Source organism: Paraphaeosphaeria sporulosa (assembly GCF_001642045.1).
Source record: "Paraphaeosphaeria sporulosa strain AP3s5-JAC2a unplaced genomic scaffold CC84scaffold_2, whole genome shotgun sequence".
Lineage (NCBI taxonomy): Eukaryota > Fungi > Ascomycota > Dothideomycetes > Pleosporales > Didymosphaeriaceae > Paraphaeosphaeria > Paraphaeosphaeria sporulosa.
Window position 1 is genome coordinate 3,024,338 of NW_017253361.1, and position 250,816 is coordinate 3,275,153.

At 53.8% G+C, this 250,816-nt stretch overlaps 95 protein-coding genes and 1 non-coding gene across 96 annotated transcripts in view; 45 read left to right on the top strand and 51 right to left on the bottom strand.

Moving 5' to 3' along the window:
* Positions 1 to 2,312: 2,312 nt before the first annotated feature.
* Positions 2,313 to 6,550, top strand: CC84DRAFT_1138755 (cytochrome P450; the record flags this gene model as incomplete). Its single annotated transcript, XM_018176208.1, has 6 exons — positions 2,313 to 2,436; positions 2,500 to 2,757; positions 2,808 to 3,591; positions 3,644 to 4,307; positions 4,420 to 5,030; positions 5,085 to 6,550. The coding sequence occupies 6 exons, from the start codon at positions 2,313 to 2,315 to the stop codon at positions 6,484 to 6,486; spliced, it is 3,843 nt and encodes a 1,280-aa protein (XP_018040685.1). The 3' UTR covers positions 6,487 to 6,550.
* A 2,615-nt stretch (positions 6,551 to 9,165) lies between these two features.
* On the bottom strand, positions 9,166 to 11,568 carry CC84DRAFT_479157 (uncharacterized protein). Its single transcript, XM_018186432.1, has 3 exons — positions 11,026 to 11,568; positions 10,604 to 10,848; positions 9,166 to 10,513 (listed from the first exon to the last, which is right to left on the bottom strand). The coding sequence occupies exons 1-3, from the start codon at positions 11,354 to 11,356 to the stop codon at positions 9,338 to 9,340; spliced, it is 1,752 nt and encodes a 583-aa protein (XP_018040686.1). The 5' UTR covers positions 11,357 to 11,568; the 3' UTR covers positions 9,166 to 9,337.
* A 1,138-nt stretch (positions 11,569 to 12,706) lies between these two features.
* CC84DRAFT_1172751 (uncharacterized protein) lies at positions 12,707 to 14,411 on the bottom strand (the record flags this gene model as incomplete). The annotated part of the gene is made up of 2 exons (XM_018179996.1): positions 12,707 to 14,278; positions 14,331 to 14,411. The coding sequence occupies 2 exons, from the start codon at positions 14,409 to 14,411 to the stop codon at positions 12,707 to 12,709; spliced, it is 1,653 nt and encodes a 550-aa protein (XP_018040687.1).
* A 57-nt stretch (positions 14,412 to 14,468) lies between these two features.
* Positions 14,469 to 15,967, bottom strand: CC84DRAFT_1161283 (nagb/rpia/CoA transferase-like protein). Its single transcript, XM_018177694.1, has one exon. The coding sequence runs from the start codon at positions 15,563 to 15,565 to the stop codon at positions 14,777 to 14,779; it is 789 nt and encodes a 262-aa protein (XP_018040688.1). The 5' UTR covers positions 15,566 to 15,967; the 3' UTR covers positions 14,469 to 14,776.
* Positions 15,968 to 19,066: 3,099 nt separating this feature from the next.
* CC84DRAFT_1236925 (uncharacterized protein) lies at positions 19,067 to 19,759 on the top strand (the record flags this gene model as incomplete). The annotated part of the gene is made up of 1 exon (XM_018183888.1): positions 19,067 to 19,759. The coding sequence occupies one exon, from the start codon at positions 19,067 to 19,069 to the stop codon at positions 19,517 to 19,519; it is 453 nt and encodes a 150-aa protein (XP_018040689.1). The 3' UTR covers positions 19,520 to 19,759.
* Positions 19,760 to 24,118: 4,359 nt separating this feature from the next.
* Positions 24,119 to 24,505, top strand: CC84DRAFT_1172754 (uncharacterized protein; the record flags this gene model as incomplete). Its single annotated transcript, XM_018179997.1, has 1 exon — positions 24,119 to 24,505. The coding sequence occupies one exon, from the start codon at positions 24,119 to 24,121 to the stop codon at positions 24,503 to 24,505; it is 387 nt and encodes a 128-aa protein (XP_018040690.1).
* A 1,400-nt stretch (positions 24,506 to 25,905) lies between these two features.
* Positions 25,906 to 27,847, top strand: CC84DRAFT_1213665 (SSrecog-domain-containing protein; the record flags this gene model as incomplete). The annotated part of the gene is made up of 5 exons (XM_018182560.1): positions 25,906 to 25,911; positions 25,960 to 26,205; positions 26,262 to 27,376; positions 27,430 to 27,502; positions 27,563 to 27,847. The coding sequence occupies 5 exons, from the start codon at positions 25,906 to 25,908 to the stop codon at positions 27,845 to 27,847; spliced, it is 1,725 nt and encodes a 574-aa protein (XP_018040691.1).
* Positions 27,848 to 28,586: 739 nt separating this feature from the next.
* Positions 28,587 to 30,915, top strand: CC84DRAFT_1172756 (uncharacterized protein; the record flags this gene model as incomplete). Its single annotated transcript, XM_018179998.1, has 3 exons — positions 28,587 to 28,606; positions 28,657 to 30,071; positions 30,119 to 30,915. The coding sequence occupies 3 exons, from the start codon at positions 28,587 to 28,589 to the stop codon at positions 30,913 to 30,915; spliced, it is 2,232 nt and encodes a 743-aa protein (XP_018040692.1).
* Positions 30,916 to 33,727: 2,812 nt separating this feature from the next.
* Positions 33,728 to 34,599, top strand: CC84DRAFT_479286 (uncharacterized protein). The gene has a single exon (XM_018186433.1). It carries the CDS (start codon positions 33,885 to 33,887, stop codon positions 34,335 to 34,337), a length of 453 nt encoding a protein of 150 aa, XP_018040693.1. The 5' UTR covers positions 33,728 to 33,884; the 3' UTR covers positions 34,338 to 34,599.
* Positions 34,118 to 35,777, bottom strand: CC84DRAFT_1202813 (uncharacterized protein; the record flags this gene model as incomplete). Its single annotated transcript, XM_018181793.1, has 3 exons — positions 34,118 to 34,823; positions 34,878 to 35,013; positions 35,150 to 35,777. 3 exons carry the CDS (start codon positions 35,775 to 35,777, stop codon positions 34,583 to 34,585), a joined length of 1,005 nt encoding a protein of 334 aa, XP_018040694.1. The 3' UTR covers positions 34,118 to 34,582.
* Positions 35,778 to 36,383: 606 nt separating this feature from the next.
* On the bottom strand, positions 36,384 to 37,940 carry CC84DRAFT_1193818 (putative paraoxonase; the record flags this gene model as incomplete). Its single annotated transcript, XM_018181325.1, has 5 exons — positions 36,384 to 36,690; positions 36,754 to 36,897; positions 36,955 to 37,421; positions 37,470 to 37,848; positions 37,914 to 37,940. 5 exons carry the CDS (start codon positions 37,938 to 37,940, stop codon positions 36,541 to 36,543), a joined length of 1,167 nt encoding a protein of 388 aa, XP_018040695.1. The 3' UTR covers positions 36,384 to 36,540.
* An 895-nt stretch (positions 37,941 to 38,835) lies between these two features.
* CC84DRAFT_479775 (uncharacterized protein) lies at positions 38,836 to 40,101 on the top strand. Its single transcript, XM_018186436.1, has one exon. It carries the CDS (start codon positions 38,971 to 38,973, stop codon positions 39,943 to 39,945), a length of 975 nt encoding a protein of 324 aa, XP_018040696.1. The 5' UTR covers positions 38,836 to 38,970; the 3' UTR covers positions 39,946 to 40,101.
* On the top strand, positions 40,027 to 41,375 carry CC84DRAFT_479810 (uncharacterized protein). The gene is made up of 3 exons (XM_018186438.1): positions 40,027 to 40,167; positions 40,220 to 40,405; positions 40,464 to 41,375. The coding sequence occupies exons 1-3, from the start codon at positions 40,108 to 40,110 to the stop codon at positions 40,938 to 40,940; spliced, it is 723 nt and encodes a 240-aa protein (XP_018040697.1). The 5' UTR covers positions 40,027 to 40,107; the 3' UTR covers positions 40,941 to 41,375.
* An 859-nt stretch (positions 41,376 to 42,234) lies between these two features.
* CC84DRAFT_479800 (serine/threonine-protein phosphatase PP1) lies at positions 42,235 to 43,783 on the bottom strand. Its single transcript, XM_018186437.1, has 5 exons — positions 43,674 to 43,783; positions 43,218 to 43,507; positions 42,754 to 43,155; positions 42,393 to 42,692; positions 42,235 to 42,341 (listed from the first exon to the last, which is right to left on the bottom strand). Exons 2-5 carry the CDS (start codon positions 43,392 to 43,394, stop codon positions 42,246 to 42,248), a joined length of 975 nt encoding a protein of 324 aa, XP_018040698.1. The 5' UTR covers positions 43,395 to 43,507; positions 43,674 to 43,783; the 3' UTR covers positions 42,235 to 42,245.
* Positions 43,784 to 45,470: 1,687 nt separating this feature from the next.
* Positions 45,471 to 48,538, bottom strand: CC84DRAFT_479766 (uncharacterized protein). The gene is made up of 3 exons (XM_018186435.1): positions 48,535 to 48,538; positions 48,154 to 48,372; positions 45,471 to 47,955 (listed from the first exon to the last, which is right to left on the bottom strand). Exons 2-3 carry the CDS (start codon positions 48,184 to 48,186, stop codon positions 45,598 to 45,600), a joined length of 2,391 nt encoding a protein of 796 aa, XP_018040699.1. The 5' UTR covers positions 48,187 to 48,372; positions 48,535 to 48,538; the 3' UTR covers positions 45,471 to 45,597.
* A 2,963-nt stretch (positions 48,539 to 51,501) lies between these two features.
* On the top strand, positions 51,502 to 52,703 carry CC84DRAFT_479987 (uncharacterized protein). The gene has a single exon (XM_018186440.1). It carries the CDS (start codon positions 51,785 to 51,787, stop codon positions 52,643 to 52,645), a length of 861 nt encoding a protein of 286 aa, XP_018040700.1. The 5' UTR covers positions 51,502 to 51,784; the 3' UTR covers positions 52,646 to 52,703.
* An 826-nt stretch (positions 52,704 to 53,529) lies between these two features.
* On the bottom strand, positions 53,530 to 55,602 carry CC84DRAFT_1161297 (uncharacterized protein). Its single transcript, XM_018177695.1, has 3 exons — positions 54,844 to 55,602; positions 54,526 to 54,798; positions 53,530 to 54,474 (listed from the first exon to the last, which is right to left on the bottom strand). The coding sequence occupies exons 1-3, from the start codon at positions 55,104 to 55,106 to the stop codon at positions 53,577 to 53,579; spliced, it is 1,434 nt and encodes a 477-aa protein (XP_018040701.1). The 5' UTR covers positions 55,107 to 55,602; the 3' UTR covers positions 53,530 to 53,576.
* A 2,422-nt stretch (positions 55,603 to 58,024) lies between these two features.
* On the bottom strand, positions 58,025 to 58,990 carry CC84DRAFT_1084451 (catalase domain-containing protein; the record flags this gene model as incomplete). Its single annotated transcript, XM_018174055.1, has 1 exon — positions 58,025 to 58,990. The coding sequence occupies one exon, from the start codon at positions 58,988 to 58,990 to the stop codon at positions 58,025 to 58,027; it is 966 nt and encodes a 321-aa protein (XP_018040702.1).
* A 1,141-nt stretch (positions 58,991 to 60,131) lies between these two features.
* Positions 60,132 to 61,929, bottom strand: CC84DRAFT_1184401 (Pkinase-domain-containing protein; the record flags this gene model as incomplete). The annotated part of the gene is made up of 3 exons (XM_018180746.1): positions 60,132 to 61,049; positions 61,097 to 61,455; positions 61,860 to 61,929. 3 exons carry the CDS (start codon positions 61,927 to 61,929, stop codon positions 60,132 to 60,134), a joined length of 1,347 nt encoding a protein of 448 aa, XP_018040703.1.
* Positions 61,930 to 61,997: 68 nt separating this feature from the next.
* CC84DRAFT_480036 (WD40 repeat-like protein) lies at positions 61,998 to 66,093 on the top strand. The gene is made up of 4 exons (XM_018186441.1): positions 61,998 to 62,631; positions 62,681 to 65,316; positions 65,364 to 65,693; positions 65,751 to 66,093. The coding sequence occupies exons 1-4, from the start codon at positions 62,468 to 62,470 to the stop codon at positions 65,903 to 65,905; spliced, it is 3,285 nt and encodes a 1,094-aa protein (XP_018040704.1). The 5' UTR covers positions 61,998 to 62,467; the 3' UTR covers positions 65,906 to 66,093.
* A 149-nt stretch (positions 66,094 to 66,242) lies between these two features.
* Positions 66,243 to 66,770, bottom strand: CC84DRAFT_1082775 (DPM2-domain-containing protein; the record flags this gene model as incomplete). Its single annotated transcript, XM_018173996.1, has 2 exons — positions 66,243 to 66,422; positions 66,516 to 66,770. The coding sequence occupies 2 exons, from the start codon at positions 66,768 to 66,770 to the stop codon at positions 66,243 to 66,245; spliced, it is 435 nt and encodes a 144-aa protein (XP_018040705.1).
* A 42-nt stretch (positions 66,771 to 66,812) lies between these two features.
* On the top strand, positions 66,813 to 69,940 carry CC84DRAFT_1161301 (MIF4G-domain-containing protein). Its single transcript, XM_018177696.1, has one exon. It carries the CDS (start codon positions 66,937 to 66,939, stop codon positions 69,505 to 69,507), a length of 2,571 nt encoding a protein of 856 aa, XP_018040706.1. The 5' UTR covers positions 66,813 to 66,936; the 3' UTR covers positions 69,508 to 69,940.
* CC84DRAFT_1082700 (kynurenine 3-monooxygenase-like protein) lies at positions 69,883 to 71,441 on the bottom strand (the record flags this gene model as incomplete). The annotated part of the gene is made up of 3 exons (XM_018173992.1): positions 69,883 to 71,022; positions 71,074 to 71,288; positions 71,336 to 71,441. The coding sequence occupies 3 exons, from the start codon at positions 71,439 to 71,441 to the stop codon at positions 69,883 to 69,885; spliced, it is 1,461 nt and encodes a 486-aa protein (XP_018040707.1).
* A 525-nt stretch (positions 71,442 to 71,966) lies between these two features.
* CC84DRAFT_1237024 (methionine aminopeptidase) lies at positions 71,967 to 73,721 on the top strand (the record flags this gene model as incomplete). The annotated part of the gene is made up of 4 exons (XM_018183889.1): positions 71,967 to 72,107; positions 72,165 to 72,566; positions 72,614 to 73,160; positions 73,213 to 73,721. The coding sequence occupies 4 exons, from the start codon at positions 71,967 to 71,969 to the stop codon at positions 73,329 to 73,331; spliced, it is 1,209 nt and encodes a 402-aa protein (XP_018040708.1). The 3' UTR covers positions 73,332 to 73,721.
* On the top strand, positions 73,527 to 74,802 carry CC84DRAFT_1161304 (acyl-CoA N-acyltransferase). Its single transcript, XM_018177697.1, has 3 exons — positions 73,527 to 73,869; positions 73,922 to 74,126; positions 74,233 to 74,802. The coding sequence occupies exons 1-3, from the start codon at positions 73,711 to 73,713 to the stop codon at positions 74,652 to 74,654; spliced, it is 786 nt and encodes a 261-aa protein (XP_018040709.1). The 5' UTR covers positions 73,527 to 73,710; the 3' UTR covers positions 74,655 to 74,802.
* CC84DRAFT_1161305 (uncharacterized protein) lies at positions 74,714 to 76,447 on the bottom strand. The gene is made up of 3 exons (XM_018177698.1): positions 76,261 to 76,447; positions 75,376 to 76,206; positions 74,714 to 75,321 (listed from the first exon to the last, which is right to left on the bottom strand). The coding sequence occupies exons 2-3, from the start codon at positions 76,053 to 76,055 to the stop codon at positions 74,874 to 74,876; spliced, it is 1,128 nt and encodes a 375-aa protein (XP_018040710.1). The 5' UTR covers positions 76,056 to 76,206; positions 76,261 to 76,447; the 3' UTR covers positions 74,714 to 74,873.
* Positions 76,448 to 77,752: 1,305 nt separating this feature from the next.
* On the bottom strand, positions 77,753 to 79,138 carry CC84DRAFT_1213680 (uncharacterized protein; the record flags this gene model as incomplete). Its single annotated transcript, XM_018182561.1, has 6 exons — positions 77,753 to 77,878; positions 77,927 to 78,117; positions 78,174 to 78,186; positions 78,245 to 78,414; positions 78,467 to 78,995; positions 79,073 to 79,138. 6 exons carry the CDS (start codon positions 79,136 to 79,138, stop codon positions 77,753 to 77,755), a joined length of 1,095 nt encoding a protein of 364 aa, XP_018040711.1.
* Positions 79,139 to 80,541: 1,403 nt separating this feature from the next.
* Positions 80,542 to 81,547, bottom strand: CC84DRAFT_1161307 (NAD(P)-binding protein). The gene has a single exon (XM_018177699.1). It carries the CDS (start codon positions 81,467 to 81,469, stop codon positions 80,705 to 80,707), a length of 765 nt encoding a protein of 254 aa, XP_018040712.1. The 5' UTR covers positions 81,470 to 81,547; the 3' UTR covers positions 80,542 to 80,704.
* Positions 81,548 to 83,731: 2,184 nt separating this feature from the next.
* Positions 83,732 to 85,137, bottom strand: CC84DRAFT_1202827 (uncharacterized protein; the record flags this gene model as incomplete). Its single annotated transcript, XM_018181794.1, has 4 exons — positions 83,732 to 84,311; positions 84,367 to 84,577; positions 84,638 to 84,975; positions 85,059 to 85,137. The coding sequence occupies 4 exons, from the start codon at positions 85,135 to 85,137 to the stop codon at positions 83,881 to 83,883; spliced, it is 1,059 nt and encodes a 352-aa protein (XP_018040713.1). The 3' UTR covers positions 83,732 to 83,880.
* Positions 85,138 to 85,167: 30 nt separating this feature from the next.
* On the top strand, positions 85,168 to 87,906 carry CC84DRAFT_482212 (uncharacterized protein). Its single transcript, XM_018186442.1, has one exon. It carries the CDS (start codon positions 85,354 to 85,356, stop codon positions 87,691 to 87,693), a length of 2,340 nt encoding a protein of 779 aa, XP_018040714.1. The 5' UTR covers positions 85,168 to 85,353; the 3' UTR covers positions 87,694 to 87,906.
* Positions 87,907 to 91,284: 3,378 nt separating this feature from the next.
* Positions 91,285 to 92,064, top strand: CC84DRAFT_482272 (uncharacterized protein; the record flags this gene model as incomplete). Its single annotated transcript, XM_018186443.1, has 2 exons — positions 91,285 to 91,994; positions 92,043 to 92,064. A coding segment is annotated over one exon (478 nt), but the record flags the coding sequence as incomplete, so codon positions are not given.
* Positions 92,065 to 92,177: 113 nt separating this feature from the next.
* Positions 92,178 to 92,278, top strand: CC84DRAFT_t19. The gene has a single exon. It is a non-coding gene; the product is annotated as a tRNA-Ala (tRNA).
* Positions 92,279 to 93,864: 1,586 nt separating this feature from the next.
* On the bottom strand, positions 93,865 to 96,778 carry CC84DRAFT_1138809 (translation elongation factor G). Its single transcript, XM_018176209.1, has 4 exons — positions 96,479 to 96,778; positions 96,315 to 96,426; positions 95,074 to 96,246; positions 93,865 to 95,026 (listed from the first exon to the last, which is right to left on the bottom strand). The coding sequence occupies exons 1-4, from the start codon at positions 96,685 to 96,687 to the stop codon at positions 94,121 to 94,123; spliced, it is 2,400 nt and encodes a 799-aa protein (XP_018040716.1). The 5' UTR covers positions 96,688 to 96,778; the 3' UTR covers positions 93,865 to 94,120.
* Positions 96,779 to 96,935: 157 nt separating this feature from the next.
* CC84DRAFT_1193833 (uncharacterized protein) lies at positions 96,936 to 99,760 on the bottom strand. The gene is made up of 2 exons (XM_018181326.1): positions 97,554 to 99,760; positions 96,936 to 97,507 (listed from the first exon to the last, which is right to left on the bottom strand). Exons 1-2 carry the CDS (start codon positions 99,431 to 99,433, stop codon positions 97,081 to 97,083), a joined length of 2,307 nt encoding a protein of 768 aa, XP_018040717.1. The 5' UTR covers positions 99,434 to 99,760; the 3' UTR covers positions 96,936 to 97,080.
* CC84DRAFT_482286 (uncharacterized protein) lies at positions 99,636 to 100,684 on the top strand. Its single transcript, XM_018186444.1, has one exon. The coding sequence runs from the start codon at positions 99,838 to 99,840 to the stop codon at positions 100,510 to 100,512; it is 675 nt and encodes a 224-aa protein (XP_018040718.1). The 5' UTR covers positions 99,636 to 99,837; the 3' UTR covers positions 100,513 to 100,684.
* Positions 100,685 to 100,889: 205 nt separating this feature from the next.
* Positions 100,890 to 102,259, top strand: CC84DRAFT_1065283 (aquaporin-like protein; the record flags this gene model as incomplete). The annotated part of the gene is made up of 4 exons (XM_018173627.1): positions 100,890 to 101,207; positions 101,257 to 101,557; positions 101,608 to 101,866; positions 101,911 to 102,259. Coding segments are annotated over 4 exons (1,227 nt in total), but the record flags the coding sequence as incomplete, so codon positions are not given.
* Positions 102,260 to 102,598: 339 nt separating this feature from the next.
* On the bottom strand, positions 102,599 to 104,074 carry CC84DRAFT_1193835 (lipolytic protein-like protein G-D-S-L family). Its single transcript, XM_018181327.1, has one exon. It carries the CDS (start codon positions 103,904 to 103,906, stop codon positions 102,677 to 102,679), a length of 1,230 nt encoding a protein of 409 aa, XP_018040720.1. The 5' UTR covers positions 103,907 to 104,074; the 3' UTR covers positions 102,599 to 102,676.
* A 2,683-nt stretch (positions 104,075 to 106,757) lies between these two features.
* Positions 106,758 to 108,319, top strand: CC84DRAFT_1161316 (FAD/NAD(P)-binding domain-containing protein). Its single transcript, XM_018177700.1, has one exon. It carries the CDS (start codon positions 106,939 to 106,941, stop codon positions 108,205 to 108,207), a length of 1,269 nt encoding a protein of 422 aa, XP_018040721.1. The 5' UTR covers positions 106,758 to 106,938; the 3' UTR covers positions 108,208 to 108,319.
* A 257-nt stretch (positions 108,320 to 108,576) lies between these two features.
* On the top strand, positions 108,577 to 109,503 carry CC84DRAFT_1081493 (Diaminopimelate epimerase-like protein; the record flags this gene model as incomplete). The annotated part of the gene is made up of 1 exon (XM_018173931.1): positions 108,577 to 109,503. The coding sequence occupies one exon, from the start codon at positions 108,577 to 108,579 to the stop codon at positions 109,501 to 109,503; it is 927 nt and encodes a 308-aa protein (XP_018040722.1).
* A 341-nt stretch (positions 109,504 to 109,844) lies between these two features.
* CC84DRAFT_482397 (WD40 repeat-like protein) lies at positions 109,845 to 111,689 on the top strand. The gene is made up of 2 exons (XM_018186446.1): positions 109,845 to 110,213; positions 110,267 to 111,689. Exons 1-2 carry the CDS (start codon positions 109,875 to 109,877, stop codon positions 111,593 to 111,595), a joined length of 1,668 nt encoding a protein of 555 aa, XP_018040723.1. The 5' UTR covers positions 109,845 to 109,874; the 3' UTR covers positions 111,596 to 111,689.
* A 476-nt stretch (positions 111,690 to 112,165) lies between these two features.
* CC84DRAFT_482378 (uncharacterized protein) lies at positions 112,166 to 112,986 on the bottom strand. The gene has a single exon (XM_018186445.1). The coding sequence runs from the start codon at positions 112,759 to 112,761 to the stop codon at positions 112,285 to 112,287; it is 477 nt and encodes a 158-aa protein (XP_018040724.1). The 5' UTR covers positions 112,762 to 112,986; the 3' UTR covers positions 112,166 to 112,284.
* A 358-nt stretch (positions 112,987 to 113,344) lies between these two features.
* CC84DRAFT_482418 (uncharacterized protein) lies at positions 113,345 to 114,207 on the bottom strand. The gene has a single exon (XM_018186447.1). The coding sequence runs from the start codon at positions 114,022 to 114,024 to the stop codon at positions 113,476 to 113,478; it is 549 nt and encodes a 182-aa protein (XP_018040725.1). The 5' UTR covers positions 114,025 to 114,207; the 3' UTR covers positions 113,345 to 113,475.
* Positions 114,208 to 114,234: 27 nt separating this feature from the next.
* CC84DRAFT_1084227 (cysteine proteinase) lies at positions 114,235 to 115,885 on the bottom strand (the record flags this gene model as incomplete). Its single annotated transcript, XM_018174043.1, has 5 exons — positions 114,235 to 114,346; positions 114,395 to 115,233; positions 115,284 to 115,546; positions 115,599 to 115,749; positions 115,802 to 115,885. The coding sequence occupies 5 exons, from the start codon at positions 115,883 to 115,885 to the stop codon at positions 114,235 to 114,237; spliced, it is 1,449 nt and encodes a 482-aa protein (XP_018040726.1).
* A 1,366-nt stretch (positions 115,886 to 117,251) lies between these two features.
* On the bottom strand, positions 117,252 to 119,426 carry CC84DRAFT_1256206 (PCI-domain-containing protein). The gene is made up of 6 exons (XM_018184601.1): positions 119,259 to 119,426; positions 119,053 to 119,211; positions 118,946 to 119,006; positions 118,501 to 118,896; positions 118,347 to 118,446; positions 117,252 to 118,296 (listed from the first exon to the last, which is right to left on the bottom strand). The coding sequence occupies exons 1-6, from the start codon at positions 119,297 to 119,299 to the stop codon at positions 117,566 to 117,568; spliced, it is 1,488 nt and encodes a 495-aa protein (XP_018040727.1). The 5' UTR covers positions 119,300 to 119,426; the 3' UTR covers positions 117,252 to 117,565.
* Positions 119,427 to 119,650: 224 nt separating this feature from the next.
* Positions 119,651 to 120,454, top strand: CC84DRAFT_482481 (uncharacterized protein). Its single transcript, XM_018186448.1, has one exon. It carries the CDS (start codon positions 119,860 to 119,862, stop codon positions 120,328 to 120,330), a length of 471 nt encoding a protein of 156 aa, XP_018040728.1. The 5' UTR covers positions 119,651 to 119,859; the 3' UTR covers positions 120,331 to 120,454.
* Positions 120,396 to 121,824, top strand: CC84DRAFT_1112581 (rho3 protein-like protein). The gene is made up of 5 exons (XM_018175321.1): positions 120,396 to 120,628; positions 120,705 to 120,755; positions 120,816 to 120,833; positions 120,888 to 121,255; positions 121,306 to 121,824. The coding sequence occupies exons 1-5, from the start codon at positions 120,579 to 120,581 to the stop codon at positions 121,416 to 121,418; spliced, it is 600 nt and encodes a 199-aa protein (XP_018040729.1). The 5' UTR covers positions 120,396 to 120,578; the 3' UTR covers positions 121,419 to 121,824.
* A 1,118-nt stretch (positions 121,825 to 122,942) lies between these two features.
* On the top strand, positions 122,943 to 123,732 carry CC84DRAFT_1213693 (uncharacterized protein; the record flags this gene model as incomplete). The annotated part of the gene is made up of 2 exons (XM_018182562.1): positions 122,943 to 123,661; positions 123,708 to 123,732. The coding sequence occupies 2 exons, from the start codon at positions 122,943 to 122,945 to the stop codon at positions 123,730 to 123,732; spliced, it is 744 nt and encodes a 247-aa protein (XP_018040730.1).
* Positions 123,733 to 124,186: 454 nt separating this feature from the next.
* CC84DRAFT_1161321 (aldolase) lies at positions 124,187 to 125,838 on the bottom strand. The gene has a single exon (XM_018177701.1). It carries the CDS (start codon positions 125,586 to 125,588, stop codon positions 124,386 to 124,388), a length of 1,203 nt encoding a protein of 400 aa, XP_018040731.1. The 5' UTR covers positions 125,589 to 125,838; the 3' UTR covers positions 124,187 to 124,385.
* A 535-nt stretch (positions 125,839 to 126,373) lies between these two features.
* CC84DRAFT_1161322 (uncharacterized protein) lies at positions 126,374 to 127,222 on the bottom strand. The gene is made up of 4 exons (XM_018177702.1): positions 127,141 to 127,222; positions 126,938 to 126,975; positions 126,734 to 126,880; positions 126,374 to 126,678 (listed from the first exon to the last, which is right to left on the bottom strand). The coding sequence occupies exons 1-4, from the start codon at positions 127,141 to 127,143 to the stop codon at positions 126,618 to 126,620; spliced, it is 249 nt and encodes an 82-aa protein (XP_018040732.1). The 5' UTR covers positions 127,144 to 127,222; the 3' UTR covers positions 126,374 to 126,617.
* A 962-nt stretch (positions 127,223 to 128,184) lies between these two features.
* On the bottom strand, positions 128,185 to 129,122 carry CC84DRAFT_1256210 (40S ribosomal protein S9; the record flags this gene model as incomplete). Its single annotated transcript, XM_018184602.1, has 4 exons — positions 128,185 to 128,544; positions 128,598 to 128,831; positions 128,881 to 128,979; positions 129,058 to 129,122. The coding sequence occupies 4 exons, from the start codon at positions 129,120 to 129,122 to the stop codon at positions 128,364 to 128,366; spliced, it is 579 nt and encodes a 192-aa protein (XP_018040733.1). The 3' UTR covers positions 128,185 to 128,363.
* A 164-nt stretch (positions 129,123 to 129,286) lies between these two features.
* Positions 129,287 to 130,186, top strand: CC84DRAFT_1161323 (uncharacterized protein). Its single transcript, XM_018177703.1, has 4 exons — positions 129,287 to 129,428; positions 129,479 to 129,542; positions 129,602 to 129,692; positions 129,745 to 130,186. The coding sequence occupies exons 1-4, from the start codon at positions 129,357 to 129,359 to the stop codon at positions 129,998 to 130,000; spliced, it is 483 nt and encodes a 160-aa protein (XP_018040734.1). The 5' UTR covers positions 129,287 to 129,356; the 3' UTR covers positions 130,001 to 130,186.
* A 2,733-nt stretch (positions 130,187 to 132,919) lies between these two features.
* On the bottom strand, positions 132,920 to 133,456 carry CC84DRAFT_482586 (uncharacterized protein). Its single transcript, XM_018186449.1, has 2 exons — positions 133,246 to 133,456; positions 132,920 to 133,158 (listed from the first exon to the last, which is right to left on the bottom strand). The coding sequence occupies exons 1-2, from the start codon at positions 133,339 to 133,341 to the stop codon at positions 132,967 to 132,969; spliced, it is 288 nt and encodes a 95-aa protein (XP_018040735.1). The 5' UTR covers positions 133,342 to 133,456; the 3' UTR covers positions 132,920 to 132,966.
* A 1,262-nt stretch (positions 133,457 to 134,718) lies between these two features.
* CC84DRAFT_1213698 (uncharacterized protein) lies at positions 134,719 to 136,214 on the top strand (the record flags this gene model as incomplete). Its single annotated transcript, XM_018182563.1, has 4 exons — positions 134,719 to 135,124; positions 135,176 to 135,312; positions 135,366 to 135,542; positions 135,672 to 136,214. The coding sequence occupies 4 exons, from the start codon at positions 134,719 to 134,721 to the stop codon at positions 136,212 to 136,214; spliced, it is 1,263 nt and encodes a 420-aa protein (XP_018040736.1).
* A 301-nt stretch (positions 136,215 to 136,515) lies between these two features.
* CC84DRAFT_482603 (uncharacterized protein) lies at positions 136,516 to 138,521 on the bottom strand. Its single transcript, XM_018186450.1, has 2 exons — positions 137,791 to 138,521; positions 136,516 to 137,738 (listed from the first exon to the last, which is right to left on the bottom strand). The coding sequence occupies exons 1-2, from the start codon at positions 138,186 to 138,188 to the stop codon at positions 136,817 to 136,819; spliced, it is 1,320 nt and encodes a 439-aa protein (XP_018040737.1). The 5' UTR covers positions 138,189 to 138,521; the 3' UTR covers positions 136,516 to 136,816.
* Positions 138,522 to 139,263: 742 nt separating this feature from the next.
* On the bottom strand, positions 139,264 to 139,990 carry CC84DRAFT_1213700 (uncharacterized protein; the record flags this gene model as incomplete). The annotated part of the gene is made up of 2 exons (XM_018182564.1): positions 139,264 to 139,717; positions 139,770 to 139,990. 2 exons carry the CDS (start codon positions 139,988 to 139,990, stop codon positions 139,264 to 139,266), a joined length of 675 nt encoding a protein of 224 aa, XP_018040738.1.
* Positions 139,991 to 143,180: 3,190 nt separating this feature from the next.
* On the top strand, positions 143,181 to 144,550 carry CC84DRAFT_482663 (Cloroperoxidase). Its single transcript, XM_018186451.1, has 4 exons — positions 143,181 to 143,330; positions 143,381 to 143,581; positions 143,703 to 144,152; positions 144,284 to 144,550. The coding sequence occupies exons 2-4, from the start codon at positions 143,422 to 143,424 to the stop codon at positions 144,442 to 144,444; spliced, it is 771 nt and encodes a 256-aa protein (XP_018040739.1). The 5' UTR covers positions 143,181 to 143,330; positions 143,381 to 143,421; the 3' UTR covers positions 144,445 to 144,550.
* On the bottom strand, positions 144,520 to 146,736 carry CC84DRAFT_1161330 (succinic semialdehyde dehydrogenase). The gene is made up of 4 exons (XM_018177704.1): positions 146,318 to 146,736; positions 146,140 to 146,230; positions 145,721 to 146,090; positions 144,520 to 145,673 (listed from the first exon to the last, which is right to left on the bottom strand). The coding sequence occupies exons 1-4, from the start codon at positions 146,336 to 146,338 to the stop codon at positions 144,656 to 144,658; spliced, it is 1,500 nt and encodes a 499-aa protein (XP_018040740.1). The 5' UTR covers positions 146,339 to 146,736; the 3' UTR covers positions 144,520 to 144,655.
* A 374-nt stretch (positions 146,737 to 147,110) lies between these two features.
* On the bottom strand, positions 147,111 to 150,956 carry CC84DRAFT_1161332 (kinesin-domain-containing protein). The gene is made up of 3 exons (XM_018177705.1): positions 150,448 to 150,956; positions 148,700 to 150,400; positions 147,111 to 148,650 (listed from the first exon to the last, which is right to left on the bottom strand). The coding sequence occupies exons 1-3, from the start codon at positions 150,745 to 150,747 to the stop codon at positions 147,277 to 147,279; spliced, it is 3,375 nt and encodes a 1,124-aa protein (XP_018040741.1). The 5' UTR covers positions 150,748 to 150,956; the 3' UTR covers positions 147,111 to 147,276.
* A 479-nt stretch (positions 150,957 to 151,435) lies between these two features.
* Positions 151,436 to 153,563, top strand: CC84DRAFT_482911 (uncharacterized protein). The gene has a single exon (XM_018186452.1). The coding sequence runs from the start codon at positions 151,716 to 151,718 to the stop codon at positions 153,282 to 153,284; it is 1,569 nt and encodes a 522-aa protein (XP_018040742.1). The 5' UTR covers positions 151,436 to 151,715; the 3' UTR covers positions 153,285 to 153,563.
* Positions 153,564 to 153,620: 57 nt separating this feature from the next.
* CC84DRAFT_1161334 (isoleucyl-tRNA synthetase-like protein) lies at positions 153,621 to 156,885 on the top strand. The gene has a single exon (XM_018177706.1). It carries the CDS (start codon positions 153,648 to 153,650, stop codon positions 156,765 to 156,767), a length of 3,120 nt encoding a protein of 1,039 aa, XP_018040743.1. The 5' UTR covers positions 153,621 to 153,647; the 3' UTR covers positions 156,768 to 156,885.
* A 2,717-nt stretch (positions 156,886 to 159,602) lies between these two features.
* Positions 159,603 to 161,076, top strand: CC84DRAFT_1161336 (uncharacterized protein). The gene is made up of 2 exons (XM_018177707.1): positions 159,603 to 160,112; positions 160,298 to 161,076. Exons 1-2 carry the CDS (start codon positions 160,071 to 160,073, stop codon positions 160,625 to 160,627), a joined length of 372 nt encoding a protein of 123 aa, XP_018040744.1. The 5' UTR covers positions 159,603 to 160,070; the 3' UTR covers positions 160,628 to 161,076.
* A 1,108-nt stretch (positions 161,077 to 162,184) lies between these two features.
* CC84DRAFT_1184431 (arad-like aldolase/epimerase) lies at positions 162,185 to 163,430 on the top strand (the record flags this gene model as incomplete). Its single annotated transcript, XM_018180747.1, has 5 exons — positions 162,185 to 162,247; positions 162,341 to 162,577; positions 162,642 to 162,744; positions 162,808 to 163,283; positions 163,344 to 163,430. 5 exons carry the CDS (start codon positions 162,185 to 162,187, stop codon positions 163,428 to 163,430), a joined length of 966 nt encoding a protein of 321 aa, XP_018040745.1.
* Positions 163,431 to 163,875: 445 nt separating this feature from the next.
* Positions 163,876 to 166,057, top strand: CC84DRAFT_1112618 (Rhamnogalacturonase B). The gene is made up of 2 exons (XM_018175322.1): positions 163,876 to 164,594; positions 164,665 to 166,057. Exons 1-2 carry the CDS (start codon positions 164,339 to 164,341, stop codon positions 166,014 to 166,016), a joined length of 1,608 nt encoding a protein of 535 aa, XP_018040746.1. The 5' UTR covers positions 163,876 to 164,338; the 3' UTR covers positions 166,017 to 166,057.
* A 7,944-nt stretch (positions 166,058 to 174,001) lies between these two features.
* CC84DRAFT_1084743 (uncharacterized protein) lies at positions 174,002 to 174,562 on the top strand (the record flags this gene model as incomplete). The annotated part of the gene is made up of 2 exons (XM_018174066.1): positions 174,002 to 174,063; positions 174,115 to 174,562. The coding sequence occupies 2 exons, from the start codon at positions 174,002 to 174,004 to the stop codon at positions 174,560 to 174,562; spliced, it is 510 nt and encodes a 169-aa protein (XP_018040747.1).
* Positions 174,563 to 175,935: 1,373 nt separating this feature from the next.
* CC84DRAFT_1202854 (uncharacterized protein) lies at positions 175,936 to 177,002 on the top strand. The gene is made up of 2 exons (XM_018181795.1): positions 175,936 to 176,512; positions 176,570 to 177,002. Exons 1-2 carry the CDS (start codon positions 176,027 to 176,029, stop codon positions 176,708 to 176,710), a joined length of 627 nt encoding a protein of 208 aa, XP_018040748.1. The 5' UTR covers positions 175,936 to 176,026; the 3' UTR covers positions 176,711 to 177,002.
* A 1,450-nt stretch (positions 177,003 to 178,452) lies between these two features.
* On the top strand, positions 178,453 to 178,803 carry CC84DRAFT_1172803 (uncharacterized protein; the record flags this gene model as incomplete). Its single annotated transcript, XM_018179999.1, has 1 exon — positions 178,453 to 178,803. One exon carries the CDS (start codon positions 178,453 to 178,455, stop codon positions 178,801 to 178,803), a length of 351 nt encoding a protein of 116 aa, XP_018040749.1.
* A 667-nt stretch (positions 178,804 to 179,470) lies between these two features.
* On the bottom strand, positions 179,471 to 182,786 carry CC84DRAFT_1082313 (uncharacterized protein; the record flags this gene model as incomplete). Its single annotated transcript, XM_018173973.1, has 3 exons — positions 179,471 to 182,015; positions 182,061 to 182,547; positions 182,630 to 182,786. The coding sequence occupies 3 exons, from the start codon at positions 182,784 to 182,786 to the stop codon at positions 179,471 to 179,473; spliced, it is 3,189 nt and encodes a 1,062-aa protein (XP_018040750.1).
* Positions 182,787 to 183,160: 374 nt separating this feature from the next.
* Positions 183,161 to 184,303, top strand: CC84DRAFT_483201 (uncharacterized protein). The gene has a single exon (XM_018186453.1). It carries the CDS (start codon positions 183,535 to 183,537, stop codon positions 184,114 to 184,116), a length of 582 nt encoding a protein of 193 aa, XP_018040751.1. The 5' UTR covers positions 183,161 to 183,534; the 3' UTR covers positions 184,117 to 184,303.
* Positions 183,905 to 185,044, bottom strand: CC84DRAFT_1256225 (thioredoxin-like protein). The gene is made up of 3 exons (XM_018184603.1): positions 184,958 to 185,044; positions 184,522 to 184,876; positions 183,905 to 184,467 (listed from the first exon to the last, which is right to left on the bottom strand). The coding sequence occupies exons 2-3, from the start codon at positions 184,869 to 184,871 to the stop codon at positions 184,128 to 184,130; spliced, it is 690 nt and encodes a 229-aa protein (XP_018040752.1). The 5' UTR covers positions 184,872 to 184,876; positions 184,958 to 185,044; the 3' UTR covers positions 183,905 to 184,127.
* Positions 185,045 to 186,170: 1,126 nt separating this feature from the next.
* Positions 186,171 to 188,696, top strand: CC84DRAFT_1138884 (MFS general substrate transporter). Its single transcript, XM_018176210.1, has 3 exons — positions 186,171 to 186,996; positions 187,059 to 188,132; positions 188,191 to 188,696. The coding sequence occupies exons 1-3, from the start codon at positions 186,498 to 186,500 to the stop codon at positions 188,370 to 188,372; spliced, it is 1,755 nt and encodes a 584-aa protein (XP_018040753.1). The 5' UTR covers positions 186,171 to 186,497; the 3' UTR covers positions 188,373 to 188,696.
* CC84DRAFT_1112634 (mannose-P-dolichol utilization defect 1 protein) lies at positions 188,357 to 189,598 on the bottom strand. Its single transcript, XM_018175323.1, has 2 exons — positions 188,940 to 189,598; positions 188,357 to 188,889 (listed from the first exon to the last, which is right to left on the bottom strand). The coding sequence occupies exons 1-2, from the start codon at positions 189,540 to 189,542 to the stop codon at positions 188,593 to 188,595; spliced, it is 900 nt and encodes a 299-aa protein (XP_018040754.1). The 5' UTR covers positions 189,543 to 189,598; the 3' UTR covers positions 188,357 to 188,592.
* A 1,751-nt stretch (positions 189,599 to 191,349) lies between these two features.
* CC84DRAFT_1237089 (uncharacterized protein) lies at positions 191,350 to 195,136 on the bottom strand (the record flags this gene model as incomplete). The annotated part of the gene is made up of 3 exons (XM_018183890.1): positions 191,350 to 192,064; positions 192,124 to 194,801; positions 194,958 to 195,136. The coding sequence occupies 3 exons, from the start codon at positions 195,134 to 195,136 to the stop codon at positions 191,598 to 191,600; spliced, it is 3,324 nt and encodes a 1,107-aa protein (XP_018040755.1). The 3' UTR covers positions 191,350 to 191,597.
* A 239-nt stretch (positions 195,137 to 195,375) lies between these two features.
* CC84DRAFT_483319 (uncharacterized protein) lies at positions 195,376 to 196,277 on the bottom strand. Its single transcript, XM_018186454.1, has one exon. The coding sequence runs from the start codon at positions 196,092 to 196,094 to the stop codon at positions 195,615 to 195,617; it is 480 nt and encodes a 159-aa protein (XP_018040756.1). The 5' UTR covers positions 196,095 to 196,277; the 3' UTR covers positions 195,376 to 195,614.
* A 210-nt stretch (positions 196,278 to 196,487) lies between these two features.
* On the top strand, positions 196,488 to 197,072 carry CC84DRAFT_1213716 (uncharacterized protein; the record flags this gene model as incomplete). Its single annotated transcript, XM_018182565.1, has 1 exon — positions 196,488 to 197,072. One exon carries the CDS (start codon positions 196,488 to 196,490, stop codon positions 197,070 to 197,072), a length of 585 nt encoding a protein of 194 aa, XP_018040757.1.
* Positions 197,073 to 197,732: 660 nt separating this feature from the next.
* On the top strand, positions 197,733 to 199,129 carry CC84DRAFT_1193859 (galactose oxidase; the record flags this gene model as incomplete). Its single annotated transcript, XM_018181328.1, has 2 exons — positions 197,733 to 197,948; positions 198,041 to 199,129. The coding sequence occupies 2 exons, from the start codon at positions 197,733 to 197,735 to the stop codon at positions 198,935 to 198,937; spliced, it is 1,113 nt and encodes a 370-aa protein (XP_018040758.1). The 3' UTR covers positions 198,938 to 199,129.
* Positions 199,130 to 201,660: 2,531 nt separating this feature from the next.
* CC84DRAFT_1256231 (uncharacterized protein) lies at positions 201,661 to 202,985 on the bottom strand. The gene is made up of 3 exons (XM_018184604.1): positions 202,692 to 202,985; positions 202,166 to 202,518; positions 201,661 to 202,110 (listed from the first exon to the last, which is right to left on the bottom strand). The coding sequence occupies exons 1-3, from the start codon at positions 202,767 to 202,769 to the stop codon at positions 201,933 to 201,935; spliced, it is 609 nt and encodes a 202-aa protein (XP_018040759.1). The 5' UTR covers positions 202,770 to 202,985; the 3' UTR covers positions 201,661 to 201,932.
* A 1,005-nt stretch (positions 202,986 to 203,990) lies between these two features.
* On the top strand, positions 203,991 to 207,552 carry CC84DRAFT_1161352 (uncharacterized protein). The gene is made up of 4 exons (XM_018177708.1): positions 203,991 to 204,709; positions 204,768 to 204,931; positions 204,980 to 205,952; positions 206,011 to 207,552. Exons 1-4 carry the CDS (start codon positions 204,319 to 204,321, stop codon positions 207,342 to 207,344), a joined length of 2,862 nt encoding a protein of 953 aa, XP_018040760.1. The 5' UTR covers positions 203,991 to 204,318; the 3' UTR covers positions 207,345 to 207,552.
* Positions 207,553 to 207,837: 285 nt separating this feature from the next.
* Positions 207,838 to 208,206, bottom strand: CC84DRAFT_1213720 (uncharacterized protein; the record flags this gene model as incomplete). Its single annotated transcript, XM_018182566.1, has 1 exon — positions 207,838 to 208,206. One exon carries the CDS (start codon positions 208,204 to 208,206, stop codon positions 207,838 to 207,840), a length of 369 nt encoding a protein of 122 aa, XP_018040761.1.
* Positions 208,207 to 208,498: 292 nt separating this feature from the next.
* Positions 208,499 to 210,627, bottom strand: CC84DRAFT_1161354 (glycylpeptide N-tetradecanoyltransferase). The gene is made up of 3 exons (XM_018177709.1): positions 209,850 to 210,627; positions 209,014 to 209,794; positions 208,499 to 208,965 (listed from the first exon to the last, which is right to left on the bottom strand). The coding sequence occupies exons 1-3, from the start codon at positions 210,542 to 210,544 to the stop codon at positions 208,768 to 208,770; spliced, it is 1,674 nt and encodes a 557-aa protein (XP_018040762.1). The 5' UTR covers positions 210,545 to 210,627; the 3' UTR covers positions 208,499 to 208,767.
* Positions 210,628 to 210,927: 300 nt separating this feature from the next.
* CC84DRAFT_1213722 (uncharacterized protein) lies at positions 210,928 to 212,013 on the bottom strand (the record flags this gene model as incomplete). Its single annotated transcript, XM_018182567.1, has 2 exons — positions 210,928 to 211,422; positions 211,474 to 212,013. 2 exons carry the CDS (start codon positions 212,011 to 212,013, stop codon positions 210,928 to 210,930), a joined length of 1,035 nt encoding a protein of 344 aa, XP_018040763.1.
* Positions 212,014 to 212,861: 848 nt separating this feature from the next.
* Positions 212,862 to 215,262, bottom strand: CC84DRAFT_1112651 (general substrate transporter). Its single transcript, XM_018175324.1, has 6 exons — positions 214,879 to 215,262; positions 214,464 to 214,831; positions 214,031 to 214,415; positions 213,548 to 213,976; positions 213,409 to 213,498; positions 212,862 to 213,361 (listed from the first exon to the last, which is right to left on the bottom strand). Exons 1-6 carry the CDS (start codon positions 214,994 to 214,996, stop codon positions 213,111 to 213,113), a joined length of 1,641 nt encoding a protein of 546 aa, XP_018040764.1. The 5' UTR covers positions 214,997 to 215,262; the 3' UTR covers positions 212,862 to 213,110.
* A 681-nt stretch (positions 215,263 to 215,943) lies between these two features.
* On the top strand, positions 215,944 to 217,431 carry CC84DRAFT_1081684 (phosphoglycerate mutase-like protein; the record flags this gene model as incomplete). Its single annotated transcript, XM_018173938.1, has 2 exons — positions 215,944 to 216,155; positions 216,216 to 217,431. The coding sequence occupies 2 exons, from the start codon at positions 215,944 to 215,946 to the stop codon at positions 217,429 to 217,431; spliced, it is 1,428 nt and encodes a 475-aa protein (XP_018040765.1).
* A 161-nt stretch (positions 217,432 to 217,592) lies between these two features.
* CC84DRAFT_1161357 (uncharacterized protein) lies at positions 217,593 to 218,411 on the bottom strand. Its single transcript, XM_018177710.1, has one exon. The coding sequence runs from the start codon at positions 218,033 to 218,035 to the stop codon at positions 217,781 to 217,783; it is 255 nt and encodes an 84-aa protein (XP_018040766.1). The 5' UTR covers positions 218,036 to 218,411; the 3' UTR covers positions 217,593 to 217,780.
* Positions 218,412 to 218,641: 230 nt separating this feature from the next.
* Positions 218,642 to 221,086, bottom strand: CC84DRAFT_483388 (uncharacterized protein). The gene is made up of 2 exons (XM_018186455.1): positions 220,932 to 221,086; positions 218,642 to 220,878 (listed from the first exon to the last, which is right to left on the bottom strand). The coding sequence occupies exon 2, from the start codon at positions 220,838 to 220,840 to the stop codon at positions 218,744 to 218,746; it is 2,097 nt and encodes a 698-aa protein (XP_018040767.1). The 5' UTR covers positions 220,841 to 220,878; positions 220,932 to 221,086; the 3' UTR covers positions 218,642 to 218,743.
* CC84DRAFT_483491 (acid protease) lies at positions 220,860 to 223,288 on the bottom strand. Its single transcript, XM_018186457.1, has 3 exons — positions 223,049 to 223,288; positions 220,932 to 222,981; positions 220,860 to 220,878 (listed from the first exon to the last, which is right to left on the bottom strand). Exons 1-2 carry the CDS (start codon positions 223,153 to 223,155, stop codon positions 221,280 to 221,282), a joined length of 1,809 nt encoding a protein of 602 aa, XP_018040768.1. The 5' UTR covers positions 223,156 to 223,288; the 3' UTR covers positions 220,860 to 220,878; positions 220,932 to 221,279.
* On the top strand, positions 223,289 to 224,080 carry CC84DRAFT_483490 (uncharacterized protein). Its single transcript, XM_018186456.1, has one exon. The coding sequence runs from the start codon at positions 223,422 to 223,424 to the stop codon at positions 223,869 to 223,871; it is 450 nt and encodes a 149-aa protein (XP_018040769.1). The 5' UTR covers positions 223,289 to 223,421; the 3' UTR covers positions 223,872 to 224,080.
* Positions 224,081 to 226,223: 2,143 nt separating this feature from the next.
* CC84DRAFT_1172819 (uncharacterized protein) lies at positions 226,224 to 227,495 on the top strand (the record flags this gene model as incomplete). The annotated part of the gene is made up of 1 exon (XM_018180000.1): positions 226,224 to 227,495. One exon carries the CDS (start codon positions 226,224 to 226,226, stop codon positions 227,493 to 227,495), a length of 1,272 nt encoding a protein of 423 aa, XP_018040770.1.
* A 402-nt stretch (positions 227,496 to 227,897) lies between these two features.
* On the bottom strand, positions 227,898 to 230,037 carry CC84DRAFT_1193864 (MFS general substrate transporter). Its single transcript, XM_018181329.1, has 5 exons — positions 229,700 to 230,037; positions 229,529 to 229,649; positions 228,852 to 229,478; positions 228,493 to 228,790; positions 227,898 to 228,437 (listed from the first exon to the last, which is right to left on the bottom strand). The coding sequence occupies exons 1-5, from the start codon at positions 229,987 to 229,989 to the stop codon at positions 228,169 to 228,171; spliced, it is 1,605 nt and encodes a 534-aa protein (XP_018040771.1). The 5' UTR covers positions 229,990 to 230,037; the 3' UTR covers positions 227,898 to 228,168.
* Positions 230,038 to 231,971: 1,934 nt separating this feature from the next.
* CC84DRAFT_1184445 (uncharacterized protein) lies at positions 231,972 to 234,130 on the bottom strand (the record flags this gene model as incomplete). The annotated part of the gene is made up of 2 exons (XM_018180748.1): positions 231,972 to 233,057; positions 233,108 to 234,130. The coding sequence occupies 2 exons, from the start codon at positions 234,128 to 234,130 to the stop codon at positions 231,972 to 231,974; spliced, it is 2,109 nt and encodes a 702-aa protein (XP_018040772.1).
* An 826-nt stretch (positions 234,131 to 234,956) lies between these two features.
* CC84DRAFT_1161361 (uncharacterized protein) lies at positions 234,957 to 235,777 on the top strand. The gene is made up of 4 exons (XM_018177711.1): positions 234,957 to 235,081; positions 235,130 to 235,186; positions 235,234 to 235,324; positions 235,378 to 235,777. The coding sequence occupies exons 1-4, from the start codon at positions 235,021 to 235,023 to the stop codon at positions 235,517 to 235,519; spliced, it is 351 nt and encodes a 116-aa protein (XP_018040773.1). The 5' UTR covers positions 234,957 to 235,020; the 3' UTR covers positions 235,520 to 235,777.
* Positions 235,778 to 235,983: 206 nt separating this feature from the next.
* Positions 235,984 to 238,432, top strand: CC84DRAFT_1237122 (uncharacterized protein; the record flags this gene model as incomplete). The annotated part of the gene is made up of 3 exons (XM_018183891.1): positions 235,984 to 236,156; positions 236,193 to 236,596; positions 236,674 to 238,432. The coding sequence occupies 3 exons, from the start codon at positions 235,984 to 235,986 to the stop codon at positions 238,161 to 238,163; spliced, it is 2,067 nt and encodes a 688-aa protein (XP_018040774.1). The 3' UTR covers positions 238,164 to 238,432.
* An 846-nt stretch (positions 238,433 to 239,278) lies between these two features.
* Positions 239,279 to 240,036, bottom strand: CC84DRAFT_1138919 (uncharacterized protein; the record flags this gene model as incomplete). Its single annotated transcript, XM_018176212.1, has 2 exons — positions 239,279 to 239,821; positions 239,890 to 240,036. 2 exons carry the CDS (start codon positions 240,034 to 240,036, stop codon positions 239,279 to 239,281), a joined length of 690 nt encoding a protein of 229 aa, XP_018040775.1.
* Positions 240,037 to 240,811: 775 nt separating this feature from the next.
* Positions 240,812 to 242,762, bottom strand: CC84DRAFT_1161362 (mitochondria protoheme IX farnesyltransferase). The gene has a single exon (XM_018177712.1). The coding sequence runs from the start codon at positions 242,593 to 242,595 to the stop codon at positions 241,066 to 241,068; it is 1,530 nt and encodes a 509-aa protein (XP_018040776.1). The 5' UTR covers positions 242,596 to 242,762; the 3' UTR covers positions 240,812 to 241,065.
* Positions 242,763 to 242,787: 25 nt separating this feature from the next.
* Positions 242,788 to 246,879, bottom strand: CC84DRAFT_1138924 (26S proteasome regulatory complex, non-ATPase subcomplex, Rpn2/Psmd1 subunit). The gene is made up of 5 exons (XM_018176213.1): positions 246,469 to 246,879; positions 246,241 to 246,410; positions 245,577 to 246,130; positions 243,280 to 245,529; positions 242,788 to 243,231 (listed from the first exon to the last, which is right to left on the bottom strand). Exons 1-5 carry the CDS (start codon positions 246,606 to 246,608, stop codon positions 242,971 to 242,973), a joined length of 3,375 nt encoding a protein of 1,124 aa, XP_018040777.1. The 5' UTR covers positions 246,609 to 246,879; the 3' UTR covers positions 242,788 to 242,970.
* A 400-nt stretch (positions 246,880 to 247,279) lies between these two features.
* Positions 247,280 to 249,020, bottom strand: CC84DRAFT_1161364 (mRNA triphosphatase CET1). Its single transcript, XM_018177713.1, has one exon. The coding sequence runs from the start codon at positions 248,866 to 248,868 to the stop codon at positions 247,549 to 247,551; it is 1,320 nt and encodes a 439-aa protein (XP_018040778.1). The 5' UTR covers positions 248,869 to 249,020; the 3' UTR covers positions 247,280 to 247,548.
* A 258-nt stretch (positions 249,021 to 249,278) lies between these two features.
* CC84DRAFT_483775 (pyruvate kinase) overlaps positions 249,279 to 250,816 on the bottom strand; it is a 2,209-nt gene continuing 671 nt past the window's right edge. Inside the window, exons 2-5 of the mRNA XM_018186458.1 lie at positions 250,794 to 250,816; positions 249,782 to 250,615; positions 249,652 to 249,733; positions 249,279 to 249,605 (exon numbers count right to left, since the gene is read on the bottom strand). The exon at positions 250,794 to 250,816 is cut by the window's right edge and continues 420 nt beyond it. Of these exons, the coding sequence (XP_018040779.1) occupies positions 249,354 to 249,605; positions 249,652 to 249,733; positions 249,782 to 250,615; positions 250,794 to 250,816 (1,191 nt within the window). The 3' untranslated portion in view covers positions 249,279 to 249,353. The remainder of the gene's footprint in view (positions 249,606 to 249,651; positions 249,734 to 249,781; positions 250,616 to 250,793) is intronic.

The window sequence follows — 250,816 nt, forward strand, 5'->3', positions numbered from 1 at the left end:
GGGGGTTGAGCACGGATATGGAGTAGAGCGTCGCGCACCCATAGCCCAGACGGTACCCCCAGAGAAGCCAGACCGCTGCGACAAATGCGATAGGGTCTACCTTGATTGCATGAACCACGTCAGACCTTCTCGCCGAGTCAGAGATATCGTGCCCTAACAGCATTCTTAGTGCAATGATTCGCCGGGCGCGTGCCAACTGAATTGCCGAATTGAGGCATGCGACTACCAGGATGTGAGTTCGTTTTCTATACCCTCACGATCGACTTCCATATTAATATCAGTTCTCTAGTGTTACAAAGGCTGTGGCTGGACCGAATGTAGCCACAAGAATGCCCTGCAGGTCGATTCTCAGCGAGATTGCGCCAAACAGACGGAAGCTCAGGAAAGGCGCACTGTGGAGGAGCGCAGCCCTGCCGCCCAGCACCCAGATATACCGCCAAACAACCCGTGCGAGAAGTGTGACAAGAAGTTTGAATCTTGTATAAACGATTGGTGGTGTTGGTTTCATAACGACTTGTGCTTCAGGGACTGTACGCCCGGTGAAGTGTTACGAGCACTGCCAGGTTGACACTTGCAAGTTTCAGGATCGCAAAATAATTTGCTTGACTTGGTCCCCACAGTGTTCGTCGTGGCCAATGTCTGATGCTCTGACTGTGAACTGGTCAGTCCTCTTGAAGTCTTTCGGTTTTCACCCTCTAGTATGGCAGGAAATTAGGCCAGTGCGAATGACAGGTTGACTATCAATTTTTTCTTATTGTCCAGTGTGTGATACATCTGAATAAGGCTTGCTCTCAATAGCACTATCCCATGAATGTATGAATGATCGTCATACGCAACTCGGAAGATCCTGACGCCGCATATACCGCCCTCGCACATCCACTGTAGCGTTATGGCGCATGAGGTCACTAGCTCCAGGAACCTGCCCTATCGCATGACACCACGCAGGAACGGCCCGTTGACGAACATAATACCCGCGAGGAAGACGTCGGTCGGTTTCACGAGAGGATCAACAGTGCAATGTGGGATTGGCGTCATAGCAGACGCTTAGAACCAGATTCGACCTTGGTGAACAGCATAATCGGATTTCCATCGGAGCCGCACTAAGCGCTGTGGAGGCTCACAAACTTTGGCGTTAAGCAGCATTCGTGTTCCTCGGGGTAGCAACGCTACTAATTCTAGCTTCTATCGGGGGCTTGTTCGGTTCGGAGGGCGTCGCGCGGGAAAGCGTACGGTTGGCAGATATCGCTTGCTGTCCTGTAACAGATCTTGGAAGCTGTGTTGGCTACCCTCGGTATGCCTTCGACACAATCATTGAACAGCGAAAGCTCTTCTACATAGCGATTGTCGCCTGCAGATGTCCAATTTGTCGTTCTCGGCTCCCCGCACGTATTCTCCAATTGATGGCGCATGGTTTCAAACGAAATGATCGGCGGAGCACGCCTCGATCTCGGCAGCGCTAACCCGATAGGAGGGATAGCTCAACTCCTTTCTAGCAACATCGAGACATCGATGGGGCGTCTTTCGTACTCCAAAACCACTACTAGCTATAGCTAACACCGCATCCTGGAGTCCACAGTCGCTGAGCACGACTTCACAGTGCCACCAGCTGTTCTCTTCGAGATGGCCATAGAAGAGCTCTCAATTCCCCCTCAGCCATAGAGATTCTGTCGACGGGTTGGACAGCAACTACCAAGTTGTTAGCAAAGGATTCTCAAACGCTTGAAACTTGACGTTTCTAAAAGGTTTCTCCCTCCAATGCCACTAGCTTTCGGTTTTTGAAAAGAGCCTTACCCTGGGCTCCTTGCAAAACCCACACTTCGCTTTCTTGAAGCCGTCCGTCTTGTTGAGTACTGATCGCGAGATTGGAACCTTTGTAAATGCATTGGTAGATCTTTGCCAGTTGAACATGAGGGCTGAACGTGAACGTAACCCACGAACCTAACACAAAGCTATGGTGGAGGCCGATCGCCCGCAAGGCAACAGTTCATCATGAACGAGCCAACCGAACACTGTCACAGCTCAACCCTGCCGGACCAATATCGGAACCCACAACGCCAGCATTGGCATCGTATACCAGCCCATGACACGGTCCACTCACTATTGATTCATAGTACCGTTTCATCCAGTTCCTACGTGTGTTGGGAACTTGCTTGCATTCGGCATCCGATATGGGCCTTCTTAGTCCTATATGATGCACCCTCCTCCTTTGTGCAGGATTTTCCCCTTTTTTTTTTTAGTTCTCCGATTCAGCAGAAGTCCTTGAGGGTCCTCCTATCTCTAGTTTTCCCTTTCCCACTCGAAGCGTCTTTCTGATGGCTCCATTCACTTTCATTCTCTTGGCCCTTTCATTTGTTTCATATCTGGCCTGGAAGATCATTAAAGCAGTTCATTGTAATAAAACACCGTCGGCACTCAAGAAGCTGCCTGGACCGAAAGGTATGGTTCCCTGCACGTGCCTGATCTTTGCTTGGGCTCTCACAGACATTGACTCGTCTGCAGGATACCCGTTCATTGGATCTGTTCCTGATGTACCCGAGAAAAACGGATTCATCAAGTTCGCCGAATGGGGCAAAGAATATGGCCCTATTTACCAGGTCCATTTAGCTGGCACCAATCACGTATGGATCTCCTCGGACCAGATCGCGAAAGATCTTTTAGCAAAGAAAGGATCCATATATTCCGACAGGCCGCATATTCCTGGTCTGATCGATGATAATAGAACGAGCGCTCAATATTTGCCACTGCTCAGTAAGAATGGTGAGTCGACTACGGAGATGACATAAGTAGCTCACACTGAAAACTCTCAGATGGATGGACGCGACAAAGGAAGTTTGCGAACGTTATCATGCGCGAGTCAGAAGAAGCGCTTTTCCATCGATATCCCGAGATTGAGGCAAAGCGCATGCTGGTTGAGCTACTAGAAGAGCCAGACCGCTACAACCATACGTTAGAGTCCTTCGTTGCCCGCGTCACCTGTCGCCTGGCTTGGGGACGCAGCGAAGCGAGCGATGAACTCAAGCAGCGTGCACGCGAATTGCTTCTCGGAGTCTCTCCCACTGGGTCTTTTGCCAACAAGCTCCCCTTCTTAATGGCCCTGCCCGACTGGCTTTCCCCCGCAAAAGCCTGGGAGCGAAGACGCGCCCGGACTGAGCGCTTCTTCTTCCAGATCATGCAGGGTGAAGTGGAGAAGGATGCTCGGGAGGAGAAGGCACCTCAATCGTGGATGAAGATCTTCCTTGACAGGCGCAGCAAATGGGGCTTCAAGGATGAGTTGGAGGGGGCATATGCTGTCGGTATGCACGGCATTGCGGGAGCGCTGACCATTGCTGCGCCAATGCAGACGTTTTGCCTGGCCATGTGCTTCTACCCGCAGTATCTACCAATGCTCCACGAGGAACTGGATCGGGTGTGCGGAGAACGTCTTCCTGTTGCAGAGGACCGGCCTAATCTTCCCTTCTTGCGCGCTGTCATCCGAGAGTGCCTGCGCTGGCGCCCCCCAGTCCCGACTGGCATTCCCCATGAGCTCACACAAGATGACGAATACAATGGCTACCACATACCGAAGGGTAGCGTGATGCATCCACTCGAGTGGTGAGTATCTACTGGTCTAATCACGAACGAAGGCTGCTAACAACATCAAAAGGGCCATCGCTCGTGACCCTTCCATGTTCCCAGACCCAGAGGCTTTCAATCCGCTGCGCTGGGTCGAGCCTGGCTGGCCAACCTACCAGGAGCCGCTTACCCAGTTTCCTACAATTATCAATTGCTCCCAATTTGGATATGGCAGAAGACTATGCCAGGGCCAGACTGTCGCCGACGAGGACCTGTTGATAGGAATTGGGTCGATGGCGTGGATGTTTGACATGTCCAAGGAACATATGCCTGCTGCAGCAAATGTCTCGAGCCACTCGATTGGCATGAATGAACATGCTTCCATATCCCAAGAAGAGCTCGATACTGGGATCGAGAAGTTCGAGTCTTGTACTATGGAAGATGTACTTTTATCGAAGTACACATACCCTGGAGCCTTCCCTGTCGGTCGCGACGAGGGAGAAGAGAAGAGGATTGACAAGGGGAAAGAGCTTGCGGAGTTTGACCCTGCCCATACTGATCCTACGCTTGACTTTAGCACTTTGTTGATCGCGAAACCGCTGCCGTTCAAGTTTGAGCTGCGAGCGCGTGATGGGGAGCGCGCTGACAGAGTGAGGAAATTGTTCCAAGAGGGATGCGAGAAGGGAGAATACAAGGAGAGTCGAGAGTTCTGGGGCGAGGACCAAGGGAAGGGGAAGCCTTGTGGGTGGGGAAAGGTTTGAAGGTAGACGATGCTTGGTAGGCCTGAGGACATCCTTTTTGTTTGGTCGTTGTCTACACATGAATATGACATGAGAATACACTAACAAAAGAGCCCGACATATCAAGATGTGGCTGCATGTAGCGTACGCGTACAGAATGCACAAAAAGCCTTTTAAGGTTGCACTGCCGAAAACACGTGACTTCTCGATCGACAGCCAGGCGTACCTAAACTCGCATTGCCAACCGGTGACGTTGCTGAACACCAACTTCGGACGACAACACAGCTCTGATGCTCCCCCACTGACCATATCAACACTGGCACGCTCGCTAGAGCAGTGCTTCGCTTGCATTCCAAGATCCCGTGCTCCTGACTCCAACATGCTGGGCTTCACCGCGACGCGCATCCAGGTCGCAACGTACCTGCTCGGCGTCGCGCTGTTCTCCATCTCGTTCCTCGTCTTCCTCAACAGTTCGATTTCCTTCGTCATCACGCAGCGCATCGGGCAGGCGCACAATGTTGGCGACGCAGTGGGCACGTTGGGCTTCGCGGACGAGCTGGTGGCGCTGGTTGCGTGCCCGGCCTGGGGGCTGCTGAGCGACCGCGTAGGCGTGCGCAGCGTCGCCGTCATGGGGTATGCGATTGTCGGTGTGAGCCTGTGGGTCTTCATGGCGGCGAAAAACGTTTATCCACAGCTGTTGCTCGCGCGGTTACTGTTCAGCTTGGGGGCCACTGCGACGTGAGTGGACATGTGGCACGCTCGGTGGAGACGCATGCTGATAATGGGTGATAGTGCTACTATGGTCACTGCAATTCTGCCTACCATGACTGTCGTGCAGATCGTGCAAGATCCACGGACGCCTCGGAGACGCGTCAATGGAGCATCGCATGCATTGGCTCCTTCCATCTCGTCCGAATTGACGATTACGCCTGCGCGCTTCCAGTCACGATCCCCGCCACGCGATGATGATACAATTATAAAGAAGGATACAGCCGCTTCTACGTCGCAGCTTGCAGGACTGGTGGGCATGTTTACGGGATGTGGTGCGCTAGTGGCCCTACTCATATTCCTGCCGCTGCCTACACGCTTTGGACGCGGAGGCGCCGAACCAGCCGCTGCGGTTGCTGATGCCTTCTACGTGGTTGGATCCATTGCCATCGTCGTCGCACTCGGATGCTTCTTTGGACTACGCCATCTCCCTGGGGAGGAGGACAAGAGCTGGAAGCGTCTCTACCACACACCCGAGCACAAGTTCTCCGATCCCACCCCGTCGCGCCAGCGCATCCTCTCTTTCCCGCGCCTGTTCCTGGAAAGCATCCGCCTGGGCTACCAATCCCCGACCATCGGACTAGGCTACGTCGGCGGCTTCGTAGCCCGCGCCTCCTCCGTTGCCATCAGTCTGTTCATCCCCCTCTTCACAAACACCTACTTCCTCCGCACAGGACAATGCCGCGCCACAGACCCCGCCGATCCTGCCGACATCAAGAACTCGTGTCCACAGGCCTACAAACTCGCAGCCATGCTGACCGGCATCAGCCAGCTCATCGCGCTCCTCTCCGCCCCGCTCTTCGGCTACCTCTCCGGCCGCTACAGGAAACATAACCTACCCCTGATGCTTGCAGCTGCCGCAGGCATCGCAGGCTACTCCGCGTTCGGCTCCCTCGCGAGCCCGGATCCTAAGAGCAAGGATGGGTCTGGCGGCATCTTCGCCATCGTTGCGCTCCTCGGCATCAGCCAGATCGGCGCGATAGTGTGCTCCCTCGCGCTTCTCGGCCGCGGCATCAACGCCGACGACAGCGCGTCCCATGCACCACTGTCCGACGAGATCCTCCCTTCCAACGGCCACCCTTCGGCCGGCGCCACGCCCCCGCGCAGCCCGACACTCACGCCCTCGTCCGAAGACGCCCCGCTGCTGGGCACAAATTACTCGCGGCCCGCGTCCTCATCGGGCCCGGCGTCGCATACGCATCTCAAAGGCGCGATCGCAGGGACGTACAGTCTGCTCGGGGGCTTTGGGATTCTGCTGCTGACCAAGGCAGGCGGCGCGCTGTTTGATTCCCGCGGGCCGGGCGCGCCGTTCTACATGATGGCGGGTTTCAATGGGTTGCTGTTGGCAGTCGGAGTTGTTGTCGCGGCGGGGGATGTGTATAAGGGGAGGCAGGTGAGGGTGGATAGGGACAGGGAGACGAGGTGAGATGAGATGATACCCGTGGAGATGAGGGATGTGACGATGCTATGTTTGCTACGTATATGTACCGATAATAATGAATATGTTATTGGATGTTGACTGCACTGGGCATGTGAGCCATCGATGTCAATAGGGGTAGTGTGAAGAGGCCTTTCTGAGGCCTGACACGACAAGCTGTATAACACAGTGAGGTAAAACCCAGGACACAGTGCTCTCTTGACGCGCAGTCGTCTACCATCAGATGAAGCTTATGCCCACAGCACACGCGACAAAACCACGTCCCAGCCTTCTCTAACCCCAAATCACTTCCCCAACGCGAACAGCGCTGAACTTCTTGGGCCACATGCCCCATCAGCTAACGGTCTGCGTCTGGCAGACGTGTAGTCAAGCAGTCTAGTCGACGGACTGTGCACGAAGAGTCGCCGAAGTCTGTCATTGGTAGCCTGGCACCCCATTAGCTGCTAAAAGTGTGCCGTGCCAACCATCCAGTATTTGTACTTGGGCGTCAAATCTTCGGCGCCGTGGCGGCTGCGTGGTATTCGTGATCGGTACGAGCAGATGACACTGCAGCATATCAGTTGGCTAGCAAAGCTGCAGGTACCACGGACAGTGGCTCGCTGGCTTTCAAAGCTTCCGGGTCGGTCTTTTCTCATATACTGCTGTGCTGTGCTGCGCTGCTAACACTCGCTAGCGAACAATGTGGATAGCGAACCCACTGTTCACGCACAGTCAGCCAAAATGCATAGAGTGCATGCTTTCCTCTCGAAGGCCCTCCATGACCCAATATCGAAATCCCCAGACGGAGTCCTCTTCTTGGAAACTCTGCTGTCTCTATTCCTGTCGCTGTGTATGTGTTGCTGGAGTTGGGTCATGGGACTTCTGAGGAAGAGACCCGTCAGTCTGTGACCCAAAACTCTCGTCTCACGTAAAAGTCCACCCCCCAGTCATGGTACCATATCCCCGTTTGCAGATCTACAACCCTGCGCAGTCGACGCATCATCCAGCGAGATGCTGCCCCCTCCAGCGAAGCTCATATTTCCGCCCTGACTACCAACCAGCCGCGCAGCTAACGCCGATGCTGATGCTGCAGCTGACGACCGCCGGTCGAAGAGTGTACCACGCGTGATATTCTACCAGCACTGCACTGTGCAGGCAGTACAGAATAGGGAGCGCTGCCGAGTGGCTGGGTTTACGCTGGCCAACGTGTGAGACGGCGAAAGGCCGAGGCGGGCGACTGCGGTAGTAATGGAGAGCGAGTAAGGGATAGCAGAGATCAGTAGATGTGAACGGAGATTTTCGTGACTGTCTTGGTGGCGTAACTGGAGGTAAAGGGAGAGAGAGCGAGACTGCGGTGTGGAGGGTCGAGGAGAACGGGGGAAGCCGCGCGGCAGAATAGGACAGTGCAGGACAGGAAATAACGACCTAGTCGCTCGCCCCTGCCCTGGCTTGCCCTGTCCTTCACTGTGGAGTCGGATCTCCCTCGTATTGAGGATAGTACAGCACGGCAAGGTACTCATGCATCGGGCGCGATGCTACCCGAAGCTAAGACGCGAGTGTACGCAGTCAAGGGCGCAGCTCATCGACCAGGGTACCATTTCTGGTGCCTCAAGCGCCCTCATGCACATGCAATGCCCTCTCGCTCGCAAGAAGCAATATCTCGCATCCAGCACTCGTATCAGCATCGCCGCCCCTGAGTCCTACATGCCTCCCTGCCGCCATGCGAAACCTAACCTGCTTACTGATGGCACGCCGCACCCCTTTCCGGAAGCCGTGTGTAATAGTTTTCATTCGCGCATTTACGCTCTCGCCGCGGCCAGAAGCTCGCACATGCAGACTCATACGCCGTGCATTGATGCTATCTATATGGCATGTATGAACGCGATACACCACCAGGGTCTGGAGACGATAGGATAGGATAGGATTTGATACGACATGATATACGAGCAACCAAATTGTCCGATCAGCATCGGTATGTGCCACGGCGGTGCGTGGCCCAGGCTTACTGATCACGCAGGGATCACCACTCGCCATCGCATGTCTGGCATAAGGGCGTGGAGTGTAGGAACAGCATCAGAGGTACGTCCGAGATAAGTGGTGTACTTGGAGGTAGCGTAGTGTAGAGTGGCTAATTTTTCGGGGTAGAAAGCTTACATAGGTAGAACGAGAGAGACGTCTGTATGTTATTGAGATTTCTCATAAGCCGATGAGAGGTCGAGAGTTCGGGTCGACGGAAGGGTGGTCGGCAGCGAGCGTTTGAGGATTGCTAGCGAGTCGACCATCGGTGAGGCGATGGCTAGCCCAGGATTCGGCATGCTGCTCCAATCGAGCCGATGTTGTTGCCGTTTGACTGCCCGGAGCTGGGGATGGTGGACATAGTGGCGCTCTCTTAGTCCGCAGCACACGAATCCCATGAGTGGTCTTGGAACAGGCCGCTGTTTGGGCATCATATTTGTCAGATCTTGTCTAGCCATGTCTGCAGGCAAGCTTGCGGAGCGTGCCCTGACCCGATGGCCACATCAGAAGCATGATGATATGATGCATCCCCTCAATAACAATATTTTATGTGCGGAAGAGGGGTATGCCTAGTGTTGGCTATAGTTAGAAGCCGTGATTCAGCTTATGAATGCGGCTGAAATGACTGACGATGGCCTGTGCGGGCCATGGGAGTTGGTGTGGTTCTACGGCGGTGGCAAGGGTTGTTGGTAATTGTTGACCAATGGCCCGAAAACATAACAACGTAATGGCTCGAGAACATAGCAACGTCCAAGGTGTATCGTATCTGCCGCGATGCCTGCTACCGTACTAAGGAGTATCACAAAGCCAACTAAGTTGTCCTCGTAAAGAATTTCCGGATAGCTCACTCTAGCGCATCTTGGGTGGCCTGCTCTATCTTGCAACTGGACTCCAGCAACTTCTTTGCAGCTTCCTGTATAGAACGGCCCTCCTCTTTCATTGTATGCAATGCTGTTTCAAGACTCTGTGTCCGTATGCGTAGTCGGCCGATCTCGGTCCTCAGAACGTTGATCGTTTCTGCCGATGATGAGCTCGTGCTGCCAGGAGTATGCGCAAGAACAATAGACGGAGGGGTACTGTGGCTCGGGTGCTCCGAATTGGTGCCAGTCACCATTGCCTCTTCCAGGACTTTGATCCGCTGCTGTAGTTCTGACTTCTCCGCATCCCAACGTCTTTTGTCATCGGCACTCTGGGTCTGGAGACGATTCGCCATCTCCATAATTCGCATGTACTGTGATCCATTTGCAATGAGCTGCCGCCGACTTTCATCCTTGCTTTCCTGCAGCTCTTCAACCTGATATTCCATTGCTGCGACCTGCGCTTGTAGTTTCTCTTTCTCATCCGTCAGACTGTTGATCTCCACGTCACTGACTTCGAACTTCTTTTCCAGCGTTGCACATTTAGTGCGCTGTCGCTCTAGCTTCTGCAACAAGCTGTCGTATTCTCGCTGGAGTGTTTGAAGCGCTATTGTTTTGACGCTGACTTGATGCTGCAATTCTTGTAGAAGGACCGAATGCGCCGAGGTTTGTGTGGTAGCTGCTGTCGGTGGCGAGACAGGAGGGAGACTGACACCGCCTGGGAAATGCATCGATGACGGAGATGGTAATACTGTCGATCGCGTAGGCTGAGGGGCTTGCATTGGTGAGTTCGGGTGCGGTGACATGAACACAGAACCTGACGAGGATGCCGTGTAGTGCGGAGAGCTACCCATTGGCGGCATTTCGTTGCCGTAAGGGTTACTTCGACCAGTTTCAGTCGGTACGACCGGATTTCCTAATGCGTTGAAACTATGGTAGGAAGGTGCGTAGGGTCTAGCGGGCGGAGACTGCTCCTCGCGCGTCTCTGGGTGGTTGAAGCCTCTCCTCATGTTTGGCGTTGTATCAGGCTGAGATGCGCTCTGGTTAAGACTGCGTGGATAGGAATCGTGTATATGATTCCGTAGCTTCGAGTTAGCCCATGACACAGTGTTGAGCGCCCACCGAAGCACCTCCTTTATAGGAACTTCCTCAGGGTTTGGTGACTGATGTCTCGAGGTTAGCGACGAGACAAGACTTATAGCGACCGTGGCAACACAGATTGGGTTCTGACGAGATACGGAAGGCAAACCTACTTCTGCTGATAGATGATGATCTTTTTGCAACAGTAAACCGACTCCAGAGTCAAGGGATAGTAGTTCGGCGGCAAGTTTGTTCAGCAAGGCACGGGCGTGGACGCACTCTTGGCCCTTGCAGCCGGATGAACAGCAGGCTACGTCCCCTGCCGCACGGGTCGCGTGTTCAGTGCCGAATCGTGACCGGTACGCGCTACCAATGAGCTGTGGTGACAGATTCCGTTCAAGCGCCCGGAGACACGACTCTGTGCAATCTGTAATCAGCTCTGAGCTATGAATACGATCTCCGATTTAGGTGGTGCACAGGTATTTGACTTTGGGTGGACGAACGACGGCATGCGCCAAGTGTCACCACACATGGACGCAGCGGTAAGCGCGCGAAAAGCAGACCAGTAGAAATGTGAATGGATAGTTGAACCTACCTTGAGCGCCTATTAGCCATTGCCCTGCGACAAGCTGCTGGGATGGGTCGAAGAGGGGTTGAGAGCTAGATCTGGATTCGGAGGCGCGACGCGGAGAAATGAAGGATCGAATCGAATTTGTGAGCGGTTCTGCAGTGCTGGATGTTGGAGTGTACAGCGGAGGTAGCCTTCGTTGGTTTAGGGTCTTGCTGTCATGAAGATAGTGGCCGGCATGTTGCGGGAGCGGGGGCCGCTCGTACGTAGCCAAAGCGGAAGAGGCCCGGCGCTTGGTGTGTGTGTCGACTGGGTCTTCCGTTTCCCATGGCCTCTTCCTTCCTTTCCCCGAGTCCATGAGTAGGAGTGGCCCGTCGAGAATGAAAGCAACTTCTAGGATGCGCCATTCGGTTGTTGCAGCGGACTCCGGGTCAGATCAGCAATTACTTTCAAGTCAGGATGCCATGGCCGAAGCGTAGTGATCACTGCAATGCTAGGGGATTAGTAAGTCGACCGGGAATGGTGTAGAGGCCGACCGAGATGCACTTTCGACGCTTGGCAACGATGCTTATTCGAGCCTGTAGGAGTCAGGCACGAATACGAGCATGGAGTAGGGCTACGCACGCAGTCGCTGGCATTGTGAGTGGCTCAGTGGAAGTATCACGTATGCGACCTGTGCGTGAGATATCTCGGGCAGTTGCGGTGGGTGCGCCGAGACTATGGTGAGAGTGTTGTAACTTAAAGCGCCCTCCAAAGAGCGAACCTGCGGCCGCAGTCGCAAGTTATTTCCAGGGCCGGAGCTCGACCGTCAATGATATAGTAGGTGCAATGTTCTCGGCAAGATGGCAACCGATTGGGGGCCAGTCGTCAAGGACGGTCACAGTGTCTGTTCTGTGCAGGGTTGCGAATGTTGGGCCTGAGCGGTACCATGGTCAGAGGAGGCGTCTTTGCAAGGAGAAAATGAATGTAGAGTGGTGCATACGCACAGCAGCGGCCCACGATTCCACCGATAATTGTCGTCTAAACTTCTAAAGGGAGTCTCTGCTGACGACGAGGCTTTGTCAGATTTCGCTAACCTACATCCGACTAGTATACATTACTAAACATCACCCTGCGGCGGAAGGAAGGCACGACTGAGTGGTCTGATGTCAGAACGATGCTTCTTGCGAGCATGCCAACGTGTTGCAATAACGGCGGGGCTTTTGCGGGAGGCGGCGGCGGCGGCGGCGCTCTCCGTGCTTCTACCCATCCACGTCGAGCATTGCTTTGCAGACCTCGGGAAATTGCCGATCAGCCGTCGCTGTTGTGTAACATGGAATACGAAATGTGAAACAGGTTCGATGACGGCCGCTCCAGGCTCCCAAGATGTAGCTTCTGGATGTATAGAGCCACTTTGCCCCGGGTTGGAAGGAAATGATTCCCCTTTACAACCATACCATTGCCATAGTGTACATTTACGGGTTCCCCGGATATGCCATAAAACGTGCGCGCCTGTAGACTTGTGCACGGCAGCAGCTAGGCCAAGGCTAGACCAATCATGTGCGATTCATCGACTGCTAGACTCGCCCTTTACCAATCCACAATGCTCCTGTAGGTTTCGAAAATGCCCCCCGGATTTGGAAGTGTGTTCGGCCGAGATCGGCCGGGTACAAGTCGCGCCAAGCAGTTGCAGCCTCTCGATTATCGTATGCAAGACTGTACAGTAGTCTCAGTACAACCGCCACGCCTCCTCGTCAGTCTCCGAGTCTACGTCAACGTCCTGAGCGATTGTTCGCAGCCGTTGCTCCACCCAATGCTCCTCTCTGGATACGGCATCAGCTTCCGTTGCCTGCATGACCTGTAGCTCGCTCAACAGCCCTTCGATTAGAGCCTGACACCTGGTTACGATATATGCAATGCTCGATCCCGGTACAGTTGGCGGTAGGCCGTCTAGGTGCCGAGAGAAAGCCGTCAGTTTGCGCATCATGGCTGCATGCTCTTCCTTCCAAGTATCTCCTAATCCTGCAAGAGATTGCATTGCGCTTCCGTGTCCGCCAGAGCCATCACGGTCAGACCAAACTTGATCCGCGCGGGACAACCACTTGCTGAAAGCTTCCACGAGATAGAAGAAGCGACCTCCAGGATCTAAAAGTGATGGTAGCTCGTGTAAAGGGGCGGACAATGCTTGGATGTGGGCAGCGAGGCCAGAAATAGCATTGGATCCGTTCCATTCACGAAGAGCGAGAACGTTCTTCTGCTCCTGACCAAAACGTTCCTTTTCCTGCATGATCTGATTTAGGCTTGCAACCTCGTCGAACTTTGACCGCAAGGCCTTTTGAGCGCTCACTTCCCACTGTCTCATGGACAAGGCTGATGGTGCATGTAACAAATGTAGTTGTAGCAGTTCACTCTGAAGAGCGACAATCTCTGGGGGAAGAACATGATTCACAGGTTCCGGAGCATGGATGAAGGTAGAAGTGGGTGCTTTGCCAGTTTTCCTAGGAGTAAAATGTTGTTGTAAAGTTGAAAAGGCAGGACGCACAAGCTTCCTGGGCTCTTGGTTCAGAGCTTCACGCGGTTCTTTCGCCTGAACAGGATCTTCGGGTTGCCTGGATGTGCTGGCTGTTGCGCGACCATGTGGTTGCCCAAGCTTAGCTCTGGTGCTAGCGGAGCGCGTCAACCCATCTTGGCGAGCAGAGGCTCGGCTGATACCAGGAGCAGTCTCTGTAGGAGCGTTGCTCAAGGACCTAGTGTGACCCGACACCATCGCTAACGATTTCGGTCTTTCCACGCGGGGTGCGGGATTATCAGCTTCTCCCGTCTCCTTGCGAGCGCCAATCGGCGTGCTCGTCGACTGCGTACGACTGTGGAGTGGTCGGCTCGGTGGTGGCATGGCTTGCGATGCAACGCTGGGTCGCTTAAGGGACTGCGTTCGGCTCAGCCCTGCTGAAACTGGCAGCCTATTCGCATCCGTGGGACGTGATGAATGTGAGACAACAGTGTCTTGCTGGGAAGCTCGTGTTTGGTACAGTGATCGCGGCCTAGGCCGAGTCTGCTTTGCGTCTCCTGCGTTCGCTTGCTGTGCCGTTACGCCATTCGCTGTGGCGTTGGAGCCTGTGGCATCTTGAGCAGGTTCGGCTTCAGTTACGCCTTTCGCTCTCGGAACAGCTCTTGGCAAACCTCGCTGGGGTAAGAAGCTCCGTCGGCTCGGAGTTTCACCATTTGCTTCTCCCAGGGCCGTGTTCTGAGAGTCTGATCGTGTGAGCGCCCGGCTGGCGTCCAAAGTCGGTTGTCCGGGACGCTGTCAAGGTGTTAGCACGAAGAGCAGAGTCCTGTGCGCAAAATGTAAGTACTTCCGACCGGGCATTGGTGCTTTTGTGTCTACTGAGCAGGCTGCGGGGCTTCGCCGTAGAGCTAGGTGTCGGTATAGGCATTGTGGCTGCAGAGTTGTAGAGCTCCTCGGCCCGTTCGAGGGTCAAAACAAACGAAACGGTTGTCAATGCGATCTTATCTTATCTTAGCTGACTAAGCGGGTGTTCACCACTCGGAGAGTGCTGCAGCTACTGAGCTTGAAAGACTTAATAGATGGTATTCTATGGTGATTGAAATTCTATCCCGCCTTTACCAAGCGGAAAGAGTGCTGTGCTAGGTGCTTGCAGGGTGACGTATTCCGAGTGAACGTCCAGCACCACACCAAATTGCTTGACGTCAAGCATAGCTAGCAATCGAAGACTAAGACCTTCCTTCGCTTGCCATCATTTCAACTCGGGCTCTCTCGCTTCGCCTAGGCAGGCCTCCACTAGAGACTGCCCCGGCGGGCGGGGAAAGAAACCCCTTCGATGGCCGGATAGTCGACAAACCAGCTGACTCTTTCCTGCGCTTGCGCGTTGACCAGCCCGCAAGGCAATTCCCGTCCATCGTCCTTGTCGAATATGTCCTTCATGATTTCCTTCTTTCCTCCGCCAGTAGCGACAAAGGCGATCTTGATGCCGTGCGTCACGACCGGCAGCGAGAGCGTGATGCGTTTCGGCGGGGGCTTTGGCGAGTCCTCGATCTTAAGAATCCACGCCTCGGTTTCGCGCAGAAGCGGAGAGCCAGGGAAAAGGCTGCAGGTGTGGCCATCGGGTCCACATCCCAACAACAGCAGGTCGAACATAGGTAGTCGCACGCTGTCTCGCGCCGCAAAGACGCTGACAAGGGTCTGCTCATACTGATCTGCGAGTTCCTGCGCATCGTCAAGGTACTTCACATCGATTGGGAAGACCTTAGGCTCGCCGAGCTCGGCGGGGATCTTATCCAGAATTTCCGCCTTGACCAGTCGGTGATTGCTGTCTTCGTGGTCGAGAGGGACGAGCCGCTCATCGGCGTAGAAAATCTCCCACTTGTCGAACTGGACCTTGCCGTCACCGTTGGTCTCCTTCAGAAGCGCTTGGCCCAGAACCTTGGGCAGCGAGCCGCCGGAGACGGCGACGCGGAAGACTCCATGGCGGCTTATCGCGGCATTCTGCGCGTCGAGGACGTATGTGCGGAGGCTCGGCGCAAGCTCGTCGATGCCCTGGAAGGCGTATAGATTCGGCGGTTTTCCCATTGTGCGCACGGTGATAATGTGAGTTGATGGTGGGGTGGAGCGGGCGGTGGAGGGGCAGGGCAAAGTAGTGGGGTCGTTTGTTTGTGCAGTCGCGCGTTGTTAGCCTTGCGATAGGGTCGTGGAAATGGACTCGCAACGTATCCGTGGGCTGATGAGGAAACGAACACAGAGCGGACAACCGGTATACGGTACAGGGCCGCTATGACAGCATTTGTAAAGTGAGGGTCGGATCGTGGCGCTGGCGCCCACGGTGCCCGCTATGGGCCAGCTATGCAGCCCTGTCTGCACCACACTGCCGCCTAACATTGCGAAAGCCGCCGTACGCGCGCTGATCTCGACGCATATACATCCCACGTATGCATACCAGTCGCTGTACGTGCGGGCATGTCTTTTATAGGGGCCTTCACAGGCACGCGCACAACAGCGCAACAGTTCGCGTGACGAGCAGTAGAAGGCCGATCAAAGTGGACAGATGACGAAACCGCTTCCCACGCTAACTAGCCCCGCCGCCTCTGCCGGGTTGTTGCGAACTGGACGTATTTTGTTCACACGTGAGCCTCTGGTGACGAACGCAGCGCACACATTTCACCCTGGTCAAGCCCTGCCAGGCGGCTGGCAAACATCTTTGGGGTAGAGAGGAAAGAGGAGGGAGCGATCGAGAAGACCTGTGACTATTTTGCACATCACAACAGTGAGGTCCAAGACTTGCATGCCAGCCTCATGGCTGCTGCAAAGACCAATTTACCAAGGGATGTCGTATTTGATCTTGAAGAAATTACCGTCTCCCGTTGAGGGTGGGTAAGTGTCGATCGGCTATGCGAATGAACGACTACTTGCCCAGCCTGGCCGTCCCCATCCAAAGCGCTGAGCAACCGTCGAAAGAACTAAGGCACTGCCCTCTTTGACGTCGCTTCTGGGCGGTCCGCCAAGATCGTAGCAGGAAGCCACGGCGCAGCGGGTGTGCGTTGTCAGATTCTTACGATGCTCCAGCTTTCATAGAACATATACCCACACGTTTCAAGGAATCTGCTCATCCAAGAAAGGTCTCATAATGTCTCTATTCTGATATAGCGTGACGTTGGGCCTGCTATTCGCTTGTGTGCATCTAGGTCTCGGTGGGATTGTGAAATATTGTGGAACCACACCATGCCACAGAACCATGCATGGCATAGCATGCCGCCTTTTGGATCCGGGGTGAAGCTAGGCAAACAATACATGCAGGCATGGTTCTCTTACTCGCTTACGCAAATCGTGGTGCGGTGGGAGACCGTACGAGCCAATACTTCATATGTCTCAATGCATTTCGCATAGTGTAAGATCGTGCGTCGAAGGGAAGACTTAGTCAACATGTCATCGTAGTTTAAGAAATGGCGGTTCGAAGCGGTTTGTAACAAAGAAAAGATGGCCGCAAGGGGCCACTGTAGCCAAGAGACACTCCACCAACTACGTTCCAGTGGCGTACTCTTTCGGTCCGTGGTTCTTCTAAGTAAATGATTCAAAATGCGGGCATACCCACCTGGCCATGCCCCAACTGGAGGGTAGTTAGAGAAGAGGCTATTTTCCCCGCACGATACCTTTGGTACGGAGGATTTACCATTGGCCGACGGGAGGGGATAGCGTAGTTGTTGGACGCTAAATACAAGTATCTGGAGCCCGCGGCAAGAATGCGGTCTCGTGAGTAGCACTGCACAGGGGCCGGGAGGTGGAGTGTTCAAAATGATATACCTTGCTGAGGTGGTGGCAATTATCGCGAAACTTTGTTGACACTGGTGGACGACGGAGGGGCGAAATTGGATCGACCCAACAGCTGCGAGCGATGATACAGGTCTTGCAAGAAGAGTCGCGAGAACTCGAACCCAGCGGACTCCGCGGACAGACTTTTGCTGTCCGTCGCATGAGGCTGAAGCCTGGACGTTGTCTGGCTGCATCTTCCCATCCATAGTGGCTTGGACCCTGACGCCGTTCGTAGCTTAACCCCGGATCGTGCTGTTCGGCAGTTTACACCGTTGCTATAGCTAGAGGCTCCCTGGGACATCCCCTATAAACGGGAAAGAATGCCGATACCTATGGTATCACCAACACGTCCCCATGGCTCCATACGTAGGAATATCGAACGTCGGAACATACGGAAGCAACAAAAGGCATGGACTCGAGGGATCCCAGTCTAATCTAATTATGGTGGCGACCACGCGTCCAACAAAGCGAGGATGTCAAGGACACCGAATGCCGCAGAGATGCATGAGCCTGGACAAACGTGGTCTGATGCAATGAAGCCGAGGATGAGGATTCAGCGGGAGACGCTAATGCAGCGGTTCACTGTGTTTTGAGGCGGGGCAGGCAACAGTGTATGTACCAACTAAGCGGCGCGAAGCTCCTTCCATGTTTCGAATTATTCCCAACGCCTAGGCTGCACGGAATGAGAAGCGTTGCCAGGTCACTTATCTACATGAATGGTTGCACAGACCAAGTCTAGACTCTTCCGGTGCGGGCCGCCGAAACATTTCAGAGTCCGTGGGTTTCCGCGTTGACTTGTGGAGGAGAAGGTAAACGTTGTTACCGATGCTGGTCTACACGTCAAAACGTAGCACCGGAAGGCGTCCGGTGTACGTGGAGTGCTTGGGGCTGGGGCTGTAGATTTAGAGCAGATTCGACGTTAAAATCGGCGCACCAGTGGGTTGCTCATGCGCGAGTACGAGGATCCGACTGTCTTTACCTGATGCGCGTCCCTGCAGCGCGTCCCGCAGACAGTTGCGCAAGCAGCAGGGGTTGAAGCCTTGGGGCTAGTGCGTGGCGCTGGGCATTGTATAGGAGGACGACGAGGAGTACGGTAGCGCTGCCCGAAACGAACGTTCCGCGGGAGACAAGCACTCGTGAAATTGTTGCTCCAAGACAGCGGATGCGGGCGCTCAATGCAGAATTGTAGATGTCGATGCGAATTTGGATCTTTGATGCAGTTGTAGAGATCTCGATGTATGTGTCTGCCGAGTACTGCCGTGCCGCTAGTGTCTGGTGCATCTAGAGATCGGTAACTTTCGTTTCTTACCTAACAGCTCCGCCACCTTTTGTTTTCAGCCTGCGAAGGAGACAGGCAACGTGATGAGCTCCGTTTGCGATAAATTACCGGAAATACAGGCTGGGCTTGTGTGTAAGCAGGCGGCACTTGCTCTGCCCCAGTGTCCCGGAAATAGCGCCGCGAGCGTAGATTGGGCGGGCCTCCCAGGGCTGGGTAAACTGATACAGTAGCGCGGTCTACGAAAGAGCCTGGCCATCGCCGCGAACTGTGGAGTCACTCGCCGCATACCAGCACGCCGGACTGGTGAGGCCAATCCCGATACCCTGTCGGATCTTCAATGCTGACTGGGTGCCAAATTTTCGATCGATGCACCCGCGTGCCAATGTGTATATACTAGACGCCTGCCCGCGCCACGACCGTTCATCTCACCACTTTATCACAGGTGACAACTTCCCTCCGTTGTCGCCAATATCAACACAACCTATACCATGAGGGACGACACCAATACAGGCACCACCCACTCTACACTCTCACAAGCTCTCTGCTACTTCTCACTACCTGTCACTTCGACGCATTTCTCTATCGAGACCCCCGGCACTACGCCTCTGCAGGCGTATTCGCCGGATATCATTCCGGATCCTTACCACCCGCTACTTGCTTCTCGACAACTATCTCCAGAACACCACATGGCATCCACAGACAACTCCTCTCTGCTCCAGTTGCAGACATCTGCCGCCAATAGGCCTGCAGCGCGACCAATCCAGCACGGTGCCTCGTCTCCTGCCAGCTCAACTACGAGCTCCAGCTCAGGTTCTACAAGCCCCTCGACGCTCTGTTGCAGTCGCTGCCGACGCGAATCCGGCGGCAGCATGGTCCAGTTTGGCACGAATCTCTACTACTGCACCCACTGCGCGAGGATGACGGGCTATTGCGCAGGATGAAGGTCCTTGTCTGTCCAACCAACGAACCAAAGCACATCACGAGATTTACACAAAACTACTCGACCGTCACAGACGTTTTAATTATCTCCTTCACCAAACAAGCCCTATGCAACAGGATGCCACCACCGAGATGAGCTATCACTGTTCGCGATCGGAATAATGCCGCTACGCGCCCGATGTTCCATTGAACCAGCGGACAGGACGGGAAGCTTGTCATTGGAGCATGATGCAGGGCTGTCATGCCTGCAGCTGCAATGGCACGGGAAAGGCGGGAAAGCCCATAACGGATGAAGTTGTGAGCTCGCAGGAGCGATTAGCGCAGAGCGGGTTCTTTTGCGCGATTACGCCGATTTCAGATACAGAACAATGATACCCCCATTCATGATTTACCACCAAACAATATTCCTCGTCCTGAAAACGTGTATGCCTCATGCTTCATGCCTCGTATGCCTCGGCAACCGCCAAAGCCGTGCCAGTGTCTTGACATCCGCTATGTGGGCCTAGCGCTTCCGCAACGGCCACGAATGGTCGATCTTGAAAGCCTCCGACGATGCTCGGAGACTCTCAAACAGAATTTTTGCCCTGGCGGCCTCTTGTAGACGGCGAGCGCTCATGGGCCGCAAATCTGCTCTGTCCTTTGCGGCGCGTGAGCGCATCGGAAGCATGTTGGGCTCGCATGTGCAACGCGCGCATGCGGTCAGGTACCAACAATGACCAAGGTTTTGTCTCGTCTCACTTCATCAGTTCCTACGTGCGGCGGTGCCAGTAGACAAAGAGTTATTGCTCGCCACTTCCGGCGCACATAGTCCCTCTGAGCGCAGCCCTGTGTTTCGAAAGTCGACAGCCACACCCCGTCTCTCCCTTCTCCCCGTAGTAAGGGTATGGGCTTTGTAGAAAGGCATCTCGATGCTCAAAATCGATGCCTCGATGTGTTTGCAGGGGTGTCCCACTTAGGCTGGCAGCGATCGACGATGCGGGACAGGGTCTAGCGGCGGGATTGACACGCGGGGCAAGGGTGATTTTGGCGATGCACCCTTATTTTCAGATGCGCGACCAAAGTCGTGCTGGGCGCGAGTTGGCAAACAGAAATGCGCACGAGAAAGGCCCGAAGAATACGCTCACGCGTGTCTCGTGAGTCGGTGGAGAAGGTAGGCGCACTGAGATGCAGCCATTGAAACAAAGGCGTCCTAGGGAAATCAGCTTATCGGATGTGAGTGGCTGGCTGTCAGGCGATGGCGGTGGCGGTCAAGGGGGGCTGGGAGGCTGGGACACGCGTTCGCATCAGCCCATCAGCCCATCAAGTCACCATCTTCAACTTCAAATGTCGGGAATAACATTTGACTCAGCACGGCCACTACTCCTAGATGACTGTTGGCGTGTAGCTCGTGCAAACTGAACGCTTGCGAGGCACTCATCCGCGATCTCGTGCCCGGCCAGGTTCCCCGTAGTAAATAACAGATCATCAACAAACTATCAACAAAAATACATCCCGTAGCCGTGGACGATCTCCCGCCGTTGCGGGTCACAGCCTACGTAGCCGTCGTCATCGCGCTCAACTCGATGTTTCAACAGCGTGGGTTCTGGTGGGGCGGGGGTGTACATGGTGCAGAGATTATAAACGGGCCATGGGCTGTGACACTTTCATCTGACCTCCTGGGTGCCTCAAAATGCTATGAGGGCAAGGACCGAGGTCAAGGATGGATGCGTGCAGCAACAGCATGACTGACACGTACTGAGAATCATTTCACCACCAGCGCGTTGGGCTCATCGGGTCAGGTTTTGGAACGGTCAACCACACCAACGGACCTCGCTGTTCGCATGCCAACCGATCCCCTCAACACCTCTATCGTGATGTCGACTATCAATGATGTGATCAGCGATGATCTGCACAACACGCGAGGCAAGCACGATGCTAGGGACTCTCATAGCAATCGGTTTGTTCTGATCGTCACTTCGATGTTGTGCATTCATCGGCCCGTACGACGCGAAGCAGAATCGCCAATTCCTCGGTCCATGACAAAGCGCGTACCTGTGGCATCCGCGCATCCATTGGTGGCACTCTGTCACGTGGCATTCCTGCCGCATTGTCTTATCTTTGGATATGGCTGCGTCATCGCAACGCAACATCAACTTTCTCAACAAGTTCCAGCAGAAGTTGGACGCGACCATGTCGATCGAACATCCGTACACAGCCAAAGAAAAGGATCGGTCTTTGGACAAGACTGTTCTCAATGATCTCATACTGAAGGCTTCGTGCTGCTATTTTTGCTAGTTCAGTCACGTACTTACTTCTACCATCCTCCTTGGTCTGTCAACTTTCAGCCTACCTAATCCCAATCATCTGTCAATTGGGAAGTCCATGGATAGACAAGAGCACAAGTTGATATAAATTTCAAATCCACGTGGACAGTACTCAGATAGAACTTGTCTTGACTGTCAATCGCCTTTTATTGGGTCATCCCCCAGATGGAATCCGTCCTCCTGTCATCCTTGTTCTGTTTTTCAACGGCCCCAGAATCCACTCATGACTGTTGGCCGGCAGTCGCAGTCAATTTTGTTTGTTATTTAACGAGACACCAACTTCAGAGTTTGCATCAACAAGTAGAAAATCATCTTACTTGTTGAACATCTTCTCGAAGTGGTTCGCGTCCATGGTTTAAATAAAAACCACAATCCATCCTCTTTTTCATCTGCGTCCTTGTATTGTTCGGCAAACATGCCACCGGTGGCTTCCCATTTCTCATTATCACCCGTGTACGAAGGGGCTGCCCAAGAATGTCACTGCGCCTTCTTTGAGTTTCTCGAGTTCCTCGCGTTCAATAGCATTGCTCTTCTCCACGGGTATCTAGGCCCAATTTCTATTCCAGGCTGCAGCAATTCCAAACAGCGACCGCTATACCTACACCTTTAGAGTTGCCAGGGAGGTATATCCTCCGTTGAAGGACACTGCGCACTCATCCCTTGTAGAAAAATTTCCATTGAACGTCTGGGGCGTTCTATACGAAGACATATCAGGGTGTACAAGCTGGAAAGCGACAGGTATGACCACACGGCGTTCAGGGCCTTCAACGACCTCAAACTAATCCCTCCTATTTATAAACACGCATCCACCATCGCACCCTAAATCGCAACGAAGCATCACGAGTCCTTTCTCGCATTGAATGAATACACAGAACATTCAACTAGCATGTATTGGAGATGCCATCCCTTCCACGTTGCGTGGCTGACTATTTTCAGGTGTGGTCGGGAGAACACGATGTACGTTTAAAGACACCTGCGCTTGTCCGAAAGCTCCTTCCCAAGCTGAAGTCAAGCGATGATTGGCATTACGTACAGCTGGAGACTTCGAATTCGAATTCGAATTCTTGGTATCTTGCGAATTTGAAAAGAGGACTGGCTGATAATTCAGCGACCACTTCTGCTGTCGAGGCACCCCGCAAGTTGTTTCAGAACATGTCCAACCGCCTGTTTCTTCTAATTCTCACATTTCGCGCCATGGGGAGGCATCCGGGCCCTTGCGTCACTCATCGGGCTCCCCGTTTCATCCACGTACATTTACGATCCGCTGCGCACATTCGATCTGGTGGTTTTGCACAGACCTATGGTTCACTATCAAAGCTCAAGCACATTACTCGCACAGTGTCCGTCACTACCGCCAGTGCCAGCCTCTGCACTGTCAGTGACGCGGTTCCGTGGACACGATTCATGTACAACCCTACCACGATTGCTCAGACACCGTCAGCCACACCAACGGATCGAGCTTCAAGCTAATCTAGTCTCACCCCACAAAACACTTCCTGGTAGCGGACCGATTGGGCACCACTTTGAAACAACAATCGGTCCTGCTCCGATAATACACTATTATTCCGTGTGTCCGCTTCTTGCAGCGCGGGCGGATAAGCCTTCAGACGGCTATAGGACCGAAAGGGGGCCGAAGCAGCTATTGCATGGTGGGGGCATGGTCTGGAACTTGCCGTGCACTCGGCATGCAGTGGGGTGGCATGCGTGCTGCAGCCTGCAAGGGCGAATTGCGTACAGCAGCGCGTACGGCGGCTTCAGACTGACCTTGCGACGAAGAGCACCAACGCCACAATGGGCACACAAGTAAAACGGGTGGATGTAAATGCGCCAGAAACTAGCGAAAGGAAGCTACCGCTCCTGGATTGTTCCGAACCGTGTCTCCCGACAACATTACGTTTACGTGCAGAAGCTGAGATGCGAGTGAGGGTATGGCTCCGCAATAGAGGCATTGGACTTGTTATTGTTCCTGATTCCTGTTTCAAGAGACACTGAAGCCATGCGTCCTCACATGGTCCCCATAGGTATTGGGTATGAATCCACATTATAATTCGCAGGGCCCTTTCGCAGGGCCAGACTTCGGTATCTCGTTTACATTCCCACCTTACAGCGTCCATCCACGCGTCCTGAAACTTCACAATAAACATGTTACTGTCACCACTGTCCTCCAAGAGATTTCCGATTCACAAGATACTGAAAACAGCACTTGAGCTCACCATAGCCGCTATACAGCTACTATAACCTGAAGGTATGTACCGAGTACAGCGCCACCGCGCTAATAGTTCGACCACGGGAGCAATAATGCCTGCCGTCTTCGTCTGTCCGCGACTCGCAATGAACCCCTGCACTGCGCTCGCAATCGATGCGAACATTAGAGCCCTCAACATCGGTCCTTTCCTTAGTAGCTCATCAGTACCTGCGGCTCATGGAATACCACATACAGACAGCCGCAAACAAGCACGATGCCGTCACTTGCCCACCCTGTCGCTGACCACCTGGGACCCTGGTCATACCGTTGAGCTTTCACTAGAGCATACGAACCTTTGTGCCGCTGACCACACTATCTATCCGCCTCCCCTGACCTGGCCAGCCGTGCTCGGGTCATATGCAACTGCAGGGATGTACTTCACCTACACCAATGCGAAGATGACTCGGCCCGTCTGTGGCGACCCTTCCCGCGAGGGATGACCGGATGAGGCTGCTGCTTAATTAGCTTCGCTTTCTATGCGATATGATCGCGGTTACAGGGCTTAGGCGATCGATGTCATGTGAGTATCGGTGACGTGAAGGAGTTGGTAAGGAATCTGTTTTGGGTCCTGTCAGTATTGGACATTGGAAGTTCAGGCTATGAATCAGTGAGAGATAAGGTCCGCTACGCATGTGTTATCTCTTTCAAAGCTAATATAGCTGCGCGTATTCGGGAGAGGATGAAATAGTATCCTGAAGCGGAATGTTTTGGTAACACTAGCTGGGCGAGTTCCTGAGTGATGTACAAGACGAGATCTAGTGTGACCGAGAAGGTATGGAGGCCTTTTGAATTGCAGTAGCCCTCTTCGAAGCCTCAAATGTGCAATTTAGGGAAGCACTCATCATATGGCAACTAGGGTGAACTTATCTAGCGCGAATCTGAGCTGTACCACGATTGCAAGATTGTGGATAGCTACGCAAGAAATCAGTGATTAGAACCGACGAGAGTCTGTACAATGAACTCTAAGTGGCATCTTGGAAGCTGGTGTATGGGCAACATGGACTGACTTTTGCAGATGATCCTGTGATCAATGGAACGGAATCCTATCAGTACCGAGATCTCCTCGTAGTCAAATGATGCTGCAGTCAGCTTGTGCTTGCACGCATGTTGGAAGTATAGGTTTCCTAGAATATAGATATAATACATAAAAAATTGTTTAATGGGGTGAGAGAAGTCATGATTGACACTTCTCACCGAGGACGGAGAACTGAAAGTGCTGATCGTGACTTGTGTTCTAGCACCGTCCCGCCGATTTGAGATGGATACAGGACCAGTAAAAACACCGGAAGCTGCGCTAGAATCGAGGTGTACAGCTGCCAACGTGAAAACCGATCTATTCAGAATCCACCATGGGCAGCCCCGATGGTCGGTTTCTCAATTGCCTATGAATGAGCTTTCCTTTTGTGAGCTTGAGTTTAAATATACTTGGACAGTTCACCTCTTATCCCTTTGAAAGCTCTGGGGTAAGTCAAATGGTCATGGAGCAAACAAAGAGTAAGCTTCTTGATCTCTGGCTGTACGAAGGGTGCCGTAACCGTTCATATACTCAAGGACGCGGCCTTATCTTTTTTTTCTTTTTTTTCTTTTTTCCCCACCAAAAGCTGTTCGCGAGAAGCACCGTCCCTCGCTATAGGCGTGGGGCAAGACCAAACATCATAAGTGATAGATGTAGATGCTGGGGCCCAAAACGCGTAAGAGGGCGCTGGGTCACGTGTGAGCACTGGGCCGTGATAGGCTAGCGCGGTTTGTCGCGCTGCGCGACTTCACGATTTACAGCCTGCGCGTCCAGCACCGCAGCTCTACGTCAGCACGTCGACTCTGCGCAATTCCCGCGGTCAACATGTACGTCGCCCCATTGCAAAGCGATGCGCTTTGTAGATTTCAAGACTAACAGGGTATTCACAGGGAGGCCTTCAACGACATCTACCTAAACCTCTCAAAGAAGCACGGCGTGACTCGTTTCGCAGAGTCCGGCTTTGGTTGGAAGCCCACAAGCGGTGGCGAGGGTGGCACATTCACGCTCGATGCGTCCAAGATCATATCGGCACAGTGGAGTCGCGCGGCGCGAGGGTGGGAGGTCAAGGTGCTCTCGCGAGACAGCAACGAGGGCATCATTCAGCTTGACGGCTTCAAGCAAGATGTATGGAGGCGATCCATTGCAACGCTGATCGCACGGCGGCGGCTGACAGCAGGCAGGATTATGAGCGCATCGCGAAGCTCTTCAAGGTCTGGTACAGCATAAACCTCGAGAGCAAGGAGCACGCGCTCCGCGGCTGGAACTGGGGCAAGGCCGAGTTTGGCAAGGCGGAGCTATCCTTCAACGTCGCAAACCGGCCTGCATTCGAGGTACCGTACAGCGAAATCTCAAACACGAACCTGGCGGGCAAAAACGAGGTGGCAGTCGACTTCTCGGCACCGACCGAGAACGGGCCCGACACCAACGGCACCCTCGGAGGCGCAAAATTCCGCGGCAAGAAGGCACTCGGCGCGAAAGACCAGCTGGTGGAGATGCGCTTCTACATCCCTGGCGTGGCGTCCAAGAAGGAGAAGAACGACGACGGCGAAGAGATCGAAGATGGTGAACAGGGTGAGGAACAGAACGCGGCAAACTTGTTCTATGAGACGCTCATAGAGAAGGCCGAGATCGGCGAGGTTGCTGGAGACACATTTGCTACTTTCCTGGAGATACTACATTTGACGCCTCGTGGACGTTTCGATATCGACATGTACGAGAACTCCTTCCGGTTGCGGGGAAAGACATATGACTACAAGATTCAATTCGACTCCATCAAGAAGTTCATGCTTCTCCCGAAGCCCGACGACATGCACTCCCTCATCGTCATTGGCCTGGACCCACCGCTGCGGCAGGGTCAGACTCGGTACCCGTTCCTGGTCATGCAATTCAAGCGCGACGAAGAGGTCAACCTCGACCTGAACATGAAGGAGGACCTGCTCGAAACAAAGTACAAAGACAAACTGCAGTCGCACTACGAAGCCCCCATTTCAGTAGTCATATCCGATATTTTCCGTGGTTTAAGCGGGAAACGCATTACCAGGCCTTCGCGAGATTTCATCAGCCACCACGAGCAGTCTGGAGTGAAGTGTTCCATCAAAGCCAACGAGGGGCACCTGTTCTGCCTGGACAAAGCTTTCATGTTCGTCCCCAAACCGGCAACCTACATCAGCATGGACTCGATCGCATCGGTGACTATGTCTCGTGTTGGGGGAGCTATGGCTGCAAGTCGCACCTTTGACATCACATTCACCATGAAGAACGGTCAGAACGAGCATCAGTTCTCAAACATCAATCGGTATGTTAATCCGACCATGGCGCTGATCCCTGCATGACTGACACGTGCTACAGTGAGGAGCAGCAACCGTTAGAGAACTTCTTCCGAGCGAAAGGCATCAAGACCAAAAATGAGATGGCGGATGATGTAAGTGACCCCGACCGTGGCCACCACGTGTGCACAACGACACTAACGGGAGAACCCTAGTCCGGAGCCATTCTTGCGGCAGCACTGCAAGACGAAGACCTTGCCTCTAGTGACGGCGAAGTCGCCAATCGTGGTAGTGCGGACGAGGATGATGAGAGCGTCGACGAAGACTTCAAAACTGAATCTGAATCGGAGGTCGGCGAGGAGTTTGATGAAAATCACGAGAGCAGCGGTAGCGATAGCGACGAGGAAATGGCAGATGCAGACGCAGGCGGCGACAGCGACGGGCCGGCCGAGGAAGAAATGGCGGAACGGCCGAAGAAGAAGCAAAAGATGGCAAAATGATGGTCTGACAGCGGCGATGACGATGTTTCGCTGATAATTCGGTAGAACTTCTAGAGGGCTTCGATTCGAAAACGATGAGGATGTCGGAAGCTGCGATTGGATGGGTATGCACATGCGCCGATGATGGTGTGGTGGCAGAGGAGCTTTCACAACAGCTGGAGACAACTCCGGGCGGCTCTGCTAGATGTGGCTTGAAACCAGGCTCCCTGGCCTCACGCATCTCGCAAAAAGGGGCCGCCCTGGCCTCAAGGATCAGTTTGGAACGCTAGGGAAGGGCTTGAAGTAGCGGTAAATGCTATCGGTGATATTCCGGCGTCTTCCCACGTGCATATTTTTCGCTAAGGCTGCATACACGGCGCCAGCTCGGTCTTGAATCGAAATCTGCGCTCGCGCCACCCGTGCGCAATTGGATCCGTGTGGCACATGCTCGCATGCTTGCAACCTCCCCAGATGACACAGGGCGAGTGCGATTCAGCTTGACAGGACCTTGCACGCTAGCCATGCAATCGCCGCCGCAGCCACTGCAAGCTGGCGCGTTGCTAAAGGATGTGAAGGTGGACCCTTAGCGCGAACCATACAGGGACCCCGCATTCACCAAGCAGCGCAAGATTGCAACGACACCATAACCATGTCCTCCTACATATACCACGCGCGTGCCACCCGCCGCGCGGACCCAGTAGATAAGAAGTAGCGAGTGTTCCACATCACTGCTGGCCCACCCTACACAACAGCTACCACTATGCGTTCACGAACAGGATGGTAAGTCCAACCTCCTACTCACCATACAGCAATGCTAATCCTCTGCACAGTTTGACATGTCGTCAGCGCAAGCTCAAGTGCGACGAGAAGAAGCCTATTTGTTCACAATGCTGCAAAGCTTCGAGAGAATGCGTACCTAGCTCTGGCATCGTCTTTCGCCATCAACATAACGCTTCAATGAATGGCGAGGACTCAGGTGACGACAACTCGCTCAAGGGCTTCTACGCATACCGGAATACCTTCGACGAGGAAACCATCTGGCTCGACATACCTCGGAATGGTAAATTCCCCACATCCCGACGATGGGATCTCCAGCTTACTGATGACCTGTTAGTCACCTTCATCAACACAACCAATCCTTATTTGGATCCAGACTTCGACAACATGTCAATCGGTTCTGCGGATTCTCCTTCATCGTTTGAGCCACGGTCGGTGACCTCGTGGCCAGCTCATAATAAGTTCTCTACCGCAACCAGCACGCCGATCTCGGGGCCCTTGCACAATCCGCCAATGTGCTACACTCCAGAGCTGGAGGCCCTCCCCGCTCTTGACACACCATCGATGCTGCAATCACCACCAACCTCATCCGTAGGAACACCCATTTCACCGCCACTCGCACTCGCCACTCATTTCCGACCAATGCTTCATCATTCGCTCTCCATGACACCACCACCCATCGACCCCCAATTAGCATCGCCGATGAGCCAACTCCCCGATCAGATCCCTCGCTCTAGCTCGATGTCAACAAGCCGGAGAACACCGTCTTGCACCAGCTACATGTCCGACCGTGACTACGAAACTGCCCATCTTCTACGGTGGTTCTCGGAAGGGCCTGGGTATTGGATGGATCTCTTTGACTTAGGTACATATTTTTCTTCATATGTCCCAGTCAAAGCCCAGGAAAACCTCCTCCTCAAGTACGCTGCTCTTGCTTACTCAGCCAAGGCCCTGGGACGCGTCCAAGGCCGTAAAACTGTTATGGGTGGCGGTGTAGCACGACAGTCGCAAATGGAGATATACCCAGACACTCAACTAGTGGACTGGTCTCACAAAGCTACGCAGTACTATGACATGGCGGTTTCGCTTCTCCTGAAGGCACTCAAAGCCAATGCGTTGTCCTCGCCGGATTCGGACTCAGATGGCGGCGACTCGTCTTACGGCCCCGACGATCGTTCCCCGGGACGTCGGCGAACATCCGGAAGTAATGCAGCTGGGTTAAGCACCGACGAACTCTTGGCCGCTTCCGCAATCCTCTGTGTCTATGAGTTTCTTGACGGTTCTGACAAGGAGTGGACACGTCATCTCAAAGGTGCCAAGTCCCTTTTAGTCGTCGCCCAGGAACGCCTGTCGCCGATGCGGACGATGGCGGCGGATCCTATCACCTCTTCTGCCAATTTTGGACTCGTCTCCAAAGCGCGGAGAGCTACCTTCTGGAACATCGCTAGACAGGACATGCTCGCAGCTTGTAAGTCTCGTCTGAACTAGACGCGAGATCTCGACTAACTGTGCTAGATATCAACAAGACACGGACAAGACTTGATACCGAAGATCTCTCCTTGTGGCGAGAATTCGGCCTTCTTCTCAACGACGATGGCTTCATCGTTCCTAACAATGCTGTAGAGAGCGCCTATTCCGATGGAGACAACATGATGAAGGAAGATCTCATCTGCAACTCCTTAGTATGGCTTATGGGAAAGCTCGTCAACTTCATGGCGTACGGCGACAGCTTCGGCGAGGACTGCCAGTCTACCTGGGCTGGCGTCTCCCAGAAAACGCTACTCGATTACTGGACTGCGATCCAGCGACAATTCCAGATATGGTACGACAGCCTGCCAACCACCTTCAAACCTTCTGCCAGAGTTGATCCCCGACCTGCGAACGTATTCGGCGAACCCAATGTGCTCTTCCCTGAGATTTGGTATAGCATCCCCATGTGCGCATCGACCATGCAGTATTACCACATGAGTCAGATCCAGCTGTTCATGAATAAGCCTCACCAGACCACCCAGGGAGCTACCAACGTATACGAACGCCTCAACTCTTACCAGTCCGTCCTGGACGCCTGCCAGAAGCACAGCCGTGAGATTGTTGGTATCTCGCTAGGCCGCCCCGACGATGCTGTTCGCATCCATTCCGTACAGCCCTTGTTCACTGCTGGACAGTGCTTGGGCGACATCGGGGAACGCCAGGTAGTCCTTGGCCTGCTTCGCGGTGTTGAATCCGACATTGGCTGGGCGACCGAGTACCGCGCGCGCCAGCTTCTTGAACAGTGGCATTGGGAGGATAGTGATCAGACACTGGTCACTTGAGGATGATCGCCGACTGGGGTCGAACCGGATCGACCCAGATCGATCTTCAGTACGGATAACAGTCCACAAGAGGACACTCCTCCGACGCCTCCAACCAACTTCCATCACAACGTCGTCCACAGGACGCAGCACCGAACGGCAACGACCAGCATTTATACTGCGATCGGAATACTTGACTGCGTCGAGTCAAGCGGTGGATCGTGACTCCGACCACCGCGGGCCTCGGAGCACTTTCAGCCTTTGTGGGTCTTCGTACGATGACTACACTCTGGCATTGGCGGGGAATCTCTAACTAAAGTAGAGTTCCACGGGCTCGACCTCTCGGGGTTGGACATGCATCAAACATAGAGGAGGAACAAGAGAGGCACATATCACGGTAGCGTAAAATAGCACGCATAGCATTGGGAGGGAAAAGGAACACATTCACATGATACCACCAATATGCAGTCATCACATAGACATCATACATTTGTTCTCGTCTTTCACCGTCTCACTTGCCAGCCCAGCAGCTCATTCGATCTTCCACAGCAGTTTCGATGAACACAATCACCTTCGCATCGCGCGCGTTGCGCGTCCCCTTCCAACCTGCACACGCTGCCCACCGCCCAGCAAGTCGCCAGCCCTGGATCCTTCGCGGCGCCCTCCTCAGGCACGCAGACGGCCGGTCGCCCTCGCGCATAAGTGTGACCTAGCGCGCTGCACCCTCTAAAACCGCATGCGTTAGAACGTGCGTGGAATCGGCGCAAGGACCCGGCCATAGACGGGTTGCAAAGATCTGCCACATCGGCGGAAAAGATCAGCGGCCTTGGCTCGCGTGCGCTGCTGCCCAGCGACTACAGCGCGTAATGAAAGCCGTCGCCACCTGCACAGATGCTGAAGATGGATGCACCCATGTGCGCACTGGTCGTCGTTGAGGGTGGCACCCACGTGCGGCGCACAACGTGGCGCAGGGGTGTGGGACATGGGGTCGTAGCTGCGCATCCGAGAGCCGATGTTCTAGTGGCAGGCGGTGATGTTCTAACCAGTCCTCGACTGTTCTACTGCGATGTGTCAAAGGTGGGCCGTTTTCACGAAGTTAGTTATCGCGTCGCGTGTGGTTATCTTGGTGGGTTGGCCTGCCTGCAGCTGGCGGGTCACGCGATGAGGAGTGGGGTCCTCTGAAAACACTTGACCAGGGTGCGAGGGACGGTCCGCTTGGGGATGAACGATTCGATAGTTATGAGCAGTTCTCGGCAGCATGTTCGCGAGAGCTTTTGCCTCTAGCTTTACGGTTTTACAGCTCACTGAGCGACCTCAGTGCCCGCCAGAGAGTCTCGCAAGCATGCTGCCGTGCTATCTAGAAGGGTCTCGGAGCTACAAGCTGTACCATGGGTCATCGAACATGGGATCTATGGTGCCTCAACTCTCAAATTGTATTCAAGGGATGCCATGTTTCCATCCCTTCACCGCTCCAAACATGATGCATCTACGTGACCAGGACATATCTTGGCTCAAGCTCAAGCTCAACCGTCAGGCCTGCTTTTCAAACACAAACCATTACTATGATCCGGTGCAAGGAAAGGGAACTATCACCCATTCGCGTTAGCGGACGCCTCGAAACGAGACCTGCAGATCCATTTAGACGCGCATTAGGGCTGCTCACTCACCGGTTCTTGGGGCCTTCTAGCGTCGTGTGCCGAACGCGCGCCGTATGCGCATCGGCCTGACAGAGTCGTTTCGTCTGGCCCCTGCGGGAGCTGCGAGCACGTGCCAATTGGCCTGCAGACGCGTCCGTCCAGTGAATTTAGCAGCATGAGAGTAGGTTGAACGTCGGTGCGATGTGCGCAAGCCCTTACCGTGCGCACGCACCGTTCTCCTCGCATAAGCTCAACACCAAGAGTGCTGTGGAATCCATCGGTGAGGTGTCCGGCGCAGAGGGGTTGCGCGCACTACACGCCCGCCGCATTGAACAGCCATCGAGAAGTCAAATTGTCGATTTGCCTCTCATCGAAGATTATTGATGGGCACCAGTGGCAAGAAATATTGGTGGCAGTCGTTCTCCTTTGCCTTCGCCATGTGCGAAAAACGTGTCCGGAGTGGCAACGTACAGCATGCAGTCACGGCGCTCAGCGCGGACAGCGATGCCCTGTGTTCGTGCGGTGAAGTTTGCCAGCGTGGAATTACGGCGGAAATGTATCGTCGGCCGTCTGGGACGGCTATCACCAAGCAGCTGCTAATATGACTCAGCTGCACATGCGGAACGGGCAGTCGGACCTGTCAATTGTCTGAACACAGCTAACGTGATTTCCTCGGAGTAGTTGGAGCTCGTTATGTCATCGTACCCGACGACAATCGACATCAGCTCATGGTTGTACTTCACGTTAGTCCACCGAAAGCTACCTTGAGAAGTCGTTCAGCTAAAGGACACTGAGGTCAGCCACAAACGGGTTGAAGGTCAAGATCTGGTATGAAGCACCGGCATGCATCCGAATGAGAACATCGCCGTTTGATTGAGAACATCGCCGTTTGATTGAGGAATCCACGTCGGCGAGTGCCCGAGCATAGCGGCCGGCGAGCGTCCGTCCGGGGAACATTCGATGGGATCTGCTCGCCGATGCAAATCTCTCCGATACAGCCACCCCGAGTTACAAATTTCGAATGCACACCTGCATACATCTAAAGCAAGGAGCGTTCGGAAGGTGATGATTCGGGAACGTAACAATTACCTAAGGACTGACGAAAAGAGAACAATGGTCAATGCGATGCTTGTCCTGCTGTCGCCGCGTCCGAAACAACAAAAATTTCAGCCGTTGATGTTGATTGACATTGGGCAGATATATTGCAGGGGGTGGAGTCATCGGCGGTCGTAACCGAGGCAGCACTGATCAGGTAACTGCAAGGAAGCATCTGTAGAGCGGGTCCGCACGTTGCGCATCGAGTATATGAGCACTGATTGGTGCTGGACAATGATTAAATGCAGATCTTGACAGATGAGGCTGTCGAGTTGCCAGGGTCGTGAACAGGGTCGCGGAGGAAGCGGAATGCTGAGCGAGGCAAGCCGACCCTCACAGGCGGTAAGCAGGCCGCACAATTGTGTGATCGGTGTGATCGAGATTCGAAACACCTCCTGGCACGGTGAGTTACGTGTCAGTCTTACGAAGCTGCCAGCCGCAGATCGTAGAACCGTAACGCGGCACAGCCAAAAGCCTCTGACGCGTCGGGCGCTCCCCTCCCCGAGTCTAGAACTTTGCCAAGACGAACTGCGGTTCTCCTCACGACCACGTTGTTGGAACTCCACTCATAACTCCAGGAGCAGCGGACAGATATCTTGTCACCTGCGTGGTTTTTTCGACGGTCTGGTGGTCTGCTCGACGGTCTGCATGCATGCTGAGGCGCCCCAGCGATGGAAGCGTGAAACCGAAACTGGCCAGGAGCAAGCTTGAATTCACAATCAATAGTCTACATGTCAGTAAGGCACTAAATCTACAGCTAGGACCACATAGGCAAGAATGTCGGGCTCGGTCGGACTATCCATTGTCCGCCGCCGAGGTCCCACTGAAGACGAAGTGAGGGTGGGGGGATATGCACGCACGGAAAAGCTCCGCACGTGCGTCCATCGAGGGACAAGCGTTCCAGCTTCCAGCCGCGTCCCATGGCTCACGGTAATACGCAGACAATAACAGTGTTTCTAGTGGTCCTCGTGGTGGTTGTAGTCGAAGGACTCGTCATCGCTCCTTGCCTTCTTCCTAGAAGCCCTCTTTCGATTGGCGGGAAGCTTTCCGTTCTTGAAGCCCAGCCTACGAAGCTCACGCGGGTCTCTCCACCAGTTTAGGTCACCATTACCATCGAAACTCGGGTCGATTCCCCGTGCAAGCCCCCCAGGACACGCTGTAACAAGCTCAAGCTTGTCCTTTCCCAAACGCTCTCCCCTGTAGCCAGTTAGCTGTGGTCGCGATTGCGGCGACAATGGGAACGAGGCTCACTCATCGTCCCATAGCTTTTTCCCTTCGGCAAGCATCGTGCTCTCGGGACTCTGTGAGACACCGCCAAAGATCGCATACTTGCGATATGCTAGAGATCGTACCTCATCTTCATCGAAGAGTTTGGTGGTGTTCTTATCTGAATGGTGGGGTACATGGTCAGTGAAGTATTCGAAGACAAACTGCTCTGAGTTGAAGCAGGCTTTCTACTATTTCCGAATCGTTCAGACATGCGTAGCAGCATAAGTGCTCACTTCGTACCCTGGCAAACTTACAGAGAGGATTTTTCCGAGGGTGATGCGGTAGACATGCCAGCTCATTCGGTTTCAGCGTGTAATACTGGCCCGCGTCGCTTTGTGTGATGGATTCCCCAGGCTCCTCAGCCAGAGTTGCACCAGTGAAGTTGTGGGTCGTACAGTAGTCTTCCCATTGCTTCTTCCTATGCTCCTTCTGCTCCTTCTCTTCCTGCTTCTTCGTCTTCTCTGCGATGGTCTTCTTTTTCTTATCCTCACATTCTTTGTCCTTGACGGCCTTTATTACAGCCTTGTCCTCCGCCTGACGCTTCTTATCTGCTGCCTCACGAGCCTTTTTCACTTCCTTTGCTTTCTGCTTCGCGATCTTCTCCTCCTCTTTGCGCTTCTTTTTTGTTGCGTCGCGGACCTGCTCTGCTTTCCTTGCTTTCTCCTTGTAGCTTTCGGCCTCCTTGACTGTAGCGTCGTCTGCTGCTGAGATAGGTTCTCGGCGGCGTCTCTTGTTAGGTGGAGATTCAGGAGTAGATATGCTGGTAGCATGCTTCGATGCGTCCGCATGTGTGCGCTGGCGTTTCGTGCGTTCCGGGGCCTCTTCGTGATCCTGTGCATCGGCAACGACGTCACCTGCAGGTGTGTCCTGTTCGGCAGCCATCTTAACGTAGCGATGGAATCAAAGAATGGTTGCAATGATGCCACTAGTGATACAACGAAGAAGATGCAGAAGAGGAAATGTTTAGGGAGATGTCACAGGCAGGATGTCGTTTCTCGTCTTCCAAGATTTCCCTCACAAAGCCTACACGGGCCGTGCGCAGCCTATACCTGCATCCTCATGATTCCTTTATCCTAAAAGGCACACTTTGAATCACTCTACACGTATTACCGCCTCAGGATAACTCTATGCCTTTTATGCTACCTTTCTGAAACGATAGTCCTTTTATTACAATCCGCCTGATGATGCATCTCCTTTCGTCCATCATTATCGCCCATGATTGGACCTAAAATATACGGGTGGCAGCAAAGATAAATAGTTTGTTGATAATGTGCAAGGGTACTGCAAATAGGTAGGAGGACAGGTTATGCGGTATATATTTGGCTTCGAAAAAGGAGGACTCAATGACGTCTAGAGCGTGGGCTGGGTGTGAATTCAGAAGCCCATCCGCCCCACAGAGTCGCGATACCGTCCTCGGGGATCTTTAGCCGTGATGCAGTGGGTTGCTACCACGTTGCACGGCATTGATGCAAGAACATGGGACGAGTGGGCCGCTGTTCCACAGGAGCGTCTGCTCCCCACCAAACTAAGATTCCAGGATCCGTGTTAAACTCGACAGTGCGCTTCACGGCTGCAGGCAAGCGGAATTATACTGGGCAGAGCTTCGCTATGTAACGTGACACTGATAGCTTTCTTACATACGTTCTCACTCATTGATCACCATTATTCCACGCTCATACAAGCCTGAGATCAAGCTAATCCCCCGCTTCACGTCTCGCACCATCGTACTACTACTACAAAAGTAAGAGCCCTGGAAGAGGGTCTCCAATCCCTTTTCTTCGGACCATTGCGCTGCCTGGTACACAATGTAAGTGCTTCGGCCGAAAGTAATTTCAGTTGCTGGAGGAGTCGGACTTACCCAGCTCGGGGCCGTACAGTCACAAGCGATTCTTTCAGCTTCTGAATCGCTGTTGGGACTGCAAAGTGGACGGCCTTTGCTAATTTTCATCAGCTCGAGCGCGGAAGGATGGCCCGCCATCAATAGTGTGCCCTCAGAATCTACCTAAGATTTGAAAGCGAGTTAGCTTGGATCTGTGTCTGCCTAGGGGCGACTACATACGCTCAAATTATCGACAGCTGCTGGTGTTCTAAACATTCCCTTAAAATTCAAGCTATGATCAAGCTGCATGCCGTACAGATACAGGCCAGGTTTAGATGATGAGGCTACGGCTAACGTCGTAGAGTTCAGTCTCGCAATTCCGTTGGCGAACGGAACCCGGGCCACTACTTGTGCACCTTCCGTTCTATTGAGATCAATGTGCACTATAGTGCCACCAGGGAGGCCTGAAAACGTCTCAAACTTCGACAGCACCGGGGAGACGCGAGAACGGAACATGTGGTCGTTCGTGACGTATAGACTTCCGTCGCCAACTGATTCAATAGAATTGGGAGCGTGCAGCAGTGGATGAGTGATCGTTTTGATGTCAATGAGCGTGTTTGCCTCTAGCCGGAATGTCTCGATGCAAGAGCCGCTCTGGGCGTGATTGACCACGTACAATATGGAGGTTTCCTTGTCCAGATCCATACCTGGGGGTGCAGAGTCAGCATATGTTTCTAACATCTGGGGTCACTTGCCTATCGGATGGAAATCGCCTTCATGGGGGAAGTCGTTGAAAGCGAGCTGCTTAATAGAATCGTTCGACCCGAGCTCTGTGCTTGTATAATCATACAGCCACAGACTCCCGCTTGTGAGGTTTTCATCAGGGCGAAAAGTGCCCATGACAGTGTTCCATCGGTCTCTGCCGGGGTCGCAAGATAATATAGCAACGCCTCGGACTTCGCTCAACAGCAGATCCTCGCAGTTTCGGAAGTCGTGGGTATCGCGAAATTTGATTTCATGGCCTTTGAATATGTTGATTGGCTCGTAGTGTCCCGGTCGATTCCTTACGATTGTGGAGAGAGCTAGGTACCTGTCATAACAATAGGGCCCAAGGACAGCGATGGCTAGCGTGGACTACCATCGCGGTGAATTAGCGCGCGAAGTTCGTCGCTCAACCGTAGCACATGCTGTTCACGTACCAAAGCGATTTTCGTGGTAGCGGCCATTATTTCAGCACTTGTATGTGTAGAGTTGTACCAATCTCGGGGTTGAAGAGAAATACTCGTACCTTTGGGTGTGCCTTGCGAAATGCGAAATCCTTAGCTGCTGAGAGAGATGCCGCCAAGGGCAGTAGTCCTTGATGCTGACGAGCACACACGTACGTGCATCGAGACAACATCAGCTGTTTCGTGTGTTTCAATGGATATGGAACACACTTCTCGCCACTCGGTTTTGATGTGGTCTCTTCCATTAAACCAACCGCCTGCCTTGATAAAGATCGCCACCTGCCGCACATATACGGGGCCACGCCGTCGGAAGGCCACATTGTGTAGGACTTGGATTGATGAGAGACAAAATATCTATCTGAACTCAGATAGCATGTTGGCTCTGCCTTGCACCGCTCAATTAAAGACTTCGGCTAGAGCGTTCGCAATCCCCCTCTCTCTCTCACCTTCACTCCACGTCCTCTCCTCTTTCCCGGGGCGCATTAACACGTCGACACGTGTTCGACGCGAACGCGTCGCGATGGAAAGTCATTTTGCTCCCAACTCGCTTCGGCAGAGCTTTTGTGTCCCACTCTCCCTCAACTGAACACCCACACGCACTTTTCTCCCACACTTCGGCTGCTTTAACTTAAGTGTACCTGTTGTTACTTTCATTCTAGTATTTCGGTTTTTATCTTATTCAGTCTCCCTGTTGCGACACGATGGCAAGTGATGGCGCCTGGGAAGCTCTCAATGACGGGGTCATGGTGTTCGTGCCGACTGGGAACCGCGAGTCGAATATCCAAGATTCGTCTCCTGCCGACGGCATGATGCCACGCAAGTCAATTGACGACGATCTAAACGGTAAGTGCGGCAGTCTTCTACTTTATAGCATGTCTAATCAATACATGTAATAGGCCACATAAGCGGGCAGACCAGAGACGCTGTTCGCCCGCCACTGGCGGAAATCCCACATAATACCGTCCCCCATGATCGAGCGGACTCGCCCTCCACTATTCAAGGAGATTACCTTCGGGTCATTTTGACGCCCATGAGCTCAGTGTCAATATCGGACCCGGAATGGTACACTCAGCTGCAACGATATGCCAGCGGCGAAGGTCATTATCCACAGGATATCGCAGCCACTATGCAGTCATGCACACAGACTAGTGGCTATGATACAGACAGGACAGATCCTCTTCTTGATGACACCGAAACGCCTTGTCCACGAAGAACAATCGCCACAGTCCATCCAACGAGTGCCTCGTCAAACACTAGCTCCAGAAGACTGCAGCACCGCATAGCCATCCGGCAACCAACCTTCAGGTCTACATCCGTTTCAAGGAGGCGAGCACGTCGCGAAAGTAGAAGAGCACCCGAATATCCAGTGCGACATCCAAAGTGGACCAACGAGCAGCGTTACAACCTCGCGATCATCTTTAGATTTTTCGAGGCTGATACCGATAAACTGTGCCAGGTCTTCAACACAATGCACGGCTTGAACCTGGACACGAAGAAGCAAATCAAACCTCAGGAAAGGCATCTACGAGACAACATTGAGGCCTACCCTTTCTGCTTCGCGATCTACAACTGTCCCATCCAGGACCCCGCCGATACCTTCGCTTCCGATCGAGCAGCAGTCGAAGAGGTAGCCAAACAATTAGGTATCAAGCTGCAACGCCGTCAGAAAGAAGCCCACCCAATTTTAGGCTCTGCAAAGACCGCACGTTCAGAGATCACTAGAAATCGCTTTGACCGACTCGTTTTGAAGAAGCCATCCGACGCAGACAATGCTTCACTGGTCTGTAATCTGCAGCCACAAGTAAGGATGAAACAGATACGATTAGGCGGTATCGCCCTTCAGATTGCTGGTGTAGATGAGGTTGAAGTAGAGTTGGGAACCGATGAAGCGTATGCAAGTGACTTAGAAGAAGACCCAATCCCATTGTCGCCACGCACACCGCGACATCGCCCGCTACAACCCGCACATTCTGTTGCGTATAGAGTCTGGGATTCTCATTCGTAATTCCTCTTGTTTGTGAGATTCGGGAACGTGCTAATCAGTCGCAGCCACACAGTGTATGAAGAGAATGGGAGGGGATTTGTCGCTCGAGGACATTCGTGCTGGAACGGAGCCTTTGTAAAGCCACAGCCACCAGAAGGGGGAGCATTGGAGTTATTGAAGGTCATGACCAATGCGCACTTCCATCCCAAAGGTGCTGCATCTTTCTTCGTCGCGGTTACCACGGTAAGTATTATCCACATGCACTCTTTACGTATGGTAGTCTTATCTTAAACAGAGCCTGGCCCAAGTCTTGAAATATACGTTCGAAAAGAACATGCAGGATGCCCGCCTGGCAATAATCAACCTTGACCATCCTAGTTTGAAAGAAGAACACAAGGTTTACAAAGCGTCAGAATGGCTTTCGCGTCTAAAACGACAGGAACAGGCCAAGTGGCGCTACAAGGGGCTTACAGAACTTATCGTGAGTCCGAAGTACCTTGGGTTGTTCAACATTCATGATACTGACTGTGGTATAATAGTCTTGGGCCAGTATCCCCAACGAGGCAATCTTGCACATAGTCAATGTGTCCGAGCTCCTGGCCTTCGGACAAGAAGAACGAAATAGCAAGCTCCTCTCATTCGATACATTCATCCCTAAAGATAAGGGTGTCAAGAAGTCCACTCGAGTCATAGCACGAGAACTTAAGGACCGCAACACTAAGCTTACTGTTCAAGTGGCTACTACTATGGGGAGTTTCGCAAAGCTCTTGGGTTTGAATTCTCACTGTGCCAGCCATAAGCATATTTCGGACTTCTGTTCCGTCTTAGTTGACGGCTGGTCTATCTCGACTCCAGGAAACATACATACCAGGAGCTCGATCACGCAGTCATTCGCCATAGCCCTGGGCTCCAAGACCTTAGCACTCCAGGACGTCAGGGATGCTTTCATCACAGGCCTTGACAGGGGCGAATGGAATCTGGCATACTATGCAAGTCGCCGACGGCGCACAAGATGAGGTACTGGCTGGACTTGCTCTAATGCTGTAGACTCGCATCAATCAAGATTCTGGGGTTTGGAAGAGGGTGCGGCATCAACGCATCGCCTCTACCACGACAGCGAAGGTCAAACTAATGGTTCCCGTTCCCTCATCAAGACTAAGACAAATCCACTATACTGCGTGCTTCACTTCTTGTACGATACCACCTCCTTCCTGAAGTTAATACGACAAGCGCGTCTTGTCTTCGCTCCACAGAACAAGGATGTTAACGAGAATGCTTTTCTTATATGTGTGGATGTCAGCATCTTACCAAAAGACAAACACGGTATGGCTTAAAAACATGGGCTGGTTGTGAGAAGGCACTGAGGGTATGAGGTGCATTGTTGTGTCGTGAGGTCTGCAAAGTTATAGAATTGCACCCAGGAATAGCAATGAAGAAATACGCTCTCAATCGCTGGCACATCTCCAAATCACCGTAGTTCCGCTTAGCAACAAGATTACGTAGACCCCCATCCCTCGATCACATCACGCATCATCACACACACGGCAAACCCCAACAAGTATAGAACGCATATTCATTTCTCCAGCCCTCCATCCCGTAATCCCATCGTACATCCCCGCGCGCCTCGTCTCAGTTGCACGCAACCTTCCAGACGAAGCCAAAGATAAACCTGAACACTGAAAGAAAATGGAAAAATTAAGGAAAAGAGGATTGGTTGGTGTGATTGGTGTTGGTTAAACGACTGACGTGAAGAAAATTGCGCCCATCAGACCCTGGAGTGCCGCAAGAGATGAACCAAGAGAGCTCACAGAAGCATCGCCGTCGCCGTACCAAATCGCTAGCTGTTGCCATCGTCTTTAGCAGCCCGCACGCCCCCATCCGACCTTTTATATGTCTATATGAGAGTCGTAAGGTGCTCGACCGTAATTCGTGTCTTTTGAAGAAACCCGGCTGAATGACTTCCCTGACAGGAAGACTATCTTGAACACCGTTGCTGCTGCCTCTTTAACCGGGTCATAAGCGCAAGCGCCGCTCGAGCCATGACCAATGTCAGTATGCCAATGCAGTATGAGACAGCTAATCGTAGCATCCGTGCCGTAGTCGCGTGAACGTGTTCGAAAGAGACTGAAAAGTCGTGATGGTCGGTGGGGGTTGGGTGCCGAGAAAGGAAGGTGGGGAACGATATCGATTGATGCGGGGACGATTCTCGCTGAGCATGATTCGGCGTACGACTCGGGGAGGGCGTAACAATATAGCATCGTTTATCGACGCCCAAACCTGCTGCACGGGAAGTTCGTAATAATTCTGTGACATGGTGTGGACTACTTCTGGGATTTCTTGGTTCGAGGAGACATCGGTCTGCTGCCACCGAAGCTGGAGGGTACGTACTTCTGTTTCTTCTCCGCGGGTTTTAGGATCTGACAGATGTTAGCAGATGCATTGCGCAGGTGAGCTGAAGTAAAACTGACCTGGAAGGAGCAGAGCAGACTCTCGTCGACACTCATCATAGCACCTGCGTTGTCAAACTCGCCGCAATAATTTGGCGCACTGAACAGTGTGACAAGCTGGCGCTTCGAGAAGAACTCGTAACCGTCTTCTACGACCTGATGCGCGCGGCAGATGAGGTCCATGTCGTGCTTTTGTAGGAAGCGCGATACCACGTCTGGGCCAAACGTGAAACTGACACCTCTATCGTTCTCGCTCCACCCAGTGATGTCCTTGTCGGGATCGGACCACAGGAGATCGCACAGAAGACCACAATCCGGAATCTACGCGCAAGTCAGTATGAAGCCTTGACCAGGTAGAGACTGGCCATCTAGGGTAACTCACATCAGTTGGACGCATTACACGTCTGATCTGCTCCATCGAGTTCAGGTCGGGGCTCAGACCGCCGTGCATGGTGAAGATCTTCTCGTCGATGATAGCGGCAATGGGCAGGCAGTTGAAGCAGTCTGTGAAGGTCTTCCAAAGCTTGATGTTGTATCTTCGCTTGCACTCGTCGTAGAAACCGTAGATACGGTTAATGCTGGCGCACTCGTGGTTGCCGCGGAGAACGAAAAAATTCTCGGGGTACTTGATCTTGTATGCGAGGAGTAGGCAGATGGTCTCGAGGGATTGCTTGCCGCGGTCGACATAGTCGCCGAGGAAGAGGTAGTTTGCTTCAGGCGGGAAACCGCCGTACTCGAACAAGCGCAGTAGATCGTAATACTGTCCATGTATATCACCACAGATCTACTCACGTTGTCAGCAGAATGCCCGGAAGTCAATGTCGTGTGAAGAAAAGTTGTACTGACCTTTATGGGCGCCTCGAGCTCGAGGAGGATGGGCTGAGAGATGAAAATCTCACGAGCCTTGGTGCAAAGGTACCGGATCTCCGTCTCCAACAGCTGAACCTGCTTGCCGGGCCTGCTGCCGCGGACCTCCAACAGCCTATCTATGATAGAGTCCAAGTCCACCTCATTTTCCGCCATAGCTGTGACTTGCTACGGACTCGGGTGTGGTGATGGAAAAGCCTGCGGGCGAGGGTGTACCTCGCGCGGGGTGAGGGAGGGGAATGACGCGGGAGGTGGTTGTGTTGTGTTCCCTGCGGTGCGCGTCAGTGAGTTTGTTATGAAAAAGAGGCGTTAGGTCGCGGCGGAAAATCGCAGCCCGGCGACCGTTAGGCACGGACGCAGCGTCGCCGAGTCGTGGGCACGAGGCAGGAGGGACGTGCCCAGACGCTGCTACGGTGAATGGAGCGCTCAACATACCTCTGGACTGGACTCGCGAATGGAACACTGGGTTGAGGGGCGCTCGCGTGCAGAGGACAGCTCGAGGGCCGTCGAGGGTGGCAGTGCGGTATCGCCGGAAGCACGCGACGTTGTCGGCAGCTACGGGTCGAGCAGATCAATTGCAGATGTTGACTAGAAAGATACCTGAGGCTGCCCGGTTGCGGAGGGCGGGTGCGCGAGGGGCGAGGGCGCGAGAGGCGTTGTTGTCGAGGGAGGAGCCTGTCGGAGTGGGCTGCTGTGACTTCACCGCCTTTGTAGACGCTGTGGAGGCTGCTCGCGACGGAGTGCGCTGGGGGCTGCTTGGGCGGGCTTGATGCTGCGACGCTGGGCTGGGCTTGAGGGTGCAGGCAGATTGAGGTTGCGAGTTTGGGGGGCGATCGTGGGCGCTGTGGGCTCACTGAAGTTGGGCGAGGTTTGGTTTCGCGCTTCGGGCTTGCTTGGCAATTATGAACTAGGCCCTAAGGGCGGCGCTGGGACTCTAAGAGAAAACTGTGAATGCCGCAAAACACCACGAGCCAGTTTTGGCCGTATACACAATGCTAGAATATCGCACGTCGGACAGTCATCGTTCCTCGTCGTGACTCCATCGTGTCGCTGTCTCTCGTGATCCCCACCTGTTCGCTGTCGCATCAGACTTGCCCTTGCCCGCGCTCCCACGCCCGTCGATTCCAAGCTCACTCACTTACCATGCCACATTACACATGCTCGCAGAAAAACAGTGGAGCGATCAGCACTTGAACGCGTAAACCGGCTTCTCTCCTATCCCCTGCACCCTTTTTTTTCCCTCGGACGATTCAGATGATTGTTGTTCTTCTCAAACACGCAGTTCTAGCCCTCTGCACAGCCGCTTATGCCCCGTCCCAGCGGCGGCGCGCGACCCATGGCTCTCTGCTAGGCACCTAGAGAACCCCCTAAGACATAGCTGCATCCAGCTGGACCCATCAAATTCCCTCACCTCGGCTCTTCACGCCCAAAATGCTGCACATATCCACCAGTTCTGGAGAATGCTTCTGTATACAATATGACGTCGCGAATCACGTGCACGGCTCTTCACCTGGGCACCGGCGTTGTATATACCCCTGTCGGCACTTGCATACGAGACGAGTCCCCCGCCAATCAGCACATGCTTACAAAGGATACACCTTGCATCCGAGCATACACCTTAAGCACTGGCACCCGCACTCGCATCATGCCAAACACACCGCTTATTATGTCTGACTAGGGGCTGCGTCTGGTTCATCACTCGCTTACAGGCGTGGCAGCCACCACTTCTGCTCATCTTGTTCAGGGAACCAGAATTCGTCTTGTTGATGTAAAAGGTCTACCAATCCGAGCGCTATCCACCACAACTCCAACTCCTCATTATGCACGAAACTAGATCCTTCGCAGCAAACAACGCCTGCCAGCTCTTATCTGTATTCCACTGCTCGTCGCAAAGGGGAGAGAGGCCGTTTAACATTGCATCCAACATATCAAAGGGAATACCGCAAACAGGAACGCCGGCAAATGATACAACCTTCGTGACCGCGAGGGTTCAAGAGAAACAAACAAGTACAATGCATCAACGACGTATTGAAATGCAGAAGATGCCAGCATAACTGTCCTTTTTGGGAAGAATGCCGCCAGCCAAACAAGCGCAGAAGAAGGCATGATTATCGATACAACGAGCGTGGTCTCGTCGCTCGAGAGAGGAAACTTGTTCACCCAACACCATGCGAGAACAAAGATCTAGATGACCGAAAAGAACTAGACGCAAAACATCTTCCACACATGACAACTCGAAAGAGTCTCAAGAGCGCATAAGATGTAAAAAGCAGACGGGGGTATCGCTAGGTTTCAAAAAGGGCCGCACAAAGTGCAGCTAGAAAGCAAAAAGCTTCCGGGGCAGTTTGTGTAGTGGCAGCTAGCCAAGTGTTCGTCCCCCAGAAACGATGCCTTGGCTAGGAGTGCGGGCCATGACTGGTCTAATGATGGGCGATGTGAAGCCACTGTGCGTAGAGGGAATGCTGGCCACTGATTTGGCATCCCAGCCTTCGTCGCCAAGGGCGCTCAGCCAGTTGTTGCCAAAGTCTTGTCGGAGGGCTTCAATCTTCCTCTTGTACAGGTCGCTGGTGACATCGAACTCTGGAGGGCTCGTGGCCTGCGTCGCAGTCCCGCTTGGAGCTTTCACTCCGGTGTCAAGCTGCGGAAGTGTTTTTGATGGGTCACCTGTACTGTTTTCGCTCTCGGGAGCCTCGAGACGTGGTGCAGATTCTGTCGATACGGTCGGTTTGGGCTTTGATAGATTGTCGTCCGTGCTGTAACTCGGAGGCGGAGTGACCTCGGTTGTCTGCAAGGCCTCCCCCTGCGTGAGCTCGACAATTCTTCGCTTGGGCACCTTCTTTTTCCTATGGGAGCCTTGTCCGCTCTTTCCACTCTTCGATCGATGAAGAGAGGTGCGTGGACCTTCGACCAGATCGGTAGCATCAAGGGCCTTCACAACCTTGGGCGGGGTGGGAGGCGGAGGCGTTTCGTCCTCTGGTGGAGGCTTCACCACAGGAACACTAGGAAGCTCCGGTACTCTGTCCACTAACTGCTTCCGTTCGCCGCTGCTTGGGAGCGTAGAGTCGATTTTGATATCTTCGCTGTAGCCTGGAGTCTTGCGGAAGAGGTTGAATATGGTGACCCTATAATTGCTATGAGTCTTACAGAAAGGGTTTCTGTGAACGAAAATCTCAGTAATATACGGTACTCCAGTGAGTCTGGCAACCTCTGTCGGGTCGGTCAGCTTGTTGTCCCGTAGGTCGACGCGCTCTAATGATAACAGTCGCTCGATGCCGGCCAGCGATGTCAACCGATTAGAACGAAGGTTAAGTGTCGTAATTGCAGGTAGCGGATTGCGGCCCAAAGAATGCAGGCTGCTTATCATACAGTTGGATAGGTTGAGTGCACGAAGGCAAGACAAAGTCGCAAGGCTATCCGGTATTTCCGCAAAGAGGTTAGCTGAGATATCGAGCGATTGCAGGGTATTCGCCAAAGGCACAAGACTGGTTGCTGGAATGTTGGTGAGAGCATTGTCAGCGAGACTCAAATGCCGAAGGAACCGCCATTTGGTCGATGGGAACCAGCCTAGTGAGAGAAGGTTGGAAGAGCTTCCACGTGGGGTAGTCGAGCGCACACTAGACCCTGAGCTACCAGATGAGCGGCGAATGTTAGGTGCGCTGTTCGTCCCGTAAACACGAGTCGACGAATGGCGAGAGCTAGCCGGTCTCGACGGCGAAACGCTGCGTTGCCGTTGCACAGAGGTCCTAGATCCATCTCGCAACAAAGTCGAGTTTCGTGGGCTAGTAGCTTGCTTGCCAGGTGCGGTAGGTGAGGATGGAGGTGACTCCGAACGTGCAAGCTGAGCATGCTTGCTGGCGGGACTGCCGGCTTGCCAAGGTATAGCAGGCGAGGAAGGTGTTTTGGCCGAACGACGGCGTCGCTTGTCCATGTCGTCGAGAACGATGTTGATAAGAAGGTCGGCAGGATCGTCAACACCAGCTCTCTTGACCGTGAGGCTGCGCAGGTTGTCCGCGAGGCGGTCCCATCCGTAGAATTGGCGGAAGTCAACATCGTAGATCTCAAGAGCCGTAACATTTTTGAATGCATGCAAGGGTACTGCGCTGTCGAACGGGAACTCCTCATATCCAGCAATAAGGCGAGCTTTGTGGTCAGGCGCGAGTCTCAGGCACGGAATTTTTGTGAAGGCAGAGTATAGATATTTGATATCCTCCTCAAGCTGCGCTTTCTGCTTTTCCTTTTTGGCGTCACTGTTGGATGACAAGCGAAGAGATGACCACAAAGAAGACATGCCAGACATCACGCTACGAATGCTGGAGACAGAGTGGATCGAGTCGCGATCAGAGGACCGTTGCTTGTTCCGCTGGGCCGTGCTGAGAAACGACACGTAGTTGGTCGGCGACGCATCAGTATGTATGTTCTCTAGGCGGACATTCATAGGTCCAACGGCTATGTTCAAATCCTCGAACCGGGATAGGAGGTAGAAGAGGTGATGCGGCGTAAGCGTGAGTTTCGCTGGCTTAAGTGTGGGCGAGGTGAAAGTCAGCGAGGGGAGAGATAGCGCGGCTGCCCACACGCTGGACGTGGAGGAAGAGCTGGTGCCCGTGGTGCCCGTGGGCGAGGAGACGGAGTTGCTCTGGCCATGGCGGGGCGCTTGCCGTTGCAGCTGCAGAGCATTTGCAAGTGCCTTTTCATGAGTCCGTACAAAGTACGCTAGATTCTACGCAGCTGTCAGCCAAAATCTTGAAAGCCACACCGCGCGGGGCTGCTCAACAGGGTCGTTCCACAGAACTGGCGGGGTCTGACTTCCTGAGTCTTTGACTCATGTCGAAGCTGTAACGCAATGCAGCAGACGGGCCATTCGCTATGTTTCGACCCGTGGTATGCAGTGCCCCGCGTTCAAAGTCAAAGCCCATACCTTTATGAAAATCTGTCCATCTTCTGTGTCCATGGTTCTTCGCTAGCAGACAACAACTGCATGTAGGGCCCGAGGCTTTTCAAGGGCAGGGGTCGCGAGATGGCCACGTTTGGCGGCTGTGGTGGGGTTCGAGGAAGGACTCGAGCGTGTGAAGAGGGGCGCGGCCGCGTTGCGTTTGTTATTCCGTGGAGGCGCGGGCGTTTTAGGGTCTGCAGCCGCCTGCAAGCCTGGGAGCGTCAGTAAAAGGCGCGTGCGTGGTTGGCGAGATTCTGTCTGGCATAGTAGACGGTTGTCGGAGGTGTATCCAAGCTGGTGGGGTAGGAAGAAATGCAGTAGGAAAAGCGAGTGACTAGGACGACGTCGAACCAGGGAACTACGTACCGTCGAGAGCCTCCCGCTGGCCTAGGGGACGGACCTAGGTGTCGAGCAACGGACGGCGGAGTGCCCAACTAATATGCAGCAGCGGCGCAGGGAGAGAAGCCCACTGGGCGGCAGGTGCTCGAAAAGAGCAGGCCAAGCGAAGCGCTGCGCGTGTCGACCAAAGAGAGGTGCAGCGATAGCGAGCGTCCAGGATAATGCAGCGGGCAAGGCCTTGCCGCACACACGCACAATCTGACGACTGCAGGGGGGATTGCCTGGCGGTGGCAGGCGTCGAAGACGTCGACAGCAGCAGCAGCAGCAGCAGCAACAACAACAGAGGAGGCCGACCAGGGCGGCGCGGGGAGTGGTCGTATGTAGAGAAATTAGATTGGCCCTGTTCCGAGCTGCGGGCCGCTCACGCTCAGACGGTTCGGAGTGGACTCGCGCAGAGAGGAAGGCGCGAACACACAACTCGAGTCTAGTCGAGTGAAGGGGCTCCAGACGAGTGCTACGGAGCCGCGGCGAACGAGCCAGGCAGATGCACGCTGCTGCTGCCAGCCTCACAGCGGCCTGGAGTCGTTCTGAGCAGTCGCTACAACCTAGCCCGCCTAGTCATGCGCCAACCACAGGCCTCGTCCGCGCCGCCGCAGCGCTGGAGGCGCTAGCAGCGTCCGCTCCCTGTCACAAACCGAGCAGAAATCCATCGCACTACAGCTCGCCTGCTCGACCGCTCGACCGCCCGCTGCCCGCGCGTCCCACCGAATGCTCAACGGGAAGCGCTCCTCACCACACCACCGTCGCGCTCGAACCCCCCCGGCGACGGTGCTCGTGGTGCTCGTGGTGCTCGGCAACCCTGCGCCGGCAGCGATGGGCACGCACAGACAGCAACTCCGGCGCGGCGTCGCCTCGGTGCAGACGTCGCGCAGCATGAGGTCGCCATGGGCCTCGCGTATGGTCAAGCTTCCCTGCACCCTCAAAGCCTTGGCCCGCGGCGCTAGCTAGTATCAATCTCCAATGTGGGACGGCAGCACACCTACAGGAGCGGTACGTGACGCCATTCTGCGCTGAGGAAGCGCAGAGAACCGTGAGCGCAGCCTAATAAGAGGGCCATCATCTTCAGCGTTGTAGTCCAGCGTGCCCGACGGACGCGCTGCGACCAGGCACCTCGCTGTTGCACCAAAAGACGGTTCCTGTCCATGGTCGCATCACACGGGCTCCCCTCCTGCATCGGCTCCCAGGGCGTGGGCGCTCTCCATACCGCCGCATGCTCAGCGGACCCTGTCCTGAGGCTATCCATCTGCGAACACTCCGCACAGGCCGGGCGTCCCAGGTATCAGATGACCACAGGCAATCAAACGAAAAGAGCAGCATCACCACACGATGAGGAGCATGGAGCCTGTCTACGCGCTCGTGCGGCTACCGCGGTCATCAGGGTGCACCAAGCTTCGCGCTTTGGCGAAGAGACCCTTGAATCCTTTGGCAAGGGTCCTTTTCGTCCCGATTCGACCGCGCGGCCATGCGAGCCGACCACATCCACACCCACACCCACGTCCCGCAGCCTGCGCGGGCATCAACGCCTTCGTTTTCTGACATTAGGTTTGGTCTCCTTGCGACACAATCGCGATACGTGCAAGCAACATGGCTTGCGTGGTACTAACACAGGCATGGAACAATGGCACCATGGTAAGGCCAATTTGCACATGTGTTGATATAAAAATCCTCGACCCCACTTGCCCGTTTCGAAAAAGAAGGAAGGCGCTCCTGCTGCATAGCCGAGCTCCACCAGCCGACTAAACCCGCACCAGATGCCCCTCAACACCATGCCAGCATCGCGCCTTGTACGATGCCACTAACAATTTCCAAGCTGAAAACGTTCGACGGCTGGACATTGCTACCCTTCTTAGTTGTGGCACTCTCGAACGACAGTCCTTCTGATGAACGCCATCGAGGCGGTGAATGCTATATTTTCTTCTCGGGGGCCTCGACCAGCCCATCGTCACGCTCAAGCAGTCTTTTCGAGAGCACCTCTCCAGATCTTTCCTGCCGTGCGATGCGAGATGCTTCGGCTTAACAGTATGTCTCACCGCCAATTGACCTGCAGCAAATGCCCGCGCGCGGGGTTCATTCGGTTTTCGACGCTTGTTATGTACGTGATTGTTTGTGAACCGTGCAGCATCTGGTCGAGCTGCGCACGGACTTGAATATCCCTGCTTTGGAAGATCCCTACCCTGTTGTACGTCGGCAGCCGAATACGATCTCACCACCACCACGATTCACATCCTCCTCAGATTGTATGGCCACTACATTTTCGGTGTTCCGGTACCGGCCTATGTTTTGGCTAGCCATCGTTTGCTGTCACTTTCGTCTGACATTCCTCGCGTCTGCTATGCTTTGAGCCTTCACGGAGAGAAGACAACTGGCGTAGCAGATCTCAATTCAAGCACATGTGCCGGACAAGGATACCAATGCCGCCTCTGGCAATATCGTGCAATGAGGGACAGACGGAGTCAACACTGTTCTCGTCCATGAAGGTGGTATTTCGGCAGATACGCGTCTGCAGAAGTTCAGTTCTCACTCGCACCATACTCAGGTAACCCCTGCGACATCGCCCCCACTCTGCTGACCGCTTCAGTCTCACCGTCTTCACATTCTCGACATCGTTTGCTATTCGGATCTCAGCCTCATCTGCGTCGTCGCCAATCATCCGATTTCCCGCGCGGCTAACTGAACACGGGCCATATCGCACTGACCTGTCCGTTGGTCAACGCGTCCGAACGCGCCCAACGCCAAGAGACCCCGCGATATCATGCGTTGGCATCGTTGGGCGCGTAAGAAACCCCATGCTGACATCATTGCACATGTGTAGACCCACTCCAACCCTCAGATCTCGCATGCAACGTCCCTTGGTACGGCGCAGAGTATGAATGCCCCACTTGGCGCAAAACAATGCCACCAATTTCAGCCTATTTCCTGACAACTCCCAGTACAACAAACTTGCTTTTAAACTTGAAGACGTAAATCCGGAGCCGCTCGGCGGTATGCACCGCGGGACAAGAGCCACAAGCTCGACAGTAGTGAAAGGAGCCTCCGGAGCCTCCGATACCACAGAGCCTCATCCAGGTGTCGTGATATCTGACCGCCCAGTGGCAGCGCTGGCCACACCGGGTAAAGGATGGGCGGCCCAAAGGTCACTTGGCAATGGCCTCTTTTCTCGCGCGGTGAGCATTCGGCCCTTTGGTGATCTCAGGCGATCCTCGCCTGAAAGACATGAATGAGGCACGCCATGTTTCACGTACGAGGGACCTCAGCGCTTCTACAAGAAGCCGAAGGTCTTCCGTCGATCACATTACCCAAGAACGAGTTGCGTTTGGAGTTCGGGCAGGTCCAGGTACAAAGCCCGAAGCTAATCTACCACTCGAGCGACTTCGACGCATTAGGTCTTGAAGAGTTGTGGCCATTAGGATTGATACTCGGTCGAAATAGCTCCAAAAATGAGGCTGTAGAAGCGAGACGTGACACCACACTGGCGCCTGTACTGCGTTCTGCTTCGGCTCGCAAATGCGCGTCAAGAGTCGACAATTTGTACAGCTTAGACGCCTCAGCGCAGCATCCACATGACATGAACTCTGCTATACTAGAGATCGCTCCACTGGGGCATACACTTAATCAGACTCATTATGCAACCCAAGTCATGTACCGGCTCTATGACTTGAATGATGCCAAAATGATGCCAAATCCCGCTTTCCTCCACGCTGGACTTAGCAACATCTGGACGAATTCATGTATAAGCTCTGTAAACGAGTGCAGAAGTCCGTTCTATTTCGGAAACGGTGTTGCGGACTCTATCAAACTTAAGCACTCTGCTCGTATCCCTTGGACCAATGATCTTCACGCTATGACGGGGCCAATGCGGTGCCCGAGGTTAACATACTTCTCGAATGTCTATGATACAATGGAACAAGCTCACGGAATCGAAAGTGACCAGGCAAACCAGCGCTATAACGAGGCCCCCGCCTTTGTGCTTGTTTTAGTAGTCTCTTCACCACAAGTGTGGCATGTAGCCACACTAAGGTTGCGGAGATGCTTCGTGCAGTGCCGGTGTAGATGCCGGTGGCATATTGCGTGCGGGTGATCGCCGGGCAGCGCCTTCATAATCGTGGCAATGCAAGGTTGACTAGTATATGTGCTGTACATGTGAGGAAACTCATCTCCACCGCACTAGAGCTCTACAATTTGTATTCCACGGCACTACGGAACGTTTGAGAGAGGCTTCTCACACACTCGCGCTTCATGCTCATACACTGTGTTGGCAACATCCTGCGTCTGCTCATGCGCGCATACGTAAGTGATGTGCAGTTTTTACTCTAGCAACATAGCGTTAAAGCAGTGGTTCAAGAGTACCACTGGAGGATGATCTTGCATTTGCGAATACATTGCGGAAGTGGTGCCGAGGAAATGTTTATACGCGGTGAAAGTCTATAATCACGCTTTTGTTGAAGCAGATGCAGTCGATCTGGCTCACTGAGATGCATCTTTAAGGTCCGTACGACGATTCGCTAGGTGTGGCAGCGGGTATGACCATTTGAAGCTGGATCCCGATGATACAGAGCCATCGACCAAAGCCGTACGCTGATGGGGGTGCTGCAGCGCGGGATGGAGATTGTACTTGCACTCGGTGTATGCGTACGGTAGGGAAAATATGGCTGCATATGGTACCGGATCCCGGTCACGACCATATCTGCGACGTGGTTGCGCGAGGCACAACGATACACTCCGTGCACCCAACTGGCGACGACGACGAACGTCGATGACTTCACTCAGACGCGTACCCATCATTTTATATACAAAGCAGCTTCACATTGCTTGGCCGAAGCCCGACTATGCTACAAGATCGATCGCAGTCCTCGCTATACACAATATCTTCCGCGCATCTGTAGAGATCATTTTCCCTACTCTGCGCAACAATGTTGCGTCGCACGGTACTGTCGTCCAACAGCACAACGCACATGCGAGACTTCACCACAGGCATTCTCAGCCGGGATTCGCACAATGAGTGACTCGCATCAACCCGCGGCCGCCCTCACGCTCTCCGCGCTGGACATGTACTGCAGATGCCGCTGTGATTCCGGCCTCGTCCGCACCGCACCCAGCGGTATCGGCGCCTCAGAACCCCGTACCTCCTTCGTAGTCGACGTATTGAAATCTTTCTTTGCGTATGGGCGCTGATCTCTGCGTGCAGTCCTGCGGCTGGACAGTGCATCCAGCGTATCCGCCAACGCGCGCTTGCATTCGGGCCATGTAGTTGAGATGTATATCATCGAATTCCAGAAGCCCTGGAGAGGCAGGACCAGGGCCGAGGCCAGGTTTAGGCCGAAGATGGGATGTTCCTTGTCGATAAATTGCTGGAGGCGGTTTACGGTTGAGGGCACCCAGACGATAAATAAGGCGGCGAACATGAGGAAGGCAACTTTGAAGTAGCCCCATGCTGCCGCGTTGCCTTCCGTTGCGGCGGTACGGCGGCGGTTGGGGTTGTGTTGGATGGTGAAGGACTGGGAGTGCTTTACGTCCGGGTCTGGTGCCTGGCTTGTCGAGAAGGCGGTGGCCTTGTATCCTGTGCGAGGCCCATCTTCGCGCCGGCTGGTCTTTGTATTGTCGAAAGGCATGGAAGGTGGTGAAATATCCGCTGGTTCGGACAACTCCTTGGTGCTGGAAAACGAGCCACGCGAGGGCGGATACGCAGCGAGCGAGTCTTGATCACTAGAAGTGGTCTTGTATGATGTTTCTACCTTCATCTCGGTTTCAACCTTGATATTTCGAAAGTCCATTGCGGTAAAAGGATTAGTGAGCGTGGTGCCGAGCTCTTGGTCAGGTATCTTGGAAAAGGAACGGAGCTCTGCACGCTTCTTGAAGATTTGCCGTCCGGTGGCGATGTAGATACACATCGTGGCGCCAATGATGACCCTAATTGCTGTCAAACTACTGGCCGGATAACGGCATCAGCTGTGTGCTTACCAGATAGGTGCGTAAAAGAAGGCGATTCGCATCCATTCGACGTCTTTGCCAACCCAACACCAGATGGTTGCAGGACCGATGACCTTCTTCGTATTCGGACCATGATGGTTCATGATTATATATGCGATGGCGATTACTCCGGGTCCACCATAGCTGAACAGGAGGTACCATTTCTCGAGTCGGAGGAGCTGTCTCGAATCATACCCACGGAAGAACACTAACATAACATTCAACGCCATGCTGAACACCCAGAGCGTATCTGCCATCATGAACCTGATGGGCGTAAGCATGAGTCTTGGTGTTGATATGTCAACTGACCATTGTATCAAGATGCCTTGGAACTCGCACAGAGCATAGAACGGAGCGCTTTGGCTTGGTAGGGCAGAAGTTGAAATCAGAGTGGCGATGTTGGTCAGCATGTTGCCGAAGGACGCGTAGAAGACTAGGCGGTTGATAGGCTTCCGAAAGTAGTGCCATCGAAGGAAAGTTGATATGATAAAGAGTGAACCTAGAATGCTCAGAACAGACATGGTCCGCTCAGAGACCTGAATGGCCAACATCTCCCTCGCGGAGAACACCATGGCGAAATAAGGAACGAGCCAGCGAGTAGCGGTGGGGGATAGCGCTTTGTTGAAATTGCCAGAGCCTGGAGAAGTTTGTGATGCAATGGGCGGCGGCAAGATCACGCCGGGCTCACTTCAGGTGACCGGACACATGGACCAGCACGGGAAGGCGAGAGTATGTTGACGGGTTCCTTGCGATGGAAAATATGCTGACCCTGTGCGGTAGGGCTGTCGTGAGGTTGTCTCGAGTCGGGCTGCCGCATGAACGAGCGCAGCACGCCAGGAAAGCTTCTGCTGGTCGCGCCTCTCGAGAGGGTGTCAGGGAGGTACGATAGCTCTCTGAGAGAGCTTACCTCACGTGCGTGCCGGATGCTAATGAGAGACTGACAGCTTCGAGAATCGAAAAAGGCGGCTGAGTGAAAGGTCGGCGGCAATTCCACACGCGCAACCGGAATGTGGGTTCACCTGGCACGCTTATGCCGCGAGTTCGTCCTCGAGGAGCGTTTGGCTATACCGGTTCGGGTAGCGCGTGAAGTACAGCGCAGGGAGTGCGTTTGACGTAACGTGACACAAGCAGCAAATGGAGCTGGTGAGGGAAGTGGCGCCGGCTTTGGTGCTACCTGGGCAACGACAAGAAAGGTGAACAACGTCGTCCTCTGCGTAGCAACAGGAGCCTGTCCAGTAAATTGCAAGGCTCGCAAGTTACAGAAAGTGACAGTGCGGGAGTAGCACTGACCTTGCGACACTACAGTGTATACATATACGCGAGGCACGCACCCCGTCCCATCCTCATGCATACCGGCACGCGCTTAGCATAAGCCGGCGTCTGCACTTCCTCAGCATGACTTGAATTCAAACTAGTGAAAATCGTGGATGTCTCGGCCTATAGCTGGGCAATGGCGTCGGGAGGCTTGCGTTGGAGGCAGGCTGAGGGTGCCATTATAGCTGCAGTCGGGCGAAGTATAGAACGGCTGACCAGGATCATCGAGGACAGTTTCGGATACGGCCATCTGTCATCCATGCCACGAGCGATGCCAGCCCCTGTGAGGACAAGAAATCCGACAACCAAGATGTTGCTGGCAGCTCACCGGCTTAGTGGCTCACTAGGGGGGCTGTCATTGGCGAACCAACCCGTCGCTCCCACCTATTCATATCCGCCTACCAGACACATGCAGATTCAAACTCCACATTCCACTGTTACCTCCCCATCATTAGCGTGCTACCGGCCGTGCTCGCAATGCTTCATCGAAAGACAATGCGCTCTCTCTTGTGCGACGTGTTCGCATCAATCATTGCCGTGCCACCTCAACGCTCCGCTCTGAGGTGTTTTCGCACGGGAACGACCTCGGCCAGCCTTACTGGATCGTGATACAAAACCTTCCCGCATGCATGATGGGCCGTGCTCAGTCATATCCTGGGGCGTTCATCTCGCGGGCTATGCCAGCGCCTTGGGCCTGTTATCTGCCTCGTTCACACACCACTTTCGCTTGCCCCAGCTGCCCGGTGGCTCGATCTTATCTCATGCTCGCAGCATCAACAATTCCAAACCAACTTCGAATTCATTTCTTGCGTAAGGGTCATATGGTACGCTTAGAGACATGGCGTTGGCAGCCTTCGACGCGTAGCCCAAAAATTGACTTTCGGCTAAAAGTGTCCATGAACCGATACTGCAGTCAGAACTGCTATCAATCCTTCGACATTTGAGACCTCAAGAGCATCCTGTTGTGATGCAAAATGCTTGTTGTGCAGTACCAAGAACTATTCGAGCGCGCCATTGGGTAGGAAAAAATATTACGTTTGCAGGGGCTACGCGATTTCCTGGTCGACTGTGCCGTTGGTTGTCTGCACCCCGCATAACGGCTCGGATTCGCCGTCGATTCCCTGTTCATGGACGACTTCCTGCGCTGGTACCTGAATACCCGCAACCGAAACCTTGGATACATACACGCAAGTGACGTGACCAGGGTTGAGAGAATGAAGCAACAGCAAAGCCACACGCGGTCAACATGCTGTTTTGGGGGTTGTAACGATCGCAGCACACAAGTCTGCGTCGGAGCATCCGCATCACAATTTGATCTTCAGCGCCACTCATACCGACTGACGCGATCATAAAGTGATGTTTCCTACAAGATTGAGCAACTAGACTTTCAATCGACGTTTGGATATCAAACACTGGCCATCTACTCCAACGTCGTAGTATAATTGTAGCGACAATGACTCAAGGTCATCGCCACGAGCAGGCGCAAGATCGAGCATCAATAGTGATAGGATACCGAGTGCGTGATGTTCCAACCGAATATCTTGGCTACTGTACCTGGCCTCTTCGAGGGACGCATAGCGGCCACATGGTCCTAGGATACCATTCATGTTTGCGCTACATCTGCGTACGCCACAAACAAAAACCACGAGCTGACGATCCACCTTGCCCAGAAAGAACCGCAATCAACTTGACCCAATTCAGATATTGGCCATGGATACTTCTTCCTATAACGAATCGTTTGCCGTGCGCCGCGTAGTCCAGATCTTAAGCGGCGTTGTAAGTTCGTTTCACGAAGCGGGGTTGGCCCCGTTCGCGAACTCCTACCACGTGCGCGAGACACCCTGACAGCGGGATGATCACAGTCACCTGCATGAGGCAAAACGCTCGGATCACTTCAGGTGCTGCTCGAATGGCCTCCACGAAAAGGATAATGTTCAAGTCATGCATCTTATCACACACCCATTGCGGACGGAGAGGGAAGGCAACTTCTACTGATCTGCTCAGCTATGAAACAATCACAGATTCTACCCAGGGGTACCAGAACGGTAGAACAATGCCTTACAGGCCAGTCCACCTCTCGGTGCTCAAATTACTGATCCGCTCAGCGGCAAAACAACCACAGCACCTCCTCAGGAACCCTAAAACGGCAGAAAGCTATCCCAACCCCAAACCCCTTTCAAGCCTTCGCAACCTCCGCCTCCCTCCTCTGCTTCCCACTAATCAGATACACATCCGCCCTCACATCCAATAACGGATCCTTGCTCGCCCGCACCCCAGCCACCCGCGGCACAGGATCAAAAATAATCCCCTTCTGCTCCACCAGCGACGCCTCCTCCTCCAATGCCTTCTCAATCTTGATCTCCCCGAGCTCGACAATCTCCCGCTCCTCAGGCCACAATACCGTCGCGTTGTCCGTCACATCATCCGCCGCCGCAACCTGTGCCGTCAACCTGAACAGGATAGGCCCGCCGTCCAGCCGCGGCGCCAGCTCATCAAACAGATATGTCTTGCTCTTCCCCGCAAGCTCCTCCTTACCCAGCGTCGCCACGCCCGCCACAGGCTCAACGCGGTACCTCACGCTCGTCTCCCTCCCTTGTCCATCCGTAAAAACATACGCATTCACCCCATAGTACCGCTCCGTAGCAAAGCTCACAGGACTCGGTTTCGGCTCCTCCAAGAATCGCACCGTCTCGGGGTGCTTTGCTAGAAATTGCGGTACGCTGTCCCCGCCCGCCCCCAGCGCGCGTAGCAGCTCTAGAAATTCGGCGCCTGTCCGCGTCGGGAAGGAACGTGTGCTGTGCGCGATGATGTCGGTGTGGCGGCGCTTGCCGTCCTCTCCCTCTGGGAGATGGAAACGAATGGCGAGGCCGCGCGGGTTGGCGGTGGGCTCGGTGTCCGCTATGGATGGCAGGCCAGTGGACGAGGAGAAGCGGAGGGTGAGCGGGGTGGAGGGTTGTGCGAAGTGCGGAGCAGAGGAGAGCGAGGCGGCGGTCGGCGTGGGCGTGAACGTACCCTTGAGTAGATGGCCTTTGGCGTGGGCTGGACGGAATGACTGAGACGTGTTGGGGGGCTGGGCGCTGCGCATGGCGGCGACGAGACCCTGGCTCGTTTCAACGGTTTCGGTAGAGGTGGAGAGAGGCATGGCTGGCAGTGCTAATGTGTGGTCGGCTTGCTGTGTGAAGTGTATGTAGCTGTCCTGCTGCGCTGTTTAGTCCCGCCCACCTACAACATCCCGACCCTCTATATACCCACCGCTTACACAACCCCATCCCCACCCTTCCAAATACCAAATACCGCCCTAAGAATTCTACAGAATTCCCGGCGAAGCTACCAAGCAACAACAAAGCCGGCCACAGCGCTAGTGCTAATCGCCTCCCCCTGATTCGTCAGCAGCACCATTACGCCAGCTTACTCACATCTGGCGTGCAAGCGAGGCTTTCAGTTGATTAGTAGCTTGCAGCTCGTAAGCAGCAACGTGGGTAACGTAAAGACAGAGGGGATTGGGGGCCGCGCTGGGATTCGAGTTTGCGTAGGAGCAGCAAGATTGATTGGGGCACTGCTGCCATCGATTGCCGTCAATTACCTTCTATTGCCGACTTAGGTTAATGGGCGGAATGGTTGTAGTGTATCCGGATGGGCATTTGTAGACGCTGTGGACGCGTATCAGGTGAAGTTAGGACCCGTGTACAGTACGGCACAAGCGATGTGGATGAGGAAAGTTGGCACAGCATAAGTCGCCAGTTAGCACGTCCCTGAAGCCAAAGACTTGTGAAACCGAGGGAGACGCAGCGAGTAGGCAAGCGTCTTAATTGTTTGTATTGCCCAATGTATGCTATCGTTGCCCTGTTTACCAAATCATTGCTTCCGAGTTATGAAAAGAGGACAGATAGTGCTCACTGCATGCCTATGAATAACGTGGGACGTAACACAAAAAGGGTACTCCGAGGGACAACTCCTTGACGCCGGTCCTCCTATGATGTAGGTATTCCTGTCGAGAACGTTCGCATAATTACAGAGACTGAGTGATATGATGTCTGTGGATGGAATGTCGTTGCTCGTTGAACTCGGGCAGATGCGGAGATGTCGAGTTGTTAAGAAACAATCGTGTGTCCCATGAGTGATAGTAGATAATCGAAGAGTGCCGACATAAGCAATGGCGCATCCCTAGGGCTGATGCAGCCCGAAGTAAAACTGAGCAAGCGGACCGGTCGGAGACTGCGTCCCGAAACCTGGGAGCATCGCGTTAGTCAACTCTCGAATACTCAAGAGCGACATCTCAGCGCTCAGTAGGCACCTTGCGGAACTTGGTAGCCTCCCATCTGAGCCTGTTGAGCCTGTGCCTGCGCGGCGGCCATGGCCTGAGCATGCTGCTGCTGCCGTTGCGGCAGGTCGTTGAACCAGGGGTGGTTGAGGGCGGCAGAAGCCGATATCCGCATCTCGGGCCGCAGTTGGAGCATGCTGTTGAGGAGGCTCAAGCCGACTTGGTCGATCTGGGGCAGGATCAGGCGCAGATCTTGGGTCGCGTATACAGGGAAGTTAGCCTTGTATTCGGGAAATTGCGAGATGCCGGGCCATGAGCGTTCCGAAGGCGTGCCCATAAGGCGGAAGATCTTCTGGAGCTGGTCCTCGTTGGTGGTTCCTGGGAAAAGGGGTCTGCCGGTATACATCTCGGCCATGATGCAGCCCGCGGACCAGATGTCGATACTGGTGCTGTAGGTTCGGCTGCCAAGTAGGACATCGGGCGCGCGATACCATAGTGTGACGACCTCGTTGGAGAAAGTGTTCACGGGAATGCCAAAGGCTCGGGCAAGACCAAAATCGGCCAGCTTGAGCACGCCTCGGGTGTTGATGAGCAGGTTCTGCGGCTTGAGGTCGCGGTGCAAGACCCTATTCTCGTGGCAGAAGGCGATGCCTCGGAGCAAGTGGTACATGAAGGACTTGATGGTGGGGGGGTCGAGAGCGCCCCGGTCGCCGCGCGCATCCATGTACTTCTTGAGGTCCTTGTCCATGTACTCGAAGACCAGCATCAGCTTGTTCTCGGTGTGAATGACGTCGTGCAGCAGGACGATGTTCTCGTGCTTCAATTCCTTCATAAGGGATATCTCACGGATAGCCGTCGATGGGGTGCCTTCTTCTGAGTCGAGGTGGATCTCCTTTAGCGCCACGAGCTCGCCCGTCTGGCGGTTGCGGCCCTTGAACACCTGCGCCATGTCAGCCTCGTGCCCTTCGGAGCCAGCCAAGTACGCACCGTTGCATAGGTGCCCTCGCCCAGCTTCTCCAGCTGCTGGAAGGAGCTGGGGTGCCTGCGGTTGTCCATGGTCGCGGCGAAAGGCGCTGTCTGGCCGCCGCCGAGGTTGCGGACGCTGATGGACGAGTCGGTGCGGTTGGCAACAGAGAGCGTGCCGGCGTGGGTCGGGCGGAGCTTGCTGGGCGGCGGGCGGCTGGTGTGCTGCGGGTCGAAGAGGATGGCGCTCGCAGTGGTGAGCTCGTTGGCGATGCGCAGCTGGGGTGGCGTTGCGTGGGCGTGGGCGGGCGCAAGGGCGGTGGCGTCGGGGGAGGACGTTGGTTGTGCCGTGGTGGTGGAGGGGAGGGATCGCTGCAGCGTCCCTGGGGCGTTGTAACGTCTAAATAGAAGCAGTGGGTCCAGCAGTAGCAGCGAAGATCGGTCGGTGTTGGCGCGGTGGATGAGTCTTCGAGCTTGGTTTGGCGGGGCAGAGGCGCTTGCTGGCCGCCTGCCGCCGTCCACGCGCGTACGAAAGCTGCTCACGCCAATCGCGCCTGCGAAAAGCTCCAGGTGGCCTCTATCCTCAGGTACCAGAATAGAGCTTGTGTCGTACTCTCCTCTCATTCATCTGTGTGCCGCGACATGGCCGTACGTGCAATATCGCTCCAGGACTTCCCGGCGTCCCTCTACCGCCGCCATGGGGCTGCAATGTGCTCCAGAGCATGTCACCTCTATGTATCTTGTACTTGATTTGCTGCGCAGGGAGTTTGACAACGCATACGCGTACAAGCACAACGCCCACCCGTGGAGACTTGCCGGGGCCGACTCTGGCATGGACTTGCTGCGGGTAGCTGCATGACAGGGCAACCCTGTCAGCCATCGCACCTAGTACACAGAACATTCACATTCGCGGGCGCAGAGGGGTGCGTGGTTTTCGGATCTCGTAAGCTCTGTGCTTCGTAGACCTAGCAGGGCTCAATGCAGAACTTGCAGGAACAAGTGCTGGCCAAAGTGCTGAATAATCTTGAAGTGCGACCAGCGTGCCACATAGCGGGGAATTAGCGGAGCTCTGGAACTGGAGCAGTGGATCAACGTCACCGCAGCTTCAACACCACCACCACGTCCAACGTCCCGCGACACGCACAAGCCCCGTGAGAGCGCCATGCGTGCATCCCTCTTTCGCCGCTGCACTTACCTCGACCGCGTCCCGCCTGACTGATCCTCTCACCCCGTTGTACGACCCGCTACCGTGGACTTTCTTTCCGCCTTTATTTGGGCTTCCTGCGAAGCTTCCGTTGCGCGAGACACGTCTGCATCTGCGGCGCTCGTCGCGAATAACACACGCCACACACCTCCGCACTTAGACCTACGAGCACGCAGGAGGTCTCTATCGCCATGAAATATAGCGTATACGACCGCCTGTTGGAGCGGGAACTCGCCACCGGTCGCAACAAGAGGTATTCCAGCGTACTCGGCTTGTACGGCGACAGACAATGGGCGCAGGACATGGACATCGTGAACGAGCTGGAAGGCCACAATGGATGCGTCAACGCTCTCTGGTACCGTTGCACTCCGCGAGCCATCTGCGTGTTGTACTGACCGCTTTAGTTGGTCGACATCCGGCCGTCTGCTGGCTTCAGGCTCCGACGACCACCGCATCAACATTCACTCTTACCAACCCGAGTCCTCTACATCCCAATTCAGTCTCACTACCTCCATCCTGACGGGCCACCAGAGCAACATCTTCTCTGTGAAATTCATGCCCTACTCCAACGACCGCACCATCGTCTCTGCCACCGATGACGTACGCATCTTCGATATCGAACACTCGGGACACTCGGCGTTTGGCTCTGCAGCTTCGGACCGTTTGCAAGGAGCGAGGGGACGCGTCGGTATCCACGGCGCGCCGGATGGGCTGACCTTGACTGAGGGAGATACCAATGCGAAGGCATTCAGAAGCCACAAGGACACAGTCAAGCGAATTGTGACCGAAGACACACCTTTTTACTTTCTCACTTGCTCCGAAGACGGCGATGTAAGGCAGTGGGATGTGAGACAGCCTTCGAGGGTCTACCCGCCACAGCGGGACAGCATGATGCCGAGCTGGGCTGCAGGCAGCGATGCATCAGACAGTGTCCCTCCGCCCCTGATATCGTACAGCCGGTATCATTTGGATCTGAATACCGTCTCGTGCTCGCCATCACAACCGCACTACATCGCCCTTGGTGGCGCGCATTTACACTGCTTTCTCCACGACCGCCGGATGCTCGGAAGGGATCTGCTCCGCGAACAGGGCGCAAAACTCGCGAGTGGCGGAGCGCAGCACGATGATGAAATGCTAGGCAAAGCCACCCAATGCGTCAAGAAGTTTGCTCCGAATGGGCAGCAGAAGATGAAGCGCCGTGACAATGGACATATTACCTCATGCAAGATCAGCGATGCAAACCCAAACGAGCTAGTAGTCAGCTGGTCTGGAGACTACATCTACAGTTTTGACATGATGAGAAGCCCAGACGCCTCAGAAGAGATGAGAGAACCGGGCCCATCAACTGCGCCTTCCAAACATCGGGTCAAGGACAAGAGTCGAAAACGAAAACGACCAAAATCCAGCATCTTGTCGCAAGAGGGCGCGAACCGGGCTGGATCACGCCAACGTACAGAGAGCTCGGAAGAGGGTTTGGCGCTGCGTGTCAATTATGCCAATGGGCAGAGTGAAGAAATCCGCGTAGAAGCTCCAGATAGCCCCTTGACGCCTAGTGAGGTGGCAGCAATCCAGGATACTGATCACTATCGCATCGCGAAAACCACCGTCGGGATACTTTCCAAGATGTTCAATCTTTCGGAAGTTCATGGCGCTGACGCCGGAAGTCCTGCCGCCCACAAGGCGGTATTCACATCTGTGCTTGGGTTTGCGGCTTCTGTGTTACCTGATATGGATGAAACGATCAGAACTTGGGGTTATCCGATTGATCCTTCACCAGTTGACGTTGCTGTGCAGAACAAACTTCGTGAACAACGAAGCTCTTTCCGGCGTTTCGTACAGGCTGCCGGGACACTTGCACGTATACTTGGAGGACAGCTGCGAACGGGCGGAGACGCCAATGCTGTTATCGCTCAACACTTTGCTTTCATCCAGCACGCACCCGGCGAAAGACAGATACCTCAGCACGAACAGTTTGCATACGACTTTCTCAAAGCCATCCTCCTATGGCTCGATAGCGGAGTACAGTCTGTCCTAGATGGCTTTGCAAGCCCGAGCTCGAATTCCCGCATGCCGCTTCCACCAGATCCTGATTCCGATGCAATTGACGAGATTCTCATACCGTACCTTCTTCAATTGGCGAGTGACGATCCGATCGTCAATGTGGATGTGTCGAGGTTCGAGACGGACGACACACGTGTTTTGTTCTCGTCTGAGAAGGCCGCCGTCATTGCGTTCAGCAGGGCTGTAAAGATTCCATTCATGGATCTGACCGGAGCAGTCGTACCTACGTCTGGCGATGTGTCAGTGGAAAACGATCTGCAAGGGCAAGATCGCGCAGCTGCAGTGAGAAACTGGGCATTCAAAATTGGCAGGGGCCTATTGCTGAATGCTGCAAGAGGAACACGGTTTTCTACCGTAGATCGGGCGTTTGGCGGAAGCGGATTAGCAGACCCGAGTGTTCAGGCCGAGGAGAGTGAGCACCGTGAACGCCAAGAAGATATCGATCCGCTTGAGGAAGACGACGTTGTCTTAGATGCTGAGATTGTGAGTCGTGCATGGGCTGACCAAACGACAACAGGCTCGGCGTCCGTTCGGCCTTCAAGTGCTGAAGGGGTCGGCGGTAGCGAGACAAGTGGTCAAAACCTTGAGGAGATGGTGGAGGAGGACGATGACGAAGGTGAAGTAGATGATGAGGATTCTGATGGTGATGTCGAATCAGAGAATGAAGAAGAGGATGAAGAGGATGTTGATGAAAACGGTCTTGCACGGACACGAAGTGGTCGCGTCCTTTGGCGTTCCGACTTTGACCGCAGCTACCTTCGGGAACGCGTCGAATCTCACGTACCTTGCGCACCACATACCCGCGTCTACACTGGACACTGCAACGTTCGGACAGTGAAGGATGTGAATTTCTTTGGTCAGAACGACGAGTATGTGGTCAGTGGCAGCGACTGCGGACACGTATTCATCTGGGACCGGAAAACAGCCCAGCTTGTCAATATACTGGAAGGCGACGGCGAGGTTGTCAATGTGGTTCAAGGTTAGTCTTTCTATTGGAGCAGATTTGATGAATACTAAATCAGACAGGAAACCCTTACGAACCAACAATGGCGGTTTCCGGCATCGATCACACGATTAAGATATTTTCGCCAGATGCTAACGCGCAACGGAATGCTCGCAAGGGCGTCGGCGTTCACTCCGCTGATCGTGGACTCTCCAGTCTAGGATTCGGACGGAGACGACGGCCGCGACGTCCTTCTGCTACCTCGCCTCCTGCAGTGCCTCGCGATCCCTCGCTCAGTGATGATGATGATGACGACGACGACGATGAAGTTGCCGAGAATGGGCTTAAGAGTCGCAAGGCCATGCATGAGCAGTACCAGATCACGTCTCAGAACGACATGGATAGGAAAGGTGGTGAGTCAGTTCCTGAGTCCATAGTCCCCTATAATGTTAGCTGACCCTGGCATACAGGTCGGGAAGACGCATTCATAACCAGGGCGTTGCTTGCTCAATTGGCGCAACGACTGCATGGCCATCAGCAGATCGTTCTTGGTGGCGGTGATGACGATGAGGATGGCGAACCGACCATTGTATTCAATAACGATGAAGGCTGCAACGTTCAGTGAGGCATATGTTGACTTGCCCCGGGGTGATTGGGCTTGCTGGAGAGCAAAAATAAGGGTTCTGCGCTTGCGATCTTCAGAGGGGGATTCAAGATTCTTTGCAATGTATTGCTACACTGCCACTGCTGTCGTACTATTCGGGGCAATTGAGACAAACACACGCAATCGAAGCTACAGTCACATCACTGTTTCGATGACAAGTAAGGAGACCTGAACCACCTTCACATGAATTATAGTAGTATATTGAGTATCCCTTCCCACCTTGAAGCCCAATTCCGCATTCCCAATGACATTGTACGCCAGTCACCAAACAGCCCCTTGGAATACCAATGTGTTCCGTTCAGCTCGCCTTCTTCTGCTGTGCCTTGAGGGCCTTCTTGCGGTTGCTCCTTATCATGACTGTAGAGAGGAAGCTGCCCACGACGGTGGTAGCCAGCACAATGAGGATGACTGGAATGCGAATCGCCCAGACGCGGGGGAGGAAGAAGGACTGTAGGATGTGGTCGTCGTCGACGAAGGGCTGGCTCTTGGTTAGACACAGGAATTCAGGTTGGATAATGAGGGAAGGCGGCAAGGAAGGTGCAAAAATTAGGTGAGAGAAGGGGCCTCGTACCATGAACAGCGTCCAAATGGTGTAATAGACGAAGACAGTGGTGGCTGCAATGAGCATGCTGAGGCCTACGAGACGGTCGAGCTGAAGTTTGGTCAGCGAGATTGCCTTGGATAGCCAGACACGTAGCTTACCATCTTGACTGCCTTGTGTCGCGAACGAGTGAAAGCGGCGCACTGACTTCGGTGTACAGTGAATGTTGATGAGCTGGAGGTTCGGGACGTCGGCGAAACCCCCTCCGTGGTCTTGGCGCGTCATTGCCTAAGTTTCTTGCGACAGCAACATCTCGCCATCACGATTGACAAAACGTGACCAAACCCCGAACTCTTACTTTCCCAACCGCACCCGCGGTGCTCTACTCGGACGGTGATCTGCGGGTGTCAACAAGAGCAGTCGAGAAGCTTCGATACCGACCAGCTGCACGATGGAGGTTGCTTCAGCCGTCCGCATTCCCTCGCCGGAGCCTGAGCCAGAGCTCCCAGAGGCACCCCGCAAGCGCGACCGCTCACCACACGAAGCCGGTTCCTCGAAACGCCCGCGAAGGTCGGAGCGCGATGATGAGGAACTCGACCGTTCCCGGGACCGTGACCGGGCACGCGACCACGACCACCGCAGAGACCGCGAGAACGGCCACAGGCGGGAACAGAATGGCGACGATTCGCGCCAGGACCCCGGCCAGAATGTGCAAGAAGACGACCCCCGGCTGAAGCTCTTCCAGGGTGCTTTCAGCGCAAGCCGGAAGCTCCCCATCGACGATTCGAAGACGCGTGCCGGTGGCGCATACATACCTCCTGCGCGCCTACGCGCAATGCAAGCCGCCATAACGGACAAGAGCACGCCTGAATTCCAGCGCATGGCTTGGGAAGCTCTCAAGAAGTCCATCCAAGGCATGATCAACAAGTGCAATGTCGCCAACATCAAGCAGATTGTGCCGGAATTGTTTTCGGAAAACCTGATTCGTGGTCGCGGGCTGTTTTGCAGAGCGATAATGAAGGCGCAGGCTGCGAGTTTGCCCTTCACCAACATATACGCGGCGATGGTGGCCATCGTAAATACGAAGCTGCCGCAAGTCGGAGATTTGCTGGTGCGCAGACTCATAATGCAATTCCGGAAGTCATTTCGGAGGAATGACAAGGCGGTCGCGGTGTCTAGCTCGATGTTTCTGGCACACTTGGTGAACACGCAGGTCGTTAACGAAATTCTCATCGCCGAGATCCTCCTGCTACTGCTCAACAAACCGACAGACGACAGCGTTGAGATCGCAGTGGCAATTACCAAGGAGGTTGGCCATTTTCTTGAAGAGATGAACGCCGCGATCTCGAACGCCATATTCGATCTGTTCAGGAACATTCTCCATGAAGCGGACATCGACAAGCGGACGCAGTACATGATTGAGGTTCTCTTCCAGGTCCGAAAGGACAAATACAAGGAGAATCCCGCGGTCAAGGAAGAGTTGGATTTGGTCGAAGAGGAGGATCAGCACACCCACCAACACCATTTGGAGGATGAAATCAAGGTCGAAGATGGTTTGAACATCTTTAAGTTCGACCCAGAATATGAGGAGAATGAACAACAATACAAGAAACTAAAGGCCGAGATCCTTGGTGAAGAGGAGGGAAGCGACGCCGAGTATACAGACGAATCTGACGAAGACGACGAAGACGAGGAACAGAAGGCTGAAGACGTGAAGGACCAAACGAATGCCGACCTTGTGGCTCTGCGACGAACGATTTATCTTACTATCAAGAGCTCCGGTGGTTTCGAAGAATGTTGCCACAAACTCATGCGCATAAATCTCCCGCACGGCTTCGAGAACGAGCTCACCACGATGATCGTCGAATGTGCCTCCCAGGAACGAACGTACGAGAAGTTCTACGGTCAGATCGGAGAGCGCTTCTGTAAGGTCAACAGGATGTGGCGCGACCTCTTCGAAGACGGATTCGTTCATTACTATGACACTATCCACCGCTTCGAGACGAATAGGCTCCGCATCATAGCCCAATTCTTTGCACACCTGCTCTCCACTGAGGGCATTGGCCTCCACGTCTTGATGGCTGTCAAGCTGAACGAAGAGGACACCACATCCAGCTCTCGTATTTTCATCAAGATCCTCTTTGAAGAACTCATGGCCAGCATGGGACAGAAAACGCTGGTAGAACGCCTCAACGACCCAATGCTCCAGGAAAGCCTCACAGGCATCTTTCCCACAGACGACCAAGCCAAGACGCGCTTCGCCATCAACTTTTTTACCGCCATCGGCATGGGCATCCTCACCGAGTCGATGCGCGAACACCTCAAGAACAACGCGCCCAAGCCTCAGGCCCTTCCTGAGCCAGAGTCAGACTCGGAAAGCGTCTCGAGCCGCTCAAGCTACTCAAGCTACTCCTCACGTTCGAGGTCGCGTTCGCGTTCGCGCTCGCGCTCCAGGACGCCTCCTCGACGAAGGAATAGGTCTGTCTCAAGCGATCGCTCATACTCGCACAGTAAATCCCCAGCACCAAGAAAAGTCAAAGCCCGCGGCCGCACGCGCTCCCGTAGCTCCAGCCGTAGCGTGGCATCCGATTCTCTGTCCCCGCCGCCCCGCCGGCGACGCTCGTACTCCTCCAGCCGCTCACGGTCGCCTCCTCCCAAGAAGCGCGGATCCGGACGCTCCCCCACGCGCTCACGCTCCTTCTCACGCTCACCTAGCCCGGTGCGCCGCCGTGGCGCGACCGCATCCCACTCGCGGTCGCGAAGCCCGGTGCGTCGATCCCGTCGCGATACCAGCGTGTCGCGCTCCCCCTCGCCCTCACGCTCACCGTCTCCGCCCCGGCGCAGTGTGCGGCGCGACTCGAGCAGTCCCCCGCCCAGACGCGCGCGGAGGACGAGCAGTCCTCCGCCTAGGAGAGGAGCCAGGAGGTCGGTCTCGCCTCCGCCGAGGAAAAGGGGTGCGAGGAGTCACAGCAGTAGCATCGAGCGGTCGCCGCCGCCGCCGAGAAGGAGGAGGGACTCGTAAAATGCTTAGGACGGAGGCAGTGTGTACTCAGGAATAAGTTGGAATATGGTTAAAAGCACTTGTGTGGGGGTATGTGTGGGAGGGAGAGAGGGAGCAGGTAGGAAGGACAGATAGCTCTCCCACAAGGGTTGAGGAGCTCATACGCACCCGTTTGTGTACAGGGTGGCTCTTGAGTATCTCGTCACTTGCTGTGATTCGTCGGCGTGGTTATAGTGAGATAAGGAAATCAAATTTGAGGAGTGGAATATGCACACATTGCTAGCGACGGAGGGTCAGAGTATATACAGTTAATTTCCCCCACGCCCTCATGTCACCTCCCCCCTCACCTTTCAAAAGAGTCCGCCTCCACCTCGGCCTTTCCCACACCCGCACCCATCACCGCCTCGTCTGAGGCGGTCCCGCAATCCACTGCGCCACTTTACATATGCCCCTGAGCACGCCCATCTTCACCCTCTGCACACCGCCCGCCCTCGACCACCACAGCGTTGCGCCCAGAACAACCGCCAACCCGCCGGCCAGCACGCCGTTAAATACGGCGGCCTGCCAGTGCGCCCGCCGCTGCACCTCCGAATACCGCATATTACTAAACGTCACACGGCTGTACTGCGTCGCCCAGCCCAAGCTCGGGACCCACAGATCCAGCTTCTCCTCTGTCCACTTGCGCAGAAGGTACACCCTGCTCTTCACATCCGTAGCCATCTCGCGGTAGTTGCCGAGCGCGAGGTCGTTGATGGTGTGTGCGTCGGGCGTGCGGGTTGCGGAATACTGTGCCAGGGCGGTTGCGCGGTCGGAGGGGTGTGCGTCGAGGAGGGTGAACAAGGCGAAGACGTCTTCCAGGCCGGCGTTCATGCCTTGGCCGTAGAACGGGACCATGGCGTGTGCGGCGTCGCCGAGAATGACGCCTGTGCTGGTATAGTGGTAGGGTGTGCATTTGATGGAGATGAGGGGGAGGTGCGCGTTCTCCGTGTATTGTTTCTGCAGGTCTGCTGCAGTGATCAGGTCCGGCACGACGGAGGGGTAGTGCGTGGTGAAATAGTCTGCTACCTTCCTCGAGGCGTCGAGGGCTTCGAAGCCGGACCGTGTGTGGAAGAGGGTTGCGGTGAAGGTCTTGTCGAGGTTGGGCAGCGCGATGAACATGGAATCATCGTGCGGCCAGATGTGGAGGTAGTTCGGGGGGAGGCGGAAGTCGCCAGCAGGGGTCGACGGGATGTGGAACTGGCACCAGAGCTTGTCGATGTATTCTTGCTGGTAGGACATTGGGACGAATTTCATCAGGTGATAGCGGACGGCGGAGTGGGCGCCGTCGGCTCCGATCATGAAGTCGAATTTGATTTCGATCTCGGTGCCGCGCTCTTCGGGGGCTTCAGACTTGTTGTGTTTGTCGAACCAGGCGAGCTGTTTCCTGAAGTCGACGGAGAGAAGCTTGTGGTTGAAGAAGAATTTGACATTAGGCATGGATTCCAGATGGTCGAGGAGTGCTTTGTTGAGCTCTGCCCGGTCGAGAGCGAGTAGGCTCTGCCAAAGTTAGTTCCCAGGAGTGCGATCAGATCATGACAGTCAACTCACCTTGCCTCTCGGATCATAGAGCTGTGGTATGCGAACATACTCGCCTTTCTTTTCGAGGTGGATCATGCGACCATGCATAGGGAACGTCTCGCCAAGAACCGCATCGGCCAGATCGGGAAGACCGGTATTTTGGAGAGCGTTTATTCCTCGTTCAGACAGCGCAAGATTGATGGATTTGTTCCAGTTCAAGGGTGCCGTAGCGGGGTCTCGAATGTCTAGAGTACTCAGTATACATAGGGCATGTGTTGAATGGCGAGCGTACCTGGGCGCAGCTCATAGATGTCGACATCATGACCTCGAACGGCGGCATACAGAGCTGCGAGTGCTCCAACAGGACCGGCGCCTACGACGACCACCTTCTCGGGCATGCTAAAGAAAAGCCCAAGAACAGAGCCAGGTGGGGAAAGTATGTACAGCCCGGTACAAGAGGAGAGAAAAAGTTGATGGGTCAAGTATGGTACAGTGGTCGAAGTCCGCGGCCGGTGTCAGCCTCGATTACGAATTCTTGCAGATAAAGCAGGAAACAAATAGGACTGATGAAGGGCCAGGGAAAAGAAAAAGGATAAGTCACGTTAGCATGCGCAATATCACGAAAAAGGAAAGCACGCACGAGCAGGTACTGCGGGCATGCACGATTAGCTAAGCGCCGATCGGGGGATCGGCGGCAGCGGCGTTCGAGGCAGGACCCACGTACAATTCCGTGGCTGGATGCCGGCGTTGAGGTGTGGGCAACTTTTTTGGGGCAAACAGCGACACGCCAGGGTCTTGGGATTCAGTAACAATACTACACAGCACGGCTACGGCTACGCCTCTTCTCCTGCACTCCTCCTTTGTTCTTGCCAGCGTACATAGCTGAGACGCTTGGCCGTTCCTTTCCTGCCCCCACCGTCACCATGGCTGGAGACGCGCCCGCCGCGCGCAAGTGCTCTGGCAAGGACTGCGACAACGACGCGGGCCAGCTGCAATGCCCAAACTGCCAGAAGCAGGGCAAGGAGAGCTACTTCTGCTCGCAAGACTGCTTCAAGCGCAACTGGGTGGGTACACAGCAAAACCTCGCCAGCGCCAGACCGCCCTGCTAACACGCGGCGCAGGCTGAGCACAAGAAGTCGCACAAGTCACAAAGTACTCTTCTCTCCAACATCTTTACTCCAAAAGTCGTTTCTTACCCCGATCCAGCCACCGGCACCTTCAATCCCTTCCCCGCCTACCCGTATACCGGCGCCCTCAGACCCGTGTACCCGCTGTCGGAGCGGAGGAAGGTGCCTGCCAGCGTGCAACTGCCAGACTATGCAAAGGATGGGATACCCCACTCCGAACAGAAGTTTGTTGGCAGGAACAAGATTGCTATACTCAACGCAAAGGAGATCGAGGGCATGCGCAAGGTCTGCAGACTGGCGCGAGAAGTGCTCGACATTGCTGCGCGAGAGGCAAAGCCTGGTGTGACCACCGACTACATTGACGAGGTGGTCCACAAGGCTTGCATGGAGAGAAACGTGAGTTCCTTCCGGCAGCCGGGCGCCGTGATGCTGATTGCGCATAGTCATACCCGTCCCCACTGAACTACTGCCACTTCCCCAAGTCAGTATGCACGTCGCCTAACGAAGTCATCTGCCACGGCATTCCCGACCAGCGCGTTCTCAAGGACGGCGATATCCTCAACATCGACGTGACCCTCTACCACGGCGGGTTCCACGGCGATCTCAACGAGACATACTACATCGGCGAGAAGGCACTCGCGGACCCAGACTCGGTCCGCATTGTTGAGACATCGCGAGAGTGCTTGGACAAGGCGATCGAGCTGGTCAAGCCAGGCACGCTCTTCCGCGAATACGGCAACGTCATCGAGAAGCACGCAAAGGCTCAGAACTGCAGCGTCATCAAGACCTACTGCGGCCACGGCATCAATCAGCTGTTTCACTGCGCACCCAATGTCCCACATTACGCCAAGAACAAGGCTGTAGGAGAGGCGAAGCCAGGCATGTGCTTCACTATTGAGCCCATGATCAGCTTGGGTACACACCGGGACAAGACCTGGCCGGACGACTGGACCAGTGTTACCGCAGATGGCACTAGGACTGCGCAATTTGGTAAGCTTTTTTGGCCCATCTTTCATTGCTCCCGTGCTTACTTGCTTCACAGAGCATACTTTGTTAGTAACAGAAGACGGCGTAGAGATCCTCACTGCAAGATTGCCGGACTCACCTGGAGGCCCTGTAGCACGGATCGAGGCATCAAATGGTACAGTAGCAGCAGCATAGCGACGTCCTTATGTAACCAACAAAAGCATGAAGCGATGAATCAACCTAGTCCCGTTCGTAATCCTTTGCTTTTTGTGTGTAGGTGAAGTGCTTGATGCACAAATACGCGAACAAAATGTAGACTGGATCGGCCCCTCTTGCTGTTCCAAACCAGTAGACGTCTCGTAGCCCGTGAACCCCACGTCACCCCGCGCATTTAGTTCTGCCCCCACAACTCCGAGACTAGGTATTCCGGTGCTCCACCAAGCAACGCAACGCTACGTGAGTCACTTCGACTCACAAAGAGAAAGAGAAACTCGAAAACCCTGAGCAAGAATCAACCACAATTACTATTCTGCCGGACAACAATTCGACGAGAACGTGAAAAAGCCTGCCAACCATGGCCGGCCCCATACCGAACGCAAGCGCGACCCACGCGCAACAGCCTTCCACCACCCCGCGCATCTCCAAGCCCACGCTCCCCGTCGAAGAAAAGAACCGTGTCAAAGACGGGGAAATACGCATCGAGATGTGCGCGATAGACGACATGCCCGCCATCGTGAGCCTCGACTCCTTCCTCACCATCAGCGTCTCTAACGAAATGCTCAAAGGCTGAGATGTTGTACACCTGCTTCCCCGACTCCTTCTGGGACAAGATGGAGCCCCCGGCGCTTCGGGACGGTGATATATCCACGCGCGCGAGACGCCTGGCTACGCGCCTGAGTCCCTCGTTTCATCTGCCGGAGATGAAGTGGATTAAAGCCGTGTATGCTCCTACGGGAACGATGGTGGGGGTTGCGGGGTGGATGATACCTGGTATGTACGCTCATTTCCCCTTTCTGTCTCCAGCCTACCTTTTCACACATTCTGCCCTTTCCTGCGTCACCTCGGAGTTGATGGGCGTGGTGATTGATGAATGAAGGTATGCCCATCCACAATGTCTGGCGCCGTACCGCTACGGACTTTTTTGGCTTTGAGGAAAAGATGAAGTGGACCGACGCTGATATCGCCGAAATGTGGCGCGGCGTCGACCTCGCGGAATGGGAGGGCCACATCGGCGGAAACGACGCAATTCGCGCAGATGTGATGGGGGACGAGCCGCACTGGTTTTTGGCACCGTTGATGACGCTACCGGAATATCAGGGGAGGGGGATCGCGAGTAGATTGATGAACTGGGCGATCGAGCAGGCGGATGCGGCGGGTGGACAGGCGATGTATCTCGAGAGTGCGCCGACGGCGAGGAAGGTTTATTTGAGGTTTGGATTCGAGCCGCTGGGCGAGGCGAACATGGTTAGGAGGGGGCCTAGGAAGGGGGGTTTAGGGAAGCGGGAGGCCGCGAGGTGAGAATGTCAGAAGAGTGATACCAGAGGAAGGAGAATCTGCACCACTACAATTCTCCTATGGGTCAAAGAATTGATGGAACGCAGTCAGGCGGCAAGCCAAACCATGGACTAATAGTAGACGACTTCGCCAATATTGTAGAGAGACTGAGGAACGTGTCTTGCATTCAGCGTGTTTCCATCAAAATTGGCGTGCTGTACCCTCCCACTACCATATTAACCTTTAGCCCAACTTCTCGCGTGCCTGTAGTCTTCTATCTTCCCCTCCCACTCTGATCCTCATACCTGCACTCCAAAAGTCGATCGTAAGTGTGATCTTATCCCAAAGACATGTCTCTTCTATACCCCGTAGTATAGGTAGGCAGTGAATACCATACAACGATTGAACGTCATTCAACGATTCGGGTCGCAAGTGCTCCCTCGATCGGGGCCAAAGGAGGGCCTCCTCCTCCACGATGACAATACGACAACTTTTCAGATTCTTGAAGCTCAGGAGTGTGCGCTCTGTGGACTCCCAGCTGATGCCACTCCCGATTGGCGAGTAGATTACCAGGGAAGTGATGCGGTCGCGATGGACTTCCGGTATTGAGCGAGGGAAATAGTGCAGGTTGTGTCCTACGCAAGTGACGAAGGTGTTGCCTGAGTATAACAGAGGAATAGCCTCGGCGTAACTGTGATGATCAGCGCGCTGGTTGCTGGGATCAAACTCACATCAAGGCACTTACACGCGACGACAAGTCAGGAGAAGCGGTAGTAAGGATTTTGTACGTCTAGGTTCCCTTCCGTTGCGATCTTGTGTACCCTTTGTTGTCGACGGATTATGGACTTGTGGTCGGCCATCTGCGGCTTCTGTCGTCTCGGTGTTTCTGCTCTCTTTCCTTTCTAGATCTTCTGTATCTGTCGCCTGCGGTCTCCCTTTGCCTATCGTATCTAGGTTTCCGTCCTCTTTTCTTTTTGTAGTAGCTCTATCGAGATCTACAAAGAGATGTGCGTGTTTGTCGAGGAGACGACAGTTGATTTCGAACCTTTCGTTCCAACGATTTTGGTCAATGTATATATGATCTTTCCCATTGAGCACAAGTGCATATATGTGCATGCGGATCTCGGTTGGCAGCTTGGAGAAGAATGTAGAGCTTTCCTGATCGCACCACCTCTCCCGTCTTCTCAGATAATTGCCCAGCTTTCGAGCGGTAGACGGTTCGCTGGTGAGTGAATTGCGTCTTTTGTGCTGTCGTTCGCGCTTCTCGATTTGTAATATGACCATCTTCGAATGTTTTTCACGATGCTTCTGCCGACGCCAATTTCCACACTTAGGTGTTATGGCTTGCGGGATCATCAAGCAACAATAACAGCAGAAAAAGGGACAAAAGAGCGTGTAGAGACATGCCTTGCCGGCGGCCCTCATCAAAGGGTGGTGATAGAAGAAGAGCTGACATGAGTCCCATGCGATTCGGAGAGGGTTTACCTTTTCTGCCATGTTGATGTTGCGTGGTTGAACAACGGAAAGTGTGGGTGTGATGGGCAAGTTGTTGCCTAGCACGGCGTGCCACGGAGTTCTGGTTACACAGTGAGGTAGCTCTACACAACTGGGTCCGGATAAATATGCTCACCGGAAATTGTTGCTTTTTTGTATTGATTGAGAGAGGATGATGGTGAAGAGGCTAAAGTACTTAAGCCTTGATCTTTGTCAATGTTACTCCTGTACACAACTGTAGAGGGGAGCGAACGCGATGTTCCAGAGCTTGCCTGGTCTGGGCAAGTAGATTGCCCCTCGCTAAGCCGGCTCACAGACTTCCCCGCTCGAATCCTTCCTTCACTACGCCCCAGTCACTTGTCTGTTCCTTTATCAGTCTTTTCCAATCGAGGATCTCGGATTACCGAAGAATGGTTTACGGATCAACGTTCTCCCGTACGAGTCCGTTCCGGTACGCGCAATGCATAGCCTCTCCTACTCCGGCAGTTGAAGCCACCCCCAGAATGCGGCTCTTGCACATCAAAGGAAACCCTTGGAGCGACGAGCCCCTGAATGCAACACTTTGTTTCAAGCTCGGTGCCGATATCCCGGAATACAGCAGGTCGTACACAAGCCTTTCGCAGACTGCAGATGGAGATCACACAGCGCAGCCATGATATCATTTTCACGTGGAACTGGGGCGTGGCAAGTGGGGAAATGCTGGCCACATCGCCATGAGACTTTTTATCAGAACATACATATCGTCGTATGGCGTTAGACACATACGTCAGCACCTTTAGTTTGGACAAGTCTAAGCTAGACTACACGATGACAAACATTGGCCTTCACATCGAACTTCCCGTCTTCGCTATGCCGGATGCCGGACATATATTCTTCGGTCTGATCGCTTGTGCTTCCACTTAGGATGGCTATTTGTCACGATTTTGCTAGAGAAGAGAAGTAGGGGCCGTCTCACGGGATAGGTCTGATCGGCCTAGCGTAATTACACTGTTTTCCACTTCACAGACTTGAGTCCATTCAAGCAATCACCAGAAAAGCTTTGGATATCCCGGTGATTGCTATCGGATGGAAGCTCATATGATAATTCCACACCAAGGTCATTGTTAACAACAGGACAAATTCCTGTACATGTATGCTGTCCATCTGATCCATGGTTTGTAGATTCAGCCATGGAACTGCATAAAACTAGAGGTCTTAAACAGAAATTTGAGTTCCTTGGTGCACGAATGAACGGGACAGAGCCGCTGTTCCAGACAATCCTCAGGGACACCAAGAGATTTCAACGAAACCTTGAACGTAATACTGTAAGTATGGAAATCTCGTGTACTTTTGTGAGATGCATACTCTCTCAATCTCATATTATTGAAGTTGGTTGTAGACACAAATGATCATTGGTCAGTATATTGAGCAATATCATGCGGGCATCAAGTTGTTCGCACGGCTTATCTATCGCAAAGAACGAGTTGAAAACGAACAAGAATACCGTTGCAACAACACCATACACGGTGCTGAGTACCGGCGCATTGAACATATCGACAGTGGCCGTTGAGCTCGTTCCTGCAAGTATAATCATGGAAGACATCATGTCAAATGCGCCGAACAGCATCAACTTCCGGCGGCCGACACGCTCAATAAGTGGGATTGTGAAGAGAGCGGCAATGAAGTATTCGGTACCATTGGCTGCTGCCAGAGGGGCGCGACATGTCGGGGCCAGAACCGAGCGAATTCTCGAGGACGAAAGTCGCATAGTACGTCTAAGCAGCCATCAGTCACAGCGTTCCAGGCCAGCCAAGTTCACTCACCATCAGCTTGATACCGCTTATCTGCTGGAAAAACTGCGCAGCGATACCAAGCAGTATCCGTCTCAAGTTTTGCGACGGTCCATTCTGTAGGAGCTCGCGCATCTTGAAGCCTCCGCCGCGACTCTGTGCTTCGAGCGCATCCTTGATGTTTGTGAGCTCGGCATCCACCTCCTCCGAGCTGTACGGAGCGTCTGCAAGGCGAGCGATCAGTTCTTTGGCTTCTTCCTCCCGGCCACGCATAACCAACCATCTAGGAGAGTCTGGAAGGTAGAGCAGACCGCACATGACCAGGATTGTGAAGAAAGACTAAAAAATGACCGGGAATCTCCACCGCACAGAGCTGTAGCTGTTGCCGGCTGGTAGGAAGTAGAAGCCGTAGCCTACCCAGTAGGAGACCATGATTCCTGCTACGATGATAGCACCGGACGTGATTATGACTCGACCGCGCTTCTCCAGTTTGGCGCACTCAGACTGCCATGTCGGGATTGCTTCGTCTAGAGTCAACACACGTTAACTCGATATGGTCCCATCCGCACTTACTCGAGGTAACCACGCCGTTTCCGACCCCACCCACTATCATCCCCACAACAAGTGCAGCATATGCCCCAGCATCTCCGCCATTCACACCCCCCGCTACGACCTGGAATATGGTCCCCACAATCATAATGAAGCTACCCCAGGACGTGCTACTCTTCCGCCCCCACGCCTCTCCGTAGAACAGAATCAGCACTGTCCCAAGGAAGCAACCAACTTGATACAAAGCCACAGCTGCAGCCTGGGTGTTCGGATCGCCCGTGCACATGCTCTCGTCGCGGATCGTGTTGGCGGGCGCATCCAGCCAGCACAAATTGTTTGCACGAGACAAGGGTGTCATGAGTGGGAAGTGGCGCTGGAAGTCGTCCAGAGTGAGGAGCCCAGACATGACGCCTTGGCCGTAGCCGAACATGAGGAAGGCCATGGACGCGAGCCAGGAGACGAATGTTTTCAAGGCGCTCCCCCGGAGTGGACCTTTGCCGGGTACGCCCCATTCCAGGAGGTTGCCTAGCTTGGAAAAAGCTCCCCAGATACCCTTGGGAGAGCATTAGCTTGTTGCTCCCGTTTGCTCTGCTCGCAGGAGCCTTTGGACTCGGGGCCTGTAGAAGGTACGTGGGCGAACTCATTGTGTGTATTGGGAGAGGAGGTGCGCTTTTCGGCCGACTCCTTCATTCCCATGATTGCGCTCTGTGTGTATTGCTAAGGGAACTTCAACTTGCAGTACACGCGGCACTTATAGGACCTCTGACTCGCATCTTCGGATGCTTCTGCATACGTAGATATCGGAAGCAGCAGTCAGCCAAGAATCTAATTCGTCGGTGATGTCTTGTCCAAGCACGCCGTTCTAATACCTTAACAAACCTCACGGTCGAGGCATTACTATTCGAGAATTGGCATGTTCGAAAGGCCACATCAGTTAGCCCAGAACGATTCCTGCACATGAAGAGTGAATGATCTTCTTCGTTTGTTCCTCAATAATCCACATTATTCTTCATTTCAACATGTTAGAAAGTGGGTAATCTCAATGGAGGCCTTTCCTGCTCGGGAAATTGGCATGCATCTACCAAGCTCGCGTATGCCAACAGATTTGATTTTAGGAACAAACGACTAAGATCTCTTGAAGTTGTGATGAACGACGAGTGAAAATGATGGGGACAAACACAAGCAACTCGGAGCTTGGTATGATGTATGTGTCAAGAGCATGCACCACGACTGACTGAAGCCAAGTACTTGAAGTAGAGCTGCATGTCTGGGCTTCAGAGTGAGTTGGTCTTGGTGTCTCCCAAGTCCGTGTCGTTGTGGGACTATGACGAAAGCCACTGCCAGAACCACCACAAAGCGGGCTTAGCAGCCGAATCGCTGCAATACTTGGCGAACTCAGCTGATCGCGAGCTCCTAGACAACTGTTTATGAAGTATCGGTGCTTATAGACGTACTGCCAATTGATTGTTCGTTGTCTGTTCCACCAATGTTTGAACGCAGCGCTTGTAACACTAACGATCTGCCAATGTTGCCACAGGTAGATTCAGAGCTACGATGGTCCATGACAGGGCTATTGTTTGGTGTTGACGCATCCCGAATACGTTGCCCGCGCGAAACAGGGCGTCACGGGCGGGAGATCATGGCAACGACTCTTTGATTCTGACTTGGCAATTAGTGCCTCGGTGCGGCTAGTCGGCTGCCAGCTTTCTATTCCTACGCCAACTGTACTATCCATATTCCCCGCTGGACTCGTCGCCATACTTGCAGCGACTACGCCCGGAGCGGACATCACACACTAATGGGATAACTAGGCCGTAAGTTTAGAGTAATGCCCCTCATTCACTTGGTCAGTACGTTGTATGACTTGCACTCAAACTATGTTGTTTGGGGGTTTGGGAAATGTCAGACACAGCTGTAATCACAATCTCAAATATCTCCTCTGGCCTTCAGAGTTTACCAATCACTCTCTCGAGGATCGTTTCAGATTGATACAGCGGATTCGTCTGATAGTGGAATGATCACTCAACAGCTTGTCTTTCAGTACATTAGTTCGTTGACTGAGCCACATAACGAAACCAAGAATCTAAATTTAACTTTTACTCGTTCAATTACGCTTTTCTGTCTGTTCGTTTATATAATCACTGAAGCGCGGCTTGGTCCAATTCCAACGCCCTTTCACGATCGCCATCTACCTCCTTCCCACTTTCCTCGCTTCGACAAAATCCAAACAGTGTCACCGCAGCATGAGTAATTCAACCTGGTTTACCAGGGAAAGTCCTTGCCCTCCAGCTCAACGATTGATGACTTGCCTGTCGGGATGAAGCGACCAGAGTGTACGTCTTTGGTGGACTGGTCGATCAGTTTTACGGTCTCCACGATGGTCGGCTCCACTTCGTCAAAGGCCTTCTCCATTCCAGCCGCTTTGGCGCCATTGTTGCCCATGTCAGTCTGGACAAAGCCAGGGTCGATGACAAAGGCGGTGATATTGGGGTGCTCGAAGTGAATGCGGCGGACAAAGTAGTGGACCAAAGCCTTGGATCCACCGTAGACCGTCATAGGATACACAGAGCGGCGCTCCATACCACCGATGCTGCCGAGAGGGCTTCCAAAGGCCACAAACTTGGGGTTGGTCGACTTCTCTAGCAACTCGACTGTGGCTTGGAAGAGGGCAAGGACTCCGTAGGCGTTGGTTTCAACGTGGCGCTGGAGTTCGCCGAGCTGAACTTGAGCGATGGGACCTCCTGCCTGGGCTATTGCAGCGCTTGCGAGGACGGTATCCAGGCTTTGAATGCCATTGTTGGAGAGTGAATCTTTGAGCTTGGAAGGGTTGAACTCGGCGCTGTCGAGCTGGATGACAATGAGCTTGCTGCCGGAGCCCTTGGAAATGGTAGCGAGGCTTTTGGAGGTTTCAAGAGAAGGATCTCGAACCGCGGCAACGACGGTCACGTTGTCGCGAGGAAGGTATTTCTCGACTGCAGCGCGGCCGAGGCCACGGTTCGCGCCCGTTATTAGAATTGTGGTGGTCATGTTCAGATTAGCGAGGGAAAGACGGAGGAGCAGCTTGTATGCAATGACGTTGAATATAAGTATTTAGAATGATTGTTTGTGAGCAAGAAGGGGAGGTATAAATAAGTGAGAGTGCAGAAGCGAAACAAATTGGTAAGCTGTGTGGTATTGGCAGGTGCAAATGTTGTGCAGTTCTTGTGCGTAAGCAGCGAGCGCACTCGTACGGCTTTGTAACTTGAGACACAACGCAAGTTCCACGTCATACAACAGGACGCCGCTTAAGGGTGAACTCAAGTTCAGAAGAATAAGGACTCTCGGCCCAGCAAGAATTGCACAACAATCTTTACGAAAATAGGAACCTAGCCGCACGCAATCTTTTTGGCAAGTGAATTGGAAGGGCTCTACGGTAGCCTCGCTGTTGCGCTCGCGCGCTTGGGCACTCGATACTTGGTTGTTATGGCTCCTAGTGAAATGGACGATCTAGGATCGCAGCGAACACTTTGGGACATTCGCGCTGAAGGAGGCGAGTGCCAGATTATCAAAAGTGAGGTTGCCGCACTCGAATATGCTCGTCATTCGTTCACAGAAGCACGTCGACCCATCGCTGGCATGGTCAAGGGTGCCATGGTACTCGGAGGTATGGCCTTCACCACAATGACCAACGAGCACTAAGGAACCGTTCGATGCAAGCTTGACGGCACCTGGATTCTGTACAAGTTGTCGCAAGAGCAGTCACGACTACTGGAATTTTTCACTATGCATCTGCAGTAGTCGGTCAAACGGGACAGGCCGACAACTAATCAGCAGCTGATGTCTTTCTGGACGCTTTCGCAGCATGGGTACGGAAGCAGGGCCTCGTCCCAAATTCGGTTGATCTGGGGGGCTATCGAGGACGACGGAAATCTCGAACGCGTCGAGTTTGATTGCTTTGACACAGAAGATTGTTTCAAAGGTACAAGTGGCGTGGATAAAGACGTCCCGTAAAAGGCAGTCAAGGGTTTACGGTCTAGATCTATCATTACCATTACCACCACCAGTGTGGGCTGTGCACTCATCTAAGCTTGGCTTCACACCATGACAATTCCGGCGACTACGACAGCCAGCTACCTACCTTCAGATGCTTACAACCGCAATAAGCCTCACTGCTTGGCCGCAGGCACAGCATTCTTCGGCATTTCGCCGACGCGGCGGCGGGTGATCGACGCGGAGCTGGAGGCCGCCGAGAGGCTTGGGTGTATGCTTGGCTACTACTCGGTATGTGAGGATGTCTTGGTTGTGCGACGGCGGAGAAACGGTGTTGCAGGATCAACGGGCGTGCTATGCTTGGCTGTGTTGGTGGGGGAACGCAGCGTCAAGGGAGGGAGAAACGGTGGCCGTGGGAGGTGGGCGGTGCTGTATTGAACTTGTTGTCATGCAGCGTAGTTGACATGGCGATGTAGAAAGAAGGAGCTGTGGGTCGCGATAAGGTCGGCGGTGGGTTAGATACTAGAGAAGTGGGACTCGACTCGGACTTGGCTCGCTGTTCAGCCCTATAGCCTGTCAATTGAATCGGTGCCCGAAACCTTGCTCTGAGCGGCATGGATGCTCACGATGAGGCGGATGACTTGTCCGTTGTACGTGCAGTGACTATCAGCTTAGCAGCTGTGAGATGGCGCAACTTCCCGCACACAGCGTGCACATGTTTTTGCCAGGGGCAGGCACAGTGAACGGCCGCGGCCCCGCGCGACCGGAGTGTAGCAATGACCAATTTGCACCGATGATGTCGTTTGATATTACACAGTCTTGGTGTGCAGCACATTTGGGTCGGAGCGCGGAATAGCACGGGCGAGCCTTATCCGCGGTCCGTTCGCACGATGCAAGTTGAAGCTCGTTCGACGTCACAGCCACCAGGATCTCACCAAGCTGCGAGGTCTACGAAGCAGCCGGCTCTGAAACGGCTAGCTTGAGTCGAGTTCTCGGTCGTCGACGTAGTCTTCATATCAGGCGAAAGGCGCGTTCGTGCGGCCTGGTGTTGGGGACAAAGCACGCGATGCTACTCTGGACGGTGAGCCCCGGGCCCTGTTGAACGAGGCGCGCCATGGCCAGCACTCTGTGTGATACTATGGAGTAAGGGGAATGTCGAGCAGAAAGAAAGCGTTACCGGAGCACGCTTCTCTGCCTCAAGCGCACTAGACTGTGTACAATACTATCGCGAGAGAGAGAGAGAGCTTCCCCGCACGATGGGTAGGGGTCAGGCCGGCAGCAGCGCTTCTCGAGAATTGAGATGTAAGCTCCAGCGAACCAGAGGCGGCAATTGGGCGTGATCCTAGACGGTGTGCGCGTGGCTACATACGCGGTGTACACGAGAGACGGTCGGGAAGGTGGGGTGAGATGCACGTAGCGAGGCCAATGCCCTTGGTGTGGGATGCTGGCCTACAGCACTCGCCGAGGGGTCAGATGACGCTCTCCGCTCTGGGAGAAGCGGCGCTGCTAAGCAGTGAGGGCTGCTGGCGGAAGATGGTGAGAAAAGCGGTGAGGATGCGTGCAAGAGGGGCAGGAGGCCAGCGCAACACGGCGTTTGACGAGCGGAGAAGGCTGGCGGCAGACAAACACGTTTGAGCGTGCTGGACGTGCTCGGTGCTCAGTGCTCGCGACGGCGCTGCGCTGGCTGGCCAGAGGGTCGGACTGCGCGCGGGACTGTCTGCGGCATGCACGCGTATCGCAGCGCATGTCGAGTGCGTGCAGATTGCGCGACACAGAAGCGAGCGCCCACGCCCGGCGACAGGCTCAAAGGGACAAGCCGGGCGGTCTGTGGGCGTCTTGTCTCCCGGCGTGCGGCAATGGCGCGCTGCAACAAGGGCAATCAAGGGTCCAGTGGCCCGCCCTGAAGCAGGTTTTTCCAGCCTGGCCGCCGTGGTGAGAGGCCGTACGAAACGCACCCGATGCGGGCAAGCGTGGCGAAACGCTGCTGACAAAGGCGCGCTGCGCGGTGTTTTGGGCGAGGCGACGCGTGAAACCGTGGTCGAAGACGGGCGCGGTGAGCGAACAAAGAGCACGCCCAAGAGCCGTCGGCGACGCAAGAGCACGGCAGTCAGCTGCTGCGCGCACAAGCGCTGGGCCCTTCCGGTCGCCCTGTGGAATTTGGCCTGTCTGCAGGCGTTACATTGGAGGCATTGGCGTCGACTGCTCGGCACGCTGATAAATAATTACCGGGCGTTTGCTTCGCTGGGTGCCGCCCGCAGAGCCTGCCCGCGCCGTCGCTTGCCTTCCCAACGCTCTTGCGCTCTTGAACCCGCAACCCGCACACTCCCCTTTCGTGCACGCTTCACTCTTCCCTCGCCCTGCCTCGCCGCAGTTCCCAGGAACACTCGTGTGTGCGAGGTGCTCCGCACTGCCACGATCTCCGGACCCGTTCCACTGCCATTGTGCGCTGTCGCCACTTTGGTCGTAGCCGTAGTCCGCCTGCGGATCCTCACACCACACCCGCCAGGTATTCCCTTCCTCGTCCAACTGGGCCACTCGACACCTCTGACATGGCACAGTCCTTCCTTGAACTTGTTTTAGGACTACACTTTTACCTCTTCACCATGTTGCTTTCTATATCATAACAATACGTCCTTCGGGGCCTTACCCTGCACCTTACATCCACTCCGGTAATATCTCGCTTCTCCGCCACCACTGCCACATCCACCACCATCACCATTCCCCATTTCCTACCAACTTCTCCGGGTGGCCCAATTGCTATTTTCGATTGAACCTCCGCCCGCACAAGACAGGTTCGCCGTCTTGTTCCGGGATCTTCAACGCGACCACATTCACACTTGCCGCCTGTGGTTTCCTTATTGATATCCAATCTCCCCGCGACTCAGCCGCCAAGAGCACTGGTGCCCGCCGATCCCGTTTGAAAAGCGCCGCAGCTGCACATCATGGCACAAAATAAGCTCGGCAGCCACAGCGCACAGCTGAATCTCGCAAACTTCAACACCCCGACAAACGCCGCGCCCTCCATGTCCTCCGAAGACGACATGTTGGCCGACGTAGATGAACCTCCCGACTTACAGCGCACTCCTCGACCATCGGCCCTCAAATTGCACGACTCATTCAAAGGCGCCTTCGAAAAACACGCCCCACGTTACCAGCGCCAAACGTCACTGCTGTCGACTGCCCTTCACTCCAACGAGACGTCACCTATCGAGGAGCATGACGACGTCCCCCGCGGCATGTCATGTACTTCCACCTGGAGTAACAACAGCATCTCCACTGCCGAATTGACAAGCGACGGCGGCATCACAAGCCCTGGTACGCGTACAAGCACGCCGAGCCCACCACTGCCTCCCGTCTCGTCCCACAATATGCTCCCGATCTCCACTAAACCGCTGGAACGCGAAGTGACTATCGTGCGATATGATGGAGAGCACGTCGTCCCTGTGCTGAAAGATCCTCCCGTTCCCGTCGTTTCGGAGAACAAGGTAGAGGCTGGCCTGGGCCGGAAGCGGTGTATCACTTTCGCTTGTGGCGGAAAGAAAGAGGCGAAACCAGAGCCCCAAGCTGCGAAGACCGTGCCCGAGCCGCAGCAGAGTGAAGAGCCACCCAAGCGACCTTGCACCATCAAGTTCGCATGCCCCACCAAGATTTCGACAGATGCACCGGCTAAGACGCGTGTCGCCCGCGCTGCTAGCCCGGCACCTCCACCACGGGTGCGCAACAGCTCCAAAGCGTCACTCAAAGCGCATCGTGGGTCTGATTCGACGATCCGTAATCCTTCGCCTGTCTCTGTTCGAAGACCTCGCATGTCTGATCGCTCTCGCCGCCTCAGCAGCAACTCCGACCTGGCACGGACCGAAGCATTCCGTTTCCATGAGTTTGCCAGCTCAGAGGAAGAGGTGGAGGAGTGGACACAGGAGTCCACCTGCCATCGACGACCTCTCACGATCAAGGATACCCTCATCATCGAGAACAATCTTCGTCAACTCGGCGAAGAAGCTGAAGAGGAAGCGTTGGAGGATGATGAAGAAGAAGATGACGTTCTTGAGGACGATGATGAACTGGACGAAGATGACGAGGACGCTGAGGACGATGATGCAGAAGAAGAGGAAGAGGCAGAGGACAGCGATGCAGCCGATGCGTCGTCTGACGAGGGCTTCCAAACTGACAACGAGGAAGGCTTTGCTGTGTCAGACGACGACAGCGATGCCGGTTCTGATTACAATTGGTGGACCCCCGGACGTTCGACAGCAGCAACCTCGATTGAGCATCTAGATCTCATCCGCCCTTCCTCTGGCCGTCGCAGCATTTCTGAATCATCCGTTGGATCCGTGGAGAGCTCACATCGTTTCGTACCAGAGGTTAAGATCAAACGACGAAAGTCTAGGCCAGTCAACATTCGTGTTCCCAGCCCAGAGCTCCCGGACAGCACAGACTTCGTATGCGGAACACTCGACGAGGACCGCCCTCTGGAGCAGGCCTACTTGTCGGCACTGGAGCGTAGGCGTCAAGCGCGACACAAGAAGACCCCGCAAGATGTGGATCCTACCTTCCCGACCTCGGATCCAGAGCTGGACGAGGAGGACGAAGACTCTGAGCCCGATCATCTGGCATCTGAGAGCGACCACTTCATGCTTCACGGCCAGATGGATGCGTTGAATGGTGACCTCCGCGGCCGCCGTAAGTCCGTTCCAGCGAGACGTTCACCAGCTCAGTCGCCTAAACGTCTGCGATCACCTGCACCCATCAAACGTGCGGTTCATCGATCTCCACCTCCCCGCAAACTGTTCGGTCAGTCTCCTAAGCGGATGCGCTCGCCTGCCCCGGCCCGTTTGAAGTCGCCACCTCCCACTCGTAGAGGGTCATCATTCCTCGTTGAGCCTGCCAAGCGCACGACTATGTCGATCCAATTTGCAGGGTTGGCCGAGCGTCCGGTCCCAACCATGACATCCTCCTTGCCCCGAACTCCGGTTACACAGAACCCACCAGAGATCGACTACGATGACGAGGATACCCCCAACGAGTTCCCCGTCCGTCGCGCCATCGACATCAAAGTCGGCTTAGAGAGGAAGCGTCAGCGACGCAGAGAACAACTTTACAAAAAGATGCAGAAGCAAAAGTGCCACAAAGACAAGCGTCCCGCCCCCGGAAAGGGTGCCGAACGGATGCGTGAAGTCGGCCTAGGTTTGGCAGCCCACAAGGGCAAGGTTGCAGCTGCAGGCTTCGCCTTCAATGTGCCACACACACCCGACCAGAAGGATATGCATGTCTTGTCCGTCTAGGAGACGACCAACAGACAGATGCCATGAGGAGCAGCGCCGCTGACCACGGTCGGCACCTTCACAAGTCATTTCTCCGCATGTGGGGAGAGACTTGTTGGTCGCTGCTCTCAATGTCCAAGCGGGGTCGCATAGCGTTGGACCCACGCTTTTCACTTCACTTCACTTTGAGACTGGGTCAAGCCTTGGACCCTGGCTATTTCACTTGGTTTTTTTATACCACCTTCTCGTTTTAGCGGCTTCTCATGTACATAGCCCACCTTTTTATTACAATCATATTGCTTAACTTATACATATTCCTTTCGCTCATACTATGTTTCAACCAGATCGTCCGGCCTTCCTAGGCAGCGTTTCTTTCTTTTGTCACACAGATTTGCTGTTACGAGTTTAGCGGATCTTTGCATTTGCATGAGAGGTAGTTAACATCGATGTTACACATGCATAACTCGAGTGTCTGGATGAGCAATTTGAACCAGCCTTACGCGGGTGCGTGTTTTGACAATTTTGCGAGCTTTGCTTCGATGAGTGTTTGTGTTGATGTACGTGAGCCATTACATCGTTGTCAGCGTTTTGCTGGGCGTAAAGCTATTTTCAGTGAAGTGTTTTTGGTGCATGGGCTTGCATTACATCCACATGTCCAGTTTGTTTCTTGCTGCAAAGGCGGTCTTCTAACATAAACTTTCGAAATCCACTGATACACTTCTAGTCCAAACCGTTGCTTATCCAATTTGAGCCTGTTTTCGAAAAGTAGGCGAGTGCGGGAAACCATTCTCCTCCCGGTTTTCTCGCGTGGGGACGCCAACCGTCTCGGTACGCATCTGGACTTTCACCGGTCCACATCCATTCTCCACGATGTAACAGCCGTAGCACACTCCGGGACAGCTCGAAACGTGCTTTATAGGTGTAGCTATTGCCCACATTGTCGTCAAATCGCAATTAGGACTTGTGGTTTAGTGGTACTTCCATCCTTCAGCAATTTATAAGAGTTTCCGCACGTCTTGTTTGGAGGTAGATTTCGCTTTTCAAATGTGGAAAGCATCCGCACTGATGCGCCCCAATTTGGCTAGTGCGGTAGCAGGGGCAGACACCACCGCCCGAACCTCGAAAACTAGATCCTGAAAGCGGATAACGGAGATGTGACAGGGCGCAGCCGGAACATTTATGTTCAATCTATCACGCGTTCGTGGAGGCCTTCATGTGAAACCAAGGTAGCCCATCGAGAAGGCATCGATGTGGTAGGATCAACGACTTGGTAAATGCCAGGAATCTCTGCCTAACCCTGAGCTATCGTGGAAACATAGATGAACGTCATTCAAACCCGGACGTTCAGCCCATAGAATAGCCATTACGAAAGAGAAACAGGTCCCATGTCGTTTGGGTTCGCATACATCAGATTCACACGGCCTTAAGCAGTCATCTTACGGTTGTTAAGCTGAGAAAGTTCCATCCTGTAGAGGCAGGACGGGCCTCTCACCGAATGGACCTAGCGTATGAGTCGTCAATGTACCATGTGAACAAATTGATACAGAGGAGTTCAAATGTTGGACGTAGGCCATGTAACGGTGAAACCTTTCGAGGTAAGATAAGACGTAATCCCCTTTCGCGGTATTCATGGAAAACGTCGTAAGCCGAAAATCACTGTTTTGGCTGGTATAGTGTTTGATGCTCGTAGGCGACTGATTTATCAACTATAGCATAGTCGGGTGACCATGTAGCTTCACAAAATTCAAATTTGGTAAAATTCAGCTTTCCCTGTGCGAGGACGGGCAGGGATTTTGAAGGAAGTTTGTGAGGCCAACGCAATGGGCTTCATAGTCCCTCCCACTCGGAAATGTCGATTTCCATGTAAAGGTCCTGGAGCCGGGGGTACGAGGGTCATCTCGCAATTCCGGCATAGCAATGCTGACTGTAGACAGAGGGAAATCGTAGAAGAAGGAATTCCGAAAGCCAAAGCGCAACATGCGTTGAGGGTTGCCCTGAATAACCTTGGCATTCACTCATCGGCTCAACAGAGGTGCCAATCTCGGATTGTGATAGACAGAGTGTATACACGCAGAACGTTGATGTAACTAGAAAGAACAACATCAGGCCACTTCTGGAATCAGCTGCTTGTTGCTACTTTCGTGCAATGTCTGCACGTATCCCTGCCGTTCTTCATCTATGGTAGCTGCTGCTGCGGAGAAAAAGCTGAAGGCGCGTTTGTTTGCAAAGACGACGCATATACCTGCATTCCCACTCTTCCCTTCTTCTCTTCTCCATACCATTCTCATGCCATCACCGCGACACACGATGCCAACTCAGTTTGCCATTTACATTTATTCATCTTGCTTCCTACTCTTTCTTCCTTCTCATTCTCAACCCAGTACCGCACCCTTATAGCCTTTTCCTCCATCCAGTCGCCGCCTAGATTGCTCATCTCTTTAGTATATACCTCAACCGGCAGCCTCAGTTTCGACTTCAGTACGATTCTATGCTGCCACATTCTCTCTCGCCAGAGGGGCATCTCTGGTCAAAGTAAGCCATGCACTGCAGTTTAAAACTCTCGTTCATCATTAGTCTAGCGCTTCCACTAGGCCAGCCACTCTCGCCTCCTACCATCATACCCAGCGTCCACCAGTGCATACTTGTTGCCGGGGTTCTGGGATGTGATCAGGATGCTTTCAAAGATGAGGATGGCTCCCCCGTGAACCGCCGCTGGCCCATCGATGCTGAGACTATACAATCCTGAGGGGATGTAGGTTGGCCTCAAGGTATGTATCCCTCCCCGTTGATGACTAATGGAAAGAACAGCTTGAGAATGGGCCAGTGTGTGGGTAGGGGAACCGGGGTTTTTGGCATTGCACAACGCTTTCCTCCCCCACTCACTCAGTTAAGTGTGACTTTCATGCAGGCCGACCCAAAGGAATTGGGAATGGATCTCCATCTAATTGGCAGTCGATCTACCTGTTTCGTCCGCATCGGTCCATTCAGAGCTTCTCCCTCGGCCTGGGATCTCTTGCCCATGGTTCATGTCGCTCAACGCTTCTCCGTGTTTCCACATTGCCCATCCCAAGTCATCGGTCGCGGGTCGTCAACTGATCAGGGTCATAGCGAGTTATGGCAAACATGGTGCGATGGCGAACACCCAGTGGAGTGCAGTCCGCAGACTCAGATTGTTGTCAACATTCTGGTGCAGGGTTGCGTCGTGAGCCATGGTTGGTAGTCAGGAAGCACCACACGTCTGAAATGCAAGATCGTATCAATTACCCATGTCGTCAAAAAAGTTCATGGAACAGGCTACCTTGTGCCGAGAGAATTGTCAAGTTTAGCAGGCAGTGGGCAAGGGTGACCCCAAAATTACGAGCTCCTTTGAAAGCCCTACTAGCGTCAGCAGGGCGCGTCATCACGAGCTTGTGCCACAGCTCTGCGCCCCCCCGGCGCCCCCTCAATGTCGGTCGAAACATCATAGGCATCTACCGGTACTTAAAATATCAACCACAAGTACCATTTACCGAATTTTCAATTGACTTACACCAAAAAACACCAACAAATCGACCATTGTTCTCACGTATCTCACATTGACAAGGGAACACATCAAGTCCACTCTCCAGCTACCATGGCCCAAGCATCGTCTGTAAGTGGCGTGACTCAAGCCGATCCACACGTGCAACGATCAGCACTTATCATGGAACCTCTTTCCCTCCATAGCGCTGAAATAATGCTGGCCGCCTGTCGCGCTGTTATCGCCAACGGAGAGGACGTTAACGCGCCTGACACGCTTCCACACGCAGGGCATAATGAAGGACGCCCACTAGACGCCTGTCTACGACAAACGCACATGACCGGCAAGAAATCTATTATGGAGAACCTTCCAGTGATTGAGCTACTCCTGGAACATGGAGCTGATCCCCGGCTTTTTTGGAGGTCAGTTGGCATACAGAATCTTCCGATACTGCAAGCGAAACGATATTCTATTAATAAAGAAGTGACGGATGAGGAACGGGCATTTTGGAGGTATCTTTTAAGGCTGTTTGAGGAGGCTATTGTGCGGATTGATGCGAAGAAGGAGGCGGAGGCGGAGGGGGGTGCTTGAAAGATAGAGAGACGCGATACGCATTTTGATTTTAATGTTGGCCGCTCAAACGTGCATTCTTTAGGGGAGACAGGCCCGGCTAAGTAATGCATAGAAGTGATACAGAAGTCCTGCGTCCCGAGGAAGTGACTTCCCATTCTTCAAATGCTGGACCGGGCAACCTGAATATGCACGGACGTGAGCGGGTGCACGGTTTATTTTTAGCGCTTTGTAGCTTCATCTAGCCCGAGAAGTAAGTCCGAAACCTGGTTCACCTTCACCAATCATAATGTCTACGCAGTTCGCAAACAAATTTAGCGGAAAAGTAATTTAATGAGCCAAAACCCAACGTTTCCACTCTAAAGATCAACCGTCTGTTGCAAACATCTTGGTAATTAAATTTGTTTAGACACGAAAAATTCAACAAATCACAAACGGGCTTGTGGTTTAGTGGTATAATTTTCCCTTAGCATTGGCGTGCCTTACAGCATTGCGAATACGTGGGAAAGGTCCTGGGTTCGATTCCCAGCAAGTCCATCATGTTTTTGGCCTTCCAGGGTCCTTTTTGCGTGAACATGGCCTAGGGGAGGCCAGGACTGCGCTACAGCGCTCTGGGCACCTCTTGGGCAGCGGCAGCGTCCATCAATATCCCTCGCTGTCGCAAACTCAGCAGAAAGGCTTGATTCCATTGGAACAATCAGGGACTACGGGGTTTTTGAGCCTTCGGTTGCTTTCTTGGGCGGACGAGGATGCATGTGGCCGTGACTGCCACCACCGCACTTTGCTAAGATTTCTATGCATACGACTAGAACGCCGTGCATGTGCTATTCTAACGGGTACATGGGGGATCCCTTTGGGCCGCAAACCCTAGCGAAGATGCTCTGGGTGTCTTGTCGGAGAGCGAGGGCGACGAATCGTACCTCATGACGAGCCAGACGACCTTTCCTCTCCCGCGTCCTCACTTCGGCATCACGTTGTCACAGCCCGGTACTGACGAGAGACGATTGCGAGAGAAGAGGACAACAAGATGTACCGGCCGATAGCAAAGTTCCGAGAGATGTCAAGAAGACAGAGCTTCTTCTACAGAAGCTTACCCGCTTCTCACTTGACTAACTGCTACGAATGACCTCTGCCCTTTTGATGAAGTGGCGGAGGGCCACTCATTCTGGGATTGCCAGACTAGGCAAGAAGGTTGAATCCAATGTAGCGCACTTTTCCTACATACGAGTCCGTGGCAGTATTACGAGACGTATAAAATGGGAGAGGTAAATCTAGGTTCCTGGTTCGTGATGATACTGGTGTCACTGGTGTCAATGCTAAGGCTACAAAGATACCAGAGCACTTGCTACAAGGCTATATGTATACATGAGTGGTGAAGTTCGCCATGAAGCGTGCCCTAGACACACAGGAAGACTGGACCAGGCCGGTACATGTTCGAGCGCTGGTAAGACTGCATCGCCAATTTTGGAAAAAAAGACCAGATGTCTCCACCTTGGAAGTTAGATAGACGAGCAAGATGTTATTGGGCATCGCCGCCGATCGAAATTGCCACCCTGATGGTGTTAGCTAGCCTTGCATGACTTCACCTTTGCATCCAGATTGGTCCGCTCGTATTCAAGCCTCAAAACAGGGCACCCTTCTGAACACTATTAAAACTAATTGGCACGTTTGATCTATCATATTTGATCTAAATGTTTTCGAAAATCGAGCTCATGACGAGCTCTGTGGCGATTCTAAGAGTCTACCTTGGAGTGACATGTCAGGATCATAGACTCGAAAGAAGACACGAGGCGTCTGCTGGCTGCCCACGAGGAGAGGGAAAAGTGGGGATGAGCACCGCGGATCACATGTGACTCTGCCCACCGATCATCCCCGCGCTCCAGTGAGGCCAGTCGTCTGCCCTAGAGAGGGGTGAGTGTTCTCGTTCGTGCATATTCCACCGTGTGAAACTTGTACTGCGAAAGTGTTATAGTATAAGTTGGACTGTGACCGGCGTGCGTGTACGACCAAGCTGGCACAAGACCGGGAGCTCTTGATCAGGCGTTTGGGCAACTGACAGACAACGTGTCAATTTTTTTTTTTAAAGTACGGATCAGGATTTCGAGGCGCTTTCGCAATGTATTCCACATTGATACACGGGCGTCCAGGCTGACCCAAAGTAATTTGAGATTGCAGAGAGAAGACTGGATCGTCCATTCGGTATACCTTACAAAGCTATACATACAAGATACAGTCAATATGTTACATCCCAAGCGCCCATCTATATGCACCCTTATCTGATCCCAAAACATACGTTATCACCACGAGAAGCCCACCTTTTTCTTTTCTTTTTACATGTCACCATCTCGCCACCCTATCGTATCAAGCGCACATTCAGGCTTACGCGTTCCTGTCCTTCTGCTCCTTCTCGTACTTTGAAACCAACTCCTTCTGCAGCTGCGGCGGCGCCGGGCTGTAGTGGCTAAACTCCATCGAGAACTCGCCCTTGCCCTGCGTACTGGCTCGCAGCTGCGAGGAGAAGCCAAACATGCTGTTCAAGCTGCAGTCGGCGTAGACGGTGAAGTCCTCGGGGCCGATCTCGGTGTCGTTGATGATGGCGTTGCGCTTGTTGAGGAGGCCAACGACGCTGCCCTGGAACTCGTTTGGCGCGGTTATGGTCGTCTTCATGAGGGGTTCGAGGACCTGGGGTGCGCCCTGGATGAAGGCCTTGCGGAAGGCTTGCTGGGTAGCCATCTTGAAGGCCAACTCTGAGGAGTCGACGGCGTGCGTGGCTCCGTCGTTGATAATCATCTGGGTACCTAGCACTCTGTGGCCGAGCAGGGGTCCCTTCTGCGTTGACGCGTTGAAACCCTTCTCGCAAGCGTACAGGAACTTCTCGGAAATGGTGCCACCGGTAATCTGCTGTTCGAACTTATTCACGCCAAGAGATTCTGCGGGTTCCATCCACCCAACGACACGAGCGAAATCTCCAGATCCACCGGTCTGCTTCTTGAGGGTGTGGTCGAAATTGACACGCTTGGTCATAGTTTCGCGGTAAGCGACCTGTGGCTGACCAGTCTCGCACTCAACCCGATATTCTCTGCGCATACGCTCGACGTAGATGTCCAAGTGGAGCTCACCCATACCCGAGATGACCGTCTCCTGCGATTCGGGATCAACGTGTACCCGGAAAGTGGGGTCTTCACGGGTGAAACGGTTCATCGCTTTACTGAAGTTGGGGGTATCCTTGGTGTGCTTGGGCTTGATCGATAATGAGATGACAGGTTCTGGGACGAACATAGAAGTCTAGAGAGTTAGCACATGGCGTTCATCCTCTTTGAGACATAACTCACCATGGTGTAGCCGAGGGAACCGTCAGTGAAGGTGTCTCCGGAGGCGCAGTCAACACCGAACACAGCGCAGATCTCACCAGCACCAATTTCTTGCACTTCCTCCATGTCGTTGGAGTGCATGCGCACGATCTTCGGAACTTTGACCTTCTTGTCGGACCGCGCGTTGAACACGTTCATGCCCTTTCGAAGCGTACCTTGGTACACTCGAATATATGTGAGCTGTCCGAAATTGCCCTCTTCCAGCTTGAAGGCCAGTCCGACAAAGGGTAGAGAGTTGTATGACACCAGCTTGACGGGAGCTTCTGCACGCTTCTTATCCAAAGCCATGTTCTCGACTTCAGCCGGGTTTGGCAGGTAGTCGCAGACAGCGTCGAGCATGGGCTGGACGGACTTGTCAGCCAAGGCAGAGCCCATGACCACAGGCGTGAACTTGAGAGAGATAGTCGCTCTCCGGATAGCGGCCTTGATCTGCTCGTTAGTTGGCTCTTGCTCGTCAAGGAAGAGTTCGGCGATCTCATCATCGACATCTGCCAGCGTCTCAATCAACTTCTGCCTCTTCTCTTTGCAGAGCTCGACCATGTCCGCAGGAATCTCATCCGTCTCCCTGATGATCTCTCCCTTGGGTCCCTCGTTGTAGATAGCCTTCATCCTGATCAAGTCTACCACACCCAGGAATCCGTCCTCGCGGCCGATTGGTGCTTGAATCGCCGCAGCAGGTATCCGCAGCTTCTGGTTGATCTGCTCAACAGCCTTCCAGGGGTTCGCGCCCATACGATCCATCTTGTTCACGAAGGATATCCTAGGGATGTTGTATCTCCTCATCTGCCGATCGACAGTGATGGTCTGACTCTGAACACCGCTTACAGCGCAAAGAATCATGACCGCACCGTCCAGCACTCGCAGCGCACGCTCGACCTCAATCGTAAAGTCGATATGTCCAGGGGTATCGATCAAGTTGATGTGGTATTTCTCCTCCTTTCCATCTTCTTTCTTTACCCAATCACAGAAGGTAGCCGCAGACTGGATGGTGATTCCCTTTTCACGCTCGAGGTCCATGGAGTCCATTTTTGCGCCGACGGCATCTTTGCCACGCACTTCGTGTATACTATTGATACGGCCGGTGTAGAAGAGAACACGTTCGGTCGCGGTGGTTTTGCCAGAGTCAATGTGTGCCTGTTGTCCTGTCAGGATTGCATCCCGAAGCGCCTCTTCCTAGGCGCGCGGAGCTATGTTGAACATACAGCAATACCGATGTTGCGGACTTTGGATAGCCTCACAGCTTCGACGGGATCTAGATTATCGACGATTGTCTCTTGTGTCAAGGTGCTAGGGTCTGAGGCTGCCTTCTCCAACCTGTGGCAATTAGCCTCCAGCTGTTCCGCTTGCAACAAGAACTCCAACTTACACTGCCGCCGCGGACTGCCATCTCCTCTGTCCCAAGGTTCTCTGGCTGTGTTTCCATGCTTCTGTCTTGGTCCCGTAGGTGAATTGAGTCCGTGATGCTGCCACGGTCGAGAGCGCGCATCGCGAGGGCGTTCGAGCGGCCGATCGCGCGGAGGTGCGGAGGCAACTTTGGGCAAGCGACTGCGCCCGAGCAAGAGATTGCACACGCATCGTGGCCAATTGATGTTCGGCCGGAAAAAGACCAACTGATTAAAAGAAAGGACGACGCTGAGGTCTGCTGTTGTGCTGCTCTCCGAATCACGCACGCCTGTCCGCGAGAAAAGTTGCGCACAGGACCCTGGCAATGCGCCATCACGTGACACATAGGCGATCGATCACTCTACATGTGTTTGGATGCGCTTTCCTTGCGGAAGACGCTTGAGTCACTAAGAGAAGCAGAGTAAAGCTGCAGATACGTTTCTGCGCAACAATATAAATTGAGTGGATTCGTTGTGATCCGGGGTATTGATCCTGTCCATGACCGCGGACAGTCCCTAAAACAAACCTTCTAATACTCCAACGCAATGCATACAAAACAGACCTCGGCCATTAGCAATGTGAGCTCTACCTGTCCCGGTCAAGCTCTTCTCTGCTAGATCGCCGCTGCAGGCCAGTGGCCCTTCCCACGGCCTCGAATCCCCTCCAGATCGCGGTAACAGCAGATGAGCCGGCCTCCCTGAAGGAATTACTAAGCTCTCCAGAACGCTCTCGAGGTGCCCTTCGACTTCTCTCGTCCCCGTCTTCGTCCCAATTGGCCTCGATGTCGGCATCATTAGAGCTGGGTGAGATGGGCAGCGGTCGTGAGGCCGATGGTGAATCGTTGCGGCTCAAAAAAGCTTGCGCCTGCACGTCATCCGCAAGTTCGTCACTGAGTGAATCACGGGATTCTAGTCGCGACACAGCATGGTCATGGTAGGACTGCGACAGAGAGCGTACAACATCTCCTTTGCAGATGGGGCAGGTCCGGCGTCGAGTGACTAGCCAGGGCGTGCTGCAGTACATTAAAAACAATTCGACGGGTTTAGAGCTTGACTTACATGCAGTCCGCGTGGAATTCATGGCCACACGGCAGGCTCATCACTTGACTGATGCCGTCAACGTACTCTTCCAAACAGACAACGCACTCTCTTTGCCGACCACCGTACTTGCGCCTCCAAGCGGCCAATCCCGACTCGTGTACCTCTTCTTCCGGTGTTCGATGGACTGGGAGAGCCGAGGATGATGGCGCTGGTGCTTCACGCTCGGCTGAAGACTGAGGTCGCGACTGCGGCGATGTGGACGGCGGCGCATGTTGAAGAAGTGGAGTACTGGGCGAAGAAGCGCTTGGGGTGGCTGAAGGGCTGCTGTCACTGATTGTATGATAGGTGCGGATGGGAAGGCGGTCGACGAGTGACTTGGGAGCTCGCCAGCGCCGACGCCGGATACGGGACCGAAGGAGAAGTAATGCGTATACAACAGTCAATGTGACAAGGGGACTGACGACTAGAACGAGTAGCGTGTCGAAGAAAGGAGATGTGGACATATTCGTAGGGGTGAGTGTCACCCAGAGACCTTCGTGCGGGCCGGCTGGTTTACTGTCTTCGGGTTGTTTGTTCACGGAAGACGTGCTGCTTTCCTTCAAATCGCCGTGCAACAAAGGCTCCTTCTCTTCAAACTTGACTTGACTCAACTCCGTGGGCTGAGTCCCTTCTGGGGTAGTCTTGGGTGGTGGGATACTAGCAAGAAGGGCGGGATCACGCCAGTCTTGCTCACCGATGATGAAATCTTGTGACGTTTGCGTAGCCACGACCTGGGCTGTCCTGGTCATTGGTATCGGCTGACTTGCATCTTCGCCGTTCGACCAATTCAACTTTCCGCTATTGGGAGGCCTACGAGTGGCATCATTCGAAGAAACACCGTTGGAGAACTTAATGCCAAGGCCGTCCAAGATGGTGCTGAACCAGCCCGCTTCGGATGAGCTGGCCCGTTGAGTCTGTTTGGGCTTCAAAGGCAGCACATCTTCTTTTCTCCCACGGTTTGTGCCTGCCCGTGCGCTCCTGAGCAATTGCGGCTTCGTGGTGTCATCTGATAACAAACCATTGAGAAACTCTCCGGCGGGTAATAGCGACGAAAGCAAGTGGGCGGTCGTATGCGACGTGAAGAGAGCTGGTATGGTGACATTGGATGTATCGCCACGGGCGTACATTCGAACGAGAGCTCCTCCACGCTGGTCGTCTCCGACTATCAGCGCCACGCCACCGCGTTTCTGGGCCCATAAGACTTTTTCTAGGAAGCCACATCCACCGCGTTTGAGCAGGACGACCTTGCCTGAAATCTCTGCGGTCTGTTGAAGCGACTCGATGTCCGCATGTTCTGGTGTCTTTCCAACACGGTACTTGGGTAGAAGTGGTAGCCTTGGCTGAAGATGGTCATCTGTGCCGTCACTGTCGGCAAGAGATCTTTCGGCAACATCAACGGCTCCATGAGGCTGCTTCGTTAATGGATTCCTGCTTTTCCCCGCGTCGTTCGTTTCCTTGTGCCCTGCACCAGAGGCAGCGTCAGGCGAATCTTCGGACCCGTCCCAGCCCGGGATATCGCTGCAGCCCAGCTCGCCACCTTTCCCCATGGAATCTTCTCCGAAGCCACTTCCGATCCATAGCTGGCCGCTCACGCTCTCCGAAGGTAGCGAGGGCCCAAAGGCAGCAGGACGAGCAAGGAAGAAGGTAGAGTTGTCATCGGTGAGGCTAATGATGGCGGATGGAGGAAAGAGCGAGCCAGGCGACGTGAAGGAGAAGAAGCTCTTGAATGTGCCCTTGTCTTTAGCAGGCGCGGTGCTGCTCCGCGACTCGTCAACCTGCGAGCCAAACACGACGTATAGTAGTAGTGTGATGGTGATCAAGCTGGTCGCTAGCGAGAGCAACAGCCGGAGCGGGCGCATGGTGGGCGGCGGCGGCGATCGACGGGACCGTGTGGGGTGGGTGAGAACAGCAAGATATGCTGGAGCTCTACAGCCGTACGCGCATCCGGCAGACGCCTTCTGGGACGCTGGCGAGCGCGAAGGCGCGGTGCAGGGCGGTCGCGAGACAGCACGCGGGCAGGTCGATGATGCGGTAATGTGACGCGCGGGGGCGATGGTCTGACCACCAACGGGGATGCGGATACGAAATGGCGCACACGCAGCAGGGACGGCGAGGAGCAAAGGGACGGCGAGGCTGCGGACACGGAGAAGAAGCAACGAAAACAAAGCAAAACGGCGCGCGGCAGGAAGGCTCGTGGTGTTGCTGCTCTCTGACCACCGTTGGGCTCTTCTCCGCCGCCCGCCGCCTGCCCGCAACGTAACCCATGCACGCCAGTACGCTAGGTCGCGGCTTCGCGACGACTGCACGTTTTTGTCACACCTCACCACTCAGCGCCGCGGTTGGACGCGCTCCCATGCTTCCGGTGGCCCTTCCAGACCTCCATCCAACGTCGGGCCGCGGGTGTGACCCCTTGCGTTGTATCCTACCCAAGGTACCATGGCTCTGCTCCCCGAACGGATGCGAGTTTGCACACCAGACTCCAGCTCTGACACATGCCTACGTGGCACGCTGGCAAGTGGTACGATTGTACCCGTTGCGGACAATCTTGCGCCTCCCCCGCAAGCAGCTGGACGCAGCGAGACACACTCTAGGCACACCTAGGGCCACATGCAACCTCGCCCTCGAACACCTTCGAGCATCATCGTGTCCGAGCTCCTCACGCAACATCGTTTTCTTGATATCAGACCATGCACGAAATACGGGACTGGGTGTACTGGCTAGAGAACCGTTCTGGAAGATCCGCCCTACTGTATCGTACGAAGAATTCGAACATTCTATTCTCAAAAATGTAATCGAGGCCCGCCAGCTCCCAGAGATCAATCACCTGGCTGCCAATAGTGAATCCGTTCAGGACGCAGCATCTTCGAAAGCTTCAACTGCAGACGCGCCACACTTCACGATGAGGTTCCTGGCGTTGCTTCCCTGCCACCTTATCTGAACAAGTGCCTGCCGCCGTGGATGCCCCCCCCCCACCTCGTGCCTGCATCGTGACTGCCACTTTTCTTTCCGTATCGCGTTGCGTCATGTATGCCGTTGTCTTTCCGCTTCAACTTTGACCTTCCTCTCGACCTCTTCCCCATACCTTTGTTTGGCACAGTGCACATCTAGCTTCTGAATTATACCTGCATTCGTCAACCCTACAAACCATCACTTCCCTACCATTCCATCCTTGTCATTCTATTTGGCCTGTTTCTCTCTTTCAAAAAGGCCGCGTCTCGGACGTTTCCGTCAGCGACTTCGCACCACGACTATTAGTACTCGGCCCTTTACCATCCGCCAACCATGAATAATGTCAACAGGCCTGCCGAGAGCTTCATGGTCTTCCCAGGTATGAAGGCGACGTACACGGAGGATCCGAACCGACCTGGTGAGAGGCGCCTTCCGGGCTTCTCGTGGCTTCCAAACAGGGTCCGCCATCTGTTCATCTCGATGCTGGGCGAGTTTGTCGGCACTGCGCTTTTCCTCACCTTCGGTTTTGCTGCCACTCAGGTCGCGAACACGCCCCCCAATGGCACCGTCGACAGCCCTGCAAGCACGTCCACGCTTCTATACATCTCTTTGGCTTTCGGCTTCTCGCTGCTTGTCAATGTCTGGATCTTCTTTCGCATCAGCGGAGGGCTCTTCAATCCAGCTGTGCGTGCCCGTTGTGTCTGCCTCATCAGCCCCACTGACTGTAAGATAGGTTTCGGTAGCTCTAGCTCTAGTCGGTGCGATCGGCTGGGCAAAGGCGTTTCTGCTCATCCTCGCTCAGATGGCGGGAGCTATTGCCGCAGCCGCTGTAGTATCTGGCCTACTTCCGGGTCCCTTGGCAGTGCGGACCACGTTGAGCGAAGGAGTCTCGGTCACACGAGGTGTTTTTATTGAAGCGATCTGCACTGCTGAGCTCATTTTTTCCATCTTCATGCTGGCTGCAGAGAAACACCGAGCAACATTCCTTGCCCCTATCGGAATCGGTCTTGCCCTTTTTACCGCTGAGTTGGCTGGTTAGAAAAGTCCATGAACTCTTGCTTTGCCTTATGCTGACGCTGCACAGCTCTCTTCTTCACGGGGGGTTCCTTGAACCCAGCTCGATCTTTCGGTCCCGACGTTGTTCTCGGAACATTCGACGGATATCACTGGATCTACTGGATTGGACCCTTTCTTGGGGCTGTCATTGCTGTGCTCTTCTACCGATTGATCAAGCTTCTAGAGTATGAGACAGCCAATCCTGGTGCCGATGACGATGGGCGCGAGATTCGTTACGATGACCAATATGCTGAGGAAGAGGCCGGGACTTCCAGACGAGCAGGTAAGTCTCATTCACGTACATCAATGGAAGAGAAGCTCATGCTAACAGGGCCTTAGTGCGTGCGACAACTGATGGCACAAATGAGTCTGACTTCCTCCATCCATTCCATCCCCTGAACAAGCCAGTCTCCGAGCTGCAAAAACCAGTTCTGACCGAGTCAAGTGCCATTCCACTTTCAAACCTGCCCAGCAAGCCTTCTGCGACTTTCCAGCATGGCGGTGATGGCCAGTATTCTATCGATCATCCCAACGAACGACCCCGCGCCCAGCACCTTCCCAGATCTTATTCGACGCGCGCGCGCTCGCTCTCACAGCCCTACTCCGAGTCCCATTATGACGAAACATCCGAACAGAGCTATCGCAACGGTCCAAGCATTGAGTCAGGAGACTCGGGTAGCAGTTCGACATCCGGCTCTTGACATGAGGACACATCGATTGATCCAGATTGCATCGAGGGCTACCTGTATTATCCGCTCTGTTGGGCACCGCATTTCGTGCTCCGCGCTTGCTTCTGCCCTTAGGTCAGATACAAGAGAGTAATGAGGCGGTCCTTTCATCAAGAATTGGGTACCCTCGGGGTCCTCGTGGGTTGATCGATGTGAGTGCAATAAATATATGTCCTTTACTATCAATCGGTTCTTTTACGTCGTCCCTACGTTCATTTGTGCTCCTTCATTTTCTATGTACATCCACCTCTCCCTAATGTCATCTTGAGCATAAATATGCCTTTTCGGACTCTCTCATGCCACATATTGGGTATCTTGAGGTAACACCGTGTACTCAATTTCTCTTCTACATGACGCTGGACTGTCCGATCACGCGAATACATCCAACGGGAATGCATTTGCCATAGCCTGGTATCCAGCCACGTTTGGATGCAACCCGTCGCCTCCGTTATATTTACTGTCCATCTTGGTTGGATCCCCCTTATTCTCAATAGCGCCGGCGAAATCGACAACAAAGTCAAAGTTTCCCTTTGCCTTGATGAAGTCATTCACCTGCTTACGGGCCTGCTCATGCCCAGCACTGTAGTAACTATTCCCGCCAAACGGCGTGATCGTACCGCCAATTGTCACAAACCCAGCCTTCTTCGCGTCCGCCGTGATTTGCTTGTACGCATTCGTCAAGGCGCCCGCAGACGCGCCGCTGCCGAGGTCGTTGACGCCTTCAAAGATCATCACGTATTTCACGCCGGGCTGCTCGAGGGCGTCGCGCTTGTAGCGGGAGAGCGCTGTGGGACCCAGTCCGCCTGAGAGCACGGCGTTTCCGCCTGCGGCTTGATTCCCGATAGCGATATTAGTGTGGTTTGTGGTCTGAAGACGGGCGAGGAGCAAGTCAGGCCAGCGGTTGTTCTTGTTGTCGTCCGAGCCGCGGCCGTCGGTGATGGAGTCGCCGATTATAATCATGCCGGAGGTGGTGCTGGGCACGGAGGCGTGGACGGCGGAGACGAAATACCAGTGCACACTGCTCGTCCCGCTGATCGTTGTAGTGTTTACCGCATTCCCTTTCACGAACCAACTTGTCGTCCGGCTACCGGGATGTCCAGTAATGCTACTTCCAGTCTGGCCTGCCTGGCTATACAGACTCACAGCGATGTTTTGCTGGGCCTTAACTTCGAAGGCAATTTCATCACTGACTACGACTTGACCTCGAGGCACTGTGAAAGAGGCCTTGCCGCCAACGGTAATTGCTGCAAGGGGTGAAGCTTCGATGCTGGACACGCCTGCCGCGCCGCCAGCCGGGAGACCGACCGAGCCGGCGGTAATGGGGAGATCAGAGCCTCCGAACGTGTTCGAGATTGCGATCTTGATCTTTGGCGCGCCGACGGTCATGTGAAGGGTTTGTCGGAGAGTGGCGTCTTTGAGGACGCCGCCAGAGGTGAATTGTGATGGAGGCATGTTGCTGGATTCCACGAGCTGGGGCATGCTCGTCCAGGTTGTTACCCAGTGGTTTCCATCCTGACGGTTGTCGAGCGCGCGAGCGTCGAGTGGTGAGAAGAAGGACGCGAATGTCGCGAACGCGACTGGGAGCAGCGAAGCTATCATGTTGGGTCAGTTACTGCAAAGCTCCTCTCACTGCTGCTTCGACACCAGCGGCAGCGAGCTATATATGGGTACCAGCCATGTGGGCTCATTTGGTACTGTGATGTGGGGAAGTGCACAGAGCCGCGATCCGATATTGGAGGTGCTCCACAATCTGCGTGGAGTGAGCAGTATGCGTATATAAGATGTAGTGATCTACGTAGTGTTTGAGGCTAATTAATATCGCGGTTCATATACAGTCGTGCTAACCGGATATAGCAAGCCCAAGTGGCTGCCATTGGGACCAGAACTCCATTTGCCCAGAAAAAAATAGCCGGATTGAGTACTTTGGATTCCGCTTCCGTGGACGGATGAAAGCTTGTGTGGTGCTGCGTCGTGATTTCAAGGGTATCGTGGTATCTGGATGTAGAGAGTAGGATGGGCATGACTTCATTTGGACGGAGAAATACGGAGAAATATAGTCACAAGATGCAGACCCACAGCTCGCATAGGTAATGTATCCAAAGGCTCCGCGGCATGACCAGAGCGTATACAGTGCCAGGGCATAAGGGCGAATTCTGGACAGCTCGTCCTGAAGTGACACACTATGTAGTACTTCACGTTTGACGAGGCACTGGTGTGATCATAGCTGACGAAATGGACAGATCGGAAGGGGTGAATGATGTTTCATTTTATAGAGTCATAAATATGTTGATAGAGTTCACAACGTATAGCGGGGTTGTCCTGAGCTGAACTTTCGTTGGCACCCCAGGAAGCTGGGATGGGTTCTTCCTCCACATTTTTTATTCCTTCTTCCACGTGCGCCTCCTTCTCGAGCGATTTTTCGGTCTGTTCGATTATCACTGCCCTGCTCAACGCAGTCAACGCAGTCGGATTTCCCAAACTCTCGACATGGTTCGTCGAGGGATGTAACCAGCTTCGAAACGCTCTTCTTGACGGAACCGGGTTGGAATTCGCATTGTTTGCTCCCTTCTCAGGCACAGTCCTCATCCGCGAGCGGAAACACGAGATGATCATCGAGAAGCACCTTTCCGGCAGAATACGCACGACTAGTATCCGGGTCGCGGGTGAAGAGACGCAGGCGAAACAGCAGGCAAGCTCGATCCCGTCCATACGATTATGGGAACATAGTTCCGGGTGGAATCTATCCAGGTCTTAAAGCTGAGCAGGGAGTGCAGACGGACTATCGTGGCGACGCAGCCGCTTTGCTTTCGTTGGTCTTCGATTTTCCTGAAGTGACTCAATGTGGTATACATACAGTGTTCCGATCGCGAACATGAAGCCTACAGCCGTTTTGCGCGACCTCTTCATATTCAACTATCAGAAGCATATCAAGGGATATAATCGTAGGTCCCCGAGCAGTTGTCCTTGTTTAAGATTCCAAAGATGGTGGCCGAAGCCAATGCCCGCCATCAGCACGAGTCCTAGAGGAACCGCCGTGAGCAGAAAAGCTGTGACGACAACGTAGTCGTCGAAAGAAAATCTTCGAGCTACGAGGACCGAAAAAAGTGGCACTCGTATAGCAGGTGATGGGTGTGAATGTAGACGCCGTGTTGCGTTAACTCGTCGGGGAAATTGCAAATTGCGTGCTGCACTTCCGCCGTATTGAGGCTTACTTCCATCGTGGAATTCGACAGCGTGCAGGCTGAGATTGTCTGTGATAGCTCCGCGCTCTTGCATTGACCAGTCTATGTCGCTCAGAGCGGAACCAGTGGAAGGCACTCCTGAAGAGGCAAGCCAGCTGCGAGACCAGTCAGTCTGCATATTCGTTGAAAGATTTCTACATGATGGAGATCCGAAATAATTACGTCAAATGGCGGTATGTAATTGATTGACGAAGCCATCATTCCAGATTGTGCATTTCCTTGCGCGCAATGACACCAATGCTGCTAAACCGCATAAGTAGGATAGTAGCCAACGTCTTTCGAGGCTCCATTCTATCTAGAATGGTGCAAAAGATGCACCACCAGGGCACTACATTGCTGAATAACTATTGAATCGGATTTATGATCAGACTGCATTTGCCCATGTCCCCATTGATATTGCCACATACGAATTCCGGAACCTCGCGAAGCATATCGCAAACCTTACCCAACGTCGTTCCAGGACCGTGAACGTTTCGAGCGAGTAACAACGGCCGGATGCAAATTAAAGGCATGGCTCTGGTTAGGGTAAAGGTTCCTGTCAGCTGTTGATAGTCGCACGGAACGGATCGACTTCACGAGCTACCATAGGTACCTGAGAGGCTAGACATTTGAGAACGGAAAGCACACCGAGTCATCATGTTTAGTACCTGGACTTTCGACGGCGTGGAACGTTGAGTAACGCACTCAATGACTTGGGCGATGTCTGTCACTTTGCAACACTATTTCCTACACCAGTGCTCGCTTCTTCGACTGCGCCCCATGTTTGTGAACTTTCCTCGTCACGACAGCAAATACTAGAAAGTGCTACTTTGAAGAGTTGTTATCAAGCGCATCGTGAAACACATCGGCGGGGGAAGGTACTACTTCAGAAGACATTTGCCACGTGGGTCGTTGTGAAATTCCATGTGGTTGCATGTCTTAGGTTTACAACGTACAATGCGTTTCAATCAAGAATCTCAACATAGGGGATCGCACCTCAACTTGCTTGATCGCACAGGCAAAGCAGTCTGAAGGAGATCCAAGTGCCACTTTTGTCCGAACGACGACAATTTCGTCCGTAACGCATGATTGAAGAGGTTTATGTACGATGCGCCGCCGTAATGGCCTCAGGAAGCGACGCTCATTGGTCGATGAAACGATGTCCGACAGCTCCGACCGCTGCAACCCGGCTCCGACTCTCCAACAGCTTACGGTCGTCTTCGTGCTCACCTGCTGCGCTTTAGATAAGAACTTAGGATTTCACCTTCGCGTCATGATGGAACTTGACCGATATTCCCTGCGCCTTGTCGCACTATCGAACTATTCCAGGACATACAATTCGAAAGTCCCATTATCACCAGTCGCATCCTTACGACCAATTCAGAACCAAGCTGAGCATCGATTACAATTATGGCGTCAAAGCATGATCTGACTAGGAAGAACATCATCGTTCTCGGCGGCTCCTATGGCGGCATCTCCATCGCCCACTATCTCTTGAAGCACGTCTTGCCAGCACTTCCCCAAAGGCAGGACCACAAGATCATAATGGTCAGCGTAGCTTCGGAGGCAATATGCAGGCAAGCATGTCCTCGCGCTCTTATTTCGGACGATCTTTTCCCACAGAATAAGCTCTTCGTCAGCATACCGAAACAGTTCGAGCAGTATCCTCCAGGCGAATTCGAATTCATCCACGGTTCTGCAACGGTTGTTGATCACGGGGGGCGGACAGTCACCATCGAGTCATATAGGAATGGCAAGACGCAAGTACTCACATTTCATTCTATCGTTGTCGCCACAGGCGCTTCTACACCTTCTCCACTACTTGGACTCAATGTCTGCGATGAGAAAAACCTGCGCGAGGCATGGGAAACGTTTCGAAAAGGACTGGAGACTGCAAAGAGTATTGTGATTGCAGGGGGAGGACCGGCTGGAGTGGAGACCGCAGGCGAATTGGGCGAATATCTCAACGGTCGTGCTGGCTTCTTCAGCTCGAGGCTGGAAAGCCCCAAAGTCTCAATCACAGTCGTAACATCGGCCAAGAACATTCTGCCTTACCTAAGACCCTCAATCGCAAAGGCTGCGGAAGACCACCTTGCCAAAGTGGGCGTTACTGTCATCAAGAACAACAAAGTTGTCAGCGTGAACCCCGAAAACGTTGGAGCGTGTAGAGAAAGGATCGCGTCTGGGGCCCTTCTCGATCTTAGTGACGGTACAACTCTCCAAACCGACCTCTTCATTCCCGCGACCGGCTTTAGCCCCAATACCAAGTTCCTTGCCAAAAACATCCTGGACCCCTCCACCAGCCAAGTAGACACCAACCCATCCACTCTTCGCGTCGACAAAGCCGGCCCTAGAATCTACGCCATTGGCGATGCGTCAAACTATGCGCGACCTGCTGTGCATAGCATCATGGCCGCAGTACCTGTCCTCGGCACGAACATGCACCGCGATCTCTTACTCGATGCTGGCGTACCAGAGAATCAAGTGCCTGCGGAGAAGCTATACAAGGAAGAAAGGAGAGAAACGCAATTAGTGCCCATTGGGAGGTCGAAAGGTGTTGGAGCGGCAATGGGATGGCGCCTTCCCAGTTGGATGGTGTGGCTTGTAAAGGGACGGGACTACTGGCTTTGGACAGTCGGGCCTGTGTGGAGTGGAAAACAATGGGCAAAGGAAGCTTAGGTTAATGTCACAGTGAGCATGGAGTATTCTCGATTGGGCGCTAGATTTCCAGGCTCATTGCGTTTTGAGTCAAGTCAGGATATCCTGTATGCTACTGTATATCTAGTTTATGGCGACGCATACACAGTGAAGCTGTGAATGCTTTTCCAGCCGTCTTTTCTTTTCAAGTGCCCAATGCGTCCTTGACACTGGTCTCGGAGCGTTTGAGAACGAAAGACGCGACCATTACTAAGCAACATGGGTACTCTACTACAACCATCCCCAACCCATGATGATTCCATTTGGGTAGTGCCCCGCCGTGACTCATTGCCTTTTTATAAATGCCAGCAAACTGGCATTGATCACTCTGCACATTACAACGAGATCAAAATGCAGCTCCAATTCACGACTGTCGATGTCTTCACCAAGACACGCTATGTGGGCAATCCATTGGCGGTAGTCCGCGTGCCGGCGGCCCTCCGCTCTAAACTCTCCGAGCAGCAGAAGCAGAAAATCGCGAATGAATTCAATCTTTCAGAGATCACATTCCTGCATGAGCCGACGTCGGAAGAACCCGAAATCGCCGACTATGACATCTTCACGGCGCTGTCACGGATGACTTTCGCTGGCCACCCCACCATAGGGACGACCATATACGTCGCCACGCATGCGGCTGCATACCCAACCGTGAGAAAGCTTCGCACTATTGCGGGCATCATTCCTTTTGAGTTCAACAAGGAATTGGGCACTGCGGCTGTGGGAATTCCGCATGACGTGTACTTCCACAAGGACCGCCTTCTTCCGCACCCCTTTCCAAAGTTGAACGGCTCTGACTCATCGAATGTACCTCTGGTGTCCATCGTGAAGGGAATGGCGTTCAACCTTATCCGCATGAACGACCTCGATGCGCTGGCGGTTCCTACGGAAGGCCTGCTGCCGTTGGCGAAGCTTTTCAAGGGCGAGCACCTCGACCAAGGCAGCGGCTGGGATAGTGGATATACGGGTAGTTTCTATTATGCTGACCTGGGCTACGATGACGGGGCGCCCGAGGTGCGACAGCTACGCACTCGGAGCCTGGGGAGTAGAGAGGACCCAGGAACGGGCAGTGCAAGCTGTGCTCTCGCCAGCTACCTCAGTTTGACCGAAGATGGAGACAGGAGGAGGAAATTCCATCTCACACAGGGTGTAGAGATGGGACGTAGATCCGACATCTACGTGGAGGTATTATTGAAAGAGGGCGGGAAGGAAATCGAGGAGTTGAAGATGAGTGGTGCGGCGGTCGAAGTTATGGAGGGCGTTCTGACTGTGGATGAGTAAAGGTCTGCGGGGAGATGGGGGTTTTTTTGGAGGGAAATTGCCTTGGCCCAAGGATGCACAGGACAGTATGTACTGGGATGGTGCATTCAGTGCTATAATGCTCCCTCCGGAGTGCCACAGCGCAGTCGCACCTTTTTCCAGACACGGTATATTAGCACACCCAGCCTGAATCAACGCGCATAGTAGAACGCAGAGAGCAAGAAGGGAGCCAGCGGAAAGGCAACGGCGATGGCTGCCCGGGGCGGACCAGGATCAGGGGTGGGCGACCTCGGCTCGTTCCGAGTACGTCACTAGCGGCGTCTGCCCTTTCCAAAAAATTATCTCGAAGCTGTGAGCTCTGCACACCCCCACGCGACGCCGTTTCCGCCAAAATGCTCACCGAGCAATTCATCGCGTCGATTTCTGCCCAGACGAAAGCAAACACGGGCGTGACCAAGGACGCGGGTATTTTTGTGCACGAGTTCCAGCCGCTGGCCGCTCAGCGCCACGTCTTCAAGAAGAGCGCATCGGCGCAGAACGGGCTTGCCGTGAGCAGCTCGCATGTCTTTGCGGCGCAGGATGGAAAGGCCGTCGTCCATGTGTACAGCCGGGACAAGGGCAACCAGGAGGCGGTGATCCCGTTTCCAGAGCGCATACGCAGCATTGCGCTCGCGGCCAAAGACTCGGTGCTGCTGCTGGGCACCGAGAGTGGCAGAGTGTTGGCTTGGGAGGTTCGTGGACGTCCTGGATCCTGTGCGCTGAGCGATTGCTAACCGCCTTGAAGATGTGCTCCGGACGCCTGGTGTCGACGTCCACCTCACATCTCCAGCCCGTCACCGCCCTGGCCGTCGACCCCACCTCTAGCTTCTTCCTGTCCGGCTCGCCAGATGCCATGATTCACGTCTGGGCCCTTCCAGCCATCCTTTCCTTCTCGCCCGACACATCGCGCTCGCCTGTGCATACTCTTTCCACCCATCGCGGCCCGATTTCGTCCATCGTCTGCGGCCACAGCGCTACCAGTGCCAACATCGCCATATCCACGTCCGAGGACAAGTCGGCTATAGTATGGGACTACCAGAATGGACAGTTGTTGCGAACGTACTTGCTCCCCGAGCTACCTCAGGCTCTGACCCTCGATCCCGCCGACCGTGCTTTTTTCCTAGCATACGGAGATGGCAGTCTGCAGACGGTCGACTTCTACGACGATATGCAGAAAACTGCTTCAACCGACACACTCCGAGATGCAGCCTCGTCTCACCGTCCCATACAACCTTCGCCTAAGACAAGGTTCAATGCTGAATCACAGAAACTGGGCGCGGCTTTATCTTTGAGTTTAAGCTGGGATGGGCAGACACTAATCTCAGGACACGCAACTGGAAAGATTGCTGTGTGGGATACTGCGAAGGGCAACTATGTATCGACCGTGACAAATCTGCCTGGGCCTGTGACGAACCTGGAGTTTCTTGAACCAATCGGGTTCCCCGCTGCTTCAGAGCCAACGTTCAAGATGCAGACTGTGGTAAAGCCCAAGCAAGACAGCGGAGTATCTAGCGGCAACGCCCTTGTCCCGCCAAACTACACATTGACTATGCAACTCAACGGCCAGCTACGAAGGCCAGCTATATCCGCAACGGAAGCAGTGACCAAGAGGAGCGCTTTTGAGGAAGCTCTGGTACATCCTAGCTTTCCACAGGCTATGCTTGACGCCAGTCTCGCTGAGCTTGCGACATGGAATGCTCCATCGACGTCAGGAGCAGGAATAGCTCCCGCTGCCGACTTCCTTTCCTTGGAGGATACCGCCGGGACCGGAGACATGCAGGGTATGTCGAACACAAATGAGGTCCAAGAATTAAAGAAGCAGCTTGCCAGTCTCCAGCGTGTACAGAAACTCACTTTCAAACAGCTATCGGAGTTGCGAGAGGAAAAAGAATACCTACTCAGCGAGGAACGGAAGCGCTCGCAGAGTGCGCAGAGCAAAGCCAAGGCGAAGAACAATCTCGCGGACGGAAGCACCAGCGACGTGGAAATGAGCAACAACACCTCAGGCGAGTCAGAATCTTCGGATGACGACTCCTCTTCCGATGGCGAATCTGAAGCCGCTCCTTCGGAATGAGGTGGTCCCGGCAAAGGGTCAAGCGTACTGTTCCTGCGGCTTGGTACGAGTCTGCCCACCCCCAGACAAGTCCCTGGTAGATCGTCCGTGCTCCAAGGTATCAACGACGTTTCGAGAGCCAAAGCGCAGGTGTTCGAAGGTACTCGAGCTGGACACTACCTGTATTACCTTTGTCATTTGGTCCATACATGTGCACAGATGGTGTACCGAAGAACTTGTCGATCTGCAGGCCACCATGTTTGACAGCCTTTCCCCGGCCCTGGATCATCAAGAGTGCACAGCTCGAAGCCTTGGACTATGTATCACCGTACCAATGCGAGACTCGCAGCAAGCGAGGCCCACGAAGTCCTAGAAGCCTCTCGTTAGTAATGCCTCTCCGCTTTGAAACCCAGGCTTCCCTCGTCTCTATCACAAACCGCCCACCCAGCCAGGACCCCGTCCCCAGCCCCTAAACATGGAATACGCCGCCAGCGCCCAAGCTTCCTCGCCTCACGCTCCAATTCCCACCATCCCATCTGTATTCCTTGGCGATGACCGTGTCTCGGAAGCCGCAGCCGGAGCATACGCTCCTCTTCGCCGTTCCGATGCCTCGTACCAGCAGCGCCACGGAACACCGGGAAAGCGGGGTAGCATGTTGTGTCGGCACGGACAAGGTGCGACTCTGGACGAACCAGATGCCTGTCATGCGTTCAGCTCGATGTGGGCGGGCGTGATCTGCTGAGCAGGCGCGTTGCTGCATGGCGCAGATTGCGCCGATGCCGTGCTACGGACGGAAGACTGGGTCTTGTGGACCACGGCGCCTGGTCGTGCAGAGAGGAGCTTCCTGCCCGTTTAATATTAGATGGAACGAGAGGGAGAGACGCAAGGGAGTGGGCTATGTCACGATGAGGGGGAAGCATGACCCGACCAGATCTGATCTGACCGGATCGTCTCCAGGGCACCAGTCGCCCGCAACGTACAGGGTCCGAACGGGCTGTAGATAGAACCACCTTTGTAGCCGCCGAGGCCAAGCCCCTCCACATCTTCATCGCGCACAGGAAAGACGGTGAACCGCCCGCGTTCTCTTCGATTCGCCGTGGAAGCTTCCGTGCAGATGAGGGGCCAGGCTGCGTGCATGTGGCCGGGCCTGCCTGGTGCATGCTGCGCGTGATGGCACACACGTACATACACTTTCCGCCTCAACATGTTTTGTTTTTCTGCTCGTGTCCTGTGTCCCCGCCATACCGTGGCCGTAGCCGCCTGCTGTACCTGCGCTGCGCTCCGTTGCTATCTGTGTATGGTGTCTGTGCCTGCTCCACCCCGCCTGCAGCGTCGCCCGAGTCAGTCGACGCTCGGGATGCATGCTTCACGAATTTTAACCTTCCGTCACCCATGCAGGAACTGCCAGGAACTGCTGCAGCGTGCATGATACCGGCGACTTCGTGCAGTGCGTTCTGGGGCAAACGGTGCTACTGTCTGCCCCCTAGCAAGCTCTCTGTCCCGACAACGAATAGCCCAAGCGGATGACGGGCCTGCATCTGAGTACTTGCAGAGCCGCTCAGTGAGGCTGGGAAGCCCTGCGTCACCCTAAGACTGGCAGCACGGAGATCTACTGTACCTGGTGGTGCCAGCCTGACCATTGAGACGTTCCAGCCGTCAGCCAGAGCACAAGAGTTCTAAGACATGTAATCAGTGGCGCAAGATGAACGGTGGTAATGTAATTGGGTACACTGCACGGTCAACGACAAGTTGATCAGATGAGGTACCGTAGCAGGTCGATAGTATCGAACTACTGCTGTGTCATTTTGTATTTTCTGGCAGCTCTCTAGTTCCTATCTAAACTTTCCGCATCCGCATCGTTAGACCCGTGGCACGCACGTTGACGGTCATGTCGACAAGATTCAGGTGACGAAAGCGCCAGCCATGCAGCGCTCACCTAATCCCTTGCCCGTGATGCTTCTTCGTTCTCTTAAGCCCATGTCTATGATTTGATCTGGCCAGCGGTATCCGAGGCGCTTGTATGCTGCCTTTCCCAAATTCGTGAACCTCCTGGGAATGTCCGTGACCCCTGTGTTGAGTCTTTGGTGCAAGGCGAATAGAACGAGTGTCCGGGAAGGCACAAATCGAGTCAGATATTGCTGGAGCGAGTGTCTGGACCCCTTGATGCAATCCCTTGTTATGTCAGGTTGCCATTCGCGTCTGCAGAGACAAAACGGCAACTGGGTAGAAAGACTTGATAAGACCATGAAAGACCGCGCATACCAGATATTCGTTGAAGTGTGGAGACGGTTGTGATTAAACAAAATAATGTTGATGAATGTATACCCTAGAGAGATTCCGCTAATTCGTGTATGTTCAAGTTGGCACCCGTGGAGGTCGATAGTCTTGGTCGTAACTTCATCATCCTCGCGGGAGGCTGCTTGCATTCTGGTGTGAAGTGAAGCAGACATCCGCCCAGGGTTTTGCTATAGAAACAGATCCGAGATTTGGATAACAATGGTATCGTCGTTAGTCATGGTAAGATCCAGGCCATAGAGGCAGGAAACAATGCAAGTACGGAAAACGGATATTGCTCGTTAAACGCCGGCGCTGGTCGCTGAAATGTCGGAATGTGCCTCCGAATGATCGAGGTAGAGAGATGCACCCCAAATAAAGTCGTGCTACTGCGAGACGGACTTGTGTTTTCCCTTGTTGCCTGTCCGATACTCATGAGGGGACCATTCCTCGGGCTGGAAAGATGGGTTCATGAAGTGGCAGGTATTGAAATGCGAACTGTGTTGGTGAGTATACGCAGGACAAAGTAGACTAGGACAAACTCACTTCCGGAAAATATTTGTCTGGAATGGCAACGCGTCACCGATGCCAAATCCTGGCTCCAATTCGTACATTGAAGGCCTGAAAGGTCCTCCCCGCTCAACTGTGACAGGTGTCCGATCTATGCTGACCGGAGGGGGCGGAGCTGAATGGAATGGGAGCGAAACGGACTGCTGCTCCATCTGGAGGCTATGATGGCTCGCCGGACTCTGGTGACTTATCGGGCTTGCGTGTAAAGGTGACATGTACTCCCCATGAGGAACAGATGCAGGTGCCACCGGAGCTGATGGGGCAGGTGCGTATGGCTGAACAGGAGTGATTTGAGGCTGCGGGGCCGGGGTCGAATCGAATTCGTACGTAGCCGGCCAACGCTGTCCGAAGCTTTGATCCATGGTCTGGAAACGGTTGTGCGAATACATGCCGGGAATCATAGACAGAAGATTGGCATCGGGTGAAGCTGCTTCGAAACTGTGGCTGTTGCTGTACGCGAGAGCCACATGTATTGGCGCTTGCTGAAGAGGGGCTGGCAAATCCTCTGCCTTGTAGAGGATGTCGTAGTGGCCAGGTCGGTAAAGCAACCGGATCATGGGCAAGAGGCCGTTGAAGTTCATCGGCTGTGAAATCGCGTGGGCGTTGACCTCGTCGCCGATGGATCGGTCCAGGTAAAGAATCTCAAGGCCAATGCCGGCCGGTTTGACGAGAGCTTCTGAGAGCGCAGCAACGGCCACATCGTCAATTTCACAGAGGGCAGCTTCGATATTCTGAGAGCAGTAGCTCTTGACGTCTGTCTGGAGGTAATTCTGGTACTCATCCGCACGCGACTGAATCCAGGCACTGGCAAGGAGCTGCTTGGGTTAGTGCAGTCATCTAAGAGGTGGTCCGGGTCAGCACGCACCTTGACATATGTTATGATGGCCATGGAGACGCCCATGTCGTTGAAGGCCTCGAGGAGCAGGCTGGCGCCGTTGCCCACCTGCAGTGAGCCACCCAGCTTGCGGAGCAGGTCGTAGGCCTCTTCGGCGAAGTCAATGTAGACATCTTCGGAGAAACCAGCCAGGTTCAGGAGGTTGTTCATGGAAATCAGACGGGCCTCCTCGACGTCGAACTTGGCGACATCGCCGACATGCAACAGGGCTTCGAAATAGCCAAACGCGATGGCTGCGAACATTGGTCAATCACGCAACGTCACGGGGTGCCGGCGCAAACTCACCTCGCCATCCGCAGTGGCCGTCGCCACGGCAGGTGCGGAAGAAGGCATACTTTGCGGGCAGCGCCTGGGTTTTGACCCTGTAGACGGGGTCTGCATTCGCGTATTCGGTCGCGATGGCACTGCTGCTCTGGCGGTCGCCAACAAGCGGGCCCTGCAAGCAATCGTCAGCGCGGCCCCACGGGCGGTGTTGGAGCGCTACTGACCGCGACCTCGGGCTCGTACTCGTTGCTGAGCTTCTGGAGCTGGGCAAATTCCTCTTCCGGGCTCAGGAAGGGCGCGTCCGACATGCTGGTGGTCTGGTTGTAGTGGAAGTGGCCCGCGTGTGGGTGTTGGTAGCGGGCGGAGGCTAGCTCCGGCGGGCGGAAAGGCAGGTGCGGCGCGCCAAAGGCGAGAGCTGATTCGTGGTAGGGCCCTGGGGCGTGACCATAGGCCTGGAAACCTCCCGACATCGCCATTGTAGAGTACTCAGCGTGCTGTCGATGCGCTCGTCGCAGGCGGGGCGGGACGAGAGGGCAAGGGCTCTGCTCTGCTGGCGGCGGGCGGCGAGCGTCCCTGGGTTCGTAGCGTGACGGGCTCCAGCGACGGGCAATTGGATGCTGGAATTCCACAGCGTCCTCGGCAACACAGCAATGGCTAGCTTGTCCACGAGCACCCTCGGGGGACTCAGTCTCTTTAGTAGGTGCAGATGCCGCGGCCGACGGCTGGAGCTGTGTCGTTGTGGTACTACACACCTTTCAGGGGCGCCCCCCAATATATCAGGAAACACTGCGATCTCCGGCGCTGGGACAACGTTTGAATGTCTGCTGCCAGGCACGAAAAGCCCCCGGCGTACCCAAGGGCTTCTCAGCGGCGAACGGCTTGTGCGCGTTGCACCGGCACCTTGGAGAAGCCTCAATCAGTGCTAACGACGCCTCATGCACATCGCAGGATGGGGCTGCTGATGTGAAACCGGAAGGGGAGCGCGGAGTACAAGAGGGAGGCAACTCCAGTCCCAAGGGCGGACGGCGCCTGCGTCCCCTCGAGCAAAAGAAAAACACCCTCGGCCACCGTCATGGCCATCTATCTTGACATGACCTGACCTGAGCACCAAGGCGTGTTTGATCACCAGGAGCTACACAACCAAGCGAGCAGTATTCGGCAGCGTCACTGACTCTGTCCCCTCGCTATACCCATCGCTGCCAGGACACGGGACACAGGGCAGCATTGTCAAGCTCTGGTCCGAGGAACGGGCTACCACGCCGCTACCCGCGGCAGCAGTACATCTCTGTGACGCGCAGTTTCTGGCGGCGCAAGAGGGACATGGAATTTCATGGAGTGTGTGGGCAAGATTGCCTCTCACACAGGCTGAACGCCTCGCGTCTGCTGCTGTCTCTCCTCACGCCCTGATGCATTGCGTGATTCGTTCACTGGCCAGTGGCGCCGATGGCGCCGACGCGGCAAGCAAAAGGAACACTTGACGCGCGCTCACCTTCATCGCGACACTCCCCCCCCACGCTGTAACCGAGGTCGGCTAGGACTGAAGAAGGGCATTGCGTGAGCAGCTTGCCGGCTCGGTTGTCCTTCCGCTTCCCCGACATAACGTCAATGCATACGATCCGCAAACCAGGACTTCAGATCATCAGAAAAGAACCTCATCACAGAGCATCACAAACAATGAGCGGGGCTGAATTGCCTGGCCATCCGCGCAATCGGTTTCTGTTCTTTCAAGTTCCGCTACCTGTCGTGCGACCACAGATTCCCGAACTTCTCCGCCTCGGACCGCCATCGCTTGTGTGAAGGGAAACTCCTGTGCTACCTGCGTGACCAACCGTGCTCTCTTTTCCTGGGGATCCTTGCCCGCATGTTTCAATCCATTCGGTCAGAAAAGCCTGCGTGACGCTATCGTGCACTCAAAGTCCCGTGGCATGCTCCCGAAACCCAGTCATTGTTGGTTTCTTGTGACATGGCTCGCAGACGCTATCTGCAAGTCATCCTTTACTGCCAACTCCAAGCAGTCGACCCGGACCCTTGCCTTTTGGAGCTCGTCCATGTTTGGCTCCCAGGCCATTCAGGCTCTGTTGCATCATTGGTCCACCGCCGCTCTGTGCATACTGCGAGCCGCCGTCGTCCGACTTGAACCCCTCTCCCTCGTTCAAGACCGTGGCCCACAAAGATCCAATGGCGGCGCTCCACTCTTCCATCGCTTGTACCCGATCCATGTCTGTACTACTCTCGATTTCCACAGTGCCAGTCTGCTGGTTGATCTTGCCACGGAGGCTCTTGTCAACGATCAAAAAGCCAACGATGTCTTGCACCTCAGGAAGGGAGATTTTGAGCTGTTTCGATATGAATGCAAGCGTGAACCGGGTGTACGGGGCAACTAGCTTGACAACGGCTTTGGTCCTGACATTCCGCGTGACTTCGTCAATATTCTCGGCAATGAAGGGGTCCTGAAGCAGATCTTGATTGTTCTTCAGGATCTTCTCGTAGTCATGGATATCCTCGCGCTGGTACGCATTGACCAGATCCGTCATTGTGGAAATACGAGGATCATTCTGATACGGCTTGGTCTCCTGGGAGTCAAAGGGGTTGATGTTCGAACCCGACAGCATGGTTGCGAGGACAAGGTATTTGAGCACTTGAATCCGCTGGAGAGACCCAGCCTCGTCGTAATTTCGGAAGCTCTCGAAGAAATCACTCTGTGCCCCCTTCCAGTTCTCTGCTACATATTAATTATTGCTTATCAGATTGGACCCCGGTGCCTCTTACCTTCGCTCATATGCATCTTACCCCCGCACTCGCGAATGATTCCCATGATTTTTGGATGTGGCACGGCTGACTTGACCTTGAGAGCTCGCTGATAGAGAGCCTACAGACAGGTTAGAGGAGGAAGGGCGGGGTTTAGAAAGTCAAGGCAACAAACCTTCAGGCGTTTGTTGTTCCGTGTGTCTGCATACATGAGAATCTCCAAAGAATAGACCTCCAGTGAGTAGGTTCCTTTGCTTGGATCGTCGGTTCCATCCTCCCTCTGGCAAGCCTTGTGCAATTCGCGCACCTTTTCTGTCAACTGCCGGTATTCTTTCCGCTCCAGCCAGAGTCGGGCCAACTTGATATTTGTCTTTAGCCAGAGCCGCTCGTTGTTAGTGCTCTGGAATGTGTCGAGCGTCAGAGCATAGAACCTTTCCATGCAGCGGTATGCGTCTGGGTCCTCGGCGGCCTTCTCGATGAAGTCGAGCATATTGTTGATGGACTTCTCGGAATAATTTCGCGTGACGGCGGCTTTAACGTACGTCAGAAGTTCTTTGTAATGATCAACGGCCTGGGTGCTTGTCAGGAGTGCAATCAATCGCGGCAACATTAGGGTTCACCTTGTCGTAGCGAGCAAGCTTGAACTCGAGCTTGATGGCCTGCTTCAGACCCTTGAAGCCCCTGCAGCCAGTCAGAAATATTCTAGCGGTCGCCTTCAAGGACGTACCAATCGCCCTTAGCCTCCTCCAGCGCCGGTATTCCCAGGAACTCATCGATGGCCGCTTCAGGCTCGTCGCCCTTCAGTTGCTTTGCATTGTAGTATTTGTTCTCGATATCAACATCGCCGCTCTGCTCTTCGTCGTCGTCTTCGTACTCGAAGTCGTACCTGGTCCTGGTCAGGCTAAAGAGAGAGACAATGTGTTGTGTACCTACTCCTCTTCCGAATCCTGCATGAAATCATCGTCGTCGGACATTGTGGCGAGTGAACGGTAGGGTGGATTCGGAGGTCGGCGGTGGCTTGCGGACCACGGTCAGAATGGATCGGCGTGGAAACGCGGGTGGTGGAGCTCTCAAGTTGTGCGGTGAGATACAGCTTCACGGTCGCGCGGTTGCCTTGTACGGACAGGCGGTCTCCACCCCGCCTTAGTCATCCCCGCTGTGGAGGGGCTACACTCGCGCACTGCCACTTGCGGGCACGCACCAGGTTCAAATGTACCTTTGTTTGCAGGGTCCTCTGTCTAACCAAATCAATGGGATTTTGTTGGGCTTGAAACATGTGAGCTAGGGTCTCTGCGCTCTCGATGATTTAGGACATAATCAACCCAACAAGAAATTATCCATCAGCAACACTACCAAATAAGGAGCATTTACATAAACTGAGACGCGGACTAGGCCTGTGTGTGCATCCACAACATAGAGCATTACGCTATACGCGGAGAGCAGAGACCGGGACACAGCAATAAGGTTGGTCGGCGTGCGCGAGGAGCCATGGATCCTAGTCTTCTAGAACGGCGCACAGCGGGATACACATCAAATGTGGAGCAGGCCAGGCTCGGAGAAACGTGGGGTGCAGAAGAAGACAGGCACGTTTGCCGGGCTGTGCTCAATTCATGACGTTAAGATCGCGGATGTCTGGTTCTCCGGAAAGACTCTGTGGAGGATTTTTTTTCGGCAAATGGCGCCAGCGCGACCGGGCCGCCTGATGCTGATGGCTTGGGATGTGGCAGAGTACCAAAGCAGGTACGCGGTGAGTTGGCAAAGGCGATCCATGGTTGAGCTACTTTCTGTGGATTTGCCCACTTTGCTGTCTTGCACTCGTCTTCGGCTCCTGCATTCCTACACCAAAACCCACCCTGCATCAACAACGTCCTTATCGCCGTCACCACGCGCAGGTAAGTGCATTCTCACCAGGCCGGTCGCGCGCCGGCGGCAGTCTGGATGGTTGGCATCGCTGGCGTGGCGTGGCGTGCCCGTGGTGGAGAGGCGAGCGCCTAGCCCGATCTAACGCATCCCAGTCGGCCTCGCTATCCATCCCATCCCGTCTGCGACTCCAGCCCAGCCTCTGGAGCGCCTCTCCTTTGCCCTCGACATCTTTAACCGCCCTCCTACGCTCCCTCGCCTCGGTGCGACGCTCTCTGTCCTCCCCCGCGCCCCGCCGCACCCACCAAACCCTCGTACTACGTCCGCGCAAGCGCTCGAGTCCCCGACAACCCATTGCGAATCGATCGCCGCCCTTGACCCTAGGCCTTCGCGATGCCGCTCTGTGGTGGAACAAAGTCTGTGCAGCGCAAGCTAGTGCTCCTGTATGTCGCCCACAATGCCGAATTCCTGCGGAAGGAGCAGGCTCATGTGACAGGCGCGACTAACAGCTTCCTTTAGCGGCGACGGTGCTTGCGGCAAGACATCGCTGCTCAATGTCTTCACAAGAGGGTACGTGGGTCGCTACGCGCCTCTGATGAAACCGTCCCAGCTAACGTTTGCGCGCTATAGGTACTTCCCTACGGTATAGTGAGTTGCGCTGCTTTCCCTTCGCTAGCGCCTTGCGTTGACCCACGCTTGTAGCGAGCCTACCGTCTTCGAGAACTATGTGCATGATATCTACATCGACAACACGCACGTAGAGCTCAGCCTGTGGGACACGGCCGGCCAGGAAGAATTCGACCGGTTACGATCGCTCAGCTACGATGACACGCACGCTATCATGCTTTGCTTCAGCGTCGATTCACCCGATTCTCTGGAGAATGTCGAGACCAAATGGGTCTCCGAAATCGCAGAGAACTGCCCTGGCGTTAAGCTTGTCTTGGTCGCCCTCAAGTGCGATTTGCGAAAGAAGGACGATGATGACGAGGGCGCACAACCTGAAAAGGCCCTGATTCAATACGACGAAGGCCTCAAGGTTGCCGAAAGAATCAAAGCCCTTCGATATCTAGGTATGTCACCCGGAAGGCGTAGCCAATTTCATACTGACCCGACCGGACAGAGTGCTCCGCCATGAAGAATCGAGGCGTGAACGAGGCCTTCACAGAAGCTGCGCGTGTTGCCCTGTCGGTCAAGACAAACAAGGACCAGAGCAGCAGCTGCACCGTTATGTAAACTTCGATTTGTCGACGGGTTCGACCCGACAACCGACCCATCGTCACATCCACCTTACAACCCTTTTGAATACCCTTCTTTGACTCTTCATTTGTACTTGGCTGAAATTCCTCTTTCCAGGAAAAAGCTCCCCGATAGTCTCGCGTCTTGGATTTGAACATCTCATACGATCTGCTGAAGCGATCATTGCGACTGGACTGATATCCTCCTTCGTCTCGCATCAGCTGCTTGGCTTTTGCCTGGTTTTCATTCTTCTCACAGCCTTTTTACACTTCAACTGTGCATTTTTGGTCATCGTTGGATATCCTGGTTGGATAACTATGGAGATGTACCCTTTCTAGTCTGGTTTAGTATACGCAGAAACGATTATGGCTGAGTTACAGTCAGGCCTCGCGGTCATTGAACGTGCGTTGTCTTGATGCATCCTTCCGTATTACGTGCCTTGTTCTGGCTTGAAAGAGTCAGGAAATGAACACTACGATACACTTACCAACGTGTCGCGCTTTCCCCTGATTCTAGAGCAATTGCCTGCACTGCACGCATGCACCTGCCCAACTAGCACCATATTGTTACATCTTGGTCTGACAATTTCAACACTTTTCACTGCATTTCTTTCCAAAAATCTGAACGCGCGTGCATGTGGCGCTCGCCTACCATGCTTCTAGACTGCAACTATGATTTGCTGTACCATATATCAATCGTGCATGCGAATTCTTGGCGGCATGGGAGCTCCTCAAACCTTCAGCCTGATGCCCCTCGCCTGTCAAAGCAAACTCCTTAGCGTAGCTGACTATCGTTCAGGGCGAAGGGATGGCCTCGATGAGCAACTACAGCAACGACAGCCGCGGAAGGAGTCGCCGGCGCTCTCTCAGTCCAGCTCACCACGGGCAGCCAATCCTGCTACCCCGTAAAACCGCACCATTTAATGGTGGTTGGTCGCCACCAGGCTCGCTCAGACGTCGTCGCAGTGTGGCCTCTGAAGGAACATACAGTCACGAGACACAACCAATCGTTGTTTGGCGACGTGTTTCACCACGAAGGTCCAATGCGAGCCCCCAACGAGCTGAGCGTCTCAGTATACCGGTAGAAAAATGGCAACAGCGACCGCGGAGTGCAAGTTCGCGACTTCCCAGTGAATTTCGGCCAACTGTCGACAGTCTTGCCGATCCAAGACCAAGACGTATAGAAAGCTCCGATAATTCATCGTACGGAACTTCGAGGTCCCGAGGCCGCCATCCATCCCGAGGTGCATCCCACTGGTTTCGCCACAGATCCTTGAGCCGGCCCAGAGGTCAGTTCCGGTTGATCAAGGTTTTGCCCTACGAATCAGGCAGTCCGGTCAGATGCGACATACAACATCTCAACCGAGTTGATGGCTCTATTCCATGGACAGCTGTCTCGTATACATGGGGCGACGAGAGGGCTCAAGAACCCATACTCCTAAGCGATGCTTATAAGCAGAAACGCCCGAGACCAATACAGGTCACACAGAATCTGCACGATATCCTAAATCACATCGCGAAGATGCGAAGATCCAACCGGCATGAAGAGAGATGGAGCGGGTGGTTCTGGATAGATGCTCTCTGCATCATACAGGACGATGAGCATCCTGAGAAGGATATTCAGATAAAGTTCATGCCCAAGATATATGGCGGCGCTCGCGAGGTCATTGCTTGGATTGGCCCAGGAGACTCTATCACTGATGCAGCAATGCGGTATATCCGAAATCAGCCATCTACCTTTCTTCGTGCAGTTGCAGAAGGGACCGCTGAGGCTCGGCTGGAGAGCTTTGAAAACACCTTCCGAGACGTTGCTTTCTGCGTTCGAGACATCTTCAACAAAAGCTATTGGGGTCGCTTGTGGATACTGCAGGAGTTAGCTATGGCGCAAAATACAACAATCGTCTGTGGCAATGAAGAACTACCATGGAAGACGTTCATTGACTTCGCCACCCAAGTCGCGGCCGCAGATTTTGGACCTTCTAAGACCCTTAGACGAGCACAAGGCGAGGTTGCCGCTAAGCAGCCAGTTTGGCTTCTCACACTCATTTATGAGAAGAGGACTCGAGGTCTCAACCTTGCCGAATTGGTGTTTCTTTCCAAGGATTCTGTATGCGGTAGGGACAAGAAGGACTACATCCGAGCTCTGCTGGGTATGGTGCAAGAGGGAAGCGGTTGGCGCCTTGATCCGGAGAAGCATCGCTCTGCCTGCTCAATGCTGAGCCATGCAACGAGGGTCATGATGTGGGATATGAGATACGACCCGAATATATCATCTAATATCAGACAGCGATGTGAGAAGCTGGCACGTCTAGCGCATCATGACCCGCTGAACGAGCGTGTCGCGATGGACCGGGCCCGAGAATCTTGCATTGAGTACAGGCAGGCTCTTTATGACTGCAGAGAGATCGCGTCCGTCTTGTACGAACACAGAGTTTTGTTGTCGCGAAGGATTGGTCGTGTCGGGGAAACTTGGGACTTCGAAGAGCATGGCATGCGGAGAAGAAGGAGCCGCAGTATAAGTCGAAGTCGGAGTAGAAGCAGAGATAGAAGTCGAGAGAGGGGGTTGCCGTGGGATGTGAGTAGGAGTAGAAGTCGGGGGAGACGCAGGAGTTGGAGCCGGGATCGGGATAGGGCTGGTTGCTGTGTCTCGTAGATGAGGCTGTCAAATAAGATAATGGATTGAAACAAGTTCGGGGGCTGACAACACATCGACTTGACATGCTGTGATTACGATAGGAGTATGACTCACGGACAAGAGCGTTGTGAGAACGGACGGCCACACAGCTGGTTGGCCCACCGAGTCCCAGGATGCTGTATTGGTTGCGCGAGTCAAGACTAACATTTTGGTGATTGATCACATGTATCTCCGAAGTGCCCTCTACACGCCAAAAATAATGGTATCTCGCGATCTCCAGGCCCTCCCAATGCAAATCATAGAACTCCCCTCCATGCAAGTCAACCAAATCTAGTACCCATCGCCATCGGTGAAAGAGTTATCCGTGTACAGCCGAGTAGCCATACCGGGCCTCTTCCCAGCCGCCTCGGCTTCAACAGCCTTTCTTCCCTCCTGCATGATCCACACTCCACTGCTTGTACCCAGCCTCGTGGCACCGGCCTCCAGCATCTTCCGCGCATCTTCCCAGCTCCTGACACCGCCGCTAGCCTTGACTTCCATCTTGCGGCCTCCACCGCGTACAGGGCTGCCACCGTTACTCCTCGTCTTAGTGGAGAGGTACTCGGCGGCTGTGACCATGAGCTGCACATGCGGAAGCGTGGCGCCAGGTCCGTTGAAGCCCGTGGACGTCTTGATGAAGTCCAGGTTCGCTGAGGCAGCGAGGTGGGCGGCCGCAAGGATTTGGCGGTCGGTCAACTGAGAGGTCTCGAGAATGAGTTTGATGACGGTGGGGCTGGGGCAGAGCGCGCGGATGGAGGCTAGTTCCTTGTAGATGGCGCTATAGTCGGGGATCTCGCCCTCGTCCTCCTCACCGACGGTGGAGGCGGCGCCGACTGAATAGGGGCCTTCTGTGGCAGCGGTTCCAGCTCGTGGGCGTGCATTGACTGCTGTGTTGGCGGCGGTGATGGTGTCCGTCGCTGAGTCTCGCGAGGACAGCGGTGGGGAAGTAGGAGGCGGGTTGTGCTTGGTGAGGATGCTGTAATTGAGGACGAGGTCGAGTTCTGCGGCGCCAGCAGCAACAGCAGCACGCGCTTCCTTCAGCTTCTCGTAGGTGTCCTGGGTGCCTTCGTGGAAGCCGACAACGCAAGCCACGACTACGTCCGTACCTTTGAGGTTATTGACGCATTTCTGGACCCAGGGCAGGCGTACACAGACGCTCTTGAAGTTCTCCACTCTTGCTTCAGCACAGAGCGCGTCGATCTGCGCCTCTTTCGCATCCAGCTTCAACACCGTGTGATCTACGGTCTTTGATAGCCCCGTGCTCGCTGCACTCGGGGTCTCGTACTTCCAACCCCTGCCACCGTCTTTCCTCCTGTCCCTCACCTCGGCCAAAACCTTGCGCTGCGTCTCCGCAATTTGCGCTGCCCACTCCTCATTGGTATACCGGTCCGTCATGACTTCGACCTCGCCCAACTCTTTGTCGAGCGCCGGATTGGCAGAAAGGAACTCCCGGATGTGGATTTCCGACTCGGTGGGCTGGGGTGTGCTATCCATATTTAATGCGCCTGGCTTCTTTTTTTAAGCGTGGAGGCTGCCGCGGCGGGCGTGGGATGACGTCGAAGCTTGGGGGTCTGAGTCGCGGAAAAGGAGCAGGCGCACAGCAATAGTTCGTACGACAAGGCTAGAGCGACCGTGCTGCGTTCAATGAAGGAGAAAAAACCTGTTGATGGCGGTGGTCCTTTTGTTTATGTGGCGGGGTTACATGACCATTTTTTGGGCATCGGAGGTCGGCGAGACTTACGGTTTTCTTGTCATGCGGCATGCAGGTTCAAGCAAATGGGCGGCCATCTCAACCCGCGGCTCACCGCGGTGGGGTGGGGAGATGCAGCTAGACCCCCCTCCTTCTTAGGCGGGTAAAGCGCTGGACGGATTTCACGATGCGAGTCTTGGGGTCATAGACCGAGACTGGTGACCGAAGGCACCACTTCGGCATGCATCCGCGCAATCGGTTTGTGTGGCCCCAAGCTGGATGAAGTAGGATTTGGGGATGGAAAATGTGGAATCACCGCTATGGCCTGTCGATTCTCAGAACATTGCGCCAACATCGTAGGGTAGTACATGGAAGGACACCAGCTCATATATCGGACTTAGCATTGGGGCAGCTTCTGACTGGTCACACTTAATGAATATGTAAGAGTACAGTTAGCACAGCAGTGGTAAGCGAGTATGAGGAACTGGTTGTTCGATTTTGCAAAGGACCGTTGCAGGCGGGGACATCCTCGATATGCAACACAGTCCTCGCTCTCGGACGATTGATCCGAAGCTCTGAAATGCTATCTCGCCTCCCACATGCATGTACATGAAAGCTGTAGAAACGCATGCCGAACATAGGAAACATGATAGAAAGGGCGGTCGAGACCAACGCTGAATATCCGGAACTCCCGTTTTGATTTTGGCTTGACTCGAGATCCCTCTTCTATCCTGCGGTCAAGTCGATCGGAACCATGTGAGATCTACACCCTATCCCATTATCATCATCGTCGTGAACCGTCAATCCTCCGCTGCTGTCGTCCAACGATACGTTTACTTCCTTCGGAAAGAGCAGCCCTCGGTCAATCGCGCCTTGCCACCGGTTGGTTGGCAACTATCCTTGTATTAGCCATTGCCAGTTGGTCACTCTTCGATGTATTGCCACTTACAGGACCTGCGAGCAGCCCTGGCAGACGACGACTGTGTTTGCGTGCGAGAAGACGGTGGTGATGGTGAAGCAGCCGGGGCACTTGACGTCCATGAAGAAGGAGCGGGGTGCGGGCACGAGGGTCTTGAGCTTGTGCTTCTTGGCCTCACTGCGTCAACTGTTAGCAGCTGCGTGTGATGAGTCTATTCGGGGTGCGAGAGCGTACGCGGCCGGGGTGGGGTTGAGGAGATCAACTGCGAGAACCTGAACGAAAGGTTAGCAAAGATACGACAATGGCAATCATCGAGGGCGATGGGGATATGCACACGACCGCAAAGACATGATTCGGGGTATCTGCCGACAGTCGCGTGAACGGCCGCCTCGAATCTCCTTTCGGCGCCTGCGGGGTCGCAAAAAGGCATAACTCACCATGTTGGCGTTTTAAGACGATTTGGAGTTCCTGGTTTGGCGTTGTGGAATCGTTGTCGATGGTTTGAGCGGGCGGGCAAAGGCTGTCGAGGTGGCGGAAGTTCGGGGCTTCGATATTTCCTCTCGCTGGTGTGCTTGGCCCGTGCACATGTGTGCTTGGCGCTCGCCCTCTCGCTAAACATCGAATCACAGCTCTGCACTAATTTGTGACCAGACCTGCGTGGAGACGCTCAGCAACACGAACATCCCAACCTTGTTCTACCAACTGCGACAACCGTCTTAGTTCGAGTGGAATAATGCATTCAAATACACGTTTTTGAGAAAGCGCATCGACCCAAGCGAGGTGAACCCACATCGCACCCTACCATCAGAGGAGTGTTATCTTCTACCTTGCGAAAGCGACGAAATCACCTTCATTCGAATCTGCGCCATAGCGAAGCTTCTGCTGATTGAAAGATCTCAATCGGTCGTTTTGAAGCACAGTAAAGACCTCAGACTTACATGTTTTCATGGAGCATCGTGCTAGGTTTCTCGATACACGCTTTAGGAATTGGAAGCTCCTTAAAACAGACATGATTGTACATCGACAGCTTCGATATCATGTGTTCAATCAGAATGGCCAATGCCACTTCGAGCGTTTAACGCAATGACCTGAAGGATGCGTGCCACCATTTGAAGGTCCCATACTAATGCATCATCACGTTGATCTTGTCAGGAATACAATCAGCGACTTAGTTCATTCGTTTTGCCCGAGATAGTAGCGACATCTTCCTCCCCAAACAGTGCGAGGTTTAAAGGCATTCAAGATGTACATGCAAGATAGTCAGGACCATCAGGGTGTAGCGACGAGTGGCCATGGCTCGACGATGTAAACATTAAATAAGTAAAGACGCAAGTTGGCGGTGAGACTGCATTAACTGGGCCAATGAGAAGGCAGTGGTCACTTCTGACCTAAAAATTTGAGCGACATCGTAAAAGATTTATGGTCACGACAGTGGGAAACACGCACGCATGTCACAAGTCATCTCGGGACTGCAATGTGGACGAGAATGGGAATTGAGTATTTTTTGAGCGGCAGTGCTACATAATTGGGGTGTAGCTACTTTCCCACTCCTAACCCGTGCTGGAGATGCCGAACCGGAAGGCAGGATAGCCCTCGTAGATATCATCCCGTCATGACTAACGCCAATCGTCCGTAGAAATCATACCCCGGAGTATATGATCTACTCCTCGTCCTCGTCACCAGCATCATCGTCACCACCCTTCTCGGCGGCCTTGGCCTTCTTCCTCCTCACGCGACCGGGGCGGCCTCCACCGAAGGGAGAGGTGAGAGCGAAGTCGATGTGCTTCTGGGAGTCGAGACGGACCATGAAAGAGGGAACGTTCACAATCTGCTTGCCGACACTATTACAATGTTAGCGGAAAGATACATGCGCAAACGGGATGTGTATGCGTACCGGATGTGGCGCTGGCGGATGAGGACACGGGCGTGGTGAATGGACTTGGCAAGACCAAGCTTGTAGACGCAAGTCTGGAGACGGCGCTCCAAGAAGTCCTCAATCTTGAGGGCCAGGACGTAATCGAGCTTCATGCGGGACTCGTCGAGCACACCGACACGTACGAGACGGCGAATGAGGGCGTTACCTTCGAAGAGGCGCTTGGGGTCCTTCTCGTCGAGGGTCAAGAGCGAACTGCGCACGTCAGCTTTCTGCGCAACGAAGTTGAAATTGTAGAACATACCGGGCAGCACGACGAATCTTGGAGAGGGTCAACTGGACACGCCAGACCTCGCGCTTGTTGCGCAGACCATACTCGCCAACAAGCTTGAGCTCGTTGTCCCTGTTCCACCGTTAACACCAAGAATCGCAGACATAAGCGGAGCACGCTCTCGCTCAGTGGCCGTAGATTAATACGTACAGACGAGCGGACTCGAAAGGACGCTTGGGGACGGAGTACGTCTTCGAGTAGCTGCGGGGCGCCATTGTGGTTGTCGATGGGAAAGAGAGGATCAAGACACAGAGACGAAGTTGCCTTTCGCGAAACTCGCGAAATTCGCTGGTGCGGTCGCGCACCGAGGTTCTCCCGACTCGTCGAATAAGCGAGCTGCTCTGGCGTTTTCGCTTAGTGGCCGCTGGGCTTCCGCACTCGCGATTTTGCAACCTCGACCAACTGCACAACACCGTCTCGACAATTACCCCCAACACACAACATTCGCCATGGGTCACGCCGCCGGTCTTCGCGCAGGTACGCGCTATGCGTTCTCGAGGGATTTCAAGAAGAAGGGAATGGTGAGTTTGCCGGACGCTGCGAGATGCGCAATTGATGTTGATATGAGCAGATCCCTCTCTCGACCTACCTCCACCAGTACAAGGTCGGTGACATCGTCGACGTCGTTGCCAATGGTACGGAATCTAGCGAAAAATAGCGAAGATTGCGATCACAAAGGCTTACAACCGGATAGGTGCCGTCCAGAAGGGTATGCCTTACAAGGTCTACCACGGAAAGACTGGTATCGTCTACAACGTGACCCAGAACGCTGTCGGCGTTATCCTGTGCGTATAGACCCCATGTCGACCTACGATTCGCGTACTGACTTCCAAACAGCCAGAAGCAGGTCGGTAACCGATACATGGAGAAGCGCATCAACGTCCGTATCGAGCACGTCAAGCACTCCCGGTCCCGAGAGGACTTCATCAAGCGCGTCAAGGCGAACGCCGAGAAGAGGAAGCAGGCCAAGACCGAGGGCATCCACATCCACTTGAAGCGCCTCCCGGTCGCGCCCCGCGAGTCCCGGACCATCAGCTTCAAGGACAACAAGCCTGAGAGCATCACACCCATCCCTTACGAGACCACTATCTAAGCGTGGACGTGGTGGCTTTTGTGAGCGGCATTATGGGACACGGATGGGTCACGGCGTGGTTATGACGGTTCTCAATTATATCTTCTCTGGTCTGCAGTTGCTCTAGCATATGGAAGCGGCGAGTCAAGGGACTCGTCTTGCAGATAAAATGACGTGCCAATCTGGCGAAGGGATACCCTCCATGCCAATGAACAAAATTCTCAATCCCAAGCCATGTTCCCGTGCAGATCTTTCCTTGGCCGACACCATACTACCAGTCCGTTCACCTGCGCTTTCAAGGTGATTGCGAGTATATTGTTACCATTTCTGCTCCTGACACATGCGATGTATGTACGGATCTTACCTCCCCTCCTGCCGCTTAAGCCGTACCCAGGCACCGCGCGCTCCGGCAGACAAATAGTAGCAGGAATGCCCAAACACATAACGTACCGTCGTACCTTACACCGCATCACTTTCGGATATCTACCTCCTGGTCTACAAAAGCGTAGCGCTCCGAGAAGTCCATGCCCACGTCCCATACGCTCTCATACGTCCAGGTCCCGGAATACTCATCCTAGGAAAACACAGGCTACCAACTTTTAAGCATCCACGTACAATCAGCATCTTGCTCAGACGATGCTAGAACCCCCTCGTTAACTTAATCATCCGAAGGCACATCTTACTTACGTTCAAGGTTACCGTTGTGCATTGTTTAGTTGATCTCAGTGAGGACTGTGCGATAGCCAGACAGTAGTCAGTATGCGCCAACCAGCCTTCGTTATTGCATACTTGGGAAGCTGGCACTCGTTCCGAGCCCCAAAAGAAGAAGGAATTCACCTCCTTCGCAGAGGTTCACATGTCGTGAACATCAGGAACTTCTGTCTATCACTCATAATAGTGTCACATCACCTGGGCTCTAACAGTGGTTTAGGAGCGAGCCTACGGGTAAGTACCTCTCAGCAAGCTCCATTCTTTGTTCGTCATGTTTTCTCCAGAACGCTGGGTTTTGTGTATTGTAAGGTTGTTCAACACGAAACGTTCAGCTGAGACCAGTAGAGCAGCACGTTGTCAATGGCTACGTAGGCATGTAACAGAGAGGTATTGCAAAAGGGCATCACAAGTGGTGCGAGTACACGGGCGACATTGCAGAGTATTGGCTACGTATCACAGTGACTGACACAAGTACTAGGCACATCTAACCCTTAGTAACTCAGTTCAATTTACCTTTGTATACTTACAGTGCAATAACTCAGCGTGAGTTTTAACAGTGAGCTCTGCCGTGATATGTATAGTCTTTGTTGTCAGCTACATGTGTATGATCGCAGCACGGCAGCGATATGCAACATGATGCCATGTTACGTCTCAAAAACGATCTGTCAAGGTGAATGTAGTCATGGAGAGTAGATCCAATATCATGGATGAGTACGAAACTGACTAAAGGGGTCTTTGTATTCAACCGGCGAACTGGCAGGGATCATCGAGCCGAAACAGGTGTTCAGCAGCGCCAAAACAGTGAAGCCTTCAGGTGAGAGGAGAACCGAATCTGAATTGCTCTTCCGCTTCCAGAAAGATCGTCAGTCTCGTTGATTTCGGCACCAACATTGCCGCGGCTTTGGTCGATTGCGTAATAGAGCAAGGGAGCAATGGCTAATCCGCGGCCCCTTTGGGTACAGGTGCTCGTGTTCGGGTGACCAGCCATCTCGTTCATCGGATATAAGCAGAAGCCGAATGGCATATTCTAGTTTGTTAACTACAAGGATCCACTGGCCCTTCCTCAAACATCCCAAGTCTGGTTGTGCCTTGGTCACAGTTCTGTTGGTGCGCTCGCGAAAACTTCCGCAGGTATCCGGATGTCAGCATGATTGTGTATTGGCCACAGAATTGCCAGCTGTTGGAGCTTTTCCAGGTCAGATGCAGGGGACTTCCTTATTCCAGACCAAGTTGCTCTGTAGCTAGTGTTCTGGCTTGTGCCTGGCGACAGTCTGTGGACAAGTTGACGGAAGCGATTCCCCTGTCAGTGAGCAACAGTTGTGGCGGAGTCTAGTATATGTACAAAAATTTGTACGATTGTTTGGTGATACACTGTAGGCACTACCTGGTCCCGAATGACACGGCAAGGGCAGTGTTCTTCTTCATTTCAAGTGCAGGACAAAAGGAGAAGATCAGCCGTGCCAGTGCTTCGCGTTGTGAAGACTGGGAGAACCGCGAATCGAACCACAGACGCCGCAGTCCATGAGGCACGACTATGTCGGCTATTTCACGGTAACATCGCGTAGGTCAAGAGTAGTATTGCACAAACCTTGGGTAATTATATGTTTACGTGGTGAGAAGAAATTCGTATTGGCGACACTGAAAGAAAGTGCGTCATTGTAACTATTGATAGCCCCACGAGGATTGTGAGGCTTGTTAGTATCCTGGTGTTGAAACGGCTCGTTGGTACCAATTCAAAGGTGCTACTGGAACAAAACATTCCGTCATCTCATTAGCCGTTGGTGTATTTCGTGCATCCGTATTTGCGAGCCGGTCGTCCATCGGTACGAGTACGACGTCCTTCCTCTTCGGATGTTGTTCTAGAATCTGAACCGCGTGGCACAGTCGATAGATTTGCTTCTGGAACCTTGCTCCTCACGTTTCTGCTAATGTCGGGAATGGCGATCCCTGTTCCGCGGCTGTCAAGTTCGCTGTCCTATCGAGTGGCGTTCTAAGGCTTTAATACAATCCTCCGCCAATCGAGAGGATTGCTGGGCAGGGAGAAAGGCCATGTGCATGGCCTCTTAGCCCAATGGAGGGCCTTGGGCCGTTCATGTGTATGGGGATATGGTTTTGCGGGGTAGGCGAGCATCTTGTTAGGGTGCGGTGACCCGACGACGCAGTTGCTTCACGCCGCACCATGGATAAAGCGACTGAAGAGCTACGGAAGCAAAATCGGTGCGTGTCAGAGCGCACGAAAAGCTTTGTATTCTCATGGCCGTCTTTACGCGGTCAGACTAGCTGAACGATATCATTGGTACTATAGGCGCGTTAACGGATGCAGTGCCCCTAATGAGCGGCGACCTCGAGCAGATCTCTGGGGGCAAAGTGCTCGAGGTGCTGACACACGCTACTGATATAACGCGCCCTCTCTGCTTCAGGAGCATGCCCAAATGTGTGTGCGGGCCTTGGTAGCGAAGGTCGAGTACCTGGGTTCGTCGCCTTTAGTGCTGACGTTTTAATTTGCTTCCCGCTGGCAGAAACTTGCAAGGGGTGACAAGGTCGTGGAGATTTACCGGTGTACCACTTCGACAAACTTGCCTCCGCAACTGTTCCTGTTCTCGTCCGGGAAGTCGCTTCAGCGTTTCAAACGCTAGGAGGATTCTGCGCATGTGTCAAGGCGACCAGATGCGGCGCTCGCAGGATCGGCTTCCAAGCCCTGGAGAGGTCGCAAGGCAAGCCTCGGCGGAGCGACAAGCGAGGAAGCATGTCTCCGCACAGTCATGCTCAATCAGTCACCGCCAGGCTGAAAATACCAACATGGAAGCAGATGCGCGTGGTGATGGCGTACGATATTTGTTAGTAATCTGAAACCGGTGCGAGTGCCTTCACCAAAGAACCGATGCGTGTGCGGCGTTGCAAAACAGTGGGGCATGGAACTTCTGGGCTCGTCACGATCACGTTCAGGAGTTGGGGCCCCGGGGTTACGAAAACGGGCCGCTCTTGCCCAGAAAGACAAGGGTCTTCTGCACTAATTACCCCAGATCACTCGTCTCCCTGAGCGGGCGCATCCACAATTCAGCCCGCCGTCTGCCAACAACAGACTGTGTCACAGTGCGCTTTGCAGGGTGTCGGCACCTCGATGACTAACGTCTGTGGCTTGCGTACGCTTGTGCTCAAGCGCTTGCATTGCGCTCAGGACCTTTAGGCGCCCCAGACGTACTCGCACAGACCGTTGGCTCCAGGGCTCGCTCTATCGCCTTTGCAGACTGGAACCTGGGCCCGATTGCCGGAAAGGCGTCTCGAAAACACCACAAAAGGGTTTCTCCACGTGGACCCGCGAGGGTACTAGCACAGAACCCCTGCCATCTATCACACGACAGCAGTCACAGCGCCGCCGCTTTGCAAATTCAAAGTTTAATAGCTCGGAAGGCCCGGCGATCACTCCGCTCAGAGGTTAGATTGGGGATGTTGCGCAGGCTTTGAACTTCCCGCCTTCGCTGACCCCAGCCTCGACAGTAAGACGCGATGAATCTTCTCACTGGATGGAGAACCGGGTGGATGCGCAAGATACACGCTAGCATGCCAACTATCCCAGGCAAGATAAGTGCCTTGACGTCGTAGCTCTACCATAGGGCAGCCTGAAGACGTTCACAGTGCATGCTTAGGTGCCGCTTTTCATGCATACAAAATTGAGCTACTACCGTGCCCCTTGCGTCCGGCTCTTTTCGTAATATATCGTCCCTTCCCACGGTTCCACGCACGCTCTCGATAGTCTTTGTCCGCAAACGTTATTCCCGTTTCCACCGTCGTTTTCTTCGCACGAGCCGCCGCGTCTGTTGACGCGCCGATACGAAGCCACTCCAAAGTTAATTGCGCATTGAGCACTGAAGCCACCCACGATCAAGTCCAGGGCCTCGACAAGATCTACAACATCGAGACGTTTACCGGCAGTCGACAACGTCTTGAGGAAGTGGCTTGAACCGGTGGGGACAACACCATGCTCAGATAACGCCGAACGAGAGATACACACAAACCCACATCCTACCATGGAGGACCCCCGAGCGGTGCTCGCGAAGCGCTACTTCGCGTATCCGAACTCGCTCGATCCAATGACTCCTACGTTTCAAAAGGGCTTAATCCCGCTGGTCATATTCGCAATGGCCTCGCTGATATCTGTCTTCGCCCTTCTGTGCTTCATTACCTGGCGCCTTATAGGATGGCGAAAGAGCTACAGGGAATACGTGGGGGGGAACCAGTACATACTTCTCATTTTCAACTTACTAATAGCGGACCTGCAACAGAGTATCGCGTTCGTGATCACGTTCCACTGGTTAAGGATAGAAAAAATCTTGGCTCCTACGGCACCTTGCTTCATACAGGCTTGGTTCTTGCATATCGGAGACATCAGCAGTGGATTCTTCGTGTTGGCTATCGCCGTTCACACCTGGTTGGGTGAGTCTTGATTCCATCCGCTATCTTTGATACGTACTGACAACACCGCAGGTGTGGTGAAGGGATATCGGATGCCCTATGGTTGGCTGATAGTATTGATTGTTAGCATATGGTGCTTCGCAGTTCTTCTGACTGTCTTGGGACCTGCATTGCATGGCAATCGCTTCTTCACGCGAGCTGGAGGCTGGGTAAGTACGCCCAAACTCACTGCCCACCTACACATACTAATGTTATATGACAGTGCTGGGTATCAGTTGACTTCGAACCTGAAAGATTATGGTTGCACTACCTGTGGATTTTCATTGTAGAGTTTGGTACCATTGTAATTTACGGACACATCTTCTTTCATCTGAAGGGTCGGCTGAGAAGCATTATCAACAACGACACCAGCAAGCTTTCTCGCGCCACCAAATTCATGGTAAGTAGTTCCAGGCATCAGGCTGATGCGACTTGCCTGCGAAAGAAGGCTTCTTCTCTCGCTTGACTCAGACAGTCACTGTACCCAGCCCAATGTTCATGGCTTGCGCTGACTTTATCCTCATCACAGATCCTTTACCCTGCAGTCTACGTTTTTCTTACAATGCCCATAGCTATAGGCAGGATGGTTTCGATGGCGGGAGTACATTTACCGGACACTTTCTTCTGCGTCGCTGGTTCATTCCTCACATCGTGCGGCTGGGTTGACGCACTCCTCTACACCCTGACACGTCGAGTCTTTGTCAATTCAGAAATCTCGAGCCACGCATACAACCGCACCACCACCAACACAGGCGGCAACAATGTAGCGCGGGTTGGTGATGACTATGGCTTGCACACCATGAACAAAGAGGTCGGACGGACTGTTACTATCGTCGGCGGGACGAACCGCCTTTCGCGCATGGTGGACAAGAAGAGAAGGGGACACACCGGCCTAACCGAGCACAGCGCTTCCGGGTCCCAGGACTCGATAATGAAACCTATCGCAGGGACGAGTGGTATCGCAATCGTCACCGAGACGAACATTCAAGTCGAGTCGGCGTCGGCGCGCGACAGTGACGAGACGCAGCGGCATATCAGTGAAGGGGATATGAACAGGCATCCGCAGCCATGATGATGTTAGCGCAGCACTTGTTTTCGTATAACTAATGCATTCTCACGAGCATTTTTGTTCGCGTCCCGTATCCTAAGATTTTGGTGTCGATGAGTGGTCGGAACCGTGGATACTGCTTTGCTCTTCCTGGGATGACACAGTGCATTTAGAACATGAATCCCATTGGTAAGTATTGTACATCGAGTGCTAACGTTATATCCGCGGATTTGTGGAACCAAGTCACGATCTTTTGGGTATCTTGGGAATATAATGTTGTTGGTGTTTGGAGGTACGTACACGCGAAGCACAGGAAAATGGCCGGAACAAGCCACACCATGTGCGTTAATGAAACTTCCATCAAGGTAATGTGGAAGAAACATTTGCAGGTTCATGTCTTGCTTTTTTTCATTGTCGAGGGGTATCGGAACCTGATAAGTAATACACATCGAGGCTTCTTTTCATACAGAGCGTTCAGTATGTTGTCTCTGACATGCCATGCAATCTGTTTACAGTGTGACAGGTCATCTCTTCAAATACAACGGCGAAAGATATGTCCAATCATACATTGTCGGCCCGCCCACCCTGTAACGAGTAGGACTTTATTGCGGACACATCTTCGCCATCTATTGCACAGGTCCCTGAGGGAGCGTGATTCGGGTGCGGCGTTCAGATGAGTCGGAGTTGGCGAGTTCAGGGAAAATGTCGTCGTAGTCAACCTCGGGCTTCTGATTTTTCGCAAGGTGACGCCTCCTTTCTATGCCAAATTCAACCGTCCTCTTATCCAATGTGTCTCTTCGTTCATTCAGTTTGGCTTCTTTCTTGTTCAACGCAGCTACTTTCTGCAATAATGAAGCTTCTCTATGATATAAAGAAGCTTCTTTGCTATACACTGCAGCCTCTCTCTTGTTTAACATCGCTTCTCTTGCGTTGACTGCAACCTCTCTCCTGCTTACTGCGACCTCTCTCGTGTTGACCGCAGTCTCTCTCTTGCTTACTTTATTTTCTCTCTTCGTCAAGCTCTGGCTCTCGCTCTCGCTGTGCTTTCCATCGACACGGGACCGGCTTAGAGCTTTTTCTGGTAGACTTGATCCCAGGTTGCCCTGCACGATACCGGCCAAGGCATTAAAGCCTACAGAATGCCTGGTATTCGAGGAGGGGGTAGGGGTCTTGGTCTGTGCTTCTCTGGCGTTCTCCATCTTGAGGAAGTACTGGATGCCTCTGAGAACTCGTTGCTTATCGAGAGAATGATTTTTCCTAAGGGTCAGACCATTGCCTAGACGCACATTCGGCTTTAAAACCCCACCGACCAATGTACCACGGAAGTTTTCGAGCGCTCTATTCATCGACATTCTGACCGGATGAGGCAACACTATTGGGGGCCGATCGACTTTAGACGAAGATTGAGTAAAGTTGAGTTGGTCATAAGTCAAGTGACATCGCCTGAAAGGATGCCTCTCCTCAGACAATTTCTCGCCATCGTTAGCGTTTCGAACAAAGATAGTGCACGATTCTTCTGATTTTGAAAGTTTGATTGAGGGCTGACAGCTAGAGGAAAGTTAGTGCCCGTGCGGACGACATTGATGGTTGTACGTCTTACTCGACAAATATAAGTCGGCTCAGATTGGGGTGTTCAGATCTGATTTGATATATGCGTGGGGGAGGTTTTCGTACAAGTGGCTCAAGCAGCCTCATCTTTGCCTCGAAACTGGCATGGTCCATATCACTTCCCCACGGCTTCACATTCACGTAGACGGAGCCGTCTTCAAAACATCCCCAACCAGCGACAGGCTCATAACTTTTGTAGAGACTGCCCAAGTTGACGCCATGGCCCGGGGGTTCCACTACAGAAGGTGTAGTGCTGCCGGTCGTACCTTCTCGCAAAGTACTTGCACTCCGTCTACACCCCAGGAATCGAAACTCAAAAAGTCGGGTGGGAAATTTGTACAGGCTTCCAAGGCTGAAACAATGCTTAGACATGCGTCCGAAGTTGGCCATGCTGGTGTTTTCCGACCACTGCAGCCCACCCTCTCCCGAAAGGTTTTATGCGTCGGCCGCTAGTGTGCTCGTACATATAAAAGCTACACGATTTCGTACGCGATGTATGCGCGAGGCTTATCGCTCGCTTCGCGATACAGATGCGGACGTGGCGATCGGTGTGCTATCAGAGCGGTGGTATGCGCATGGTCGGTTCGCGGTGGCAGCGCGTGCGCTGTCGGCGCGGACAGGCGGAGAACGGCGGGCGCGGGGCTCGTGACGGGAAGACAGCAACTGCAGCATGCAGGTGAAACATGCAGCAGCGACGAGGGCAGTGGTGTGGTGGCTGCGAAGGATTTATTCGCGGATGCAACTGGCGCAGAAACGCACATGAACAGGGAGCACGGGCCGCGTACGGTGCACAGGAGATCGACACCGCGAGACATTGGCCACCCTTAAATACACCTCCTTGCACAAGGCCGGGACCTCGCAGTGCGCATACTATTCTTCACATGGTTTGTTACTTTCACCCACCGTTCGGTACGATGCAAAGACCCAAGTCCACGGGATTTGGTCCATCACGGGACTTGGCACCTCCTACGCGACGCGCCCATACGATGACGACATGCGCGACGACGTGCGGTGAGAGAGCTGCAAGATGAGCATCAGGGTGCAAGAGAAGCCATGTTATCTAATACAATCACCTCGCCGCCCAGTATGCGCACGAGGGAGTCATCATTCCCAGGTTCAGTCAGCGCTTCGTTCATCTAGACGCCAACCCAGCGCCTTCCCTTTTATGCCGCTGAAAACTGTCACTTCTACCATCGCTAAGAGAACAACTGCTTCAAACCCTCGAGAAAGCAGTGCCAGCAGGACTTCGACCCCAACTACTGCTGTACGGGCACCATGCAACCCAGAGTCCGTGGAACCTTTTGTCGCCGTGATAGTCTTAGGATGCTATACATCGAAGAGGACGACGACTCTTTGGTACACGACGACGATAATGGTAGATGCGAGGTCACATTGCGCGTTCGTGTCTTCTCTCGTCTTCTGAGCTCACGGCTACCACGAACATGGCTCCTGGGGACCACTGCTGTTAGGACGCATCCACTTTATCCACGATGCTGTCGATCGCCATGGTTCGCGTAGAGGGAGTCGTGGGCGTTGGCGGGGCTTTCCCGTCCGCCTGGGTCGTGGCAGGCTGTAGCTGAGTCGACGACGTGTCCATAGGTTCGCCCTCTTCAGGTGAATCATCCGCCTCGCCAACAACTTCTTCCACCTCCCGTAGCCAGTTTGCTTTCAAAACGTCCATGGGAGGGTCTAGATCGCCTGGCTTCCCGCCTCTTCGAGCCTCGGCAGCGCTCATTTTTCGCTCACCCCTCTTGTGTGGGTGAAAATGCATTCTCCTCAGATGGCTGGCGGCGTTGTAGCACTCGTTATACCTTTTCCCAGTCTGACAAGCCTTGCAATTGGCAAGAAAATTCTTGTCGGGTGAGGTGTCGATGGTAATCCAAACTTTACGCGTCTTCCTATGCACGCGATTCGTGTGTCTTGGAAATATAATTAGCACTCTTGGAGGCACATTCAGTCTTCCTGACGCACCGGCGCAGCTCATGTTCGCTACGAAATCCTTCAGGATATTCGTTACATTTTGTGCATTTAAGGCGCAGCACTTTCCGTGGTGGGGTCTTTCCCTGGTTGAGAAACGTTGGCGACGTTGTCGCGCTGTCAACGATGGGAGCCGTTACAATGGATTCCTTAGGCGGCGCTCCCGGGTCCGCGGTCTGAGTCCCTGAGGTGCTAGTAGGTCCGTCCTCTTTCATCTTCCCTTTGCGTCTTATTTGGGGCATATGCTCTCGATCCAAATGATGTTAGAGAAGGGGAGCAAGGCTGCAGCCGGGTGTGAAGTTTGAGGGATGCTTTCTGTACAGGTGAGGCCCACTTTTCTCGTCTCAGCGGATGCCCCGGCGAATGATGCCAGAGGGTCAATGGGTCGGTTTGTCGGTCATCCAAGAACGTCTCAAGGTCAGTTGATCAGAGTGGACAAGGCAGCGCCAAATACCTTCTGCCTGATGTTCCGAGTTTTACGGGTTAGTAGGTTGCGCGCGAAACTCAGCCTCGAACGCTGATTTCAGCCCGCACGCGGCGTCAGCCTCGCATGCTCGCATTGGCCACAGCTGAAGCTCCAAATCCAATAAGCACTCAGCTCGCCTCTCCAGGTAGTGGCTGCAGCTCCATCGTCCAGTCAAAAGCCCGAGGGTGTTTCCAGCTGCGAAGACCTGATTCTGCTGGCCAACATACTACAAAAAGAAACATCCTGCGCGACTCTGATTCTATTCGAGCTGGATACCTCCAGATACACAAACGCGACGATTTTGTCACCGCTGATGCTATAGAGGGCACGACAATTCTGTACATAGCGTGGTCATCTTCCCACCTAACTCGTAACACTAGCGTGTTCGTCTATTTCCAGCAACGACGTTTATCGTCTACGCCCTGCGTTGGGAGCGATTATTGCTACGTTTCACTGAACCTCCAAACGAAGGGAAACCTCTGATGCGTTCTTCCATGCTCTCCTTGTTTCTATCGTTTCTAGCCTTGTCTGCGGAAATCCGGCGCATCCGCCTCGCTGAGCCGCGGTTGACCGGTGGACTCGGCTCCAGCTGAGTAAAACGGGTCACCAAATCAGCGTGCAAGAAAACTTGTTTACAACACGAAGCGGCGGACCTTGATCCAATAGTCCCTCCAGCATTCGTACGCCTTCTGCATGCATGCCCAAGTGGACCTGCATGATCGGAGTCTTTCCATCGCTAGCCAGCCCGCCTTCAAGTGTTTCTTGACAGTCCGCTGCAGCTTCGGTCTCCTGATGTACCTGGCACTACGGGTTCAGAGAGCACTAGGCCACGGCTGCATCCTATTCTCCGTCTTCGTCCGAAACGTACAATGGGCTTCGCGTCAGATCGGCTAGCAAGGGCCGCGGCTGACAGACACGAGTCGCAGCCTCAACTCTGAAACCTCGCCGTTTGCTAACCAGCAACAACCGAGATGTCGATATCATTGGACTCGCCGTATATGTTGGTCGGTGCACGCCTGCGTAATTTTCGTACATTCCCATATATGTACATGACGCCGATACATCGATGACGACGCGGAGGGCAAGGATCGCCAGCTCCAATAGACTCGCCTTCCCTCTCCATGTTGGTTGCAGAGAACGACAGCCTTCTCCGGTTAGAGGCTCACGGTTCTGTCAGCACTCCGACTCAATGCCTACAGTCAGGATGAATCAGAGTTTCATCTAGCTTACGAGTCGCACACCCCACGTGCACACCATTTCCTTTGTTGAGCAGTCATGTTGCTACTATGGTCGACTGAGATGGATGGTGTCGCCAGGGTGCCAAAGCTAAAGTTTACGAAAAATTGCATTGCCGTTGCGCAACTACAGCTGATATTCACTTCGGCATGATCGCGCAGGACTGCCGTTCTAGTATGTCCTGTTGATGCATTTTCTTCAAGTCAGGTGTTGTGCTGACTGTATCATCTTTTCTGGTGTGCTTTGAGCTGTGCCTTGTTCGTGGCATGGTGAAGGAACGTCTGGGACTAACCCAGGGCTTGGTGACAGGAATAGCTGACATAGTATGCGCCACACTCTAAAACTTCCGTTGGACTAAAGGAGAAACACAGCTCGGACGATGTGTTATAGGTGCGCTTTCTGCGTTGGCTTGAGCGTGAAGCGTTCCACGTTTCTCAGCCTAAGGTATGTCGTTCGCGCCACAATAAGCTCCTCAGGAGAACACATGTCGAAAAAATAGCATACGCGGTTTTCCGGAATAAGCCGAGCCTCCTATTTCTTAGGTTTCTGTTATCATACAACTGACGATGCCCCAGCATGGAAGCATATCAAGCGTGGGGTCAGGTCGCGATAGACGTTACGAGTATCTTACAAGGAGGCTTTGGTAGTCGCTATGGTGACTTCTAGAGTTGTGTATGCTGTTGAGATTGTGAGAATGGGAAATGACAATAGAGATCCAGAGACGACACAGGAAAGAGTTAGGGTGCGAAAGCAGTATGGACCGCTAGACTGGCGACCAAAATTACTTTCATGCATAGACAGCTTCGGCGATTCACTACGTTCTACTTCTATTTATTACATGCTAGTTTCGCGTAAGCAACACTCTGTGCCAAATTCGTCCTCAAACACGCGCTTCTTAGTTGCTATGCTAATCTGTCCGTATAGAAAAGAGTATATACTGGAACCTCAGTTTGTAACAATGTTCGATATGTAGGCATCCTGCCGTCACACTCGCTATCCTAAGCCTATGCCGATCACCTCTGCCTTGTATTTAGAAAAGAAGAGTTATGAAAGAGGTCTTGCCTCAAATCGCCCGGTGCGTTTAGTAAGCCGTCTGAATACAATTTCACGTCATGTCAAGCTATTTCATCACTGAGCAGCTCTTCGCTGTGTCAAATCTCGCTACAGGAAACGGACGCATTATATATGCGGACGGACGAGCCAGTCGTACACTTGGAAGGTCCGTCGCATCAACTTGACAAAAGTCCAAGACATGGCGCATGGAGATATTTGGGGACGAGAAGCATGTCATCAGTGTTTACCTTCCAAAGATCATCCGCGTGCGATTCCATGGCTGTTTGGCCGTCAGGTGAGCGTCGCGCATTGCAACATGACCTACGCCCAGCTGACCCCGAGTTGCTAGGGCATCTGAATTTCTAGGATCATCATCACAACAGCCACTGCTCCGCAACATTATGGAGGCGACACATAGCGGGTTACGAAGCGGTATGGCTTGCAAGATCATATTGTGATTGTCATGGTCATCGTACCGGGCCGATGAGTCGCTTGCCACGAGGTGTTCTTCTTTTGCGCCTTCAAAAGGTTGTCTGGTGACGTCTGATCCCCCAAGAGCATGATCGCTACTCGCAACCAAGTTCAATGCAGCTCTCTAAATGTGGTCTATAACTTTACCTTCGCCGCGCACTGTCCTATCTGCAAACGAAAAGGCAACCGCACATGTACCCTTCGGTTGATACTCTCGTGCTTACCTTATATAAACTTCGACAGCGTACTTTCTAACCCAACACCCCTGACCCCGCCTTTTACCTCGATCCCTCTCAGAATCAAAGTACAACTTCAGAGTAACAGATCAGGTACGTTCGGTAATTTAGTAACACAGCTCGTGCTAATCTTCTCACTCCAGCACACTTCGCTATACCCTCGAACACCGCGTAGTCGACCGATATGAAGATCGTTACTACCATTCTCGGACTGACTGCCGTTGCCGGTGCCCAATTCAACTACGATGACTGGCGTGCACCTGCCTCGGGCGACCTTCGTAGTCCCTGTCCCGTGCTGAATGCCCTTGCCAATCATGGCTTTTTGCCGCGGGATGGGCGCAACAGTAAGTATTTGGATACTTTGCATCCATGCTGGCTATACTCGGCGCTAGGACTGCTTCCCTGGAGTACTGCGGCGTAATGAGCCTCAAACATGGCGCATTTGCTCACACAAGCCTCATGTAGTCACCCAAGGGGTCCTGATCAAAGCCACCTCCGCCGTCAACCTTTCCACCGAAGTAACAGTCGGTCTCTTCCTCGCAGCCCTCAAGACCTCATCGGATCCAGCCAGCGGCGCATTCACCCTCCAGGACCTCAAGAAGCATAACATCATCGAACACGATGGTTCTCTGTCTCGCGCCGACACAGGCACTCCTGGTGCAGGCGACCAAGAGTTCAACCGTGACGTCTTCAACGAGTTCAAGAGCTTCTTCAAAGGCGCGACGCAGATTTCGCTTCCGCTCGCGGCGGCTGCGCGCTGGGCCCGCGTGAAGAGCGCTCACAAGAGCAACCCCAACTTCCTCTATGGTCCTTCTCAACGCTTCAACAGCTACGCGGAGACGTCCATCTACTTCCAGCTGCTGCTCGACCCCAACAAGGGTACTGTGCCGCTAGAGTGGCTCGAAATTGTTTTCTGTAAGTTGTCCAAGACCCTAGCTATAGGTCAAAGTTTAGGTGCTGCATTGCTCTACTAGGGGTAACACAGAGTACTCAAATCGTTCACCGGGCATTCTACCGAGGTTTCTGGACACGCTGACGCCTTATAGGTGAGGAGCGTCTCCCTGCTCGCGAGGGTTGGAAAACCCCGTCCTCGATCAATGGTCTGGGCACGGGTGGTGTCCTCTTGAAGCTAGCCATGGCTACGGACGAGAAGGATGCTGACATTGTATTGCCGGGGACTGGTAATGTCATCTCGCACCCAGCCTAGATAGTGCGGTACAAGATGTGGGGCTGCATTTCTCGGTTGCTTACTGCATGTCAATCTTCTTAGTAGTAAATGATATGTGCGTTGCATGTGTGTTGATACTGAGATGTGTACGCGTGTGTAAATATCGAGTGACCTCACCACGAATATCCATGTAATGCGCAAGCAAAACTCAAAACTATGTACGAGAAAACTTTTCACAAGGTAGATACTATCATGAGCCCTGGAGCGACTCTCCCATCCCACCAAGAGTGACCATCTTGGTGACCTCGTACTCCTTGATACCCAACATGCTTCCCTCGCGTCCGAACCCACTCTCCTTGACACCGCCAAAAGGCGATGCAGGGTCAGAGATCAATCCGGTGTTTACACCCACCATACCAACCTCAAGCGCCTCAGCGATCCTGTAACACCGCTGTACATCGCGGCTGAAGAAGTATCCGGCAAGACCAACGTCCGACGCATTAGCCAATTCAATGACCTCAGCCTCAGTCTCAAACTTGAAGAGGCCTGCAACAGGGCCGAAAGTCTCCTCGTTGGCGAGCTGCATGTTGGCCGTCATGTCACGGATGACAGTGGGCTGGTAGAAGTTGCTGCCGAGGTCCGGCAGCTTCTGGCCGCCGATGAGGATCTTTCCGCCCTGCTTCTCTGCGTCGCGCACGTGCGCTTCTACCTTTGAGACGGCGCGGTCGTGGATGAGCGGGCCGTGGGTGACGCCCTCGTCGTAGCCGCCGCCGACCTTGAAGCCCTTGACCTTCTCGACGAACTTTTCCGCGAAGGCGTCGTAGATGCCAGACTGGACATAGATACGATTGGCGCAAACGCAGGTCTGGCCTGACGAGCGGAACTTGGACGCTATAGCGCCGGTTACGGCGGCGTCGAGGTCAGCGTCGTCGAAGACGATGAAGGGTGAGTTGCCACCGAGCTCGAAGGAGAGCTTCTTGATGGTGTCGGACGATTGCTTCATGAGGAGCTTGCCTACGCCTGTGGACCCTGTGAAGGAGACCTTCTTCACCGTCCTGGAGGAGGTGATGGTTTCGCCAATCTCAGGGGTGTTCTTGAGCGCTGTGACGAAGTTGATGACACCCTTGGGAATACCGGCTCGGTGGCCGAGTTCTGCGAGGGCGGCTGCTGTGAATGGTGTCTCACCGGGAGACTTTGCTACGACTGTGCAGCCAGCTGCGAGAGCAGGACCAATCTTACGGGTGATCATGGCCGCTGGGAAGTTCCATCTAGAACAGATCAATAGACCTCTACATGTCGGCCTGGAGGTACTCACGGTGTAATGAGACCGCAAACACCAACAGGCTCGTTGATGGTGAAGACCCTGTTTCCAGCGACACTCGCGGGAATGGTGCTGCCATATGTCCTGGGTGCCTCCTCGGCGAACCACTCAAAGAAGTTCGCCGCGTATGTGACCTCACCCTTCGCATCGGCAATCGGCTTGCCATTCTCCCACGTTATCAACTTTGCGAGGTCATCGGCGTTCTCAATCATCAAATCGTACCACTTTCGTAGCAGCTTCGATCGCTGGCGGCCGGTGGTTTTGCGCCATTCGGGAAAAGCTGCGGCGGCAGCTGCGATGGCAGCCTCGGTATCGGCGCGGTCCATCTCGGGTTGTGTGCCTATCGTCTTGCCGGTCGCGGGGTCTGTACTGAAGTCAGTTCTGGCGCTCTTGTAGAACAGCCATGCGCGTACCATGGACCTCGAAGGTCTTGCCCGACTTTGCAGCTATCCATTCTCCGTTGACATAAGTCTGCGCCTCCTTGAGTAGCGACTTGTCGTTGAGCTGACTGGTGTCAGTCCTGTCGCATGGCATGTGCTCTTCCCGTCACCATCACGAAGCTTCCGCAATGCATCGCTCCGTTCCACTTACCTGCGGCACTGAGTGACCCATCGCGTAAGATCTCTGAAGTATGACAGGCAGGGAGCTTCTCTGTATGTAACTTCGGAAACCGTTCTGTCTCGCAATTGCTCTTGTACAAGCTGCAAAGGAGCGCATTGCGGCGGGACGCGGAGCACTTATACAAGGACACTTTTATTCCCACCGACAGGCCCGAAATGGCCCACTACAGCTAGATCTCTAGCGCGCAATTCCGATAAGGCTCGGCGACGCAGTGTGAACGAATGGTTGTGCAGAAGTGGGCGTTGTCAGGTGCTATGGACCGCGGGATGCGATGACGTTTGGGGTAGCTAGCTCGCTAGAGAACTGCTCGTGCGGGGACGTGCCTGAAGCCGAAGCACGTCGCGATGTGCCTACTCCTGCAAATGCTCTTGCAGAAAATTCAGATGAGATGCTCCTCTACATGTTTGCGAGCCGTGTGACTCCTTTGTAGCGCCTTCGGATCCATGGTGAACTTGGCTTGTGCCCTCTGCGCGTCTATGGCGTGTATGTTTCCATGGTGGAGAAGAGAAGAGCACCCTGGCGTCCCGAGGTCGGTCCCTCTTCAGCTAGCTGCGAAACCACACCCAAACCAGTCTCCTTTGCGATTGAAAAGCCATCTTGGTGACACATGGTCAAATGACGCTACATGCCATATGTCATTCCACGGTATTGCGCTCCAAAGCATCCTGGGTCCTTCCGCGCTTCACAAAAATCCCCATAAGCTCACGGCCACGGTATATCGAATACGATAGCTATGAGTAGCTGCAAAAAAGAAGGTAATCAATTACTACGTCAGATATACTGAGCATTGAACGCCACCCATTCCTATTCACACCCTTTCGCACAAGATGCCCCATTTACCAAGCCTATCAAAACTCCGCCATGCCCAGTAATCAAAACCAGTCACGAACTCCTTTGGCTATGCAGAAGACACCATCGAGCCAGACCACCTAATTGCTTCCGCGGCTCCTCAACACCCTCCCCTTGGCAAGCCCTGGCCCGATACTTGAGCTGAAGTTCGTGATGGTCAAGTTCTCGCGGTCACCCTTGCCCTCGCCGCCAACGGTCTTCCTGGTCATCCTTTTCATCGGCAACTTTGTGTCTTCACTGCGTTGCTTCTTAAGCGGAGGAGCTGCCATGACCGTGGTGTCAGAGTGAGATACGATGGGCAAGGGCTGCGTGTGGCTTTCGTGCGCAACGACATTAACATCAAGCTCGCGAAGAGAGGCCCCCACGGGTACGGTGCCAGAATGTGCGCTGACAGAGCGACCAAAATTGGGTTTGGTGACCGCATTGAAGATGTCGTCGTTTGTTTCGTTCTCTGTATCGTTGAAAATCAAAGCTTTGGTAGGACTGCGAGCCTCTGCGGAAACGGGGCGATCGCGAAGACGTGACAATAGGCTTTCGTAATTTTCAGTCCGTGGCAGCTTGTCTGGAATGGTGTAGTTGACGCGTTGTGGCGTTTCTCCGGTGGGGTTGTACTCGAGCAGATTTTGACCTTCGATCGTCTTTCGGAGCTCGTGCAAAGGAGCACGTATGTTTGCATCCTCTGCCAAAGCCGGCAACATCTCCTTGAGCGCGGTTGTTTGAGCTGCAACGTCAGACTCCAGCGCTTGTACGCGAGCAAAGGATGTGGCAAGGTGCTCCCCAATGCTCGAATAAGACGACTGGACGGTAGATGACAATGCACTGAGGGAAATTGTGTGAGCAGTGTGATGGGCATCATTTTGCTCGCGCACACGCGACATGATGTCGTCCAAGGAATTTAGTTGTGTGTCCATCTGCGCCATTTGTGCCTCCACAATCTGCACTGTGCTCTTGTGTACTGAAGTGGTCGTATTCTTGATCGAAGTGGACTGTTGGGTCACTGCCGAGAAATCGCCCTTGATCTTAGTCTTGACAGCATCTTGCGACCTTGATATTCCAGCAAGGATGCCATTGGAACTTTCCACCCAGATACCCATTCCCTCGGAATATGCGGACTGCTCGGTTTCGAAAGATGCGTTTGCAGTACCAATCTCTTCGCATACGCCAATCACTCTCTCGTTCAAGCGTTTGTCCTTCGCGTCCTCGCTGGCATTGATAAGTGAAGTGACCTGGGCGAGCAGCTGCTGGCGCTCCTCTGCTGATCTCTGCTTTTCCTCGTCAACGACTTGAAGCAGACGGCCTTGGGACGCCTTGTTGGCTTGCACAAGGGCTGAATTCGCTTTCAGGACTTGGTGATGTAGTCGCTCATTCTCAGCTTGTTGCTCGTTGAGGGATTTGGTCAGATCGACGAAAGTATTCTTAAACTCTCTACCTAGGGCTTGATAGGAAGCATGGAGCTGTGGCAATTAGTTTAGTGTACGCCAATGATTCGCTCAAATGACATACCTCCGCCTGAAACTTCTCCAACTCCAGAATAATGTTTGCAGATATCTTCTCGGCTGCCGCAGACAGCTCGTTGAGACCGGCACCGACTTTCTGCTTTACATCTTCTCGCAAGGTCTTGATCTCTTCTAACACTTCGTTCATGTCATCACGAGCTTTGGCGGTTTGCTCGTTCACCTCTTGCTCGGACATCCCGAAATCCTTCATCTTCTCTTTTAGAAAGGTTTGTGATACATCAAGCTTGTCAAGCTCATCGGTCACGAAAGCCTGCATTCTGGTCGATAGAGACTCCATCATCTGCTCCTGTTGGTTCCGGAACTGCGCTATGCGGGTATCGACAAGCTGTGTCGTATCCACCACCTGGTGCCGAGACGTTGCCCAGTACTGACGGTTCTGAGACTGCAGTTCCGACTTCCGGCGAATTTTGGATCGTAGAGCGTCGATATCAGACGTCGTCTTTCCTAGTGTAGAGATCATGTCTTGGCCGATCTCTGCAAGTTCACCTTCGGTTTTAGCATGAGCTTTCCGCATCTCGGTTTCCTCAGCGAGGTTCTTTCGTGTCATAGTCAGGACTGCCTCGGTCTTGTCAAGTAGACCCTTTGTGCCTTCCAGATTGAGTCTGATCTGCTCATTGTCCTTCTTGAGGGTTTGAAAATTCGTTGTCAGGCTGAAAAGCTCCTCCACCTTGTTGCGAAGGTTCGCCTCCATTGTTTCGATCTTGTCACGTTGTTCCTCGCTCAAGATGCGCCTTGACTCGCTGATGGTGGCCATCTCTTCATAATTCTCCTGCGTGAGGTAGACACCGTTCCGCTGTCTGGTTGCGATCAGCTCGCTCTTTAGCTTCTCGATCTCGGCGGTAAACTCTTTGAGCAAAGTCTTCTTCGACATGAGTTGGTTGATTTGTGGCTTGTTGCGGATATTCTTTGCGCGAAATGCGTAGTCGAGGGTCGATATCGTTTCTTCGAGGTTGCTCTTCGCGGGTGATAGAGTCGCAATGATGCAGGTCTTTGTTCGACCACCTAAGGAGTCTTGCAGCAAGCGGGTTAATTTGGACTCTCGGTATGGGATGTGTGAGCTGCGTTCTACCAGCGCGTTGATAACGCGGCCAAGAGTGAGCAAGCTCTTATTGATGAGACCTGCCTCAGCTGCGCGCTTGTTCTCTGCTCCACTTCGTTGGATGTTTTCGCTTCCAGCAAGGTCAACAAGGTTGAGTTTCCCGGCGCTCAAATATTCAACACCATCTTCCGAAGTTCGCTTCATGTATACGGTAATTGTGAAGACAGTGTGACTACGCGAACTCAGATCATTGCATTTGGTCGCTGCAACTTGTCGCTTGTTGGTTCCGTCAGAGAGAAGCTTGATGCCTTGAGCGGCTGACTTGAGGTGACACTCTTCCATGCCCTGGACCAAAGTGGTGCTGTGTCCCTTCTTGCTGTTATCGTCGTAGATCTTCAGCTTCACAGCATCGTCTGTCGACAACAAATCGCGCAGCTCTTCGTTGTACAGCTCGATAAAAGAGCATTTAACCGAGTTTTCCGTTTCCTCTGACTCGAGTTTGTTGAAGAGGGCGTAGAGAACGCGTGGAATGATACCGGCGGCATCTGGGAGAGGAAGGATATTTGAGATGTCACCCGTCATGGTGTAGGTTTTGCCAGTACCGGTCTGGCCGTACGCAAAAATGGTGCAGTTGAAGCCACCGAGCACCTTGTACACGTTAGTTCATCTGACTGCACCCTGTTCGGTCCACATACCTCGTCTAGTATGGGCGCTACAACTTCATCGAAAACCATGTTCTGATCGGCGGCAGGCGAGAAAACCTTGTCGAACTGGTACGACTTGTTGCTGAGCGCACTCGGGCCCATGGAAAGATCTACAGTGCTTCCCTTGATTCCACTCGTAGACACTACAACGCCGGAATTCTCTTTGACTTCGCGATCGTTGCGTCCTCGACACCGGACGACGACATTGATGTTTGTTTCCTCATCGGTGCCTTCGAAGTCGCGCTCCTTGCGCTTCAGATTCGAGGACGGTGACGAGCGCACGCTCCGCATGGAAGCAACTGACTCTGCCCGTGTTTGTTTCCCGTCGTGCGCAGGTGTTGCGGAGCGCCCGCGGGCGAGATGTGAGGTTGGGCGCATGATTGGGGGGCGCATTGAACCCGACGCGGGTGCGCGCTTTGTAGGCACCTGCGCAGATCGAGGGAGCCCCGACATGTCTGGCAGTGTTGTGTGTGCTCGTTGAAAAGGCTGGCGGTTAGTGATTATCGTGTTGATGGAAGCTCGGCACAGGTAAACAGTAAACACAGGCCAGGGTGAGCAGATCCCTGTCGCGCTAGCTGCTCACCCCAAGCGCGCGGAATCGCGGCGTGCACCAGCTCAACACCTGCAACGACGGCGTTTGATGCTGCCGTGCTTCCTCGCGTCGTAGCATGATATGATTACTTGAGTTCTGTCAGCCATTTGTCTAGACTAACAGTGTCCGTCGCCCACGTTCCCGCTCCAGCTCTGCTACCTTTCCAAGCTTGTGACCCCACCACCCCTCCTCCCAGGTCCTCACGCTGTGCCCCCACGCATTCGAGCAGCTGCGTGCCAGTGATTGCGCAACTACAATCCAAGCTATACACTACCGCTATATGTTCGCTCTTGGTAGTTGTTAAGGGTGCTGCCTGGGTCCTATCGCTGTCTCACTTTTGACCGCGTGGACAACCCACGGGAACAGCTAGCACCAGCACCGCCTTCGCGGCCCAAGACCGTCTCGCAACGAAGCGCCGCAGCTACAAGTCGACCAAGCGCCAGAGTCACCGGGCGCTGAAGCTCCCGAACCTCAACCGCTGAAGCTCCCGAACCTCGACCGCTAAAGCTCTAGGAGCCCAGAAGCTCCACAGACCGAAACGATCGTAACCGCTTTACGCCGCTCACACGAAGATATCCTCGGCCACGAGACGATCAGACCTGGCAAGCTCGGACTCATTGCCGTGCAGGGACAGACCTTAGAAGCTTAGTGGACCGCTGCCTCCACTATGGAGGACGGCGCGATGCAACTGGTGCCCGGGCGGAGCATCGGCTTCATGACAATCGGCTCTTCTTTGCACGAGATATTGACCACAATAAAGGCAGAGGTCCGGGCGTTTCCGCGCTTTCATTTGTACCACGATGACTTGCGGCCCATCGCATCGCCCGTTCACGTCGTTCTCCCGGATAACGGCCTACGACTGCAGTTCGATGGCCCAGACCAGCGATTGCGGCTGATTGAAGTGCTCGACTTCACGAAAGCGAGACTCGTATACAAGGACGTAGAAGTCTTCAAGCCTACCGAAGGTCATGGTGGCATACCCGCGGGAGCCTCAGGGCCCAGATTTAGGCATATATATGATAAGCTGCTGGGACCAACGTATGGAGGCGAGTACCACCCTCCAAGTAATGACGACCCCAATGCGAACGGCATCTACAACCTCTCGTACCCAGGTGTAGCCTTCAACTTCCCTGTCCAGCATTCTGCGTATTCTCCGAAGAAGGACTTCATATCACTGCTATCGTCTTCGGCAACTGGGCCTGCAAAGTCCATGGCCATCTTCAGTGGCGAGTCATGGCAGAAAGCGCGAGGCTCTCTTTTTACAGCTCCTGCACCCAATCCGAGAACTGTCGCATTGTCAGGAAAGGGCAAAGAGGGTAGCCCGGACGAGATCGAGCAGGTAAGAGTGCACGGAGAAGGGCGTATAGAGCTTGTGCGGCGATCAAGTCCTGCATTCTGGATTGTTTTAAGCGAAACTACCCCACAGGATCTGATCATGGAACTGGGAGCGCCGGATTCGATCTACAGGAAGAACGACCACCGACTGTTGATACACAAAGACCGCAGGATGAGCGATGTATCCGAGACTTCTGGTGCAAGATTGACGCCCGATGAATTGCTGGGTTCGGATCATGGATCGGCAATTGACACTGATGATGATGATGATGACTGGGAAGGTGACGATGAAGCGGCACTTGAGGCTCAGGAACGCGAAGTGGCCGCAGCTGAGCACTTCTACAACTACTACCATCATGGATTCGACATTCTCATCTCACAACCGACCCAAATATCTCCGCCCTTGCAAGCGTCCGGCAGCCTGGCGTCTCAGGGCGAACTAAGTGTTCAACCACTTAACCATCTCACAGCCACCAAGGTTATATTCCATGGCAACGTACCCGGATCGTACCAATTCAACCGCCACCGGCGTTCACGATGGACCCTTGACCATGTCCCGTCCGAGCTTCGAAGAGAGCCGTTGAATTCTGAGATGACGTTTGCCGACATTTCGAGAGAACTCAAGCAGGTCTATCGAGACTCTTATGCAACAGAGGAGGTTGAACGCTTGCAGCAGCGTGGTATGGCTCTGAATAGGGGTTGGGGCGATAGTCCGGGCAGCAGCGTCGAACTTCTGGGTGGATGGGAAGATAGTTCCAACAAGAAGGGCAAGTTTGCGAACGCAGGTTCCGACATGCTGGAAGGTGCTGGTGACGTTGGAAACGTGGAGCTCTTCGGATTTCCTGGCTTAGTATTCGAGGTCTTGAAGAATGGAGCTGTGAGTTCTCTCACTGTCTATTGAGGACCGGAGCTCTTCTTGTCGGGTCAGATCAGATCACTGTTTGGCTGAATTGCGCTTTGTACTAGAGTTTCCGTTTGGCGTTGCCTCATACTGCGGCGTATCAGAAACCTCGATGAGTTAACACATGAACGTGTAACTGAACGACTCATACCACCAATAAAATACCACATGTATTTATTCCCAAGCTTTTACCGCTGATGTTCGTCGCATATATTGAACCCATACCAACGAGACGGCAGTCGGGGTTGGTGGTCGCTGTCCAGGTTCAGCCGAAGAATCTCCGCAGCATCGCCGAGGAAGCTGAGCTTCGAAAAATGTCTCGAGCGAAACGACTCAGACGGAAACCCTGCCCAGGATGCTACTATGGTAGCCCCGACGCGACTTCTACGCGCATCATGGTCGCCCACGCTCCGCCTGCCAAAATCGACCTTCCCACCACGTCCATTGCCCGCATTCACCGCCGAATACCTCCGCCGATGCACCGATGAGCACTATGCCTGGCAGCAAAGCGCGCGCTCGGCGCCCGATGCGAACGGAAAGACGCCTGCAACTTTCACGCTGCACGACGGGCCACCCTACGCCAATGGCCCGCTGCACGTTGGCCATGCGCTGAACAAGATCACAAAAGACCTCATCTGTCGCTTCCAAGTCGGGCAGGGCAAGAAAGTGAGCTACATCCCAGGTTGGGACTGCCATGGTCTGCCCATTGAGATCAAGGCGTTGCAGGCGCAGAAGAAAGACCTAACACAGACGGATCCTGTGGGTGTGCGGGAGGCGGCGAAAGAGCTGGCTGAGACCACGATTGAGAAGCAGAAGCAGGGTTTCAAGGAGTGGGCTGTCATGGGCGATTGGGACAATGCATATAAGACGATGGAGAAGGGCTTCGAGATCAGACAGTTGGAGGTGTTCAAGAAGATGTTTGATGCGGGACTGATCTATCGGCAGTTCAAACCCGTATACTGGTCGCCGTCGTCGCGCACTGCGCTTGCAGAAGCAGAGCTGGAGTACGACGAGAACCACAAGTCTCTGGCGGCATTTGTGCGGTTTCCGGTACAGGTTGACAAGCAGCTGAAGGAGGACGCTCTCTCAAGCATTACTGAGTCGGTCAGCGTGGTCATCTGGACAACTACGCCTTGGACTCTCCCCGCGAATCGAGCTATTGCCGTGCACAAAGACATGATGTACTGTGTGGTGCAGGATCCCGAGAAAGATAATGAGAAGATCATCATCGCGGCCTCGCGTGTGGAGGAATACCAGAAGATACTGGGGCGCGACCTAACCGTTGTGCTGTCCGAGCTTCGGGGTTCAGACCTGGCTGGCCATCTCAATTATGAGAACCCTTTTCAGAAGGCGAATGGGTTGCAGCCAATAATCCACGCGGACTTTGTGACAGACTCATCGGGAACTGGACTTGTTCATATAGCCCCAGGGCACGGCATGGATGACTATCACGCATGCAGCGCGCTTGGTATCGATGCATTTGCCCCCGTGGACGATGCTGGCGCATTTACGAAGGAAGCCTTTCCTGAGCAACCCGAGCTCCTCGAGGGTCTCGCCGTCTCAGACCTGAAGAAGACCGGTAGCAACGCCATCCTGAATCATCTCGACAAGCTGAACCTTTTGCGAGCAAAGCACAATTACCGCCACAAGTACCCCATCGATTGGAGAACGAAACAGCCAGTCATTGTGCGGGCGACTGCACAGTGGTTTGCCAACGTCGATAGCATCAAAGACAGCGCTATGAAAGCCATCGAGAATGTCAACTTCATGCCCGCAACTGGTCGCTCGCGATTGGAGAGCTTCATTCAAGGGCGTAGCCAATGGTGCATCTCGCGACAACGCGCGTGGGGTGTGCCGATTCCTGCTTTGTACAAAGTCAACAAGGACGGTCAGTCGGAAGCCGCTATGGACGCAGAGATCATTCAGCACATCATTGATGTTATCAAACAGCGCGGTATCAATGCTTGGTGGACAGATGCTCAAGACGATCCCGCTTGGAAACCTACGCACCTTACTGGGTCATATGTGCGCGGAACAGACACTATGGATGTATGGTTTGACAGCGGCACTTCATGGTCCATGCTCCCACCGCGAGATGATCAGCCTGTCGCTGATGTGTATTTCGAAGGCACTGACCAGCACCGTGGGTGGTTTCAATCTTCTCTATTGACCCACGTTGCAACCCAGCCCTTCGGGAATGACTCCGTTCAAGCGCCCTACAAGACACTCATTACGCATGGTTTCACGCTCGATTCGGATGGCCGAAAAATGAGCAAGAGCTTGGGGAATGTCATCAGCCCCGCACAGATTATGTCCGGCGAGCTGCTGCCTCCGGTCAAGCGAAAAAAGCAGAAAGGTGTCAAACAAGCGGACCTCGTAAACGCTGCTGCTACCTACGATGCTATGGGATCTGATGCATTGAGACTCTGGGTGGCGAGCAGCGATTACACAAGAGATGTCACTATTGGCCAACCTGTCCTCATGTCTGTGAACCAAGCTCTGCACAAATACCGAGTCACCTTCAAATGGCTTCTTGGCGTTCTGTCCTTGCCGTCCTGCCCACCTCTCTACAGCTCTTTCAGCGAAGTGCGCAATGAACTCGTTGGGCAACATGATCTCGAAGCATCACAGGCACCCCTGAAGAACCTCGCAGATAGGCTCGCAGTGCATCGACTTACTCAAGTCAGCCACGACGTTCACGGCTACTACAGCAAGTATGAGTTCTTCAAAGGCGTCAACCTGATCAACAGATACATCGCCAACGACCTGTCTGCCTTCTACTTCGAGACGCTCAAAGACCGCATCTACACAGGCTATAAAGTAGACTGCCAAGAACTGCAGAAAGTTCTCGGTCTCATCTTCTACGAACTACTGCAGATGCTCGCACCAGTGTGCCCACTCCTAGTCGAAGAAGCTTGGGGCCACGCACCCGAAGCGCTCAAAAGTAACAGTGTGCACCCCGCGCGAGCGACCTGGACGCCGCTCCCGCGCGCAGATCCGCAAACCCAGACTTTCATGACCGAAACGCAAACCTACATCGACCGCATCAATACCGCCATAAAAGTAGCACAGGAGCGCCTTCGCATGGAGAAAAGGCTCGGCTCGTCGCTGGAGTCCGCTGTTGCCATCTATAATGACTCAGGGTCGCACTGCCCGTGGTTCACCAATCACTTCTCGGAGGCCTTTACTGGCGACGTCACGCAGGCGGGACCGGAAGCCCTAAACGTTTCGCAACGTGATGAGCTAGCAGCCTTGTTCGTTGTAAGCCACGTTGATCTGAGTTGGAATGCAGTGATCAAGGAAAAGGTTGACAGTGATGTGGAAAAACAGACATTTGTAGCTGACGAGGCGAAAGGATGGGGCGGGGAGGTTGCTGTGTATTCAGCGCCTGCGGAGAAGTGTCCGAGGTGCTGGCGATACCAGAAGGAGAAGCACAATGAGTTGTGCGGGAGGTGTGAGGAGGTGATTAGGGAGGAGGCGTAATGTACAACTATATTGTAAGTTTTGTATCTGTGTATAGTAGTGAGTCCTTGAGCATTGCATGGCGTTACCACATTTTGTATCATACACAATCACCTTTCACTCAGAAGATTATGCCAAGAAAGTTTTGTTTAGTGACCATAGAACACCGGGAATACCCATGTTACATCGAAACGCCTCACCATGGACGTCAATGAGACACAGTCAATGCCAAGCACTCCAGTGGAGCCTCTGGATTCTCCGGATCAAGAGGTACTAGCGTCATGGTTGCACTTATCGTAACAAGTACCATCGCTGCAGCCTGGAGATGTGAAAAGGTGCCATCACTGTCCAAATCAAATCACATTCCTGAATCCATTTTCAGATCGCTCTCGGTCCTCTGGATAAATTGTTTCTCAGATTTTCTTCCAATACAAGTCTCCTCCGCAAGACTCGAGTCCAGTCGTACGTTTCTGCACGCAGAGTCTCGATCCTCCAGACGCGACTTCTAGTGATTATGACATGCCTAGTTATCCAATCTCACGCCGTCGCCCGAAGAAATAAGCTCGCGCTCAGATAGCATTGGATAATCCGTGATTACTACCACTTTCCACTAAGCTCTGTCTGGACTACTCATGAATCGTCGAGCCTCCTACAGGACGCTAGCCCGACATCACGACCGAGGCTTGCGGCAAGGGCGAAGGAGTCGTAGCGCTCCTACGCGCTCTACCATATGCACGACCTCAGAAGGACGGCACTTATGTTTAAACCACGCCGTGGCGCCAATTAGACTTCGTGTGCGCACATTAGTCCACATCTGGTGGTGAAGATCTTTGAACGGCACCATGGCCTTTGCGAGCTGTTATGATGGCGCTGCGAAAACGAGATCGTCTGTAGCGCTGGGAAGTAGAACTGATTCAACTTCAGCTGCTGGAATTTCGCCAACTACAGGTGTAGTCGTCAATGCGGATCCTCAGCACAATGGCGCCGGAAGAGTTGCCTGGTGATCCAGGAGCAATGAATGTAGAGTCAGCCCGCCGGAAAGCAGGCATTGCTCATGAGCATTGGGGTCGACAGGTAAACTCGGACCACAACTTTTGTCTTCATGTATGATTCGAAAATGTTGTGATGAAGAAAGAAGGATTGAAATAATGAATGTTGATGTATCCTGAGTAAATCTATGCCCTGGAACATAAGCAGCGTCTGTATGATAAGGTAATTAGACATAAGATAGGATGTCTTGAGGTGATTCGGGCTTTCCCATCGGCTCCTGTGAAATTAGAGCTTGTCGGGCTTCTGTCTGGAGTTAGGGTTGCTAATCCACCTGATCAGGCAGCGAGTGTCATGTATGTTAGATCTCCCAATTGCGGCTCCTGGATAAAGGAATCGCCATATGGGCGTATGTGTGAGTGAAAGCAGCGGGTTTGTCCCATCTGCACCAATCGGTTGCAGTATCCCAGAATGCTGATTGTTTTGTCTGGATTGCCGAAGGGGTCGTCGTCAGGTCGACAAGCCGAATCTCGGACTGCATATCCAGTGGTGTCTGAAACTCTCATGCACCTCGCAAAGATTGAGCTCCTAGCGGTTCCACATTGACGTTAAATCACGGTTCCAGCTTTAGATTCCCCAAGGAGTGTTCCGTATGTGCTGACGTTTGCGATGAAGGAAGAGGGTTGACTCCGTAGTGGCAGGAATTTCGGATGTATGTAGTCGGCCTTTGTGTTGGGTATATTGAAGCGACGGAGTCTTAGACATGTGTTGCATGATCGACCGGACATGCGGGCTTGTCTGCTCACCCACGTGGCAGGTGCAAGGTGATCGGCACGCGAGGGTGCGCCAATAGAAGGATTGAACAAAGCGCGAATCAGAGACGAGACACGAGCGGTCGTCAAGCAAACAACCTTCCAACGCCGGGTTAGACGGGGATGAGGGTGTGGTGAGACGGCCTGAGCGGGGCTAGCACCGGGTATGCAAGTTCCTTCACACCACCACGTGTCAGCAACGTGGCATGCACGGTCCTACCCAGCCTTGTAGGTAAGCCGGAGAAGCATGCAATGTCACTGCTCATCCAGCGTGGTGTCACAGGGCGAGACGTAAGGTGTACAGTAGTGGCCAGGGATTTAACGATGGGATTGATACAACGAGCAACACACAATCTTCTACGCAGGCGCGGTCGGGCGTGCGGAGATGGCCGGATGGTGATATAGTATATTTGGATCAGACTTACGAGGCCGCATGCGTTAGCAAAACGGTCAGCATGCTGCAAACGGCAGGATCTCAGATAGCCATGCGCATAGCCATGCGCCGGCCATGTGCTGTCCAGGACGGCGGGAGTTTAGCAGGTGCTTGATTCCACCGGGTCGACAATCTACCGTGGGTCGATTAGATACTGCAAGCGTTGAGCAAGCCAACATGGCTTTGTGTGTCCAGGGTTCGAGAGGCTGTTCAGATGCAGCATCTCAGCTGTGCCACGACTGGGCTAAGGGTTAGCTGCAGACGCATGAACGAGGTCAATATGCGTTATCTGACAACTCTCCCCTGGCTGCTGAGTCCGGCCTGCGGTATGGGTTTGTTGATCGACAGCTTCATCAAACGAGCAGGAACAAAGAAACAGCGGGGCGGACCAAAGTCTAAGCTTGCAAGACAAAGAAAACGGAATGGCGATGATGCGGTGCAGGCCCACAGACGGTGCGGAGCTACGGTTGCGGGGGCATGTCCGCACAACGTGGTAGTCGGCAGCGGCGTGGGGCGGGCGTGCACGCGTTGAATGGGCCAGCAGCGCGGCGTCCAGGCTGCATCGCGGCCTGTGGCTGGGGGGAAGTTCCAGCGGACGGGCTCACAAAGACGGCACGCGGGCGACGCGGTGCTGCCAAACTGGAGAGCCGTGCGCAGGGCTCGTTTCAGCGTGCGTCTGTCTGGACACGCAAAAGAGCCGCTGCTCCCGCCCAAGGGCCCTCCAAAGCTGCAAGTGCTTTTGCGTCCCTCGCCATCCCGCTCCTCCAGCACACGTCTCTGAACCCAGCCGCTGCTGCACCGCTAGCCGCCGCCCCTGCCTTCCTGCCCGACGCCCTGTTCCTGTCGCTGCCCACGCCTTCTTCGTCACCCCTTGCCGATCCGCTCCCTTGACGGGCGTGAAACCTTAGCCAGCGAGCACCGACTTTTCTGCGCCGCCGCCTCCTGCTGCCAACTCACCCGCTCGTCTCTCTCCCTTCCCACGCTACCGAGCGCAGCGTGTTCTTGTGGGCGCAATAAGACCGTCCGCCCCGCTGGCCCTGCACCTGCCGAAACACACCCACGCGCCCCGTCACCCGTCACCACTCAGTCACCATGACCAAGTCTCTGGAGTCCTCCCGGCCCATGCTGGCCAGCGTGAGTAGTCCCACTCTTCTTACGTCTGCTCGCCGTTTCAGACCGGTCCCCTATTCGTGGCTAGCCGCCGTCTGAGCTACTGCTGCACCTGACCTTTGTCGATAACCACTGCCTCGTCCTCGCTACTGCCCTGCTACTCACCATTGCCCTCCATGTCGCAATCTTCTGACGCACAGAAACCGCAGTCTACCGGCAACCGTGCCTCAACACGCATGTCGACGTACAGCACAGCACCCACCCTGACGCCCTCGGTCGCGCCCTCACACCTTTCCGAAGCCTCATCTACCGCCGGCGACCCAAGGGCCCAGGAAATCAAGTCTTGGAACGAGGGCTTTGAGCGTCTCGAGGACAAGCGCCTTGTGCAACAGCGCTACATGCTCAACAACGAGAAGACAGACAACATGAGCAAGCTCGCTCTCGGCGCAAAATTGGACCGCGCTCTTGCGCGACGCATGTCAGGTCAGGATGCCGTCTTCCGACCGAAAGTCCTCAGCGAGAAGAAGGTGGAGGCATAAGCCTGCCCGTCCACCCAATCGCTCATCACGTTGATTTCTTCGCAATCCGATAATACCTTCCGACACATTGCTGCTCGCAGCACATCCCCGCAACCTGCACTTCCGATTCCAAGCAACAAGCATGATATCCCTTGAGAGTGGCGATTGTCACGCCGAATAAAACGCCAACCCACATTGGCCTTTTTACCTTTGTTTTGCGTACCACACCGAACACAGCATGGAGGAGCCTGGCCAGAGACGCCGAGAGGGAGTGGCATTGGCGGTGTACTATGGCGGACCTCATCACATCTCCCACTATTTTTCTTTGGGGCTTCCAGCGGTGTTTCTAAGATATCTGGGTTAAGGATTTCAAGGCGTCTGTCCCACGGCCGGCGGATTGTGCCGGCTTTCACTCTATCTACTTTGTTACCAGCATTTCAGACAATGAATCGGCATGTGCTCCATCCTGTTCGATCCTACTAGTTGATATTTATCCCGTGCCGATGCTTGCCCAACTGGACGGATGACTGCGTCACTAGTCTTGGTAGGCCTATATCTGTGCCGTGTTTATGTCGATCCTCCGAGGCGATTAGAATGCCGCCGTGTGGCAACTCTTCGCACCAGTAAGTCAAGCTCTAAATCCTCTTCAGCGTCATCACCACACTATCGATATCTCCGCGATTTTTATCGAGCGAAAGCGTATCGACCCGCGCTTCGTGGAGCGGCCATTTCAGCTCGTTGATTGACCCGGTGGGCAATCATTCCAACCTAGCGCTTCCGCATGCTCACAATTGGAACATCCCGTTTTCCGACCGGCATCGCAAATCGCACGGCCGAGGAATACTTTTGTGAATGCCATAATGATACATGCCTGGGCTATAGTGTGACGGCGCGTCGATCAACGCGTTTCTCCTGCACCCTCCACGTGCGGGTCACCATTTTTATGCAGGGCGCGGGTGCACGGATAGGGTCCGCACTAGGGCCATCGAGGCTGGCTAGGGAAGGCAAGAGGAATGTCGAGCATATGTGGGGTTTTCCTTCAGAAAGCGATCGTGACAATGGCTGCGTATTCGTGCGGAAAGGTTACTGTAGTAGCCAAAACATCTATAGCTTGAGTTGGTCTGACTGACGCGCGTACTTGAGCATGCTATGAATAGGCTTTATTGAGCGGAGCTTATTGTGTGGTTAGAAGCTTCAGCCCGTGGGCAATGGGTCCAACTTTGTTGAAACCTTACGTTGTATAGCTTCCGAAGTCGTTACCAAAATAATGAAGCTGAAAGGCGGGGAAAGTCGAGTACACGGCTGATGCGGGGAAGATTTGCCCTCGCAGTCCAGTGCGCCGTAGAACCTTATGGCTGATCGGAAATTCAAAGTTGGCCTTGAATGAACGTTCACCAAGGGATAATGGGCGTATCCAGGTCAACAATCTCCGCGACCAGCACGTGGGAGTAAATTCAAGGCCGGACAGACAATTTGGACCCTGAGACGTCATCGAGCAGCCACCATCGCACAACCTCTCCTGCATGCGCGTACTCTGCTCCTCGATGCCTCCTTCAAAGAACATTAGAATTTCTCGCAATGTCGGCTGGTTATTTCCCAAAACGCGAAAAGGTCGGACTTGAAGACTTGTTCAAGGGCCTGGTACGTAACGCAGTCGTGCTGTCTTAAAGATACACACTTCGTCCATGACCCCACTTTTCCGCCCTTGCACTAACTTCGTGCCTGTGGGCGTAGGTAACCGCCTCTCACATCCTTCATTATCATGGAGTTCTTGACGCATATGGACACGTATCTGTGCGCTCGCCTGATAACCCTGCGACCTTCTGGATGCCCTGCAATATGCCTCCGGCCCTTGTGTCCACCCCTGAGGACCTAGTCGAGTATAAGGTCGAAGATGCCAGTGAGGTCGAGAAGGATGCGAAGAAAGGCTATCTTGAGCGACACATCCACAGCGAGATATATAAACGGTTTGTGAGTCTATCTATCGTATGCGAGTACCAGTGTGACATTAGCTCATTGGATATAAATTTTGCAGCCCAGCGTGAACGCTGTTGTGCATAGTCACTGTTCTGCAGTGTTGCCCTATTGCATCAGCGGAGTTCCACTGAAAGCGTCCATACATATGGCTGGCTTCTTGGGTACGTGGTCATACCAAATTTTTCTCTATTCTTGTGTCCATAGCCTAACCCCTCTTTGCTCAGGATCGAATGTTCCCGTATGGGATATTGCCTCTCATTACTCGAGTGGGGCAAAGCACGATCTTCTTGTTCGGGATTCGCAACTAGGTGCTTCTCTCTCAGCTGCCTTCAAGCCAGCGACCTCGGCAGGTTTCCTCTACTCAAAGGTCCGATCAGCCCTCCCCACTCAGATTGGCGGCTCGCAGGAGCCAGATAAAGAGCCAAATTTTGCTACGGTCCTGATGCAAAGCCATGGCTTCACTACGCTTGCGCACGGAATCGAGGAGGTGGTGTATCAAGCGATATATACCAAGGAAGCGGCCCAAGCGCAGACGACTGCACTCACGATTCGAAATGCACATTTTGGTCATACTATCGAGGGCAATGTCGATGTTCAAGGAGGAGGGAAAATCAAATCTGCCAAGGTCAAGGCCGAGGGTGATTTGACATACCTGAGTGATAGAGAGGCACATGATGCGTGGGAATCGAATCAAGGAACGGTAAGTCAAGTTTACTCATAAAGCAAGTATTTTGCAACTGACTCGGTTATCTCTGATCAGGTACATCGTCCTTGGTCTCTTTGGTGCCGAGAAGTCGAAGTTTGTCCGCTGTACAAGAATGACTGTCCCGGATGCGAGGATGATTGATGCAATGGTCGTCCTTCATTGCGACGCATACACCCCGTATTTTAGTTTCCCCGCATTTTCCGCGTTCACGGTGGAAGAGGTGTCTCGTACGTCCTCGGTCTGCCGATCTTCTCGCATTTAGATGACCCGAACTTACCTGCACGCTCGCTCTCTACGAGTTGGCTCATCGACCCTAGTCACTTAGTCCTCGGAGGGCCGACGCCTGACTGTATTAGTCTTATAAAAGAGCGGACTTTGGAATAAGAATATCCCATATGGTGAGCTCCAATTTTCGGACCCTTGTTTAGGCTTCCTGTCCTCTCTTGTTTGCTGCAACAGAACGATATAAATCAGTTTTTACGTTTTGTATCATCTGTAACACCTTAATACTATTTCTGCTAAGCGAGAGATTGGTACATTGAACCTGACAGGGTTGTGGCTTGACCTGAAGCACCTGACAAGCATAGTGTCTACGCCAAGCACAATATAGTGTTGGCTTACTTTAGGGTGGATAATGTTCCGCCACTACCATTGCTTGACAACTGCACCCCGGATTCTTCGCTCGGCACACCTACGGAACAACGTGTTCGCTTCCGGCAATTATATTACGAGACATATGCAGAAGCAGTAAAACCAGGGAGTTCCAGCTACACATGCGTAGCTTCCTTGCAAACTTCGGGGGAATATCTACGCGGATCGCCTGTGCATGCTCAGGCCTTGACAAGAGACATGCATATGTTTGATGCTGTTGACATCTGTGTGGCTCGGGAGAAAATGGTCAACGCGGAAATGAAGGGGAGACGGTGGAATTGGCGCCGAGCTACAATGACCCTGCCAAATATTCGACATAGCGAAAAGCCTATATGAGATGCGGACAGTATCGTTAGTCGAAGATATCCACAGCTGTTTCCGCTGGCGACTCATCCATCATGTTTCTCCAAAGCGCGCTGCTGGCGACTTTTGCCTTCTCTTCCTCTGCACTAGCTGCCTTTGGTATCACGACTTCTGGCGACAACATCGTCGTGGATGCGGGTTCCGACAATGCGTTCACAATCACGGTCAACAAGAATTCCTGCGACATCACCTCTATCTCGTACCGGGGCGAAGAGTTCCAGTACCAGAGCACCGGTTCTCACATCTCCTCTGGTCTTGGCTCCGCAACAGTTTCCAGCACAATTGTCAACAGTATGTTTCTTAATGACGATGCTACGGTTTCACCATTGTAAACGCCCGAACGACTGCTGATTGAACCCAGGCCAGTATGCGAAGATCACCTGCACGACCTCGACTCTGACACATTACATTGTCGTCAGATCCGGCGATTCTACCATTTGGATGGCAACCAACACTGCATCCGAGCCTAGTGTAGGAGAGCTGCGTTTCATTGCGCGCCTCCAGCCGTCTAAGCTCCCCTTGGAATACCCTTTCGGCTCCGTCTCAACGACCAGTGGATCGTCCTCCACTGTCGAAGGCAGCGATGTCTTCGTAGTCAACGGTCAAACTCGCTCCAAGTTCTACTCAAGCGAGCGCTTCATCGACGACTACACCCACTGTGTCTACCGCGACAGCGACGCAATCCATGCATGTATGCTATTGAACTCATACTCGTACGAACGAAGCTCTGGCGGTCCGTTCTTCCGCGATATCAACTCGAACAACGCTGGTGACTCTACAAACCTCTACTTTTACATGAACTCTGGCCATGTTCAGACCGAGAACTACCGTATGGGCCTGCACGGACCATATGGTCTCCAGTTCTCTCGCTCTGGCATTCCATCTGGCAAGACCATGGACACCACTTTCTTCGCTGACCTTGGGATCTCTGGATATGTGGCGCCCAGTGGCCGAGGCACTGTTACTGGCACTGCAACGGGTGGCACGAGTGGACTCCAAAAGGTCCTGCACTGGTACAACGCAAATGATCAATACTGGGTATATGCCGATTCTTCCGGCAAATTCACTTCGCCTGCGATGAAGCCTGGTACCTACACCCAGGTGTTCTACCAGGGTGAGTTCAAGCTCGCATCAAGCTCAGTCTCTGTCAGTGCGGGAAAGGCCACGACGGCCAACATCAGCGGCTCCCTCCCATCGCATACCACGCTCTTCAAGATTGGAGAATACGACGGACAGCCCACTGGGTTCAGGAACGCCGACAAATTCCTCCGTATGCACCCCTCCGATACGCGCATGTCCTCCTGGGGTCCTCTCACATATACTGTCGGCTCCAGCGCCCTCACCGACGTCCCCATGGCGCTCTTTAAGACTGTGAATACACCCCTCACCATCAAGTTTACTCTCACATCTGCGCAAGCATCCGGCGCTGCCACTCTCCGCGTTGCTACCACCCTGTCCTTCGCAGGTGGTAGGCCGTCCGCTGTCATCAATTCTTACTCTCCCGCCACGCCTGCAGCGCCTACCAAGATCGACTCACGTGGCGTGACGAGGGGTGCTTACCGTGGCTTTGGCGAGGTTTACGACTTTGCTATTCCGTCTGGGAATTTGGTCAGTGGCAGCAATACTATTACGATTGATGTGGTAAGCGGAAGCTCGGGGACTACGTTCCTCAACCCGAACGTTATCCTGGACGCGATAGAGCTGTACAGATAGAGCTTGTGAGTGTGCTTGTGGAGTGGAGATGCCCATTCGCTTGCAGATTTCGCTGTATATATTCTGTTTATCGATGACCAATGTCCGGACAAACTCATGTCAGCACGTGCCTGACAGATTGCAGGGGTTACAAACTTGCAAAGTGACCTGCGATGCGTACATTATCTGACGTGACGCGCTTTACTCCACGGGCGCCATGCTATACTCAGTGGCGTCGAGCTGGTAAAAGGATGCCCGCCGTCATACCTGCGACATGCGCTCTATGTACAAATATCCTCATTCGTGTGGTCAAGGAAACTCCATCAAGAACGTGACCACTTCCATTGATACCTTACCATCCGTATTTTGAACAGCAGAATTGCTGAGGACTATATAGGATGCTGTTGATATTGCACACAATATGGGACCTGAATGAATCTGGATCGACCAGTTGTGCATTCTCCAAGACAACCTCGACAAGTAGAGTCGTGAATTATCGCGCATGGTCCAAATGTACAGCAAGTCCGCTTCTATAATCTGTGCAGATTTGTCCGGTAACACCGACGAGTGCATTTTCCAAGAGTGCACCGTACTACAATCATGTTTCTTCGGGTATGACCCCGCAATGTGCCTTCGAACTCTTTGTCGACTATGGGCGGAAATTACTCAACATCCACTGTATCGGCTTGGGTGTGATGTAGTTTTCATCCCAAGCACCATGAGACAATCATAAACAGCATTAGGTATATGTAGGCCTCATTCATCTGTGCCTGTTTGAATCAACGCAATTTCCTATTCATTCCGATAGGGTGGGCTTTCCAGGAAAGGCTTCTTTCTGCTGGTAATCTCCATTTCCGTCGAAGCCAGATTGTTTAGGAGTGCAAAATTGCACTGTACCTTGAAGAAGGCCGCGGAAAACAGACCAATAGAGCGGAACACTTTGCCAAGCAGAGATTCACCAAATTCTATCACCACCACGAGACGATAACATCAATTTCACAGAGATCGACATCATCAACAGAATTGGAGCCTGGAATCCCATTTGCAAGAAATGGGTGTTCGTAATCTCACGTACAACGCAGACTGTCTTCCCCCCATTTCCAGCCTCGTACCAGACTTGCAGATACTTGAAATGGGCGAATATCTGGCCGGAGTTTCGTCAAACAATCCCTTGTTTTCATGGCCTTGTTCCCCCGCTGGCCACGAAGTCCTCCAGAGATCTACCATGGACCTCTCATCAGCTCGTATGGTACTACAACACGTGGCGAGGAGGGGATGGTCAGCCTAGTCCGGAGGCCATGTCTGACTGTGAATCGTGGGATACGAGACATGGACACCGCTTGATGATTTTCAAAGATATGGATCTGAAGGCGAGGTGCTAGAAGAGAACAGTCCCACTATGGCAGAGCACTGCTACCCAATCTACGTTGCACACGTCCCAGAGTCATACTTTTATCGCAATTTTGAAGAAGTAGCTGGCGCCCACCGAGGAATCAACAAGCCGGGATATCGTGTATGCATGGACGTGAGAATGGGAGAATGGGAACGCTGTGGGTTCGCTCGCCGCACATCTCCCAGGTGTGGATCGAGTGTATAATCGTGACAATGTAAGAGAGTATCTTGCTGTGTAGATTGTGCGAGAGCCAAAAAAAAGATGGCAGAAATCAAGAATCAAAGGCTTGGTCCTAGAGAGAGTGAAGGACTCTACCGAGTAAGCTTTCCGACGTGTCGATTTGACCGACTTTGACGAAATGGTCGATGGCGCCTGGGTGCAAAAGACTTTAAAGCTGTTGTAACGGAATCAGAGGGTTCAGATAATAGCAAATTCTGTCGTGATATGCCTGCCACTCATCTGATTGGTGCTCAATCACGAAAAGCGCGTTCTTCTAACAATGTCTTGATTTCAGCACAACAAGCGTTTTCGTTGAAGCGAGCCATAATTGGCCGACCGTGTTTGCGGTAGATGTTCTGGATAACGACCTGTGTCTCTTTGGTATGACCATCCCGTGCGACCCACACGTCTTGGACCTCGCGGGTGCCTATGGGCACGAAATTGAGCTTTTGAAAGTTGGCCTTCAGCATCTGGAAGAAAGTCTCGATAGGCCACATTCCGCTGCCAGCCCGCCATTCCGCCTGGTCCTTGGGGATCAAGTCATCATCCACCAAGTCGTAAACGTCAACCTTCGATTTCCTCGAATTCCCCTCGTTTGACGTCCTCTGAGCACTCGTACCAGTATATTACGCCGAGTTCTGTATCGAGTGGGATGGCGGGTGATAGCACGATATGGGCGGGGATCACGGCCTCGTCTAGATCAGGCTCGCTCCAATCCTTGAGGTTCTGACCATCGATATCCTCAGCCACACATTGCCAGTTCGCAAATCCAGTGTAGGGCGCCCCATTGACTAGAAAGGGGTCGCAGCCTTCACGCAGGTACGCATTTCACGCAGAAGGGCGATTACTTCGTCTGTCTTGTCGAAATTTCGCTATTCTTGTGGAGGGATAGACGGCCAGGCGCCCTCAGGTGGCTCACGCACGTTGGACTCATCCAGGTACATGGAGACAAGGAAGCGATAAAAACCCCAAATTGCCGCTACTGTCGCCTCGCGCGAGTAGCTGGTGTCGCTAATTGAAGGCACGACGGTCTTTTTGGAGAGGCCGTGTGTCGAGCGTGGTGGTTATATGGCTTCAGACCCAGGAGGCACGAGGGTAGACGAACACTGTGACATGTAGCTGGAACATGCCCTGCGGTGGCAAGCTTGGCGAGGCTTGATTTTGATTGATTATATACACAGTGTTATCAAAGAAATTTCACATACGACCACAGGATCCTGAGAACTAGGCTTCCCGTCCGCTCAGCCATATATAAGCAGGATACCGGCGGATTAGTATTGCGATCCGTGAGGGCGCGAGAATCCCCGCTGTTGTATGTTTTTGTATTCTTTTAGTTGGTTGTGGGTTGGGCGGGTGGAAGCGAAGTGGAGCACTGACTCAAGGATCTTCACTCTAACAAGAGCCTCTAGCATGCTCGAACTGCTTCCTTTAGTCGTTGCAGAGTTATGTTTTGCTGTAGTGGTAATAGAGAGAGTCCTTCATGCTATAGCGAATGTCAGGGGCGCATCTTACCCATCCAGCGACTACCCGAGGCAAAAGTGGCACTGGCTTTTTTGACTCGGCCCTGATTCAGGATACAATTTTGGCAAGTAGCGAGCGATTACCGGAAGCCGAGTGTCGTTGGACAACCTGACAAGCTCTGTTGACCCTACATGTTGACTTGGCGGGTGAGTGACATGCGAGATCTAAACGCAGTGATACAAAACGAAGTCTCCTAGAAAGTGTTCTCTTGGAAACATGATGTACATAACATAGATCTATTACAGTGTTCTTCGCACATTACGAGTAGGACATGTTACCCTGGAAGGCGCAATACAGGATTGAGATCCCCGTCGAGATCCCTACTTGATTCAATTGGCAAACCGTGCCTGGACTTGTTCCTGTAGTCGAGTGAAAACATTTGTCAAAGATGTCAAGCAATGGTTTGCGAACTTCAAGATTGATATTGTTTGAAAAGGTAGGACTTTCCTAGTTGACGTGGATGCTTTGATGGTTTTGCAACCACTTCGAGAGAAAATCGACGACATTGCAGAACCAAAGCAGTCTATTATCGTATACAAAAGTTTTTGTACTACTTTTCCATGGATCTGGGTGTTTCCATATGCCTAAAACCACGTTTCACGACTCGTATATTGCTGATAAATCGCTCGCTATAGCTCAATTCATCAGCAATATATAAGTCATGAATTGATAGAAACTGTCGTTGACCCATGGAAAGATGGTACAAGAACTTCTGCATGGCACTGATAACACTCTAATTACATCTTGAACGTGCCCATATACTTGGTTCATAAGGAGACCTCTTCTGTCACTCTGATGTGGCGTTCTGGTTGAACTGTTGATCGCATGGCGCGCTTTCTGTTTGTGGCTAGCTGTTGGAGTGATGTTATGTCGACCGCATGACCATACAATGGGTCAAAACTGCTTGTAGCGCCATTTTTCCATCGCTGAGGTACAGTAATACCTACGCAAGCGACAACGTATTCGAGTTCAGACCCCAACGCCCGGCCCTGGTACATGACTCGTCAACCTTTCTTAAACCCGCGGCTACCGAGAACAGCGAGCACCGTGCTTTCGAACGCGGAACCAACAGACCAGGTTCATGTGAACAGAGCTCAATAAATGGTGTTTGCGACTTCGGAGCCCAAAGAAGTCAGCGCAACCCACCCCAACCAGTCGCATAGGCCAATCCTAAGGCGAGGGAAGTGTACTACCAGGGGCACCCATGTTGTCCCAGATCGCGTTATCACATCTTATGGCACTGGGAACTAGGTTGCTGATTCATGAGAAATGAAGTATTGTGTAGGCTATAAATGCTGCGTGGACAATGAAGCTGTTTACTATGGATCATAGGCAGGCATACATATTGGCTGGCAATCCAGAATGGACTATTGCCGGGGAAGAGAACTCTGAACGGTGAGAAGTCGTACCACATTCTTGGGTAAGCGAGGTGCAGGTTTTGAGGTGTTGGGATCGGCGATCTGGTTTAGACGCTGACCTCAACTTGCGGGACGAATCTGCCTGAGGATGGGGAGGAGATTGGAACAGCAGAAAGTTGCTGGAAGTTGTGATTTACAGTACTGGTATTGCTGTGAACAACGATCAGGGCGCAATGCTTTGTTTTGGTGGCTTGAGTCTCACATCTTGGGATTACCCGCTCAGGCAGACTCACGCGATCGACAATCGACATACTTTTAAGGGCTACAGATCCTGCAAGAGCCAGAGTTTCCGATGGTGGCGCGAACGCCTTGCACTATACGTATGCTGTTCTATTGTTGCTTTCGACATCCGACGCGTCCATATCCGGTAAGGCACAGGTAGATGGAACGGGTTGGAGATGCAGAAAACCCACGCGATGATTCCTTAATAGTGGGCTGAGAAGCAGGAAGGCTGTTTGCTATTTTGATCAAGTTGCATATGCCCAGTAAGGATCGACGTTCGCTAATGAATAGACCATTATGGCGACGGTGAGGACTTTTGTGGTGTCACCCGTAAAGAAAAGTTGACGCATCCCAAAGCGATGGTGTCCAAACAAATTCCATTAGTCTCAATGCTAGAGTCACGCAGACCGCCACGCATCACCTTCCGAAGTAGCTCGTCTAGTCTTCGCCTCTGTTATCGCCATTCCCATATTCATCTTGACAGATACCTTTATCTCCATAATTTGCACTCTGTGGGTATCGTCAGCCGAAATGCCCATCAACATGCGCTAACACTCACCGCAACACGCAGACCAGCGATGTACTGATTTAGGTTGTACAAACGTACCTAGTGTCCGTCATTAATCTTTTTCATGACCAATTCACAGTTTTGAGCTCCATCTATGCGTCCACCTGGAATTGCTGGCTGACAGGAGAGAAAGATATAGCTGTTTTTGTCGGCTACATACCGTTCACCGCATTCATCTGCGTTCTTTACCGGGCCTTGTACTCGGCGGGAACCGCTGAACTCAATACGGCAGGAGAGCTTGAATTGATACTCCTGGTTATCCCCAAAGTGATAGACTTGGTTATCTGCAACAGTGAGGGGACAGAGCATCCTTGCACTGAAAGCCGCTACAATTTCCATGCATGATTAGCTGTTGTGGGTCTTGTGATGTGGGGGTGATACGTACTTGCTTGACTTGACCGGAATTGCCCCAAACTTCCTGTCCTCCGTTATCGAGAACATACGGCGCGACGTCCTTGGAGTAAACGACAGATCATACCTTCGTTGATGGAAAGTAGGCGAGTCCATTGCAGTCCAGTCGATGGTTGTGACGTTATTGATCGCATTCTTCGAGAGTCTGGACTGGTTGTAGCCATTGAAATGAGCCCTAGGGAGCATTGAAACAATATAATCGATATTGTCGGCCATTCAGTTCAGGAACTTTTCTTATGAGTCAGCCAGGATTGATTATGCTACGAAGGTTTGCTCATTTCTCCTTCCCAGGCTCTACAACCTGTTGCTGCACCGCATTTCTTGTTTGTTTTTTGGGGGTATGCAACTCATTCTTGATCGGGCTCTGGGGACCGAAGCCCAGGCATGGCTTATTGCGAGTCAGAACCCCATATACTTCCGGGTTCGTCAGGGCCTCCATGAATAAGGGAGAATTAGTGTTGTCTGTTCTCAAACTATCTCCGTTTTGGAGGAAGGCCCACGCAGCTGCCTGCAGAAAGAGATTAGCCCGAAGCAACATGTTGAAAAGGCACGAAGTAATGCCTGGATGATTGATCCCCGCTACGATTTGGTTTAAACGTACCGCGCTGTGATGGCGCTTTGTAGTCTATTTAGGTTTTTACAAATTGTCACTTAAGTATGGTCCGGAGGGAAAGCCAACGATCCATGAGCCCCGGTGATGTCTACTCATGATGATCTGCACAGTGATGTCTGGAAACTTTATACCCGCGCCGTAGTACTTCAAGTCAAGGTCCATCCTATGCCAGATAAGAGCCATCGGCCAGGCGTCCGGGGTGTTATGAGGGACCAGTAGCTGAGGCGCGATGTGGGGACGCGCATCCAGAATTCGAATGTGAATCTGTATAGTAAGTACACTCGCAAAAATAAGGACGTGAGCGAGCGGGGCATGCGCATTAAGAGCTATTAAGCTGTCCGATGCGACTCTACACAACTTGTGGCATGCTCGAAAATGCGTCCTACGTCTCTCCAGTGGCTTTGTACATACTCTGTCATACTGAAGAAACCATTGAGCTTTTTGATAGCCCAGACAAAGGAGCTGGGTTGATTCACAGTCAACGCAATCCACCGAATATTGGCATGGCATGAGGAGTGCACACGTAAAGACGGTGTACATTGTATCTACTGAGCGTGCGTCTGCCTGACCGATCAAAGGGCGTGGGCGTAAGTGTGCAGTAGCAACCGTCAATAGGAATAGTTGCCGCAGGTCATAGCGTCAGATAATCTCAAGATGCTTGAAGACTTCAAGTATGTGAGCTGAGACTTCATGCCATTAACAGACTCACCAGGAACATCCCAACACGCGTCAGACAGCGACATGACCTTGTGTCGTCCGACTGACACCCCAACAATAGCGACGCTTCGACATTGCCGGGGAAATTGCGGGTGGGGGCGCGGCGAAGAAACAACGATCGCGATCGAAGATGTGGCGTCTGAGCACCGTCGGCAAAGCCCATGGTACGCCCACCACTCACCCTTCTCGTGTATCATCCCTCGCATCCGCTTGCCGCCGCGCAACATTAGGTGCGGCCGCGCGGGACGGCCGTCTTCCCCCCGGCGGCGCTACAATCTAGCTAGACTGAAGCTGGCGTTGCCGGCCCTGGTGCGCTGGAAAGACCAGAAGAAACCCCAAGCCAAGGGCTGCGGCCTTGTCCTGATATGTACACGACGTAGTGCACTGCTGTCGGGTCCTCCAACGCATCGCGGGCTGGAGTTGGCCTTCGGATTGATGAGACAGCCTTTGACGCTACTTTGTCTTGCAGATCCCGTTATTTGTAGATTATGTCCGTGCCTGGTCCTTTTGATCCTTCCGGACACACCCAATGACTATCGGCAGCCACGGCACTAAAGGAAGCCTTGCTGGGCAAGATACCGTTCGCCTATACCTCCCTGTCTGTCCGATGATTCAAAGTCGGGTTGGCCTCGCTCACGATATCCCAGTTAATATCAACTAGCGACATTGACACCCAAAGTCTTGACAGGGCTCATGGCGCCCAGGTCCACGCGCGTGCATGCGGCAGCCACGGCCGCTACCACTCAGATGGGATTCCTCCGTTATCCTGATTGTACTTTACCAAGCACTGCCCCATGCTGTCCGGTGTAAAGACCAAGCCTTGTGGCCTTCGTTACTGAACTCATTTTGCGACTTACATTGATGGCGTGCTAGATGCTTCTAGCGCTCGTTTGCAACTGCTATTACCCATATTACCTTCCTAAAATGTCTTGGAATTACACAGTCAATCAGATCAATCTATCGTTTGAGCGAATTGCCCAATGGTAGTAGGTGCTCCTGGGACATTCAGTACACCCCATGGGTACTGACCTTCTCAGCCAGGACTTCCTACGTCGATCTGAAGCGGCATTCCGAGCTTTACACGATCGTGTACTCGTTCTTGAACAGCAACAAGCTTCTCAAGGCCCGAGCGATGAGCAAGTAGAACGAGTTCTCCGCAAGATTCTTGCAGAACGATTTGGCGACACGAGTAGTCTGCGCGTGGAGAATCCAAGCCAAATAAAAGATGTGGACTTTTTCGTCAAACCACCAGATGATAATATCCCGATTCCCAGAGCGCCTCTAATAGATCCGGCGATGCTTTTCGTCGACCCAGAAGCGGTGCCATCGAAAGCCTACAGCGAAACATTTCAGATGCTAGAAAGGGGACTCAGCCAATACCCACAAATCGATGATGCCAAACCAGTGATCCGAGATGCCACCCCAAAAGAGGAGGATGACTTCAAACCCCCAGGCCTTCCACCCAATCATGGCCGACCATGGTAGAGGCGCGGTCTCTGGCCCAGAATCCATCACCTCGTTCGATTTCGAGCCTGGACGAATACGCGAGTATTTGTGCCGTCCAGAGCTGTATAGTCCTGTTCGAGGAAGAGAAAGAAGGATCCTTCCATACATACCAGATTGAGACGAGCACTTGGCGACATGGTGGGGAGAGTTAGCCCTAAGACACACGCGACATGGGAAATTGGCAACATGTTCGAATGATGGAGCTGATAGGCGACTATGGTCATCATAATGGTGAAATTTGGACCGATGTTTGAGATCGAGCGGACAAGTTCGAAGGATGTGGTGAATATACTGTTTTCCTCGACCTGTTACTGCCGACATTATAGGAATTGAACAATCGGGCTCAGTATGATTATGCTAGCTGATGCGCTGTTCGTCTCACCTAACGAGCGCTTGGCAGCGAGAAGAGGCGGACATCATCTTTGATGTTCAACAAGGCTTGGTTAGACCCCGAACTGTATTGATTGTGCCACACGTTGTTCCATGTTGCAGCCGCCCGTGTATGCGGGTACCCGGGCTTATTATGCTACTCCCGCTTTCCCCCGATACCGGTAATTGTTTAGAGTCACATGCCTATACAAGCTACAAGATCGAATAACAAACCGACCAACCCCCATAGCTGTCATTCATTGGCTTCCAGCACAAGAGAACACCCGATGGTAGACCTCAGGTCTTGCACAAGCGTTGCATCTTGTCAGCAGATTCTTTTCTTCAATAAAAACAACAACACTTCCGGGCATGTCCGTGTAAGAGCTTAGACTTTCGGGGAAACGATCACTGCCTGCATTCACTGAAAGTAGGCTTCTCGGTATGACATCCTAGATACTTCTGCAGCAGAACTATAAGGCAGTAAAAAAATTCCGATATCTAGAAGACCTCGAGATTCGTGGGGGCCGGATTGCACATGTGTAAATTTTGAAGAATAAAGATTGAAGAGTCAACATTACTGTGTTCTCAGCGCGTGGAATTGCGCTCAGATCGTCCGTAACATAGGGTTGATGTTCACTCTGGAAACCTCTCTTGGGAAGGTGTCACGATGTATCACTGCTCTTTGCTTTGTATGATGACACCCTCTACAACCTTCACTGTGGCCTCGAACGCTTGACGCTGTTCTTTCGCAAGTAGCCAAAAATATTGATCAGGAGTTTTAGTAGTATAAAAATCACAGGATGACATGAATCTAGTATTTGATTTTTGTACCATACCCGTCACTTTGTTTCAGTCAGAGCGTTTTTGCTTTTGTAGCACTCTGGTAAGGTAAGGTTACACCTCAAAAGGGCTAGCGCACGCCTTCGCCGCCGGCTCAATACCGTATCACTTCACCTGTCTTCCATCTCCCAAACCCCACTTCTCGAACACATCTTGCTCTAAGCATCTGGAACAGCATTGAAGAACTAGACGCATTCCTCGTATCGCGTTTGCGGCTAATCCATTCTCTACTTAATGTCAGTGAATGGCCAAACCGCGCCGCATGCTCTGGCAACGGCAAAGCGCCTACCCTTAGCTCGACTCCATTTTACCAACGAGCCGACCCAGGTACATGCTGTGCAGTCAGCCCTCTTAATGCTTCCCTACGAGATTCTGGAGGCGGTACTTCTTCACCTCCCGACACGGGATCTTCTACTCTCCCAGCGCATATGTCAGCGCTTTCGTTATATGGTTGAATCTTCTAAACCGGTTCGCCGCACACTCTTCCTTGAGCCTGCACATCATAATGGACAACTTGACGACTGGCCATTGCTTAAATTCAATCCTTTCCTTACGAATCAACTGGCAGGGTCTTTCCACACGCGAGCGATAGGCGTGCATCGAGGCAAAGATGGAATCGTTAAGATGGTGGCCCACATGCGCTACGAGAAGGAGGCTCTTCTAGACGATGACTGGGCGGAGATTATTCTCTACGAACATGCAAGTTGGAAGTCAATGTTGGTACGTGCCGTGTCGTTACATGCTTGCTCTTGAGCATTTCTGACCACCAAGCCAAAGGTAAGCCAGCCTCCTGCAACGCTTTTGATGCATCCGAGCGCTAGCCTGTTCTGGAAGACTGCGATGGAGCAGAGGGCACAGTTTTGGCGTGATGACGCTGGCTTTACCATCTTGGACGCCTTGGGATGTGCGGATTGGTGACCGGACTGCCTTGCCGCACGCAAGAAGCGGGGATTTACCTGCCATGCTCTGGCTATGCCTGGTCTGACATCTCACACATATTTTTCCAAGCCTGACCAAGAAGCCTGTGGGGTATACAGCATTAAATGCAGTCCCCTGAGAAGTGCGCCCGCCTGTGTTAGCGTTGCTCGCTGCTTCTGGCAGCTGCGACTGTCGACGCGGGGCTTGTACGCATGTTAGGCTTGGAAGGACACTAGCATGTTTGTAGAAGAGAATTCGCAATCATATGTTAATGGGGAGTCAGATGTATCATGCTTTTGTACTTGCAGAATGCACATACTTGGTTTGTGTACGGACTGTCTGTCGCAGACATGCGAAAACGTTCGCACTAAGCCCCTGCGTGATTTATCACCAAGGACACGAGGCACTGAATTGACCGTGGACGAATAGTTCGAACCTGCGATTGCCTGCTGTGTTGCGGTGCGGAATGTCGCTCACCTTCGGCTGACGCGATCCCCTTTTCACATTCCCCTCCTCAAATGCGCCTCGTTGTCAACCTCGAGACGTACCTGTTCGCTTCCGTCTACTTCACAGCACGTGGATTGCCATACATATGACTAGTAACATCTGGTCTCATCCAACAAGGCGTCATGGCACCGGCCGACTAGTGCCCTCTTCAACTGCTTAATATTTTCGATCTAGTTTCTTTGCCGATAGCTAGAAGTTTTAGTCAGGTTTTGAAGCCTATCGTCACTACCTGACAAGTCTCGGCGTGGCCGATATTGATGTCCATCGATTTCTGCCTTGCTGTCTGCGCCTTTATGCAGGGCATGATCACGGCAGCCTATGATGTATATCCTTTTGTACGATGTTCGAACCAAGCTCGTTCTACTCCAACACTGGCATGTACATTTGTGCCAGAACTCCTGGCGAGCCTGAGTGCACATGAAATGTTACCAAACCACGCTTTCATAGCTATGCTATGTGCGTTCAATATCGACACAGAATCCAAGGTCAAACCTCTTCAAGACGCTAGAAGCGCTTACGAGATTCATTTCATTCATGGCGATGACACTTGAAATTAGCATATCTGGATCGCATCCCATATCGGGGCCTGTTGCGACCGTGAACCACTTGCCTTCATTGTATAACAATTCCAAGTTCGCGTATACCCTACGTTGCAAACGCCTTTTTATTCGCACGATACCCTCGCAGAGGCTTTCGCGCGAGGTCGAACTGCCCTGTGCGCAGCACCTCCATTCTCAAGTTCGCCTTGCTCGCAACCCGCATTACGACCGGCCACACGACCACTATATACTGTGCCCCCACTGTACGAGGCCACGTTTTACGGGCACATGCGATCTGGAGGCATGTCGCCGGCGCTGCAGGCTGCGGACATTAATTAAACCTAAAATGTGGCGGTGAGGTAAGCGACTATCGCAAGGCGGACAGCGGGCGAGGCTGAGTCGCGGCCAGTGTGCCTCAGGAGGAAAAACGCAAGCGGTCACGGCCGCCCGCGGGACTCGGCACAGCACAATCCTAAGGGCACAGTTGGGGGTATGAGGCTGTTATTAGGCGTGAATGAGGGGCTGTGGTGTTGGGGATAGTAAATAAGTGCCGGGGTCGCTCCAGGTCTTCTTCGTCCGCTATCACAAATCTAAATCGTAATATACATCGACTAGTCTACTACCATATCGATCGCAAACACACAAAAGGCCCCGAGAACGCATTCCAGTATCAGCATATCGCATATCCTACTTATAATGCCACCCACCAATTTCTCTACTCTCGCACGCCGCTACTCAAGCTACAACTGCACCGACTATCTCTACATGCGAGAATGCGAACCCCACCGCATCATCATCAGTGCCATCGTCGCCTTAGTCATTTTTCTCGTCATAGTGGTCATCGTCCTGCTCTGCGTCCGGCACCGCAAGCACAAGACTCGCAACGCCCAAGCTCAAGCTCAAGCTCAAGCGCAAGCGCAACACCGAAACCCACAGCTGCAGAAACAGACTGTGCTTGCAATGTACGACGCAGAGCCTGAGCTGCGAGCTCCGCCGCCGGCATATGCTAGATTCGACCCGGAAAGCGGCGTGAGGAGGGGCGTGTGAAAGACCGAGATATTATGACGAGAGACAATCCCTTACGACGATGTTCAAGTCTTTGAACAATCGCACGCCATCACTACATGGGACAGTGCCGAGGCGGGCTCCATCCATGGCACTGCAGCCTTCCGGCTTGTTAGGCCACGGAAGTGATGAAGTGGACCGAAAGCGGTTCAAGCACCACCAGGCGGAAGCAGAAAGCTTCACAGAAAGGGCCGACGCATTGAGGACATCTGGACCCTGAAGAGAAGATGTATGGAGGTCGTATACGCTGCTTGAATGCGTCGGGCCCTTTGGGTGAAGAAATCTAAACCAATACCGCCCATGCGCCGTGCCGACCTTCTAGGATGAACAAACACCACCCTATATCGAGATGAAATAGAAACCATTCCAAAGAGTAGAGGAAGGATAGATAACAAAAGAAGTATAAGATAGAACGCTCAAACGAAGTTCCTTCGTCCAACAATGCCATGTGATATCATTCACCCAACCATCTTGTTCCAAGCCCAAATTTGAAGTTAAATATAAACAGGTCGTCAATCACAAACGTATCTGCTTGCCAATGTAGCGTTGCTCTGGAGGCTGTGAAGTTCGAAGACCAAGGCCACCCCGGTTCGTCATTTGTTGTTTTTCTCCTTGTGCCAGTTCTTCGGTGCTGTTCGAGGTTTTCCTGTCATGATCCACCTGCCATCAAGCCGAGACCCACGCCATCCCCATTCGAAGGCCCGCCCTCGTCTCTACTCCTGCTACTACCTCTTCCCATTTCTCTTTCTCTTGCTCGCCGACCTTCCATCAATCCCCTTAGACCGCGTTTTTGTAGGCCTACGACCGCGCTGAGCTCTCCGTTCCAAACCTCGCGATCGCCACTGATACCGCTTCCGTCTCCTGCGTCGCTTGCCGATGCTGATGTTGCAGATGATACGGCTGAGCTGACTTCGTCGTCGTGTTCTGTGACCACGTCTGTGTTGATACGGAGGGCACGAAGGCCTGGGTCTAATGACCGCTGGGCAGCAGCTGAGGACGTCGCCGTGGAGTCGTGAATTCCGTTCGAAGTACCGTTCGAAGCGACGCCGTTGACGCCAAGGAAGTTGACGCCGGAACCCCCGCCTGCAGCCATGGCAGCAGCGTTGAATATGGCAGCTGTATTACGGTTGTCGAGGATCATGTGTAAGCGTTCGATAATGGCCTCAAGAAGACCATCGATGTGATAAGGTCTCGCAAGTTGCAGAAGCGAGCACAGTATTTGTGGCGTGCAAAGGGATGTATTCACTGGAGGTAAAGAGGACGTATAGAGAAAGTGTATTAGGGCCTGTAAAGTGAGATGCGTATGCGGAAGATACAGCGTGCGGGGTCTGAATGCCGGAGGCTGAGCAGCGGGGTCTGGCGGTCCAATGCTGGAGGCTGCGGCAGTTGAGGTGTCAGAGGTTATGGTGTTGTTCGTGAGCGTCGTAGCCGCCGAGTAAGAGGTCTTAATTGACGGTGTTATGGTTATGCTCGAGTTTCGAGAGGGGTGCACGCCAGCAACGGGCCGGAGCGTCGCGGTATCCCCATTCTCGGGTGGGATTGTGCTTTCGCGAAGCAGTTGATTAAAATACGGTCCCCAACGCCGCGCGATCAGGTGAGAATTGACAGGGATACGTTCGCCATGTATGGCTAGGAAATCCATGTCGGCCAACTCGCGCATACCCAGGGCCAATTGGCCTAGCTCAGCTGCTGCAGGCGACATCAATCGACCCCCTGCGTTGAAATCGAGGCCATCGACATGCCCAGGTCCACTGACAGACGTAAAGCCTGAATTGGGTGCGACCTTTCGCGGATTGTCGTATACTCCGAAGGCTTCCAACTCAACGACACATATGTTCGAGAAGTTGATCCGACGGTGATTATAATCCTCCACGAGGCTTCGCTTCCGGTTGCCCAAAATCACGAAAGTGTTTCTGCGATTCCACAATATTCCCCGGTTCCAGCTGCCTTGGCTGAAGATATTGCCTCCGGCCTCGATCCGACCCCAGCTCAACGTGCGCAGGTCGAGTGCCCAAAGGGCATACTCTTGTTTCGAAGATGTCAAAAAAGTGCCGCTTACGACAAAATGATTGTTAATCACACCACCATTAGGGAAGCGTAGGCCGGGCGGTGAGAAATCACCCTGCATTGTCTTTTCGGATAAAGTCCCATCCGGATGTCTGACCTGTAGCTCAAGCTTTACATCCAGAAAGTTGTAATTTGAGTAGATAAGCATCGAAGAGGCGCCGCCGCTTCTGGATGGTGCGTCTTCCGCAGGGCTGTCGCTGTCGCTCCGTGTACCGGGTGTTCCCATTCCCAGCTTACCTGGATCCATGGTTGAAAGGGGAGCTACGACACTTCTATATGCGCCGCAACTCCTGCCCAACGGGTTGGTTGCTGTCCACTTCAGGCTTCGCAGATTGAAGACGCTCACTTGCTCGATGTAGTGATTGGCACTGTCTTGGCCACCAACAACGACCATTTCAGCCCCACCCTCCCCGTCGAGCTGCACTCCAATAGATCCTTGATTGGGCAATGTCGAGGATGGATTATGCCTTATCGCTGTCAACGTGGCGTTCGTAGAGGAGAAGACAGCAGCCGAAGGTAGAATCGTTGCACAATGTGCATATCGGCCCTGTGGAGCATCGGGTGTTGCTATGTGCATCCATGTTCTGGTGGGGACGTCATAGATGTGTATATCGGACATGACCACGACCTCTGGCTGTGCATCTGAAGGAGTACCCTGTGGTACCGCGGCCGACTGGTTCGGCTGTTGAGACGCAGGGGACATGCCACCGTAACAGACGAGCTTTGTGTCTCCCAAACCGCATACACTGTGAAAGTACCTGGGCGGGGGTAAATCGCCTTTCGCATCAATCTTCGTCCAATGTCGCTTAATCAGATCAAGCTCGTAAAGATCCGAAGTGAGTTGTGGTCGCGTTCTAGACAGCCTCCTGCCCCCAAATACATAGAGTTTGTCGCCCAATATGGTAGTCGTTGCGCCGACCAAGGGGTGCGGTTCACGACCCGTCGTCCGATGAACATTACAGACCAAGCCGGAAAGTCCAGATGTTGAGCTAGAGGGTGTACCGAGCCCTGCCGTCTGCATCAATGCAGGTGAAACACCTAAGCCTGGCGTCCTCGCAGATGAAGTAGGCGGTCGTTCTCCATCTTGACCATCTTGGCGATGAAGGCTTGTTTGGCTAGAGTTGACACTTGAGTAGTTGTTGTTCACTCCACCGCGAAAAGTATCTGGATACAACTGCGATGGCGACGGTGCCGAGGTTTGCGAGTCGATGGTGTTTGTCCGGCTCGTGTTCGGCGTTTGACGGGCCATCATCCTGGTCGAACTCAAGAGCCAAGGAGGTGAGACGGGTGATTTGACGTCCCAATCAAAGGGAAAGGTAATGGGCGATGTAGAGAATCTTTGGATAGGTAAAGCCCAGTCTGGAATCACGATCTCCACATGCCGCGACCTAATGCTAGAAGAATCGCCAACAGAACCGCGGGCCAGAGGAAAGCTCGAAAGACTAGGATGGCCACTGGATACTGTCGTAGAGGTTCTGGATGAGCTAAGTCCACAAGATGTACAAGGACTGTCTGGTGCTACGCTCGGAACATAGTGCGGGATAAGAATGGGAACGTGCTTTGGCCTGGGCTTCGTCGAACAGGAAGACTGGGTGACGACAGCAGGAGGATGCTCAGCATGAACAGGGGCGGGTATCAATCCAGTGAGGCCAGGCGAAGCTACCTAGAAGCCGCTTGGTCAGCGTTTGCGTCATGCATAGGAGGAATGTAGGCTCTGATAGGAGTACCTCGGCAGGAATACGGATGTGGGAACTTGCAGCCTCGCGAGATGGTGTTCTCTGCTTCGACAAGGCGCGTTTGAGCTTGAGTACCCTGGGCTTTTTCCAGATAGACGACGACCCGTCACCCAGAGGACCGGCACCAACCGAAGGATAGGCTACAACTCCTAGAGGAAGCATTGTCAGTGATGAAACTCGGTGAAGACCAAAAGAGATCAGGAAGGCTCGAAAGGGGACGTGTCGTTGTTTTCAACGACCACTTTGCATCCCAGCTGCAGACGATGGCCATTGCAGGAATAGCCGACCAAGCCATGTGTGCAATTTAGGAAGGGATACACATGATACAGATGCGGTGCGAGTGTATTGTAACACCGACATGGCACCGCGACTGCATCTGCACACCCTCGTGGGACAGGACTCAGGGCCGGCTGAAGCGGTTCTAAGGGCGACAAAATCATTGGGCTAGTCTCTATTCCGCGCCCTGTACACGCGATGGGCTGAGGTGGGCGGTAGCTAAGGCAGATGGGCGTGACACGTGCTTGGGTGTAGGCCCGGGGGATGAATGAGGGGTCGCGCGATGGAAAGAGAGACGCAGCCTTACGTTAGGTGCGCCACGCACAGCGGGCGGAGACGGACGGAAGAGATGCGAAATGAGAGCAAAGAGCGTTGGGAGCGTTACTGCAGCAGCCGATGGTGTGGAGAAAGGCAGCAGTCGTGCGTTTGGGCGCAAAGGTTCGTGGTGGGCTAAGAATGGAAGCGGCCTAGTGGGCTCGGCGGCGGTGACCTGCTGGAACCTGAGGAATGCAAGGACGCAGGCGCAGACAAAGGGCGAGGGGCGCGGTCTTCGGGCAGGCCGCAACAACTGCGACGAGAATAGATCTCGAGTGACGCGCTGGGGCGTGGGTGCGCGAGACGCACGGCGGAGTCGATGTGCGCTCCGCTCCTGGAGGAATGCGGTGAGGAGGGACGGGACTGGGGGACTACGCGACACGCGCGGCACCGACGACACGACAACAAACAAAATTCAAAAAGCAGAATCCCAACGAGGGCAGTAGTAGGATGCAGAAGCGTCGCACAGCTCCGTCGCCCGCAGAAGAGGTTATGTTATCCACAAGCGCATCCGCGCTCCTGGGATGTTGAAACGCACGGCCCTGCGGGAATCGTGCGGGCAAGGATCCGGGCAAATGAGGTCCTTACATATAGGCACAAATCCGCTACTCCTCGCTGCGGACGCGCAAGGTTGCGACCGATGCCGTCACAGTCACCACGAGAAATCACGAGCAAGGTAGCGCATGTGGAGTGGGTGGTATCATCCATTCTACGAACATTCAACACACCTCTGACCGCTCAGCCTTATCGCGTGGCAGTGCAGGGACGGACAAGCCTCGAAGCATCCCATGATGTTCTAGAAGCACAAAGGTCCAACCCCCGTCATGCTGTTGAGCCCAGCCATCGAATTTCCGCGACGCCCATACAAACGCCGCAGCACGCGGGCAATGCCTGCCCTTGACCTGCGCAAGCTTACGCAGCAGTGGTCTTTTCCTTGGGCAAGGGCGTGAATCGCAGGTACGGCTTCACAATCTTGAAGTCGGGGAACAGCTCCTTGGCCTGTTCGTTGTTGACGCTGGGGTGGACAATGACGTCGTCACCGGGTACCCAGTTAATGGGGGTCGTGATGCGGTGCTTGTCGCCTGTCTGGAGCGAGTCAACAACGCGGAGCACCTCAGCCGTGTTGCGGCCGGTCGAGGCGGGGTAGGAGAGAATGAGACGGATGGTCTTCTTGGGGTCGATGATGAAGACAGAGCGGATGGTGAAGGCAATGCCCTTGGAGTCGACATTGGTGGTATCCTGGTAGTCAAGCCTGCAGCCAGGTGAGCACTGTGTATGTGGAAATGTATTCCTCGGACGCGCTTACATGTCATAGGCGTAGGCAACCTTGCGCTCCTTGTCGCCAATGATGGGGAAGTTCAGGTTGCTGCCGCTGATCTCGTTGATGTCCTTGATCCAGCCATCGTGGCTGTCGATGGTGTTGGCCGAAAGACCGATGAGCTTGACGCCGCGCTTGGTGAACTCGGGCTCGAGCTTTGCGAAGGCGCCCAGCTCAGTGGTGCAGACGGGCGTGTAATCCTCGGGGTGAGAGAAGAGAACGACCCACTTGTCGCCAATGAACTCGTGGAAGTCGATGGGGCCCTTGGTGGTCTCAGCCTTGAAGTTGGGCGCGATGGAGCCGAGGCGCAGAGGCTGCTGGCGCTCTTCGTTGGCCATGATTTCTGCCGTGCGTCAGTCCAGGGCGGCAATGAGGGGTATAGCGGGGTAGCAGCGTGCGAACGGAGCTGCATTAGCCTGCATACCTTGGGGTAATTGAAGATGTTTGGGGGTATAGAAGATGCAGTTACTGTCTGCTGTATGTGGGTAGAGTCGTTGGGAGAAATTCAGAGGCGGGAGCTGGTTGTGAGCGCGGAATGCGCTCATCGAGACCCTTCTTGTATACCAGCTAACAGAGGCTCACAGCTCGGAAGTGGCATAGCGTCTTTGGCTCTGAGCACGCAATTCTCTCGTGTGGGCAACAAAACCTTTTCTGCCTCCATCCTACGCCACGATCGCCCTTTCAAGCCAATCATTGGCCATTTCTAAGGGCGGTCGGGTGTATCATAGCGAATGCGAGCAGTGCCGCAAGCCTCCAGGAATATTGCATCTTGCTCGGCGACCTCAATTTCTCATCTCCAGCATCGACGTGCTCTGGTTTAGCAGCTGACAGCAATGCAATGTCAGATGTTTTTTCCTCTTCACACAAAGCCTACGAGCTCCGGCTTCGGGCAGCTTGTTTGTGTCAGTATCCATACTACGGGTCCCCACCCGCTTTCTCCAGATGCAGTCCAGCAGCAGTGGGGCCAGAGCACAAAGCCGTTTGCAAATACGCCCAACCACAGGTAGCCATCATCTCAGGATTACCATTGAAAAGTTCGTACCGCCAATACATGTCCTCCGGGGCAAACATCGCGTCTCCGTTAGTGCGTCAGTAGCATCCCTGTCCAAGCCAGGTCTTGGACTCGTACACTATCTCAAAATCTAGCGGAGGCCAGCTAAAAGCACGTGGGAGACGCCCTGCAGGTGCAGTGCACGGGAAAGCCCATGATGGCGGCCGGGAAAAGCCGCTTGATCAGATATCACATCATTTGCTGGTGCCAGCTGCCAGCCTCCCGCGAATCTCTCCCTATTCTTGCTGCTGTCTGGCACGCTGCACCTTTACACAGAACAACTGCCATACCAAGTACCATAGGTATGTTTATGCAGGCGTGCCGCGTCTTTCTGTATCCAGAGCAATGGCAGAGAGGGAGACTGTAGCTTCCACAACATACACACAAAGGTAGAGTCAATATATCGAGGAGGTGAGTATGTGAACGAATGACAACATCCCGAAACTTGAATGCGTCAGCATGGATGCTACGTTCGGATCATTTCCAAGCCCACCATTGTCGCGGACTCAAAGCTTTAGCGGAGATTTACCCCACCTCTTGCCAATGATACATTCAGTTTTTGCACTATAACAAGCCAGACTCTTGCCCAAGCTCCAATTTTCCCTCGCCAGGCGTCAGCCGCTTCTAATACCCGGCACTCCACGCGCTGGTGCGCTTTCTTCGTCGTATTCCCGATGGCACCAACCCAATCCCCGGCAATCATCCCAAAAGAGAGCCTGCGCCGCCGATGCACTACCTACTTAATCGCAAAACTACCGGGAACTAGCTCCAATCCCACCGCCTGTGGGTCTTGTAATTATGGCTGAGTTTATAACCATTGACCTGCATCCCATCCTGTTCTTCGATCTGCCCGAGACTACCTCCTACCCCGAAGAACACTGCTTCTCAAGGATGTAGATGCATTCTTCGAGCCATGGCCGATCCAGCAACTGAGCGACTTCCGTCACCAGAGCCGTCAGACGCCGGCGGTGAAGCTCCGGGAATAAACGCAAGCAGCCCGGGCATAAACACGCATGGTGCACGGGAATCCCAACCCACAACCGCACGAAGTTCTGATACGAGGTTCGATGCGAAGAACGACACCGAAGATGTGCCTGAGAGCGAGGAGGAAGGTCCTGGGGAGATCGTTTACCACTACCTTACGTACACGACCGAACTACCTCAACCAACATCAGTATGTCCGACTAGAGCGGACCAACCGCCGGCACCCGAGGCGCCCAACTTGAAAAAATTCGATTCCCCGTTCGACTGGCCTGAGACTCGGAAGAACATGACGATCTATTTTTCTTGCTTCATCACAGCTTTGACTGCGTTCTCGGCTGGATCGTACTCACCAGGTGTGGGCCAGATGACTGAGGAGTGGCACGTCAGCAGCGTTGCCGCTTTCGTTGGGATAACAACTTTCACTTGCGGTAAGCCATTCCTTTTACTTCCATGGAACTGTCGTTTGGAACGCACACTCACCATACTCAAGGGTTCGGAGTTGCGCCTATGATCCTCGCACCGTTTTCCGAGATCAACGGCCGCCGTCCCGTCTTCATCGCTTCAGGCATACTCTTCGTCATCTGCCAACTATGCACAGGCCTTACACAATCCTATGCCGGCATGCTCGTCGTACGCTTCTTTACCGGCGTAGGCGGATCTACCTTCTCCACCATGGTTGGCGGCGTCGTCTCAGACATCTACCACGCCGAAGATCGAAACACCCCCATGGCCCTGTTCTCGGGAAGCGCCCTTTTTGGAACCGGCTGGGGCCCTCTCGTGTGCGGCTTCATTGCGCAGAACACGACCTGGCGGTGGATCTTCTACATGCAGGCCATCATGAACGGGGCAGCCGTGGCCGTGATCTGCGTCATCTTCGAAGAAACCCGCGGCAGCGTGCTCCTCAGCCGCAAAGCGAAGGCGCTCAACAAGTGGTACGCCGCGCGCGAAGAAGCCGGATACTACACAGTCAACATGCCCCGGACCGACGGAAAACCCGCCATACCCCAGCGTATCCGCTGGAAAGTAAAGGAAGACGAGCTGCGCGCCAGCCTGATGAGCATGATCCGCACCTCGCTCTTCCGCCCCTTCCACCTCCTCTTTACCGAGCCCGTCGTCTTCTTCTTCAGTCTGTGGGTCGCCTTCTCCTGGGCGGTGCTGTACCTCACGCTGGCCGCGATCCCCCTCGTATTCCAGCGCAACCACGGCTTCTCGCTGCAACAGGCCAACGCCGTCTTCGCTGCCATGTGCGTGGGCGCTATTCTATCAACCGTCATATCGATCTACCAAGAGAAGGTTGCGAAGAAGTACGGGAAGCTGGCGAGCACGCCCGAGGGCCGGCTGTACTTTGCGTGCATCGAGAGTGCGTGCATGCCGATTGGGCTGTTCATGTTTGGGTGGACGAGCTTCTCCGGCATTCACTGGATCGCACCGACTATTGCTATTGCTCTTGCGACCATCGGTATTTTCAGCATCTACCTGTCGACGTTCAACTACCTAGCGGATACTTACCATCGGTATGCCAGCTCGGCGCTGGCCGCGCAGAGCTTCTGCAGGAATATACTCGGTATGTCACGCCTTTCTGATATATTTTTCACTCCGACGGGTAGCTAACGACTGAATAGGCGGCATTTTCCCGCTTGTGACGCGTCAGATGTATAATAGACTGACATTCGGAGGAGCCTCGAGCTTACTCGGCGGCATTGGAACCCTGCTGACCATCGTGCCGTGGGTTCTTGTTTTCTACGGCCCAAAGATCCGCCGCAGGAGCAAGTTTGCGTCCGAGATTATGAACACTCACGACTAATGCCTTGGTGACCGACGTTTATGGTTGCTTATTGCTTCTTCCCATACATGATACCCCTATCCGAAATTGGTGCGGAAAAATCTTTCAGGCATAGCGTTTGTTTTTTGGCTAGGTTGGCTGTTGTTGAGTTATCACAGCTGGATAGAAAAAATAGTGGAAGAACAAAATGATGATATTCACGAAACTATCAACGTCTCCTCAAACACTGAGAGCACAGCTTCTAGCCGCGGCGTCTGGTGGTAGGCGCGGGGCTTTTTCCAGTCGCCTTTGCGTAGCTCGGGGCTCCCTTGACTGTAGAGTCTGACGAAGGACCTTTGCCCGCCGCAACAAAGCCCTTATTGAGCTTCTTGCTCTCGGTCTTCTTGGAGGCGGGGCTGTTCCAGTATACAAGCATTTGCAGTGCAAGAATGGCGTTGAGCACGAAGCCAGCGATGAAGTTGTATAGGATGAGCGGATCGGGAACCTCCTGGAGGGTGGTGAAGATACGGGAAAGCGAGCCGAGGAGGTAGTTGATGACCTGTTTTTAAAGTTAGTGCACGCACACATACGGGTATTCAAGAAACCCACAGCGAAGGCGCTCAGCTGCCCAGTGCCGCCCTGCTGATACACGGTCCAAATCTGGGGCAGCTTGCTGGCTACGCTAAGCACACCAGCACCAGCTTGCAGGTAGCCCAACGTCTTCACGTCGACAATGTCCGGCCTCGCAAGCGCAGCGCCCACGGCGACAAGACCAGCCACCCATGCGCCGACGCTGCCCACGCCCTTCCCTCCAAACTTCAAGACCAAGCTCGCGATGACCACGTTTTGTACGAGGATCAAGGCCGTCTCCCCATAGGTGCTGAAGGGGAACCCGTGGCGGACATTGTACGCGAGGCTGATCAGGTAGCTGCCGCTCTCGAGCAGGTAGGCAAGGAAGGAGATGCCGTCGGCGGACTGCGCGTTGAGGATCTTGAGGAGCTGCGGGACCTTGACGATGGACGAGGCGGCGATGATGCCGATGCCGAGTCCTTTGCTGATGGCGAGCTTGAGGCACTCGGGCGACGCAAAGGGATCGATGTCGACAACGAGCGTCTTGTAGCACACAGGGCCGATTAGGCTTCGCCCCGTCTCCACGAGCGGAGCGGGGAGATTATGCGTAATCGGCTGTAAGGCTGAGCGAAGGGCGTCCATGGTGGTGGTTGAACGGCGGGGGTGAAGCTGTCGAGTGCTATGTTGCAGCTGGTGGGCTGACGGAAAGTATTTCGAGTCGCGGAGTGACGCAAAGGCTTGGCGAGTGGGAACGGAGGCAGGGTCTTGGCCCATGCATTCCTGCGCCACCAAGCAATTGAGCCTAGGGTAACTTGCACCACTATCATTGTCTACAGCTTTGACTGGTATTGAGAGCGTTCTTATGAGAGGCCTACTCGCCCATATTAGGCGTACGGAGCCATTCGGCGCGCTCTCGAGTTGACATGCAGGCTGCATGTAACCCAGTTACTTGTCCACCTCAAGTGCTATAGCGAGTATATTTGTCTGGAACGCTGGAGTGTATTGCGCAAAAAGGAACATGTTAGAATAGATGGGATCTGTGAGAGAGGACAGACATTGCGCATTGTTGGGGCCTCCTATGTTAAGTACCCTGGTCGATGACCTGTAGAGAAAAAGTCTACTACAGGTAATCCAAAAAATGTTGAGCAACTTGCCAGAACACGGCTTTGCTCGCACAAGAATATACATAGACTGCAGAGGGCCATCCCAAGTACCGCAGTCTATTTGGTAATCATCACAATGAGTTTCAAGACCCTACGAAGCTCCGAAAGTTGTTGGAACTGCAGTGGAAGGGAGTTCCGCAACAATCACCCTGCAGGCCAGAAGAAGCGCCCAGGACACACCAAAAGAGCTGCAAGGGCCAGAAAAATCTTACGAACGGGCTCAGTACCTGCTCCAACGCGATCGCGAACACCCTCATGAGCTTCTCTGCTTTATGTACGTCGCTGTCAGATCCCGGGCCGGAAAGTGGACAGACGACTCAGAGTAAAGACAAATCAAAGTAAAGACAAAGGATCTGATCTACATCTGCGAACCGGTCGACAAAAACCTCACTGGAGAGTTGTTAGTGCACCTCGTGGCCTGCAAATGGCTTACATTCTAGGAGATCATGCGCGGGTTCCGCTATGGACCAAGGTAGGTATGGAACACCGCATTTTCTGAGACAACGCAAGAGATGGGGATACGACGTGGTGTTTCCTGCGGTCGATGACGGCCTACTTTCCAGGAAGACATGGGCCGTTGGCATCGCTCTAAAAGACTTTGGTGCCACAAACTGAAGGACTCCCTTCTACTGCCCACATATGGGTGAAGAAAGCGCATTGGGGACCCATAATCCTGGATTTAAGGCTGCAGTTCGCAGATTGATCGAGTACCAGGCTGCAGGTAGCCCCTTGCTTCTTCAGTGCCTTCTCTACAAGGGGTACCGTTGCACTTCGTGTCCGATGGAAGTCGAGATCCGAGGCTAAGTCATTAAAGAAATGCGGTAGACTCTGTACGTGCTGTCTATATCCCGCCATGTTGACCTTGGCCCTTGGAGGCATCGCAACGATATGGAGTGGCGAGCGTTGGTGCGGCGGGTTGTAGGAACGCGAGAAATTGACTTGGATGTAACGTATATGGTTCCCATATCGACCCAGTCCGAGAGACAGCTCGAGTGAAGGGCGCATGTTGCCACGGAGACTGGTTTTCGTTTGCCTAAGGGCAAATAGAAGGTCTCATGTTGTCATATGAATGCCGCCGACTTACAATGCATTACCATCGGTTATCCTAATTTGAAGTCAAATGCCGTAGTGCTCCTGGCTTGTGTCCAACAGCGCAGGCCGAAACTACAATTCAATGGTATACAGTACACTAAGGTTTGGGTGCGCTGTGTTACCCCACGCTAGACAGTTCGTAGACTGACAGTACCAAGAGTTTTTTATGCTGCAACTTTTGCGCGCAATCAACAGACGGGTATGCAACATGTACATTGTGTTATCGATCCTACGCTACTGCTATATACACTAAACAAGCGTCCATGAGGTATCCCTAACATGCAAAACGAGAACCAAAGCACCCCCATGCACCGTTCCATGGCTACACACCAACGCCACATCTATAAATTGCTTCAATCTGAAGCCAGTAATAAGTCGAGATGAAACCTGGGTTCAACATCTGATGCGAAACAAAACATGAAGCGAGCGCAAGTAACGTCGCTCAAACCCTGTCCTCGGCGAAATCAAGTACTTCGCAATCGTCTTCAAAGAAACCTTCCTCCTCGTCTTCAGCGCCGTCGCGCCTCGTGCGCCTACGCCTAGTCGTCACGATGATTTGCTCGATCTCATCCTCTCCATCACGTCGAATGAGCTTGTTCTCGATCCGCGCTGCGACGCCTGCAATCGCGTCTTCATCACCTGAGTCAAAATGCTGAGTGATAGGAGAGGAGATGCGGACCGCTTCCACGTCATCACCGAAGAGCCATGGCGCTTCGTCGTTCTCGTTATGTAGTTCGGACACAAGCTCTGGGGTCTGGTACTCGCTACTGCTCACTTGGGCCTCAGTAGGTAGCTGGGCAAAAACGAAGCGCGTGACCCGACGATCGGTATAAAATGGCTGATAGGGCGGGTTCGTTTCGATTTCCGAGAAGCTGAGAGGTGCGGGTGTTATTCCTGTCTGCTTAGTTGCTGAACCTGATATCAGTCAGTGTCAATCGCAAGTTTCCACACAACATGATGCGACTTACCAGTTCTGCCATTACGAGCAGGCAGCGCTCGAGGAATCCATTCTCCGTGGACTTCATGAAGCTGTTCTGGTTCGTCTGGCTGGACAGACAGCTGAGCAGCGATCGAAGGCGCGAGTATTGAATCGCGGATGGGGAGAAGGCCAAACTCAGATATCTTCTTCTTCGTTATCGAATTCTCGTTTGCAGACTTGCCTTTCCCTGTTGCAGGCCGCATCTGTACTCGATGGATCTGCAACACTCCGCCGGATACCAGCGCGATGTGCCCCCGCCCTTTCCCAGTAAGCCATCTCACAGAGTGAGTCTTTACGCCGCTAGGGGAAGTTGGCAATGCCAGCTTGTTGTCGCCGGCATGACGGATAGTGTTTATCTGCTTGCCCACTCCCACAGCCACGGCTTTCCCAGACTTGGCTCCAGCAGCTGGTGTCATGCCGAAGCCCTTGAAAGTGAAGCGGGAACCATTGCTATTGCTGCCAGGTCTGATTGCATCGAGCCAGGGTTTGGCTGTGCCATTCAAGGCTTGCATGGCTGAATTGACGGTACTGCCGCGGCCAGCTTCAGTGGGTTCAGCTTTCGGCATGGCAATGTCGGTCGGTTTGCGAATGCGCCTTGAAGGTGGCCATTGGAACGCCGATGCAGGCATGAGGAACATGTGCACAGTTCCCTTGTCAGTGATGACTGCGACTTTATCGATTCTCGGCGCAGACCAGACCACGTCAACCACATTGGAAACAGTCATGCGACTGAAACGCGCAACCTGGCGTACATGCTGACCTGTGGCTTGCTCCCTGGTGGTCTTGCGTGCCCGCCGAAAGTTCAAGCGCTTCAGGTCCCAGACCTCGTAAACGTCCCCTTTCTTGTTAACTGTCATCAGCATCAAGCCTCCCGGCGAGAAGGAGAGGAGGCTGCAGCCCAGCGTCGCGGGGAAAGTAGCGATGGGGTTCAATGCCGTCTTGCTCTTGGTCTCTTCAGCATCGTGAAGCCTTTGGAGATCGAGGATCGAAATGACGGTAGCCTCCTGTCTTGGAGCTTGGTTGTGGCCGTGAGTTGGAGGGAAGTACTGCTGCGAAGGATCGGGTCCATGTGCATTGGCTCCGTTCGGTTGGATCCCCTTGTTCATGTAGTTCTTGTACGCTTGTGTGCCCTTTTCAAAAGCCCATCTTGCACTTTTAATCGCAACCTGTGTACCTTCCTTTGTCAGGCGGTTAATGAGGCTGGGGGCTTCGGGTGCGTCCACGGCGCAATTCACGGAGGGTTGCGATGGAACAGTATGGTGTGACAGCCCCGGAGGACGTTCGTATTGGGCTGATACCGAAGGAATGCCGTTGACGGGGAAGTGTGCAGTTGATGCGGGAGGAGAAAAGACCAACCATCGCTCCGATAGGGAAACGACAGGTACGCCATAGATCTCCGGGGCGATGTCCTCATGGCTACCATCGGCGGCGCTGGATGCACTGGAAAGATTTAGACGTTCTCGCGGTTGTACAGTGGTCCAGACTTTTCCTATGCACCGGAAGGACTCTTGGACGTCTTCACGTGGCGTCGAATAAGGGGCAAAAATGAAGACTTCACCGCTGGCTCCAGAGGCTATGGTCACGAATTTGCCTTTGGCATCGACTGAAAGGTCGCCGATTGGGGGCGGTGGTTGGAACAGCGGACTGTCGACGGGCGATGTGACCGCTATGAACGGACTCTGGTAGAGCACGGCAATCTTGCACTTCTCCTTGAGAGAAAATACCTCTACCGTTGTTTGGTAACTGGTGATCCGGGCGGCTGCATCGTTACCGTGAGGAGAACCAGGGCGACTAGGAGAATCAGAAGAACCGTCGTCATCAACGGAAGGTACATCGCTTCCACTGCTACTTCTGTTGTCACCTAAGACAGGCCCATGGATGGTGAGAACTACCAGAGGTCGTACGGCAGACAGCGGATCTCTTCGAGAGGTCCATGGTAGGACTTTGGCCCCTATCACGCCGCCTCTTAATCCTTCCAAGCGACCCAACACATCCATCTTACCCTTTTCCACTCTGAAAATGTCAAGACCGCCCTGATATCCTACCAAGAGAACATTCTCGGCGTTTCGAGCTGCGTCATCTGCCGCCATACCCAGCGTATCGAAACCACAGTAGTATCCCTCTTCACCTGCAGCAAGACCGTCGGGGGCGGCATTGTTGAGTCCAAGATTGAAGTCGGGCAGATTGTAAAAGTGAGTCTGAGGCTGGTGTGGTAGTGGAGGGTTTGCGGCGAATTGCTGAGAGGCTGGTCGGCCTCCAGTATGGGAGAACATGGACGCCCTGCGGTCTCTTGGGTCCCTTGCGGGAGACTCGTGAGGGGAACCGCGCAGGCGGCCGCCGAAGCTAGTATAGTGGTCCGGGGTGCTGCGAGGATTCATACCCACGACAGGAGGCGAAGCAGAAACGGCAATTTGCCCATAGACGCCCGCGCGGGCGTTGGGTGAGTTGTGGAACTGGGGCGGCGAGCCGTTTATGGGGATACCGCCGTGGCTTGGGGAGGCTTGGTTCGCGAAGAAGGGTAGGGACTTGGTCCACTCGTTCGTGTATTGAGCCGCAGACTTGGTGGTCGCACCCAGGGCCGACAGCAGCGGAGAGGTGGTTGCATTGTACGAAGGACCGGTTGGCGACGCGGAAGAAAAGCGCTTCGCGGCAGGCGGCGAGTTTGCTCTGTGTGAAGGAGTCAGCGTTCGCTCAAGCAGAGGGCCGGCTGGGATACGCCGACTGCGTGGTTTTGGCGCTGCTAAAAGGTGTGGCCGTGGATAGTCGCTGCGTGCGGCGCAACAGACACCCAGGCGGCACCACGATGCAGGCAGAAGCACTCACATTTGGCGCGGGTATATGCGGGTGACCCTCTCGCCATGTCTATCTCCTCTTCCCAGCTCATTTCGGGCGGGGTTGCGGCCGCGGGAGTCCACCGTCGGGTTGCGCGAGTGCTTGTACAGATGCGTGAGGTTGGACACAGGCGGCGTATGCTCGGGCGCGGGTTTGGGCGATGGGCTCATTCAAATGGCTGGCGGGGCTCGGGGGTCGCTGCGGACAGCTCTAGCGGCGGGCGCGGCGGGGTTGGTGCAGGACGGGACGTGGTGTTGAGGTCTGAGACGGATGAGTGGTTGGGATGAGACAAAGGGCGGATGCGTCATTCACCACGGCACCGCACCAGGGCTGAGCTATCACGCGTCAGCCACCAGAAGCTGCGGACACGATGTCCTGTCGCGAGCTGTTCTGCCTGGGGAGACGTGATCTGGCAGCTTCGACCCTGAGTCTGTTCACGCGCGGGTCGACGCGGCGGCGGCGGGGCGCTACAACACCCTGCTTGAGCTCCAGACGGCAGGGGCGAGGCGGGCGGGCGGATGGAGAAGGCGCGGTCGGGTCGCCGCAGCGGTGTGTATCGAGCAAGAGCGTGTGTAGCGGTGCGCGACTCTCAAGACGGGCTTGAGAGAGGATGAGTCGGAGGCTCAGAGGCATGCGGCAAGCAGTCCGCTATCTGGTACCCCGACGAGGGGCACACCGCGCACCTGCAGCGGGCTGCCGACACGCGCCTACCGCAGCCCCGCCCACGGCCGGCTCCATGCTAGAGCCCTCCTCCAATCTGCGCGTCTGCCCTAGCCTCATGGCTGAAAGCCGCCATACCACATGCTTACGTTGGCTCTGAGCATGACGACGAGCATCGCCTGGAACCGGATGCGGACCCGTGAGCATTCCAGCCGGTCCAGCCCAGCACATGACTTGCACGTCCAGGTCACCTGTCCGTGTGGCCGCTCTGGAAACAATGAGATCATAGGGCCTCCCCTGGCCGCCGTCGTCGCTTGGTCGGCCACTCGCTACGCACCTCGTGATTGACCTTCTACGGCCTCGCCATTTCCGACACTGTTGCGTGCACAGCGCATGGACAACGAGACACGGCGACCCAAGGCTGCATATGCGGACATTCCCCGACAATCGTGTCCTTCCCAACAACATTTCTTATCGGGCGGGAACAACAGCAGGAGCTTCTCTGGCTACTCTACCCATCTATCGTGGTTGCACGTCAACTTCGTATTCTGGTGATCCCATAGGCGCTGGGCGTACCTGACATACACCTCGCTTCTCCTATTTCAGTATCAAATAGGCTAAACCTCCGCAGCTGTCTCGTGTTGCGCATCATGAAATTCCGTTCTCTTTCTAGTAGACCCTGAGTCCTGCATCTCGTCTGATCGGAGCATCAGCTACATACCTGACGTCTTCCGGTGTATACCAGCCTTTCGTCTGCTTCCACGGCGAACCTCCGCTGTCCTTCACCTGCACGGCGCGATACATCCACCCAATATCTGCTATCTTCACAGCGTCATGAGGCTCGTATCACACTTCCCTCACATGGCCTCTGCTTTCTGGCTGCCACTGGCCGTCACCGGCGCGACAAACCTTCCGGACGTCGCGCCAGGCTTGTTCAACGTCAGTGCGCGCATCGAGATCGACAATACAAACATCAGCGCGGCCTGGGACGCGCTCACCAACTTCCCTGACTATCCCAAATGGAACCCCTTCGTCCGCTCCTCAGTTGTCGTGGATTCCCGCAACAGCTCCCTTCTCGTCCAACGCCCTGTCGAAAATTCACAGCTCTTGCTACGCGTCCAGCTCCCAGCGCTTCCTCTTCCTGTCAATGAGAACACACAAGAGAATTTACTTAACACGCAATTATCTTATGAAAACGTCACCCATGTGCAGCCGGAACTAGGGCGTCTTGCCTGGGAATACTATCCTAGCCCGCTCATGGCCGCAGAACGCTGGCAGGCTTTGAGTGTGAACGAGCATGGACAGGTGCTGTATGAAAGTCGCGAGGTTTTCAGCGGTACTTTGGCGCCACTGACGCAGAAATTGTACCAGCAGAAGCTGCAGGAGTCCTTCAACGCGCAGGCTCAAGGCTTGAAGTTGTGGTTGCAAGGAGGCTATCGGCCGTGAGGCACTGGGTTGTCATGGCGCCCGCGCCTAGGAGATGGATCGTAGGGTTGGCATCTACGGATGTCAATCCATACTCTGTGGGCAGACATGCAGGAAGGCGCTTGGCTATCAGGCTGTGTATAGCCTGCTATTGTACAAAGTTAGTCGGAGATGTCCATCGGACGTGTGGACTTGTTGTTCCTGCTTACCCCCAATCATCTTGGCATTCCAGACCCGGTACCACGCCAGCAACTGTGCACGCCAACTAATATCGTACAACATCGGACTTTTCATCCGCAAACTGTCTCGAACCTTGCTCGCATCCTTCTGTTCCCGGTCGTCAGTGCCCAGGATCATCCATACATTGTGAGGCCGAACTATCATCCCGCACGACAAGTGGACGATGTCAGACGCGTCGTCAGTCGGGCGCATTGTAGCTCCTTGGAACATGGCTGAGGCTTCAGAAATTGTTGCTGATTCGTTCAGAGGTGGAGAACTAAGGCCACTGAGTATGATGGGCGACACTCATGTAAGACAGATACGTAGACGGACGTCAACTGCTCCGCGTACATCCAATGCAACGTATATTTAAAGGTATCTCAGGGTCTTCGTCGAAGAATCACTCAACACGCAACACCTCTAGTACATCCCCTTAGTTTTGGCTCGAACCAGTCTAGAAAAATGCAACTACCGCTATTCCTTGGAATTTCGACCTTTCTATTCACGGCAAGCTTCACGGCAGCAGCACTGCCGAAGGGCTACCAAACGAACACGGTAGACGGAAATCGTTGGGTAAACCTGACCTCCCTACCGAGTCCTCGACAAGAACACGCCACGGTCGCCGTCAACAACAACACCATTGCAGTTTTAGGGGGCGTGGAACGAATTGGAAATGATGTACGTATCAGTTTACAACTAGCGTAACGTTGAAGCTCCACACCAAAGACTCGATGCAACCATATATATTAATCTGTGCTAACCGTTTCCAGTCGGTCCAAGTGAGAGTATTTTCCACGAACCTCGTGGAGTTGTACGACATCCCATCCGACACCTGGCGTACCGCAGCTCCACTCCCAATCAAACTGAACCACCCCAACGCCGCCGTCGTAAATGAGCGAATCTATCTCCTCGGCGGCCTCGTCGATACACAAAGCCCACCGACAGCAGAAGCAGACTGGATCGCGACCGGAAAAAGCTACGTCTACGATCTCATCGCCAACGCCTGGACCGAAGTCGCCTCCATGCCTCCGGGCACGGAAAGAGGAAGCGCAGTCGTAGGGGTCCATGGCGACATGATTTACGTAGCTGGCGGCATGACGGTGCTCAATTTCGTGGTCCAGGACGCTTCTTCGACTGTCACGGCGTTCAACACCACGTCCTTGCAATGGCAGCGCGTGCCTTCGGTCGCGGCGAACATGCCGGAAGGTCGCCAACATGCTGCCGGCGCCGTGGTCGAAGACACGCTTTACGTCGTTGGAGGGCGTTGGTTTGAGCGTACCAACGTTCGCGATACCGTCTTCTCGCTCGATCTACGAAATCAGACTGCTGGCTGGCAAACTTCTCCGTCGCGTATGCCTACTGCTCGCGGAGGAATCGCAGGCAGTGCTGTTGGGAGTTCGTTCGTTGCGTTTGGTGGAGAGTGTAATCCGGATACTTCTAACGGTATCTACCCTCAGGCCGAGATGTATGATCTGAAGTCAAAAGAGTGGAAGAAATTGCCCGATATGCAAGTGCCACGCCACGGTACGGCTGCAATCGCTGTAGGAAGCCTTATTTACATTCCGGGCGGTGGACTGCAGCAGGATGGGGTACCGATTGAGAGAGATGGTGTCGTGTCCTACGGGCAGGCGACAGCGCATTTTGATGCTTACGAGGTGAGTATTTGAGTTATCCTTGTCTATGCCAGCATCTTCTCCTATTAGCGGTTCAGGAAGACCCTTGCTTGGAGTGTACGTCTCCAGGCTTGCTTACGCTGGTGATCGTACTGGTGATCTGACATCGGTTCTTGAATCTTTCTGTGAAGAGACATAGCAAAATAGTGAATGTTCCCATTGTATCTTCTTCTACTCTGATTCGCTTCTTCTTGTTTGATGCGGAGGGCTATTAGAAGGCTTTTGCTAGTGCAACTCTAGTTGGCATATCGCAACTGCATTTCGTCTCCCAATTCACTCAGACCTTCTAGAGCCTGTAATTCATAATCTCCCGCCTAACACTATGACTTTCCATGTACCATTGGCCGCGGGTCTCGCTTAGCAAATCTGACTTGGTTGGAGTGATTGCGCTACCAGATCAACGCCCAAATGAAGCGCCCATTACGCTCCTGCTTCACTTGCCTTCGCCGCCTCTCCCCATCTTTCTATCACCTGCTTCACCTCGTCGCCATATCACGCCAAGATCTTAAGCGACACGCTACTAATCTGCCCACTGTATATAAATCACACCTGCCCCCGCCAACCCTCATCTGCTTTCTCTCCATAAGACCGCACTCCACACAACACTCCGGTCTAAGAGGAGGAACGTCTCTAGACTCTGTCTTGCCTCGCCACGTCGCCTTTCTTCCTTCAGGTCCGGGATCTAGCGTGATTGCCAGGGTAGCCTTGGGTTAAGGATTGTTGCCGCCGAGCTGGCCCTAGTACTGTACTTATTGAACAGCCTTGTGCTTAGTAGGGGGGCGGGAATCAGGCGTCCTCGGTAGATGGTCTTAGGAGCTGTAGAGCGAAAGAGGTTCAATGCCAGTCCAGACAATGGGAATTGTTGGTCCGAGATGCAGGCTGTGTGGAATTCGAGGGTCTCGTGCCTGGCCTAACTGCGCTCGACTTTGACATCCTGGGGGTTTGGTGTCCTCTTGAAGCCTTGAGGGGTGGAACAAGGATGAGCGGTGCTAGGAAACTGCTGGAGATGGCAATATCGCTAGTGATGGATTAATTTTGAATGGTCATGCCTGTACATGAACAAAGATCATGGTGGAATGGATTGTATGTAAGGTTCTCACTCAATCTGAGGCTTGATGAACCACGGTCTCAAAGCTGGATGGGTCTTGGTGGTGTGGTGTAGTGGGAAACACTTTGAAGCCATGAAACACTTTGAAGCCATGAAGCACTTTGAAGCCATGAAAGACTTTTAGAATATCCGCTTCTTCTATAGCTACTCATCTCTTTCATTCATGGTGACTTTCCTTGTTTCTGTGCTTCTCTTGCCTCTGCGTTGCATGCTCTTCGCGGCAGAACGAACATGACGTTGGCGCACCCTTGCACTCACGAAGCTTGTACATACTGACTGGCTCGCAGCAAGCTGTGTCGCGTTCTCTCAAACCCACGGCTGCCGAGTACGTCGTTGAAAGAGGGTTCCCGAACCCTGGAATCTGTTACGCAACTAGCGCCCGGCACCATGGTTCAGGTTTCCGTCCAGAATCCCCGAGCCATGGCACAACGTCATATGTGCCGGACACTAGACTACACAACAAACGTCTACACACAAGGGCCAGAACTGCCGAGGCCGCCGCCAAATCCGCGATGAAATGGCGCAGTCTCCAGCTGAATATCCAGCGCGGTTGCATGCAATCACCATCTGCGTACCCAATCAGTCGGGGCTTTGCACAATAGGCTCCTGGGCCTCCAATGACGTAGGACGCTCTACAAATATTTACCAAGCACCTACCAGCTTGCTTCCAGATTCGGAGAATGACCAGATGCACACTCGCAACTACATGAGCTGATTTGCATCGTCCACGGCCATCACATGGCCCACGATACATGAGTCTCACCGTTCGCGCATTCGCTTTGGCTTAGAGGTAAGCTGAAGTTGCATTTGCGTTTTCATCAGTGAATTCCTCCGGAGTTCATTTCTCTTCCCTGCATACGCTGCCGACCGCGGAGAGCTACTACATCTAAGACCACTCCACCGCGGCAGTTTTGCAGAGTGAAACTTAGCGCCAGGGAAAGCACAGAATTCAGCCCAACTTGGCGTATTCTTGATCCTGAACGACTCAGTCAAGTATGTCCGTGAACGACTGCATTGCCATATGACGGAGGAGCAAGCGGCATTGGCCTTGCCGTCGGAAGGGCACCGAGCACACACAAAACTTGGACCGTCCTTGTCCTCAACAAAGACGTATCGGAAGGCCGGGCCGCGGCTGAGAGTCTACCGGGGGCAGCTTTCTAACAAGTCGATCTCGCCAACTACGGCTCCGTCGCTACTACCTTTCAAAGCATATATATTCGCAGCCCACGGCAAGCTAAACTTCGTCTTCGCCAACGCCGGCATGGCCATCGACCCAAGAGCACACCGAACACTGATCTCGAGCGCATAACGAGACTGATCAGTGCATATGTGCAGATGTTCCCTGCAGAGGTCCTCACACCGATCAGCAAAGTCGTGGAGGTGATGATGATGCTTCTAGATGGCGATCCAAAATGGGCATTCGCTATTTGGACAAGCCGTCGAGATGTGCGGTACGAAGCATTGCCATAGAGAGCGACATGAGTATTGTGATGGGACAATGGCGGTAGTCACGGGCGCTACTGATGCCGATGGGTGATGCTGTGGCCGATCTGAGAAACATGCGGTTTGTGGACGAGTTGCTTTGTTGTAGACGTTGATTTGATTCATTGATATGGCCGGCGCAAGGACTCGCCGTGGGTATTTCGCTCTAACTAAATAACAAACTATAACACAAATACACGGATGAAGCCTCCACCAGCTTCCAAGCAGCGTGTCGTAAGTCGTAACCGTATAGTACCCTCCCTTCAACATTAATGCGTATGTTCATGCGCTGGGTTGCGCATCCATCAAATTCGTTCCATATTCACAGTAAAGACATTGCCAGTGTGTAATGCTTCGCTCGCTCGCAGGGTTTAGGATGCAGTCGTAAGCCTGTTGTCCTTACACGTAGGACCGCGAGCGGTGGCTGTGGTGTGAGCGTCGGGGAGAACGCGAGTGGTGGCGCGAGCTGCGATGATGGTGAACCTCGCGCTTGACGACGACGCGGTCGTGGCTGTCGTGGTGGCGGTGGACGAGGAGAGCCAGGACGAAGGTGAAGAAGAAGAAGAAGATGCAGTTCCTTGTTGTTGTCAGCTCCAAGTTCAAAGATGATAATCCAGCTAGACTTGACTTACATGATGCCAAAAGCCCATGAAGCTTTCAACATTGCGCACTGGCGGTCAACATTAAGCGTAGGGAATGATCCAGAGACACTCCATCCAAATGCGCTAATGCCATGCTGGCCTCCTCGCGACCAGTTGGAGCAATCCGCATCAGCGATGCGGCGCAGAGTGTAGACAGCGCCAATGAAGGCGCCGACGAAGAGGAGGTCGACGAACGCGACGAAGCCTGCCGAGTGCCTGGCACGGCTGTAGAGGAACAGCGTTCCGATCGTCCACGCCACAGCCAGCGTGGATACTATGAACAGTACCAGGATTTCGGTCGGAGTGCGATATAGTTGACTGTCGTACCAGTGAACGAACCAAGCCTGGCTTCAAGTCAGTCGTGCACAAATGGTTTGAACATATCGCGGACGATGCAGTTATAGGCCAATTTGGAAAACACTCGCAGTAGCTCAAGTCATTCCAGGCTTACTGCGACAATCTATCCAGGCTTCACCGCAACATCGATCTTGCTGTAACTACGAGAGGGTGTTCTTACCAACATTCCCATCGTCGGGATGAGAGTGATGATCTCCATGATCCTCCAGAAAATGAACGAGATTCCCCAGAACGACATGATGGCGGTTGTTAGGCAACGGGAATATGTAAGATTGAACAAGACGAAGGTGCGATCTTGAGGCTGCTGCTGGGCAGGTGATGCAAGCACAACGGGAACTAGCAGCCGCTGGCGACGACTTTGGCAATATAAGAAGAGAAGCAGACGGTACGCGACGGCTACAAAACGTGGAACCAGACGGGCTTTATTGCTGCAGCTAAGAGAAAAGCTCGTGGCACGCAGGGTGACGTATAAGTGCGCTGGAAAACTTGCTGTTCAATTAAATACACCCAGGGACAGCCTGCAGGGCGGGATGGCGGGGAAGGTGGCTGGAACATATTCCTGTGGCTGGGCGACGTCGCAGCTTTCCAAGGCGCTGCGGCAAAGACACGGCACGAAGCAGGATATACTTGGAAGCCTTGTAGGCATGGCCTGACACTGCGCGATGCGGGTAGGTGGCAACTATCACGACGCAACTGTCGTGGTTGCGATGTTCTGGGCGCACCATTGCGTCGGCAAGCAGCCGTCGGGCCCCACCACAACCCAGCCCCAGCCCTGGAGAGCCGGCTTCCATGGCAACGAACACGGAGGTCTTCCACGATCCTTGAACGTTTGAATCGATCGGCACCCGTGTGAATGTTAGCGGCATGGTGTGGTACCCAGTGCCTGGTTCACCAGCTTCCAAGATTCTCGCCGTTTTCCCCGTCCGCTATGCGAGCCTCGCTTGCGCCCGACGTCCACGGCCATCTCCAACACGTGATGGGCTGCAAACCGCCATCGTGCTCGCCTGCAACCCGAAGCAAGGCTGCACATATGGGCCTGCTGCGCCGTACGAGCTCTATGTCCAATCTCCGGTCGCGAGCATGACATGCTTCTGGCTGTGTTCCGTCGCCTTCTGCAGCGCTGACGCCCCGTACTCAATCCATACAGGCCTTATCTCTAGGCCCAGCTGAACCGCATCCAGCTCGTTTGCTCTTCGTCGGTCACTGCGCGGAACACACGACAATGCCGCCATTGGGTCATTTGCGTAGCTGTAGACGGGCATATGCCTCGCTTCCATGGTGGCTTTGACTGTGCCCCAAAGCGTTTGCTCGACCGAGCATCCCGCCCGCGACCGAGCATCGAGCATGCAGGGGTGCTTATCGGGACCGCAACTCCTCCGCATGTTCCATACCCAATATAGCAACCTCATCACCTGTTGTACCTGCCAGGCGGGACCGTAAGGGTCTACGCATGGGTCTTCGCGAAGCCCAATATATTCAGAATATCCTATCTTATGCAGCACCCTACCTTTCGCGTCTTTCTCCGGTAGCTTTACCCAGTCGCTTGCTCCACCTCCTTCACTCTCAACAAGGCCTGTCTCCCCGGAAGCCACGGGGGAGCCCACTGTTAGCCGCACTTCTCGGATGCGCCTATGGGGCGCTTTGTGGAACATTGACCCTGCACGCGTCTTTCGCCTTTCACCTTCACCGCGCTCTCTTTCTCTTTCTAATGTAACAGTCACTCCTACGTCTCTCTGTCACATACGTCGACGTTTTCAGTTGTAACGAGGTGTACGAGCTTGGCAAAAATGTCGGCAAGAGGCGCGCGAAGTCGGAAAGCTGTCGTCAAAGATATTGAGAAGACGGAGAAGAAGGCTGCGCAAAAAGGCAAAGCGCCTGACACGATTCGCAGACCACACGATGCCTTTGCGGAATGGGGTCCGGTCGGCACGCGGACAACTACATCGACAGGCGGTATGCCGACAAGACAGCTCACCGTTTCAACATCCAGAAGCAGTTCGGCAAATGGCAGTGGCAGCAGGCCGCCTCTGAAAGCTTCTGCCTCCCATTCGTCTTCAGATCCGCATCGTTCCAGAACTGGCCGCCCGGGATCGATTTCTGATACATCATCCACTGGCAAAGAGAAGTCGAAATACCAAGCTAATGGGAAGGAGACAAAAGCACCTCGTGGAAGAGGAGGTGAGTGATTCTAGCAACCCGACTCCGCCAAGCACACACTGATATGACGATGGCACAGGCGGTGTCCCTACGAAGAAGAATGCTTCTACACCCGTGCCGCCTCTTTTCAGAGCGGAGTCAAGTCTCAACTACCCAAGCGATCCCGACCACAAGAGCTGGATGAACTTTCGAATATGGCAGAGTGGAAGCGAAAGTATGAGGCCGTATGGGGGCTTCGACTTTGTGAGCAACGCGATGCCGCATTGAGAATTTGATCACTGACTGCAACAGGACGAAGATTTGCAGGACGGCGACGTTCTGATCTTTTTCAAGGAAGAACAGATGGACGAAGATCGTCCACTCCCACAGATTAGAGCGGAGCTGAGTGTGCTTGAGAATTGCGGTTCCACCTGGTTGAAGAATGCCTTGCTCTACGGAAGCATCGATGACAACGATGATTGGACCTTCGAAGACAACGGAGAATCGTCTGCCTCGCGACAGTCTTTCGCCCCTCATTTCCCGATGCCACCAGGCCAGCGACATATGCTGTCTCCTGTATCCCCGGGTGGCATGTCATCTCCGCCGCCTTTCAACATCAACCAGACTTATTATGGAGTGCCCGGTTATTCAAATGACTCAAGAGCACAATACTATCCCGACTCCAGTCGCCCTGGCACCATGTCACCGCCTCCCTCGTTTCGAACGTCCCAGCAGCAACGAGCGACGCACGAATTATGGTTCACAGCGCCAAATTCCTTGAAGACGCCGCAAGCTCAGAGACTACACCACGTTGCAGTGCGGAACTTCATGGCTATACTCCATGACAAACCTATCGTAGGCGCCGATCTGTTTGAGATGCTGAGCACGCTTCAGCCTGAGATTCAGGTCATGTACGACCTCGACCATCATGAGTACTCGAATCTTACATCTCGCGAACGCAGCATCCAGATTATCACAAACTATCTGACACAACGCAAACTTGATGATGTTCGGAATGGCATCAAGCTAGCTATCAGTCTGCTTGCCTGGGCTGAGCAAGACAGCGTGCGATGGCGACAAGGGTACTTGGAAAGCTTTGTCCACCTTGCTGGTATCCTGAATGCGCAAGTAGAGGAGCACCCAGACTTCAAGAGATTGACTATTGCCACTAGAAGGAACCTAGGGATTGCCGCCAAATCTCTGCAGTTGCGAGTCATGGAAGCCGAGGAAAAGCTGGCCACTTTCGACTTTGACGATCTCTGGCCAAACCTTCCAAAAGCTACAGGTACGTGCCTTTGAGATTGCCGTACGATCAATTCGATTACTGACTGGACCTTAATTAGCAACTCCTGTGTATCAGAGCTACCAGGCCTTTCGGCAATTCCTGGTCCATTATCTTACCAAGACTTATGGCAATTGGCCACCAAACCAAGGCCAAACATGGCTGAACAGAAAGATTGCACTTGATCTACAGCGAGACTTCGGTATGTTGTACGACTATCTGGTTAATCGCGATGTTGTCTGGGACGTGCGCGAGGAACGGCCTGGCAACAAGTGGCAGATGGTGAACCTGAAGACGGAGGACTTCAGAGCCAACTTGCCCGAGCTATCATTGTCAGATATCTTGGTGACTTGGGACAACAAGCATGGGTATTCACATATCCCTCATGCCTATCCGCTACTGCCGAGAGACGTGCCTCAAACAAGGGTTGCCCAGAAGAAGGGACTCTTTGGCGGCCTCAAGAAGAACAAAGCAGACACAACCAAAGATGCTAAGACGCACCTGCAGCTCTCTATCGTGTTCAGCGACGCCACAAACATCGAAAAACTAGATTCCTCCTTCAGTGGCAATATTCTCATCGACAGCTTTGAGCAGTTTGAGCTCAATGCAGACCTGAAAACTTCAACGCCGCGCGAAGCACGGCTCGGACGCTGGGTGCTTCTCTACGGCGTGCTCCAAGTCCTCTCAACACTCTCCGTAGACGTCCAATCCCTCAAGCACACCGATGGCGTGCGCTACTTCCTCTGCACCGACCTCAAACGATGTCCAGAATGGGTCACGAACGGTCAGACCGAGCTCCTCGAAGCCTCCCAGCGGCGCTCATGGTGCTGGCAGCGCCCCTGGGACCCCACTCCCATCTACGGCCAGCCCGTCGAGCTCGAAGCCAGCGTCCCCCCGAATCCGTCCGAGGAACTCGACAGCACCTCGCTCGACGGCGCAACGATGATGAACAACGAAATCCGGCGGCTCGGCGAGAAAATCGACAACATGAGCGTTGCGCGCGGGGAGAGTCGCGCCGCAGCTGAGCACAACCTCGCGGCACGCCGCGAGAACCAGAAGCACATTCAAGGCGAGTTCGCTGCTCAGAAGGCGGACCAGAGCTATAGACTTTCCGAGAGCGACTATGTGACAAGACCGCTGGTGCCGAATCGGAGTCCGCTGAGAAGTCCTGGCGGGACGGTGCTGGAGGTGCCACGGTATCAAGGCCGGGAACGCGCGCCGAGCAATGCGCAAGAGTATGCGATCAGTCCGCAGGAATATTCGAGGAGTCCGCAAGAGTATCCGAGGAGCCCACAGGAGTACCCTATGAGCCCGCAGGACTTCCCCATGAGGGGTTCGTCAATGGCTCAGGGAGAGAGCTTTCCGCGTGATGAGGAGCGTCGTGGCTGGCGTTGAGGGACGATCTGTGCCGTCCAATGATCCCCGTCTTTCTTACGCTCGATACCCTTCCGACGGTTGTTTCTACGATGGCGTTACGGGAACCCAAAAAGGCAGCGCTGGTACTTGTAAAGTGAGCTACTCCGAAAATATGCTCACCGGGTTATGATGGGGTTCGGAACGACATGATAGCGTAGTACTGCAAATGCATAGCGACGTCATGCACAATGAGTCGCCGCAGCTGAGAAGGCTTGTGATTGTGATGCGTGGTCGCCGTCGACCAGCCCCAAAGCGCCATGGATGCGTATTCCTACATATGGTACATGTTCCTCTGCCTTTGTCTTCGCACACCAAATCCCAATTCCAACCCCATCCTCCTCTTCGGTGTAACCACATGCCCGCCGCCGCCTGTCCGTCTGGCTGCTACATCCCCGTCCCATCGATCGCTCGCTCGTATCTCGCATTCTCTATCCCTGCCTGCACACCACAATCATCAGCTCACGTCCGCACCTCACTCTGGCCCAGCGCTGCCCCCAAGCCCCAGTTCCCAGTCCCAGAAAGAAAGCGATGGCACGTACCTCTGCTTATGCTTTGGATTCTTGCTGCAAATGATGTACACATACTTTCCCTTCTTCCTCCGCACGCTCTTGCACCCGTCGCACAGCTTCTTCACCGACGACCGCACCTTCATGCCCCGCGTCTGCTGCTGTATCCGGAGTCCCGCGAATCGTGATGACAAGCTCGCCATGGCCGGGGATGATTGGAGACATGGTCGGGCGGCGGGTGTGTGGAGTGCGCGGGAGATGGTGGGAAGGCGGGCGGGCGTGGCTGCGGAGAGGAAGGTGCGGCGGAGCGGAAGGAGGAGCGTTTGTGCGAGCATTGTTGCGGCGAGGGTTGATTTGACGGTCGGGAGCTGGCGCGAGGAGCGCAAGGGGTGGGCTGCTGGGCTGGTGATGCGGGTGCTCCGAGAGGTGCTGGGTCTCTAGAAAATCGTGCGCACGGGCCATGACGCGCGATGGGCGGTCTCGCGGTAACGTGAACACCTCCGATATAGCATCGCGTCCAGGTTCAGGAAACTTACAGCAGCCTGAGTGGCCCTGGCAATTTATAGATGAGGTAGCTTATCTCCGGTATTCACGTTTGCGCATACAAGTTTCGTCTCCGTGCCTACAGTCGACGGTCGGGAGTGCCATACAAAGTTTCAGTGTTCCAGTCGCAATCGTGGCTACAGTGAAACTATACCACAGTGAATATGCATTGGGTATTCGAAAGCGACCGAATCCATGCCTGCAGTCACGATAGATGCCAGTCGCCCGCTCCGCAATGTCACGCCATGATTCATCATCCAGCCTTGCTCCTCTACAATGAATAGTCCTTTTTCGCACACCACATGACTGTTCATAGTCTCATGAACGTACCACCGACCAGTGCTGCCCCTCTACTACAACATGACCAATCCCACCCCGCCCATCGTCTTCGTACTAGGCCTGCTCTGACCATCGATGCCACCACCCAAAGGCGCGGCGCGGTAGTTGTAGAGATAGTAGTGCAGGTTGCCGTCACCGGCACCGAACTTCTGCTCTTCGAGGAAGAGCGGGTTGTCGAGGAGAGTGAGTGCGTTGAAGACATCGAAGTCGGCCTGTTCATGTGAGCTTCGACATGACTAGATGGATCTTTTTCAACTTACCTGCTTTGCCAGAATCAGAGCGTCCTTGACAAGCTCGTTCAAGCGCGTCTTTAGCGAGGTTTCGTCGCCACTGAACGCCTTCTCCGTGGCATAATAGAAGAGATACGCCGCCTTGATCAAGTTGTGCTTCTTATGCCCAATGACCGTGCTCTCGAGGTTGTAGAACGAGAAGAAGTCGGTGATCTTTTTAGTCTCTGGGTCTTCGACAACGTATGCCCATACGACCTGCTCTTTTGCACCCTTCTGATTGAACATCCAGTGCTCAAACTCTTCTTTGGTGAACTCCTGTGCCATGTCCATGCGCTTGAGGTACCGTTGAAGTAGGTCCAGCACAACGTCAGTGTCTTTAGGCTCGAGCGCGCGAACACCAGGTTGGAGAGTCTTTTCCGGCAACTTGTATCGGACGACCTGGCGCGCCTTTGTGCTGTTCGGCGGCAGAGGCGAGAAGCCAACCTCGTGCAGCTTCTCCCACTCTAGTGCGCGGTGGTAGTAGCGACATGTTGAGACGGGTGTAGGAAGCAGGGAGCCGACAGTGTACACAGCCTGGAAGATGCCATTGACGTAGCAGCGACGTGTAATCTCCTTGATGAGCACCGGAGTAAGACGTTTCGATCGCAGCTTCTTGTGGACGCAGAGGAAGTTGATCTCAGAGGAGTTGAGAACCTTGTCGCGCACACGCAGCTGTAGTGGAATACCAGAGATAAAGGCGACAAGCTTGCCCGACTTCTCGGCGCGAACACCGACATGCCACTCTTTCTTCCAGCCAGGTGCTTTTAGGGCCCTACGCCGACAGTCAGCATAACGCGCAGTCAGAGTGAATGTCATGAAGAACGTACCAGTTCAGGAAAGAGGGAGAGTATCGGAAGCGGAACATAGCCTCGTTGTCCTCGACATAGTGGTTCGACAGCAGCTCGTAGACCTCATCCAACTCCTTCTCGTCCTCCAGATCCATCGTCACCCACTTGAAGCCAGGGTACATGTCGCTGGGCTCTTTGGGCACGCGCGCAATGTCAATCTCCTTGATTGGCCCGTCCACGATCTTGTCCTTGCCCGCCATCATCTCGTCGAAGCTCGGCACGGGTTGCGTCTTCCAGAACTGGTGGCTGCCCATGTCCTTCACGTTCTTGGCCTGCGGCGCGAGGCCGGTGAGCATCTCTTGCATGCTGAGCTTCTTGAGCATGTCCTCTAGACTCTGGTTGCCTTTATTTGCCAGCAATTGGTTCTTCAGCGCGGGGTTGGCTTCCAGCAGCATGCTTAGCTGGTCTTTGCTCAGGTGCGCTCCCGCAGTAGGCGCGTCCAGCGACTCGATTGCAGGCGCCTTGCCCTTGCCAGCGAGAGCATCCTTGATCTTCCGCTTGCGGCTCTTCTTCTTTTTTTCCGTCGCGCCCGCGGGTCCGTCTGTAGCCTCCTCCTCTGCGCTCTCGTCGGCCGACTCGTCGTGGGCTTCTTGCGCTGTCGATTCGGCGACGGCCTCGGCGGCTGCTTTGGCGGTCGCGTCAGGGTCTGACAGCTTCGAGGCCTCCTGGGGCATTGTGAAGGAATGAACGGCGGTTTGTTCGGGGTGGAGAGGTGCGTAGAGCAAACGTGGTGGGTTGGAGCTACCCGCGCGAGTCTTGGTGGGGCTACATCGAGGGGCTGAAGTCCGCACAGCACGCACCTTCTTCGTCTTCCACACACGCAACGGCCCGTCGGCCGCTACCCTCGGCCCAGGAACCACTGGGACAATTTGCGACCCAAGTAACTCGGCCACAACCAACATATCAAAACCTGTGTGCTGACTGCGTCTGTACCGATAACATCTTGTGCACTGCTGAGCATCACATGCGAAAAGTCCAACATTCTGAATCAAACTAGTAGAATTACAATTCACGAAATTACTTCGACAGTGATGAACGCTCTCTGAAACGTACCGCATCATGGAACCCCGTCTCTTGGAAGGCGTGCCGCAGGCGAACCACCTCCGGATCCAATATCTTTCGCATCGTTTTCTGTCATCGGCAGCTTAGATGGGCTCCTTGCAGAGGGGCCGTCGTTCCCCAGTTCGTACCGTTCCTCCTGGTACGATCCCATGTGCACCACCGGGTCACTTCCGATCTCTGCTGGACTACCCATGTGCGCATAAGTAACCTTTGTATCCGATCTGAGCTCAGCCTCTCGATACCTATCTCTCACTTGATTCCTCTTCCGTCGCTTCGCAAAGAAGATGAATGCGCCAGTCGCAGCCAAGACTACCAGGACAGCGCCCACAACGATGCCCGCTATCGCACCCGAACCGACCGAGGCCGAGCCTGAGGCCGAGCCCGGAGAGATGGATGTCGCCGTCGACGTTGAGCTGGAGGCCGAGCTCAGTGAAGGACCTGCCGTTGCTTTGGAGGTGGAAAGAACCGACGTAACGGAGGTAGTGGCGACCTGCGCATGCGTCAGTTGCTAGCATAGATCCTGTGAACGGCCATGTCATACCACAAAGTTGTTTACATCCTCATACGAGTTATCCATACTTGGATCACCAGCCTGTCGGTTCACTTGCATATCCCACACGGTTCCCTCGCTGCTACTCTGCATGCCTGGTTGTCCGCCATCACCTGTGAGAGCCAAGAATGAAGTGTTGCCCAAGAGACCATTGCTGATCCTGTACCCGAATCCGCCATTACCATCGTCAACCTGCGCAAACGTCCACTGTTGGCCCAGTCCACCACTCCTCTTCGCAACCTTCGGCAGCGCTCCAACATTCCCCTTTTCATCCTGCATGAGGCCTAGCTGATAGTCCTTCCACGATTGTACGACTGAGCTTGCATACGGGCGGATGAACCACCGTCCTTGCTGGTAGTATATCTGCCAGTTCTCCGACGAGGAGATGTTGAATGTCATCATATCGACATCGCCATCTCCATCGGTGATGAGGAGCGTTTCGTTCGGGCGGTTTCTGTGGTGGAATCTGTAGAACGAGTGCGAGTCGAAATAGTCGGTTACACCTCGTTCGTCGAGCCGTAGAGAGCCCATCGTCCGGCGACGTCTGCACCCGCGGAAAGGATCTCGAGAAGCGTGCTGTCAGTGAAACGATGCGCCAGCGATCGGCAGGTGTCTACGATCTTGGCTGGCAGAATCCACCGACACAAGCGGCGATTCTAGTCAAGTGCACTGACTGTCTCGTGGTGTTGGAGGAAACTAAGGGATGGCAGGCATCAGTCTAGGATTCCAGGCGGGCGGGGTGGCAGCCCCCATAACATAACGCGAGGTGGTCATGGGGTTTGGGACATGGGGCCAAATCCTATGAAAGGTTCCGAAACTCCACTAGATTAGCAGACGAAGCTTGGGGCCCCGAGCGTCCTTGAGATGAGAATGGGCTCATGCATCGTACCATTGGCGTTCGCTAGACTTTTGGAGACCGAGACTGCCAACCGACGCGTGCTTCGATGACCACCATCAAAGTCGGAAGCGATCGATTTGAAATGTCTCCCTGTCGTGGGTTCTGTTATTCTGAAGTCCGTAGGAACAGTGCTCTTGGGTTTAGCCGAATCAAGGCGGCCTTCACACCCTAGTACACCGTTTGGCGCCCTTGTCACAACATGTGTAGGACACCGAGTGCTACTCTAACAACACCGGATTTATTTTTGCCTAGCTCACTCGAAATACACGGTCGTATAAACGCGAACACCATCATACAGTACCGAGTTCAATTTGGAGGCAGTTATTGCGGCCCAAGTTGCTGTTGGGTCAACATTGAACGATTCGACTGCCGGAGCCCCGGAGCCCCAAACCCATGTCCGGGCTTCATGTTCATGCAAGGAAAACGTACTCTTTCGCGCCCATGAGCCAGCTATTCATGCGATAAGGACTGCTCAAGGCGTGTATCCCAGTCTACAATCTCTATGCGCTACTGAAACTCGAAGTTGCCCCCTCGGACACGTCCATTTCCATTTCGTCGGAGGTTCGGTGTGTGCACGACTTTCGATATTCTCACTAACCGTACAAGATACCGAACACCGAAATCGCTCCTGTTCTGGTAAGACCCCGACAGACTAGGCTCCTCCATCTACTCCCAATCGAAGCCACAGTCTGTCAATTGAGTTTAGTTCTTCCCGCCTAGATGACACTCTTCAGACAATTTCCTCACGCGAGTCTCGCTCCTTCTCATAGCTACTACGGAGCAGTGCTGCGGGATCAATCGCTCCAGTGACCACACTACTGTTCCTGCGATACTCAGTCTGCTCCCGCTCCACAAACTTTTCTGGTCGCTTCTCCTGGATAGCCTCTTTGTCCAGGAAGACAAGCAATGGCGCGTGACCAGTGAAGTAGCGATCTATGTCCTCGAGAGTGCGGCCAGCCGTCTCCGGGTAGAAAAAGTATACTAAATCAATCAGCGGGGTAAGGTTTCGGAGATGTGACGTCTCGTACCTATTGGGATAAAAGCGAAATTAAAGACCGTCCATATGATGTAGAATCTCCAATGTAAGCTAGCGATGCCTGGAGGTGTGACCTCAACAACTGCATAGTGTCTTAGTGCAGGTGAGTGAACGTGGCTTCTCTATCTTACCCATGAAATTGAAGATCCAGTTCGTCGCCGTGCCCAAAGCTGCGCCCTTCGTGCGCATAGCCATCGAATTGATCTCGGTAGGGTATAGCCAAGGAACACCCTGCCAGCCGATTCCGAAGAAGACATAGTACAGGAAGAAGAACGCAATTGACCCTTTCGCCCATTGCCTCTGCGTCTCGAAGCCGATAGAGGCATCTTCGTTATACCGAATGCAAATGGTGATGATCACGTAGCAAAAGAACTGCCCAGCGGCTGCGTACATCATCATTTTGCGTCGGCCCCATCTCTCAACGTTAGGTATGCCGATAAGGGAAAACAAGAGATAGGATACAGAGTTGCAGGCGGCAAGGAGACGAGCGAGGCTGTTTGAGAGACCCACAGATTCGATCAGTACCGTGGGTAGGTAGTAGGATGTCACGTTGATGCCAGCTAAGCAACCTATCAGCTTTGTTTCAAGATCGCAGTAAGATTCCCAAAACTCACAAAGTTGCTGCATGGCCTGTGTACCCATACCCAAGATCAGCCGTCTAAAGGTATGTGTACCCGCTTGCCCTCCAGATCGACCAAGCAAAAGATCGCGCCAACGCACTGCATTCTCCTTCTCGTACTGCACAGCCCACTGGATGTCTTTCGACTGCGTAATCAACCAGGGATCGTTGACATCAGTGCCCTCAACCGCTGCAAGAACCTGTTCTGCCTCATCGACTTTTCCTTTGGACATCAGCCACCTCGGTGACTCAGGAAGCCAGGGGACTGTGGCGTAGAGGATGAAGATGAAGATGAACTGCAACACGAGCGGGAGTCGCCAAGCAACGCTTGAGTTGCCGTTGTCGACAAAGCTGAAGCCGTATGTAACCCAGTTAGACATCTCGGGAGAACATCAGCTTGGCACATCTCATTGGGACTGATGGCTTACCATAAAGCCGAAGATGTTTAATATCATCTCGATAACGATCAGTTTTCCTCGCCAGCTGGCTTTGGAACACTCGCCCTGCCAGACAGGTGCTGTGGATGTGTTGATACCATTGCCAATTCCTGCAATGACTCTGCCAGTGATCATTTGCCCCAGGCTGAAGGCCGTTATCTGTAGGATTGCGCCTATGCTCAAGATGGTCGTTCCCAACAGAACGCACTTTTTCCTGCCCAGAGGCTCACCGATGAAACAGACGCTAATTGCTCCAAAAAAGCATCCGACATCGTAGATAGCCGTTACAGTTGAGAGGATCGTGGGTCGCGACCCGAGGTTAAGCAACTCAAGGAACTGCGGCGTAACAACGACACCACCTAGAAAGTGTCAGCCAATGTATCGTGGGACGGTCAATCGGACGGACCAAAGACGCCTTGGTCATAGCCAAACAGCAGCATGTCTGTCCCGCAGGCTACAGTGATCCAAAAAGTGAGCATTGTGCCCTTGAACCCAAAGTAGGGTTCTCCTCCGCGCGAAAACATGTTGGACAAGCGCAGTGCAGCTAGGTTGTAGTCTCTTCCAATTGATAGATGCTGAAGGATACTGCTATCGTATCCCGATGCATCGGAAGAGCCAATTGAGGGGTGACAGTGGGGAAGTATATATGTTCGGCATTGTATCACAAGCTCACGTCAATCTTCAAGGACGTCAGTGGATCTCGATGTGTCGTGAGCAATAGGTTGAGGCTTCATTGGCCACGCTCCCAGCTGATGACGATGCTGTACCTCATGCATGCACCCCGCAAAAGCGTAACTCTTTCCAACGGCCATCTCGACTATTGCTGATTAGCTTTATGCAAGGGTCGTGATGAAAGTGGCTCGTGATGGCGAGTGCTAGGAGGCTCGGCCAGTCGGATGCGCTGGATGTCTGCGGCTCAACTCGATCCGGCCCTTCATCGGGAAGACTCTCGCGCCCGCTGCGACCAAATGCAAGCTTTCCGAGATCTGGCTGCCTCGTCGAGGGGTGTTTGAACGGTGCACTCATCGATCGAGCCAACGGCAAAGAAGAACGAATCATGCATGCGGCTTATGAAACGGCGATCGCAGACGACGGCTCAAAGCACTCGGGTTTCTTCAGTTCTGTTGCGCACGAACAAAGCAATACCTTGGGTACATGAATTATTTCGTATGACGCAAGTTCGAAAGCGCTGTGATGTTGAAGACTCGCAGGCCAAGCACTTCCCGTCCGAGATGAGATGCGCCCCACTAGCTTAGTTGCGATTGGCAGGGTCCAGATGATGCTTGTCCCCACGTGCCTTCCTCCTCTACAGCAATTCAACCACCATTTTGCAACCATCTCCGTTCGCTATGGACTCAACTCTAGTACAGCCCCTATATAACAAATGCAAAATGCGAGGTTTCTCTCTGCCGGCTACGCACTCTGCTTCGTCTGCGCGGCTTTCACGCTATTCCGATTGTTCAGAATCGACATGCGGACTCCCAGGGCTTTGGCCTCGGCCTGGTTTCCATTGAATGCGGTCGCGCAGAACTCCACGATAGATCTCTCGTGGCATCCGCCCAGCAAGACATGGATCAATGATTTGGGTCAAGTCCTGAACAGCACCGGAACGTACGGCTTTTACTTCAATGGCTCTGCTCTGCCGGCGAATGCATCCTACGGGACGTACAACTGGTGCAACATGTTAGTGAGCCTGTCATTTTTTTTTCTAAACCTCCACTGACTTTTTGCCCACGAATTTAGGCCCCATGTAAGGCGCGAGGAGTACCCTAAAGTTAGCGAAGAGTATGAGCTGGACTATGTTGAGGTCATCCACCGCCACCACAAGAGGACACCCTACGCCTCCAACACCTTTCCCAAGGAGACTTACAGATGGGACTGCAACGACGAGGGCCTCTTTTACTATGGTCAGCCTTTGAACCCTGTGGGCAATACTTCCGCAAGCGCATACTGGAGTGTCTTTACTTCAGACATCAACCCTTTCGCACCGAGCGGGTTCAATGGCACCTGCCAATTCCCACAGATCACTAGGCAGGGTCTCGATGATTCTTGGCAGCATGGTAAAGACTTGTTCGGCGTATACCACGACCTTCTCAGTTTCTTGCCAAACAAGATCGGCGACAAAGTAACGTACCGCGTGACGAACAACGTGATCACGAGCCAAGTAGCCGGTATGCTCATCAACGGGATGTACGCGCCAGAATCGCCCACATCTCTACGTATCCAGCCGACAGGCATCGACTCCTTGGAGCCCCAATACTCCTGCCCTGCTGCCTCGTCTTTGTACTCATCCTACGGCGTCGGCAGTACCGCAGCGAACTGGACGAAACACCTCAACGAAGCCAAGTCACTCTACAACTCGTTGGATGCGATATCCGGAGTCGCGAGTGACTCTACTGACTGGCACAAGTCTTTCGACCATTACTACGACAACCTTTCCGCTCGTCAGTGCCACGCAAAACCTCTTCCTTGCAGCTCCAACGATGCTTCGAAGTGCGTGACGCAGGAACAGGCAGACACCGTGTACCGACTGGGACAATACGAGTACTCCTTCATCTACCGTGACTCTCCTCAGTCACTCCAAGCAGCTGTGGGCTCGTACGGCGTGTTCCTTGCCGAGCTCGCGCAGAATATCCGAGACTTCGCTGCAGGAAAGTCGCCTGTGATTTACCGGCACAACGTCGCGCACGATGGAAGTGTGTCTAGGCTGTTGAGCATCTTGCAGGTCGATGTCATGGTTTGGGTGGGCATGGGCAGCGAGATTGTCTTCGAAGTGTACTCCAAACGTGGATATGGGGAAAAGAAGTACATCCGGATTCTGTGGGGTGGACAGATCTTGCAGAGTTCAAATCCTACACTGGGGAGGGTTGACATGCTGGACCTGGATGTGTTCTTAGGTTATCTCGATGGATTGGTGGGATCGAAGGCGAGCAAGATGGTGCAGTACTGCAAGCCGTAGTGCATTTACGCGGCTGGGGAGCAGTGTACGACGGGCAACCAACTGAATGAAGAACGATTATACCAACAAATTCAATTAAATCAGCGGACCAAGTACCCAAGTACATCTCAACAGTCCAACAAAACCACAGCTAGCTATACATTTAGCTTCGGCGAATGCAGTCACTAATGCAGCACTGCTTTCCAAGGTGGAAACAAGCCCGGCACGATCTCTTGCCCATCAGCTCAGGACGACGCCCTCAATGCTCACCCAACATGCAACACCTTCCTGCAAATTTTGTCAGCAGGCATGTCTCTATCCCTGACAGCCACACCACATACCCACCTCGCCACTTCTCTCAGGCCCATCCTCAATTCGCACCACTGCCCTTCCCGCCATTGCCTTTCCCGCCGCCACCCGTACCAGCAGTATCTGCACCCCCAGCACCATCAGCACCGACTCCACCTTCTTCCTCGCTCTCCTTCAGGAACTGACCCAAGCTGATATGCTCTGTGTTCTTCGTCTTCCTCGCCTCTGCGCTCTTGGCGTCCTTGGAGTCATCGCGGGGCACCATTTTGGGGCCCGAGTGGGAGCCTGTGCCAGTTTTGGTTGATGTGGATGACATGACGGGCTTGGTGGGTGTTTGCCGTTAGGGGACTTCTATCTCGAGATCGACGTCGAAGTAAGGCTAGAAAGCGTAGTTGCCGACGCGGGCTGGCGGGCTCGGAGTTCTCCGGCTTTTGGTATGGTGCAGATCCTTGCCGAAGAAAGTCGAGTTGCTTTGGTGACCGACTCGATATCGAATGCCGAAGAAGCGGGTACATGAAGAGTAACTGGCCAACTGGCGTAGATGCAGGCGGCAAGCGATTATCACGATACCGTGTTGTGGCCCAGTCACAATAGCAGCACAAACACCCACAATAGCGGACGGATAGAGTCGATGGCGTCGGTACGGGTGGTGACGCGGTCGCCTCGGCGATTCAATGCGTCGTCGACAAAGCAAGCGCAACAGCGAACGGACAATTTGCAGGTGTCTCGCTAGACACGTGGTGCTGCAGCATTGACCTAGCCTCAACTGGCAGCAGCGATCCGGTCTGCGACGCTGCAGGTCTACTATTGGAACGCACATTTTGGCGTGAGATAGGACGAGGTATGGCTGGCACGCACGGGTTCGTCGGAAAGAACAAGGGACGGAAAAAGCAAAGCGTACATATCGCGTATCGAAACAACACCGCAATGCACAGCAGATGATCTACGCCTTATCCCGACGTAATAAAGAAAACTACAAGACTACACGCCATAAAATTTGCACGCACAAGCATCTCAAACAGCACTACTCCTTCGTCTCATCCCGACTCCTCAGCCGCTTAGGCTTGAAGTCCTTGTTCGACCTCGTTTTCCCCCTCCTCTCCAGCGTCTCCGTACTCGCAAGCTCGCGGTCCTCGGCGGACGTCCGCTTCGTCTTCTTAATTGCGCTCTTCGACGGCGTCACCTTCCTGCTCGGCTCAGCTTTTTTCTTCGGCGTGGGCGTTTCGGCTGCGAATTCAACATGTGGGGAAGAGGATGACGGGGTCTGCTTCTTCTTTGAAGAGGAAGCCTTGGATCTCTTGGGCTTTTTGCTCGACGGCGTGAGGTCTAGACTCTCGTCACGCTTTCGCTTGGTTGGGGTGAGGGGGCTTTGGTCTGGTTTCCAGTCTGGGTCGGTGGACGACTTGTGGGGCTTCTGGTAGCGGACAAGCTGAGATTTGGCGGACGCAAAGCCTGTAAGCTCGTTGACCTCTGCTACGAGGGTTGTCTCGTCTGGAGTTGTGGGGGAGTCCGCGTCTTGACTGATACGCCTCGGGGGATGGTAAGTCGAATCTTTTGGGTTCTTGGCAGTACGGCCTCGCTTTCGTTTGGAAGACTTGATTCCGAAAAGCTCATCAAGGTCTTCCTCAATTGTTGCATCGGCAGGGGTAATTGGCGAGTCCTCGTCCTGACTGAGGCAGTGCGGAGGATGGTATGTCGGATCTTTCATTTTGCTGGCAAGACGAGCCCGCTTCTGTTGTCGGAATTCGTCGAAGTCTTCAAAAAGTTCGTCGATGGAACCTTTCAGCTTTTCCTCGGACAATGTAGTGTTGAGATTGATTGACGGGTAGAACGTGGGGGTGGGAGATATGTTTTGCAGCTTGGTAACAGGTCCGCCTGGTTTCCGTTTGCCATCCTTGACCCCAGCCGTTAGCCCTGGTTTAACTCGCGTCTCGGGAGTAGGAGTAGTAGCAAGAGCGGCCCTTGTTCTAAGGACTGGCCCCTCACTAGGACTGAGCGGCGAGGACTTGTCTCTGCGGGTCGCTGCTTCACGAATGCTGTTGAACTTTCTCAAGTTCGTCTCGGGCAACCGTGGGAACCTTCCAGATTTCAAAGGCGAGTGTTTTGGCGTAGGAAGTTGTGTATAGGAGACCTCGTCCGCTGACGAATCTTCGTGTCCTTCGCTTACAAGGGGGGTCGACCTTGCGAATGATTTGATGTTGATTTCGCCGATAAGAGGCAAGGTCATGCGAGGAGCGTAGTCCTTTCCCTCTGGAGGCGCTTTTAATGGCGACAGACGCCTTCCAATGTTGAACCACTCAGCCGCAGCACGCCACAATTTCTGCAGTTTGGCACGTTGTTTCTCGTTCTGAGACCATTCGTTGGCAACAGTGGCCGGCAGCTTGTACTTGGATCCAGAGTCGTACATATTATCTCGCTTGAAGACCGGCGGGCTCTCGAGCTCGTCTAGTGACTTGCCCCGACCCTTGGCAAGATCGCGCACGGCCTTCCAGCTCTCCCACCTCTCCATATAAGGGCTTTCGCCTATGTGTAGAAGAGGTGCTGACCTCTTGTACCACACCTCAGGATCATTGCTCGGTCCGCCGTACAGGAACTGCTTCTCACGCACATCATCGTCACCTGAGGTGCGGATGTCGCTTGCAAAGCGAACTTGGGCTTGGTTCTCAGAAGGAACTCCGGAACCTGGGGTTGTCTTTGTCTTGATGGTAGACTGGGGTGGGAGTGTTACACCGGGAATTTTGGGATAGGGGTGGATGTCGCTATCGTTTTCTGTGCCTTTGTACAACACTTCAACACTTGATTCGTTGACGACTTCTAGCGAGCTTTCTTCGTCGTTGATAGCCTGACCGTCATTCTGGACTTCTCGCACCAAATCCCGTAAGCGTTGATATAGTCTTGGATTGAAGGATTTGCCTTGTGCCGGCAATTGCCGAAGGATGTGTTCGTCGATGGTTCGGACACGGGTCAGGTACAAGTCGATTGCGTCGCCACCGCCCTCCGTCTTCAAGTACTGGATGGCTTTCTGAAGCCTATCATCATTGAACACCCGGTCGACCAGAACCGTATCCTCAGCAGTGTATGAGCCGTAGACTTCTGTGCTTGAGTACCTTCGGTAAGACATCGTGCTGCGCTTTTCTCGCCGTTTAGGTTATCAAACAACTGCAACGAATTAGCATCATCCGCCGCTTATTGCCGCATGTAATCACACATACGCCTGAGCCGAAGCAAAATCGTGAGAAACGCGTCCATCCAAATCGTCTGGGCGAGGTTTATGTAGTGATCAAGTGGAGATTGAGCCTAGTGACGATGAAAGACAACCTGGCGTCTTTGAAACAAAGGACCTCCAAGCGATGACGGCGAGTGATACCGCAAACAGTAATAACTTGCGCATTGCCAAACGTAGCCAGTAACGCCCTATGTTCTTTGTTGATGCATGTTGGACCGCCTTTGTTTGTCTTCCTGCGGTTAGATGGCATACTGTCTTCAAGCTCCCAAATTGCAGGAAGACCATGGTTGACGTGACTATTTTGTATAATATATGAATTCTACAAACGAACGACTTAATTATGTCGGGGGTATCCTTGGTTGAAATAATGCTCCGATGAAGGTGTAAGAGTACTTTCATCGGTGTAAAAGTGAACGCCGGGTGACGTGCTATCTTCCCATTGCGGGGAGACAGGAGATGGCATCGCATTGTGATTTGATGCCATCATAGATGGCGGTATTTTGTGAACCATGCTCTCACCAGACACTTCAACAGGTTTTGGGTCGTCACCCGCCATCTCGTAGATTTGCTCCAAGTTGCCCTCCGCCTCAACTGGCTTCTGTGGACCGTGCGCCGAAAGCTCAGCTTTAGGATCCATGTCTCCGGCGACTTCGTGCGCCATTCCTCCGCCCATCTCGGCCTTGATGTGTTCCCCAGATACTTCATGGGATATATCGTGCATGATGTCGGTGTCTGCGAGTTCGTGCTTCTTTGGCTTGGCCTTCCTCCGGCGGTACAGAAGGAACGCTACGAGGGCGATTACTGCGCCAACCACAACCAGACCAACAACAATGCCTACAATCGCGCCTGTGCTTAAGGCCTGGCCTGATTCGGCTCCAGAGCCTCCGGTTCCAGGGCCACCCACTCCAGGGGTGGTCTCGGTGAGCGGAGGGAGCACTGCTACAATCTCTTCCTCGGTTTGGGACGATGGGTAAAGCGCTTGGGACAGATTGAAGGAATTTCGCTCGTAGTCGGCGGAGAGATGAGCGCTCTGCAAGAAGGCTCGTCCAAGCACATATTGGCTATCGTTTGCTGCCCGCTTCAAAGGAAAGTACAGTTTCGACGAAGAAGACTTGGTTAGCTCGGCCGATGCGGTCAGGTAGAAATTGAAGTATGGCATGTTGATGGTGACACCAGCACCATCGACCTCTGGACCAAGAGTGAAGGTCACAGTGGGGTCCTCCTGAAGTAGAGTCTGGTGCAAGCTCGTGTTCAAGAGGTACAGTTCGGTTTTCTCGTCCCATGTCAGATTGAATGCCTTCTCGAACTTTTCACACACGTTTTCGGGGAGCCAGATGTCGGGAACCAAAGTGCTAATGTAGGCAATGATACCCGTGTCGAGAAGCGGGTCGGTAGCCAGACTAGTCCTAATGGTTTGAACGGCAACCTGGAAATCGAACGACTGATCGCTTCCGAAGGGAAACGTCACCGAGTTGGGCTGAAACTTGGTTGCGTCGTATCCTCCCAAGACCAGGCTTCCATAGACTTTTGGCGCTTTGTTGTAGGCGCCTGCAGTGTACGACCATGACAGGCTCGGGATGGGGTCGTTGGTTTTGTTCCGTAGGTTTTGCATAAGACTCGGGATGGGCGTGTTGTAGTCGGTAAAATTGACCGGACGCGGGTTCAGGGCGAGGGAGCCGAGCCAGAAACTCTCTGTGACAATGCCTGCGATGGACTGGTTTTTGAGGGTAGGCAGATTGTCGCCGGCCCACCCAAGGGTGATGTCGTCCCATCCGTACTGCCCATCGCCCGCTTGACCAACGCGCGCCTCGAGCCACGGTTCCAGCCCGTAGAAGCCTTTTTCCGTCCAGGTCGAAGAGTTGTCGCGGGCATACAGACGGCCGCGGGCTTCAAAGCAGGTGTCGTTGTTGGCGCTGCATGCTTCGCTGAGCACCAGCCACGTGGTGGACTGGTCGTGGGCAGGCAGGACGCGGAACTGCTGTGCAGGCGTGCCGGCCTCTATGCGAAAGGTGCTCCATGGCCCTTCTTTGCCGTCCCTGCGGGGCGTTAGAATCCTTCGACGGTCGGGGGCTGCGGGGAGCAAGCGCGACTGCTCGAACTGACCATTGCTGGCTAGGCCGTATGGAGAGAGGCGTCGCTGCCCCTGCCACTAATACAGCAGCGGCGAGCACGGCGAGGAGGACCGCAACGGCCGGTCGCTCGTGGACCATCGTGATGGTGGTGACTGGCGGCTCGCCGGGGAAGAGGACGACGAGCAGGAGTCGTGCTTCGCGGGAGGCGATCCGTCAGCCAGCACCCGGGGCCAAAAGACGCCCAGCGCGCAGGCGATCATATGTGGGATGATCGTATATTGACTTGCAGACGACGCGCCTCCAGACCGAGCCTTCAGCGGCTGGCCCATGCAACACCCGGAGGGAGCATGCCTGGGCGCGCGTGACGACGCCGTCTCTTTGGACGACCTGTGCTCTCCAAGCCCATGGCGCACGGCGGGCCTTGCCGTATCCATCTCGTCGTCGCGGCGGGAGCGGAACCTGGCCCCCCGCTGACAGCCCCCTTTGGGAGAAACGCTGGCGCATCGTCAGGCCCTAGTGCGCGAAGGGGAGGTGAATTCCACACGGAGCGTGCGCACACGCCCAGGGTTGCGCGTCAGTGCCAGTCAGCACGAACGAAGCCATGGCATCGCACGCCAGCTGGCCCAGCGGCGAGGCGCCGAAGCGACTGCGGACAGACGACGGCGTGCGCAGCAGAGTCGGAGAATATCGCTGCAGGGCGTTTCCAACCGCTGCGTCGCGAGGCGGTGCCGCTCCGACGCCTTCGCCGTTGCGACGGTTCGCGCGAACAGCCGAGCACGACCCCGGCCGCGAGCCACTCAGTGGGCCTTGCACAGGGCAGCCTCATCAAATCTCCTGCAACATTGGGACATTGATCCGCGATTCCCCAGGATGGCCCTTGGGGAACGCCTGGATGGACTGATGGCCTCTTGATTGAGGTTGCGCCCATCCGCCGTTCTCCTCCACGAAGCTGCGAAAGGTGAACGCCCATGATGAGGCCTCTCCCTGGACTGCGCACGCTCGTGCTGCTAGCGACTCCAGTTCTCGCGAACCCACAAGGTCCGTGGACGAGTCTTCACCGCTCGTGTCGTCCTGACTTACATACCGCAGCGGCGCCCCAAGCACAAAATGACACGGCCATCGCAAGCACCACCCGCCACCCTGCGGCCCCGTTGAGACCCCACCCAGAGAGTTCGGTGGATGGATGGGGAACCACAACTGTGGCAAGCAATTGTGACCTTCCAGAAGGATGTTCCACGACCCAAATGCTGGTTCACATCGAGACATCCGTGTCAGGCTTCGAGGACATATCGACCGTACAGCTACAACCCATAGGGGGCGCACAGACTACTCCAGTGAACAGAGTCGAGCTTATTACTACAAGCACACCAAGCCTGGTCGACATCCACACCGAGTTGGCGCCAACGACGCAAGAACCTGTTGTAGAACCCACCAAGACGCCTAGCGAGCGGCCCGGAGGTAATCTAGCTCCTGAGGAAGGTCCTACTCCGGAGAACAATCCAACACCCGGTGACAGTCCTACACTTGGCGAGCCTCAATCGACATCAGCGCCAAATTCGTTGTTGAATGACATCGTATCGCACATAGGCTTACCCATCTCATCTATTGAGGCCGGATCAAACCGCCCAACCACGAGTGAGACCGACCTGGGCCATGAAGATGGTCCCTTCCAACCGAGTGCAGATGCGCAGTCCCAGCAAGCGACAGACGCCGAACCTGGACCATCCGTGACCACTCTCGCATCAGCACCCACGATGACTGCTGGAAGCCAGATAACTTTGGGCTCTGCTACTCTGACGCTTACGCCCGGTTTGACATCCATGCTCGGAGACGGTGCTACTGCAACGTATGTTGCTATAACTACAGATGCCGCCGGACAAACACTCATCACCGTGTCCTCCAGCGGTACCGCAGTAACCGCAACAATCACAGACGCCCCCGCCACTCTTACCAAAGCAAAAACGGGGCTCCAAGCTAGCGTCGCCACCACAGCTAGTCCAGCCAGCGGCGTTGGTACAAGTGCCGACAGAACAGTTGCCACAACTTCAAGCCAAGGGTTGGGAGCCCACCAAAGAGCAGAGTTGGGACAGTGGTTATATACAGGCGTGGGGCTCGTTGGGCTTGTGCTTGTTGCGGGGTAGCCCTTGTGCTCATACGCAAGTACAAAGCTAGACCCTCCCTGCTGCAGTCCACACACCTTGATGGTGGTGTTCCACGACGTTTTGTGTTTGCGCTCGACACAGAAGCTCACAAATATCGTGTCGAGTATCAGTACTCTCCGCTGTCGGATCTGAGGCCACTCCAAATGGTAATACCGCCCGGATGAGTTGAAAAGTCCGACGGAAGCTATCTGCGTGCCTTCAAGCCAGATAAGCCAGTAGCAACGGTTTATGGAGACTGGTTCTACGTCAATTAGACAGATTTTAGCGAAGATCGACCCATGGCACAGAAAGGACGAAAAACAGCACAGGTTAGTGTTGCGTCGACGACAAAATTCACAAGAGGAGAGGAAGTTGCGGGCTATTGCGGAATTGCATGGTACATCTGCCATACCATAAAGTTTAATCGGTTCACTGGGAGCGGGTTTTAGCTCGAGGGTGCCGACTCGTATGGACAAATATCGAGACAACCAGGACCAATAAGTACTCCCTCTCAATACTGGAACGCTCTCGTATAGGCATAGTACTGTACGAGACGTTTGAGTCAGCGCGTTGCCTTAGAGGGGGTTGATGCATGGCTGGTCGTCCTCGAACTGGGTCTCAGCACTACAGTCAAACCACGGGCTACGAAACCATTCGCCACCCAAGCGACTGCGCAATAATAAATACACCAAATATACAAGTTTTTATTATGTGTGCATACATGACGTATCAGAGATCACGCTGCGTGGTTGTTGTACAGGGAGGCAAGTGCCCTTCACCAACACCTGCTTCATCTTCACTCCACCCAAACCCTCCTTCTATCCAGTAACGAACCTGCACTAGCGTGCCTTCCATTTATGCGGCAGCAATATTTACATATACCCAGGCCACGAGCCGCTCAGCTTCTTCCTGCTCTCTTCACCCACCTCAGCTCTCGTTATCCCAACAACGCTACAACACGCACCCCATTCGTTATCCGCACTTACACAAATTATATATATCTGCTAACACGCTCACACACAGCTACCCACAGAACAGGACTTTGAGCGCTTGCGGCTTGCCAATATGCCGGCCAATAACAAAAGGAAGGCGGCGAGAGCGGCCAAGGCGCGCGCGGATGGGCATGCGGCACCGGATGCTGACAGTACGCTGGACAGGAATACCGTGGACGAGATGCCTGACAACGAGAAATCGGAAGACCAACGCAACATAAAGGCAATATTCAGTCAATTCCTCGGCGCAATGAAGAAGGAGTACCCCGCTTGTTACAATATGTGCCCTCATCTCTTTTTAGAAGACCAAACATTCAGTGATCTCACCATAGAGGACATAGAGAACCCCCAACTCCATCATCTCATCGGTCTCTTCAAACAGCACGGATTCTCGAAAAATGCTACTGGTACAACAGCCATGAATCTCATCAATCAATACGAAAGCATGAAAGACAAGCAGAAGGCAGCTGGACAGCCCTCGCAGGGCAATACTGCCGCGGCTCCTTCAACGTCCTACACGGCCGCATATAGCCAATTCCTCGCGGCAAAGGAAGACAAGAGTGACCCTGATGTCGAGCAGCTCGTCAATGCCATCAGAAACTACGACCTCTCCAAAGACGTTGATGCTACAACTACTACAAGGTCGAAGGTGACGAAGCCCAAGGGCAAGCAGAAAGCAACCAAACCGTCTTCTTATAACAATTCCGCCGCCGGTCTTTCAACGTTCTATACGGCCGCGAGTGGTCGGTTCCTCACCGCAAGGAAAGGCGAGAAGTACTCCAATGTCGATCACCTCATCAATGCCATGAAACAGCTGGAAGACGCTAATGCTACAGCCATCTCAAGGTCGAAGGTGACGAAGCAGAAGGCAAAGCAGAAGGCAGCTGGACAGTCCCCGCAGGACAATACTGGCGCGGGTTCTTCAACATCCGACACGGCGACGGAGACGGACATCCAAGATGTAGCTGGACATCACTCAACTGACGATCCCACCTGTTCTATGCCTTGGTTCGAACGCATGAAAAAAACAGTCAGGAGGAAAGCAATGCGGCAGAGATGCAGAGAGAAGGCAGCCAGGAACGCAGCCAGAGAGAGCTCGCAAGTCTTTCCCGCTGAACATTCCTCGGGCTACGATCCATCGGGCGAGACCACGCAGAACACACACGGCGCCACGGCCACAGGATCCACGAAGCCGGAGCACACCAAACAAGACTCGGCTGGACAGGACTCCAAGGGCAGAACCATGGCTAGTTCTTCGAAGGATGTGCCTGTGCCGATGCTCATCCATGATCCTAACGAGCCGAACCCGGACTATGACCTGTTGATTGAGAACGGATTCCTGTAGTACCTGGACCATATAGCCAAACAACACGACTCTTCACTCAAGGGCGATGTGTACACAAGGATCGGTAAGCTCTGCAACCCAGAAACATTCAAAGAGATACTCCGGGCAGAGACAACAATCAGTCAGACGGAAAGAGACCAAAACTGTGAGATGTCTTCAGAGATGCTCGAGAAGCTCAAGGCACTAAGGAAGCAATGTCTTGACCGGATGATCAAACACCAAGAGTTACGCGCGCAGGCTAGGCAGCTGCTAAAAGAGATGATGGGCAATTTCCTCAATTATTATGGTGATGAAGCAGGGCTTGGAAACGGGCCTAAACAGGATCAGCCTTGAGTCGGTATTATGGGAGCGTTGAGCGATACAGATCGCAGCTCTAGTTGTGTTCCTTGGATTTTGGGCTTTGTTTGAATACCCTCTGTCACCCGATTTGGATGCGGCACCAAGGTAGACAGATATTGAGTAAAACCTAACAAATTGACAATGCTAACAGACAAACTCCTCATAAACGCCTTGTTAATTGCGAGACGGTCATATCGTTCTCTTCATTTCACATGCGCCTTTGAACATATCAAAACGTGTGCCAGATGGTGTCCCAATTCCCACTGTCCAACCGTCTACCCAACTACTTACGACATACCAGCCTTTGGCGCGGCGCGGTCTCAGGCCCACCCGCTTACGCAACGGCAAACTTACTCCTTTGCCTCAACACCTTGCCCCACTTATAGATGGCCCAGATACCAAACATACATAACACCATCAAGCCTGCGAGGAAGCTCACACCACCATCTACACCCAGCTTCTCGAACATGGGCCGCGCGATCAGGATGGCAGCGAAGGCGAGTAGACTGCGCGCCAGGCTGTTCGCCGCGAAGATGGAGGCGGCATAGCGCGGGTAGATGTTCGGGATGTACAGCAGAATGGACTGGAAGATGAAGTAGACGCCTTATTCGCGATTAGCTACGTCCCAAAACGGAAGCTCTGGAAGAAGACCACGTACCAATGATGATCAGCCCAAATCCAATCGTCGGCGCAATCCAGTGGCTGCCCTCGGCGCGGGCCGTCCACGCATAGATGAACAGCCCGATGGGCATGAGCGGCGACGCGACGACGCCGGGGAGCAAGTGGTTTTCCAGCTCGCCGAACTGGCCCGAGAAGAGCGCGGGGAAGACGCGGTGCTTGAGGTAGAAATACTGGATCACGAAGGCGACTGTGCCTGCCGGGAGCACGGTGAGGAAGATGAGGCCGGTCGAGGTGGAGCTGAAGCCGAAGTCGGTGGGGTAGACGATGGGGAGAGACTGGTGTTTGGTGTTAGCTGGGCTGGGGAAGGGGAGGGAAAGGGGGTAGGAGAAGACGAACCTCGAAGAAGGAGTAGAAGATGCCGTATGCGAGGCCCAGGTACAGCGTTGTGAAGCCCAACGCCGGGTCTTTCACGTTGAGGACCCAGGGCTTGACCAGCGCGTCCCAGAGGAGCGCGCCGACGTGGAGATCGCGTTGCTTGAGCTCGGCTTCGCTGACCAAGTTCAGGTTCCCGGTTTCCTCCCGCCTCCTCTTCGCCTCGTAGTACAGAATCGTAGGCGCGCTGGTCTCGGGCAGGAAGAACACCATCAGGACATAGAACGGCCCCGAGATCATGAGCAGTTCCCAGCTTGAGAACCGCCAGCCCATAGCCTCGACCGCGTAGGACGAGAGCGTGGGACCCATTGCGGGACCTGCGGTAGCCGCCATCGACCACAGCGCGATGGAGTAGCAGAACGGGGCGGGCGACCAGATGTCGCCGAAGGAGGCACCCACAATGCCCAGGCAGGGTCCGCACATGAAGCCGAGCAGGAAGCGGAGGACCATGAGGCCAGGATAGTTGTTTACCAAGGCCGTGGGGATGCAGAGGATGATGAAGAAAAAGCCAGAGATGGCGTAGGAGGGGTTACGGCCGACCGCGGGGACTTCGCTGAGCGGGGAGAAGAGAAGAGAGCCTGCGCCGTAGCCCTGGTGGAAAGGTCAGTGTGGGGGGTTTATGGGGTTGGGAGAGGGCTTACTAGGACGTAGAGGGCGATACCGAGGGCGCCTTCGGCATGCGTGACGCCGAAGATCTCGACAACGTGTTGCTGGCTGGAAGTGTAGATGGAGGATCCGACGTACAACGCAAATGTCCAAAAGCTACGCATATTTAGCTTGGATTTCGTCCCAAGCTTGCTGACTGTACATACCAGAGCACCGCAGTGATGATGAGCTTCTGGTGGAACGGCCAGTTTTGTGGGTTACTGGGATCCTCAGGGCCGCTCCAGTCGACAAGATTCGTCACCGCAATCCCAGCTTCTTCCTTCTCCTGGCTGGACACATCCTCTCTTGAACCACTGGGTCTCGGTGTAGCAGAGTTGAGCGAAGTCGACGCCGGCGAGACGATTTTCGGTGCCGTGCCCCTACGATACGATATCTTACCCGAAGCAACGAACCTCAGGAGCGTGCCAATGGCAGAGTGCTTAATGAGATATGACATTTTTCAAACGTCTCACAGAAATGGGTATACGTTGAAGTTGACACCACTGAATCTCCTCGGTCGATGATGTTTTTCGATTCCGAGGACTGTTGAAGGAGAGAAAATCGAGGGAAACAGAGGGGACCATATCAAGGTATTGGAGCTGCGCTCCATGACGAAGACGGTCCCACGTTGTCTGCCTGCGTCTGCGACGGAACGGACTTAGCGAAGTCCGTTTTCGTAAGTCTTCAGCTTGCGACTAGGTGCATGGAAAACGTGGAGTGCTGATGGTACGGAACATGACTTGGCGGCGTGGTGCCTGTCATGAATCTGACAGATTGTGTGGTCATGTGACCTGGAACGAAGGTGATACTGTCAATTTGTCTCAAATTGGGTAGCTTCTTGTCACAAGCGAAGAAAATGTACGGAATCAGAAGCTAGCAGAAATGTCCGTAGAACACTTGTGATGGTCTCTGGTATCGTTGCGCAGAGGTGGACTCCGTGGCTGTGCCTTTGTCAGGTGTTTGCGTGGAAGATCTGATGCTCTGAGTCTATGGTGCGAATCGTTCTAGCAGCTAACGTCATCCGAATCCACTGTCTAGTACGATATAATAGAGTTTGAGTTTGCTACGACTAAGGTTACTACAAACCTCGAACATGCTTTATTTGGGAGTATGTGGCTTACGACCTGTCCCCCCACGCCCCCCACTGTCAGATATCTGACTTGAATCCAGCGTCTCTTGCACCAAAACGTGAGCTGACTATTGGTCGTGCCTCGCGTCCGGAAAGTCGCGCGTGGCGTGCGGTCCCGTAGCTAAGGAACGATTAGAAAGCTTAGCTCGGACTCTCGCTGTTTCCGTGGCCGTGAAGATATGTCGGTCTCGTAGTCTACCGCGCACGCAAGTTTGTCCGCTGACCCACTAGGCAGCCTGCCAGTGCTATAGCAAGCCGTAGCTCAAGGGATCAAGAGAAACCTTGCGGTTGTGAGATGGTCGGCGATCGGATGCCCGGGAGCTGTACAACATATCTGGTAGACCTCTCTCAAGGGTAACCCACATCACAACCCTGGCCGACGAGGTCTTCGACAATCTGGTTATGTCGGTCTTCGAGAGCGATACTTTCAACTTGGCGTGCTCGTTTAGTCTTATGCCACTGCTTATCACATTGTAGTCCTCCAGTACTCTCTTCTATAGGAAGGGACTGGGCGGTAGAGACCGATTCAGGATATGCGCAATTGGCAGACATAGAATCACGGAAGAAGATCAGGGTTGTGACTCCAAGGTATTTTATTTCTCGTCGATGACCCGAACACAAGCAGACCGGCTTCAACAAAGGAAAACATGCAGCTGTGAGTGCAGCAGCAAAGAGTGTAGTGATGCCAAGCTTCAGGCCGTGCATCATCCAAAAGTGTACAAAGAATACATCCCGTCCCAAGAAAGAAACTAAACCACAAACCAACGAAGTGATCCCTTCAAGCCCTAGTACGCCTGGACAAATTTGTCCACCAAGAAAACGCCGCCGGTGCCTGCAATGCAAGGAAAAGTTGATCATGTACAGTGGCCTGCTAATTTACGCCAGTAAAGAAGGATGCGGCGCACAAGAGGACAAAACGCTAACAAGTTGTATGAGTGTATGTATGGTTCGGTTCGTAGATGTGGAGTCGTGTCGACCATGTGTGCATTCGTGATAGGCTGCGTCGCGATTCTGCGCTTTGGCGATAGTTCTCTATTTCCATGTCGTGCAACGTCGTTTTGGTACCAGCTGCCCAACACAGATCATCAACTTCGGTGTTACAGGTGATCAATGCAAGCGATTAATGAAACCGCTGTAGCCGTGGCCTCCATGCCAACGACTTTGTGCAGCGCTGTCGGCGCCGGCCGATTCATTCACTCCGGGGAGTGCGGGTCGTTCTTGACCATGCCAAAGCTTGCAACTTATGCCAATCCCAACGTCCTTCGGGACGCCGCGGCATGCTTCTTGCAGTACTGAAGCTAGGGAGCTCTTCACCGGTCGACCTTTGGATAGTCATTGAGCCAGGCCATGACCGCTACACCCAGGGCAACGACTGTAAGCATGGAGATCGCTGGGGCACCATGGAGAAGGGCAAGATCATTTCGGTTAAGACGTGTTGCCAGAGCCTGTGATGTCTTGTTGGACGCTGCCGTGTCTTTGTGCTCAGCTGGCAGGTCGTTCTGGCCCTTCCGTGCAAGAGCGCCGTTGACATCCCCATCTACATCTCTCTCATTGATGATCGTGATCTCGCCCTCTTCTGCGTCCTCGGCATCCATGGACCGCTCTGTCTGGTCATCTGCTGCCTCCTGCGCAGATCCGCTGTGGCTGCGACTACGACGTTTGGCCTCGTTGCCAGCTGTCCTTGCGTTGTCTTTACGGATGTTCTCAATCATCTCTGCCAGGCTCTTGCGATCGGCCTCTGCAGTCTCGGCGCGCTGACGGTATTTCTCCATCTGCAACTTCATTTCGTTCATCTCAGACACCATCGTGTCGAGTCGCTGCTGGAGGCGAGACGTGGCGACATCTGCAAGACTCGAAGAAGCAGAGCCGTTGGCAATAATGGTTTCGGTTTCGTCCATGTGGCCGTGGACCTCGTCCTTGTGGATGTCTCCGTTGGCCAAGTCCGATTCGGCGGAGCGGCGCTCACGTTCAAGCCGGTTGGCTCTCTCTTCGGCATCCTCCCTTGCACGGCGCTCTTCCGTCAGCATAGCTTCGAGATCCCTAAGCCGAACGCTCTGAGACTCTATCTCCATCTTGGCGGTTTGCAGAGCTTCGTTCAGTGTCGACATCTGCGTCTCAGACCTCACGGGCGATCCAGTGCTCTTCACCTTCTCTGTGTCCATCCTCTGCAACGACGGGGCATCCGGCTTCTCGGGCAAGGGTTGCTGAGGTGGGGGTGCCGGCGGGTCGGAGAACCTGGCCTTGAGGTTCGCATCTTTGATGGGTGAGATCTTTGTAGAATTGATAGGCGAGTTTTTGGTCGAATCCTTCTTGGGATCCGTGGAAAGGATAGCATTGATGTAGGAATGCGTCTGCTGGAGGTCTTGTGATTGTTGCCGGGCAGCTTTGATCTCCGCCTTTCGATATGTTAGTACGTGCGCAATGCATGTCGCAAGTGGAAACTTACATTTAGCTTCTTGACAACTTGCTCCATTGTAATTGGCTGAAGCCAGAAGTTGGGGTGCCGCGGTTGCTGCATGGCACCAACGTTGTTTCCCATGACGGCGGGCCCTGGCAGGCGCTGGCCGTTGATCGATCCCTGGCTCGGGGTGCGACCCCGCATATTGATCATCTGCTGCTGGCCGCCGGGACCCACCATGTTTGACAGCTGTTGTCCGTCCATCTCTCCAAAATTGAGGTCTGCCATGTTGTTTCCGGTGTTGGAGTAAATGCCAGCGTGCTCGACACGGGCGGCGACCTTGTGGTGGACGATAGTCTTCTGATCCTCGCTCACAATGTCGATACCTAGTTCCAACATGTCCTGCTCGCGGAGTTCGTGGGGGTCTGAGTCACGGTTCTCTTGAGACAGTCGCTGGCCATTGACGAAGGTGCCGTTGGACGACTTGACGTCGCGGATCCAGATTTTCCCGTTGCGATCGGCCCAAATTTCGGCGTGCTGACGCGACAGAACCTTGGAGTCGAAGTACCCGTTGTGCGGCGTGGGTATGGTCTTGTTGTTTGTTTGTCGGCCGATGCGGAGCACGTCTGGGAAGAACGGCACAGTTATCGTCTTTCGCTCAAAAGTGCCGTTCATGGGGATGAGATGCAGGATCGCCTGTGCCTCTTGCATCGAGGTGCGCGGGCCGCCGTTGGTTTGCGACTGGGTGGTGCCGTTGTGCTGCGACGGCAGGGGCGCGGGTGAGTGTAGTTGGGTCATGGCGGCGGCAGCTGAGGGGCCTTGGCCGACCGAGGTGAGAGATTGCGGACGAGCGTTTGTGATGCCGGCGACGGGTTCTGTTTTTGTGGCAGGCCATAACCCTCTTGGCGCCTTCTTCCGCGCCGCCCAGGTGGAGCCGTCGGCAGCGGGTGAAGCTGCCGCGCCGCTCGTCTGCGAAGAGGAGGCGGTGGAGATGGTGGAGGTGGACGAGGCCTGCGAGGACAGCGAGGAGGACGAGTTGGAGCGCTGTGCACTTTTCCGGGGCATGAACATTCTAAACTCGTCGCTCATGGGGGCAGCTCCGTTGGGGTTAGGCCCGCTCCATCTGTTCTGGAAGTTTACAGGAGGAGCAACTGCCGTCATCACAGTGAATGTGCAGCGCGGCTGCCCGGGTGGATGGTTGCAGGCGCGTGTTGGCGAGTGCCGTCACTTTTCTCTCATGCAACCTCCGTGGCTGTTGTTGGCTTGTTCTAGCGGGGGCCCACAGCGCGAACGCCGCCCAGGTGTGGACAGCGGCGACGGCGATGCAGCAGCGTCTTCACGCACGCATGGGCTGTGCGAGAGCCTCGCGGGCAGGCAGGCAGCGCGCGGCTTCGGGCGCGGGCGCGGGCGCCGGGTCGTGTGTCGTGTGCTTTTCGTGGGAAAGCCCGTGCTAGTCGTCAGGGCACGCTCGCCGTCGAGGGATGGGCGCTGCTGGAGAGAGGGTGGGCGGGCAGAGGGCGGGCGCAGCGATGGACGTTGGTGGTGTGCTGCTCGCGAGATGCACGGCTGCGATGCGGAGTTTGGCTCTGGGAAAGGCGGATGAGGTGAGGCCTCGTCCTTCTCCACACGCTGCTCCGAGCGCTGGGCGCTGTCTGCAGCTCGAAACGTGATGTAAACGGAAGCGCTCAACCAGCGACGACGCGGTGCGATCAGGCCGAAATGGAGATGGGAAGGATGAATATTCCTGCAGTCAGACAACTCTAGACATCCGCATGTGTTTGCCGTCCGCATTCCGTGCCTGTGTGTTTCTGTCCCCATATCACGTGACCAATCTCGCATTCGGACTGCGCCCGATCGATGCTAGCTTGCTTGTGCCCATGTGTTGTGGGACCACCGCCGACAGCCCGCCGACGACTCGAGCTCTTGCCTGCCTCTTCACGCACGTCGACACATTCATCATCATGCCTGTTCCCGTAGGAGCGATGCCAGGCGGGCAGCATGGCCCTTCCACCCTTGACAAACGTGAGGAATCGTTTTTTCTCCCACCCAAGCATTGCTAACAAGATGCAGTCAAGATGGGTGGCATGATGGGAGGATCTGTAGGCCTGATCATTGGCTTCATCTTCGGTGCGCACCATACTGAGGTACCTTGAACACGTAGCTCACAGCATCAGGCTTCACAAACATTGTGCGCTTTGGCCCTGGACCCAATGGCATGCTCCGGACGCTGGGTCAATATATGGTCGGCTCAGCAGCAACCTTCGGGTAGGAACATGCACTGCGCTTCTACAGGAGCGAGATGGCTGACTGGAAAAAAGCTTTTTCATGGCCATCGGTACCACCATCCGCACAGATAGTTCGCCCATCGCCGCCGAGGCCTTTGCGAAGATCAACAGACGGCCGATGATTCTCCCACGCCAGTACCAGTACCCACGGGTCTCTCGGGAGGAGGAGAACTAGAGGAACAAGTGAATACATATTGAGAGTGCCTGAAAGACACTTGGTGCTTTCTGGGCGTGTAAAACATTACCAAGCTTGCGAAAACACTGCGAAAGTTGGGGAAACATTTCGAAGCTTGTGCGGACGGCTATGTACAATAACGGGCTTGTAAGCCTAGCAGCGAGAAGAGCAGAATGCGAGCAACAGGTTCGCTCTATGCGCCCTGACCAAACGTGCCTATACTCGTTCTAAGTTATATATCAACTTTCACCTCGACCAAGTCTTGGCGGGCGCAGGCGTAACGACCACGCGCAACGACTGCCTCACAATAGCTATTTAAATTCCGCCCGTGACCGTCGCTATCGACCATACCAGCGTGCGCACTTTTCGGACCCCTCAACTATCGTTCTGTCAGACACTGCCGCACTTGTCACAAAACCCGCGCCCTACATCACACACAGAACCCTTCGTATACCACCGCCGAAATGTCTTCACGCCGACATTCAAGCCGTCGAAATGCCCGCCAACCACCCAACATGGACCCGCCCCAGCACATGGGCTCAGAAATCCCGTCTCCACCACACAGCTCCCACGGATCCTCGCGTGCGTTTGAGCGATACCGCAACGACTATGATCAGCCAGCCATAGAATCGCCCAGGTACATAGCGTCCGCGAATCGACCTCAACCGCACAGCTTATACGCAGCGTCTGAGATTCGACCTCCACCACAGAGCTCCAACGCAATGCCTCGCGCGTTCCAGCCACGAGATGTTCCGGCCGAGCCACCAGTTGAGAAGTCTCCCGCCGTCAAGCAGTCGCCCACCGTGAAACAGTCGCCCACCGTCAAGCAGACTCCCATGGTCGAGCAATCCGACAAAGTCGAGCAGTCTGCCACTGGCCAAAAGGCTTCTGAGTTCAAACAGTCTGACGACTTGGGCGAACTCTACAAGGCCTTCCCTCAATTTGCAAACGAGTTACGCACGTTGCGAAAGGGGAAATCCCAGGCTGCGCCACCACCAAAGCCTTGGGAACTCGACTTGACGGATGACATCAGGATGCCCAAGGTGCAAAGCTCCTCGATGCCGCTGTCTACTCTCCGTCAGCTAGAGCAGGGCATGGCAAGACCAGGGCACGCATCAAAGAGCTTGATATGCAAATTGAGCCTAAGTCCCTAGCTGAGGTCATCAATCGGTGGGAGAACGGTGTACGAATCGTTGCTCAAGGTTTCGATGCAGCCGAACTCCAGCGCGCCGAAGATCTTTCAGCGGCTTATGCCTGCGGCGAGATGGGTGAACGGGGGCGCCTGCGAAACGAGCAGGAGCTGCCTGCCAAAGAAGAAGAGGTGTTAGAAATGGTTGGAAATCTGAACGAAGTCATGGTGGCGAATGACAAGTGCCAGCAAGAGAAAGAGGACGTAGAGAAACGTCTCAAGGAGCGCCGAGAGAAGCACAAGGCCCATTTGGAAAAGGCGATCAAAAGGGCCCGCGCCAAGGGACACGCAGAGTCCAGCCAACATTATAAGGACTTTGCAGACCAGGCGATTGCTTCTGGGCTCAAGAAAAAGGGCGAGAAGTTGGAGATGCAGTACGAACAGAAGTTGCAGCACCACCTACAGGAGAAAGATGAAGAGACGAAGCAGAAGCTAGAAAAGCAGAAAGAAGACCTCTATGCAGAATTCAAGAAGGATATAGAAGCCCTGAAGCCGGAGTTCGAGAAGAAACAGGGCGAGCATGTGGCGACAGCCGCTCATAATCTTCTTTCTCCGCCCTCTTCACAAGACACGCTCGGTGAACAAGCAGCCAGCGAATCTGAAAAGGCTCCAGTGTCACCTCTTCAATCCACGCAACCATCAGCCTCGGCATCGCCTGTGGCGCCTAGCGAGGAGCGGGATCCAAAGCTTTTGTCCGGTACTACCTCGCCCGAGTATGACCGTCAGGTAAGTCTACCTAAAGAGGAAAGCAAACCATCTTCCGATTTTAACCTGAACCAGACTCCTGCAGACATGGAAGAGTCTACTGGCGCCGACGCGGCCTCCCTAAAGCGCAAGCGCAGTGCGGCAGATAACGACATTGACGACCATAAAGCGACCATAAGCTCACCGAAGCGGCCTCGCACAACGCTCACGCCGTCAAAGCGGAACTCGAATGCTCCTACTGAAACCCATGAGCTTGATTCCGCGCTCGAGTACGAGCTCTTCGGCAGCAACGACATTCCGACTCTGCAGTTAGAGGATGATACTGCTGAGACATCTGAGCACGACACCGAGCTGCACTCTGACTCCTCGGGTGTTACCACCGTTCCGCAACCTGAGGACGCATCACCTGCCCCTTCCAATCCTGTTTCCGAGCTCGCGCCCTCAGTGAAGCGCAAGCGTTCCGTGGCAGACGACGACTTCCATGACGAGGAATTGGCTCCGACCTTGCCAAAGAAGCCTCGCGCGATCGCCCCGTCAGCTTCATCTGACTCCGGCGTCATTAAGTTCGGAGGTCCCTACCACATGCAGTGGAACGGTTTGACTCAGTGGAAGACGATCCGAGCAGAGATGACCCTGGAAGAGACGCTCGAGTTCTCCCCGCTATTCAACCCCCCGGATCCGCCCATTACCTACGGCGGTCTTCCTCGGTGGTCGACAGTCAAAGGAGACGAGGAAGATGAAGAGCTCTGAGGTTGCGGCAACCTCTTGATTTCTTCCGCCTGGCTTTTGTTCAGGCTTACGCACGCATTATTTCTCGTTCACGCTTTGCGCTTTCTGATACCCATCGTTGCAGTTTTACACCAACCCTGCGCCCTCTTTTCTCAAATTTCCACTTTCAGTTTTGCATTACAACTTGATTTCTATCTACCGTCATCCAACCCACCGAGGAGAGAGTGCACGCTCGAATCGGTGGGTCAGCACCTCACAGCTAGGAGGGAAACGCCTAGGCTTGAGGTTGCTTTTGGATGACGCAACTTTTCCCTATTTTCTTTTTTCTTTATGTATTTTCATATTTGCCCTGGCCGGATAACACATCTTCCTCCTAGTAGGCGACCCTGTTGAGCATTTCCGGCCTGACGAGGAACGGCATCGAGCCACTCTGCCAGATCGTGGGCAGGCTTTGTGCACACTAGCCCGCAAGCTGGAAGGAATCAGTACACACTGCAACCGTCTACCTCGTTACCAAACAAAGTAGGCGGACTGGGGGAGCAGTTCAGCAAACGCCGAAATGTCGAGTTTGGTTGGAACAGTGGCATGTGCCAGGGCGATCGATGGGCGCAGGGTTGTCATTATTGCGGATTGGAGTTTTTCATCTCAATATCCAGACGGAGTTCTGTATTTCAGTTTTGTTGTGTCGATATCTAGACACCACCCTCCCAGTAGGCACGGGTACGTGACGCATCTGACTTCTCGATTGTTAAAGATCACTGAGAGGTCGGATCACCCTGGGCCACGCTACGCACCCGAGCCTCCTAGGGGGTTGTGGTAGTAGATTTCAGTACAGGTAGATATAATCCAAACAAGATTCAAGAATCAGGAATGTCGTACATGCGGACTACAATGAACGTGAGGCGTGTGCTGCAAGTGACAATTGCTTTATCTGAGTGCACACGCAGCTGGATATCCTGTAGGGTATGAGCCTTCGAACGTATAAGAAGGACATGATCAATGCAGTTGTTTGGACGTGTGGTTGTTGATGAGCTCAATAAGCAATGATAGGCAGCACTCAAATGCAGTCTTTCCATGCTCACCATGATAGATTCACTGGCCTTATTATGCTGTATCTAATCTCCCGCCCCCAACCCCTAACCCGACCACACCTTCGGTCCCGGAGGGGTGTACGAAGTCGGCACAGGGTAGTAGATGTTAATCAAAATTCCGGGGTCCGTCGCCTTGTAGGCTCCCGGAAAAGAGACCAACGGTCCTGGCGTGCCATTTCCACCGTTCGTGACCTTGACCTGCGCACAGCTGATATAGAACTGCGCACCTCCCGCGCTGCCCGCAGAATGCAGCGCAATGTGCTCCACGCGGAACAAGTACTCTCCGCTCGGCAGGCTTTTGGGAATGGGAACAGTGACCTGGCTCTTCCCGTTGCTGGGCCAGCTAAGTTGCCCACCGGAGATTGTAGGACCCTGCTCGTAGATCTTGAACCATACATTGCCGCTGCCGTCGAACGAGGCGGCGGTCTGCCCACTGGGGGCCTTGGCCATGTAGAATTGAAGGGTACCCGGGTGCGATATGGATGACTGGGCAGTGAAGCCGATGGTGGAGCCTGCGGCGACCTCGTAGGTGCCTTGAGCCGGGCTGCCGGGAGAGAGCTCGTAGCAGCGGATCTGGTTGGAAGTGACCTGGGTTCTGGTGAGTATAGGTTGCTGAAGAAGGACTTGGGAAGAGAGTTGGAGGAGAGGAGGCATACGTCTGTCACAGGTCCATTGCTCTGGTAGTTTGTTGTCTTACGGACATACTGCCATTGGCCGGTTGCGGAGCCTCCAGCTACGAGAGCAGGGAAGGTGTAGTGCGCTGAGGCTGTAGCGGCTAGGATGAGGGCACCGAGGAATTTCATGGTGGACTGGAACGAGAGTCCTTTGGATGATTTCGAGTTCTTGGCTGCGTATTCATCACAGGTAGAGCGCAGTACTTTATATGGATTTGGAGACAGTCCCGAATAGTCACCATGCCCTCGGCCACGCGCCCACGGTACTCGGCATAACTATCCAAGACAGACCCAATATGCATGCACCCCAGATGGACGCAGATGCGGTAGCTTATCGCATGTCGGTTGCGAGCGCAGTGCCGGCGGGTAAAAGGGACCGCAATGCCGAGAGTATGAAGTCTACACATAGATTGGATTTAATCTTGAGTAGATGAGAGCAGCTATAGTTCGTCGTTACTGATTGGCTAACATGCTCTGTCGGTGCTCGAAACGTGGGAGGTCAGGATTATTTTAGGATGTCCTTGGGCGCGATGGCGAAACATCGAGATCTCGAGGCGAAGAGAACACACCATCCCGTGGAATTACCAGTGACTGTGTAGCACCAGATTCAAGACGTACAAAGATCTTCCGTCCAGTCTTGCTTTTGTGTGTGACAGACGTACAATGCTTGTTTTCAAAACGACCCGCCTGAGCAGAAACTCCGCGCCAGGGTTCAACTGGCCAGTGGAATCTTGCTTCTTGTACCTGTAGTCATGCGCGCGCGTTTTGAATAGCTCGTCAACGACGAAATGCAAGGCCACGGATACGCATTAGGTATCCGTTTCAGTCCAGAGACGCACCTAAAGCAGAGAGCCATACCCAAGGAAGAAGGCTAAACCGGCAAGTGCAGCCGTAGAAGCGCATGGCGTAAGATGATTATATTGTTTCATTTTTTAACCTACAGTCCATGACGTATTGGCACATGATCGAGCGGACATTGCAAAGAAACACCCAAGACAATAGCCCAGACTCATCTCAATAACAGTACATGATATGATACAGCTACTATTTGACAACGTCTAGGAAAGCAATCAGCTTGGCTCCTCGACCGAGCAGGCAAGAATGGCAAGTACGACCCATGGAAACCACCTACTATCGTAACGAAAGAATGTGAAGGGCTCACGCAGTGCTCCCTCGTTCCACAACAGCCTTGACCTTTTCTTCTTCCTCTTCAAACTGCCCTACTTCGTAGTACAGGTCGTCCTCGTCATCCGCGTATCCGAATATGCTTCTGTATACACGCTCACCCAGTCCCTTCTTCTGCGCCATAGCCAACACCATCACAATCGGTAGATGCCACACACTCGCCCAGAACAGGCCTCTCGCAGTTCCCTTATGGCCCTGTTCGCGCCAGAAATCCACGGCCTTCCACACCATCCAACCATTTACCACGCTGCTCGTGGCAATGAAGCTCATGTCCGTGACTCCACAGAGAGACAGCCCGATGCAGACGGGGAACATGAGAACAGCGTAGCGGAGAGCCACGCGGCCGTTCTGCGCAGGATTAACCCAGGCCAGCATGCGGTAACCTGCGTACTTGTATTCCTCGCGGATGGACCATGAAAGAGAATTGAAGTGCGGGAACTGCCAGGCGAAGAGAAGTGCGGCGCAGAGCCAGCCTCCTGCGCTATTTTCACCAAAGAGCAACTCCTGCCATGTACCGTCGTGAGCACACTGTCCTGCTGCCGCGGTCCAACCCATTAGCGGAGGAATACCGCCCACTATAGCCCCAATCCAGGTGTTGAGTACGTGCATGCGTTTCAATGGAGTGTAGCAGCCAGCGTATAGCACGATATTCGTAAAGCCCAGAAAGGCAGTGGTCGGGTTGACACCATAGTACAAGGCTCCAGTGCCGAGTGCTCCGCATGCGACAGCAAATACCATGGCACCTCTTGTGCTGATCAGTTTGCGCACGAGCGGGCGGTTTCGCGTACGGCTCATCTTTGCGTCATGCTCAGGCTCCATGAGCATATTGAAAGCGTTGGCCGAGGCCGAGCATAACGCTGTTCCCGAGGTGAGGAAGAACAAAGTAAGGGTCGATAGCGAAGGCGTAGCGGTTGCGGCCGGCGCAAGCAGGCCAGGCACAGGGTATAGAGAGTATGCGGCGGTGGCGGTAAGCACGACTAGGAAGGAAAGTCTGGGTTTCGATAAAGAGAGATAGGTCGTGAAGACTCGTTTCAACGACCGTTGGGGAAGCTTCGAGGAGATGTCTGCCAATTGTGCTGATGCGTCCAGTGCAATGGGATAACTCTGCTCTGTGTTCTCAGTCGATTCCAGTTCCCGCCGTCTCTTCCGCCGCCGGTGCGGCAGCACGTCCTCGGATGTCTCTGCATGTTCAGGCTGTTCAGGGCTTCTTGCAGGTGCCGCTGTCCCTACCCTGGCCGAGGCGATCGAGCTTTGAATATCCCTTCTTGACCGCGCCAACGACTGCCCGAGAGTTTCTCTAAGCGTAGAGTTTGTCCAAAAGTAATCCTTGCTGAACGAATTCCTACGCTTTCCTACTGCGACCGCATGTCGGCTCGAGGACATGTTCGAAAACGGCTGTCGGCAGGGCGTTGGCCGTCGGAGAAGCTTGCGCCAACATTGTGAGCATACGGAGCTCGTGTCTTGCGTGAGGATCGATCGAATTGGCGGCGCTCGGAAGCCCATCGCGGGTTGGATGAAGCGGTAACTTCTCGCCCGCGCCCAAGATGCATGTCGAGTGACACCGCCAAGCTTGAGATCGGTGCTAGTCGGACCGACGTCGCCATTACGCTTGAGAACCCAACGCGATTGAACTGGAGAAAATAGTGAGTGTCAAACACCGTTGAAGTAATTGCGAGCGTTGAAGAGCGTTGATATGGTCACAAGCAGCAGAAGATATATGATGGCACGTAGACCGCATTGGCTAATATACATTGCTCAATCAAGTCTAAATGGGCGGGCAGAACACCACTCTCCTGCCTCCCAGTGCCTGAACTCATACAAGGCGAACAGCTGCTCAAAGATAATGGTACAAAACATTCACTGGTTCTCGACCAATACCTAGTCGTCGTCGCCTTCGCCAGTGTCTGAAATGTACTCGAACTCCCCAGGCACCGGTGCCTCTGCGTCTCCTTCCTCTACCAGGTTGTCGTCTACATCTTCTGCTTCAGGACCAGCTTGTACCCCCGCGGGTGCATCGTCGCCTGATGGGCCTGCTGCACCGGGTACGGCAGCCGGCGCCGCCTTCTTCACCTTAAGCTCGAGCAAGCTCTTCGGCTCTGAAGGCTTGGTGTCGTGGACAAGTATGACGCCTCCAGTAGGCTGCTTGCTGTTAGCTGAGGACAACTCAGGATTAAGTGGCCGACTGACCTTCTTCACGGGAACATATCGCTCTTCAGGGAAGCTAATGTACTTCACCTGACCAGGCAATACGCGCGACATGTTCTCGAGATCGTAGCCAACCTTCTCCTTCTCCGCCTTCTTCTTTAACGTCTCCGCAGCCGGTGTGTCCTCCTTCTCTTTGTCGTCCTTCTTCTCCTCGTCTATGTCCATCTTGTCGTCATCTGAAGCGGGAATCTTGGGTGTTGTGGGTGACTGATCGACGTCCATGCTTTCTCGTCGCTGTTGCCGCGCCTTCACCGCTTTCCGTCGCTTGTCTTGAGCAGTCGTTGACAAAACCGCAGTCTTGATCGCCTTCGGTGCTTCTTCCGTCTTGACCTCCTGCTCGGGTGGGTAATCAAACATGCTCGGTCGGGTGTTGCTGTGGAATTGGAAGCTCGGTATCTCAAGGTCCTGATCAACACCGATGATGGCCGTGGGTGTGAAGCTGAGGGATAGGAAGTGGGTCAACGGAAACCAGTACCAGTACTGTGTGAAGACTGCCATGCCTACGATAGCAGTCATGTTCAGGTTTCCAGTTTGTGTTTGAAGGCCGATCGTGCAATTCCGGCCACCAGCATCGATGATACCAAGAGCAAGTGCACAACCAAACTTGGCCATGGCGTCCTCGTGGCGATCGCCGATGATCTTGGTAAGTGTCTTGCGGATTGTTGCCACCTTAGGGTTCATGGCCTCGTTTTGCTGGACCATGATCATGGCGAGAGAGATCAGAGCACCTTGTCGAACAAAGTCGGTCGAATCCTTCATCATCGGCTCCAAGAGGTCGATAGCCTCGTCGAGACCGGTGCCTGCGCAAGCAATGCCAAGAGCCATAGTCGCCCCGTAACGGACGTGGGGGTTGTATGACTCGGCCAGAAGCTCAACCATGCGGGGAACGCTGCCAGGTTTCCTGAACAACACAAAGCCTAAGCTCATGACTGCCACCCTGCGGACATCATCATTGACATCGCTAACAGCAACATGCAACAGCCTGCGCACCGCTTTGTTGCTGCTCGTACCACAGTATGCAAGGGCGATGGTCATGATGCCTCCATAACGTAGAGTTGGGTCGGGATCGTCAAGCAGACCATTTATGAGCTCATCGGCGGCTTCCTCCCGAGCATACATGATCAAAGCCATGCCCATGGCCAGACCTCGAACAATCTTCTCGTGTTGAGTGTCGTGAGCATACTGGATCATGTCCTCGAGCGCCTTGATGTTACCAGTGCCGAGCATTACAAGACCCATGGAGAGACCGACAGCTTCTCCGTTGATGGCGGAGTCGGTGTATAGAATAGCCTTGAAAGCCTCGAAAATTTCCTCGGAGCCCGTGCCCATACCGGCGACACCCAATCCAAGTGCACCTCCGTGCTGAATAACCTCCTCAGATGCGTTTTGGAATTGCTTCAGAAGGTAGTCCAGCACGTGGGTCCCATGGTTCGAGTAGATCAGACCTAAAGCGTAAAGGGATCCACCCTGCTCGTAGTGACTACCAGACGATACGGTATCTTTGGGCAGGTACGGGTCGAGCAACTTCTGACCTTGGGTGATGTTTCCTCGGTGTATTACACCCAAAGCAGCTGTGGCGGTAAACTTGGACCAGTTGACGGCTTTGCCCAGCCAATCTAAGTTCTCCCGGAAAAAAGTGTCGTTCGTGGTACCGGCATTCATGAACGCATTTGCAAACGTAACGCCAGTATGGAAGATGGAATTTCTAGACTCCAAGCTGTCTCTGATCTTGTTTAAGATGTTCTTGTCGGCGTGGTTGTTTCGGTAGAGAAATTCCAGATTCAGCTCAATGCTCTTAGTGCCCTGAAGCACCTCACGCACAGATGCGAAAGCTTTCAATTCCTCATCTGTCGAGCTCGGTTGCTTTGCGCGTGAGACACTGGCAGAGACGTTGCTCGTGTCGATGTTCGAGAGTAGTCCTGTGGTCTCTCCTGCCTCGTCGGACTGAGCTTTCTGTGAGGCGTCACCGTTGGCCGAGGGCTTCTCCTCGCTTTTCTCCTCCTTTGGTAACTCCTCAATAACCTTTGCTAGGAACTCTTGTGTGCCATTCTCGTAGATGTCGAAAGAAATCTGGTAAGCGACAGCGAGCGACTTGCTGTCGCCGCGCTTGACGAGTTGTTGAATGAGGTTCGATGCCAAAGAATGTTGGTTGAGATAGACGACACATTTCGCAATCGAGAAATAGTCCGGGTTCGGGATCTCGTTCAGCAAATCGAGAATGAGGCGCAAGATCTGCGATATGTTAGCTCGAACTTCCGTCAGAACCCAAAGATCATTACCTCATTTCTTAGTCCCCGTTCCTGCACCACATTCATGCAGATGTCCAAAACATATTCCATCAGTTCTTCGCTCTTGCTAGGGGAGCCAGCCGGGCTCTTGCCCTGCTTCTTCTCTTCCTGGCTCGCTTGAAGAAAGCATTCCCGAAGGACTTCAAGATTCCTAGCTTCAATGGCTATTCCGACCACCTGCTTGTAATCGCCATTCTCGTAACAGCTCTCGAATATTCGCCGTATGGTCGCCTGGAGATTCTTCTGTACGTTTCGTTGGAGAACAAGGGGGGTGGGGTGGGCCCCTGCCACGCCAGCGTTGCCACCTCCGGGAAGGCTGGGATCGAATGTCGACGAATCCTCGCGAGAGAGTAACGACTTCGAAGGCAAAGCCGACTGTGAGAAGGGCGTTATCGGAGATGTCAGGCCTGCTGATGTGCTGGCGCCTCCGGTGGCGTTGCGATCGAAGGATGTCGTTAGCTGGGGAGGGGCCTGGTTCGCTCTGCTAATCGGCGTCGGAGGATTATGCATAGCGGACAAGGCGATGTATGTGTCTAAGCATTTGGCTATCACCGTCGTTAGTCGTGCATGTAAAGACCGAATGAGCCCTTTGCAAGATAGCAAGACGACATTGTCGCCATGAGGTGAACTTTGTGAAATTGCGGGGAACACTCACCCAAGATCGTCTCTTCGAACTCCCCAGCATGGTGGATGTCGAACAGCTTCCCGGCACCGAGCGCAAAGACCATACTCTCATTATATTCCTGCAGCTGATAGTAGACCTTTGCGGCGACGAGGGCCGCAAGTTCTCGCTCGGGGAATGATTCATCCTCGTAGAGCTCCTCACTGGGACGGTCAGCATGTTCATCTATGACCAGTTCGGCCGGAGGGTGAAGGCGCTTACATTTGACTGACAGAGCCAGCGACTTCCGGCCATAGGAGGTCAATTTCCTCGTTCAACCGGTGCAGGGCAAAGGACCGCAAGGCCGGATCTGGTTCCGAAAGGAAGCCGACAACGCCGGCGGCTGAGGTGAGGCCGACCATATTGCGAGACGCTTTGCGGTTGGAGGGTTTATCTCAGAGGAATAGAGTGGTGCCCGCGATGCTGGTGTTGCAGGTGCGAGCTGGCGAAGGCGGTAGAAGGAGATGGAGATGGAGCTGGGAGTGGCGCCCCAGCAGGCGAGCTGTCGGAACCGAAGTTCAGCGGCAGGATCGTTGAAAGCCTCGGGAAATACCTGCGGGGTAAGGGGCACGCGGTCAAAGGGAGAGTGGGAAATGAAGATGGCAAGCTGTTGGTGGGTGTGGGTGTCATCCACGCGCGCGAGGTCCTGAGACAACACGGTCGGAGCTTCTGCTTCTGACGACAGGGGTCCGTGCGCGGCTTCCGATTACCAAAGCTAGGCATCACATCACGACTTCACGAGCAGGGGAGAAGAAATTAACTGGAACATCAGATATGGTTGTGTGAGAATCGATTGAAGTGAAATGCATACCTGTATACTGCTTGTGTTACCCTCGTTTCCTGTCGTTCCTGGTGAGACGCGCCCGGACTGACACCGGCCATCCAACATATGCTTTGCGTCCCCGGCGCGTAGCATGGAGTTGTGAGAGGCGGGGTTGTTGTTGCTCCAGCCGTCGCTGGTTATTATTCGGTGATCACAATAAAATCAGTTAGACTTCGGGGCAGACATCCCTGATGTATTGAAGAAGAGTTCCTCGCAAAAAATGGGGTATCATTGACTTTCAAACTCCGTACTATGCGTTCAGAAACCCAAACTTTCCAGAATCGTGGTCGAGCTTCATTATTTTCAAAGCGCCCAATGATCCGAAAAACTACAAGTATTAATACATGCCATTTCGGCGAGTCAATTCGAAAAGGAATCGTCGATAGCTATGCACGCGGCTAGCCCATCGCATCTTTAGCCAGAGCGGTGTTGTCAACATGGCAATCGCCGATAGTTCCCTACCCACTGCCTCGACGACTCTATCGCTTAGGAGGTGTGACTTCGCGTGATAGAACCCTCAGGTTGTTAATCATGCCGTTGATCAGCGATTCGTATTCGTTCGGCTGCCCAATCCTCACTCGGTCGCCATGTTCGAGGAGGACATTCGATTCCAACTCCAGCTCCAATTCATGTATCCTCTGGCCGTCTTGCGTAACCTGGGTTAAGTCGATTTGATATGCACCCTTATACGAGTATGACATGCGGTCTTTGTAACGCTTCATCGCTTCGACCCCTTTGCCCTTCTCCACTACCTCTGTCAGACCATCCAACGGTCCTGGGAAGACTATCTCGATGTTGACGCCAATCCGATAGTCCCACTCCGTCTGCGGTGAGCTGATTTCAAGGTTGTTCACCTTATGCTTGATAATCGCGGCGACAACCTCGCCTGTCTTTTGATCGCGTGACACACGTATGCGTTCTTGCTTGCCGCTGGCCCGGATGATGCTCTGCGCCGCAAGAGAAAGCCGTGACAAGGCCTCCTCACCTAGTTCGTATTGCTGATCGACGAGTTTGGTGTGTTTGTACACAATTTCCGGTCGGTTGTTAGGATTCCCTGGCTTGGCCTGAAATACCTGTTTATTGAGGTATTTGTTCATCTGCTGATGCTGTTGGAGGTTCATAACGCTATCGAACTTAGTTCGCTGGCTGACCGCAGAATGGAGAACACATTCTGTGCTGTGCACCCCTGTCAGGCGCTCATTCTGTTCGCGCCAAACGACATGTCCCCAGCGGGCCTCGACCTCCACCATTGTATCCGGTGCCTCTTGGAGCAGACTCCGGATTCGATCGTTGATGACAATGTTGCTAAAGAGGAAATCGCAGACTTTGCGCTGTATCTCGTCGTAGACGCGCGGGTCGTGGGATATAGGCCGCTCGAAGCCAGCCAGCGCCGCAGACGTTGTATGCTGCACAGCACTGGAGGGTTGCGGGTGAGGTTGTGTTTGAGCATGGCCGTTGCGCGAGGCGCCTGGCAGCGGTTGTGATGGGGAAGCCTGGGGGCGCGGTTGGGGTTGCGCTTGCGGATGCGGTTTGGGAGGCTGCTGGCGCTGGCGTTCGTTGATATCTTGTTGAAGTGTCTTGCCATCAAAGACTTCGTCCTCGCGAACAGCCCATATGGGCTTCGAATCGTGTCGCTTGCGTCTACGACTCATATCGGTGGTGTGTGACTGTCTGGGAGTGGTCGGAAGCTTTGCGCTCTCAAGCGCAGGGCTCGGCGCTAGTATGTTGTTATGCGAACCCGACGGCGAGCGCCGCGGGAGCGACTCTGACACGGGGTTAACTAGAGCGGCGATATCCATATGGGCGGAGTTGTGAGAGCGGCACAAGTACAGCTTGTGCCAGTGTTGTCCTTTGTGGTCAACACTACTGCTTGGCACCTGCCTGAAGCCGCGCCGGGTGACTAAGCTAAGCCTCACCGGGTCTTTGTGGTGAATGAAGTTGTGAACGAACAGTAAGCAGGGAACCACGGAAACATCTTTTCTCGACAGAAACTAGCTTAAGATATGCGATCAAGGAATTCTTTTCGGACCAATGTCTGTGTTTGTTGAGGTGTGGGCCGCGCGCGCGAATCGCAGGACATGCGTTGACATATGGGCCTTTGATAACCCACGTACTTGCAAGTGTGGAGGGTTGAAGATTCCATGTATTCATTCCATTTCATTTACTGCGCTATCATGATCCCCATGTGTCCATTACGCCTCCCCTCACGCCCGGTCTAGCTCTAAATATCTCATGCTGCACATGACTTACAAGCGTTTCATTACACAAAGCTGGCACATTGCATCTAAGCCTCCTGATCGAGGCCCAAGTCCTCGGTAGCGGGAACAATGCGGAGAGTGTTGGTGTGACCCATGCCACCTCTCCAGCCCTGAACACAGACAACAGCATCGCCTTTGCTGAGCACGCCAAGCTTGATTGCGTTCATGATACCCCACTTAAGGCGACGGTCGACATCCTCCTGCCACGGGGATGACTTGAAGTCGGGCTTCTCCTCGGGGAAGTAGAAGGGGTATACGCCACGGTACAGGTGGGAATACTGTCTTTGTCAGCTTTGTGCTTCGAAAAGGTAGGTGTGATCATACCCTAGCGGCCATCTCGTTACGCGTGACCATGATGATGGGGCAGACAGGTCGGTACTTCGACACAAGGCGTGCGGTGGTACCACTGCTCGTTTGTTAGCGTTGTGGCAGCCCAGAACAGTGCTCAATTTACCTGGTGGTAAGAACGAGAATCGCGCCAGCGTTCTGCTCCAAAGACGCACTGACAGCTGCCATTGCGCAAGTCTCGGTGGTCGGGCAAGGAATAGGAGCCAATTTCCTCAGCTCGTCGAAAGCGTTGACGTAGGGAATAGCGACCTCCGCAAGCAGGCACGTCTCGTGCATCATAGTCACAGCCTCCACGGGGTAGTTGCCCTTGGCGGTCTCACCGGACAACATGACACAGTCTGCACCGTCGAGAACGGCATTACCGACATCGCTGACTTCGGCGCGGGTAGGACGGGGGTTGTAGGTCATAGACTCCAGCATCTGTGTGGCGCAAATAGCGGGCTTTCCGGCAATGTTGCACTTGGTGATCATCATCTTCTGCGCAATGAAGACCTGGCTCGGGGGGATTTCAATACCCAAATCACCACGAGCCACCATGACACCATCGGTCTCCCTAAGGATCTCATCGAAGTTGTTCACACCCTGCTGGTTCTCGACCTTGGCAATGATTTGAATGTCCTTGCCGTCCTCACCGAGAACTTCACGGATGGCAGTGATGTCGCTACCACGGCGGATAAACGACGCGAAGACCATATCGACCTTGTTCTTGACACCGAACCTCAGATCGGCCTTGTCCTTCTCCGAGAGCGCTGGAAGATCGATGTCGGTCTTGGGGAGATTAACACCCTTCTTAGAGGAGATCTTGCCGTTGTTCACACACTCAACCTTGAGCGTCTGCTCGTCGGTGATCTCCAAGACCTTGAACGAGAGGACTCCGTCGTCGACGTAGATGATCCGGCCGGGCTCGATCACCTTGGTGATGTTCTTGTAGTCGACATACCTAGCCATTGTCAGTCGATAGCCCGATACCAAGACGCAAGCATGGCGAATCTCAGGGTACACAGTGCACAGATGGGCGCTAGAAACACCAAGAGCTCAAGTGCTCTCAGCGGCTTGCGTATCCGATGCCCGGTAGCCGGAATCGAAATGCGTCGGGAATCACTCTCTGGCGGTCTTACATATTCTTGTTGTCGCTCTTCGT

Coding starts and splice junctions, on each gene's coding strand:
- CC84DRAFT_1161283 (XM_018177694.1), bottom strand. CDS start 15,565: ATGGGAAAACCGCCGAATCTATACGCCTTCCAGGGCATCGACGAGCTT.
- CC84DRAFT_1161297 (XM_018177695.1), bottom strand. CDS start 55,106: ATGGTGTTCTCCGCGAGGGAGATGTTGGCCATTCAGGTCTCTGAGCGG. Junction 54,799..54,843: donor CAAGGCATCTTGATACAATG/GTCAGTTGACAT, acceptor TACGCCCATCAG/GTTCATGATGGCAGATACGC. Junction 54,475..54,525: donor TTCTTTTACGCACCTATCTG/GTAAGCACACAG, acceptor GACAGCAATTAG/GGTCATCATTGGCGCCACGA.
- CC84DRAFT_1161330 (XM_018177704.1), bottom strand. CDS start 146,338: ATGGGTCACTCAGTGCCGCAG. Junction 146,231..146,317: donor TGGGTCACTCAGTGCCGCAG/GTAAGTGGAACG, acceptor GACACCAGTCAG/CTCAACGACAAGTCGCTACT. Junction 146,091..146,139: donor CAAGACCTTCGAGGTCCATG/GTACGCGCATGG, acceptor ACTTCAGTACAG/ACCCCGCGACCGGCAAGACG.
- CC84DRAFT_482481 (XM_018186448.1), top strand. CDS start 119,860: ATGTGGAGCAGGCCAGGCTCGGAGAAACGTGGGGTGCAGAAGAAGACA.
- CC84DRAFT_1256206 (XM_018184601.1), bottom strand. CDS start 119,299: ATGTCCGACGACGATGATTTCATGCAGGATTCGGAAGAGGA. Junction 118,897..118,945: donor AGCTTGCTCGCTACGACAAG/GTGAACCCTAAT, acceptor ACAAGCACCCAG/GCCGTTGATCATTACAAAGA. Junction 118,297..118,346: donor TAAGATGCATATGAGCGAAG/GTAAGAGGCACC, acceptor AATATGTAGCAG/AGAACTGGAAGGGGGCACAG.
- CC84DRAFT_479775 (XM_018186436.1), top strand. CDS start 38,971: ATGAGCTCAGTGTCAATATCGGACCCGGAATGGTACACTCAGCTGCAA.
- CC84DRAFT_479800 (XM_018186437.1), bottom strand. CDS start 43,394: ATGGCGGAAAATGAGGTGGACTTGGACTCTATCATAGATAGGCTGTTG. Junction 43,156..43,217: donor AGCTCGAGGCGCCCATAAAG/GTCAGTACAACT, acceptor CAACGTGAGTAG/ATCTGTGGTGATATACATGG. Junction 42,342..42,392: donor GTCTGCTCTGCTCCTTCCAG/GTCAGTTTTACT, acceptor AACATCTGTCAG/ATCCTAAAACCCGCGGAGAA.
- CC84DRAFT_1161352 (XM_018177708.1), top strand. CDS start 204,319: ATGTCGGCAAGAGGCGCGCGAAGTCGGAAAGCTGTCGTCAAAGATATT. Junction 204,710..204,767: donor AGCACCTCGTGGAAGAGGAG/GTGAGTGATTCT, acceptor ACGATGGCACAG/GCGGTGTCCCTACGAAGAAG. Junction 205,953..206,010: donor AAACCTTCCAAAAGCTACAG/GTACGTGCCTTT, acceptor GACCTTAATTAG/CAACTCCTGTGTATCAGAGC.
- CC84DRAFT_1161304 (XM_018177697.1), top strand. CDS start 73,711: ATGGCCGGCCCCATACCGAACGCAAGCGCGACCCACGCGCAACAGCCT. Junction 73,870..73,921: donor TAGACGACATGCCCGCCATC/GTGAGCCTCGAC, acceptor AAATGCTCAAAG/GCTGAGATGTTGTACACCTG. Junction 74,127..74,232: donor TGCGGGGTGGATGATACCTG/GTATGTACGCTC, acceptor TGATGAATGAAG/GTATGCCCATCCACAATGTC.
- CC84DRAFT_1193833 (XM_018181326.1), bottom strand. CDS start 99,433: ATGCGCCCGCTCCGGCTGTTGCTCTCGCTAGCGACCAGCTTGATCACC. Junction 97,508..97,553: donor GAATTCCACGCGGACTGCAT/GTAAGTCAAGCT, acceptor AATGTACTGCAG/CACGCCCTGGCTAGTCACTC.
- CC84DRAFT_1161316 (XM_018177700.1), top strand. CDS start 106,939: ATGGCGTCAAAGCATGATCTGACTAGGAAGAACATCATCGTTCTCGGC.
- CC84DRAFT_479987 (XM_018186440.1), top strand. CDS start 51,785: ATGAGGCACGCCATGTTTCACGTACGAGGGACCTCAGCGCTTCTACAA.
- CC84DRAFT_482418 (XM_018186447.1), bottom strand. CDS start 114,024: ATGTCTGCTTCACTTCACACCAGAATGCAAGCAGCCTCCCGCGAGGAT.
- CC84DRAFT_1161361 (XM_018177711.1), top strand. CDS start 235,021: ATGCCTGTTCCCGTAGGAGCGATGCCAGGCGGGCAGCATGGCCCTTCC. Junction 235,082..235,129: donor CCCTTCCACCCTTGACAAAC/GTGAGGAATCGT, acceptor AACAAGATGCAG/TCAAGATGGGTGGCATGATG. Junction 235,325..235,377: donor GGCTCAGCAGCAACCTTCGG/GTAGGAACATGC, acceptor ACTGGAAAAAAG/CTTTTTCATGGCCATCGGTA.
- CC84DRAFT_483388 (XM_018186455.1), bottom strand. CDS start 220,840: ATGTCTTACCGAAGGTACTCAAGCACAGAAGTCTACGGCTCATACACT.
- CC84DRAFT_479766 (XM_018186435.1), bottom strand. CDS start 48,186: ATGGACACAGAAGATGGACAGATTTTCATAAAG. Junction 47,956..48,153: donor ATGGACAGATTTTCATAAAG/GTATGGGCTTTG, acceptor ACAGCTGCGTAG/AATCTAGCGTACTTTGTACG.
- CC84DRAFT_482663 (XM_018186451.1), top strand. CDS start 143,422: ATGAAGATCGTTACTACCATTCTCGGACTGACTGCCGTTGCCGGTGCC. Junction 143,582..143,702: donor GCCGCGGGATGGGCGCAACA/GTAAGTATTTGG, acceptor AGCCTCATGTAG/TCACCCAAGGGGTCCTGATC. Junction 144,153..144,283: donor GTGGCTCGAAATTGTTTTCT/GTAAGTTGTCCA, acceptor GACGCCTTATAG/GTGAGGAGCGTCTCCCTGCT.
- CC84DRAFT_1161321 (XM_018177701.1), bottom strand. CDS start 125,588: ATGGATAGCACACCCCAGCCCACCGAGTCGGAAATCCACATCCGGGAG.
- CC84DRAFT_1193835 (XM_018181327.1), bottom strand. CDS start 103,906: ATGATAGCTTCGCTGCTCCCAGTCGCGTTCGCGACATTCGCGTCCTTC.
- CC84DRAFT_479810 (XM_018186438.1), top strand. CDS start 40,108: ATGACCAATGCGCACTTCCATCCCAAAGGTGCTGCATCTTTCTTCGTC. Junction 40,168..40,219: donor TCTTCGTCGCGGTTACCACG/GTAAGTATTATC, acceptor TATCTTAAACAG/AGCCTGGCCCAAGTCTTGAA. Junction 40,406..40,463: donor AGGGGCTTACAGAACTTATC/GTGAGTCCGAAG, acceptor GTGGTATAATAG/TCTTGGGCCAGTATCCCCAA.
- CC84DRAFT_483201 (XM_018186453.1), top strand. CDS start 183,535: ATGTGCGCTCCGCTCCTGGAGGAATGCGGTGAGGAGGGACGGGACTGG.
- CC84DRAFT_1161354 (XM_018177709.1), bottom strand. CDS start 210,544: ATGCCCCAGGAGGCCTCGAAGCTGTCAGACCCTGACGCGACCGCCAAA. Junction 209,795..209,849: donor TCTCCCTCTTTCCTGAACTG/GTACGTTCTTCA, acceptor CTGTCGGCGTAG/GGCCCTAAAAGCACCTGGCT. Junction 208,966..209,013: donor CTCTGATTCTGGCAAAGCAG/GTAAGTTGAAAA, acceptor TCACATGAACAG/GCCGACTTCGATGTCTTCAA.
- CC84DRAFT_483319 (XM_018186454.1), bottom strand. CDS start 196,094: ATGTTGTTGGGAAGGACACGATTGTCGGGGAATGTCCGCATATGCAGC.
- CC84DRAFT_1161334 (XM_018177706.1), top strand. CDS start 153,648: ATGGTAGCCCCGACGCGACTTCTACGCGCATCATGGTCGCCCACGCTC.
- CC84DRAFT_482586 (XM_018186449.1), bottom strand. CDS start 133,341: ATGCGCAGAATCCTCCTAGCGTTTGAAACGCTGAAGCGACTTCCCGGA. Junction 133,159..133,245: donor TTTGTCGAAGTGGTACACCG/GTAAATCTCCAC, acceptor CGACGAACCCAG/GTACTCGACCTTCGCTACCA.
- CC84DRAFT_1161307 (XM_018177699.1), bottom strand. CDS start 81,469: ATGACCACCACAATTCTAATAACGGGCGCGAACCGTGGCCTCGGCCGC.
- CC84DRAFT_482603 (XM_018186450.1), bottom strand. CDS start 138,188: ATGGCCAACTTCGGACGCATGTCTAAGCATTGTTTCAGCCTTGGAAGC. Junction 137,739..137,790: donor AGCCGACTTATATTTGTCGA/GTAAGACGTACA, acceptor ACTTTCCTCTAG/CTGTCAGCCCTCAATCAAAC.
- CC84DRAFT_1202854 (XM_018181795.1), top strand. CDS start 176,027: ATGTCAGTGAATGGCCAAACCGCGCCGCATGCTCTGGCAACGGCAAAG. Junction 176,513..176,569: donor CAAGTTGGAAGTCAATGTTG/GTACGTGCCGTG, acceptor ACCAAGCCAAAG/GTAAGCCAGCCTCCTGCAAC.
- CC84DRAFT_1161336 (XM_018177707.1), top strand. CDS start 160,071: ATGACCAAGTCTCTGGAGTCCTCCCGGCCCATGCTGGCCAGC. Junction 160,113..160,297: donor CCCGGCCCATGCTGGCCAGC/GTGAGTAGTCCC, acceptor CAGAAACCGCAG/TCTACCGGCAACCGTGCCTC.
- CC84DRAFT_1112651 (XM_018175324.1), bottom strand. CDS start 214,996: ATGTTTTCGCGCGGAGGAGAACCCTACTTTGGGTTCAAGGGCACAATG. Junction 214,832..214,878: donor CTATGACCAAGGCGTCTTTG/GTCCGTCCGATT, acceptor GACACTTTCTAG/GTGGTGTCGTTGTTACGCCG. Junction 214,416..214,463: donor TAAACATCTTCGGCTTTATG/GTAAGCCATCAG, acceptor TGTTCTCCCGAG/ATGTCTAACTGGGTTACATA.
- CC84DRAFT_1256231 (XM_018184604.1), bottom strand. CDS start 202,769: ATGTCGTTCTGGGGAATCTCGTTCATTTTCTGGAGGATCATGGAGATC. Junction 202,519..202,691: donor TCCCGACGATGGGAATGTTG/GTAAGAACACCC, acceptor ACTTGAAGCCAG/GCTTGGTTCGTTCACTGGTA. Junction 202,111..202,165: donor TCATGGGCTTTTGGCATCAT/GTAAGTCAAGTC, acceptor GACAACAACAAG/GAACTGCATCTTCTTCTTCT.
- CC84DRAFT_1161364 (XM_018177713.1), bottom strand. CDS start 248,868: ATGGATATCGCCGCTCTAGTTAACCCCGTGTCAGAGTCGCTCCCGCGG.
- CC84DRAFT_483490 (XM_018186456.1), top strand. CDS start 223,422: ATGGCGCACGGCGGGCCTTGCCGTATCCATCTCGTCGTCGCGGCGGGA.
- CC84DRAFT_1161332 (XM_018177705.1), bottom strand. CDS start 150,747: ATGCGGAGCGTGCGCTCGTCACCGTCCTCGAATCTGAAGCGCAAGGAG. Junction 150,401..150,447: donor TAGCGCCCATACTAGACGAG/GTATGTGGACCG, acceptor AACGTGTACAAG/GTGCTCGGTGGCTTCAACTG. Junction 148,651..148,699: donor TGGAGAAGTTTCAGGCGGAG/GTATGTCATTTG, acceptor TAATTGCCACAG/CTCCATGCTTCCTATCAAGC.
- CC84DRAFT_482212 (XM_018186442.1), top strand. CDS start 85,354: ATGGCACAAAATAAGCTCGGCAGCCACAGCGCACAGCTGAATCTCGCA.
- CC84DRAFT_482397 (XM_018186446.1), top strand. CDS start 109,875: ATGCTCACCGAGCAATTCATCGCGTCGATTTCTGCCCAGACGAAAGCA. Junction 110,214..110,266: donor GCAGAGTGTTGGCTTGGGAG/GTTCGTGGACGT, acceptor ACCGCCTTGAAG/ATGTGCTCCGGACGCCTGGT.
- CC84DRAFT_1161305 (XM_018177698.1), bottom strand. CDS start 76,055: ATGAGGGCCGCCGGCAAGGCATGTCTCTACACGCTCTTTTGTCCCTTT. Junction 75,322..75,375: donor CTCCTGACTTGTCGTCGCGT/GTAAGTGCCTTG, acceptor TGATCATCACAG/TTACGCCGAGGCTATTCCTC.
- CC84DRAFT_1193864 (XM_018181329.1), bottom strand. CDS start 229,989: ATGTCATATCTCATTAAGCACTCTGCCATTGGCACGCTCCTGAGGTTC. Junction 229,650..229,699: donor ATCATCACTGCGGTGCTCTG/GTATGTACAGTC, acceptor AAATATGCGTAG/CTTTTGGACATTTGCGTTGT. Junction 228,438..228,492: donor ATTTGGGCTGATCATCATTG/GTACGTGGTCTT, acceptor ATCGCGAATAAG/GCGTCTACTTCATCTTCCAG.
- CC84DRAFT_483491 (XM_018186457.1), bottom strand. CDS start 223,155: ATGGTCCACGAGCGACCGGCCGTTGCGGTCCTCCTCGCCGTGCTCGCC. Junction 222,982..223,048: donor ATACGGCCTAGCCAGCAATG/GTCAGTTCGAGC, acceptor AACGCCCCGCAG/GGACGGCAAAGAAGGGCCAT.
- CC84DRAFT_1112634 (XM_018175323.1), bottom strand. CDS start 189,542: ATGGACGCCCTTCGCTCAGCCTTACAGCCGATTACGCATAATCTCCCC. Junction 188,890..188,939: donor GGCAGCTGAGCGCCTTCGCT/GTGGGTTTCTTG, acceptor CTTTAAAAACAG/GTCATCAACTACCTCCTCGG.
- CC84DRAFT_1161322 (XM_018177702.1), bottom strand. Junction 126,881..126,937: donor CTCAACCCCACCCCGGCCGC/GTACGCTCTCGC, acceptor CAGTTGACGCAG/TGAGGCCAAGAAGCACAAGC. Junction 126,679..126,733: donor CAGGGCTGCTCGCAGGTCCT/GTAAGTGGCAAT, acceptor ATACAAGGATAG/TTGCCAACCAACCGGTGGCA.
- CC84DRAFT_482286 (XM_018186444.1), top strand. CDS start 99,838: ATGCACGCCAGTACGCTAGGTCGCGGCTTCGCGACGACTGCACGTTTT.
- CC84DRAFT_1138884 (XM_018176210.1), top strand. CDS start 186,498: ATGGCCGATCCAGCAACTGAGCGACTTCCGTCACCAGAGCCGTCAGAC. Junction 186,997..187,058: donor GATAACAACTTTCACTTGCG/GTAAGCCATTCC, acceptor ACCATACTCAAG/GGTTCGGAGTTGCGCCTATG. Junction 188,133..188,190: donor CTTCTGCAGGAATATACTCG/GTATGTCACGCC, acceptor ACGACTGAATAG/GCGGCATTTTCCCGCTTGTG.
- CC84DRAFT_1138809 (XM_018176209.1), bottom strand. CDS start 96,687: ATGCGTGTGCAATCTCTTGCTCGGGCGCAGTCGCTTGCCCAAAGTTGC. Junction 96,427..96,478: donor TGGCAGTCCGCGGCGGCAGT/GTAAGTTGGAGT, acceptor TAATTGCCACAG/GTTGGAGAAGGCAGCCTCAG. Junction 96,247..96,314: donor TCCGCAACATCGGTATTGCT/GTATGTTCAACA, acceptor ACAGGACAACAG/GCACACATTGACTCTGGCAA.
- CC84DRAFT_1161323 (XM_018177703.1), top strand. CDS start 129,357: ATGGGTCACGCCGCCGGTCTTCGCGCAGGTACGCGCTATGCGTTCTCG. Junction 129,543..129,601: donor CGTCGACGTCGTTGCCAATG/GTACGGAATCTA, acceptor ACAACCGGATAG/GTGCCGTCCAGAAGGGTATG. Junction 129,693..129,744: donor AACGCTGTCGGCGTTATCCT/GTGCGTATAGAC, acceptor ACTTCCAAACAG/CCAGAAGCAGGTCGGTAACC.
- CC84DRAFT_479286 (XM_018186433.1), top strand. CDS start 33,885: ATGAGGCTGTCGAGTTGCCAGGGTCGTGAACAGGGTCGCGGAGGAAGC.
- CC84DRAFT_1161301 (XM_018177696.1), top strand. CDS start 66,937: ATGGAGGTTGCTTCAGCCGTCCGCATTCCCTCGCCGGAGCCTGAGCCA.
- CC84DRAFT_1256225 (XM_018184603.1), bottom strand. CDS start 184,871: ATGGCCAACGAAGAGCGCCAGCAGCCTCTGCGCCTCGGCTCCATCGCG. Junction 184,468..184,521: donor GTTGCCTACGCCTATGACAT/GTAAGCGCGTCC, acceptor ACCTGGCTGCAG/GCTTGACTACCAGGATACCA.
- CC84DRAFT_1161362 (XM_018177712.1), bottom strand. CDS start 242,595: ATGGGCTTCCGAGCGCCGCCAATTCGATCGATCCTCACGCAAGACACG.
- CC84DRAFT_1138924 (XM_018176213.1), bottom strand. CDS start 246,608: ATGGTCGGCCTCACCTCAGCCGCCGGCGTTGTCGGCTTCCTTTCGGAA. Junction 246,411..246,468: donor GCTGGCTCTGTCAGTCAAAT/GTAAGCGCCTTC, acceptor TGACCGTCCCAG/TGAGGAGCTCTACGAGGATG. Junction 243,232..243,279: donor GATATGTTCCCGTGAAGAAG/GTCAGTCGGCCA, acceptor AACAGCAAGCAG/CCTACTGGAGGCGTCATACT.
- CC84DRAFT_1161357 (XM_018177710.1), bottom strand. CDS start 218,035: ATGTCATCCACATCAACCAAAACTGGCACAGGCTCCCACTCGGGCCCC.
- CC84DRAFT_479157 (XM_018186432.1), bottom strand. CDS start 11,356: ATGGACTCGGGGAAAGGAAGGAAGAGGCCATGGGAAACGGAAGACCCA. Junction 10,849..11,025: donor ATGGCTAATAGGCGCTCAAG/GTAGGTTCAACT, acceptor CAGATTGCACAG/AGTCGTGTCTCCGGGCGCTT. Junction 10,514..10,603: donor ATCATCATCTATCAGCAGAA/GTAGGTTTGCCT, acceptor TCGAGACATCAG/TCACCAAACCCTGAGGAAGT.
- CC84DRAFT_482378 (XM_018186445.1), bottom strand. CDS start 112,761: ATGTACGTGTGTGCCATCACGCGCAGCATGCACCAGGCAGGCCCGGCC.
- CC84DRAFT_1112618 (XM_018175322.1), top strand. CDS start 164,339: ATGTTTCTCCAAAGCGCGCTGCTGGCGACTTTTGCCTTCTCTTCCTCT. Junction 164,595..164,664: donor TTCCAGCACAATTGTCAACA/GTATGTTTCTTA, acceptor GATTGAACCCAG/GCCAGTATGCGAAGATCACC.
- CC84DRAFT_482911 (XM_018186452.1), top strand. CDS start 151,716: ATGGAGGACGGCGCGATGCAACTGGTGCCCGGGCGGAGCATCGGCTTC.
- CC84DRAFT_480036 (XM_018186441.1), top strand. CDS start 62,468: ATGAAATATAGCGTATACGACCGCCTGTTGGAGCGGGAACTCGCCACC. Junction 62,632..62,680: donor GGATGCGTCAACGCTCTCTG/GTACCGTTGCAC, acceptor TGACCGCTTTAG/TTGGTCGACATCCGGCCGTC. Junction 65,694..65,750: donor CGACATGGATAGGAAAGGTG/GTGAGTCAGTTC, acceptor CCTGGCATACAG/GTCGGGAAGACGCATTCATA.
- CC84DRAFT_1112581 (XM_018175321.1), top strand. CDS start 120,579: ATGCCGCTCTGTGGTGGAACAAAGTCTGTGCAGCGCAAGCTAGTGCTC. Junction 120,629..120,704: donor CAGCGCAAGCTAGTGCTCCT/GTATGTCGCCCA, acceptor AGCTTCCTTTAG/CGGCGACGGTGCTTGCGGCA. Junction 121,256..121,305: donor CAAAGCCCTTCGATATCTAG/GTATGTCACCCG, acceptor CCGACCGGACAG/AGTGCTCCGCCATGAAGAAT.